The 240,653-nt window shown below is 41.3% G+C and overlaps 3 protein-coding genes and 1 pseudogene across 4 annotated transcripts; all 4 read right to left on the bottom strand.

Moving 5' to 3' along the window:
* Nucleotides 1–11,964: 11,964 nt before the first annotated feature.
* Popdc1 (popeye domain cAMP effector 1) lies at nucleotides 11,965–36,398 on the bottom strand. Of its 2 annotated transcripts, none has more exons than XM_090338364.1 (7): nucleotides 36,168–36,398; nucleotides 34,134–34,258; nucleotides 29,813–30,000; nucleotides 28,148–28,256; nucleotides 25,444–25,611; nucleotides 23,634–23,775; nucleotides 11,965–12,394 (listed from the first exon to the last, which is right to left on the bottom strand). In XM_090338364.1, the coding sequence occupies exons 1-7, from the start codon at nucleotides 36,391–36,393 to the stop codon at nucleotides 12,270–12,272; spliced, it is 1,083 nt and encodes a 360-aa protein (XP_090194490.1). In that variant the 5' UTR covers nucleotides 36,394–36,398; the 3' UTR covers nucleotides 11,965–12,269. The 2 variants fall into 2 exon arrangements, with proteins under 2 accessions (XP_090194490.1, XP_090194491.1); XM_090338365.1 differs by having other exon boundaries at nucleotides 23,634–23,772.
* Nucleotides 36,399–62,567: 26,169 nt separating this feature from the next.
* On the bottom strand, nucleotides 62,568–93,214 carry Popdc3 (popeye domain cAMP effector 3). Its single transcript, XM_090337695.1, has 4 exons — nucleotides 93,121–93,214; nucleotides 65,867–66,598; nucleotides 64,073–64,181; nucleotides 62,568–63,031 (listed from the first exon to the last, which is right to left on the bottom strand). Exons 2-4 carry the CDS (start codon nucleotides 66,349–66,351, stop codon nucleotides 62,750–62,752), a joined length of 876 nt encoding a protein of 291 aa, XP_090193821.1. The 5' UTR covers nucleotides 66,352–66,598; nucleotides 93,121–93,214; the 3' UTR covers nucleotides 62,568–62,749.
* A 43,828-nt stretch (nucleotides 93,215–137,042) lies between these two features.
* On the bottom strand, nucleotides 137,043–229,611 carry Prep (prolyl endopeptidase). Its single transcript, XM_090338363.1, has 15 exons — nucleotides 229,470–229,611; nucleotides 223,913–223,987; nucleotides 206,218–206,351; nucleotides 204,181–204,311; nucleotides 201,358–201,567; nucleotides 196,394–196,515; nucleotides 184,417–184,522; nucleotides 171,611–171,802; nucleotides 169,729–169,926; nucleotides 166,160–166,263; nucleotides 150,286–150,422; nucleotides 147,513–147,607; nucleotides 143,000–143,131; nucleotides 140,150–140,306; nucleotides 137,043–137,737 (listed from the first exon to the last, which is right to left on the bottom strand). The coding sequence occupies exons 1-15, from the start codon at nucleotides 229,512–229,514 to the stop codon at nucleotides 137,443–137,445; spliced, it is 2,133 nt and encodes a 710-aa protein (XP_090194489.1). The 5' UTR covers nucleotides 229,515–229,611; the 3' UTR covers nucleotides 137,043–137,442.
* On the bottom strand, nucleotides 190,934–192,358 carry LOC150059865 (small ribosomal subunit protein uS5 pseudogene; annotated as a pseudogene).
* Nucleotides 229,612–240,653: the final 11,042 nt, after the last annotated feature.

Raw genomic sequence — 240,653 nt, 5'->3', positions numbered from 1 at the left:
TTATGAATACCATGAATTTTGATCAGTTTTACCCCCTTCAACATCCTCACCCCTCTTCGACCCATCCTTTTCCCTTTTCTTAATTTCATGTATATACAATGAATTCCTGACTGCATTCTTCCCCATTTCATTTGCTCTGTTCCTCTCCCCTTTTTGTAAATACCCATTCCCCAGACTTGCTTCAAATACAATCCTCAGATCTCAGCTTCCTTAGTAGCTGGGGTTATGGGCATGGGCTACTGGCATCACACTTAGAATTTATTTATTTATTTTATTAAAGAATTTATTAACATTGATTTTTTACATCATATTTCAAATGACATGTTTAACAAACAAGTGTTCAAGAAGGTAGAATTTATTTTTGCTAGTACGAATGAGACAAATAGAAAAAAATCAGAGTAAATGGAAGGGAAATACTGTAGATTGTATAGAGTGGAAAAGCCCCCATTGGCACAAGTGAGAAGTGAGAGCTGGATGTTTGGATACTTGGTGTGTGTGTGTGTGTGTGTGTGTGTGTGTGTACCTGTACAAATGTGTTGGTGAACTTTCAACTTGACAAATATCCTTATTCAATAATAGTTTTTCTAGTTTCACTGAATCTTTCCTTTGCTTACATTTTTATCACCCACTTTTTTTTACCTTCAACTTGCCTAATTTACGATGGCCATAGTTTCCCTCATATGCACAAAGTGCGCGCGTGTGTGTGTGTGTGTGTGTGTGTGTGTGTGTGTGTGCATGTATGTGCAAGTGCTAGTACTAAAGCTTGACCTCAGGGCCTGAGGACTACCCTTTAGAAATTTTGTTCAAGGTTAGTTCTTTACCACTTGAGCCATAGTTCCAATTCTGGCTTTTTATATTTAAAAGTTATTATTATGGTGGTGATAGACAGAGGGATTACAGTTATGTAAGTTAGGTAAAGAGTACATTTCTTTTGGGGCAATTTTACCCCTTCCCTTACCCTCTCCCAGTTTTTCCTTCCCATCTTTCCCTTACAAGTTGTACAGTTCATTTTCAACATAGTGTCCAGGGAGTGCCACCGCTGCATTTGTTTACCCTTCAGTCCTTCCATTTCTGTGTCTCCCCTTATGCTCCCAAACACATACAAACAAATAGGACAAGAAGAAAACAAAAAATGCAAAAAAGGAAAACCAAGCTTCTTGTTTCCATTTCCAGGAGTTCATTGCAATAAATATTATTTTGCAAGATCATATGCATGTAGGGATTATGGCTTTCTGTTCCTCTCCTAAAAATAACCTCCTTTGGCCTTGCTCTATATGAATGCCTAGAAACCTGTATAAATTATTATATTCTGGTGTATCTAATTTCCATATAGGACAGAAAATGTCCCATTTGTCTCTGAGCTTGGCTTACCTTACTTAGCATGATTTGTTCTAGGTCCATCCATTTCCCTGCAAATAACATTATTCTTTCTAATGGCTGTGTACAATGCCATTGTATATAGGTACTACATTTTATTGATCTGTTCATCTATTAAGATCTTTAATCTTTTTTCTACTATCAAGAAATGTTTTTAATATCATCTTTACCATATTATAAAAACAATCCAGTAAGGAGCCTTCCATTTTTTCTTTATACAGATTTAAATGCTGTCTTGTAAGTAGTTCACCAGTTACATTTCTAATCAATAATCTTCTAATCACTGAGGTTAAAAAGTACAGTATTTACTGAGCCAAACTCACAAAATAAGACACAACTACATGATCACAAGTAATAAACGCAATACAAATTATGAAGCCAAAACTAAATGAGAAAACATTCATGCAAGAATATATACATAGCTATGAGTATATGATCCAGTTTGAGGAAATATAATGTCATACACACAACTGCTTCATGTTACAATAAATTCATCATACTTCTATACAGAAAAATCAGTGAAAATCTTTAGTCTTTGAAAAAGAATAGAATTGTCCAGAGCATCTACAAATTTTCATCTAAAATGTCTAAAGGTAGCTGGGTGCTGATAGTTTACCTCTGTAATCCAAGCTACTCAGGAAGCTAAGATCTGGGCATCATGATTCAAAGCTGACCCAGGCAGGAAAGTCTGTGAGAATTATATCTCCAACTAACTGTCAAAAAGCCAAAAGCAGAACTGTGGCTCAAGTAGTAGAGCACTAGCCTTGAGCAAAAAAAGCTCAGGGCTCTAAGTTCAAGCCTCAGGACACACACACATACACACACACACACACACACACACACACACACACACACACACACACAGTATGAATGCTAATAAATACCAGTTGGCTGAAAAAAAAGAGAGACAATAAAAATCTATGCACAGGTTAATGTCTGAAAATAAGAATTGAGCAGAGAGGTTAACGGTAGTTCAGAAATAGCAGCACAGATTAGGAAAGATGGAGCAATAGAAAATCTCCAGATTGATGGAGAGAAAAATTCAAACGTTGTAATATGGATGAAAGCACATTACAGAGGCTTGGGGGAAAAATAACAAAATGGTCTGTCCTGCTTGTTTGAAATACTTGTTTGAAAGAAAGGTAAACATATGTAGCAACCTGGGAGAGTTAGTAAGAAAATAATTTGTTTACTCATTTATTTCATTATGGGAAAAATATATAAAATAGCAAGAAATGGTAGATATGGAAATGCAAGACTGTATTACAATTACACAGTTGTTTTCTTATTCATGTAACTGTCTCCATTACTGACCTTGCTAATGTAGAAACCGGAAGCCCTATTAATTTTCTGCTCTTTGCTTTTCTCTCCAACTGTAGGTTTTCCCCAAAATCTCATTGTGGATTTTAAACTCTAGTAAATCTGACAATGAAAGAAAGAGAATATCGGAGATCCTAAGGCCAGGGGAAACAATCCTTAGCTTTCATTCCTCCCCAGTGCTTTCTACAGCCTCGTTCCTTACCCAGCAGCAAGTATTTGAAGTCAGAGGGGAGAATCTGAAGGTTCCAGGAGGGCAGGTAAGTATAGAACTAGATTCTTCAAATGGGATTCGGATTCTTGAAAGAACAAGGGAGAAGGAGCTTCTCACTACTTCTTTGGGTTGCCTTTTTGGAGAAAGACTTGAAAGTACTTTGTGTCTCAATCTCAAGGCTGAGAAAGAAATAACTTTGATGATGTTATAGTAAAATGCCACAGACCATCACTGAAAAGAAGGAGCTTTGAGTTGTATAAATGTTTATAAAACTACAAGTGCTTTAGAGTGTTCTTCCGCACATGTTTATTTAAAGGAGCATAGCTGACCTCCTCTGTCCTCTCCAGGCAGCTACACTGTGGACAGATTCAGAGTGATAAGGAATAAGAGATGGATTTGATAGCTATAGGTATAAATTTGGTAGTTCAACAAGTTTCTGTAGTTTTCTTTAATCTAATGAGCCAATGCAAAGCCCAGTTAGGATGGAAGGACGACTGCGATTGGAGAGCCTTTCTTCAGTCAGCACAGAGCAATGCATTTGCATTACACCTGCTTTTACCTCTTAGCCAATGTGAAAGTAGTCAGAAGCAAAATGATCTTTTGTATCAAGCTCAGAAAATAAATCTTGGAGGTTTGGGAGAGACCTCATGAATCTGTGCCTCACGATAACTATCTCTAGTCCCCAAACAATCTTTAACTCCATCCCAAAACATACTGGTCAGTAGGATTGATGTTGTCAAATATTGACTTACCCCCATTGACTGTAGTAATAAGATATTCTTGTGCACTACTGCATGGTAGGGTGAGTTAAGATAACTAAATGCTATATGTTTTGAAAATCTAGAAGGTTTTCACCTTAATGATGTTTGAATAGATCCATTTTGCCTAGTTTGAACATTATACAATGTGTGCATGTTCTACATGTCTGAATGTTTGAATTATTTCTTTATTTTATTTTATTTTTTTATTGTAATTAGTAAAAGGGTTACATGATATTTGCCAGATAGAAGGTGCATTAATTCACATACATTGATACCCTTTCACATGTCTTGGTACCCATTACCCTCCCCCCCACACCCCCCACCCGTCTTGGTTTTCCCCCTTTCCCTATCAAATTTCAAATACCAAATACAAATAAATTCAATATATCAGATAACAAAGTGAGGTACTATAACAATTTCTATGATTTAAAAAACTAGGTGTTGTGACTATGACATATAGTGCTGCTTAGAACCACCAGAGGGCACTCTTCCCTTTCTCTGAAATGAAAATTCTTCACAGCCTCCTAGCTACAATGTGAGCATGTATTTCATACAACCTACAGACTTGCCTAATACAATTTTCTGATTGGAAAAACAAAATTCTTAGGACTTCTTGAGCTCTGTGAGAGAAGACAGAGGGAGTACATCACGCTGATCTTGGTAATGATTCTTGTCTAGAGCAAAGGCATCTTCTTTGATCATACTTTTTGGCCTTTTGGTAATAAACATCCAAACTGTAAAAACCTAAGGCTGGAGGCACGATCTTACTGATCAGAGTGTTGATTTCTTTCTTCTCAGACATCTGTGTTCCCATTATGAAGGGGGTTGCTATCTTCTTAATGTTCCTGGACCTAGCTAGTACTCTCCTGACTCACTGGCTAGTGGATGAAACCAGGAGATCCCCTTGAATGTATTGCTCTGGGCCAATTTGGAAGCTTAGAAGCTCCTGGTGCCCAGAAGGATCGCAGGAGAATCTCTGATTTCAACATGTAGCCAGGGGTAAGAATCACCAAGCCCAGAGACTCCTGTCTGTATCCAGGAAAGTAGATCCTCTGCAGCCACAGCTTTCTGTCATCCCCTGACACCAGAGACAGAGAAACATTAAAAAAAAAAAAAGAATCTGGCTAGGCCTCCTTGGCACAGGTCGAAACTTTCTCAATAAGGACCAAGAAACACAACAAATCAGAGAAAGGCTGGATAAGTGGGACTACATTAAACTGCAGAGCTTCTGTATGGCAAAGAACATAGCTAGTAAATTAATTAGGAAGCCTACAGAATGGGAGAAGATCTTCACCAACCAAACAACAGACAAAGGCCTCATATCTAAAATATATCAACAACTCAAAAAATTGAATCACTCCAAAACTAATCTCCAAAGAAACAACCAACCCATTAAAAGATGGGCCAAAGACTTAAACAGTCTTCTGAAGAAGAAATAAGAATGGCCTGTAGACACATGAAGAAATGCTTGACATCTCTGGCCATAAAAGAAATGCAAATCAAAACAACTCTAAGATTCCACCTCACTCCAGTTAGAATGACCAGGATCAAGAAATCTAATAACAACAGATGCTGGAGAGGATATGGCCAGAAGGAATCACTATTACACTGTTGGTGGGAGTGCAAACTCATTCAACCACTATGGAAAGCAGTATGGAAGTTCCTCAAAATAATAAACATAGAGCTCTCCTATGACCCAGCAATTCTACTACTAGGCATTTACCCAAATGTCCAGAAACAAGGACATACTAAATCCACTAGCACAACGATGTTCATTGCAGCACTATTTACCATAGCAAAGATATGGAACCAACCCAGATGTCCCTCAGTTGATGAGTGGATCAACAAGTTGTGGTATTTGTACACAATGGAATTCTATGCTGCTGTCAGAATGACATCTCCCCATTTGTTAGGAAATGGAAAGACTTAGAAAAAAATCATATTAAGTGAAGTAAGCCAGACTCCAAGAAACATAGGCTCAATGGTTTCCCTCATTTGTCATAATCAGTAGAAACCTTGGGCTCTCCTAGCAGAGATTTACAATAGAGCAAAACCTAGATACATAAGGCCATATAGTATGATTCTAAATGAAAGAACCTCTAGGATATAGAAACAAAAGCCACATAATGAGTGATTGTTTTTGCACTATGTTATCTCTCATCTCTTTTGCTGTCCCTTGGTTATCTCATATTGTTACAGTATCTGATATATTGGATATATTTGTATTTGGTTATTTGAAATCAGATAGGGAAGAGGGGAAAACAACATGAGGGGTGGGGGAGGGAAATGGGGACCAAGACATGAGAAAGGGTATCAATGTACGTGAATTAATGTACCTTCTATCTGGTGAATATAATGTAAACCTTCTATGAATTACAATAAAAATATATGGAAAAAAAAAGAATCTGGATGTGGAGAATTACAGAAGCCAGAAGCAGAGGTGATTAGAAAATTATATTTATTTTTTCATTTCAAAATAAGCCCATTCCCTATCAACATAAAGAACATTTCTCTTGTAACTATTACATAAAACTTTATTTTCAAGGAAGCAAGTTTTAAAAAAGAGTGGCTTTGTTTTCTATGTTGAGCCATCCACTTGAACCCAGGGCTTGAATTGCTTGGCTGCTGCACTGCTGCTTGAGCCATACATCCAGCCTGGTTTTTTGGGGGAGTTACTTTGGAGATGAAATCACGAAGACTTTTCTGCCTGAACTGGTTTTAAACTGATATTCTGTGGTTCTCAGTTTCCTGAGTAGCTAGAATTACAGGTGTGAGCCACTAGCACCCAGTGTATTTGTGCAAATTGAACCAGTTCAGCTTAATAGAAGCCAGCGCTGGAGTTTTATTGCTACTTTGTGTTCAATATGCTGGAATGCTCTGTTTTGATTCATGTATATGAAGAAAATCTGGCCTGATAAAAATTCTGGAAAAGAGATGAATAAATAATTTAAACAAAAAACCTTTAATAGAGAGGGATTAAGACTATTCTATAACACAAGAAAATGCTACAAGTAACAGGTTTTTCCTGCTTTTTGTTCACATACTTTAATACAGGACAGGGGGGAATTCATTGTGATAATTCCAAAGATATGAGAGCAGACTTTGAACAAGTTAACATCTATTATAGTCCCTAAATTCTCTTGCCCTTCCCCTTCTTCAAAGCATTTGAAAGATTTCATTATGAGTGAGTTTCAGAAGATTATCTGTAATGTAAAACCTGAAAACATCACCTTGTGCTGTAGCATACACTGGGAAGGATTTTCTACCTTTACACATTGCTTCAAAGTGTCATGAATGGATTTTATATGTGTGTGTATGTGTGTGTGTGTACACAAATGCATATATATGTATTAGTTAATTCAGGGCTCTGTGCTTGTGAGATAGGCACTTTACACATGAGTCACAATTCCCAAGTCCCCCCTTTCTTTCTTTCATCTCTTTCCTTTCTTTCTTTTTCTTTTTTTGATGTGATCTTGTGTTTTTTCCAGGACCAGCCTTATCTATAACTCTCCTAGGATCCCATGTGTCCACCACTATGACTAACTTATTTGTTGAAAACTGACTCACTGAGTTATACAGGTCTTCCTGTGTTAATGAATTTCAAAACAAAGATTTAAAAATTACTCACTGAGTTGTTTGGTTTTTTTTGTTGTTTTTGTTGTGGCCTGGATATTGTCCCTGAGCACTTTGAGCCACAGCACACTTCTGGTTTTCTGATGGTTAATTGGAGGTAAGAATCTCAAGGACTTTTCTGCCTGGGTTGGCTTTGAAGGACGATCCTCAAATCTCGGCTTCCTGAGTAGCTAGGATTATAGGTGTGAGCCACCAGTGCTGGGCTCATGGGGTGTTTTTAATGTTTTTTTTTTCATTGTGAGAAAAATAAACATCACCAAAAAAAGAACATTATGCATTTTGAATCTGTCACATTCACAGTGCTGTTTTCAGCCTGGAAATCCTTATCTTCAGCTTAGATTCTTCCACTAGGTGTCCACTACTGCAAAGGCCTCTCAATTCAGCCTGAGGAAGAAGCTCAAGGTTGTCATTCAAAGCCGGCCTTTGGCCAGGTCTCCAGCCAGGGAATGAGCAGTGATGCAAGCCGGAGGCCGTTTCCTCTCCACTGCCACCTGTGTGCCCACGAATTCCCAGCCAGGGCCCGTCAGTGTTGCCTCATGGCAAGCTGCAGCCCCATTTGACAGGAAACCCACAGACAACTATCAGGAGCCCACAGGTTCAACACCTGGTCCCACAACTGTTCAACATGAAGTTCACGGCGGGGAGATCTGGAGATCTGGACTTCAGACATGGTGATATGGTCCTGGCATGGCATCCATAAGATACCCTTCATATTGGGATCTAGTCTAAGCTGATGAGTTTTAGATGCCACGCAGTTGGCTGACAAATCTCCAGCATCTTGGAGGGGTGGGGGAAGAACAGACTGTCTCCCTCCTCCACCAAGGAGGTTCTCTGACTCCTTCAGGTGACTCCTTCAAGGGCCTGATCAACCGGAAGGGAAGGTTGGGTGTGGGGAAGGAAAGGCTGCCCTCCACAGTCCTCCCAGCTCTGCAGTGTCAGTGGCTGCTGTCTCCACCTCCCCCTTCTTCCCTGGTCTGAGGCGGAGCTTCTGAAATTCAGCAAACCCAACCAAGAGCAGTCCTGCGCAGCCTGTGTGTTTATAGACCAAACCATAGCAATTCTCATTACCTTTGGGAAAAACAAAACAACCAAACCAACCAGGTCACCCATGTGTAAAAGGAGTGAAATCAAAACAACAACAACACAAAAAACCCAACTATATACATTTTTAAGTAAGAAATTTATTTGATCAAACAGCAATACATGAAGGTTCTTTAAGGACTATAATTAGACATAATTTATCTTTATTAGAAAGTAAAGCTTATCAATGTAAATGGCACTTAAAATAGCTTCCTAAAATGTGTAGGTATAAAGCACTCATGAAATCGTGAGCTTTAAAACTAGTTTGCAAATACATTAGAAAAAAAACTCCAAACAAACCTTAAATATGGTATTTCAAAGCAGGTTTCTATTTTTTTTTTCTTTTCTCTTGTTGATTATGGGGCTTGAACTCTGTGCCTAGATACTGTTCCTGAGCTCTTCAGCTCAATGCTAGCACTTTACCAATTGAACCACAGTGCCACTTCTTGTTTTCTGGTAGTTAAGTGTCACAGACTTTGGTGCCGGGGGCTGACTTTGAACCATGATCCTCAGATCTCAGCCTCCTGAGTAATTAGGATTACAGGCATGAGCCACCTGCGCCCAGCTTCAAAGCAGGTTTTTTATGACACTGATATTACGTCATGTCTTCAGAGTATTGGTGATTCTGTGGACAACATGACAATTCCAGTGAGTGTGGCCTAGGAAGCACAGAACCAGAGCAGTGCCATGGCCCGGCCTGGAGTTCCCACACGGCGTTCTATCAAACTCTGGGGCAGGTGGGAATTCTAATCCCTTTGCTTGGCAACCATTATAAAGAGGTTAGCAAACCAATGTTGGAAAGAGGAAAGGAGGAGAAACGGAAGTATAACAGGGTCAAACGAAGGTCAGAGTGGCTTTAGAAATGACCAATGAAATAGGTTGGTTTTAAACAATGTAAATCCTTGGAAGCTTTACCCTGGGGTCCAAAGGCAGAGGGACTGACATGCCTGTCGTGGTCAGGTCCACTGGGAAGATGGCGGCATGTCAGTTTCTCCCAAAGACTTTGCCAGCATCTAACAGAATTGGTTTTGAGGACCACAGTGGGATAAGAAGCAAACACAGGTAGCTCCAAGTCAGAGAGCTGGCAAAGCTTCAGACACATGGTAAGGGGAGGCAGGTAGCAAGATGGAGTCTGAAGACACACACTGAGCAGCAGAGCCCAAAACACCCAATGCTATCAACGATGGAAACTAAACGATAATGATAGAGCACCCATTATTACTCATTTAAATAAGCATCAATGAGGACTGATGTCTGTGCTATTGGCTTTATAAATATAGATCTTATAAAAGTTTGCAAATGACAATACATTCTGGCATAAATACGACATTCCACATTCAAACTAATGACCTGATGATGCATCTAAAATTAGAGTTGGGACTATGTAGAGAATAATTGTTACAGATCATTTTCTAAACATTGATGGTAATGAATGAATGAATGAATGAAAACACTGGAAGTATCTTACTGTAGACATAGGCAGCAAACATGATTTATCTCTGTGGCTTTTTTTTTTTTGCACTGGACAAAGATACACTTGTTCATCTGTTTAATAGGAGCTCTTATACTTAAAACCCTTGCCTGTTTTCTTATCTGCTACTTCCAGTGGAGGTGGCATCTACGTGGGTGGGAGGGCTCTGGGTGGCTGCAGCATCTTTTCTTTCTGAGGCTCATTGTTCTTCCAGGACACGCCTTGAAACACTGGATCATGTTTCCCATTCAGGGAAAATGGCTTTTAAAAGAGTCCTAATCTTGAGATTCTAATCTCCATTATCAGTGACACCCATGCACATACATTTCAATGAAACCCCACACTTCAGTAACAGCAGAAAATAATTTTGTATCACCTACTTTCAGCTATGTAAACAGCTCTCAACCTTACTCCAAGCCCTGCCCTCCCACCAAATAAAAAAGGTATGCAGACATTATCGCATTGTCCCAGGCATGGTCTCCAGTACGGAGAGGCTAGTTCTGCACTGTAGACCATGACAATCTTCAAGCCAAGGCTGTCATTCGCATTGCTTTTCTCTGAAATAAACTCCTAGCTTAGTAAACACAAAAGCCTGTTGCATCAGTAAAGTGGAATCATTGGCCTTTTTGCTCTGAAAAGAGACCAGTATTTGACAGAGGTTGAGTAAGCTGGATTCTCAGTGTGTGCAGATCTAGTGTCCAAACGGAACTCAGTGAAAAGCAAAGCAAATGGCCTCAGGGAAGAGAGGCTGGTGTGTCTAGACAAGTTCACTTCTCTTCTCTAGCAAAGAAGTCACTCATGACAAGAGCTGCTTCACCAGCACATGCCTTCACTGGGGACTTTTTTCAGGCATTGCACATGTCAGGGGACTTGTTACAGCTGGTTCCAGGGGATGAAACAAAATAAACAAGATGGGGTTGAGCAGACTCGCCAGTCAGTGCCTCCTCAGTGCAGTGCCACAGCCACCAACCAGCCTGACAGAAGCCAAACTGCTTTCTCACTTCTCACCAGCCAAACACCACTGGGCCCTAAAACATGACCTGAGTACAAATCAGAAATCTGCCATCGAAGCCATCCAAGAAACATCTAGACTGAATCCCCACAGCACAGACTGTGGTAAAGTTTTCTTAATGGCTATGTCTACCTCCACAGCTCTGGCACTTAGTATGGGGCACACTGACATTATTATTATTATTATTGATAAGGTTTCACTGTGTAGCTGAGGCTGGCCTTGAACTCAAGATTTTCCTTCCTCTATCTCTCAAGTGCTGAGCTTACAAACTTACGCCATCACCCTTGGCTTATCACACTCTTCAGAGAGATATGTGCTTGTGAAGACCAAAGGATGATGTTGATCTTTAGCTAGCTCATCCAGTAGCACAGCCGTCAACTTCCAGCCCAGTTCTAAGCGTCCATGACTGAGCATGTGGGACAAGATGGCTCCAAATCACAAAGAAGTTGGGTTTAGCAAGGAAGAAGTTGGCACTAAGCTGAGAGACACTCCTATTTGTTATCATTCCTGCTTCAGGTTTCAGATTCATTGATAAAGGGTATGCCATCTGGATAATGCGAGTGCACTGAGAAGATGCTCGTTATCGACACATTGTCCATGAAAGTAAGGGGGCCTAGCGGAAGTGACCTTTTGACCTGGAAGTGAAAGAAAGCCAGTCAAAGAACACCATTCTCTACAATTCCCCCTTAAAAAGTTACCTGAACAAAGCACACGGTTGCTTGATTCTTCATGTTATTACTTTGAGCTCAATTTTCAGCTTACACTGTTTTGTTAAAAGGCCAAGTGGACAACTCAATTTAAATTGCCGTGTGAGAGAAAAAAAACAATTCTGTGAGAAAAAGGAGCCACACACTGGAGAAAAAAAAAAAAAAAGGAGAGGGATATGCATTGATAGAGCCCTAAGATTTAGTTAAAACAATAATATTCTGGGGGCCGGGAGTTTGGCCTAGTGGTTAAAGTGCTTGCCTAGCATGCATGAAGACCCGGGTTCGATTCCTCGGTACCACATACATAGAAAAAAGCCGGAAGTGGTGCTGAGGCTCAAGTGGTAGAGCTCTAGCCTTGAGAAAGTCCAAGGACAGTGCTCAGGCCCTGAGCTCAAGTCCAGGACTGGCCAAAAAAAAAAAAAACAAAAAAAAAAAACCAATAATATTCTGTCTCTAGAAAATACTGTGAGGATATAGATCTCAAAATAGAATGATTTTTAGTCAGAAGGCTCAATTACACTTATAAAGCTGTACACAGAAAAGGATGGGTGAAATAACCATCTATCTTTGACCTTCCTCGCATGCTTTAAATTCTGTTGGCCTGAATATACTTAAGTACAATAATCACGTCATGAAACAGCTGGTATTTCGCAGGATCTCTTCAGGGTAACTTCTGGCTTGGTAGCTTCAATTCTGATCAAGGCAAGTGATGAGCCTGAAGTGTATTCAGAGATACTGGTTCAAAGACCTCGTCGTCGTCTTCCACCCCTTCTTCGATGGGCTTCATCTTGGTAGAGCCTCGCGGATGTGGGGAGGACAAGGCTGTGAAAACACACGGAAAGGAAGACTGGTGAGCGCATCACATGCTGAATATTGGTGTGACATGGGAACTGTTCATCCCAACTAGAAACTAAACCTCTGGGCATGTAGGTTAGGCTCTAGAGAGTTGATCTGTCCATTTCCCCAAAGAAGCCAAATGGGAGCACTTAACCCTATCTTGAAGAACACCATGTAAAATACATTTCTTGCCACTTCCAGTCCAGCCATAGTCTGAACTAATGTGGGAGGGAGTTAGGGAGGGAAGGGGGGAGGCAGAGAGAGGGGGGGCACTCAGCCATCTGGGAGGGAAGCTACTGTGTAATGAACGTCGTGCTGGATGAAGAGCGAACTGCCTGGAAATCACAAGTTTATTAGACCTCTCAAGGGAGTGGTTCACATGACGACAAGTATCAACACCAGACCTTTCCACACTAGAATCCACCTGTGAGTGTGTCTGTTCCACCTGTACCTGTACCTGTCTGTATCCGTGCTGCCCAATCACAAAGCGAGTGGCACCAAGTTGACAAACTGGTGGAATATGAGGTGGATGGCAAGAGGACAATGAATAAAACCTGTAGTTAACTTGATGTGCTTGATAACAAGGAAGGGAGCATAAGGATTCTATGTGGGAAGCAGACTGGCTACAAGATGGTGGAAAACTGGCAAGCTCAGCTCTTATTTGCTGACAAGAGTCAGCAGCAGACCGCTGTCACCAGGGACGAGGAGCCAGGGCCACCTGAATGTCACAGGCAGCAGTTCTGGAGGAAGGGTGTCACCGTGGTGAGGATATCACCTTCCAATTCAGTTCATTTCCTGCTTAGGAATAAGAGAGACAGAGGTCGCATGCATACGAGCCAGGACCAGAGGCTCCAGGAACATTTCCAGGGCTCAGCTCTCTGCTCTGATGCTTCCTCGATGTGAGACTGTGGACAGCAACTTCTTTTGTGGACTCCATTTCCTTACCCATGAAGAAGGACTAGCCAATGTCTACCTACTAAGCTCATGCCTATAATCCTAGCTATTCAGAAGACTCAGCTATGAGAGTCCCAGTTCAAAGCCAGCTAGGGCAAGAAAGTCCATGAGAGTTTAATCTCCAATTGATCACAGAAAAAGCTGGAAGTAGAGGCGTGGCTCAAGTGGTAAGAGGGCTAGCCTTGGACAAAAGGAACTCAAGGACCTCTTTCTGAGTCCAAGCCCTGGGCTCAGAAAAGAAAGCAAAACAAAACCTATCTATCCACCTCAGTTGCTTATTATGATGATTAACTGACTTAATAGTTACACAGCTTTTAGGTCAGTCAGTGTTGGAATAATTACTTTGTAAATATCTGTAAGATTACACTGCAACATGAATATGGTTGGGGAAGAAGCTGTCAAAAATTCATCACAGTCTGTAGTGCTAGCTGATATAGGAAATAGAACTTGTGGTGATACAATACAAATCGGGGTTTGTGTTCTGTGTTGAGCTTTGTGTTCTGTGTTGAGCTGTCCTGAGTACTGTGAAATTGTCCTTAGTAGCCACAGCTTCCTTCACATTTCCAGTTATGATTGAGCCTCATAAAATATTAACTCAGGCTGAGTATCTGTGATCAGGCAAATCCCTTGAGACAAACAGGACGGCATGTCTAGGAGCATTAAGCCAAATCAATAATAAACAGCATTTTGTCATAACTGTGCAGTACACAGAACAGGAACACGCCCAGCCTATTTTAGTTAAGGATGGGGATAATGGATCTGCAGTTTTTACACCCATCTGTCAAACCAAGGGTGAAAGGTCATGATCGCACAAATGCCCTCTGACTTCAACTACCTTGCCTATCTGCATTTTTTTAAGAATGAAAAATAGACAACTTTCAGTTGTAAGTTCTATTATACTGGATAGTCAGGCAAAAAAGTGTTCCACTAGTCCATTTATTCAGTTCCCACAATATTGCCTGGGGGGGGCACACAGGTGTGTTTACCACATAAAAAAGTGTAAAAATCAGTACTCCTAGCCCATCAGGTAACAGCCAGGGCTCTGCCAAGGTAAGCTCCTTCCCCTTGTGGCTAAGTCCTGGCAAAGTCACTGCTCTCCAAATCCAACACAGCCTTTGCCTTGCTATTGCTTTGTTTCCATCCCTACTGAGCATACTCCCGTTTATTCCTCAAGGTGGGAATCCTCATGCATAATCTTCCATTATCTCAACTCTTCAGCACACTGGGGTTACAGTACTTGCACTTCTCCTCTACTGGAAACATGGTGTGAGCAGGGCCAAGTCTATCTTGCACTTCAGAACACACACACACAGCTACAACCTTTGTAATTACTTATAAATGCATGGTGACCAGAAAAGGCCCTTCCTGGGCTATGAGTTTGGCCTAGTGGTAGAGTGCTTGCCTAGCATGCACAAAGATCTAGGTTCAATTCCTTAGTACCACATACCCAGAAAAAGCTGGAAGTGGTAGAGCTCTAGCCTTGAGAAAGCCCAAGGACAGTACTTATGCCCTGAGTTCAAGCCCCGGGACTTTCAAAACAAACAAAAAAGTCCTTCCTTTGACCTCCACATGAGGAATGTGAGAAGTTGATATTGAGTGGGTGGAACACAAACACAACCATCACCTTTAATCCAGAACAGATCAACCACATGCAGAAGGGTAGAGCTCCACTGGCCTTCCTCTAGAGCAGGTGGATCTCGGGGATACCCAGAAGAAAGACTGTTATCAGTCTCTTCTGCATCATCTCTACCAGGCCAGGATTTGAAGCGTAGAAATAGTTTGTGAAGCTCTTCACTTCGGCACCATGCATGTGACCTCTGTCAGTGTCCGATGGGACGGGAGGGCATCAGGGAATAGGCTGCATGCTTTCCCTTACTGCTGTTAAAGGAAATGACTTCCATGTAACTGGCAGGTTAGATGTTGCTGCTTACTGAATGGTCACGAGCTCTCTCTCCTCCCAGGGAACATCAATAAGGAGATTTAATAGTACATTACCCTTGAAAGCCCTTTTAGCCAATCAGTGAAGAGTGAGCGAACAGCTACTGGGCTAGCTGCTAGGATCAATGTTGGGGGAAATAAAAATGGATCAGATTTGGTTTCTAACTCAATCTTACTCCTTGGGAATTCAAAATGTTGCCCAGAGCAATTCATTCTCACCACATCCATGCCAATATTTCTACTTCAGACTCAAAAGCTAAAGGACAACCAGAGAAACATGGTGTCATTCCTCACCAGGGAGCAAACTAGGCAGACAGAAACAAATATGGGAGGGAACAAGCCAGGTGGTCTTAACAGCCCAGCAATATTTAACTTTTGTACAAAAGACTGAGACTTGATTGACTCTCACTTCAGGCTTGTGGCTAAGGTGAAGTCTACAAGTTTCACAGGTCCCAGTGCTCACCACCACATTCCTCATTGCTCTTCCTCCACCATGGCGGCACAAAGCAGCAGATAAGGACAGGCCTGACGCCACGGCCATAAGCTACACAGCACATCCTAGCTCCCTGGTCCCTTGCTAGGCATCAAAGCCATAGTGAAGAGCATCTCCTGTCACAGTATCACACTGCCTCAGGATGGTGTTAACTGCCAGAAACAGGACAGGGTCACCTGTTTCAGGCTGGGAACCCAGAACTGTTGGAGTCAGCAGAGAAACTGGCTTTGAGGAGCACTGAGCTCACCTGACCCCTCCAACCCGCTGGATTTCTTCATTTCCAGAGGGAAATAATCAGAGCTCAGGACAGAGATTTCCTTGGGCCCTAATAAATTCAAAACCCATTTGGAGTCTAACCAAAACACAATGAAGGGCTATCATATTTTCAAGGGAATTATCTTATACTTCCCACATTGAGCATTAATTTATCCTTTCTGTAAGTATGCCTGGATCTTACTGAAAATAGCACTAGAAATTTACCCAAAAGGCTCACGTACCTAAAGCAGATGTGGAAAGCATAAGAGGAAGCAATAGAGCTTAACTTTAGTTAACTATACCCTCCAAGGACATTGCATGAGGTCATGGAGTCTATATAATACTTTGCCTTTCATTGACTCCAAGTTCTAGAGAAATTCTAAGTAATTCCATATCTATAACATTTCCAGCAACATGAGTTTTCTTTTATGAATACCACTTTGACATCTAGGAGACAAAACAGTCACTATATCTTATAATACATATTATTATCAGGAAGACATCATAATCATAATTTTCTGTTATGAGTTATAATCTCCTTGAACATGCTGGGTTCTGGCTACCAATGTGCACACATTGTTGAACTATATGAAATGGTCTCAGACTGAAATGTACTTGAGACTGATCAGGTGTGAAATTGTTAAGCAATTATGTCAAGAGTGACTACTGACTGGGAACTATGTCATTGTACACTAGTGTGTTTTTTTAAGTCATCAGGGAAAAGGATTTTCACATCCTTTTGTACTGACACAGTACATGGAGAAAGTATAGCCAGCAGACCAGTACTTGACTGGAACACGTCACATTCATAGTCTTCTTAGGGGAAGAGGTGGAACTGTAGCACTGCTACACTTCTAAGGACCAAAAAGAAACTTCTTAGACTCAAGAAACAGCCTTTGAATAAATATAGAAGACTGAGACTTAGGCAGTAAGATCCTTAAGACGAACGGCAATACCTCTGGTTGTGCGAATGCTAGGAATGACAGAATTGTCACAGAGGACTGGGATATGTCTGCATGGCCTCTCATCAGACCTGTGCAGATGTGGCTAATGCTGGCTCCTACAGAGGATGACACAAGTACCTCGGTGTCCTTTAGGGTCCTTGCTTGCTGTGCTAACTAGAGCGACAGCCCCAAGGAAACTAGGCTCAGGTGCCCTGCAGACCCTGAAACCTGGAGTTAAAGAGCCATACAAGATTTTTATATATGAACCAGAGGTCTATACCTCTGTGACTATTGGTCACCACTTAGATGTACAGAGGAAAAAGATGCTCTGAACTTATTACACTTGTTCTTGTTCATTCTAATTACCTGGGGCCTAAGTGCCTCTCCTAGGAAGTAAAAGTGAACAGATGCATTGGCTTTTCTTAAACCCAAAGTGAAGGTCATGCCTGCTTCAAGGGTGAGTAAGCTACAACCTAAGTTGCAAATGAGTAACAGGATGTGAAGTTTGTCACAGGACCACTCTTGGTGGTTTATCAAATACACCGAGAAAAATTGCAGTGCTTTTGTAATCTAGCTCATAGGAAGTTCTAAGATTTTCTCTATCTCTCGTTAACTTTAATGACATTTTCTTCTTTCCTTTCAAAGTGTTATTATTTTTATATATTTAACCATCTGGCCAAGTGCTTTAGTAAGTAATTAAAAACTTACAAGGGATTAGAATTTTAATTAGATTATACATTTTTTGATGAATGGGGCTGTGGAAGAATTTTAATAGCTTCTTTGCTAAAAGGAATTATCATTCCTGCCTTTGCCTAATTTGTAATTTTTTTTCTTTTTCTTTTTTAAAGATGAAACCCAGAGCTTTGTGCATGGTAGTAGTGTTCCACTACTGAACCACATCACCAGCTCTGTAAGATTTCCTTTTCTAATTTAAGACATCAACTTTAAAATGAACCAATCTTTCCTTCATTTCTTCTTTCCTTCCTTCCTTCTTTTAATATTATTTTACTGAAGACAGGATCTCACTGAGTAGCACTAGCTGGCTGCTTCCTTAATGCTGTAACTACAGGTATATGCCACCACACCCAGCTTGAATGGAAACTTTCCCAGCAAGAATTTTAAAGGATTGTTTTGGCCTCTGCACCTAGTTTTCCATCAAATGGAATGAGCACCAGCAATGAGGAACTCCAGTAAAGAATACAAAACTAAAGTATATGGTGAGGTTGGTATAAATAATTGCTTCCAGGAAGAAGTTGTTCTGTGGAACAATATATTGTTCTCAGATTGTTTTCTGTCGAGGTGCCTCACAGCCACCACATGTGAGCAGCTAAGGAACAGCAGAAGTCCTGCAGCGCTTCTTCTGTCTAGAAAGAGAAAGCTGTAGGGTTGAGGAAAGGTTAGTAAAACCAGGAGGAGACAAGAGGCCGGCTCCAAAAGGGCAGCTCTGACAACACACACGAACATGGCCAGGGCTGAGCTTGAACGTCCCTAAATCATGTCATGCTCACACCAACGTGGATCACTGCAGCAGAACAGGAAAACAAAATAAGGGCTTATGACACACTCCACACTGCTTTGTTTCAAGGCTAGTCAAGGGACTAACGTTAATGAATCTTCCTAAGCTTCACTTTACTCAGCTCCAAAATGGGGACCTTGTTTTTCTCTCTAGTCCTTTTGGTGGGTCTGAGAACAGCTCCAGGGCTCTTCTGCCACATGCTGGCTACAGGATCATACCTCCTTTCTACATTTCTGTACAATTTATGCAAAGCTTGCTTTTTAAAGTCTGTGGATGTCCACGGTGGAACAAAATACAAATTGCACTGAGCAGATTATTGCATTAAAAACAGATGAAAAACTACATATGTTGTACTGGCTTGTGTATCTTTCCAGGTAAATAAACACATAAGAGATCTAAGAAACTCTTTACATCAGATATGCTGCTAGTATTTGCAGATTAGAATACTAACACAAGCCAACTTAAACGTCTTTATACAAGTAGGTCATATGGAATTGTTCGGAGGATCTCCCTTACATTAAGCATACACAAATATACACAGAAACCTTTTTCTCAGCAAGAAATGTCTCTAAATATTTCATTTTATCTTTAATAACAATTATCAGGTAAATTTCATGAAATATAAGCATGGTTTGGACTACTAAACTCTTAACCAAGATGAATTTCAATTGACTACATTGTCGATGTTGTTTCATGTTTGGTGAAAAACAAAAACAAGCCCAAGCAGGTTGCTTCACCTCAATTAACTGATGTCCTGCAACCTTTAAGGAAACATAATTTGCTTTGCTGTTTCCATGACAATGCTTGCTAGGCTACGATTATTAATGATTACAACTGTCAAGTAAATCAATCTGTGTGTGTGTGTGTGTACATATGAGAGAGATACAGACAGAGACAGTGAGACAGATATCACATATAGGAGCTAAAACTGACAGGAAATAAACCATCCTATATGTGTGTGATGACATTAATCCTTCACAAGTCTTAGCCATCTTGTCCCTTCTCTTCCTAACTCACAATCACACGTGGAAAACATGAAACCAGGAAGCAAAGCAAGGGGAGAGGGAAGTGTTCTTTGGCGTCTGAGATATTAAATGACAGGACTGAATTTTCCTCTGGTGATTTCATTGCTTTTTTTTAGGTGACAGTTTGAAATGGAATACAGAGTGTGTGTGGCCCAGAGTGCAGGGATCTGCTGTGGATCTGGCACTGCGACATGTGTAGAAATAGAGCCAAGTATAAGAAGCGGGAGTAGCAGTCATTCCATTGAAGCAGTTCACTTCAAGTTTCCTTTCACCTTTCAATGAACTGCCTTTCTGTGTATCTGCATTTTTGCATCACATTATGATGTCATTTCCCATGCATTCTCTTCCACACTGTCTGTCCTCACCAGATTCCCTTTTACCCCCAGGGGATACCCGCAGGATTCCAGACCCCAGGATTCCATAGCCCCTTCCTGTGTTCACAGGCCAATCCCAGGGCAACAGCTTGGCAGCTTACCATGTGAAATTCCAAGCCCCATGCCATACCTGCTGTATCATATGAACTTAAGATTCCAGGTGATTCCCATGTACATTTAACAAGCAATATTCTACAGGACAAAACAATGAAAATAAAATGTAGAAACAACCCTCCCCACACACAGAGGGAGGAGAAACCCACATATTAAACCAGATTTTGGGAACATCTCTACTGTGTGCATGTGCACATGCTGCTGGAATAATAGCACCCTCCCTGACTAGCTCCCTGCGTTGTCAGGACCAAATCCAAAAATGGGTATGCAATGTATAAAGCACCAGTCAAATGTTATTTGACTCCTCCCCCTTTTTAAAACAGGAGCAATTCTGAACTGAGTCATAAAAGAACCCATCATTTCCCTGTTCCTAAAAGCCATGTCGCTGTTTTCCAGGAGGCAGGAGCAGCCTGACAATTTAGCAAAACAATAACTTTTCCAGGAGGCTGGCAATAGATCCTAATTACCCACATTCTTTTCTTGGTCCAGCCTATGGCATGTAGATTATCCCACCAGGACTCACAGTGACACTCCATCAGCCCTCTAATTCTCCCTATCCTGACTGCTTCCATTCTTACAATAGAAGGTTAAATAGGAGACAGACTTGAACTTGTCTCCCGTCTCCTTCTCAGTTGACTTGCAATAAATCAACCTGCAAATCTCTGTTACTGTCTCTGCCTGTCTGTGACTGTGTCTATCTCTCAAAAACCTGGCATAGTAATTTTGACTTTTGTGCCCAATGATATCAATCAAGTCTTTCAAACACGAGTTTTACAATCACAAAAGGATCCCTAGATCTGTATCCCAGCATCCACTGTTGTACAACTGAAACAAGAGAATAAGGAGCTCATATTCCCAGTTTCCTCATCTATAAAGTACAATAATGGTCACTGGAGTAGACTGGGTAACTATCCACTCATCTGCTCTCTCCCTAGCACTAGCCCCTTTGTGCAAGCAGGAGACTTAAACCATGTTCAAATGAACATCACAGTTATTTGTTGTTGTTGTTTTGGACATACCAGGGCTTAAACTCAGCATGCTTGCTAGGCAGGCACTCTACCACTTGAACCACTCCTCCATCCCCTTTATGAAGTGTTGAGTTTGAATCACCATCTCCTGATATCTGTCTCCCAAGGAGCTAGGATTACAGGCTTGAGCCACCATTCCCACGGTACACACAGTGGTAAGAATCTTGGAAAGAAGGTGCCACCACTGCCTTCCCTGTCTTCCAGGGTGCCAAAAGCCCTGAGGACAACTCCTTTGGTGAAGTTGTAGAGTGGGGAAGACATCACCGTGAAATAAAATGCAACAATTTCCAGTTTTCTGTGGGTGCTTCTTTTAAAATCCCCACTAGGTCTATAACACATTCCTATGTGTAGAGGTGGCTTTGAGCATTTACATCTGAAGGAAATAAAAATATGTCATTATGATATATTGACTATTCTGAGTTAAAGGCAGATCCAGAAACAGCAGGTGCAAGAAGATTACTCTGACCTGTTTCTTATAGACAGGAGATGAACTTCCCAGGTAAAAGCCTATTCTGGAACAAAAACAGCATTCTTAACAGAAACAAGAAGTTGAGACAGAAAACTCTGTGAAAACCTTATTTAAATAACTTTTATCTTTAAGTCTTCCTACATAGTTTACTTGCTTTTTTTCCAGCTTCCTATTTCTGTTTGACCTTAACTACTTCTTTGAGTCATTTCCTTACAACAGTTCCCCATGCTATTTGTAAAACATTAAATGTATATGCTTTTCTCCTACTTATCTGTCTTATGTTAATTTAATTCTCAGTCCCAACAGAAAGAAGACACTAAAAGGGAAAAGATGACATTTTCTTTTAACTGCAAAACAATTATATGATCTTATAAATTCTAACCTTTCATGATAGCACTACTTAGAATCTTTGATCCATTTATCCAAAGTGTACAAAATTATAACATCATTCACATAAATAAGACTGTTGAATGAGTGTTTGCACTTTTTAAAAAGTTGCTTTGAACTAAGTGCTCATAGCTCATGTCTGTAATCCTAACTCTCAAGAGGCTGAGATTAAGGGTTGTAGATCAAAGCCAGCCTTGGCAGAAAAGTGTGTGAGACTCCATCTCCAATTAGCAGGCAAAGTACCAGACTGAAGGCATGGCTCAAGTGATACATCACCAGTTGTGAGAGAGTACAAAGCTATGTTCAAGTGCTAGTATTAACACAAAAAAACAAGTTGCTCTGGTTTAGAATACAACTGCACAGGTGAAAACTTCTTATCTTTTACAATGGAAAAAAATGTGCCTTATTTAAGTATTACATGAATTTGTTCTCAGTTCTCATACTCTTATTTTTAAGCACTGAATTTTGAAAATAATTTTGTTTCTCTCATTTTACTAATTTCTAACATCTGTGTAATTAGTGTTACCTAAAATGGCTCAAATTGGTCTGTAGGAGTCTTAGAATATGTATATAAATGAGATAGGTCCCAGGGGGATTGGATGAGTCTCCTTACCAGGAATATACCATTACCCAGTCACACTGAGAAAATCAACCAGAAGTAAAACCTACATCAGCTGTCCACTTACCACTTTTTGCCTCCCCCCCCCGCCGTGTGTGTGTGTGTGTGTGTGTGTGTGTGTGTGTGTGTGTATGTTAGTCCTGGGGCTTGGATGCAGAGCCTGGGTGCCATCCCTGAACTTTCATGCTCAGTCCTAACATTCTATCACTTAAGTCATAGCTCCACTTCCAGCTTTGGGGTGGTTAATTGAAGATAAGTCTTGGACTTTTCTGCCAAGCTGGTTTCCAAACATGATCCTCAGATCTTAGCCACCTGAACAGGCACCTGGCTTGCCTATCATTTTTAACAGATTGCTAGGCCTAGGCTTTCATTTCAATTAGAATCAGTACCACATTGCCAAAGCCACACTAAAGTACACAGACTCTTTTATGTTACTTCAGTGAACCAGTATGTAAGCAAAGTAGATGACAAAATAAGTGAACAATTCCTGGGACAGAAATAAGAGTTCTAAAAGGGGGAAAAAAACAACATGAGCGGCAGGGGGTGGGGGAAAAGGGAAATGAGGACCATGACATGAGAAAGGGTATAAATGTATGTGAACTATCTGGTGAATATAATGTAACCCTTCTATTAATTACAATAAAAATATATTTTAAAAAAGAAATAAGAGTTCTTTTTTTTTTTTAAGAAATAAGAGTTCTAAAGCTGGGTTTCAACTGATATTAAATCTAAGGGGAGGGGCCGGGAGTTTGGCCTGGTGGTAGAATGCCTACCTACCATGATCAAAGACCAGGATTCGATTCCTCAGTACCATATACATAGAAAAAGCCAGAAGTGGTGCTGTGGCTCAAGTAGTAGGGTTCTAGTCTTGAGAAAGCCCAAGGACAGTGCTCAAGCCCTGAGCTCAAGCCCAGGACTGGCAAAAAAAAAAAAAAATCCAAGGGGAAAAAGTAAAAGTTAAGGAAAAAAAAAAAGTGATTGTTTTCAATGCACCTTTAAGTTGCCAAATGGTGCAGTTAGTTTTCTGATCCCTTTGCCTCCTGTCTCTGGCAGTGTCACCTGTCGGCATGCAGAAAGAGTGGAGAAGGAGCACATTGGGGAGACTTACGGAGCGAGGACACGCTGGAGGAGCCCCGCAGGAACTGCTGCAGGCCGTCCTCACCATCACTGGAGCTGGCCATGCTGTTCCTCATCTCTAGCATGGAGATCTGTGCGCACAGGCTGAGCTGGTGCTCCAACTTCTTAGCCTTCTACAAAACAGAGTTGGGTTTTTTAAAAAGGCGATGTACAAAGGGGATTACAGTTACCTAAGTCAGGTAACGAGCATGTTTCTTTTTTTTTCATATATTTTTTATTGTAATTAATAGAAGGGTTACATTCTATCACCAGATAGAAGGTGCATTACTTCACACATATTGCTACCCTTTCTCGTGCATGTTTCTTTTTGAACAGTGTCACCACTTTCCCTCATTTTTTCCCTGTTTCAAAACAAAGTTTTAAGACTTCTGAGTCGCAAATCATATATTCCCTGAAAGGATGATTTCAAAGGAATCATGTTTTTTTTGTGAAACAAGAGCGACAGAGAGAAACAGAGAGATAGAGGGGTGGGGGAGGTTTAGGCCTGTAATCTTAACTCCTTATGATGTTGGTATCAGAAGATCACGGTTCAAAGCCAGCCAGCTCAAAGGCAGGAAAGTTTGAGACACTCTTTTTTTTTTTTTTTTTTTTGCCAGTCCTGGGCTTGAGCTCAGGGCCTGAGCACTGTCCTTGGATTTTTCTCAAGGCTAGAACTCTACCACTTGAGCCTCAGACCACTTCTGGCTTTTTCTAAGTATGTGGTACCAAGGAATTGAACCCAGGTCTTCGTGCATGCTAGGCAAGCACTCTACCACTAGGCCAAACTCCTGGCCCAGAATAGATTGTTTTTAACTATTAAATAACTTTTTTTTCAGTGCTGTGATAGAACCCATGGTAGGCAAGGGCTCTACCACTGAGCTACATATATCTCCAGCCTTAACTTAATTTGATGACCAGCCTAGACAAGATGACTTATGAGACACATTCATACTTAGTGTGCCTACAGAACAGTTACCTAACACATAAACATTTGTTTTTGTTCTCAGCTGTAATCACTTCAACTTCTTCTCATCAAGTGTGGGGTATTGAGATCAAAATGCAAGCTACTGGAAGTGGCACTGTGGCTCAAGTGCTAGAGCTCTAGCCTTTGCTGAAGAGCTCAAAGACAATGTCCAGGCCCAGAGTTCAAGACTCACGACCAAGGGGAAAAAAACGCCAGGTGCTGCTGGCTCATGCCTGTAATCCCAGCTTCTCAGGAGGCTAAGATCTGAGCATTGCAGTTCAAGGCCAGCCCAGGCAGAGAAGTCCGTGAGACTCTTATCTAGCTGTGAGCTGAAAAGTTCAGGGATAGTGCCCAGGTCCAGAGTTCAAGCCTCATGACTGACCAAAAAAAGCAAGCTACTTAGGATCTAGGCAGCTGTCAAAGTCCACCTAGGTCTACCAGCTATGGGTTTTTGGAAGAGGTCTGAAAGACAAGGCTACCATGCCAACTTTCTGTTGGTGGATGTTCGTCTGTCAGCCTTTCTTCTGTCTGCAGCTTCCCACTGCCCTGTGCCCTGTGTCATGCTCTCAGGGAAATTACATAGACTCTTAAAGGAGACAGCTCCTTATCCCCCAAAATGCCGACTCCCTCTCTGCTACTCCCAAAATATGGGAACTATGACAATTCTAAAATATTACCATTTTTCAATGAACGATATGGTGAGGAATCTCTCCATTTTAACTATCCCCTTTGCATTTAACATATCACAACTTAATGAAATTTCAGAGAAACATATTAGGGAAAGAAAAATACACCTCACTTTATATATTATTTTTTTTTAATTCAGAAAAGTACATACCTTTTCATTCAATGTAGGATCATTCAATGAGTAAAGTTTATTTGTAATGTCTTTTCCTATAAGATACCTAAATATTTCGTACAGGAAAGGTTCTGATTCCAGAAAGTAGGTTAATCTTTCTCTTGACCAGCATAAGTATCTGCAGTTATCATCGGCAACAATGGTGACCTGTCAGAGAAGCAAACATGTGAAGAGGAGTGTGGAGAGGAAAGTGCATCTACACAGATGACATAGGACTGGAGTCATTTGGGGAGGATTTAGCCAATGTTATCAGGACCATATCAAACTGGTTAAGCACCAATGAGCTCAAGCTTCTGTACCGACATATAAAACTATGTGTAAACTGGACCGAAATATGGTATAAGCAGACTTTTGGTAAACTACCAAAACAATTGCAAGCATCTATGGAGAATGAACTTCAGGTTTTATTTCAGGATCCGTGTCCTCTGCTCTGTCAGTATGTCTGTTATCACCGTAATGACTCTATTTACCTGAACAACACTCAAGATATAGGAGCAGGATCTACTTTCCGTTTCTTTCCTCCTTTTATAAAATCACAATTCATAGCACCCTGATCAGAGAATGAATTCAGAGAAATCAAAGCCAAAGGGTGTAGCTACTTGTCAGAATGCTGCCTAACCAGCTAGAGTTAGGGAAGGTTGATATTAGCAGTGGGTGATATTGTGTCCATGAGAATTTTAAGTGCTCTTTACGATGGGCCTAAGGGAGTAAATGCGGACTTGGGAGAACCAGACACTTTTCACTTGAGAAGAGACCCAATACATAGTATTCTTTCTCAGATGCACAGCAGCTGTATTTTACTCTTAACTAACTGCCTGCAGATACTATAAACAGTGAGAGCACATCCTCCCCCGAAGGGAGTATGGTACCTCAAGTTTGGTTGTAGACCAAAAATCTTCACTTTAGTTAGTGGGAACAACTCTCAATGACTAAAATGGAGTCCCTGGTCCCTAAGAAGGAAGAGGGCATAGATACTGGTAGAAGAGTTTTGGATAATTTAATTATAAATAAAATAAAATTTGAAGTCCTATGGAGAAGGTAGAATATGTTTGTATGCCTGGCCTCTCAGGTATGATTTGTTTCTGATAACAAAGCTTTAGTTTCTATCCAATCTAAATCCTTGTCTGCTCTGGATAATATGAGACTGAGCTATAGGAAGCTACCTGCTATTATATACAAAGAAATAAACAGGACAGGCAACTATTGGCTTGGGAAGAAGATAGGAGGAGAAAAGAAAGAAGCAGCCCTCCCCCAGTCTATAGATGGCAGTGATTAAAGACATTGTTATAATTAGAACCCAATTCTCAGGTCATAGCTGACCTCTGGTGACAGCAAAGCCCAAAAAGCAAGCATTCGCTTTCTCATTCTGCATATGAAACATAGCCATCACAGGAATAGTATTGCGCATAGGCAGTGACCTTTTGTGAGACCCTCTAGTAAATGTAGCATCTAATATTAACAAGCTGCATGATTCAGGCCTAACTGGGCAGATAGGATAAGCCTGGGGCAAAGGTGGAAATCCTTGTAAATAAACTATACATCTCTGAATTTTCCCTTTCATCTTGACGCTGGCATCTAAAGTTGCGTAGCAAAAATATATAAAAATAAGCTGGGTGCTGGTGGTTCCCACCTGTAATCCTAGTTACTCAGGAGTCCGAGGAGACTCTTACGTGCAATTAGCCACCAAAATGCCAAAGTGGAACAGTTGTTCAAGTGGTAGAGCACTAGACGTGCCTGAAAAGCTCAGGGAAGTGTACAGGCTCTGAGTTCAAGTGCAGGACTGGCAAGTCTTTTTTCCTCAGGTAGTAGATTCTACTCCCATTCTATTTCCTGCCTAAACATTTGGACCTTCTCACTCTGCTTATCCAGAGGCCAAGAAAAGGAAATTCTTGCCCATACCTGCAGTTACTTTCCCTCCAATAAGTTCAGTAGAGGGAGAGGAGAAGAGTTGCACTTACAAAAAGAATCAGTGCAAAGTGTCTTCAGATGGAGAAAACTTGATTTCTTTTCTATTTTTTCTTTTCTTTTCATTTCATCCTGGGGCTTGATCTCAGGGCCTGGGCACTGTCCTTAGACAATTCTTGCTCAAGGCTAGCACTCTGCCACTTAAGCCACAGTGCCACTTCTGACTTTTTCTGTGTATGTGGTACTGAGGAATTGAACCCAGGGTTTTGTGCATGCTAGGTAAGCATTCTACCACTAGGCCAAACTCCCAGTCCTATTAAACATTTTCATTCCTTATAAAATGGAAGTGACTGGATCTTTTCCCAAAATGATTAGCAAAATAAATTCTCTAGGGTAAAGCCAGTATTCTGTCTTTCCTTAATAAATAGTGTTTTAGAGACACTGATCATCTACAAATGACATTTTCCTTTTTGTTCATAATGAAAACTTGAGATGTTTTCTATGGAGAAAATTATAGAAATTCAAATAAGCAAAAAGAAAATAACAAAGCAAGCACCTTGAAATAACAACGTTAATAGCATGGCTAAATCCTAAATCTTCCTTTGTGTATGTATGTGTGTATATATATATATAGTGTTAAATGTTAAAATAGGATTATTTGATGTATATAATATGTTAGCTTCTTTTTCCAATAAATCAAAATCACTTTTCTGTTAATATTCATCAGATTTCAAATAAGAGTAGTTATACTCTCCTTAAAAACCATGCCAAAACATACCTGGAATTTTTCACCTTTGTGCATCTGGGTTGATCTAAACTCAGGAGAATCAATAAAGGCACAGGGGTAAATGTTATGCAGAAAATGTCCTCGATAGGAGACCTTCATTCTGATAACACAAAGCAATGCTTAATAAGCATATGTGTAATACACATTACAATCTTTAAAATCACCCCAATTGTATGTGATTTTATTTTGTAGTGGAACATTCTAATGGCAGAGTACTGGTGGCTCATGCTTATAATTATCTTTAGAAGGCTAGATAGGATTGTGGTTCCAGGATATCCTGGGTAGAAAAGTTCACAAGACTCCATATCAGTAGAAATATGCTAGGTGTGGTAGCATACATCTATCATCCTTGCTATGGTGGGAAGAGAAATAGAAGGGTTTGGGTCCAGGCACACACCAGGCAGGAAATAAGACCATGTTCTCAAAAATAACCAGTGCACGAAAGAGCAAGAGGAGTGGTTCTGTGGTAAAGTGCTTGCTTAAGAAGTAGTAGGCCTTGAGTTCAAACATCATTACAGTCAAAACAAAAATTACAGATAATGAACAGGACTTAATTAAGAGCACTTCCTAAGTATTTATAGCAAAACATAATTTAAGTAAAAAGAAATTGTATCTATTATTGAATTAGCACAGAGCCCTCAAATGGCTCTAATTGCTCTTATAGCTGGAGTGACATGACAATTTGTTACACCAGGAGACTTAAGAGCTATTAATAAAATGATGTTTGAAGCTTAGCAGCTACTTAGGAGGCTGAGGCTGAAGAAACACTTGAGTCTAAAAGTTCAGGACCAACCTGAGCAATACAATGAGGCCTCATCTCAAATGACAACAAGGAAACACATAAAATAATGTCTGTCCACATTACACCCTGGCTTTCTCTGGAGAATATTCATATTCCTAGAAGTGATATGTTTTTGATATTCAAGAAATAAGCAAATTACCTCTGTGTCATACATAAGCTTCTTGATACTTAATGCCAAATTTAATCCTGCTTCAATTTGGGCTCGTGAACTTCAAATAAGAAGTAAAAAATGACTTGCACAAAGGGGCAATACCCAATTGCTTTTTCATATGTATATCAAATAATATACATACTGAAATGACCTCCAACGAGATGGAAACAAAGGACTTTTTCTTAATTGTTTTTCCTTTTCCTTATGACTTTGTATTCTTTACCTTATGTGTGGTGGATTCACATACCTACCTATGGGACGGTGGAGGAGAGCACAGAATCAGGGGTAAAAGTGTGAAAAAGTACAGCTTATCTTAGATCACACTTCTTTCTATTGACCACGAAGCCACTGTTGAGGTTACAACCTGCACTTTCTCCCCTGAGAATTTTCTATAACAATGAAAGTGGGCTATGCAATTTGTGAGTGGAGATGGGAGGGAGGGAATGGGAGAGAATGAGGGAAGAGATGACATTATGTGAAAGGAAATATACTTATCATCTGATTTACATAAAGGCAACCCCGTTGTATATCACCTCTAAAACAACAATAACAGCTTAGAAAAAAATTAAAAAATAAAAAGTCACTGGGATTTGAAAGACAAAGTAAAAAAAATGATTAAAATATTGACAATTGAATTCTACTCATTTCCTTTCCAGAGGCCATAAGGATAATGAAAGCAAACTAGGAGCTTGGCTTTCCATACTTTCCCTTCAGCAGGATACTCAGACGGTCATCCACGGAGGTTTTATCCTCTGCGGCATATGTCTGGCCCTTTTTCAAAGTTTGGATCATACAAAACTGCCCTGTTAATCTTCTGAACAAATCTGGAGGTACTCGGAGTGGTTCAAACAGTCTCCGGTAGATACCACTGAGTTCCTTTTCAATCTTGACCTGAAAGGCAGGAACATGGGGGACTGTTAGAGCCTGTGTGTGTGTGCATACGTGTGCGCACACACACACACACACATACACTTCTGTGGCCTAAATTTGGTCATGAGAATAAACAAATCTGTAATACATACTATCAACCTTCTGAATTTGGATCCATGGAATGTTACACAGGGAAGAAGCAGTGGTATATGTTTCTACTTTTGCTGAAAAGGTCACCAGCCGCTCACCTTGGAAAGCATAAAGAAGAACGAGCACTACAGATCTCACTTCTTTCTACTGACCATAAAGCCACTGTTGAGGTTTTAGGTCTTGTTACAACCTGCACCTTCTCCCCCTGAGAACCTTCTGTGAACAACAAATTGTAGTACTTCTAAATATTACAGCAAGGAAAAGAACCACACAATGCAAGAATCAATGTGAAAATAAGTTTACAAAAATAATGCATTTTATCTCTGTGTAATTATCATTTAATTTACCACTAAGGACAATGCTGCAGTCATGTCATCACATTTAAGTATTATCAAGTAAAGTTAAGGAAAATAAAATGGTCTAAGAGTTAACTCAGGTCCATCCTAAGTCAAAATAAACTCTTCAAGCCAAGCACTGATGTCTCACACCTGTAATCCTGGGAAGAAAAGTCTGTAAAACCCTTATCTCCAACTTACCATCAAAAAGGTGAAAGTAGAGGTGTGACTTGAGTGGTAGTGTGCCAGCCTTGAGTGCAAACGCCAAAGAGGGCATGGGGCCCTGAGCTTATCTCAGTAGCAGTGTGCCCGTGCACACATGCATGCACGCATGCACACACACACACACACACACACACACACACACACTCATAAAACCTGAGTAAATAAGGCTGGCTACTGAAAGAACAGACAAGCAAATGAGCTTAATCACCTTTGTTGCAATATTCCCCAGGCCCATCTGGACCCCGCATTATCTCTGGAAATCACACTAATTGGGTGGCTGGCACATTGTGCTGCACTGTGAATGACCTCTGTCTCCATGAATGCTCTGACAGACACACTACAAAACCTACAGACCCACATCACAAGAGCCACTCCCAGCAACACCCTTCTAGCATCTGTTTGTCCTGATGCTTCCCTTTGATGATTATCCAGCATGGGTTCTTCGTCTGAGAAGACACAAAAGCCCAGATAACTAAACACTCTACCTATTCAATGTGTAAGGCCAAACAGCAGTTTAAGAATGGCTGTCCTCATTATTATACTCATCTACTCCCCCAATTCCAGAGCTCCAGTAACTTAAGAGTAAATGCTAACATTTAAAATAATTTATTCATGAATATGTCCTACTTCCACCAGGTACATTTTCCAAAGTAGCACAGTAAGGAACCTAAGATCTAAAAAGCCTAGTAACATACATACACATTCTGTTACATCCTTTGAGCTTCTGTTCTAGACCCAATATCATCATGAAGCAGGCTTAATTCTTCCCCACTTCGGAGCATCTGTTCATCAAAAGATTTTCTCAGTTTCTGTGTGTGCCAATTATTAACAGGAATGGATGTGATGACAATAATTGTTCTAGTTTATATATTTTTGTCCACATTTATTTGCTGCCTTATCCCCCACAAAAGAATTCACTTCCCCCTACCCATATTGCTCTCCACATTTGTGGGTCTGCTGTGACCTTATCTGGCCAATGAAACAGGAGCAGTGACTTTTCCTTTCTGAGGAGATGTTTTAAGAGACATTGGAGGTTCTCTGCTTTAACAGATTGCTGTTTCTTCTCCTGTACTGCCCATGGCATCCTTGAGACACAGGGTTGCGGGTTAGAATGAGTAGAACTGGGCACCTGGTTACCAGGGCTGCTTTCAACTCCAGTAAAGTAGATATTTTTGCACCGAATGGCCCATGAATTGACCTCGGTTATGTGTTCTACATCTTCTGCTATGATTCAACCCAGGGTAACTCCCGGAGCAAGGCTATCTCCACCTTCTGGTCCTGAGTTCCCGCCAATGTCAAGTAGGGGTACTGCTGGTGCTGAGGAGGTGCTGAGAATGTTCTGTAGTCTACAGCTGTATTTGCTATCATAGAGAAGGCTAGGACCAATGGAGACATGGAGCCAAGATGGTCGTATCTCATGTTTGTGATGGGTATGAGCCTTGTATGGCAACTCCCTCTACTTCATCAGCAATGCCCTTATACTAACACCTGCTCAGCCTCTCCAGCCAAGCTCATAGATGACAACGTTGGCATCATGGAGGGACTCACGATCACAGCCCAGACCATACCCAGAAGACTGTGGATGGCCCCTCCAGCAATATGCAAGATGACTGTGGGCTTGCTCAGAACATCATCCTTGCACCCACTGGGGCTGTCAAAGTTGGGACAAAGTCATCTTGAAGCTGAATGGAAGGCTCACTGCCATGGCCTTCTGTGTGCTCATTCCTTATATGTTGGTGGCAGTGTCTCTGACCCATAGCCTAGAAAAAGCTACTGAATATGATATTAAGAAGGTGGAAAGTAGGTATTGGGAATACTACTCTAAAGAGAATCCTAGGCTACATCAAGAACCAGGTTGTCTTCTACAGCTTTAACAGCAATATCCACTCTTTCACCTTTGATCCTGGGACTGACATTGGGCTCCGCGCCACTCTGCCAAGCTCAATTCTTGGTATGATGACAAAATTGGTCTCCAAAGGAATAAGAGCCCTAGGACCACTCACCCCAATAAGAACTCAAGAGGATGAGAGAGGCTTTGGTCCTGAGAGAGTCTCTTCATCTATTCAGCCCCTCCACATGCCAAGAATCTCCTTTCCTCATAGTTCCCATCTCAGACTCCATGAAGAAAGGGAGAGTGTTACATTCTATGGTGGTACTACCACCAATAAAGTTCACTGCATCTAGCCAAAAAGGAAAGAAAAATGGACACGAAGAGCTGATCTTTCTTTTCTTGTATATCTCCTTCTGCCATGAGACTGCTTAGTCCAAAGCAGATCTGCTGCTCAATAAAATAATAGCATAGCATCACAGATGGTGTACAGCGTCCAGGATCAACAAATAAGGTGAGGGAGGGAAAGAAATTACGTATCATTGGGATTTTCAGGTTACTACTCAGAGAAGGCAAATTCGGTAAAGCAACATAGACAGTAACTTTAAGTTATACCCTAATGACATGTCTATTTCATCTGTATTAACCAAGCTGGCATCGCCTGTGAAATTATTTGATAGGTTTTTACATACAGGTATGCCCTTGAACCTAAGACTTGTATAAGCACTGTATCTTTTACATGGCTGAATATCAGTACTTAGAAAAGGCAGTAAACTACACATCTAGGATTCTCCTACTGGAGGATCACAATAGCTCAAAATCTATGTACATATGGTCATACAGGATGAGACTAAACGAAATGAACTCCACTATATGGAAACAAGAGGTTTATCTTTGTGATTGTTGTTCTTAATGTACTATGTGAATTTCTGTCTGTCTGTCTGTGACAGTCACTCATGTAGCTTCCGTCTCACTTCCCCTTCACTATGACGTCCAGGATGGCCTCAAACCAGAGATCCTCCTACCTCACTTCCTAAGTGCTGGGATTACAAATATGTGCCACCTTGTCCAGGCCTATTCTACTTTTGTTCTTGGTCTGAACAATAACAACAAAAATACAGCCAGGCAGATCAGATCTGAAAATAAAAAGTTAGTCGTGTTTTGGTAACTACCCACCATAAATGGTGATTTCCTGAGGTGTATATTTTGGGCCAGGAAAAGTACATAAGAAAAAGTACATCAGAAATACAATAAGAAAATACCATGAACTATTGCAAATCAATGAGTTTGTAATTTTATTCTAGGCAGAAATAGTTCTAAGTGATATTTGAGTACTGACAAAGAAATCATCAAGGAATATGACTTTAAAAAAGAATATTATTCATAATTGTTTATGTTCTAATGATTTCAACTGTTCAAAAATCATTTTTAGAACAAATTTCAGAGATAGCAAATGTTTGACCATCAGACATGCATCAACAGAAGGTTTAATCTCCAGAGAAGTTATATTAATGAACTAAAAAGATGCTAGATGATGATTCTCAAGTCAGAACAAAGTACTTTAAAAAGCTTTTATATTTGAAATCATTTCCTTATTAAATAATTTTAGTAATTACCGGTCTTTTCTTGTACAAAAGATAAGAAAGATGCAAAATGTTGATCCCCAGGAACACGGAATTCCAGATCACTATATCCAAGGCACATCGGTAGAGCGTAGCCCAAACGATGTAAAGGATACAACCTGGTCAAAAACAAAGTTAACACATCACATATTTCAAACACCTTCGAACATATTTTCTGGTGATAAAGCTACCACATTTTAGGAATATCTAAGATCAGGGGCTCACAGATTTTTCCCTCCAGGATTAGCTGTGAACTGTGACATTCAGATCTGAGTCTCCTGAGTAGCTGGGCTGATAGGCACATTAGGTTTCATTTTGTGGCTCACGCCTATCATCCCACCTACTCAGGATTCCCAGATCTGAGTTTCACGGTTCAGAACTAATCCTGGCAGGAAAATCTGTGAGCCCCTGATCCCTAGACAGCAAAAAACCAAAGCAGAAACGAAACAAAAAGAATGGAACTAGAGATGGAGGTATGGCTCGAGTAGCAGAGTATCAGTCATAAGCTAAAAGCAAGATTAAGCCCCGGTGCTAATACAAATGAACAAATTCATTAATAAAAGTAAATTTAGCCTCCTGAAATTTCCATTCATGTTTTTTTTCTTACAAATTCTCTTACGTGAGATATCCTGCTCCTTTTGTTTAATTTTATGTATGAAAGTAACTAGATACTGGTAATTGAAGGTGAAATTATTACTAAGCTGCAAATATATTGCTACAGATGTACACATAAGCTAATTATTTTTAAAAACTTTATCTGGAGCCTCTGAGTAAAGCTCAGACTTTTAACTGGCTAAGCCTCATCTTCTTCATTAAGAGGCTAAAGTACTAGACTAGAGGAGCTCTGTGGTCCAAACTCCCATCTTGAAATGCATATGCTTGGCTCACACATGAAGAATCCTGCTCATCTTCCAAAGGCTGGCTGCACTGTCACTGCCTCAGTGGGACCTTGCTTCTCCTACCTTCCTGCTGAATTTACTACCTTATCTGTCCCTCTGTGCACTGACTGAATGCACGCCTGCTTCGCAGCATCCATACCCCAGGGTAGCACTGCCCATCTGTTCTGACACAATGGAGACTGTCTTTCTCAATCTTGGGCACATTATAGGTGTCAAAGATACACCAGGATAAATGGATAATCAGGGAACTAATCCTATACAGGGGATAATCTGTCAAGTACCACAGGCTAAAATACATTAATTGTTTTATTGTTTTGAGATGAATCAAAATTAATCTACCTAGTCAAGGTTACTAGGGACAAATATATGCATATGTGGGTATGATGTATATTTGTTCCCAATGTTGCTTTTCAGGCCACAGAAAAATGTCTTTTCAAATAATAATGGATGAGACTTAATAGTACTTACTGTGCCAGGTAGATTTTAAAGCCTGTATCTATATTTGTAGCTATCTACTCACCGATGTATAAATGAGTAAGCTGGTTTTATTTGACTCATGAGGATACTGTGGTGGTAGAAAAGTGAAAAGACTTACCCAAGTTACATTGTTAGTAAGTAACAGAACCAGAATTAGATTCACTAATCTGATTCTAAAGTTGATACTCTTATTCACAAGTTAATTTTCTGATACCTAGAAAATCTATACAATGTATGAAAGCCTACCTAGCTTCATTCTAAATAGAAAAGGGAGAGATATGGTTTTGGAAGGCCTGTGTTCCAAGTTACTTGATACACTGCTAATGTATAGTAAAATTTGACATTTATTTTCTTTTTTGCCAGTCCTGGGGCTTGAACTCAGGGCCTGAGCACTGTCCTCAGGCTTTCTCAAGACTAATGCTCTACACTTGAGCCACAGCACTACTTCTGGCTTTTTCTGTTTGTACTGAGGAGTTGAAGCCAGGGCTTTGTGCATGTTAGATAAGTGCTTTACCACTAGACCAAACTCCCAGCCCCATTTTAAATTTCTTGGTACCTATAAACCAGGTATGAAACCCTAGGAAGCCTTCCCAATGCAAAGCCTATCAGATGCAAAATTTCAAAAAGTTACATAAACCTCCAGATGTCTTACCTATAGTTAACATTCCTCTAAGAAGTATCATGTGAAGGTGAAGAGTAGTTGGAATAACCAAACCAATTGCAAAACAAATGTTCGCTACATGAAAAACCAGATGATGTATTTCTCTCCAGTTTTCACATGTTGTCTCATTGGAAGGCACCGGGGTGATACTTTCTATGGCAGATGTAAAGCCTATCACAGTTGATTCTGCCAGCAGGCTAGACTCTGTATAATTCATGTTGAAAGCTCCTGTAAAACCATCAATCAAAAGGACAATCATAAAAATGGTAATGGTATCTTTTCACTCTTCTGACAGGTATAGTGCCAAAAGTATTTGTACAAATCGAATGTCAGAAAGTAGGCTTCTCTGTTGTTTATGAACTAATGTTTTCAAATCATAGCTCTGAAGCTATTTTTTTTTGTTGGTCATGGGGCTTGACCTCTGGGCCTGGGCGCTGTCCCTGAGCTCTTCAGCTCAAGGCTACCACCCTACCCCTGGAGCCACAGCCCCACTTAAATCCTAGCTCTGTAATGTATTAATATACCCATTTCCTAATCTGTCAAGTGATGACAACACCTCATTAGCTTTATGATTTACAGAAATAAAATACACAGAACACTTCACCTTATGTACAATTATTTTCTGATATACACATGTATATCAGATGTGCCTGGGTTCATATTATATATATATATATATATATATATATGGATATAGATCTATATATTCATGCTTATGAGGAACAAATGAGAAGGGAAATTAACTAGCCTAAAAGACAATCACCAATATTCACAAATTATAACTATTATGAAGTTATTTACATAGCTTTCTTTATATTCATGCTGGTGATAAAACATAAGAAAAGTGGAAGAAAAAAACAGATTTTGGAAAACTTTAAGAGTGAACACCCTCATTTGAATTCAGCTGATAATTTCTGCAGGACAGAGGATGGTATTAACTGCCTTCTGTAACCATAAGCTAATACCAATTCACCTAGCATTCCGTAAGTTAGTAACAACCATCATTTCTGTGGCACTTTAGGCAGCTCCCATCCTCTCTCGTATTTGTCCAACTATCTTACATCCTCTAGGAGGCAGGATGACATCTGTTGTCCATCGACTTCCAAGGCCTAATATCTGTAAGCCTGAAGTCAGGGACCAAGACGTTTTGGAAAGATACATAAACATGACCCTTTCAGCAATCATTTTTTAGTCGTGAAGAAAGAAGAGTGCTCAGCCTTCCTGAGTCCTCCGTCTACACCACAAGCCACCAGGGAGCCACATAAGCTAAAGAATGTCTCTGCCATTCCTAGGTCTGTTTTGTTGTTATTGTTTGTTTCTGGAACAGAGGCAGCTACACAAGATGGTCAAGTTTTAGGGGTCCACAACTAAGGGTCCACAGATTTATACAGCAAACTATTCAACATATATACTTCCTTACAAACACGGTTGCATCTGTATGGTCTGATAAGTCCACTGCAGTCCAATTTCAGGTTCTGAAAGTACCCATTTCTGAAAGTCAATGAGAAAACGACAGTCCACTGACTCGAGGGACAGAAAATCATCCTAAAACATATTGTGATTTACAATTTACCCTAATGGGTAATGAAAAAACCCAAACCTGCTTATGCCAAACTGTCCTTATGCATAGAAGGACTGGGTCTAACGAGGAAGGCTCGACTGGTGAATTGGTACACTTGCAGACTCATTTTTGACTACATTAACAAAAAGATGATCTTTTCTCTTAAATCCTGTGCATCTGTGAATTTTCAGATAGGTGTTACATGTCTGAATAGCTGAATGCAAAGCGACTGTTCACCAAATGACAAAAATAAAGATAAACCACGGCCCGGGAATGAACACCATGAGTGTAGACTTCATTCCTTCTTGTTTCTCCCACCGCATCCGTCCGTCCGTCCCCCTTCGGAATGGCATAAGGCATCATTATACGGCTAAAGAGTCCTTTCAGGCTGGCCCAGCCTTCAAGGCTGGCAGGACAGACCGACAGCCCACTTCCCAAAGGCTCCAGCTCCCACCCCCCTCCGCCCCTCCCATCCCGCCCCGCTCGTCTCGCCCTATAGAGGGAGGAGGGGGTCAATGCCCACTGTCCCCGGCGTTGCAGCCTGGGGACCCCCGGGAGTGGCGGGGGGAGATGGCGGCCCCGGAGCGCAGAGCGGCTGGCGGGCGAGGAGGGGCCGCAAGGGGCGCGAGGACCGGACAGGGGAGCCCCGTGGGCTGCGAGCGCCCCGGCTGCTTGCCTGGAAGGGTCTGAGCGGAGAGAAGGGCAGCGGGCAAGGACACGGAGCCCCGCGAGGGCGCGGCGGGCCGGCGAGGAGGGGCCGAGGGCGGCGCTCCCGGAGACCCGGGCCGGAGCCAGGGCAGCGGAGTCCCCGTAAGCCTCCACCCCGCGGGCAAAGTTGCTCTGGCGAAGCTCCCAACTTTCCCTTCCCGACCTGGCCGGCGGGGAGCGCGGGGACGGCAGGGCGCAGCCACGACGCCCCGCTCCTTACTTACCTGGCGCGTCCGAAGCTCGGAGCCCTGGCGGTGCTGGGCAAAGTTTGGGGTGACGGCGGCGGGGCGGGCGCGGGGCACCGGGGACGCGGGCGGCGCGGCCCGACGGCAGCGAGTCGGCGGGCCTGCAGGCTGCGCCGCCCCGGGCAGGTCCCCGCGCCCGCAACGGCTTTGACTAAAATAGGCATCGAGGCGCCGGGAGCCGGGGCCGCACCGCGCACGCGCCAAGCCGCCCAGCGCGCCCCGGGCGGGCGGAGCCGCGCGAGGCTCCGGGACGCCCGCCCGAGCTTGGGCGCCGAAGCCGGGGAGGGAGGTGGGTGTGGGGGGGGCAGTGTCCGCACACCCGGACCTCGGGTTTGAAAAGCCCGCTGGCTTCTGCCTCGCGCCCTTCTCGCCGTCTGAATCCCGTCCTCGCTGGGGGCAGGAGTGCGCGCGGGTGGCGCGGCGGGACGGGGCGGGACGGGGCGGGACGGGGCGCGCCGCGCGCCCCCCTCGCGGTGAGAGGAAAAGAGCTCCAGAACCTTCCTTTCCCAGCAAGGATGAACGACCATCCCTTTCCCCACCCGAGAAACTTCTTTCCGGAATACTCGCCTGCACGAGGGCCGCACTCGTCCCGTGGCCCACGTTTGACGCGCGGGACCCCGCCAGCCTGCGGCGAGACCGACTGTGGACGGCCGCCGGCCACCGGCTTTCCCTTCCGAGAAGAAGGGTGCCACCGGACGAGGGCTCCCGCCCTCCACGGTGAGCCCAGCGCCTCGGGGATTCCCTACCCGTGGAGTGGAAGTGTGCCACCATCAACAGTGACTTGTTCACTCCGCAACAAATTTCGGGTAAGATGTACAGGAAAGAGAGAGGGCGAGAGAAAGAAAACCACAAGCCAAACACCTGGCAGCAAGTGGCCCTTGGCTTTGGTGGGGAGGGAGGGGTGTAGGTCAGACAGGGAGAGGCGAGGTGCGCGCCCCAAACACCACCTTCCGTGGCTCTTGCCTTAGACAGGTTTCAACCACATCTGCTAATCAGTGCCTCGTGCTAGAAATTCAGTCAGACGCTTCCCCAAAGGCCCATGTAGGGATGGCTTGGCCCCTAGCCTGTGGCACTACTGGGAGCAGGTAGAAGCTTGAGGAGGATTTAGGTCACTGGGGCGTGGCCTGGGGGGGGGGGGGAACCTGCCTCTCTCTTTATTTCTGTCCCTACCATGATGTCCTCTGCCTGCCACAGACACAAAGGCGATGAGTGCTAGGGACCATGAATGGGAACTAATGAAAACTGGGAACCAAAAGAAAAAACCCTTTTTTCTCCTTTGAAGTTAATTAGCTCAGGTGTTTTGTGGCAGTGTCACAGTGGGTGACCCTGGAGAAAGTACTTAGCGCTTCCCCATCCAGTTACGACTATGTAACACGGTGCTGCTGCTGCTGGTGGTGGTTACTGGGCCTGGACCTCATAGAATTGTTTTGAGGCCTGCATAGTAGAATCCATGAAAAGGCTCTGGATGGTGTTTGTAATGCAAGTTCTTCATACATAAAAGTACGTCTTCTTTATAAGTCTCTAACATGTCTAAATTTTTTTGGTAACTATATAGTGTTAACTTTTAAGGTTGCTCTTTTAGGGGTCTGTTTCTGTTTCTCAGACATCTTGGTGGCCTCTACTAAATACATTTTAAAATGAGGGTAAAATATGATCTGTGCACCAAGATTTCACTATATGACTGTTGTGTCATATGGATCATAATAAGGACATTAGAAGTAACCTAAATTCAGCCCGGCAGGGTGGCTCATGTCTGTAATCCTAGTCACTCAGGAGGCTGAGATCTGAGGATTGTGATTCAAAGTCAGCCCCGACACTAAAGAACATGGACTCTTATCTACAATTAACTACTAGAAAATGGGAAGTGAGCTATGGCTCAAAGGTTAGGGGCAGTTGACTTGAGCTGAAGAGCATAGGGACAATGCCCAGGCCCAGTGTTCAAGCCCTATGACCCCCCCCCCCACACACAAAGCAAGAAAGAAAAGAAAAAAAGAAATAACCTAAATTCAAACAGTGGAAAATTAAGTAATTATTTTGAACATTTGTATTCTAAGTAGCTATTGAAATAATTTGTAGAACATTATAATAATGTCTGCAAGTTAAATAGAGTCATGATTGGTAAACTGTCGATTAAATGCCTGGCTCACTGTGTGCAAGCTAAATGGTTTTTACACTCTTCAATCACTGGAGAAATGACCCAGCAATCCTACTCCTTGGCATTCATTCAAATGTCCAGAAACAAGGACATACTAAAGCCACTAGCACTATTTACCATAGTGAAGATATGGAACCAACCCAGATGCCCCTCATTAGATGACTGGATCAAGATGTGGTATTTATACACAATGGAATTCTATGCTGCCACTAGAAAGAATGACATTGCCCCATTTGTAAGGAAATGGAAAGAAAAGTGAAGTAAGCTAGACCCAAAGGAGCATAGATTCAATGATTTCCCTCATTTGTAATAATTAGTACACATCTAGGACTCTCCTAGCAGAGGATCACAATAGCTCAAAATTTGTGTACGTATGGTCATACAGGATGAGACTAAATGAAATAAACTCTAGGATATGGAAACAAGAGGTTTATCTTTGTGAATGTTGTTCTTGATGTACCATATTAAGTTAATTTCTTTTCTCTTTTTTCCCCCTTACGGTTAATCTCATGTGGTTACTGTGTCTGACTTTGTTACTTGGTATAGTGTATATATTTTTATTTGTTTATTTGAAATAAGGAAGGGAAGGGGGAAAACATTATGATTGGGAGGGAATGGGGAGTGGGAAACGGGGACAAAAGCATGAGAAGGGGTATCAAGGGTTGAGAAATAATGTACCCATTACCCTAATGAATGTAACTGTAATCCCTCTATACATTACCCCAACAATAAAATACAATAAAAAAGATGAAAAAGAATATTTAATGACATATCAGAGATATATCTAATTTCTTTTCCTGTGTGTGTCAATCTTGGAGCTAAACTCAGGGCCCGGAAGCTCTCCCTGAGCTTTTTTGCTCTAGGCTAGCATAGTACCACTTGAACAACAGCTCTACTTCCAACTTTTTGGTAGTTAATTGGAGATAAGAGTTCCATAGATCTCAGCCTCCCAAATAGCTAGTGTTACAAGTCTGAGCCACTGGTGTCCAGTTAATTTCTTTTCACAGATATAGGGATGTTTGTGACTTTATAAAATTCAAATTCAGAGCCTCAGTTTTCTTGGAACTCAGTCATCATATTTTTCCTCTCCCCATCTTACCTCACTTCCTTCTTGTCTTTTCTCCAGCTCCTCTTCCTGCTTTTGTAAAATTTTGCAAAATGATTATATTTTACTTACAAAATAAAGAAAAAGAAAACTCTGTATTTACAAGATACACTCACATCTCTGTGAAGTTGAATACCTGTAAGGCATTTACATCATAGGAAGTTTGCGTACTAGTTGGAAAGGAACGCTGAATTCAAGTCATAAGGTTTCAGTTCTAGCCTTTAAAAGAACTTGTGCTTTCTCTCTATTGGAAAAAAATCATATCTCTCACTGTAACCCATCTAAAATTTAAAACTATGAGTATCTTATTGTATTTAAGTTTCTTATCACTGATATAGAAATTATATGACTCCCTCCTGGTTTCACTGACTTTTCTGCCCACGCTGGCTTCATATTTTAATCGTCCGAGCTCAGCCTCCTGAGTAGCTAGGATTAGTAGCTACCAGTGCCTGACCTTGACAGCTTTTTTTATATCATCAGTTGTGAGCCTTGAACTCGGGGCCTGTGCATTATCCCTGAGCCCTTCTGTTGAAGGCTAGTGCTCTACCACATTGAGCCACAGCACCACTTCTGATCTCCTGATGGCTAATTAGAGAGAAGAATCTCATGGACTCTCCTGTCTGGGCTGGCTTTGAACCATAAACCTCAAATTCACTCTCCTGTATAGTTAGAATTGTAGGCATGAGCCACCAGCACCCAGCTATGGACAGAATTTAAGAAATAGTAATAAACGATTTTTCAGGAGCACTTAAGGTTGACAGATGATCAAGCAGATAATACGAAAAATCTCTGTTTACCTTCCCCTTCCTCAGCTCATTTCTTCTATCATTAATATCCGGTGTCACTGTGGTATATTTGTCATAGTTAGAAAACCAATATTGACACACCATTATTAACATAGCTTACAATAGACTTCATGCTCTGCATTGTAGACAATGGGTTTTATCAAAGGTCAAAATCCCATCTCCACTATTATGATATCATGCAGAACAAGTTTAATATTCTTCGTCCTACTGCAGATCTCCAACCAAACTCCTGTCAGCCATGAAGGGTTTCATATTTCCATAGTGTTGCCTTTGTCAAAATGTCATAAAGTTGGCTTTTTAATGGTATAGTATCTTTTCAGACTGGCTTCTTTAAACATTATGTATTTGAGCTTCCTTCATGCCCTTTTTATTTCTTTTCACTCATTTGACATGCACATATATTGTGAAAAGAGTGCCAAATTCAAATTTGCTAACACATCCATCACTTCACAGTTAATGGAGTGAGTGTTAAGAGCATTTAACCTACTTTCTTAGCAAATTTCAAGTGCACAATACAGTATTGTAAATTGTATATTCACAGAACTTACTTTTCTTACAATTGGAAGTTTGCACCCTTGGACCAACTTCTTTCCATTTTCTCCCACTCTTGGGGCCCTAGAAAACTGCTCATTTCCTTGACTTTTGTTTTAATTCCTTGTATAGATGAGAGCCTATAGTCATACAGTATTTGTGTTTCTCATTTTATTTAGCAGAATATCCCCAGGTTTATCTAGGTTGCCACAGATGCTACAATTTTCTTTTTTTTCCTGGGTAGATAGTATTCCTGTGGGGTGTGTGTGTGTGTGTGTGTGTGTGTGTGTGTGTGTGTGTGTGTGTGTGTGAGACTGTGTCTGTGTCCTTATCCAGCTTCCAACTTAGGTTGTTTATGTGTCTTGGTGATTGCGAACACAATTGCCATCAATTATGGGGCTGCAGACATCTCTGCAATGTACAGATTTTGTTTCCTTCAGATATATACCCACAAGTAGGAATATATCAGTGATATTTGTAATTTTTCTAAGAAATGTCTCTATTGTTTTCCATAATGCAGATTCTACCAACCTGCGTTCCTAACCATCAGTGCCCAAGGAAGGGTTACCTTTTCTCCACATCCTGGCCAACATTTATTTATTTTTGTCATTTTGATAATTGTTCTAACAAGTGAATGTGAGGTGATTAACTCATTGTGGTTTTAATTTATATTTCCTTGATATATATTTGTATGTATGTATGTGAATGCATATATATATGAAAGAATTACCATATTCAGATTTGTTAACATATCCATCACGTTACCTCATATATATGTGTAAATATGTATACATGTATAAAGATGCCTCTCTCTCTCTCTCTCTCTCTCTCTCTCACTCTCTCTCTCTCTCTCTGTATCTATTTAGCCAGGCTGACTCATTATTCTGTGCCCAAGGCAAAGATTACAGAATATTGAATATGTATGTGTGTATCTCAAATGATCCTCCTTCTTTAGCCTTCCTGCTATTGGGATTAATAGATTCATACCACTAAACTCAGTCTCTTTTGCATATTCTGTTGTTGTTTGTTATTTTTGTTTTGTTTTGGTGTCTGTCTTGGAGTTTGAACTCAAGACCTGAGCACTCTCCCTAAGCTTTCTTGCTTAAGGCTAGCATTCTACCTTCTACCACTTGAACCACATCTCTACTTTTGGCTTTTTGGGTAGTTAATTGGAGATAATACTCTCAAGAAACTTTGGTGCCTGGGTTGGCTTCAACCCCAAATCCTCAGATATCAGCCTCCTGAGTAGCTAGGGTAACAGGTAGGAGCAACCAGTGTGCAGCTTCCTTTGTTGGTTTTGGATCAATTCTTTCCTTATTGTATGGTATGAGTTCTTGTATTTTTTAAGATATTAACTCCTTATTGTCTGGTTTGTAAACATTTTCTTTCCCATTCCACAGGTTGCCTTTTCATTTTGTCAATTGTCCTTTAAGATGCAAATACTTTTTTTTAGCTTCTTGTTTAAGTTTGCTTTTGTTGTTTGTGCATTTGGTGTTACAGCCAACGAAATCATCATTGAGACTAATGTCAGGAAGCTGTTTTCCCAGTATTTTCCTCTGTGGACCCTATGACTTTGGATCTTATATTTAGGTCTGTTTTGAGGGTGTATGTATGCATGTGTGTTAGTGTGTGTAAACTATATACCATATGGACTTAGTTTTGTTTTGTTTTTTGCCAGTCGTGGGCTTGAACTCAGGGCCCGAGTACTGTCCTTGGATTTTCTCAAAGCTAGTGCTCTACCACTTGAGCCTCAGCACTACTTCCAGCTTTTTTCTATCTATGTGGTACCAAGGAATCGAACCTGGGTCTTCATGCATGCTAGGCAAGCACTCTACCACTAGGCCAAACTCCCAGCCCAGTTTTATTCTTTTGGATATAGATATCCAGATTTCTCAATGGAGTTTATTGAAGAGACTATCCTTTCCCCATTGTAATTTTTTTGTTCATGGTTTTGGGGTTCAACCCAGTATGCATTCTACCACTGAAGCAACACCAATCTCACCATTGCACATTTTTGATGCCCTTATCAAATATTAGTAGATTGTATATATGCAAACTTAAATAAATATATGTACATGAGTTTGTTTCTGGGATTTCTGTTATATTTAATTCATTTGTATGTCTGTTTTGTCAATTGCCTTATTGTTTACTTTAGCTGTGTACTATGACTTGAAATTAGGATGTTTGATACCTTTGGCTTTGTTTTGGCCATTTTGAGTCTTTTGTGGTTGCATACAAATTTTAGAATTTTTTCATTTCTGTAATAAAGGCCTTTGGGCATTGGGTGCCAGTGATTTACATCTGTAATCCTAGCTACTCAGGAGTCTTAAGGTCTGAGAATTGCAGTTTGAAGCCAGCTGGTACAGAAAAGTCCCAGAAACACTTATCTCCAGTCAACTACTCAAAAACAGGAAGTAGCACTATGGTTCAAGAAATAGAGTGCTAGCCCTGAGCACAGAGACTCAGGGACAGCACCAAGGCCCTGAGTTCAGGCCCCACAACCAACAAAAAAAGAAAAAGGCTTTTGGAATTTTGATATAAAAGTTCCTTATATCTATACTTTGGATAGCATTGGCATTTTAGTACTATTTCTTTATATATATATATATATATATATATGGGATATCTGTCCATTGTTTCTGCAGTTGCTTTCATCACTTTTATTAGTGTATATCTTTCTGTGTTTTTCACCTTCTGATTAAATTTATTTCTGAATATTTTATCATTTTAATGTGATTTGTTGATCAGCTTTGTTAGATTTATTTTTCAGTTAGTTTGCTATCTGTATACTGAAGTGTAACTGATTCTGTGTGTTCATTCATACAACTCTACAGTATTTTTATTAGTTCTAATAATATTTGGTTATATTTTGCTTGTTCTAACCATCAGATTCTGGAGTGAGAGGTGAAGAGATACCCATGCAGTGATTATTCCTCAGTTTCCCCCATAGGGCCAGGAATGAATCTAACCCAAGAGATAGTTAACTGAAGATGTCTCCCCAGCCCTACACTTTTATAAATTCAGATTGGCTAGGGGCTACCCTAAGGTAGTTATGAAAAAATAAACAAAAGGGCATACTCTAAGAGTTTGATAGGAAGAAATGAGAAAGTACTAAACTTGTCAGTTTTGATATTACACTGAATCCCATCTTCAATTAGATATAGCCCAACCAGACAACTGGTCAAATCTTCTGCAATGAAATCATAATCCCCACAGGGCTGTAAGATTCCCACAGTTTTAAAAACAATTTTAATGTTTTGATAATCTATAAAGACATAATTTTGCTTTTTCTTAATTTTAATAACTATTCATTTTCTTGAGTAGTCCTGTGGTTGAGACTTTCAGTATTGTCTTGGCATGAGTAGCAACTGTTATCCTGTTTCTAATCTTAGAAGAAAAGCTTTCAGATTTATATGGATTGAATTGTGTTAAAAAATATTTCTGCCATTTCTAATTTGCTGAGTATTTAAAAATTTTTGCCAGGGATCATTTTGGGTTTTGTCAAATGATTTTTTTCTGCTCCCAATGAGATGATCACATGGTTTTCATCATTCGTTTTGTCAATGTAGCATATCACATTCATTGACTTGCATGTATTAGACTATCTTTGCATCCTGGGAATAAATCCAATCTGATCATGATGTATGATCATTTTAATGTGCTGTTGGATTCCGTTTGCTAGAATTTTGTTGAAGATTTTTCGTTTATATTTAGAGATAGTTTTACCATATTCTTATCTGGCTTGATATTAGGGCAATTCCGGCTTTTAAGTTGAGCTCAAAATGTTACTCCTTCAAGTTTTGGGATGATTTCAAGAAAAACTCATACTAATTTCTTAGATATTTGGTAAAATTCACAAGTGAGACTGTAGTTTTGTGGTTTTGTATTTTGAAAGATTGTTGTGTTACGAATTCAGTCTTCTTACTTTTCATGTTGATATTTTCTATTTCTTTAGTCTGGGTAGGTTGTATGCTTCTAAGAATTTATTTATATCTGCTCTGTGATCCAGTTTGTTGACATATGTTTCATTGTAGTCTCTTTTGAACCTTTGTATTTCTGTGGTATCAGTTGTATAAACTTTATGATGTTTCTGTCTTACTAGCCCATTTCTTTTTATCACAAATTGTGTTATATGAATGTTGTCATAGATATTGTTGCATGGCTGTACTAGAGAATAATGAATGGTTATTGATCCATTCCATACAAAAAATACTGAGGAACAACCATCTGGAGGAGTTTTTATGTAGACATATTTTCAATTCATCTATCTATTTATCTCTCCCTCTCTCTTATATAGTAATCAGTCATGGGGATTGAACTCTGAGCCTGGGCGCTCTCCCTGAGCTCTACAGCTCAAGGTTAGTGCTCTACCACTTTGAGTCACAGTGATACTTCTGGTTTTCAGGTGGTTAGTTGAAGATGAGTCTCATTATCTTTAGTGTCTGGGCTGGCTTTGAACTGCGATCCTCAGATCTCAGCCTCCAGAGTAGCTAGGATTGCAGAAGTAAGCCACCAGTACCTGTCTTATCGCAGTTCTTTTTGTTGTTTTCTTTTTGCCAGTCCTGGGGACTGAACTCAAGCCCTGAGCACTGTCCTTGGGCTTTTTCTTAAGGCTAGTGCTTTAGAACTTAAGCCACAGCACCACTCCTGGCTTTTCTATGTACATGGTACCAAGGAATCAAACCTTTATGTATGCTAGGGAAGCACTGTACCACTAGGCCAAACTACTGGCCTTATCTCAGATCTTATAGTAAGACTATGTTTGACTTTGTAAAATACTACCAAACTATCTTTCAAAGTAGTTGTACTATTTTGCAATCCCATTAGCAATGAATGAGTCTTCCTGTTGTTCTACTTCCAGCTCACATTTAATAATGTCAGTTTAAAATAATTATCCATTCTTTCTCTTTTTTAAGTGGGTCAGTTGTTTAATTGGCTTGAAATCACCACACAGTGTATGCATGAACAGGTGTTCTATATTTTGGCTGAACAGAAAACAAGAAATAGCTCAGAACAAAGAGTATACACTTTCATATTATTGTTTCCCAAATCTTCAAATTTAAAAAATGGTTAAAGCAATGTCCAAATATTGCTAATATTTAATGATCAGAATTTAATAATATTATTGAATTCTTATTTTTCAAAAATGTTAAAATTTCTAGTGTTGTGGTATTTCCCTGGAATAGCCAGAAGTGAGATATTGGCATTAAAGGCAAACTCATGAAATATTCACCAGTATATATTCTAAAAACCCAGCAGTTGGCAGAGATAAATTACAGTAATCTACCATCATAGGCTTGGCACGATTGTGCACACAATGACTACAATATCAAAAGTTAGATGGTGGACATTCCGTCTGTCTACTCTTCCTCACCTAACTTTCCATCTAAAGCTATGAGAGTTCTATTTCCACCTAAAACAGGAGAATTACCTTCGTTAATTACATTTGTGAATTTTAAACATAAATAATAACAAATACCACAGCTGAAACAGTTATTAAGATTTCCTAAGCCTTTGGGAAATTATTCTTAAAAGGATGAAATTCATAAGCAACCAAGAATAACAGAATCATTTTTATTTAATGTTAAGTTTGAAAATAGGATCAGAGATGTGGCTCTGAATTTCATTTGCTAAAAGAAGCCTCAAGATCAGGGGTCCAGTTTAGAGCTTCACAATAAAACTGAATCCAGTCACCAGAGGCAGAGGTGCCAACTCTTGTACCAGTACAGTACTAGGGTTTGACTGATTCTACTACTCTGGATTAAAAAAAAAAAACCCAAACTCATTAATTAGGGATAGAATCTCTTGGACTTTTCTTCCTAGAATGACTTCAAGCCATGATATTTAAATCTTAACCCCTTGAATAGCTAGTGATTACAGGCATGATTTACTGGCCAGCTTACTCACCTTTTCTCCTTTCCAAAAATTTCTAGGAATCCTAAGATCCCAACGCCTGAAAGTGAATCCCAAGATGCATGCCTGCTATTTCTAGAGAAGAAAACGATCACAACCATTTAGTCCTCAGCCATGGCACTTAAAAAGGTTTTATCATTTTAATGTATGAACAACTGGTTTATAGGTGGCATCTGAAGCATATAATAGGTAAAAAGAAAAATGTTGTGGGGCTGGAAATGTGGCTTAGTGGGAAAGTGCTTGCCTAGCATGCACAAAGCCCTGGATTTGATTCCTCAGCAACACATAAACAGAAAAGGCTGAAGGTGGCACTGGGGTTCAAGTGATAGAGCTAGCCTTGAACGAAAAGAAACTCAGGCAGGAGTGTGGCCTAGAGGCAGAATACTTGCCTAGCATGCATGAAGCCCTGGGTTCAAATCCCTGGTACCACATCCATAGAAAAAGCCAGAAGTGGTACTGTGGCTCAAGCAGTAGAGCTCTAGCCTTGAGAAAGCCCAAGGACAGTGCCCAGGCCCTGAGTCCAAGCCCCAGGACTGGCCAGAAAAAAAAAAGAATGAAAAGCTCAGGGACAGTGTTCAGGCTCTGAGCTCAAGCCCCAGGACCGACATCAAAAATGGGGGGGAGGAAATATTGTTAATGGTAGAAAAATATCTTTTGGCAATTCTTTTTTAAAAGAAAATCTTTATTATGCTTAAGTAGTTGTACAAAGGAGTGGAGTTGCCATTCCGCTGGGCAGTTTATGAATACAGTTCATTACACCAAGTCACTTTTTTTTTTTTTTGCCAGTGCTGGGCTTGAGCTTAGTGCCTGAGCCCTGTTCTTGGACTTTCTCAAGGCTAGAACTCTACGAAGACACTTGAGCCTCAGCACCACTTCTGGCTTTTTTCTATGTATGTGGTACCGAGGAATCAATCCCGGGCCTTCGTGCATGCTAGGCAAGCACTGTACCACTAGGCTATACTCCCAGCCCCCACACACTTTTAACATTCCCACACACCTCTCTCAACCCACCCCTTTCCTCACTTTATTTTTTAGGATATGTATGAATTGTTTTTATGCTATTTAACAAGCAATTCATGTGTACAATGCATTTGATTTGTGTCATTCCTTCAACATTTTGACCCCCATCCGACTCACTTATTCCCTTATTTTTCTTAGTTTTGTGGTATATACACTGAGTTCTTGGCTACATTCTCCCCCTTTCCCCCACTTCATTCATCTACTCCTCTCACGTCCACTCCCCTTTGCAAGTACCCATTTCCAATTACTTATCTCATTTGGCTTTGACTTAGTCTTTCTAAAGAATTATGCTATTTGAGCTTTCCATAGAGTCTGTTTCACTCCAGATCATATATATCTAATCTCCTTCTGATAATCCTAATAACAGTTCTTAGATAATCTAGATAAGATTTTAGAAGGCATGCAATGACTTTTCATCTGTATTGATAAGACCAAGGGCACCTACGGTGCAATAATTACCATTCTGTTGTACAAACTAATCCTCCAAAAGACTGGTTTGGAAGGTGAATGTGAGGCCTGATAACAGCAAGCCAAGTAATTGACAGAAAAGTAGGCTGGGAGTTTGGCCTAGTGGTAGAGTATTGCCTAGCATGCACAAAGACCCAGGTTCAGTTCCTCGGTACCACATACATAGAAAAGAAAGCCAGAAGTGGTGCAGAGGCTCAAGTGGTAGAGCTCTAGCTTTGAGAAAATCCAAGGACAGTGCTCAGGCCCTGAGCTCAAGCCCAGGACTGGCAAATAAATAAATAAATAAATAAATAAATAAATAAATAAATAAAAGAAACAAAGCTCCAACCCAACACATTAAAAAAATGGAGTAGTGAAATAATGTGTGTGTGTGTGGGGGGGGGAGACAATAACTATATGATCCAGCATTAATTTTCCAAGAGAAAAGAATTATTTAAATGTAATTTTTATTATTACTGCTTTTTAATTTTTGTAGTAAATTCATAAAAATAAGATACTGCTGTAGCTTAATGCATATATAAAGCCTAATAAAATATTTATGAGACACATACTATCAGATTAAAAAAATCATTTTTATAAAAAATGGCAAACATAAGGAAATATTTCTTTAAGATCAAACATATGTGACCCAGTTTAGAACTGTACAAAATGGCTGCAATGAAAACAACCCATTTTTAAAAGTCATACTTTGCAGTGGTAGAGATTTTAGAGAAATTGAGGTTCTATTTAGAGTATAAGAAGAATAACAGCACTTTGGGTAAGATTTCTGACAGAAGACAAAATACTCCTGTGATTTTATTGGTTACAATTTTTTCTTCATTTTTTTCTCTTCTCCCTCCCTCCTTCCCTCCCTCCCTCCTCCCTCCCTCCCTCCCTTCCACCCTCCTTTCTTTCCTTCCTTCCTTCCTTCCTTCCTTCCTTCCTTCCTTCCTTCCTTCCTTCCTTCTTTCCTTCTTTCCTTCTTCCTTCCTTCTTTCTCTTGGTACATAGGTTTGAAATCAAGACCTCATGCTCTTACTTGGCTTCTCTGCTCACAGCTGGTACTCTGCCACTTGTGCTCTGCTCCTGTTTTCAACTTTTTGCTGGCTAGTTGTAGATAGTCTGATAGACTTTTCTGCCCAAGCTGGTTTTAAACCTCAGTCACCCTGAACTGAGACTGCTGAGTAGACAGTATTAAAGGCATGAGTCACCAGCACTCGGCACCTTCCTATTATTTTTATATCAACCATATCACTTTATGAGAGGTGTATGAATATATTATAAGCTCAGAAAATGGAATCTAAGAGCATTTAAATGTGAATCCAGAAATCCTGGTATTGTTTTGAAGATTTCATATGACTTGGAATAATGAATAAATAAAAACTTCCATCTGGGAAATTGATGCTAAATGGAAAAAAATTAGTAGAAAATATTACAGTTGATCACAGTGCATTCAGGACTTACCTTGTTAATTGTGTTAAAAGGTTGGCATGAGATTTCAAAGTGATGTAGAACTCCCAAGCAGCTTGTTTTCAGATTGTTCTGGCCTTTATTACTTGCTCCTTGTAATGCGTTTAGTTTAAAACGTGCTTTCTTTGTCTAAGTGGTAAGTTTCTGGTGGGTAGAAAGTGTGCTCAACTCATCTTTTATATCTCTAGGGCACCTAACATGATTCACTTGGCATTTGGAACTCAGTAAATATCTGTTGATTGACTAGCGGAGTACATTTGCAATAGACTGGATAGTAGACATTTTTTCAATAGAAGGTGGTTTTTTTAAAAAAAATTACATATCTCACAACTTAAGTTATTCTGAATGGGAAAAGTAACAGAAGAAATATGTGCCAACACATCAATAGAAATTGTGTTATGGGAGTGGAATTCTTTTTTCTTTTATCCATTCCAATTTGCTTCTAATAGGATTATATTACCTTTCCAAGACAAGAAATAAATTACAACAAACTGGTACTTAATATTGAATCAGACTGGGTCACTTTATTGGAATGGTGATGAGATTCCAGCCATGAGGGTGACATCCTGCTCCCCTGCCCACTCTCCCACTCCCCATTGTGAATGCCTTCCCCGCTCTCCCATCCAGCTGACTCATGATGTGACAGGCAAGGAACCCCAGGGAAAGAGAGGCTTGCAAGGAGAAGGGAGAAAGGACGAGGGAAGAGATTTCTTCGGAATCCATTCATTGATACATTCAGAGCCCTGACTCTTCTAATGGGTGGGAAATGTCCATGTTAAGACGCAGCAGTCGAGGCAGAATGAAAGCATCTCCACAGTTCAGATGATAGCCAGTGATAGCCAGACTCTAGGGCCAACAGCCCAGAGACCGCCTAGCCAAGCCGCTGTGCAGGGAATCCAGATAACTCCAGGACAGAGTGAGATCAACAACCTCCTCCTCCTGTGCCTTTGCACCATAGAAACTTAGGCCTGGCCTCCCATGCAGCAAGGAGAGGAACAGAAAGATAAGGGTTCATTTCAAATAACTTTGAAATAGAACAAAATTGTTAAAGTGGCAAGAACAAGCATTTTCTTCTGCCATGATTCCAAAGTGGGTGTAAGCACAGGATGAGATTGATGGCGAGTGAAGAGAGGTGAAGTTGTGTGTGTGTGTTCCCCATGCTAGTCAATAGCTCCTCGATTTACATGTGCTCTACATTGTAGTTACTTTTATCTGAAGGAGTTCGGTGAATACTTGATACATGCCAGGCACTAGGTTAAGCGTGTTTTTTTACACTACTATATTTTTATATAGTTATAATTATGGTAAAAACATGGAGCCTAGCTCAGTGCAAAGTCAGAGGAGCTCCCAAACCATTTGTTTTTGAGAAAAATGGAAAAGAAAATATATTTATTTAAACCCATTATGTAGCACTTAAAATGAAGTCACTCACAGGAGATATAATGTTTTAAAATAAATTAATTGAGCAGCCTGAAGCTAAGAAGGCTTGGGAGTCTTGACTTCCTACTTAAACAATCAAAATTCAGCATACAACACACACACACACACACACACACACACACACACACACACCCCACACACACACACACATGGTAGAATGAAACTTAAGCATAATGAATCTGAAACCACCAACCAATGTTTCATTAGACTTTACCAACCAGAAACCATCAGTATCTTCTTGTGAGAACTTTCTTCTTTAACCAGTTTAATATATGCTCTTTGTCTTGAGTTCTTTTCTAACCTTAAAAGTCAGGGAGCATTGAGACCGTTGTGGTCTGAGGCTGTCTGGCTCATGATCTACTGTCTGCAGAAATAAGCTCTATGGATATTCAAGCTTTTAATCCAAAGCATGATCTCGGAACTGAAAAATAACCTATGGTACTACAGAATTGAAATCAAATTGGGAGAAGGATTCAGGATTACAATGTAGCTGAAGATTCAAGATCAGGTCCAGTGACTTTTTCCTTCTTAGCTGTAGATAGTTACAAAGCTGTTATTACAAGCTCTGTATCTTATACCTCGTGGTGAGCAAAACACAGATCAGTGGAAAGTGTGAAAGGGAATTCCTTTTCAGAAAAATAGATGTTGTGCTTGTATATTGGTTAAACTTTTATCTCATGGGAGCCAATATGCATCATTGCTCTGTTCTTTCAAAATCTCTTATATCACACTAAAAGTATCTTCCATATCTTTGAGTCCTCATTGGCTTCTACTTGCAAATGTTTCATTGAACATGAAGTTTTCTTTAACTTGAGAGGAACAATCTAGATAAAGTACCATGTGGATGAGATGTGCCGCCTGTAAAGCAGGATTGCTGAGATCATGAAGGCTTCTTAGTGAACATCTGGAGAAATCACACATGAGCTGTGGAAATGCATGGAATGTAATTATGCCATTCACAATTTACCTGCTTGTTAGGCAAGCACTCTACCACTTAAACCACATTTCCAGCCCCTATTGTGTTATTTTTTTTTAGGTAGAGTCTCATTTTGTGAGCAGGATCCCTGGGCTGTGATCCTATTTACACTTCCCCTCATCAGTGGGGATGACAAAACCTGTGTCACTGTCACTGTGCCCAACCATTGTGCTTCCCTTGTACCTGGGATAAAGGGCACCCCACCTCATTGGATGAGATGGAGTTGACCTTGAACCACAATCCCTGATCTCTGCCACCCAAGCAGCTAAGATTATAGGCTTGAGCCACTCCAAGTTCTCTCATTATGCACACTGATAACTATTTTTATTAGAGCATACTGAATTACACATTTTACTTGCAGACCTCAAGCTGATGGCTGATGCTTCAGAGGAAAGGTTCACATTTGGCTACTGTTCCTCATACTACCACTAAGGAATTCATTAAGATGTATAATTAGCATTTTGGCATTGACTTTTCCTTCAGCTCAGATTGGGGACATTTTAGTACTTTCCAAAGTCAGGAACAGAGTCAGGCAAACAGTGCCATGTGGAGAATGTCAGGACACTGATTTAGTGGAACTGGGCCTGAATGTTAGCTTGACTAATGGTGACTCAGCCTCTGTAATCTTTATACAGAAAGTGAAATTCTTCAAGGAACATGCAAATTAAATCATGTGCACACACATACATACACACACACATCCACATCCACACACACACATGCTTTGCAAGCTGTAAAGCATTAAAGAAATGTAAAGCACTGTTTTGTAATTATGTAAATCAAGAGATAACATTGCATTCAATAAGCAGTAGTCTCAGTTTTGATGAGCCAAAACGTGGCTCCTGCATCAAAGGGAGCTGAAATCCAACTACAGAATTAGGCAAAAGCAAATATTTTCAAATCCCATAAATAAAATGACATAATATTTGTTAAGATCCCCATAGGTTTATTGAAATAAGAGTAAGGAGTGAAATTAATATCACAAATTCAAAGCACAAACTAGTTTTTAGGGAAACAAATGTTTTAATGTTTCCTGTCCATCCTTAATAGGTAGCAGGTCCCCCCCCCGGTATACTGTGTGTGTATTATATATAGATAGATAGATAGATAGATAGATAGATAGATAGATAGATAGATAGATAGATATTTGTTTATTTGAAAGAGGAAAGGGAAGGGGGGAAAACAAGATGATTGGGGGCTGGGGGGAGGGAAACGGGGACAAAAACATGAGAAGGGGTATCAATGTGTGAGAAGTAATGCACATCCTATCTGACAAATGTAACTGCAATCCCTATATATATTACCCCGACAATATAAATAAATAAATAAATGATTTTAGAAAAGAAAAAAATGGAGGTTCTATCTCCTCTTAAATTACATTGATAGAAAAATGATCAGCTAGCAGGTTTTAAGACTAGACAAACTTAGCATAATAATAAAACTTCAAATTATGTTCAGACAATGCTGATGTTATAAGCAAATTTACAGTTTGGTTAAAATGATGGTAATATTCACAATGAGATGACTAAGAACTAAAGTAATACTGTAATCTTGCTGCATCTTTTTGTATTTTGGCTTTGATGTAACATAAAATTCTCGCACATTAAACTTGTATTTTAATAGGTCTATATGATACCAATATTTATTATTTTATACAATATGTTAAATTTGTAGTAGCATGAAAAATATAGTAGAGATGGGCCCCCTGCATACTCTCTTTTAGTATGCATAAAGGCTGTCTTTTAGAGAAATAGCATTAATTCTGGATATCAGTTTTGAATATTTAAACTTTTTTTAAGAACTCAAAACGTTGGGGAACTTGGACCAATTACAAAGTCTCATCTGGTGGCACTTATAGATTTCTGTCCTTAGTTGAAGCAAAGGTCTCCAGCACATGCTGCTGTATAATGTATTGCATTTATAATGTCTCCTTTCTGCTTATTTTTCTTACTTGTTTCATCTTAGGAAATTTCATTTGGTAACTGCTCTGTCAAGTTAATTCTCTTTTCCTGGGTTTGTGTAGTCCAATAATGTGGCAACCAGGGCTTATCTGGCTGAGCAGAGAATGACTGAATTTCCTTTTGCTTCTTCAGTAAAGAGGCAAGAAAAAAAATCCTCAATTCACAAAAAAATTGCTTGGAGAACATCATGCTATTATTTTCCCCCCAAACTTAAAATCATTTCTTTAATCTTCAAATGGTTGTACAAATGGTTACAATTTAACACATGTATTCATGTGTCCTGTGCCTCTTAATCCATCACCCCCTCTGCTATTCCTTTTGTGTGTATGTATGTCAGTCATGGGGCCTTAACTCAGATCCTGGGCATTGTCCCTGAGCTCTTTTGCTCAAGGCTAGCACTCTGTCACTTTGAACCACTGTGCTACTTCTGGTTTTCTGGTTAATTGGGGTGAATCTCACAGACTTTCTTGCCTGGGCTGGCTTTGAACTGTAGTTCTCAGAACCCAGCTTCCTGAGTAGCTAGGATTACAAGCGTGAGCCACTGGCACTCGACGTCCTTCTACTATTATTTATCGTAATTAATCTCAGGACTTTAAGCTCCAGACTGTAGAATCTAGTGCAAATCACAATGCGTGCGCGCTTTCTCTCTCTCTCTCTCTCTCTCTCTCTCTCTCTCTCTCTCTCTCTCTCTCTCTCTCTCTCTCTCTCTCTCTCTCTCTCTGTCTCTCTCTCTGTCTCTCTCTCTGTCTCTCTCTCTCTCTCTCTCTCTCTCTCTCTCTCTGTCTCTCTCTCTCTCTCTCTGTGTATTTGCACATCAGATCAGATGCAAGAAAACAGCTCTGAGAGCACAAGTTTCCAAATATATAGATGAAGTAAAGGCTTGAAGAAAGGGCCTACAGCCTCAAGGGAACATGGCACAATTACAGAGCATGGGTATTAATGGGCTCATTTTGTGCCAAAGTCCTCCCATCCCTCCTCACTTCTACTCAGACTCTCCTTACCACAAAAATTGAACATAAAAATCACAAGTCCATAAATCCAATTCCTTAAACTCATAGAGACAAGTCTTGGCCCTGAACAAGTGTTGCTTTGTAGGTCTGTGACCTGGGTGATAACAAAGGGCCTCTGGGCCTCCACAAGCCCCAAATACGGCTTAATGGTCTGCTGGCTTAAAATTCTTAGTGCTTTTTTTTTTAAATAATGAGGTCTATTTACTTATGGCAATATGGGTTCTGTATACAAGGTCACGAACAGGGTCAGGTACTGTGCTACATGCCTGTAATCCCAGTTATGTGAAAATATGGGAAGGATCTACAAAGCAAAAACAGAAGACATTTTAAAACAAAAAGGGCTGGAAGTGGGACCAAATGGTAGACTACCTTTTAGCCAAGGTGAGGCTCTATGTCCAAACCCCAATACCACCACAAAGAAAAAAAAATAAAACCAAGTAATACAAAAGAAAACTGCAGCCTATAAAGCATTTTTTTGTCAGTCCTGGGCTTGAGCTCAGGGCCTGAGCACTGTCCTTGGCCTTTCTCAAGGCTAGAGCACTACCACTTGAGCCTCAGCACCACTCTCAGTTTTTTCTATGTATGTGGTACCGAGGAATTGAACCCGGGTCTTTGTGCATGCTAGGCAAGCACTCTACCACTAGGCCAAACTCCCAGCCCCCTATAAAGCATTTTTAAGATAAGAACACAACCCTGTTCCTCATCTTACTTCATTTTACCAATGAGAAAATTCACCAAAGGAATTTAGGACTGGCATACACTAGGCCGAGATTAAAATGAGATGAATCTTTTAAAATTCAAACTCAAATTTCAGTGGACCACAGAATTACAATCCAGGGATGCTTTTTCTAGAATATCTACCATTTCTGCCTTCTGCCTGGGCAGATTATTCTTTTGAGACAAATCAAGTGTGGTTTGCTAGACATGTACTTCAGGTGCACAGTGCCTGAATGTCATTGAAGGTCGTTTGAAATTTTATTTTTTTGGAGTCACAAAACCTGGTGCAAAGCAAAGTGTGAGATCATCACCTCTCTGTTAATACGGAGTGACTACACCAGCCTACACAAAGACAAGGCCATGGAATCTCCCTGAGCCCCTCTCTTCTTTTGTTTTGTTTGCCTGCGTTATCTGCTGTATTTGTATCTCTTTCTCCCCATACTAAACATAGCTTGATTTCTGGGTAACTTGTCTATAAAACTCCCTCATTCTCCTGCTGTCATGTGATCTGAGCCAAAAATCAATATTCCATTCCTGTGTGGCTTTCTTCTCAGTGAACTTTCATTACTAGAAAGCTGCTTACCAATTAATTGTTGTTAAATTATTACCTGATTCTATCTTAAGGTGTTAACTGTTACCTGGTATTAATGTAAGGTAGAAATGCTCTCCATTTTACTACTTATTACCATAAAATCTTGAAGAGATAACTGAATTTCTCCCGGAGACCTCAATTGCTGCCAGACAGTTGCTGTCTGTGACGGTTCTGTGTGTCCAGAGGCAGAAGAAACCATCCGGTGTTTCCTCAGCTCATGCTCATCTTGCCGCCTTCGGTAGCTTATCCAGACTCATGACTCAGACCTTGTAATACAGATGCTAACATACAGAAAAACTAGTACACATTACATAGCCTTATCGCCCTCACTGGCTTTCAACCCTTAATCAACTGAGTAAACAGAAAGAATAACTAGAGAACTTTCACAGACATGCACAACATCTCTCCTTACAATGAACTGTCCACCAAGGACCCCAAGTTCCATCATCGCTGATGCCAGGCACCAATGGTTTGCACCTATAATCCTAGCTATTCAGGAGGCTGAGATCTGAGAATCGTGGTTCCAAGCCAGCCCAGGCAGGAAAGTCCATGAAACTCTTGTTTCCAATTAAGCTGGAGGTGGCACGGTGGCTCAAGTGGTAGAGTCCTTGCCTTGAGCAAACGAAGCTCAGGGACAGTGCCCAGGCTGGCAAAAAACAAAAACAAAACGAACGAAACCCCAAAAAAGACTGTGCCAAGCCCTGACCTACTTGATTTTAGAAAGCAACAGTTTTAACCTAAGCCATGCCATTCTGACTATACAAAGATAACTTTACATCTTGTTTATGCAAGTAAACAACCACCATCTGTCAGAACACCACAAAGCACAAACTGGTAATACTTTATATGTGCCAGTAAACAATGACATCAGCAAATATATCAAATCATAGCAGAAACAGAAGGCATCAACTTATTGAAGACACCGGACCCAGGATTTCTCTCACTGAAATTACATCAAAGAAGGAACTCCTAACAGAGAGAGGCTGCAATGGCGTGCCTGATGCGTCCATCAGGTCATCTGGTGTATGCTGTGTGTAGCAACAGTCAGGGAGTGATGGATTCCTAGCTCTGTCCCTGAAGATCCAGCTCTGCTCCATCCCCTGCCCAAGATAACACTGCCTGAAATCAGCTCTGCCCTTCAGCCAGCTTTGCACCTCTGGGTCTGGGCTCTTCACTATTATCTTATCCGATCACCAGCAGCTACTCTCTTGGCACCTGTATTGCTTTCTGCTCTGGCCTTAGGCAAGTCCTCCTTGAACCCTGCTATGCCTGTAACCCTTCCTAGCTATCCTGTAACCCATTATTGTGAAGTTTAATGTGTGGTGGACAGTTAAAACTGGAATATAGACTAATATGGCCTCTTAGCCTAGGCTAGCAGGTAACCTCAGTATTATTGAGCCAATTAACAATGAAATTGATGTAGTTTGCGGATCTGTTGTCATTCAGTACATCCTGACGTTGTGAGAACACAAATGTGTCTGGGTCTGCCACAGCTTGTTCATGCCACTGGGTCAGTCCCAAGTTGTCAAGGGAGCTCAGTACTTACCTGTAAAATGCATAATACATTTTTCTACAACGACCACAGACTGCATGTGATCTTCAGGAAACCAATTTTCCCAAGCTAAGAAGGGTTCAGATCTGCAACTAAGCCTTGTCTACAAGGCTATATTCATATCAAGCAGGGTCCTGTGGTGATGGGCTGAGCTCTCACTGTGGGGTATTGCCTGTCCAGGCAAACCCTGGCCTTTGCAGCAGAGCCTGTGAACGATGTACAACATGTCCATTACTTGTTTATGGACATTCTGTTTACTCAGAAACTATTGTGCTTCCTGTGAAAATGTCTCTTTTTAAGCAGTAAAGATTAAGTCTGAGAAATTATTTGTAGCAAGAAAATAGTTTTCCAGTGGGATTGCATTAAACTGCAGAGCTTCTGCATGGCGAAGGACATAGCTAGCTAGCAAGATAAACAGAAAGCCCACACAGATTTGGAAAAGAGCTTCACTAGCCAAACAACAGACAAGGGCTTCATATCTTACATATACCTAGAACTCAAAAAATTAAATCCCCTAAAAACAAATCCTCCAAGAAATAACCATCCCATTAACAAGTGGACTAAAGGCTTAAAGAGACTTCTATGAAGAGGAAATAAGGCCAGTAGACATATGAAGAAATGCTCAACATCTCTAGCCATAAATGCAAATCAAAACAATACTGAGATTCCATCTTACCCATTAATGATAATGGACAGTTTCAAGAAATCTAATAACAATAGACACCAGTGGAGATGTGGCCAAAAGGGAGCACTACTACATGTTGGTGGGAGTGGAATCTTGTTCAACTACTCTGGAAAGCAGTATGGAGGTTCCTCAAAAGACTAAACATAGAGCTTTCCTCTGACCCAGCAATCCCACTTCTGGACATTTACCCAAATGACAACCAACAAAGCTACCAGCACAACCATGTTGTTACAGCATTCCTTACCATAGCTAAGATATGGAATCAAGCCAAAAGCCCCTCCCTAGACAAATGGATCAAGAAACTGTAGCATATGGGCCAGAAGCATGGCCTAGTGGTAGAGTGCTCACCTAGTATGCATGAAGCTCTAGGTTAGATTTCCTGGTACCATACACACAGAAAATACCGGAAGTGTTGCTGTGGCTCAAGTGGTAGAGTGCTAGCCTTGAGGACAGTGCCCAGGGCCTGAGTTCGAGTCCCAGGATTGGCAATGAATAAATAAATATTCTTCTTGGAAAAAAAGAAAATGTAGCATATATATACAGTGGAATTCTATGATTCCATTAGAAAGAATGACATTGACCCATCAGTAAAGAAATGGAAAGACTTGGAGAAAAAATAATCATATTACGCTAAGTAAGCCAGACCCAAAGAAACATAGGTCCCATGGTTTCCCTCATTTGTAATAATTAGTATATGTCTAGGATAGTCCTAGAAGAGGATTCTATTAGCTCAATAGCTATTTACATATGGTCGTATAAGATGATGCTAACCCAAGTGAACTTCAAGATATGGAGACAAGAGGTTTTCTTTATTGTTGTTGTTAATCTAGTGTGTGAAGTTATTCTTTTCTTTCATTACTTTTTCCGTTGTTTTTATCCTCTGTTGTCACTGCTTTGGATTTTGGTACTTTGTGTCTTGTATATATGTTTATCTGATTTGGGGAAGAGGAGGGGAATAACAAAATGGTGAGGCAAAGATACAAAGGGTGAGCCAATGCAACAGAGATACTCACAAGACATTGGAAATGAACTTTACAAATCTGGGGAGGGATTGGAGGAGGGAAGTGGGAGAAAATGAGAAAGGAGGTAACAATGTTTGACAAGAAATGTACTCATTACCTTACACATGTAACTGTAACCCCGCTGTACATCACCCTGACAATACAATTAAATTGAAAAAAAAATAGTTTTCCAGATTGGCATATGATTGTTTCTTATATTTATTCTATTTTTTTAGTCTTATTAAATAACTTCACAGGTAAGAAGAGTAATCGTGCCTGGCTTTCATCAGTGGTTGTAGCAGAAAAGCCACATCTTGCCATGTTTATGTGAACATTAATAAGCAACTTACAGGCCTAAAAGTCAACAGGAAGACAACATATGGGAGAAAATCTGAGAGAAACCTGTGAAAATGCGAAGTTACATTTTCCAAATTCCGAGACAAACTGTGCATCATCATTCACCCTCTCGCAATTGTAATAATAAGAAATATAAGAAAAAAGTTGTAAAATTTATTTGCAACACAACAGTTGAGATAAATAAAAATAACTGGTAATGGCATCGTTCCGCTGAATTTCAGTTACAAAAATATTAGTGAGCTCAACTTTCTGTATTTTGCTATTTCATTTCAGGGAATGACGAAGATATTTTTAATAGTTATGAAATGTTATATTTTGATGTCAATTATCACAGTATCGTCTGGAATTCCGGAACTGTCCTGTCAGGGGTGATCTGGGCATTTGTGGACTTGACATATGATAGTAGTTAGGTAATCGGATATCGTAGTGGTAACTTTTCCCTGTGTATACCCTGTCATTCAGGGCATAGAGTTTATCTGCAATGTCACTGCCAATTAAAACTGAAAACAGGCGGGAAATGTAACGATGTTGAGCAAAGAGCAAATATAGCTTCTTTCTCCTCCAAGACACATATCGACAATCAGTTTCTGCTGTGAGGGTTACCTGGAAAAAAAAAAAGATGAGGAAGTAAGACATGTAGTCACTTTTTTTCTGAATGAAATGAATTTCATTCACTTTCTTTTAAAAACTCCAGTAGATCTATAATATAATGTAACAGTAGAAAAATCACACAGTTTATCACTACAAATAATCTATAATGTGAAAGATCATAATGTTGCACTTATCTTTTGCTTATCTTTTTTTTCTATTTGGTATTTATGATTCACATTTTACTGAAGGAAAAGCTATTTGAGGGGCCGGGAGTTTGGCCTAGTGATAAGAGTGCTTGCCTAGCATGCAAAAAGACTCGGTTCCTTGGTACCACATACATAGAAAAGCCAGAAGTGGGTCTGTGGCTCAAGTGGTAGAGCACTAGCCTTGAGGAAAGCCCAAGGACAGTATTCAGTGCTTGAGTTCAGTCCCCAGGATGGGAAAAAAAAAAGAATTCTAAGGAAAAGCTATTTGATATTAAAGTAGAAAACAGATCATTTAGAAGCATAGCCAAGTTAGTTATAAAGCCTATAAGCATTTAACCCTGTTTCTGTAGAATAAAACTGAAATCAAACACCTAATTTACATACAGATGAGTACTTTATCTATTAACTCATAGGCAAACAGTATACTAACATAAATGGAATTTACTGAAATGATTACTTGTCAAAGGTACCAGATGTGACAGAAGAAGTTACAGTTGTCATCTCATTGCTAGAAAATAACTAAATAACATCAGTATTTCAAAAGTATCATTTATGTAGTAACGAATATTCTTCTCAGTTCTTGGTGTTTTATAAATGTTTGTAGTATATAGTCAATCTCAATTAATTACATTTATTCACCAAATGTGAGGTTACACAAAGGAAATCTTAGGACTATTTATCATGGACTTTTTTGTTTCTATACCTATAAAGGTGCTGCAAAATAAATCCCAAAGTTAAAGTAAATTATTCTCATTTGCCTGTTGTTCTACTTGTTTTTTTTAAATACAAATACAATTTATCTGTTTGGATGAGGGAGTATGAACCCTGAAGTCTATTTATCCCTTACCTGAAAAATGCCTTCCTCTGTGGGTCTGAGTGAGTCCCACTCTGGAGAGTCCAGGAACTGAAAGGGGAAAATGTAATGCAGAAATTCACCATCCACTGTCACCCTGACCCTGCCAAACACAAGAACACCAGTCAGGAGGAAGGGAGAAGAACAGAACATGACTGGGGGAAAGGAGACAGGGGGAATACATTTCAGATCTCTGCTGATTCTTTGCCCTAGAATTGTGAAAGACAAATTACTGGATTCATAGACAAGGTTAACGTAACATCCTGTGAGATTCATATACACGAACGTTGCTCTCTGTGAGCTATTTTTAAGGCTAGTACTCTACCAGTGGAGCCACTGCTTCACTTCTGGCTTTTTGGTGATTAACTGGAGATAAGAATCTCACAGCCAGTCCAAGCTGGCTTCAGAGTGGATCCTCAAATCTCAGCCTCCTGAATAGCCAGGAGTGTGGGAGTCAGCCACTAGGATCCAGCTGTCACTCAGGAATCTGGACTATTGAATGAAATTCACCAGATAACTTATCAAGTGGCACTTTGATAATGAATGTACATTTATGGGTATGTATAGTACTTCAATAAAAACAGTTTAAATATACTCTGTGAAAATTTTAAATCAAATAGGAGAACATGTAGGAAGATGAAGGATCTACTACAAATATATCTGTAAACTAAGATTTTTTAAAAACATGAAATACATGAAATCTACATACATCCTGTGTGTGTGTGTGTTCCAATACTGGGTCTTGAACTTGGAACTTGAAGCTCTTGTTTGGCTTTCTTGCTCACAGCTGGTACTCTATCACTTGAATCATACTTCTGATCTTTTCTGCTCAGGCTGGTTTTGAATTTTGATCTCCCAGCTCTCAGCCTCCTAGCTACATATATTCTTAGCACTTCTAACAAGTGGGCATTTGCTAAGAATTTACTGAACAAACTTGGCAATGATTAAAATGAAAAGTTCTCTGTTACTTAAAAGAATGCCCTACGGGGGCCAGGAGTTTGGCCTGGTGGTAGAGTTCTTGCCTAGCATGCACAAAGACCCAGGTTCTATTCCTCAGTACCTCATACATAGAAAAAGCCAGAAATGGTGCTGTGGCTCAGGAGGTAGAGCTCTAACCTTGAGAAAGCCCACAGTCAGTGCTAAGGCCCCGAGTTCAAGGCCTAGCACTGGCAAAAAAAGAATGTCCTGTGAAAGAGACTTATTTAAATTTCTTCATGTGCCAATATAAGTTACTCGATTCAAGATGGCACAGTCCTCTTCGTGACTCTCAGTGATTAGGTAGGAAACAAATGCCATACCCAGATTAGCAAATTCATATTTTGTTTCTTGTATTTTTTTTTCAGTTGTGGCCTTGAACTCAACACCTGGGTACTGAACTTTTTCCACTCAAAGCTAGTGCTCTACCACTTAGAGCCACAGTGCCACTTCCAGTTTTCTGGTTGTTTTACTAGAGAGAGAAAGAGTCTCACAGACTTACCTGCCTAGATTGGCTTTGAGCCACAATGCTCTGATCTCAGTCTTTTGAGTAGCTAAGCTTACAGGAGTGAGCCACCAGCACCTAGCTCATACTCTGGCTTTAAGATCCACATTATTTATTCTCTAGGACAAAGGAGTATGGCTCTAGATTATTTCCTGTCTCAAGTAAATAATACCCAGTGCTCTATGTGATTCTGTTTGCCATTCATGTCAAACACCACCCAATACTACCCTCCATCAAGGTGGAAAAATACGACACAAACACACACAGCTGATACAGAGGAAAGGCATGCAGGCTCCAAGAGTACAAACCTTCCTGAAATAAGCAGGGAGAGTTTATCAATGGAAGTTTTCCCCTGCATGGCGTAACAGTGCTCTTTTTCCAAAGTAACCACTTCAGAGCTCAAAGCAATTGTTCTGAAGACAGGCAAAGAGATCCCCAGAGGCTGGAAAAGGGAGCTGTATAACACCTGGAATTCCCGGGCAAAGGTAATACTGTGCACTTGATATGCAATGTGAACAAACTGCATGAAGCAGATGACAAAAAGTACAAAGTTCCAGGAAAATATGTCAGCAGCACAGACATCTACCCATGCCCACACCGCAGAGCAAAGGAACCCCAGCCCCAGCAAACTGAAGACATAAAGGAGCCCGAAGAATCCACTGCCACCCATGAAACCTACTACAAATAAAATACTGGCAAGGTGATAAATGGCTCCTTCGGCCTCTTGCTTCCAGCTTGTACAGATTGGGTGCTCATCTATCAGGTTCTTCCATAAACTCGAATTCTTTTCCATGGCTCTCCTGTGGTTAGCTTCACTTTTCTACTGGTGTGAGATGATATGGAAGCGAGTGCTTAAATTCTCTGCGTTTTCATCCTTGAAGGTTGGCTCTAGCTTCACAAAACCTGGCAGACAATGGGGCTGGCAGTGATTGATGAAGAGAATTGTGGGTCTGAAAGGTAGAAAACTAAGAATTGCATGCTCGAGGCTTCAGGTTCATCCAGATTCTGCTTTAAACAGTCCATAGATATTCTGCTAGTTCCTGTGCAAGGGGAAAAAGGAGACAGGATCTAATTAACCAAAAACAAAATGAATTTTAAAAAGAACAGTAGGTACTATCATTAATGTATCAACATCACTTATCCAAGTTGACCATCTATTTCCATAAAGTTGGAATATTTCAGGCACAAATGGTGCTCCTGTTTGTGATGTTTTTTATCATTGAAAAGCATGTGGAGAATCTAAACGGCCTACAACCAGCTGGACTGTACAGCAGCAATTCAGTGTGGTCGTGGATCACAATGATTAGAAATGCGATTCACAGCCTCTTTCCAGGCCTGTTGTATCAGAATTGCTGAGACTGGGGCCCAGCTAGCTATATTTTGAGCAAATGTCCCCTATAATTCTGATGTATGATTCTGTGTTCCTCCATCGCCCATCTTTTGAGGGGAAATCTAGAGGATGTTATGTTATTCATTCTATACATGAAGAGTTTGAGGCTCCAAGAGGCCAGCCATTCACCCAAAGCCACACAGGTTGGTGGCAGGGCATAACTTCTACATTGCTAGCCATGTGCCAGTTTAGTCATGTGGCTTCTCATGAAGGGTGTTCTAAATGTCGCACTGCAGGAAGTTCTATCAAATTGGTACACATGAAGAAAACACAGGGATTGTGAAAGAAATCATTTGAGGAAAATATAAATGTAGTACAGTTTTATGTAACTGTATTGGTGGCTGTTTCAGGTTAAAGGTTGCAATAAATAAATAAATATTGGGTCCTGCTAATTATACATTTATTTACCAGATGGTCAAAAATGTTACTGACTCCATTTCTCCACACATATATCCTTCACCCTTTCAGCCATATGGTGCAAATGCTAATATGTGATCTGAGTCAGAAGCGAATTAGCTGCGTTGACAGAGTTCCAGGATACATGTAGTGTTTACCACCAGGTTCCCTAACAATAAATGATTTTATTAGAAAGCATTCATGAGGTCAATTTTATTTTATTTCATTTTTTTTTTGCCAGTCTTGGGCCTTGAACTCAGGGTCTGGGCACTGTCCCGGAGCCTCTTTGTGCTTAAGGCTTGTGCTCTACCACTTAAGCCACAGCACTACTTCCAGCTTCTTTTGAGTAGTTTATTGAAAATAAGAGTCTCACAGGGATTTTTCTGCCCAGGCTGGCTTCAAACTTTGATCATTAGATCTCAGCCTCCTGAGTAGCTAGGATTACAGGCGTGAGCCATTGGTGCCTAGCTGTGAGGTTAATTAAAAAAAGAACAAAAATGAGGGGCCGGGAGTTTGGCCTAGTGGTTAAAGTGCTTGCCTAGCATGCATGAAGACCCAGGTTTGAATCCTCGGTACCACATATAGAAAAAAGCCGGAAGTGGTTCTGAGGCTCAAGTGGTAGAGCTCTAGCCTTGAGAAAGTCCAAGGACAGTGCTCAGGCCCTTAGCTCAAGCCCAGGACTGGCCAAAAAAAAAAAAAAAAAAAGAACAAAAATGAAAAATACAGCAACATTCAAAAGCCTTGAATGTGTATGCTATATTTAGTGTTTTATTTTTGAAATAGGTACTTTCCAGAACACCTGTTAATAAAGTATCAGATACCACAGGTCTTGTCCCATAGGGAGAAAAAGCATACATGGAGAGGCAAAAGAGACTTAGCTGGAGTGAGGAAGGAACAATGAAACCACTAACAACTAAAAGGGGAAAGAAAGTTCCTGATCAGTGACTCTCTTGGTAAGCAATGGCTTCCAGGACTCATCAGGCGAACCTTAAAGATAGGAAGGACCTTAAAGAAGGAGGGACAAGACAAAATTACTCACACCTAAAACTTCAGTCATACTGTTATTTTTACTTGTTTTTAACTATGTTTAAAGCATTCTCAGCATCCCTAAGTTTTCTCTTCCTCCACTCCAGACAATCTGTGATACCTTGTTCAAGGCAGACTTGCATTCTGAATGCATTCATTCCCTTCCCACACACTTTTTAAAATAATTTTATTATTTATTTATTTTGCCAGGCCTGGGCTTTTTTAGCTCAGGGCCTGAGCACTGTCCTTGGGCTTTCTCAAGGCTAGAGCTGTAACCACGTGAGCCACAGCACCATTTCCAGCTTTTCTATGTATGTGGTACCGAAGAATCGAACCCAGGTCTTCATGCATGCTAGGTAAGCACTCCACCAGCAAAACTCCCAGCCCCACACTTTATTTTTTTAATTAAAGAAAATGTTTATTAAATAGAAGGGTTTACTATTATGTAAGTCAGGACACGAGTGCATTTCTTTTTGGAGAAAGGAAAAGAAAAAACTGGGAGAGAGCAAGGGACTGGATGACATTTTCCATGTTTTTCCTTTTCCAACAAAATGTAAAAAGCCCATGCCTCAGGATTCTTGCATAAAGAAAACTTGACAAAAAAATGTAATGAAACCAGGCACTGGTGGCTCACACCTGTAATCCGAGCTACTCAGGAGGCTGAGATCTTAGAATTGCAGTTCAAAGCCAGCATTAAAGTCCATGAGACTTTTATTGCAAATTAACCACCAGAAAACCAGAAGTGGCACTGTGGCTATAGGGGTAGAGCACTAGCCTTGCGCTGAAGAGCTCAGGGACAACACCCAGGCCCAGAGTTTTAAGCCCCACTACCAATACGGGGGGGAAATGTAATGAGGGAGTTTAGCCTTGTGATAGAGTACTTGCTTAGCACAAAGACCTGGATTCGATTCCTCAGTACCACATACATAGTAAAAAGCCAGAAGTAGTGTTGTGGCTCAAGAACAGTGTTCAGACCCTGAATTCAAGCCCCAGGACTGGAAAAAAAAATGTAACTGTGATTACTAGTCTTCCAATGCCAGTCTTCAAAACGACTTAAAATGATGGCATTTTTAGATTAGGATACCAGAGACACACAAGCCAATATTGAAAGGAATTGCTAATAGGGCTTTGAACTTTGGTTTGAACTTTCTTAAATATTTATAATCTTCAACAAACTAAAAAAAAACAAACGATGTTTTGTCGAGAAAGGCTGTGTAAAATGTCTGTGGAACTCAGAAGCAAGCCGACAGGGCTCTTGTCCTCTTAAAATGGTTATTTTGAGATTTGAGAGATATATTAGGGCCTCTACATTCCAGAAGTGTGAGCACAGAGCAACTGTGCTTCCAGCCCTTTCCTGTCTACTTCTATTTCATTAAGCTGTGACCAGGCCATCTTGCTATCCTTGACACTGTATTGCTCAAGTGTGCTGACTTGCTCGGATTAAATTACTCCCCACCCAGCCTTTCTCCACTAGCAGTGTTTTTATTCAGTCACCAAAACAGATGTAGGTTATTAGAAGAGGAAGAACTGACAGGGGCAGGTGATGGGCAGAAACCATCCTCAGATAAGACACCAGCCGCACTGCATGAATGTTGAACATGATTCATGGACCAGCTGCCTGCCTTAAAGGCACTCACACTGGAAGTCAAGTTTGTGCGTAAATTAATGCTGAAATGCCCAAGGAGTGCAATGGATTTCTTTCCTTCTGAAGAAGTCAGCATGCTGAGCTAACAAATGATGGAGACAAGATTCTGTGCAAACACAAGATGCCCAAGCTTACCCCCTAAATTTTCTTCTCTTTACATTTTCAGACAGTGGGTTTTAATGGCAGGAGGAAATTCGAAAGATGAGACAAGGATGCTGAGGGGAAAGCAATAGAAACCTGGTGGCACAATGATGAAGATGAGTTCAGAAATAGTGTTTATCTGCTCAGCACTTTTACATTTGTCACCTCACCGCCTGAAGAGAGGCAGCATCTAGATCTTCATGTCCAGGTTACAAATGGGAAAAGCAGGGCACCAGGTGATGAAATCCCTGACTTCAGGTTAAAAAAAAAGAGGCAGTTAGTAATATCCGGTACAGTGGAAAGGCATGGCCTTATGGTCAGCTCCACTGGCAGGCCAAGCTGCCTTTCAGGCTATGAATCTAGCAGTATGAATGTGTTAGGAAACCAAAATGGAATAGTTTTCCTGCACAGTCTTGCTGAGAGAATAAAAACCCTACAGCAGCCACTTAAAGTGTGCTACCTCTGCTTGTTCTGCTTAATCCATCATGTGGAACGATGCTGGAGACACAGACAGGGCTCATGAAGGATTTTGCTGTCTTTTGCTGTGGCATTGATTCCTTTCCTAGACTCGGAAGTTCTAAAGGGCAGCAAGGACAAAGACAAATTTTGTTTTTTTTGTGAGTCTGACCCTTTGAGATCAAAGACTGTTGGTTGGATACACTGTGGGGGGGGGGAGTGCATTTAATCTCCAACATGAGATACTGCAACATCTTGTGTTCACAGAAGGGCACGGAAGTGGGAAGTTTCCCAATATCCAAGAGATTTTAGTACAGATGAACTGAGGAGCTGGAGCTTCACTTTTTTTTAAGTATCTGCCAAAACTCTAAATTCTCAGGGGAATTCTTTCATCTGTCTACAACCTTGAGCTTAAGAGCAGTTTAATTACTGCTTTGATTAACGACAACTCTGGTAGCCAGTAGTACTGAGTTACTTTTTGGTTGTTAGGCAACACCATCAGTTCAAAATTCCATCAGTGTTCAACTTATTAATGAGAATCCAATCCCAACTTTAGTATGCATTCCATATGCTTAATTCTTATTTCCTTTCTTTTTTTTTTGCCAGTCCTGGGCTTGAGCTCAGGTCCTGAGCACTGTCCTTGGACTTTCTCAAGGCTAGAGCTCTACCGCTTGAGCCTCTGAATCACTTCCAGCTTTTTTCTAGGTATGTGATACTGAGGTCTTCATTCATGCTAGGCAAGCACTCTACCCCTAGGCCAAACTCTTGGCCCCTCAATTCTTATTTTCTTAGGAGTTTTTCCCCCTTTTTATCCTTGAGGTGATACATTTACTCAACAAAGCTGTGCTGGGCATATTTTAAGAATTCTCTCGCTTAACAGCCCTGTTGAGGAAGGTGCCATTTTCTGTGTTTTGCAGAAGAGAAAACTGAAATTGAAAGCACGTAAACAAGGTGTTCAAAGTCATAATACTTACAATGGAATTGAGTTTCTGCCCAGATCTGCCAAAGCTCACAGGTGTCCTCGGCTGTATTATTTTGCTTACAATATCCAGTAGCAGTATTAGACATTGTAGGTCCTTAGTCTCTTTTCTGCTACTGACTCGAATCTTAGCATGTTTGTTCAGCATCAGAACTGACACCCTTTCTCTTCACTTACAAGGTTCAAATGAGAACATCTACATGAAACTGTAAACTTTAAAATAATATATAGAGATGACCTGTTTCTTGCATGTCATATTGCTGAGCAACTAGGGCTACTTTGGTTTTAGAAAAGCCTTCCCTTCCCAGGTGATTGCTATTGAGGACAGAAATATAGATAGATTATTTGCTCTGCTACCCATCATTTTTTTCTTTTTTTTTCCTTTTTGTAGCATTGGGTTGGACCACAGGCCCCTACACTTGGCTCTACCATTTTTTTTTCTATTTGTTTTTTATTGTAATGTATAGAGGAGTTACAGTTACATTCGCCAGATAGTAGGTGCATTACTTCTCACACATTGATACTCCTTCTCATGTTTTTGTCCCCATTTCCATCCCCCAAACCCTCTCAATCATCTTGTTTCCCCCTTTCCCTTTCCTATTTCAAATAATCAAATAAATGTATATACAATATACCAGGTAACAAAGTCAGATACGGTAGGTAACAATATGAGATTAACCAAAGGATAACAAAAGAGAAGAGAAACAACATAGTACATTAAGAACAACAATCACACAAAATAAAGCTAATTTTGTTTTATATTTTAGCTATATTTTAGACATAGATATGTTTTTTTGCCTGGACTGTCCTAGGACTATAATGCCCTATTGATGCCTTTTTCTCTTTCTTTTTTTCTCTTCCTTTCTTCCTCTCCTTCTTTCCTTCTTTGTTGTTGTTGATCATGGAGCTTGAACTATGGGCCTGGGCGCTGTCTCTGAGCTCTTCAGCTGAAGGCTAGTGGTCTACCCCTTGAGTCACAGTGCCACTTCTGGTTTTGTGGGGGTTAATTGGAGATAAGAGTCTCACAGACTTAAAACATGAAACTGCAGGGCCAACCCATGTTGCTCCAGGAGCCTGAGTGTAAATCATCCATGGAGGACATGAAACCCCTCAGAGCCCCACAGAACAAGAAAGAGCATGTTACCATGAACCCCCAAAGAGACCCCCTAGCCCCTGACCTCTCCACTTCGGCAGTGACTATCTCAATAGACTGCCCAGGTGTTGGACTGCAGGCCGCCAGGACCAACACTAGTCTGCCAAGGTCAAATCTTGACAGCCCTGCTTTGACCATCAAGCGCATCCTGAACACCTACAGTGGCCAAATAATTGAGGGCCGAACCACTGATAACTTGGTTGCCAGAAAATGCTCATCGGCCAAGGAGATGAAATTAAGCAAGAGTAAGGTGGCATCGAAGACTGGCAAGACTGTGTGGTCTGACTCGCATAAATCCACAGCAGAGGGCATGAACCATGCCACTTCGAACACCAAGGGAAAGCATAAAACCAAGAGCTGTCCATTCATGGACAACTATGATGAATTCAAAGCTAGATATCACTCTACGGGCAAAGAAGTAAAACAGGGTGGCGAAACCTCAACGCCCAACCCCTCAAACACACAACTCCTCGGGGAACAAGGCTGTCAACTTTTAAACTCGCTACTGACCAAAAAAACTGTGAGTTCTAAAAGAGTTTTGGGCACCGTGGCTACAAACACTAAAAAGGCTGGTGCCTCAGCAGGTGATAACTCCATTAGGCAAGTCCTCCTCAAAGCTCACTAAGAGGGTCAGGTTTGACCCTCTTCCATGCCTGAGCTGGCTTTGAACCACGATCCTCAGATCTCAGTCTCTTGAGTAGCTAGGATTACAGGCGTGAGCCACTGCACCTGATGCCTTTCAAATAGAGTTACAGCTTCACTCAGATGAGGTTTTATTAACTTTATGCCAAGATAAAACCATGATCATTCCATTCTCTGCTTTCCAAGTAGCTGAGATTACAGGTGAAAGCATTGGATCAAGCCCAAGCTCCTATCAATGTTTAAATTATAAATGGCTTCCAGCCTGTGAGGACGATCTCTGTGCTCTTTCCTACTGTATGTTCTGACCTCCCACTAGTGGAAGGTGCAAATCCATAAGCAATGCATCTATCTTCACTTTCTGAAGGACCAAAAGCCAGTCTCTAAGCCAACAGCAATCTTCTGCCATAGATTAGTGTGCGGTGCTTCCCAGCAGGTATCCTCACATCGTTCATATCTGAATCACCTCGGTGACTAGGTAAAACTGCCCCTTCTCTGGCTCTGCTTGGAAAAATGAGCTGGAGTCTTTGAGATAAGGTTCAGAAGACACTTTCCCATGAAGCCCTAGTTGATGCCCTATGCACATTTAAGTTTCTGTTCTGTTATTCTATGTTAATACTGGATGATCTCTGAATTGCTATTGCTTATCTGCACCTCAGTTTGGTCTATTCTTGGCTGCCCCTGGCTGGTTACTTGATGTTCTTTGGTCTCTAGCTCTTCTCTAGCCAGCCAGCTTCTATTCTTACTTACCAGCAGGGTCTTTGTCTCAGCTATACTCTAAATATGTATGTTATTTTTCTTTAAACTTTCCCAGACCTGTTTCTATATCTCACTGTTAAATATCAGGCTTGGACATGATGGAGGCCTGTTGGGGGCCGAGTAATGCCATTCTAATAACTTTCTGCTGAGACCTGTAGTAGGGGTAAACAAGTGGACCTCTTTATCCTGCCCACCTGTTGTGCTGATAGGCTCCCACACCCAATATAAGGAGGGGAGTTTTAGAGGGAGATTCCTGCCTTGATGAAGCTGCGTGGCGTCTCTGTTCGTGCTCCAGAGAAGCAAGGCTGAGTGCAGGAGGATAGTGGGCCCTCTCCTCCCGCGGCTTGGACTGGTTGGGGTGTGTTTTTCCCATTCCTCTTCGAGAGGGACTGGGGATGAAGGACCCCGACATATTGGTGCCCAACGTGGGGCACGAAAGAGGCACAAAATGGGGCATGAAAGGGGCACAACTGTGAGTTGAGCCAAGTGAGAGATACATGGAGGAAAGACTGAAAAACCAGAGAAAACCTGAAAGGCACAAAAAGACTGAACAACCAAGGAAACCTGAAGGGAAAATGCAGGCTGAAGTCGCTCACAGGGAAAAAGAAAAAGACAGGAAAACAAGGAGAAAGAGAGGAACAAAGAGAGAAAAAGAAAAAAGGTGGTAAACAGGAGAAAGGGAAGCAACTACCTGAGAAAGTCAAAGAAGAAAAACTCAAAGACTTAAAACCCAGAGAAACCTGAAAGGAAAAAGGGACTGAAAGGCCAGGGAAACCTGAAGGAAAAATGCAGGCTGAAACCGCTCACAGTGAAAGAGAAAAAAGACAGACACAGGGAGAAAGAGAAAGAAAACTCCTCAAAGACTAAACCAGTGAATGTGTGTGTGTAAGGGATTTTAATCATTCCCAGATCACCTCCGAAGCGTGGGTCACTTCGGGAGGAACCTCGCGGAGGGCGAGGCAATGTCCCAGGAAGGGAGGGACCTTGCGGGAGTCTCTGGCCAGAGCAGTAGGGCGAGGCTAATGGTTACCTCGCGGAGGGCGAGGCCTATTTTCTATTTTTCAAGAGATTTTAGAATAGAACCAAATGGGTTCAGACTAGAACGACTGCGAATGTGTGTGTGAATGGTAAATCTAAGTCTATATGGGAGTAAACAATTTAAGAACAGGTGTAAATCTAAGTCTATACGGGAGTAAACAGTTTAAGAACAGGTGAAAAGCGCAGACTTGAGAAAGAGAATTAAGTGGTAGTGATCTAGAAAGCCTGTGTTTGGGTTCAGAATAGTTGAAAACAGGCTAAAGCTTTTTAAAGTCCCTGACAAAAATATAGAGACAACGCCCCTGAGTCAGCTTGAAGAAGTTACAGAAAATGGATCTTCGTCCATAACCCCCTTAAAATGAAGGGACCAGAGTCATTTTTGGACAGTAGTTTAAAACAAAAAGGGGGGGGACTGGAAGACTAATTCTTCCATTGCCCTGCTATTCCCTAGTTAATGTTGGAATGTTTCCCTATTTTCTCTGTTGTAGTCAGCCACTCAGTATATACTAGTGCCTGTATAGGCAGAGGAGAATGCTTTCCCGCTCATCAGTAAGACACTTTGGTGTTTTCCTGCCCTTACTGCTGCGAGTATTGTCCTTGCCACTGTGGTTCCTACAGAGAATGCTTTGAATGTGAGGACTGGAATTGTTATGTGCACAAATGACAATATTCTAACTTTGGGTGATTGTTATCTTGACACTATTTTGGGATTGATCAGTTTGGATTTGTTTTTATGCACTATAATTGTAATATGTCTATTGCCTGCCTACAAACTCAACGCAGAAAGTGAATGCTAATGAGACAGGCATCTGCTCCAACGGAAATAGGTGCATCCCCTCAGGTCTGATTTGCTTAAATGGACGGCTGGTAGTCAAAGACGGGCAAGTCCCAGCTGTTAGCCTACTAATGAGCTTGGAGACACCTAAGACAGGCACAGCTGAGCTAATATGGTGGTAGCCCCACATATATTAAGTTTTGTCTTTTTAAAGATAAAAACGGGGGAGATGTTGGAGGCCGAGTAATGCCATTCTAATAACTTTCTGCTGAGACCTGTAGTAGGGGTAAACAAGTGGACCTCTTTATCCTGCCCACCTGTTGTGCTGACAGGCTCCTGCACCCAATATAAGGAGGGGAGTTTTAGAGGGAGATTCCTGCCTTGATGAAGCTGCGTGGCGTCTCTGTTCGTGCTCCAGAGAAGCAAGGCTGAGTGCGGGAGGACAGTGGGCCCTCTCCTCCCGCGGCTTGGACTGGTTGGGGTGTGTTTTTCCCATTCCTCTTCGAGAGGGACTGGGGATGAAGGACCCCGACAGAGGCCCTTTTAGCTCTAAAATAACATGACTGTATAATACTCCAAACACAGATCAAAAAATGGAGCTGAGCAATCCTAACTCAGCTGGTGTTGTCAATTTGTAGTATTCGTAATATGAAAAATCTTAGTATAAGGTAGTGCCTAACTTGTTTTGTGTGGCTCAGGTGTGAGCATTTCCCCCCACATCTCAGGGATTTTGTTGTACAACCCCGAGTTAAAAACTTTGCAACTAATGTTAGAGACTGGGCATGGGAAGGCATCTGGCCTCCCTGTCTACCTGGCTTCCATCATAGAGTAGTACATTTATTTATTTAAAGCATAGCTATTTGGTCTTCTCTGGAAACATTTTTTTAGCACTTCTTACAAATAAAATATAAATTGTACATTACAATAGATGTATATAGATGTATATCTTATTGATTGGTGGTTTTATATACAAATTTTGACATTCATCTGAACTTGTAAATGAGGTCTAGAGTGGTCTTCTATAAATGCTTCAAGTGTGTGTGTGTACGTACGTACACATGCTTGTAACAACTCAGGGCCTGAGAGCTGTCCCTTAGATTTTCTTGCTCAAGGCTAGTGCTCTAGCATTTAAGACACAGCTCCACTTCTGGCTTTTGGGTGGTTAACTGGAGATAAGAGTTTCATGGAATATTCTGCTTGGGCTGGCAGATCTCAGTTTTACAGCTATGTTTGCAATATAATTCTGGCAGAAAAAAATAATGTGTTAGGATGCCCACGAGCAATATTACCAGTAGCTGAAACAGTTTTGAATTAGATGCTGAATTAGAAAAAAGGACTATATTGTAGACTACTAGGAAGAAGAGACAGTATCTACTGACAGTTCAGAAATCAGAGGAAAGGGGAACACAGTTTCAGTCATGTCCAACCCGATGCTCTTGGCCTAGAAGAGTTCACAGCAGAAACTAAGGAGCAGGGTGGCAGAAGGGAGATTTAACAATTACACACACACAGTAACTGCAAATGGATCAGAGACCTCAAGGTCAAAGCTGATTCCCTGAAAACTTTACCAGAAGGAATAGGAGATACACTAGGTCTCCTTAGCACAGGTTGGAACTTCCTTAATAAAGACCCAGAAACACAACAAATTAAAGTCTGGACAAATTGGACTGCATTAAACTGCACCTCACTCCAGTTAGAATGGCCGTGATCAAGAAATCTAATAACAGATATGGCCAGGACGGATTGCTACTACACTGTTGGGAGTGTAAACTCATTCAACCACTATGGAAAGCAGTATGGCGATTCCTCAAAAGACTAAACAGAGCTCCCCTATGACCCACTACTTGGCATTTACCCAGTCATCCAGAAACAAGGACATACTAAAGGCACTAGCACAACCATGTTCATTGCAGCACTATTTACCATAGCAAAGATATGAAACAAACCCAGATGCCCCTCAGTAGATGACTGGATCAAGAAGATGTGGTACTTGTACACAATGGAAATCTATGCTGCCATCAGAAAGAATGGCATTGCCCCATTTGTAAGGAAATGGAAAGACTTGGGAAAAATCATATTAAGTGAAGTAAGCGAGACCCAAAGGAACATAGGCTCAATGGTTTCTCTCATATGTAATAATTAGTACACACCTAGGACTCTCCTAGCAAAGGATTACAGTAGCACAAAACCTAGATACATAAGGTCATATAGGATGAGACTAAATGAAAGGATCTCTAGGATATGGAAACAAGAGCTTTATCTAGAGTAATTGTTGTTCTTAATGTACTATGTTATTTCTTTTCTCCTTTGTTGCCCTTTGGTTAATTTCATATAGTTACTGTATTTGACTTTAACCTTGTATATTGCATATATGTTTATTTGAAATAGGAAAGGGAAGGGGAGAAGACAAGATGATTGTGAGGGGGTTGGTGAGGGAAATGGGGACAAAAACTAAGAGGTATCAATGTATGAGAAGTAATATACCTACTATCTGGCAAATGTAACTAACCCCTCTATACAGTACCTTGATAATAAAAAATAAAATTAAAAAAAAACAATCACACACAGGGTAAGACTCGAGTCAGAAAGATTATTTAAAAGCTGGATATGAGACAAATGAAGTTTGATCCCGAATGACCTTGATTAATGGACTTAGATAGAAATTCAATTGATAGCTGTTAGACAAATGTGGACAACTGATCTCCCAAATGTGGCTGGTCTGAATTGAGAAGTCATGTTCAAAATGGATTTTGTAGACAATACAGAAGAACTTGTCACTAATAATTCTTAGGTTCATTACATTTTGAAATGAGTGTTTTGTCGATGGATATTAAATAAAATCTATTAAAGCTAAACTCACCTGTTCTAACTTTGAAAAACATTGGTACTGGACAAAGTTAAATTACATATGTAACTAGCTAATATTTGCATTATGTGTGCTTCATGATATGTCTATTGGAGAGTGTTGGTGTAGAGCTTCTCAGTAGCAGCGAGAGGAAATGCTGTGCTAATGGTGTGTATGTATAATGCATAAACAAAGAAATGTGGAAAAACTTCCCAAGATTGTAAGCAGTGAATTGATGTAAATTATTTTTGCAACACTATTCACATGCTGCAGCCAGTCAGATGTAACAAGGCATAGATGTCACCATCTGGTTTCTGCCTACCTGGGTGGCAAACTCCTCACAAGGAATACACACTTTTTCCTTTTGTGTTAAGAGTTCAACTTTCCAAAGCAATTATACTACTTGATTGGATCTCATTTTCATATTCTGATGATTCCTCATAGAAAAGAAATCCCAGAGAACATAGAACTCCCAGATAATCTCATTATTTTTACACAGACAACTGGATTTGCTCTTCTGGATTCTAGAAGGGCTGCCCCAGCTGTTGCTTTCATACAGTTGGTGCAGACTTCATGAGCCACTAGACTGCAGATGAGCCAAACCTTGGATTCTGCTTACTGATGAAAGTGTGGACTAAGTCTCTCTGAAAATTAAGTTTTCAAACCTATACACACTGACTACATTGCAGTTTTCTGAATCTCATGTATCAGTTGATGGTACATTTGATTATTCTCAATATGGCTGATCCCTTGTCTCATCACACACTATAGCAGGCAGAATTCCATGGTCTCAGAATTCCTGCCTCTCCTGGCACATACATAGACCCCGTGTAATTCCCTCTCCTTGAAGTTGGACAGGGCCTAGGACTGAGATGAGATAAATGGCCTCTTAACTAGGCAATGTTTTATGGCAAATGGCAATAAAATAGTCATTTCTATGGTGCTATTATACAGGTATACACCAGAGGAGAGGGACTGGAAGGAAGAAGGCAGATAACCACATTAGCAAAGTCAGGGAAGAATGGCTCCTCAGGCATCTGTGGAAAGCAAGACATCATGGGAATGGAGTCCACTCTGGCTTCCAGCAGCACCATACAGTTTTCCTTTCATGCTGTCAGAGGGTCTCAACTCTAAGTCACGTGAACACCTGGGGCACCTTCTATAATAATTGTGACAATCATCTGCCAGTCTCACACACTCATCCAACATACTTCCTTGCTCAACTTTCAGATCCTTGCTCTTTATAAAATTTGCCATACAGATAAGATACTCTGACTTTTCAGAAACAGCCAGAGACTGACACTCAAAATACAGCCTGAGATAACTTAAATATTTCTGTCATTCTTCTAATCCATGTGATTCCACACACAAGATTATCATAAATTGAGCAGTGAGAAATTAGTGTACTAGGTAGCCATCTTATCTTACCTACATGCTACTACGAGTATATAGCAACTACCGAGCACTTACAATTTGCTGGATACATTACGGAGGATCTTAAGATGATAGCATGACATTTAATCCTCACAACTCTTCAAGTACCAGAGTTTGAACTCTGGACTTTGTGCTTGCTTGGCTTTGTTTGCCAAGACTGATGCTCTACTGTTTGGTCCATGCCTCCAGCAGGGCTAGATTTGTTGATTATTTGGAATCTTGCAGACTATTTTGTCCAAGTAGACTTCAAACTAAAATCTCCCAGATCTCAACACCCTCCATTGCTAGGATTATAGGCACAAGTCACTATCAGCCAGCTTCCCCACAACAAATCAAAGAAAAACCAGATAAATAGGATCATATTAAACTTCAGAGCTTATGCATGGCAAAGGACATAGCAAGACAAAAAGCCCACAAATTGGAGAAGCTATACACTAGCTACACAACAGATAAGAGCCTCATATAAAAAAAATATACCTAGAGCTCAAAAAAGTTAACCTCCCCAAAAACAAGTCCTCAAAAGAAACAACCATTCTATTAATAAGTGGGCTAAAGCATTAAAAAGCGACATCTCTGAAGAGGAAATAAGAATTGCCAATAGATACATGAAGAAATGTTCAACATCTCTGGACATAAAAGAAATGCAAATAAAAATACATTGAGATTCTACCTCACCCTGTTAGAATGGCCATTATCAAAAAAACAAATAATAATAGATGCTGGGAGGGGTGTGGCCAAAATAGAACATTACTATACTGGAAATGTAAACTGGTTCAATAACTCTGGAATGCAGTATGGAGGTTCCTCAGAAGAGTCAACATAGAACTACTCCAGCAAGTGGTCCTGTGCAGTTATCCAAATGACCACAAACAAGGCCATATTAAATCTATCAGTACAACTATGTTCATTGCAGCATTATTTACCATAGCTAAGATATGGAACCAACCCAGATGCCCCTCAGTAAATGAATGGATCAAAAAAATGTATATATACACAATGGAATTCTGCTTCCATCAGAAAGAATGGCATCATCCTATTCATGAGGAAATGGAAGGCTTGGAAAAACCGAAAGTGAAGTAAGCCAGACCCAAAGAAACATAGGCTCCATGGTGTCTTTCATTTGTAATAATAGTGTATATCTAGGACAATCCTAGAAGAGGATCACAATAACTCAATAGCTATGTACATATGGCAATATAAATAATGCTAATTGAGATGCACTCCAAGAAATGGAAATGAGGTTTTTTTGTTTCTTTAATGTATTGTATGAAGTTATTTTTTCCATTCCTTTCCCCCTCTTTGGTTTATCCCCTGTTGTGACTGTTTTTGGTTTTGGCACCCTGTGTCTTGTATATATATGTTTATCTGATTTAGGGAAGGGAAGGAGAATCACAAAATGGTGAGACAAAGGACAAAGAGTGAACCAATGCAACAGCGATACTCATAATATGTCATGTTGGAAATGAACTTTACTAACTTGGGATGGGAATCCAGGGGAAGGAAAAATGGGAGAAAATAAGGGAGGGGTTAACACTGTTTGAGAAGAAATGTATTCATGGGCTGGGAAGGTGGCTTAGCAGCAGAGTGCTTGCTTAGCATGCGTGAAGCTCTGAGTTCCATTTCTCAGTACCACAGAAGCAGAAAAAAGCTGGAAGTGGCACTGTGGCTCAAAGTGGTAGAGTCCTAGCTTTGAGCATAAGTAGCTCAGGGACAGTGCAGAGGCCCTAAACTCAAGCCTCAAGACTGGGAACAAAAAGGAAGGTACTTGTTACCTTATTTATGTAAATGTAACTCCCCTGTACATCACCTTTACAATTAAATTAAATTAAAATATGTGTACAATTGAATGCCATTTAATTAAGTAATATGGCAGCTAAAAGTACATATATATAATAAAATGCTGCTGCCTCATGGATTTTCACCAATTGAGGGGGTTTCCTGTGACAGGTGTAGGCTCACTGTATTTGATTGTCTGTATTTTACCCATGAGAAAACCAAGATCATGAGGGAAATTAGGTTACTAAGAACATTTAAGTGATAGAGCATAGATTCTCTCCACTGTAGGTGTGGGTACCAGTATCTGCTCGCTCTTGCTCTGTCTGCTGAGGACTAAGCATAGGGCTTTGCACACACTAAGGAAGTGCCATCCCCAGTCTAGAGTCTGCTGTCTACTACTGTGCTATATGTTTCATGGATATAATCCAAATCTCTATGTATCCGGATTTACTGGAACAAAGTGATAACATCCCGATTTTCTTCAGTGTTAGATTCAAATCATTTTAACATCTTCTTATGACACACATCTTGAGCCATAGAGGATGAGAGGGTAGGTTTTTGAAACACTCAACCTGGTCATTCCAAAATCACTCCATTAGAAGAGGTAGCAGTAAGCCTATCTTTCTCAGGATTGCTGCTTTATATCTTTGCCGGGCTCTGTTCTAGTTCATATCCTGAGAATTGTTCAAAGTACAAGCAATAGGCCATTCCCTTTTCATCAGCTAAGATATGTAGTAACACTCCTACATGGCAGACTCCTGATAAAAGAGGTAAAGGAAACCACCTATTTGGTTATTGCAAACCAACGATTAGAAACCAGCTGTCCTCACTCCGAGTGACCTCTATGCTGCAAATGCACACAAGTGTTTTCTGTGTTTAAGTTCTCAAGTTCCTTCCTGGTGAACAGCTCCAACAAGATCATGTGCTAGCTAACTGCCTACCAGCTTTGCTTTATTCTAGCTAAATGACTGGATGAACAACATACTTGGGTCAGGGGATTCCATTTTAGTCCTTAGTTGCAATCTTGCAATCGGACTCTTTCAGTATAGGGAATGAAGGAGTAGTTACCATTACTGCAACTGAAAAGTAAAACTAGATTGTATTGACAAATGTATTGTCAAAATGTATTCCTCACAGCACTATCTAGGTCCTGGAGGCATCCATGAGATCCAGATGTTCCCTTTTCCTTCCTCTCCTTTTCCTTCTCTCTCCTCCTTCTCCTCTCCTATTATTCCTTTCCCTCCCCTTCCTCGCCTTCAAAATTGAAAACTGGATCCAACATGTAGCCTTCCTCAATAGACTGCTACATGACTGCTAGAAGTACTTTTGCCTCAGCCCAACAACATTTAATAGGTAGCAAGTAATGCTTGGAACCACAAGCTGGTCACAGCTAGGGCTGTGTGATGAGTTTTTAAGAAGTGTTTATATAAGGCTAGTGCTTTCCCTTTGGTTAGAAGTAAGAATGCACATAAATGCATAAACTAAATGCACATACTCGACAATCTTCCCATTCTATTTTTTATATTTTATTGTAAAAGACTTAGCAATATCTGAATTTTTACTTTCAGCCACAGACTTTTCTCTTTGCAGTGTTGCCTGGGATTATCTGCACTGAGGATTATTCCCCAGCTCTTGCTGCTCAGAAGAAAGCACCTCTCAGGAGATAACTTCCTAACCAAATCTGATTAGAACCAAACCACCCAGGCTGTTAACTGAGCATTTCTTTTTGTAGGAAAGCTCACAAGTGTAAAAGCATAACAACACAAATCCTTGGAGGATAAAACATGGTGAACCAGGGCTGACAGCAGACATTTGAGATGGGGGGGGGGGTGCGAGGGAGCTCCTACATGGCTCAGTTCAGCTGGTCACTGTTCCATGCAGTCACTCAATCTTCCTGGTGAACTGAATCATGGGTACAGAAACATGAAGGTTATATCATGCTCAAACCATTTCCCAATATGTCAGTTGTATGGAACAATGCATGTTTTCAAAACATGCTTTATGGCATGATTGATTATCAGCACTTAAATGACCAGTAACGTATTATAAATCAATATAAGTAACAACTAAAATCCCTGCCCTCATGGAGTTTGCGTTGTACTGAAATTGAAATGTTGATGCATTTAAGCCTCGTTTCCAAATTATGAAGTCTATTTTATTTAGCTAAAAGTATATCCTATTCCAGGAACCAGACACTCACGCCTGTAACCCTAGCTACTCAGAAGACTGAGATCTGAGGATTTTGATTTGGAGCCAGCCCAGGCAGGAAAGTCTGTGAGATGCTAGTCTCCAGTTAACCACCAGAAATCTTTGAGCTGTGGCTCAGAGTCATGAAAATTGGCCTTGAGCAAAAGAGCTCAGAGACAGCACCCTGGCTCTGAGTTCAAGGACTGATACACACAAAAGAGTATATCTTGCATGCAAATTAACTACTTAAAACTCATTCAAGTCAATTAGTCTGTAATGAGTTTTAAATAAATGCTACATTTTTTTTTCTTTTTGCCAGTCCTGGGCTTGAGCTCAGGGCACTGTCCTTGGATTTTTCTCAAGGCTAGAGCTCTATTACTTGGGCCTCAGTACCATTTCCAGCTTTTTTCTGTGTATGTGGTAACGAGGAATCGAACCCAGCTCTTCGTGCATGCTAGGCAAGCACTCTACCTCTAGGCTAAACTCCAGGCCCTAAATGCTACATTTTTTAAAAGACAGCCTAAAGTCTTAAAATCAGAAAGCAAAGATGCTTATTTTTAGAATTCCTATCAAAGACCAACCGTCCTCTCCCAAATTCCCAAACATTCTATGTGCTATCAGAAGAGCAAATTAAATATTAATACACCCATTTCTGGATAATAAATGTTTGTAGGTTTATGTAGGGATAAACTTATTTGTACACTATAGTACTTTTCTCTAATTCCTTGGCAATAAAACTAATCATGTCTTAAGGAAATAATGAAAACCCTATCATTTCCTTATGTATTTAAAACTAAAGATGTCAATTACACACAACTGAAAACATTCACTGTTTCATTAAACAATCAAGGGATTCATTAAATAATTAAACAACCTGTAAGAGTCATCTTACAAAATTAGCCTATGAAAGCATTTCCTTCTAATGACATGCTGACCTTGTCATACATATAAATATATTTGTGCATACACATATTTATATATACAAATATATGAAATATTCATATAGTTAATATATCTACTAAAACACATTTATAGATTTAAAAATTTTGCTTTAACATGGGAATGGATTACATGTTCAACAAGTAATGTACTTACTACCTTATGGATGTAAATTACCCTGATAAATTTTTAAAAAAAAATTGGCTTTAAAAAGACCTTAGTTCTTGAGGACCCAGATACTAAACCACAGACCTATGGCCATCTAATCTTTGACAAGGGAGCCAAAAAAATAGAATGGAAGAAAGACAGCCTCTTCAACAAGTGGTGCTGGCAGAACTGGTTAAGCACCTGCAGAAAACTAAAGTTGGATCCTTCTTTGTCACCCTGCACCAGGATTAACTCCAAATAGATCAAAGACCTGGAGGTAGAAGTCAACACACTGAAAACTTTACAAGAAGAAATAGAAGACACATTAGGCTTCCTTGGCCCAGGTCGAAACTTTCTCAATAAGGACCAAGAAACACAACAAATCAGAAAAAGGCTGGATAAGTGGGACTGCATTAAACTGCAGAGCTTCTGTATGGCAAAGGACATAGCTAGTAAATTAATTAGGAAGCCTACAGAATGGGAGAAGATCTTCATTAACCACACAATGGACAAAGGCCTCATATCTAAAATATATCAACAGCTCAAAAAATTGAATCACTCCAAAACTAATCTCCAAAGTAACAACCATCCCATTAAAAGATGGGCCAAAGACTTAGAGAGTCTTCTCTGAAGAAGAAACAAAAATAGCCTATAGACACATGAAGAAATGCTCCAGATCTCTGGTCATAAAAGAAACGCAAATCAAAACAACTCTAAGATTCCACCTCACTCCAGTTAGAATGGCCAGGATCAAAAAAACTAACAGATGCTAGAGGGGATGTGGCCAGGAGGGATCACTACTACACTGTTGGTGGGAGTGCAAACTCATTCAACCACTATGGAAATTCCACTCCTTGGCATTTACCCAATCATCCAGAAACAAGGGCATACTAAATCCACTAGCACAACAATATTCATTGCAGCACTATTTACCATAGCAAAGATATGGAACCAACCCAGATGCCCCTCAGTTGATGAGTGGATCAACAAGTTGTGGTATTTGTATACAATGGAATTCTATGCTGCTGTCAGAAAAAAACGACATCTCCCCGTTTGTAAGGAAATGGAAAGACTTAGAAAAAAAATCATATTAAGCAAAATAAGCCAGACTCAAAGGAACTTAGGCCCAATGGCTTCCCTCATTTGTCATAATTAGTAGAAACCTTGGGCTCTCCTAGAGATTTACAAGGGAGCAAAACCTAGATACATAGGGCCATACAGTATGACGCTAAATGAAAGGACCTCCAGGATATAAAAACAAAAGCCATATAATGAGTGATTGTTGTCCTTAATGGACTATGTTATCTCTCATTTCTTTTGCTGTCCCTTGGTTACCTCCTATTGTTACAGTATTTCACTTTGTTATCTGATATATTGGATATATGCGTATTTGGTTATTTGAAATTGGATAGGGAAGGGGGGAAAACAAGTTGAGGGGTGAGGGTCGGGGAGAGGGAAATGGGGACCAAGACATGAGAAAGGGTATCAATATATGTGAAGTAATAGACCTTCTATCTGGCGAATATAATGTAACCCTTCTATTAATTACAATAAAAAATATGTGAAAAAAGACCATAGTTCTATACAGTTCCAAACAGATCGTGATGAATATTACTACTTCACAGTCAAGTATTTCTTTTCTCAGTTAGATTTTTTTGGTTACAAAAAAGTCAATCCTTGGTTTTGGCTGGCCTACACAATGACCAAAAAATAATGAGAACATTTTTAAACAACGAGTATGAGGCTGTGATCAAAGACGAGAATCACATGGTACAGAACTAGAAACAAAAGCACCTGAACTCTAATCCTAGCTCTCTTATCGGGTCTCTGTAAGCCTTGGTTTAAGGAGTTACTTGCACATTCATCTCCAGGGGACACTTTCTATAGCAACCAGACAGCCAACACAAATGAGGGAAGTGCTGTGCAGGGAAAGAAAGCCTCAGGGACTTTCCCTGCCCGTGCAAGAGGAAATCCCTCCTTAGCTCCAGCTGTCTATGCTGAGGGAACCTTGTGCTGTCAGATCAGCTGCTTATTCAAGAGAAGATTTGATGAGAATTCGCCTGACTTCAAAAATGCCAGTAACTAATCATTTTACAAGCACCATTAAGAGTTACTGCTTTAAGCAGGCAAAAAATTGGAGTCCAGGTCTGGCTGCACACTGCCATTCCACACCTACAGAACCAAGATCTACAAAGAGCCCTGTTAGGTCAAGCACATTTAAAACTGAAAGTGAACAGAAAAGATTGCAAAGAAAGCTGGGACCCTACAGCAAGCTGAAATTCTAAACAGAAGGTTAAAAAATGTTTGTTTCTATTTTTTTCTGTAGAGATTAAACTTCCTATTCTAACAGATGAAATTAGACATTATCTATCATTCATGCACTGTGGCTTGCAAAACAATTATAATATAACATGTGCCTGGAATTTGATTTTAATACCAACCCTCCTCCAGCTTGGGTGAAGAGAAAAATATAATAACAGCTAACATCTGTTGAGTAGTAACTCTATGTCAGAACCGGTATGAAGTATTTTCTGTGTGTTATTTCATAGCGACAAAATACTACAAGCAGTAGGGAGAAGTATTCCAGGTTATGAGCAAGGAAAACTCTTTGAAAAATGGCTTGGTCAAATTAGAATCTTAAAATCCTTACTCCTGGCCTGTATTGTTTAGAGATTCTGCTAAAGTTCCATTTATGAACTAATTGCCTTTTTAGTCATTTAGACAAAATTCTGGATACAGAATTTTAATCGTGATATGGCTTTGCTGACGTAGTAAACTCCAGGAATAGAAAGAAGACCTCAGGACATTAGCATGGGGAGAAGTTTTACAGCCATATTAGATCCTGGAAGCTAATGGAGGTAGGGCTACAGAATTCTGAGGTAAGGAAATTGTAAAGCAAAATTTAATTCAAATATCAGAATAAGACACACATCACAAACATAGGAAGACCTGGAAAGGCACCCTTTTAAGGAAATGAGCCCTTTTGAAACACTTCCTCTCACCAAAAAAAAAAGATATCAACAATATCAAGACAAAGAAAGGAAGAATGATCATTTAAGAGTTGATATTTCAGATACCAAGATAAAAGAGCTAATAATACGCAATGCTTATATTTAAAAAATGAAGACTAAATGTCATCTTAAATGAGGTTTATAAAATCCAGTGTTAATATCAAAGATCCTCATATGAAAAGTTTCAGACGAAGAAGGGTGACAATATAAAACTACCAATCACTTGTCTTATATAATGGGGTGCTACTGTCAAAACCTTACGAAACACTTCATTGATCTTGACATGTATCCAGAATCCTGTCAATTTGGAGTATTATTTTATGACCTGCTATCTCTCAGGATATAGAAACACTGAAGGTTATGTTTTTGTGGTTGCGACAGTGTCTATATAACCCAGACTGGCCTTGAACACATGATCCTTCTGACTCCACCTCTTCCATGCTGGAATTACAGGTATGTACCACCGACACCTGCTCCGTACTAATGTGAAACCCAGCAATTCCTTCACTGTCACTCCAGCCTCTTCTGTATAATCAGCTTAAAAAACTTAAAGCACCATTATTGTTATCATGTGAGAAGAAAAACTTTAGAAAACCTGAGCCTTCATTTGAAAAACAACTCATCCGTCAGGCAGCACTTGGGACAGCCAAATTTTATAAGCAGGGCATGGAAGCAAAGCAAAGAATTATCTGACATCTGCTTCATTTGGGCACGGTGCAATGATGAAGGGGCAGAGTGCAATTGGCTGAAGCTTGGCAGTTGATGATTGGTTGAAACCTGCCCATTGTCACAAAAATATATACTTTTTTTTTTTTTTTGGTCGTGGAACTTGGACTCTGGGCCTGGGCGCTGTCCCTGAGCTCTTCAGCTCAAAGCTACTGCCTTACCCCTTGAGCAACAGAGCCACTTCTGGTTTTCTGGTGGTTAATTGGAGATAAGATTCTCACAGACTTTAGTGCCTGGGCTGGGTTTGAACTGCAATCCTCAGATCTCAGCCTCCTGACTAGCTAGGATTACAGGTGTGAGCCACTGCACCCGGCCAAAAATATATACTTCTAAATTAAGTTTCAGTTTGTTTGCATACAAAATTAGGTTGCAGTTATAAAGGGATTCAAAGTAAGGAAATGAGATTCAAGCTGGTGGCCTTCAGCTTATCTAACAATTCTGTTTCTTAAAGTAATTATTATATCTATAATAGTTATATTTATATATTTAATGATAGAATTTAATAGTTGAATTGTCTTTCAACAGATCTTATTTTTACAAATGCATAGATTTGAATGATTTGAATGTAAATGTTAAAATAGATATTCTTGGATGGTAGAATACTACTTTTACTTTTGCTTCTTAAATAAAATATCTATACATTCTTTATAGTGATTTTTAGGAAACAATGAATATTAATATGAAAAATATAAAAATTTCAAAGAGCTTAATAAAAATCTGTGACCATCAACAACAAAACAAGCAGCAACACTGTTAAAGTTTCTGTAGATCATTCCATATTAAAGAAAAATCCCACAAAAATTAAAGGTCACCATGGATTTCTCTCCAGGCCACTTTGTCCCATTCATTCCAAATAAGTAATCTGTATTCATATTTAAATTTCTGAAATAACATCAATGAAAATGTATACAACTGAAATGAAATGTTCAATTAGAAATACTATAAGATTCATGTATTTCCGAATACTTTTTTTGTCAGTCCTATACCTTGAATTCCAGGCCTGAGCACTGTGCTGGGCCTTTCTCAAGGCTAGGCTAAAGCTCTACCACTTGAGCCACAGTACCACTTCCAGCTTTTTTCTATGTATGTGATACCCGAGGAATCAAACCCGGGTCTTTGTGCATGCTAGGCAAGCACTCTACCAGTTGGCCAAACTCCCAGCCCCCTTTCTGAATACTTTTAAACAGACAAAAGGAGAAAATAGTTTGTAATAAGCCCATTCATTATCTCCTATTACCATTATCTCGAGTTAACAAAATGTCAAGCCTTCACAACATCAAATGTTGCGATTAAAAACAAATATTGAGCTGGGCACTGGTGGCTCACACCTGTAATCCTAGCTGCTCAGGAGGCTGAGATCTGAGGATAGAAGTTCAAAGTCAGTTTGGGCAGAAACTGAGTCTCTGCGAGACTCTTATCTTCAATAAACCCCTCAGAAAAAGCTGGAAGTGATGTCGTGGCTCAAGTTGTACAGCACTTGCCTTAAGCACAAAGAGACTCAGGAGACGGTGGCCAGGTCCTGAGTTCAAGCCCCGGGACTGAAAGGAAGAAAAAAAAAAACCCAAATACTATAACCCCCACAAATACTATATTTAGCCTAATATCTTTCCTGTCAAGGAACATTCTCCAGAAAAGAGAACCAAGATTAGCTGTGCGCTTACTATTCACAGGCACTAGATCTTATACCCACCAAACCACCCATCTGAGAGTCACAGCAACTCTGACATTTGAATATTATTACAGATCAAGAATATCTTAACTAGAATTCTTGGGACTAGAATTCCAGGTTTTTAAATTTCCAGGTAAAAATCATCAGTCATAAAATGATAATAAAAAAACTCCATTAAAAACATTCCAGAATCTGGATCTTTCTGAACATCCTAGTTGCATGCTAAAATGTCACTTTTGTATTTTGAGCCAGCTGCTAGTAGTGAGACCTACACGGAAGGAAGAGATTATTAGGAAGACTGTAGTTCCAAATCTGCCCAGGGAAGAAGGTTTTGAGACACAATCCCAAGGGACAGAAGTTGAATTGTAGTAGAGTGAACTACTTATCCCAACTACAACTGTAAAGCTGAAGAATAAATAGGACCCAAAAAGTACTGGAAGCATGGCATCTGCCCAGCAAGTGCAAGGCCCTAAGTTCAAACCCCAATATCAATACCAAGAAGAAGGAGGGGAAGAAGGAAGAGGAGGAGGAGGAGGAGGAATCAGCAATAGCAGCTTCACTTTTTTTGGAGCATTTTGGATTTCAGATTCCTGAGCCAGGGATGCCCAACGTGTGTCAGCACTGTTCAGATAAAAAGAAATTAGGCTCAATAAAAGATAAGGCTCTCCCATTCTATGAGGACAGCTGACAACGAAGCTGCTCTGCTAGTAATGTTCCATCTCTCCTTCCTTGGAGATCCTGTCCTACCCAGTTTCACAGAGTGAATGAGAACACAAAATGACAAAGTGTCACTGTAAATCTGTGGAAATTAACCCCTGCACTCTGGGTCAGAAGAGGAACTATTGTATCATAGATAATAATTCCAGCAACTTTTGGTTGCTTATTTAATTCGGATACCTGTTGTAACTTTCACTTTAAGAAATCTTCCTCAATTACTCAGGCAAAAGTTTTCCTTTCCCTTAAAAAAATCAAAATAATGTTTCAACAGGCTTTTCTAATAATTAGAAGCAAACTCATACTCTTTATCACCCCTACTCCCAGTTAGCCAAAATCACGAATGACCTTAGACTTGCAACTATATGGGATATTCTTCAAAACAGTTCTGAAATTTCTTGCCTGTCAGTTGTGTGTTGTTACATACACTGTAGCAAATACTTCCTAACACTCTTAATCTTTGCTGCAGACTGGTCCAAAATAAGCAGGCATGAATGCTGTGTGTCAATTCCATTAGTCGTGTAGTAAACAGTATGGGGTTTGGGTTCCCCTGCACATTTTGATTTAATAGCCTACACTGTAACCACTTAGAAGCACTGCAAGCATAATGATTCTTCAGTTCGTTTTGAGACTGATTGAATAAACTCGATTATCAGATGTCTCCTATTTAAATGCATACCAAAATTTGGGGAACAAATAATACATCTAGATGTCAGTTCTCATTGATGTGCCAACCGCTTGAAGACACACCTTTTTTTTTTTTCAGGACAGGAAAGCAAAGGTAACAAATTATCTGGGAACTGGAGGCAGCTCGGTCTCTTCATTTTTTGCGTATGTGGAGATGGAGACCCAATTTCTGTTTATGTAATTCTTGTTTGGCTTTCTATTGCCTCAAGGGACAATGCCAAGTAACTGGGCTATCTCAGGAAGAGATGAAGAGTTTTTCCATGCAATAATCTCCAACCCTTTCCTTCTCTATTATTATTATTTTACTGTGCTTCTTTAATCTTTTCCTAATATATAGGCAAGCACAACTCCACCACTGCAACTGATCTTGGGTGATGAAGAAATTGAGTGGTGTGCAAATTTCGTTCTTTTTTTTTTTTTTTTTTTTTTGCAGGGGGGATCCCCAAGTGGAGAAACTAGGTCAGAGCTAGTCCTGGGGCACAGCTTTCTCCTCCCACCCCCAGGAAGACCCGGACTGCAATCAGGGCCTTTGCTTACATAAAAGAAACTCGGGCCCAGCCCGGACTGCCTCCCCCCCAGGTGGAGACCCACCACCACTCGGGCTCCTTGGATTGGCCTTTGCGCCCTGGCACTTCTGGCCTTTTTCTCAGGGTTCCCAGTGCCCGGGGGAGCAGCGTGCCTGGGACTTGTGGGAACCCCGAGAGAAGATTCTCGGGAAAGCCTCTCCAGCCCGGGCCGGCCGGGAGGAAACAACCCAGCAGCCATCGCCCCCCTGCCCCCAGCTGGGACCCTACGGGTTCCCCGGGGTCCAGAGCCCGGTGCCCGGCCGAGGAGCGAGCGCGGGCGCAGAGCCGCCCGGTGGCCCCCCTCCTCCCGCTGCGCTCTCCTGGGGTCGGTGGCCTCCTACCCCCCACCCCGGGGCGGAGCCGGGCCGAAGCCGCGCCCGCCAAGTTGGCCAACGGCGAGGGTTAGGTGCGCGGGTGCGGGCGGCGGAGCCTGGGAGGCGCCCCGGGCGGAGTCCTCTTCTTACCTGGCCTCCCTCGACCCCGCGCGGAGCTCCGGCCTGGCAGAACTTTCCCCGCCGGGTGCGCAGAGGACTGGGCGGACCTGCGGGCGGCCTCAGCCGCCGCCCTCCGTCTCTGCCTCCCCGCCCGTGGCCGGGCGCAGCGTGACCGCCGCGGGCTCCCGAGCGGTGCTCGGCGGCAAGGCGCGGCGGGGCGCGGCCGGTGCGGGTGGGGAGCGGCCCGGGCGCGCGCTCTGGGGCGCAGGCGGGCGGGGAGGGCGCGCGGGGCGGCGGCGGCGGCCAGCCCCGGCCCCTAGGGCGCCCGCAGTGCGCCCCTCCCCGAGCCCACCCACCGCGGACCGAAGTTCCCAGTCGGCCCTGGGCCCTCAGCCCGGCCCTCCAGACCACACCGGGCGACGCGCGACCCGATCGCGGGCTGGGCTGGGAGACCCTGGGGAAGAAAATCCAGGCCTAGAGGAATGGATCAGAAGACACCTGGAGGAAGTGGGTCCCAGGCACGCGAAGAGATGAAAAGAAAAGACAGATGTCCAGAAAAAAAGTCCAAAAAGGGATAAGCAAATGCGTGAAACTTAAAGCAACAATCGAGTACCTTTTCCTTAAAACTATACTCTTTTCATATATTTTTATTGTAATTAATAGAAGGGTTACATTATATTCACCAGATAGAAGGGGCATGACTTCAAAAACTATAGTCTTATCGTTTAGATAGTTGCACAAAGGAGTTGACATTCAACAAAACAGTAAAATAGTAAACGAAGATACGGCCTCTTAATGTCACCTCTTTCCTCATTCTCCTCCCCCCATCCCAGCCCTTTCCCTTCAGTTTTGTGACTGCATTTCCCCTTTCCCCCTCTTCATGTGTCTACCCCTTCCCCTTGATCCCATCCCACCATCACCGCTTCCTGGTGTTTATTTTGTTAGACTGTGAGTTAGACTTTCTAAGGAATTACATAGATTGAGTTCTTTCCTGACTCCAGCATATTCCAATGTACACACTTGTCTCCATCCAGTATATTTTGTCTCTCTCTATGAAATTAGCGAGGTTTTGGGTTGTTTGTGCAAAGTTTGTGATGATGGCTGTAAAACTCACAACTTCTTCAGAAATTTAAACTTTCTTGCTTACTATCACTTGCTGTAACCATCGGTAACCACGATTACAAGACAAACAAAAAGCCCTCTTCGAATAGTTCTTCTCAAGATGGCAAATACATTTGATTGGTAACTTGTAGTTAGTGTAGACAGTATTATTGTAGGACTAATTACTGAAAGATGAATGTTGATCTATGATAAGATAGACAAGAACAGCGTGAGAGTTTCCTCCACCTTATTAAATATAAAATAAATTGTAATGTCAGCAAAAAACGGGGAAAACTAAAGTTGTTAAAGTAGTCTCTCAATAAAGAGTAAGCAAAGAAAATTTCCAGATGTTTACATATCAAATGATGCAAGTAAGCTATAGGAATATGCAAGTTATACGCCTTTTTAGTACGCAAGTGTGTGTGTGTGTATGAATGTGCATGTGCACACACACCTGTCCTGGGGCTTGAACTAAGGGCCTGGGTGCTGTCCCTGAGCTCTTATGCTCAAGGCTAGCACTCTATCCCTTGAGCTGCAGTGCCACTTTTTTTAGTTTCTGATTGGTTAACTGAAGATAAGAATTCCATGGACTTTCCCATCTGGGCTGGCTTTGAACTACTATCTTCAGATCTCAATCTGCTGAGGAGCTAAGATTATAGGTGTGAGCTACCAGTTCCCAGCAAGTTTTATGCTTTTTTTTTTTTTTAAAGATTTTATCAATATTGATTTTTTACATCATATTACAAATATCATGTTTAACAAATAAGAATTCAAGAATGGACTCTCTATACATAATCACCAGCACATAAATTTAAAAACAAAATTAAAAGTAAGCTAAAGAGTTTGTCATAGATACATATCAATCTCTATAATAAAACATATCTATGGAGTATATTTCTCATCATGGATTTTTATGTCTATGTAGTTATATTTATATCTCCAAGATCATGCCAATGACCTTGAGTACTTGAATATTGAGTCATCGCTCTTGCACTATTTGGATCTAATATCCACACATCAAGGAGACCATGCACCTTTTGTTCCTTTGGTCTTGACTTATCTCACTCAACATGATTCACTCTAGTTTCATCCACTTACCAGTGAATGCCATTATTTTATCTTGTCTGTTGGCTATGTAGAATTCCATTGTATATATATATACCACATTTTCTGTATTCATTCATCTGCAGTAGGACATCTGGATTGTTTCCATCACTTGGCTATTGTGAACAGTACAGCAATGAACATGGCTGTGCAGGTGTCCTTGTATCCTAGTTTATGATGCTCAGGATAGATGCCCAGGAGTGGTATGGCCAGATTGTAGGGAAGGTCTGTTTTTAGGGGTTTGTTTTTGTTGGGGGATGGTCATGGGGCTTGAACTCAGCCTGGGTGCTGTCCCTGAGTTCTTCAGCTCAAGGCTACTGCCCTACCCTTGAGTCAAGCCCCACTTTCCATTTTCTAGAGGTTAATTGGAGATAAGAGTCTCAGGTCCTTTTGTCCCTGGGCTGGCTTTGAACCTTGATCCTCAGATCTCAGCCTCTTGAGTAGCTAGGATTACAGGCGTGAGCCACCACACCTGGCTATTTTCAGTTTTTTGAGTAACCTCCAAACTGCCTTCCAAAGTGGATGAACTAGTTTGCATTCCCACCAGCAGTGCAGGAGGGTTCCTCTTTTTCCACAACCCCACCAGCATTTGTCATTGTCTGAGTTCAGAATGTTGGTCATTCTAACTGGGGTAAGGTGGTATCTTGGGGTTGTTTATTTGCATCCTTTATGAGCATGGATGATGAGCATTTTCTCATATGTTTTTCTGCCATTTTTAACCTCTTCTTTTGGTAAGTCTCTTTTTAGTTCCCTTGCCCATTTAGTGATTGGTTTGTTTGGTTTCAGGGGGAGGGATTAGTTTCTTGCGTTCCTTGTAGATAATGGACTTTAAGCATTTGCCTGATGTATTATTGGCAAATATCTTTTAAGTTTTATGCTTTTTAATAAAAAAACTCTTCAGAGAACATTGCTCCTGCACATTCTATGAAGGTGCTGCGTGCACATGGTAGCTGTAACGTGAACAGAAATCTGAGTCTTTCTGTGTTTTGTATGTCATTGTGCTCTCAGAAAACTAAGTAGAGAGATGACTGAGATTTAACAACATTTTGCTCTCACTTATGTCAAAGAAATCCTTGGGAGAAAAAAATGATTGAAGGCCACAATTGACAAGTAGTGGGTGGTATTCTCTGCCTCAGTGATGCCCTTGGCTCCAGCAAGGGAACGTGACATGTAAAACAGGCCCCTGTGGGGTGCCTGCATAGCTAAAGCTTCCAGTGAACAGTCATTTTTTCTGTGAGTTGCATCTCTAGAGCTCAGGGATGTCTGTGGCTCTTTACAGAGGCATTCCATGAGTGGGTTGAATTGTGCCCAATCTCTCCCACTTTGCTGTATTGATGTGTAGTGCCCTAAGTGCCGTTCTAGAATGGGAGGAAAGAAAGTGTCTCAGGAGGCCGAGACCCAACCCCACTTTGGAGGAGGGCTGCTACTAAGCAATGAAGGTGGTGGGGTTGATTCTTCCTTCCCTCCCTGAGAGCAACTTATTCATGGCTGTAAAAACCCAGCAGAGGCCTCTAAATCTTTCCACTCTTAGAGTGAATCCCCCTTGGGACTTCATTCAAACCAGTTTTTCAGTCTTAGTCTTCTCTATACACTCATGGGGCTTGAACTCGGCCTGGGCTCTGTCCCTGAGCTCTTCAGCTCAAAGCTACTGACCTACCCTTGAGTAAAACCCCACTTCCTATTTTCTAGAGGTTAATTGGAAATGAGAGTCTCAGGTCCTTTTGTGCCCAGGATGGCTTTGAACCTTGATCCTCAGATCTCAGCCTCCTGAGTAGCTAGGATTACAGGCGTGAGCAACCACGCCCAGCTCTCTCCAATGTTTTCAAACATGTTTGCAGTTCAGGAATTCCAAACTCAACGTTTCCTCTAATAGACACTAAGCAGTCACAAGCAGCTTAAAAGAACAAGTGTGTCCCTCAGTGTGTTAACTTCACCAAGTGTTCAATGGATTAAAAAAAAAGAAGAAAAAGAAAAAAGAAAGCTTCCAAGCTGGAGCAACAAGTAGAGCTCCCGTAAAACAGTTCTGTACTAGGAGATTTCCAAAAGTAATTTAATTCTTCTTCCCCTCCCCCCCCCGCCCCACAATGCTGTTTATAGCCTAGCTTTCTGATCAGAACCAGTCCCCCTAGGTAATAATTTACCTTGTAATCCTACTCTTTTCAGCAATTTACAAGCAATTTCTATATCACCTCTCTGTTTTAAAAAGTTTAGTGTCCTGGGAGCCATCAATTATCAATAATTTAAAATTTAAAGTTCTCAGGAAAGAACATTCAAGCAAGTCCTAGAAAGCCTTATAAAATAGAAAAGATAAAAAATAAAGGAAAAGATTACGTGTGAGCAGGGTTTGAAGTAGTCAATGCAGCTGAGACTGATGGTACCTCCCCATGTTTTTAGGATAAATGTGAAAGAAAAATGTGAAAATGTGTTGCAAATGGAACAAGAGTTCTTAAATGTAACAGTACCACAACCAAAACCCCTACAGAACCTTAGGATGTTTCTCCATATATCTATGAAAATCAACAACAAATTGCTGCTTCTAAGAGGCCAGGCCCCGTTCTAAGCAGGTTCCATGTTAAAAAAAAAAAAAAGCAGGTACAGAAGTGTGGAGAAATTATTTTTCTCAAGGGTTTTTAGCATATGTGTTAGAATAGGATTTCAACTCCAACAGACCAATTGGGAACTTCTAGCATGGCCCTATCTTTTGTTGCTAACTTGAGAAACCATATCCTTCAGTAGAGAATACACATGTTTTGATATCTAAATGATTTGTCTTTATTAGCATATACTATTTGTACAATATAATGGAAATCAGGTGTGTTAGCTTGAGTTGAGGGACTGGGGTGTCATAGTTCAAGACCATCCAGGGCCAAATGAAGTTTGTAGAATTCTGTTTGACTAAATGACTGGGCGTGATAGTGCACCTGTCATGTCAGCTTCAGGAAAGGCACAGCAGCTGGGCAGAGTCATGCAGGCCTGTCCTCTCCAGTGACATGGAGAAATGTGGACAGATGTAGCCCAGGAGGACTCAGACACAAAGTGAGATCTTACCTCAAAACATACAATAGAAAAGGCTCATTCCTGAAATCCCAGCTACCCCAGAGATTCTTGAGAATTGGGGTTTGAAGCCAACCTATGCAAGAAAAACCACCAGACTCGTATCTTTAATTTACTAACAAATAGCTGAAAATGAAACTGTGCCTTAAGTGGTAAAGCACTAGCCTTGAGCACATAGCTCCGAGACAGTGTTCAGACCGAGTTCAACCCCCAGAACTGCACTCCTCTTTATTTTCTCTTCTCCCACTCCTTCTGTTTTGCTTCCTTTTCCTAATTCATCTTTAAATCTCAATCCTAATATTTCCTGGAGAACCAGAAAGGGGCAGTTTAATTACCTTCCCTGTTCCGTCCATCGCAAAACCCTGGCTAGCAGAGTATCTGAGGGTTTGAATATTTAAAGTAGGCATCATGCTTTGTATCCAAACATTGAGTTGCTTGCTATCTTCTGACTCACCCAGCTTGCACATGGTTTCTGTGTGTCAGCGGTCCCAGATGCCGTGTAACTGGTGGGATTTTTAAATTTAATCTGCTAAGTATACATTAGTAAGACAGTGTGAATTATGGAGAAAATTAATATATTAACACTTTGAGCTGACACTAATCTAAATAAGATACATTCTCACCATTCCAATTTGTTACACCATTATTATTACCACCAGAAGTATAATTATTATATCCATTTGATAGTTAAGTAACTAATAAATCGCAGCTATTCATTGTACTTACTTTGTGTTAGGTTTATTTAAATCATCACATTCAGTTTCCCTGTGAGGTTGTCTGATGGAAACAGAAGAGGCTTAGAAAAGTCTAGAGTGATAACTTTAGTCCTCACAGTAATTAAAGTGATTGGAAGGGTAGCCTTAAAACTGACTTGTTCTGCCAGGTGCTTATAATCCTAGCTTTTTTCATATATTTTATTGTAATTATTAGAAGGGTTACATTATATTTACCAGATAGAAGGTGCATTACTTCACAAACGTTGACACCCTTTCTCATGTCTTGGTCCCCATTTCGTTCTCCCCACCCCCGCCCCTCATCTTGTTTTCCCCCCTTCCCTATCCTATTTCAAATAACCATAAGCATAAGCATATATACAATATATCAGATAACAAGATAAAATACTGTAACAATATGAGATAACCAAGAGACAGCAAAAGAGATGAGAGATAACATAGTACATTAAGGACAACAATCCCTTATTATATGGCTTTTGTTTCTATATCTTGGAGGTCCTTTCATTTAGGTCATACTATATGGCCTTATATGGTTTTGCTCTATTGTAAATCTCTGCTAGGAGAGCCCAAGGTTTCTAATGGTTATGACAAATGAGGGAAACCATTGAGCCTATGTTCCTTTGAGACTGACTTACTTCACTTACTATTAATCCTAGGTTTTTAGGAGGCCAAGATCTGAGGACTGTGATTCAATGCCAACCCAGGCAAGAAAGTCTTTGAGACTCCTATGTCCAATTAATCATTAAAAATGGCTCAAAAAGCCAGTGTGGTTTAAGAGGCAGTACGCTAGCCTTGACCAAAAAATCTCAGTGACATCGTGCAGACCTTGAGTTCAAGACCCTGGACCTGAAAAAGAAAGAAAGTGATTTGTTCTAGCTAAAAACTCATCCCTCTGCCCCTTCCTGGAGTATAAAGACAAGGCTGTATTATGGCTTCTGACTTACCTGATTACAGCCCCAAAAGACATTACCACATAGTCATTTTGTCATACTCAGTTAGGAAAGCCCAATAGTTGTTGATCCCCCTGAGCAGTCAGCATCTGCAAATGAACATTAGTCTAGAACACTGGTGCTGTTCTGATTCTAACAAAAAGATAAAAATAAAAATCTTCCAGGCCAGGTGCCAGCGGCTAATGTATGTAATACTAGCTACTCAGGAGGCGTGAGGATCACAGTTCAAAGCCAACCCTGGCAGAAAAGTATGTGAAAGTCTTATCTCCACTTAATTACCAAAGGCCAGATGTGGAGCTGTGGCTCAATTAGTAGAGTACTAACCTTGAGCAAAACAAGCTAAGTGACAGAGCCCAGGCCCTGAATACAAGCCCCAATACCAGTACGTATGTGAGTGTGTGTGTGTGTGCGTGTGTGCACACTTCAAACTGGGAAAACAAAATGGCTTATTTATGACTTTCAAAAAGTATTATGTCAAAGGAAGGAAGAGTCAGTATAGCATCCTGCAAATTAAAAATAAAATAAAATTATCAAGTCTGATTAACTCTATCTCTGCATCTGAGTTATTTCACAGTAGCCAGGGCAAATTCCTTGGCTGTGTTAATGAGATGGGGATGAAACATCAAGCTTTACAGCAGTCATGCCCAGATTGTTTTGTTTCTGGCACACTAATACAACTAATTCATCAGCAGGATGAGCAAGCCATTCTTGCTCCATAGCCAGACTCTCTTTGATGAAACAACCACCACAAGCTGTTCCCTCAGGATCTGGGAAAAGGTTGTAGCAAGCCTCTGAAGCAAGGAAAAGGTGGTAGCAAGCCTGTTTTCCTTCTCGATTCAGTTGGCCACTGACAAAGGTGTGATTAGAAGAGATGCTTAAGGGCAGCAGGCCAACTTACAGGACATCAGTTCCAGATATTTACTGGTTTATCTTTCAAGTGCCATAATCTGTTTCTAAATTACCAACCCCTACCCCACATACACACATACACACACACTTGGAACACCATTTCAGTCCAGATGAATTGTTTCACTGTGTGGGTGATAGAAGAAAACACCAATGAACTAAGCTGTACCGGAAATGGGAGCGAAGGTGAGTGATCTTAGTTTAGAGACTTCATATTTTCTCTCCATCTCAAAGGTGCACACACAAACACAGGAGGGCCAGATAGGGTTGTGTATGCATACAGACAAGCAGCAGTAACTTACCATCCCTGGACTAGCAAAGGAGGCCTCCAAGGCAGAGAGGGTGTGAAAGAGGTGGGTAGAGAGGTTATTCCTGCCTCCACCATTTAAAGAAAACCAATGCTTTATTGATCGAGTCAAAGTGTCACATTCCCTATAATATATCCCTCCCAGCTAGAAAAGTTGAAGTATCTGGTGATGAATTTCCTGACGGATTGGGACATTGACCAAGACAGTAAGAGGAACTTTGGGACTAAGGGGTGGGGAGGTCCTCTGTGGAAACGATCTTAACATTCCTGTGCTGCAAGGATGTATTAGTGGCTCCTGGCAGGAGGGGTGACAACAATGTGATTCGTGTTTGGGGAGGGGGGGAATGGGAGAACTTGTCAAGAATGCTGACAGGATAATATGAGATGTGGAGTAGTCATAGTCGCAGGATAAGAAGTAGAGGTAGGTATATTGTAGATATGTTTATTTGAAATAGGAAAGAAAAGGGGAGAAGACAAGATGACTGGGAGGGCGTGGGGGAAGGCCATGGGGACAAAAACATGAGAAGGGGTATCAATGTGTGAGAAGGAATGCACCTACTACCTGGCCAATGTAACTGTAACCCCTCTGTACATTACCTTGACAATAAAAAAAGTAGAGGTGAGTATTCAATATTACCAGATATGAAGATATTGCTCCTCAGCTGGCTCCTTATTGAAGGAAATCTTATACCATACAGAAAAGCAAATATCTTCCAAAAGAGAAATAATGAAAACACCTAAATAATTAAAAAAACTACATAGATAGGTAGGTAGGTAGGTAGGTAGATAGATAGACGGATAGATAGACCACCTCTTTATTTTAAAATCCAGTCCATGTGTTTGGTCATTGACTTCCATTAGAATTCATCTCCAGACCTATCTCATTTCTTAATTTGTGTAATTTGTCAATTTAAATGACAGGAACTGGTTTGTTCTCTACCAGTATTAAATTTAACTAAAATAGTATACACTTCTATGAAGCAATTGTATTTCTTAATTATTTTATATTTTATTTCACTTTAACTATAAAAGAGAGAAAAAGTATCATAAGAAATGACCTCCCATACTTCTCTTACATCATCAAGAGCAAAAACCTGGGGTGGGAGGGAGAAGACTGAGATTGTTCTGTTTCTATTTAGAAATTTGGGTTCTTAAGAAGATCCTTTGGGGTTGGCCTAATGGTAGAGTGCTTGCCTCAATACACGAAGCCCTGGTTTTGATTCCTTGGTACCACATACACAGAAAAACTGGAAGTGGTGCTGTGGCTCAAGTGGTAGAGTTCTAGCTTTGAGAAAGCCCAAGGACAATGCTCAGTGCCCTAAGCTCAAGCCCAGGACTGGCAAAACAAAACAAAAAACAACAGAAAAAAACTTCTGTAATGAAAATTTTCAAGCATACAGAACTGAAGAGAAAGTTATCATGAATCTCTTATCTATTGAGCAGTTCCACTTAATCATGATCAAAATTATAATGACAAATTACAACTTTCTAGAAATGTGTCTATGACTTAGTCATAAATGATATGCAAGAGCACATAAAGGAATTGAGTTAAGACATACAATATTCTTACATTGTTGAACAATGTATTGCTAATTCTAGTCCTAGATTTATACATTAGATACAATTCTGCAATGGGCATTTGGAAGATTTACTAGACCTACTGTCCAAGTATATGACACATAAGAGATACACACTTAGAAGAGAGATGATAGATTTTTAAAGTTCCAGTCAAATTCCTCAAATATGAGTCTGCAAAATGATCCTATATTCCCACCAAATAGATTATAGAGGGGCCAGGAGTTTGGCCTAGTGGTAGAGTGTTTGCCTAGCATGCACAAAGACCTGGGTTTGATTCCTCAGTACCACATACATAGAAGAAAAAAAAAAAACCAAAAACGGAAGTGGTGCTATGGCTTAAGAGGCAGAGTGCTAGCCTTGAGCAAAGGAAGTGTCCAAGGATAGTGCCCAGGCCCTGAGTTCAAACCCAGGACTGGCAAAAAACAAAACAGAAAAACCCCAAAAGAGTATAGAGTTTATCATCTGTAGTAGTCTGTGATTTTGACTACAAAGATCTGAGAATTGCAGTTTGAAGCCAGCCTAGGCAGGAAAATCCCCATGCCACTCTAACTACTCAAAAACCAGAAGTGGCATTGTGGCTCAAAGTGGTAGAGTGCTAGCACCTGAGCAAAAGAGCTCAATAGCAGCGCCCAGACCCTGTGTTCAAGCCCCATGAGAGAAAAACATTGAGCACACTACAATCATTCAACAGATTTCGGAATCTGCATCTGATATTGAATGAGAAAAGTTCAGTACAATAATATAAACCCATGGGAGTTATGCTGAAACTGGAGGATTGATTGGACCCAGCAGTAAAGATTGCCTGAGCTGGAGGCCAGCCTGGCCAATGCAGCAAGACTCCATCTCAAAAAAAAAAGTACCATGGTGGGTGCCAGTGTCTCAAATCTGTAATCCTAGCTTCTCAGGAGGCTGAGATCTGGGGATCTTGGTTCAGGGACAGCCAAGGCATGAAAGTCCATGAGACTTAACCCCAGAAAATCAGAAGTGGCGCTGTGGCTCAAGTGATAGAGTTCTAGCCTTGAGCTGAATAGCTCAAGGACAGTGTCCAGGCCCCAGTTTAAGCCCCATGCCTGACAAAATAACTGTACCTTTTATGTTGACATATTTATTCAGTGAGAAATTTTTTAGCTCTGCGTCTTTTATGTGTCTACTTTCTGTATACTTTCATATAACTTTGTTACAAGAAATTCAAAATGAAATACAAAAATCATAAATTGTACTTAGGAAAAATATCTTTACAAGGCTGGCATTAGTTCTAAGAACAGTATCTAATGACACAAAAAATGCTAACATAATGAAGTTGTACTGTTTTATTAGTTTTTCTAGAAAGCTTGGCGTCTTTACTTGAGAAATTCAAATGGGGAATACCTATACTTTTTCTAACTATGCAAGAAAAGTGTATCCCTTACGTTATACTCCAGACATGTGAAGCATTCTGTCCTCTGCTCTTCCAGCAATCAGAAGTGCGACCCTTGTCACAATCAGACTCTCTGACAGTTGTCGCAGTTTTGTCCACTCTGAGCCGTTTTGTTTTTGGCTGCAGAAAGGAAATGCAGATGCACCTTGATTTACACTTGGGTTAAGTTCCCAATAAACCTAATGTAAGTTGCAGTGGATTTATGATGCATTGACGCAGAGGATGGTGAAAAGGTTTATTGTTCAACCCTGCGATAGGGAGGCTGCTTAGGAGCTGCTGTTAACTTTCATCTGGAAAGTATCATGATACATACTACTAACTTAGGAAAGCTCAAAATTCAGGATTTCAAGTAGGATTTCTACCAGATACTCCCTAGGCATCTCAGAAAGCTGAAGAATCATTAAGTCAAATCACAGTAGGTGGAATGTTATGATAGCCAGATGCTGTAGCTTATGCATGTCATTCCAACCACTCTGGATATGGAGATTGGGACTGGGTTTGAGGCCATCCCAAGACAAAAGTTAGAGAGATCCCACTCAATCAATATTTGTGTGTGGTGGCATAAATAGGAAGATCATGGTGCCGGTCAGCCTGGATAACAACACGAGACCCTGTGTGAAAAATAACCTAACTTAGAAAGGGCTGCGAGCCTGGCTCAGGCGATACAGTGCTTGCTTCAAGTGTGAGGCACTGGATTCAAATCCCAGTATCTCTAATAGCACTGCTGCTGCTACTACAACAACCACTAATAGTAATGCCATTAAAATATTGGCAAGTGGTAAAATTGGTTCTGGTTTATCTTTATCTAATTTCTGGAATGAGTGTAAATCTATTCGAAGTCCAAATTATTCCTCTGTGTATACCACAATAAACAATATTCAGGGGACTTACATGGCTTTTCCCTTTCTCTCTCTAACTTTGTGTTAGTCCAGCATCATCATCTGAACTGAGAAATACAGCGTGTTATTTCCTTTTGGTATTATTTCAGAGAAGAGTCCAAGTTCTCAATGTTCCAACTGAGCTTACTTGTGAAGATTTGTCAGAAGATGCTTGAATTCTGTATGAAAAGATTGTTGGCTCTTTGTTTTAATTTATTTCCTTAACTCTAAACGTAGGTTATCCATTATTCTGCTGTTTGTCAGGATTCCTACATTTTTCATTTTAACCTCATTTTCTGCATCGTAGATTTCCATTCTGAGCTGCAGATAAATCATGCTGCCCCAACCTGTTTGTAGTGTATTAATCATGCAGTTGTCCTCAGTGGGCTTTGCCCATTGACATCTGTTCATTTCCTTCAACAAGATGCTCAACCCACTTTTATTTGCTGAATGGAAAACAATGCATTTTCCCCATGACATTTCCAGTGGCTGAAGACTTATCAGAAACCATTTGGATGAGAGAGAGGCTATCACTTCTATTTACATTATGTCCTTGTATTTGCTGGCCTTTCAACTCTTTTCAGAGCCGCAGGCCTCCCAGCCTGCTTCTCAGAGAGTAGACAGCTATCAACTTCCTTTAGGAAAGGGTAAAAATCACATTTTCATTTTTCCTCTTTCCCCCACCCCCAGTATTGGGTGCTTAAACTCAGCCTCAAACTCAGCTCCAAACTCTGTTTGTTTGCTTAGGTGGTGCCTGACTAATTGGGCCACACCTCCAGCACGGCTTTGTTGCAGAGTATTTTGGAGATGACTTTTCTCCCAGGCTGGCTTTGAGCTGAAATCCTTCAGGTTTCAGTCTCCTTGTAATATCCCGGCCATTTTGAAGGGACATGAACCCCCCCCCCAATAATAAAGTCACCAGCACACTGTGAACCAAGCTAGAAGTCATTTTAATAGTAGCGCAGAGGCTACTCTCCACCTTTGGGCTGGTGGAGAGCAGCTCCGAGCTTCAGTGTGGCTGAGCTTTTAAGGTAAACACCTCAGGCAGGTGATCATAACCACCCACAGGTGGTTGTCACCATATGATGTCCCCTTACGATGGTCACAGTCCATAACCACAAGGATGAACCCACACTCAGGTGTTCGAGAAGGTTAAGCATTTTTACAAAACCAAAACAAAACAGATGTTGGCAGCTAAGCTCGCCAAGTTATTGTAGAACTCTCTTCTCCTACAACATGTGGTCATGTCTGGAGACATTATTGGTTGTCATGATGGTGTAGGGATGGGGATACCATTGACAGCTAGTGAACAGAGGCCAGGAATGTTGCTGAACATCCTGCAATGTCTAAGACATCCCCCAGAGCAAAGATCAGCCCAAATGCCCGTAGTGCTGATACAAGCACATCCTTTTCTATGGTGACAACCACTTAGGGATCCTTCTGGCCATGGGGAAATATGAAATCTATTGTTTTCACCTCTACTGGGCCTGAGAGGCTTGTCCCCTATTTTTTACTCCTAGATGGATTTTTTTATTTTCCTTTTACTTCACCCAGGCCAGGTTATCAATCTCAGGTTCTTCTCTGTTTCTCTCATCCATTAGGGTGTTTTACAAGAGAAATAAGCTTTGCTTTAAGCAGCAATTTACTGAGCACAGAAATACCACAAGGACTGGATTCTGTTAACCCCCACTGGAATTAGAGAATCTAATTTATCTGGATCTCAGACATCCAAAATTATATTACAAGGTTGGTGTAGGGTGGCCCCTGATACTAGCATTATTGAACATTCTTTTACAGCCTGTACATTAGATACGACACTCACTCACTCCGTCATGACACTGCACTGCTGCAGTCCCTTAGCTGGGGACCATTTCCTCCTACCCCTTGCTCTTCTGCTTCCTCTATTTTATATCCTATAGTGAGTGTATCTGTCTGCCCAAGTGAACATAATAGACTGTAAATAATGTGAGAATGAGTCTCTAGTAATCTCAGCTTGGATGGTGGAAGGTGGGTTTTCACTTTGACCATGGTTCCAAGTGGAAAATTTCCTCAAACACAGAAAAGTTCTCATATGAGTTTTGAGGTGGGGGAGATGCAAAATTCCTTCTGACATTTGCACACACATCTCAAGCTCCATTATTGCAAACATTTCTAATAGCAAAAGCTTGGATATGTAGAACTCTGTTTTTCTAGTGTGTTATGTTAATTGATAAAATTATTATAACTATTTGTTATGCAACACCCACCCTCCAAGCTCCTATTTTGGAACCACTTTAGATAATTGCTGTATTTACCTCTTCAAGATAAAAATAGACACACGTCTCTGAAAGATCTTTACCTTTATTGTTTGAATCCATTTCAACCTGTGTTAGCAGTGCTAAAATAAAGAATACGGAAATCATTTCCTGATGATATAAAACTAGACAGCGTGGCTTTTCATTTCTGTTCTTGATTAATTACAGCTTCTCTCCTTTTTATGGAAGATGCATACACATGTAATGTTCTCTCAAGGCAGAGAAACAATAGGCCCTTATTGTTTTTTAAAGTGTTCTTAGTTCTTCTGTGACATTTTCTACCTTCCCCCCACCCTTGTCATTTGATGGACTTTCTCACCATTCACCTTTTATGACACCATCAAAGATGAAAAGCTTTGTGCTTGCATGTTGAGCTGATGGTACTTTGACTTTTTCTGGAACACACTAGCTGTGTGTGTGTGTGTGTGTGTGTGTGTGTGTGTGTGTGTACACGCGCGCGAGCGTACACACATACAGGTACTGGGGCTTGAACTGAGGCCTGAGTGCCATTCTTGAGCTTTTTCTCTCAAGTGCCACAGCTCCACTTCTAGCTTTTTGGTTGTTAATTGCAGGTGAGTGTCAAGCACTTCCCTGCCCAGGCTGGCTTTGCTCCTCCATCTTCAGATCTCAGCCTCCTGAGTAGCTAGAATTACAGCCATAAGCCACTGGAATCCAGCTTCTCCCTTTCTCTAGGACGTCTCACTACAAGTAATCCTATTTATTAGTCAATGCTTTTATTTCTCAAGATACTGGAGTTACACTGAGGAAATAGCTGCACCAACATTTTGAAGTGTTTCCCTTCTGTTAATGGATGAGTGGCTGGCTCCTGAGTTTCAGGTCTTACATTTTGAGCTGATTTGTGTTCATAAGGGAGATAAGTCACATATTTGTGCTTAAATCTTGTCCTTAAGTACTTTTTCGTTATGTATCATTTGTATCAAAGTTTATTTGATAAAGGCATTAATCCTGTCTTCCCCAGAACTTTTACTACCTGACCCACTTTTTTCATCAAAACAATTCCATATCACAAAATATAATCGTTACATTAAATCATGCAACGGCATTATCTTCCAACAGTCATTGTTCTATTAAACTACAATGATGTTACTACAGTAAATGTCATCTTCAGGATCTGATCTGAGTATCCACAATTAATCTGTCTTCCTTGGAAGCTCATTTGAATGAAATCACAAAGAGCTCTGGCAGGTTTCCTCATTTTAATGTGCATCTCTAGTTACATGTGTGTTAAAGGAGTACACAGGGCAAACAGGTGAATTCCAGTTTCCATGTTACTTTTGTTAGCAATTTACTGAGCATAAGTGTTTTTCTTATGAATCTATACATTTCTTGTTAAGGTACACAGAGGGAAACAAAGAGAAAGTCATAAAAGAAAAGCCCCAACCCTGATGCTAATATAGCCCAAGATTCAATTCCCAGAAACACACACACACACACACGCTGCAAAAGAAACAGCAAACCTCCAAGTCATCAATAAAGAAGAAAACAAAGCTGACATTCTGCGAATCCTCACTAGCAGCATCAGTAGAGCTAGTCACCCCCCCCCCATCTTTCTGCACCCAGATTGAGAAAGTCATTATCTTTCTCCATTAGTTGGAATTTGCTGAGATGGATGCTCTTAGAGTAGTCATGGTGCAACTCTGCTCAGATTTGTAGAATGTGAGCTTTTTTTTTTATTAATAACCCTTACTGACCTTGTAAAATTCACATATCCTCATTAGGGCTTCGTGAAACAATATTTTGTAACCAGAATGTGATTTGGAGAACAGTAGCTGGTTAGATTTTGCTCTGTAATGAGAAGCTATGCTTCCTAAACTAACAGTTTTCTTTGAAAAACCTAGACTATATTTGTGCTCCAACAGGACACATCTAGCTTCCTATCCTTGCATCCTTTGTACTCCAAGGAAATGAACACATGCCTTGAATTCTGATAATGGCCATGTCAACACAGAAATTGCTAAATCTTGTACTGATCTCTGTTGACAATGATTGAGATCATTTCCAGCTCTTAGAGCAAAATTGAATTCCTGCCGAAGAGAATTGTTTCATGCAATAAAATGTAATCTTTTAAATCTCCTACCATTGGTTTCTTATCATTAAGCAAGGAGAATTATGTTTGAGGATTGTGAGTGTGTTCACGAAAATAATGTATAACCCAGAGAGGCAGCTTTTTATTTGTATTCATAAAAGTCAAATTCTTATTTCCTGGCAAAACCAAGTAACTCACCGTAAGTTCATCATTCTTCTTGAGTGTCTACTTGTAGTCTGTGGAAACAGAGATTATGCACTCTGGAGGACTGGGGGAGAAGTTGATGGAGGAGGATTTTTGTACTCAAGGAATGTAAATTTTAGAATCGCAACAGAAAATCTGTGTGTGTGTGTGTGTGTGTATACTGCTGTCACCAATCTTGGACTGTTAAAGAGTTTAACTGGGTATGCTGGATGTGTTTAAGTAAATGGGGCAATATGCAGATTACTAAAAGTGAGAGAGGAAAAGAAGAAAACTTTGCTTCCCACCACAGACACCGGTGAATAATATTCTCTCGGCCTACTTCAATAGGAAAATGCAATATATTCTTCCATCTTGACACATCAGCCACTAACAGATACAACGTAATGGGCCTATTATTTTATAACAAGTAGGCGAATGAATATTCTAGACCTGTAATTTCTTTGTGAATTCACTGAAATATATTAACTTTTTGCTGCATCAACTATTTGGCAATCCTATACATTTTCTGTGTTCCCTAGAACATAGAGAGGGAACAGATTGGGATGTGTACTGGAGTGTATGTGGGTTTTGTGAGGAGATGCAGCCCAGTATCTGATGGAGAGGAGGAAGAGGGAAGTGAGGTAAGGAAGAACAAAAAGCAGAAGCAGAGTGGTGGATTGGAGCTGGCACAGTCTCGTAGTACAGATGGTTGTTTGGTGATATAAAGCATCTTCCAGAGGGCCAGTGTGAGAAACTACACTTTGTACATGTCCTCAGGGGAGAAAAGATGCAAACTTATCCACTGGCAATTTCCCATGTGCTGTCTTTTACTGTAATAGTCCACTTGGAGTTGTTATTCTTCTAACCTTCCAGAGAACTGGCGAACTGCCCACGGCAGCATCTGGAGAAATCAGATCTCTTGAACTAGCGTTCAGAATGCTAGTTTGTTTCTTGTGCCCAGAAACAAAGGGAGGAGTCAGAGCCTCAGTGGTCAACCACTCAGGTGGGACCTGGGCAGCAGGTAAGACAGGCTTTACTCAGAGCCTGTCAGGAAATGAGGACTGCGTTAAGGATGTCCGCTGAACAGATAGCCAAGATTCAAGGACAGATGTGTGAAGATGAGTGGATAACCTATGCTCTGGGATATTATTTTAATGAAAGGATAAATGATTGATTTTTTTCTCTTTTAACTCTTTTTTTTTTAAATAGTGAGTTGATCCCATTGATAAAGGTTGATTAGTAAGGATGTTTTGTTTTGTAATGGAGTAGGACTAGCATTATAAAAATAGCAAAACTGAGACAGGAAAAGAATGCTCTTTTGGAATGGCAGGAAGTTTGGTTTAGTAAAACAGAAAAGGTGGGACAGGCCTGAGATGAGAATGAAGGAAAGTGTCTTAGCAGATATACTTGAGTAGTCAGCGTGCACTCGGCTGCTTGGGCTGCACAGGTAATTTAAGCACCACTGGACTCATAAGAAGTAACATTTGGGAATATAACATCGTCATTTCTTCCAGAGGTGTTTTGACTTTAAGCAACCTTCAGAGGTGTGATATATACACATGTATACAAATGTATATATGTACGTACATTTATATTTATGAAATGTATATGTAACATAAATGTTATATATACCAAGATATGAAATATGTAATATGTGATATAGTATAACAAATATATTTCTAAAAGGTTTTGTTGTAATATTCCATAAATTCTTATAAAGTAATTTGATGTATTTGATATAGTCATACCTTCTATTTATTCCCCTTTACTCCTTTTTCACAATTTTAGTGGATTTACTTCTGTTTTTTTACATGGGCATTCATCCCCTCATCAATTCCTCCTCCCCACCCCCCTGCCACTGGTTTAAAAAATAACACATATACTGTTTTGTACTCATGTTATTTCCTGGGGCAGAAACTTCCATGTCAAGTTAGAAATAAAGTCTGATAGAAGAGACTGTGAACATTCATTTGCAAATCAACCTAAGCATCAGTAAAAATGGCACCCAGGCGATGATAATGCTGTATTTCTGCTAAGTATATAGTTGCAAAGTAAGCATTGTAGGGCAGCAGGATAGCTTTGTTCATAAGAGGGTCCAGGTTCATTCCAGGTCTCAACTTCTGCCATCCCTCAGCCAGTGTGTCTCAAAAATGTACTTTTGATTCTCCTAAGGATCTGGTTGCAATGCAAATTCTGTTGAGGAAGTCTGGAGTGGAGCTTGCCTTCCAGGAGCTTCCTGGTGGTAGAATGCTGCTATTCCCTGACCACAAAGACCCAGTGAGACACTGAGGTCTTAATCACTACCTCTATATCTACACCTAGGTTCTCACCTACAGAAACAGAGAATGCAGGGTCAGGGAACTAACAATTTAAGACTTGGTCTTAGGTCCAAACTTCCACGGCCACATCTAAATGTGAGGATGTCTGGGAAATGTAACCTTGCTATGTCACAAGTACACAGTTACGATCCTACTTCTGACTGAGCAGATGTTGGCAGACAAATCACAGTCCCTGCCACATTAATCTCTCTCTAATCCCCTCACATGCTTCCTGGGAACCTTTGTGATCAACCAATCAGGTGAGTTGTACTCAGAAGTGTTCAGGAGTCTTTCCAGACCCAAACTTCAGAGGCATTCATTCCTTCCCTTCACACATACTCCAGAAATTCCTCTCCCCAAATTCCTGAGTGCAGGGTGGCCTGTTTTGGAGAGCATGCATTAGGATAGACGTTCTCTTCATGAGTTTAGGAGTGGCCCTTGTTGGTCAATGCTTCCTGTGTTGGTGAGAACAATGCTTCGAATCCAGATTCACAGTGTTCCAACAAAGACCATCTTGCTGGGCTGAATCAGTCCTACTGCAACTTTTCCTGTTGATGAGTGAGATAGGATAAGAAGTGAGTCCAGAGAGTTGGCAAGATACACAGGCAGCCCAAGAGCTGGATCATAATCACATTCCATTTACAAAGAAGCCCTGGTTTATTTAGCAGACAAATCACAACATTAGGTGGTCAGATAGCTCCAGGATATTGAATGAACAAACATATTGTGCATGAGTGATGGTCTTTCTGTGTTTATTTACCTGTTTGAAAGTATATGGTTTATTCACTGTGGAAATTTTCATTCCCTGACATTATTCTCGGTCTTTAAGCATATGATTGAATTAGCTAAAAATGAGTGCTATAATCTGCTTTTGCCAAAAGGAGAGAAAGACAAGGGGTAATCAAGCACTCTATGGCTGCCTTAATATAGCCTTAATAAACAAATATGAAGGGAGCGCCATGAAGATAATCTCTGAAAAAAATTAAATACATATATTCTCTCCTCAGGCCTCGGGAACAGTGAGCCCTTAGTTAGATTTTCTCCCTAGCTTGGCATTTTTATATCGTCTTTTATTGAAATGAAAAATTTCAGTGGAATATAAGTTGAAGAAAAATAAACTTACTGTATCTATCCATTAGCACCGGCAGTTGCTTCCAATTATGCTGATCAGACTTTCTCATGTGTGCTTTTTAGAGGGACAATATTTGTATTTCAGCAGCAGCAAGAGGAAAGTAGGGAAAGTTCTCTCTGTCAAAGTTGATTAAAGGCGAAGTGCAGTGGCTTGCTCACACAAACTGTTTCAGCTACTCAAGAGGTAGGGGTTGGGAAGACTACAGTTCAAGGCCAGACTAGGTAAAAAGTTAGTGTAACTTTATCTTGACCAGTAAGCCAAGCACAGTGACTCAAGCCTGTGATCCCAGCTGTGTGGAAGGCTGATCCTTTTTAAAATAAAAAAGGCTAAGAGACATGGATTAAGTAAGTGATTGCCTACTAGCAAGCATAAGGCCTTAGGCATAACCCATTGTATTAAAGAAGAAAAAGTAGCTGGATTCTGGTGGCTCAGGCCTGTAATCCTAGCTACCCACGGGGTTGAGATCTGAGAATCATAGTTCAAAGCCAGCCTAGGCAGGAAAGTTCATGAGACTGATTAACCAATTAATTAATCACCAGAAAACTGGAAGTGGAGCTATGGCTCAAAATATCAAAGATGTAGCCTTGAGCAAAAGATCTCAAGGACAGTGCGTAGGCTCCGAGGTCAAACCCCATAGCTAACAAAAGAAAACAAGGAAAGAGAAGGGGGGAAATGGGGACAAAAACATAAGAAGGGGTATCAATATGTGAGAAGCCATGCACCTACTATCTGGCAAATGTAACTGTAACCCCTTTATACATTGCCTTGATAATAAAAAGTAAAATGGGAAAGAGAAAAAAATTAAATACATAATTTATCAGATAATCATGATGAAAAGGAGAACAGTATTTTCATTTATGAGATAATGGCAATAACTAGCATTTATGGAGGTTTTACTGATAATCAGGGAAGTTGGTAATAGCTTTCCACGCATTTCCTCATTAAATACTCCAGTTTTTGTTAAAAGATAAAAAGATAATTCTTATTTTTTTTCTTTTCTTTTTGCTAGTCCTGGGACTTGAACTTAGGGCCTGAGCACTGACTGGACTTAGGCTTTTTTCTCAAGGCTAGCACTCTACCACTTGACACAGCACCACTTCCGGCTTTTCTGTGTATGTGGTGCATAGGAACTGAACCTGGGTCTTCATTATGCTAGGCAAACACTCTACCACTAAGCCAAACTCTCAGCCCCTCTTTTTTCTTTAAAAAAAATTTTTTTTGCCAGTTCTGAGGCTTGAACTCGGGGCCTGAGCACTGTTCTTGGGTTTTCTCAAGGCTAGGGGTCTACCACTTGAGCCACAGCACCACTTCTGGCTTTTTCTATGTATGTGGTATCACGGAATTGAACCCAGATCTCCATGCATGCTAGGCAAACACTTTACCACTAAGCCAAACTTCCAGCCCCCTTTTTTCTTTCTTTTTTAAACAGTGCTGAACATGAAATCCAGAGCCCCACACATGCTAGGAAACACACGTGTTCTACCACAGAGCTACATTCTTATAATCTTTATTTTATGATTAAGGAAACAATGAGATGGAATAATGCTTCCAAAATTATGGAGCAAAGGTAGCAGCCACTGCTCACATGGGAGCTCATCACCAACAAGCACTTGCCAGCCTCTTCACAGTGGCTGTAAGCAGTGGCCACTATCTGAAAGACCAGCAGCTGGGAGGTGAGAGAGCTTTTTTTTTTTTTTTATCCAATCTGGGTCTTCATGCATGGTAGGCAAGCACTCTATCATTAGGCCAAACTCCTGTTCCAAGGGAGAGCGCTTTTAAGTGTACTCTCAGCGGCTAGACACAGACTATAAGGGCCAGGAGACTGATAAGACCACAGGTGGAAGGAACTTGTGTCCCTGAATCCCTCCATCTACCACAGAAGAAAAACTTCTACTCTGAACCACAGTAGCTGTGAGGGGCTACTTAAGTTCACAGTGCAGCCTGCCCCAGCAGACACCCCAGGAAGGGGTGGAATCTGCATGGTTTGTCTTGAGTAAATCACTTGTCTTCATCTGAAAAATGGGAAGGGATGGGATGTAAAGAGCTAAGTGATAGAACATGTACTTGGCATGCATGAGGCCCTAGGTTCAACCTCGGGCACCAATATCCAGAAATGAAAATGGAAATGGTTGTCAGGACCTGTCTCTAAGCTGGTGTTTCTATGGTGTCTAGTATGTTGAATTCTGTTTAGCTCCTGGAGCAATCTGAGACAGTAAGAAGTACCCAGCTAAGCTGGCATTGGTGGCTCATACCTTTAATCCTAACTACCCAGAAAGCTTGAGATCTGAGGATCAAGGTTCAAAGCCAACCCTGGCAGGAAAGTCCATGAGACGCATGTCAAATTAACTACTGAAATGTCAGAAATGGAGCTGTAGCTCACAGTGGTACTAGTGTGAGCACAAAAGCTCAGAGACGGTGCCCAGGGCCTGAGTTCGAACCCTAGAACTAGCACCAAAATACATAAGAATACTCCTGTCAAGGAACTCTCCGTGGCTCTGGTAAATATTCTATCCTGGCTCAGAAGTTTGCTGTAACTGGTGATGGGATTCATCTTCTCCCTCTATCCCTTCCTCCATTTCTCCTGCCTTCCCTCTCTCTTTTCCCCCGCTTAGTCACCACCTGGGGTTTTCTAGGATCCTGCTTGCCCTTTCTACCATTCACTTGTCCAGATGTCACCTGGCCCAGGCCAGGCCCAACCCATCCTTTCTCTGGAATGTGAGTTTTTCCTCCAAGGACTTTGCCTTAGAATGGGTTCTGTTCTAATTCCAGTCCCTCCGATTCTAGTCTCTTCTAGTTCCCCATTTACTACGGAGATTCCACCAACTTGTGTGAGGGTGTCAGCCCTAAAAGACTATCATAAGGATGAACTTAGATAAATGAAAGCATGCTGTGAATATATACTAATAAGTTAGAAGCCCGGAGCTGGTAGCTCATACCTGTAATCCTAGCAACTCAGGAGGATGAGATCTGATTATTACAGTTCAAAACTAGCTTGGGCAGGAAAGGCGAGAGACATTTATTTCCAGTGAGCCCCGAGAAACCTGGAAGTGAAGCTGTGGCTCTAAGTATTTAAATGTTAGTCTTGAGCAAAAAGAGCTGAGGGATAGAGCCCAGGCCCTGAGTTCAAGCCCTGTGACTGACCAAAAATAAAGTTAAGGTAGTCTTGATATGAGTTAAGTTTTCTCATGAGAAAAAGGGAAATTTTATTTGTTTAAATATATGTTCAGTAAGGAAATGATCGAAATGTTTTAAAATAGTTCTCCACAAATGTTTATTTTGCAGATAAAACTAATCCAGATAGGCTGTAGTTTGCAAGGAGGCTTAAGGAAGAATTGAAGTGAAAAAATGTACGTGATGTTGTGATGTAGAAGTAGTTACCAAAGATCACAACTGAGAAGCATTAATAGCTTTAAGTAACATATTTGCTAGCAAGTCTTAATGTTGCAGGCTGCTTGGTCCTTTGTGGTTTCGTTGATGCTGAATTACCGGACTGAAACCAACTCTCAATTACAAAAGGCTGAGGGAAAACCTTCTCAAGCGCTGACTCCTTCTTGCTCCTCTTTGCTGGGTGCCTCCCTATAGCAACACACACTCTGCCCATGGGGTTGAAAGTGTTTCCCATAATACTCAGTTCATGAGGAGAGGGCTCTTGTCCAGATCCACTTATTCTGATGGATTTTAAGGTCTCAAATTTCAGCTTCCAGGCAAAGCAAATTCAGAATAAGTAAGAGAAAAAACATCAGAACAGAGAGAAGATTTGCTTTCTTGTGAGGACTTCAGTTTGCTCAAGTTAGTGCCACGGCAACATGTACACAGAATGGCCCCCCCCATATCTGAGAGGAATGCATCCCAAGAACTCCAGTAATACTTGAAACCACAGACAGTATCCAACCCAGTATATACCATGTCTCTCCATGTGATTAAAGGTTAATTTATAATCTCCACACAGAGATTAATAGTAAAAAAATGCATAATGAAAGAGAACAGACAGCATACTGTCACCAAATTTCTGTGAATGGGGTCTTTCTCTCTCAAGGAATCTATCTGTATTTGGTTTCTTGTGATGATGTGAGATGACATGATGCCTATGTGTTGTTGCTACTGACTTTCTTCATGAATTCTGGGAAGAAGTTTTGAGCAGTATGAAATTGCCTGCTGTTCTATCCAGGATTTGAAGCATTTTCTTTTGTCCAGACTAGCTATACTACATATCCAAGTTAGTCTTTCAATCAGCCATTTCAGCTGTCAGCTACTGTCATAGTATCATAGCCCTTGGTTCAAATAACCTTCAGAACATGAGGCAACTTAAAACATGAATCAGCCGGGTGCTGGTGGCTCACACTTATAATCCTAGCTACTCAAGGGGCTGAGACCTGAGGATCATGATTCAAGACTTCCAATTAATCACCAGAAAATCAGAAGTGTTGCTATGGCTCAAAGTAGTAGAGCACTAGCGTTGAGCTTCAGGGACAGCTCCCAGGCCCAAAGTTCAAGCCCCATGACCAACAAAACAAAATTAAAAAAAAAAAAACCCATGAATTATTTCCTTCTGAAAATTTTTAGTTAAAATGATACTAACAGCTAAAAACATAGAAAATGAAACCAGAGATAAAGAGTGGAGACTTACTATTTGTGCGTGTTGCTAAAAGTTTTAACTTTTAGATTTATAGAAAACTGCAAATACAGTGAGAGTTCCTAGACACTCTTCATCTGTTTCCTCTAACATTATCATCTTAGGTAGCCATAACATAGTTGTCAAAACTAAGAAACTAATAGCAGGATACTACTAACTACATTGCAGATTTTAATAAGACTCCATTGGCATTTCTGAGTAGTATACCTCTTTGTTTCAAGATCCTAAGATACCACATGGCATGCAATTGTAATGTCTCCCTTTCTCTCTTCTGCTTTCTCGGTATTTGCTTGTCTTTCATGACCTTGACAGCTTTGAAGAGTAGTAGATAATAGCAAATCACTTCTCGGTTTAGGAATTGTCTGCTATGGGGCCATTCTCATCATACCACACCAAGCTGAGTGTGCAATAAATTTATAACTGATGATCCCAACCTTGATCAGCTGGTTCAATTTCTCCACTTTAAGGTTTCTGCCACTCCCCTCTCTCAGCCATGTCTATCATTTGATGAAACTAAGTCAAAGTGGGAGAGGATTAAGCTTGGCCTCCAGGGTGGAGTATCTATATGAATTATTTGGAGTTCTTTGGGAAGAAGACTTCTCTCCCAAATTTGTTTTCAATAATTTATTCATATCCTCACAGGCCCATAGATAACTTTGAGTCATAATCCAATGTTGTGTTATTTGTTTTATTGATCAAATTGTTCTAGCTGGAAGCTCTTTCAGGCTTGCTCCTATGTCTTCTTGATATACCTCATCTCTTTTTTGCTGTTGGAACACTTCTGTCTCTTCTCATACTGAGATTCTCCAGGCTTATCTTGTACTTTGTGGCCCTACAGTCAACCCTTTGTTAGATAGGACACAGTTCTTTTATTGGAGAAGTCTACCATGTAGTTAACACTATTTTCATGCAATGCTCCCTTTGGCACAAGGGAATCTACTTTTGGACCGAGAAAAAGGCTTAGATGACAACAATATTAAATATCTTTACAGTGAGCCTCAGAATGGAGATTTAGCGGGTTTGATATTGTGTGAGAGGTGACAAGGACCACACTTTCCAGAACTGATGCAAAGAAATACAAATCCCTTTGTCCAGTCTCTCAACAGGAAGTGTGATACCTGAGTGTAAGTCGTGTAAGTCTAATAGCTTTTGTGGTTATCTGTAAATGTTAGTCTGCCAAAATGAACCTTAATGCCTCTATTTGTCAACATTTGTTTTCATTTGAATTTTATTTTCCTGGTCATAAATCATTGTTGAAACTTGTCTGTGTTACAAACAAAGAATGGACTGGAGATGCCCTAGGAAATAATGTATTAGAGAAAGGTTGAGTTGTAGTGAACTGTCTACTAGCAAAGAAATGATAGGGAAGAAAACTTGGGCATGCCTCCAGTCCCCTCTTCTTTTTGCATTTGGAGGTAGGATCTAACTTTAAGTCTAGGCCAGCTTGGGCTAATATCTTTCCACCTGTGCTTTCCTGTATTCACACTGCTGTGTGCAGTCATTATGTTTCCCCAGTAGTTGTCCCCAGTAGTTGGGATAATAGGCATGTGCCATGGGTACATGTGCTATGTACTCAGACATTATGCCAGCTGGAGTCTCTAAAACTTTCTGCTGGGTTGATATCAAGCTGCGATTCTCCAGTGTCTTCCAAGCAGGTAAATTACAGACTTGAGCCATCATACCTGGCAACCAGTATAGTTTTGACTGGCCCTTTAACTGAACTATGCCTATGGATTAAAAAAAATGATATCAGGGTTTTAAACTCAGCCCTATGCTTGCTCGGCAGGCACTCCATACTTGTGCCATGCCTCTAGACCCCTTTGCACTGATTATTTTTGATATAGGACTTAATTTCCTGTATAGGCATGTGCTTAGACTGAGATCTACCTCTTCTAGGATTTCTACTGTTGCTGGGATGACAGATGCATACCACTTGACCCAGCTATGGGTGCAATAAGATCTTGTAGACTTTTCTACACAGGCTGTCCTTGAACTATAGTTCATCTATTCCTAGCCTCCCAAGTAGCTATGATTACAGTTAGGCACTGAAACCCAGCTAGGATTTTCAATTTATGGAGGTGACTGGGCAATAACACCAAGAGGCAAATGCTAATGAATAAAAAAGGCTTCCTACAGGTCCCAAGACAAGAGGGACATTTCATGCTGAATAAAGAAGCACCAAGCCTGAAAAGGAAGCAGAAATGAAAAAGTTATGTAAGTCTTTGTTGAGTGTTTATTGTATCAAGATGAGTGGCCAAATAGTGACTGGTAAAGCTATTTCCATGGTCAGAGATGCTTCTCATATTTCTTTAGTCCTGCTCCAGATAATTACATTACTCCTGGCTGAGTGCTATCTGGATGGATAAAAGTCTAAGAACTAAGAGAATGATATAACTTTACCAATGGTCCTGAAAAGAAGTGTCTTATGACAATGGGTCAGGAAGGCATGCACATGCGTATGTGTTTGCATGTCACTAGACTAATGATAATAATAAAACCATGGCGACATAAGTCAAAACATAAAGAACGCTCTTCACTTTCTTGCTATTTTTGGTAATTACCTTTAAAATTCATACTTGTTAAATCAATCAGGACCTGGCCGGGAGTTTGGCCTAGTGCTTAAAGTGCTTGCCTAGCATGCACGAAGACCCGGGTTCGATTCCATGGTACCACATACATAGAAAAAAAAAGCCGGAAGTGGTGCTGAGGCTCAAGTGGTAGAGCTCTAGCCTTGAGAAAGTCCAAGGACAGTGCTCAGGCCCTGAGCTCAAGCCCAAGACTGGCAAATAAATAAATAAATAAATAAATAAATAAATAAATAAATAAAAAATATCCTTACTAAAAAAAAATAAATAAATAAAAATAAATTGATCAGGACCTCCTCTTGGGGCTAGCATGGTGGGTTGCCAACCATAAGGCCTATGTGTGTCTCTTCATACCACAGAGCTTCCATCCATTCAGGCGCTGAAAGCATCAGATGTTCATTTTTCAGCTGTCATCTATCAGGAATATAAGCATGTGGCAATTGTCACCCGTCAGATTTGACGGGGAAGTTTGCTGGAGAGGAAATGCTTCCTTCCTGGGGAAAAACAAATGTGAGGAGCACTGTAGCTGCTCTTCATTGCATGCTTAGTGTTAGGCATTGACTGGCCGAAGAGAATCCAGATTCAACATTGGCCCTGGTATGTGAGGATGTTTGAGGATGAGATTAACATTTCAAGCTATGGACTCGGTAAAGCAGATGTCACTCAACACTGGAGAGGCCTATCACCAAATCCCACGTTAAGTTCCAATTATACAGTGCTATGGAAGGTGTTGTTAAGGACTGTCTTGATTTGACCTTCTACCTCCTGGTTTTAATAAGCCAGTGGGAATAGAAAATTGCAGGAACAGCAGGCAGCCATGACCTGACCGTTGCTTGGCCCCTCACAGAGCTGAATACTGTGACAGCCATTAAATATTCAGCAACCTATCCCCAGTTTAAAACAAACCAAGGTGATCTTTTCAGACTGTCTAGTGGATCTGCCATCGCAACTGAAGGATGACTTTCCTGCTTCATTAAACATTTAGGCTACTTCTTGGCATGTGCTGCGGCCTGTTATTGTGTCAGCAAACAGTACAACAGCGTGGACTTCCTTTCTAGTACAGAAAAACAGCTATCATATTGCTCTTGATGATTTTGGCACAGGTGACAAGAATGAAGTGGAAGTGTCAGGAAGATAACTAATTAAATCAAAAAAGTTGGCAGAATATTCTCAAGCATGAATTAGAGCACTCAAATAGGTAGAGTATTTGACAATGAAAAATAGCGTTCTGACCATTTGAGTTTGGGAATGCATTCCCTCTTGTTCTATAGTTTTGAGTGGGCAGGGCTGGGAGATAGTACTGGTGGGTTGAAGTTAGGGGCCTGACCCTGGCTAGCAACCATTCTTCCAGTTGAGCTATTGTCTTGATAGCTGGAGAGACTTCTACAGACTTACCTACAATCATTTGTAAACTTGTGCTGGTGTTCCTACTATCAACGACCCAAAAGACACTTAGAATGTAAGCTCTTCTTGTATCTTGCTCCTTCATTGCTATCTGTACCTAAGTTTTCAACACCATTATTTAAAAGTTTTATTTTGTCAGGGTGTCTCAACGGTGCATGTATGATGTTATTAAATGCCTGTAAAAAGAGCTGGATGCATTGGTCATTCAAAGAGCTTTCCTTTTGTCCACATCCATACCAGCAACTGTTATTTATATTCTTGATAGTGGACATTCTAATTAGGGTGTGGTGGAACCTTAGTGTTTTTTTTTGTTATGCATTTCCTTTATGGCCAGAGATATTGAACAGTTCTTCAAACGTTTGTTGGCTAATTTTACTACTTCTTCTGATAAGTCTGCTTTTAGCTTGTTAGTCCATTAATTATTTGATTGGGTTGTTAATTCTCTGAGAGTTTAGTTTTTAAAACTCTGTATATTTAAACTCTGGTATTTTGGATAGTAGACCATTATGTAATGTATAGCTAACAAAATTTGCCCATTCTATAGGCTGGTTGTTAGCTCTATCCTTTGCCATGCAGAAACATTGTAGTTTGACACAGTCCACTTTATACAACTCTTTTTTAAAAATGTTCTGCGCTTCTGGATCTTTATTGGGAAAGATGCCAAGGAGATCTAACATTTCTCCCCCTTCCTGAAATGGTTTGATGGCTTCAGGTCTTACATTGGGGTCTGTGACCCATTTGGAATCAATAGTGGTGTAAGGGTGTAGATCTGGTTCCAGTTTCAATTTTCTACATGTGCACCACTAGTTGAAGATGCTGCCTTCCAGCCTATTATTTTACTGCCTTATTGAATATTAGATGGGTATGGTTGTATTTCTGGGTCCTCAGGCCTGTTTTTGTGCCAGTACCAAGCTGTTTTCATACTATAGCTCTGTATTAGAGTTTGAAGTTTAGTTTCATTATGCCTCTAGCACTACTTCTGCTCAGAATTGCTTTAGAAATTTGGGATCTTTTCAGATTCTACACAAATTTTTGGATTGTTCTCTTTCTCAGTGAAGAATGATGTTGGGATTTTGATAGGTATTCAACTGAGTTTGTAGATTGCGTTGGGCAGTTATTGCCATTTTCACAAAATTCTGCCAATCCAGAGCATGGATGGTCTTTCTTTTCTTTTTTTCTTGGAGTCTTAAATTGCACTTGATTTTATTAGAGGCAATAATATGTCATCCTATTTTGTTCTTAAATTATGTAACTGATAAAAGTAAAATAAATAGTATAAACTTTTTAAGAATGGCTAGCCTATAAATGTGTTTCAGAATTTCCCCATTTATGTGTGTGTGTGTGGGGGGGGTGTGGGTGTACCAGTAGTGAGGCTTTATCTGAGGGCCTGGGTGCTGTCCTTTAGCACCCAGATACAAGATACTTCTTGTGTCTTCTCCAACTTCCTTCTTCCGATTTTTATAGTTTTAATTGTTGAGGTTGTTTGATATCTTAATGTGATTTCAGATGGTACTTCTCCAGTCAGGAGTTACTGTTTCCTTTGGATTTTTTCATTTGTTTCATTTTTTTTTTTTGCTTTACGGTTGCTGTTAGACTTACAAAATTAAAACCCCCTTTGACTTACAAAAAACCCATTTTGGTTATAACAAGAAATTTTGAAATGATAGCAACTTAACATGGTTGTAAAGATAAGAGATAAAAGAAACCGATAATATACTAATTGAAACTTCTTACCCAGCTGTTAACATTGTAATTATTGATTTAACTGTTTCATATTTTTATCTTCATAGTAAAGACAAGGATGACTTGTGCCTGATGCTTTCAATATTAGCATTTGTATTAAGTCTGAATAATTATACTTAGCAGTTATTATTGTTGTCTCCTTACTAATGCTTTTCCTTTCACTTGGAAGGACTCTAATTAATGCTTTCAATAATACAGGAATGGTGGAGATATATACTCTTGACTACTGTTTGTGCATGTCTTTATCTCTTTTAAATTATCCCTTTATCCTTTAAAAGGATAGTTTGTTGTGTAGAATATTCTTGGTTGGCAATGTTTTGCTTTTGTTCTTTTCCCTTAGTCCTGTGAAAATATTCTGCCCTTCTGGTCTATAAGATCACTAACTATTGTTAGACAAATTGAGATATATATGTTTATGTTATATGTTTTACATATATATATAGTTCACTCTTTCTTGATGTCTTGAAATTATTCTATTTTTCTTTTACTATGAGGCCTTAAATATAATATATATTGGGGTAGACTTGACTGAGTTAAAATCAGATTGAATTCTAAATTTTACTTTATTGTACCTTGCTATTTATATGCTTCACTCTTTGGCATTCCCAAGATCCTCTTGAATTTTAGTAGCCCAGATATTCACTTTTAAATCTTGTTTATTACTGCTCCAAAGTTCCTGTCAGCCTTCTTCATTCTTTGTTCTTCTTCTCTGTGTATTTTCAAATAATCTGTCTTCAAGCTCACTAATTCTTTCTTCTATGCAATCTGTCCTGTGAAAAATGCCTTTTGTTACATTTTAATTTTTGCTTAGTATACATGTCAGCTTGAGGATTTGATTTTGCTCTTAACTGTTTCCATCTTGCTTTTAAATTTCTCTGCTGGAATGCTAAGTAATTCTTGATGAATTTTCTTTAAAGCAGCCATTTGAATTGTCCACTAAAGAATTTATCCATCCTAGCTATTGTCAATTTTTGGCACCTCAGATGGTTTCCTGAAATGCTTATACTTGAAGGTGTGTGACATCATATGGACATGGAGGTTTTGGTGTCTATTTCAGTCTTCCTAATCTGGCTTTGTGCCTGTATTTCTAGAAATTCTAAAGCAATTATTTTAATCTATGCCTGTAGCCACTTCTACTTTTTAGCACTAGATGGCACTCTCAGGCCAGGCTTGCTGCAAGTTTTTTGTGGGTGTGCTGTCAGTGTTTCAGCAGTAGAAGGTCATCCAAGTCCAGGTTTGTTCCAAATCTGTAGTGTGTTGTGCAACATGAAGCATAAACGTACCTATAAGGAATAGACCATCTTCTTGATTGTTTCTCTCAGGCTGAGGTTACCTGTAATAAGACGCCACCCTGTAATAAGACACTGCTGATTCTGCTCCTGATTCATATGACACCCCTTTGTCCAACAATGCCATAACCTTGAGATATATTCTGAACCCACAGCCGTCTGGGATCAGTGTAGCCATGAGCTATGCTGCAGTGAGCTGCCCTAAGGCAAGGATGGATTTGTGGCAAAAGCTCATTGCACTAGCCACAGGTGATGCCATAGGCACGTAGAGTATCTAATGGAGTTGAGCCATGTATGTCCACTTGGCATCGAAGTGGTTCCAGAGGCACAATTAATGGTCATTAGCCTAAGGATGGGTGCTGTTAGGTTCTGCCGAGTATTAGGTTTGCCAGCCTGATAACTGAGGAAGGGAAATTCCTACACTGAATATCCTTAGCTGGCTCACACCTGAGTCTCACAACTGCAAGGACTTATGCAGTCTGCCAGTTGAACACTCATGCTGTCTCCAAGGCTGACAAGAATGTTAACCAAAAACTGCAGTCCATCCTATTGTCACATTAGCCTCTGCTGGGCACCAGGGCAGGTTTAGAAGAGCCACCTGTTGGCTTTGAGCTGGCTGTGATGACTCTTACTTTCTGCAGTGCTAAGTCCCATGATGGCAAGCCTAGTACTAAACTCCAAAGCAAAGTCCTGTGCTGTTCTCATGCTTTGCTCCCTACTGGGTAGAGTCTTTGCCACCTGAGTTTGGAGGAGGCTGGTGGTGGTAGTCACCTAGTCTGAGTTCCAGTGATTTGGTCTGTAGTGTCACTTGGAAGTTCAGGTTTGCTGCTCTGCCTAACACTGGGATTCACTATAGTGGGGCTGTCACTGAGTTTCAAATGAAAGGCCTAATTTGCTCTCCTATGTGGGAAACATCTCTCTCCACGCCAGTGCTGGCAATTCTTCTCTTCTTGCCTCCTTCAATGTGTCTTTTTCTTTTTGCTATACTAAATGAAGATGCTGTAATTTTTCAGCTAGCTTTTTAGCCCCTATGAAGGTAGTTTGGTGTGTGATTAGTTGAACTAAGGGAGGTGGTCTTAGCACTCATCTTGCTCTGCACACACACACACACACACACACAATCTTTAACTGCGAGGTGCTGCTGATCCACACTTTTGTCCTAGCTATTTAAGAGACCCAGGTCTGAGGATTGCGATTTGAAGTCACCCTGAGCAGGAAAGTGTGTTCACGAGACTCGGACCTCCAATTAACTACCAAAAAGCTGCAAGTTGAGCCAGGGCTCAAGTAGTAGAGTGCTAGTAGGCTTGAGCGAAAAAGTACAGAACAGTGCCCAGGTCCTGAGTTCAAGCCTATAGATCATTAACAAAAAAGCAAAGCAAAAAAGTCCCAGCAACTTTGTTCGCATTCCTTCTCTGAAATGATTAAAAATTTTAAAAATATTAAACATTTGCAGCACTATTTCTGGCTTTATGGTAGTTAATTGAAGATGAGTCTCACTTTACTGCCTAGATAAGCTTCTGACCATGATCTTTGTACTGCAGAGTTATTGTTTGCTTTCTTGATAACTATTCTGACCAAGGTGAGATGAAGTCTCATTGTCAATTTGATTTGCATTTCCTTTATGGCTAAGGATGGTGAACCTTTATGGATTTTTTTCACCATTTGTAGATTTTTGAAAACGAATTTGCCATTTATTCATTGGATTATTATTCTTTTATTTTTTTGCCAGTCCTTGGGACTGAACTTAGGGCCTGAGCACTGTCCTTGGGCTTTTTCCTCAGTGCTAGTGCTCTACCACTTGAGCCACCGCACTTCTGGCTTTTCTATGTATGTGGTACTGAGGAACAAACCCAGGTCTCCGTGCATGCTAGGCAAGCACTCTACCACTAGGCCAAACTCCTGGCCCACACATTGGATTATTTTTTGATGTTTTCATTCTAGCTCTTAACTATGGTTTGGGTATTACTAATTTATTTGAGTAAATTTGCAAAGATTTTTTTTGTCAGCCTGTAGTTTGTTCTTCATTTTGGTGATTATTTTCTTTGATGGGGAGAAGATTTCTAATCTGATGTAATCTTATTTTGCTAAGTTGTTTCCTTAGTTATTGGAGACTTATTCAGAAATTTTTTGCTCTTACATGTTCAAGTCTTATATCTATCCTTACCTATACTAGTTTCAGAGTTTCATGTCTTAAAGTTCTTTGATTCATTTTGAATAGATTTTTGTAAAATGTGAGATTTTCTATAAGGGACCAAATTGAATCTGTAGATCATTTTTGGTAGTACAGTCATTCCACTATTCTGGTCTTTCACAAACATGGGAGGCCTTTCCATCTTCTTTCTTCAGTATTATTCAGTTTTCATTGTAGATGCCTTTTACTTCCAAAATTAAGGGTTTTCCCCCTAAGTATTTAATGTCTGTGGGGCTACTACGATTGCAATTATTTTCTTGATCTCTTTCTCATCATTGGCATATCTATTTTTCTATCTTAATTTCAGCCTCTGCTACTTTGCCAAAAGTGTTTTTTTTCCTCTCAGATCGAAGAGATGTTTTTGGCGGAGTCTTTAGGGTCTGTGTAGGATTCTATCATCTGCAAACAGGGACCATTTGACCTCTTCCTACTCTATTTTCATAGCTGATATCTCTTTCTCGGGCTCTATTGCTGTAAGCAGTCAAGCACTGTTTTGAAATAACATTGGAGAGGGTGACATCCTCTTACAATACATCCTTTTGACATTCCTCTGACATCAGAGGAAAAGGCTTCAGTTTTCCCACGTACAGATCATGCTCCTATCACAATCACTGTGAACAAGCCAGGGCTGAAGTTGAAAAATTTTCTTCAGTGCAGCCATTTTCTTACCCATCCATAAATCTCACAGGTGTTAGATGAGCAATCCAATATAATGACTTAAAAACAAAACACACAGCACTGGAGTTTGGATTCAAGGCCCTGCGTTTGCCATACAGGCAGTCTACCACTTTAACCATACCCCTAGTCCAGCTGTGATGTCTGTATATTTGTTTCACATTAGCATGTTGGTAAACATCAAAGGCCCCACACTCCTCCACTTCAATAGGAAACTTTCCTTCAAAACTACATGTTCTCCTGCCAATAAGCCAATGATCGCACTTAGTATTTATTCAAAGGAATAAAAACTGCAGTAGACACTATGCTGAAAACTGTGGATGGGGACAAGAAGGAACAACTAGGAGACAGGGAAGGAGTGTCATTGTCCAAAAAGAAGTGTACTCATTATCTGACTTATAAAATGGCAACCCCTCTATACATTACCTTTATAATAACAGTTTAAAGATATTTAATTTAAAAATTCTGATATTGCACAAAAACCCCCACACAGACATTGAATACATTTTTCTTCCTAACTACGAAAGCTTGAAGGAAATCAAGATGAACATCAGGAAGTGAACGGACAAACTTGTGGCACCTAGACAGTGGAATATCATTCAGCAGTAAAAAATGAGTCCTCAAGCCACAAAAAGATCAGGAAAGCTGAAAGTATATAACCAAGTGAAAGAAGCCAAGCTGAAAAGGCTACAGTTGTATAATTTCATGGATACTGCACTATGGGTAAAGAAAAACCCACAATGGAGTAAAAACGCCAGGAGTTGCCGGGGGGTTTGCTGGGCCAGGAATGAATAAGTGAAGCATAGATGATTTCTAAGGCAGTGAATATCAGTTACAGGTTCTGGATAATAATTGTTCATCAGTCGTAGTAAATACAGCTCTGAGATAAAGATTATTAATAGAGAAAGCTAGGCATGAGGGTTGCATGAACAATATGGAAAACTCTGAACCTCCTTATTTTAGTTGTCATTTGTGGTGCCAGGCTTTGCATCTCTCTAACTCTGTCATAGCCCTAAAACTTCAGGTCTTAGAAACTGTACACATATACACTTAACAGAAGAAAAATTTACAGAATTTCTCTAGCTAAGAGTGGCCCTCTGTGGTGGTTCTGACTTGGCAGAGGAGTTTGGGGGACTGGACCTGAATGTGGCAAAACCTGTCTTCTCCCAGGCTCCTTTCTCTTATTCCAGCATTTCACCACAGTGTTCAATGGAAAAACCTACAAGATCAGGAGAAGCAGGTGCAGAATGCCTATAACAAACTCTAGTTAAATGCCACTCCTATTATTTTTCTGGGAGATAAAATATTTGTTCACATTATGTATTCAATTTGAACTTTAATTTCTTTTTGAGGTGCTGGGATAGAATTCGGGGCCTCCCACATGCTGGGCTGGTGCCAAGGAGCTACATCCCCAGCCCTGAACTTTAAATGTCACTCGTGGAAAATGGATTTTGCTATCTTATAAATGAGAGTCCAGGCAAGGTGGGTGCAAAGCCTATAATCCTAGCACTCGGGTTGCTGAGGCAGGTGGATTATAGTCTAAAGCCAGCCTGCTACTTTGCAAGTTTCAGACCATTCTAGTCTATACCATAAGATCTTGTTTAAGGAAAAACGAAATGGGGTTAAGGGTAACTGTGGGAATTGGTTGAGACTTTCACAAGTCTAATATAGGAACTTGGGATTGTTCTAACAACTTTTGTTTTAACCTTATAGAGATCAAATCCTTGTGCATTCTAGATAAGCACTCGACCTCCAGCTATAGCTCTAGTCTAAAAATGTTTAATTTTTGTTTCAACTTGACACTATTGAGAATGAGTACTTTAGACATATTTGGAAGTAGGTAAACTGTATTTGTCTTTTAAACTCTGGAGTGCATGTGGTTTTCGATCCATTACACTGCCCTGCTCAGACCAGAGCTTGGTAAGTGCCTTTGCCAAACAGTGGTGGAGGGTAGGATCTTTTTTTTTTCTTTTCCTTCCTTCCTTCCTTCCTTCCCTCCTTCCTTCCTTCCTTCCTTCCTTCCTTCCTTCCTTCCTTCCTTCCTTCCTTCCTTCCTTCCTTCCTTCCCTCCCTCCCTCCTTCCTTCCTTCCTTTCTTCCTTCCCTCCCTCCCTCCCTCCCTCCTTTCTCTCTCTCTCCCTTTCTCTTTTTCGCTTTCCTTCTTTCTTTCTCTCTTTCCTTCTTTCTTACTTTCTTTTTTGTCAGTTGTGGGGCTTGAACTCTGGGCCAGAAGTAGTATTGTGGGTCAAGTGGTAGAGTACTAGTCTTGAGAAAATCTAAGGACAGGGCTCAGGCCCTGAGTTCAAGCCCCAGGACTAGCATAAACACAGACAGACAGACACACACACACACACACACACACACACACACACACACACACGAATAATAATAATATTCTTATAGGATCTGCAAATGTAATGGACATTAAAATTGTTTCCCTGGCTTCCCGTGCACACACATACACCAATTGGAACTTGGATGCTGTCTGAGCCTTTAATGCTCAAGCCACAGTTCCACTTCTGAATTTTTGATCATTAATTGAAGATATGCATCTCAAGGAATTTCCCATCTGGGCTGGCTTTGAATATCCATCCTCAGATCTTAGCCTCCAGAGTAGTTAGGATCACAGTCATGAGCTACTTGTGCCTGACTTTAGCTGATTTTTAAGTAAAAAAACCCAAACAAACAACAATACCAAAACTTTAACATCATTCTATTTTAAATACATTTTAGATACATTTACAAGTCACAGCAGAATTGGAACGAAAATAGAGGGAAAAAATTTAAAATAGGTGTTTAAATTGGTGATTCTTTAGCTATTATCATCAGTCATCTGGGAAGCTTGTTAAAAGTCCCGATTCCGCTCCTCCTGCTGAGTCAGAATCTCTGTGGGCAGTACTCCACGGAATTGCAGTTTTAACAAGCTTTCCAGGTGGTTCTTGGTTTGTCTCTGGGAGATTAATTAATTCAACTCCCCAGGGAATCACTTGTTCACCCATTCATTCCAGACGAGCCAATATGGGCTTTGTTACAGAGAAAACCACAAGGCAGGATGAAGCCAGGCAGCCCCATCTGATTTGCGTTTTCAAGCATTGGAGTCAGTAAGCAGAATTGGAAGAGATGCAAATTCAAGAGTCAGGAAGACAGATTATGGAGCATGAAAAGGAGTAAAGTAGAACTGGTACAATTTGGTTATGATTGTATGTTAGAATTAAAAATAAGTCAAGATGGGCCAGGAGTTTGGCCTAGTGGTAGAGTGTTTGCCTAGCATGCACAAAGACCCAGGTTCAATTCCTTGGTACCACATACATGGACAAACGCTGAGGCTCCATTGGTAGAGCTGAAGCCTTGAGAAAAGACCAAGGGCATTGCTCAGGCCCTAAACTCAAACCCAGGACTGGCAAAATACATAAATAAATAAATTAAATAAAGACATCTCTTTAATGGGCATGGTAGATGGCCAAGACTATTTTTTTTTCTTGAGATGGGTGTACAGGAATTCCTAATATATACATTTTCTGTTATGGTTTATGTAAAATACTTATGTCCAAAATGATGCTTATGACTCATGATTTAGCCACATAGAACTATTATTATTAAGTGATAAGGTCATCTGAGAGGGGGTGGTCAGTTTATAGTGGAAGAATTGGGTGGGTATTTGTTCAGGGAGTTAGGTGGTGATGCAAGAAACTTCATGATTGGATTTTGATTTAAAAGTCATCCTGTTTGAGTGACAATCACAAACTCCAGGCTGACTGCCAAACCCCTAGCAAATATGGGGGAGAAGTAAGGACCTATGAACCAGGTTTCCAGGAGTGGCCACCTTTATGTGTGCAGCCCCTAAGAGAAGCTTGGGGTCTTGGACCCCCAGCACATCTTTTCCTCTGGAGCCAGCTCACTCCTCTTTGGACAGTGTACATTTGCCTCGTGTTACGTTAGCAAACCTGCTAACATCTCTGTCTATCCTTGATTTTTTTTTTTCCAATGAGGCCAAGAATACTCTGGCCCCTTACCCTAGACAGCAAAAATTCCAGTGACAATACGCTAGCCACGCAATCCAAGTTGTTATCAGTGATAAAACACACCAACTCCTGTGTCTTCTAGAAAAGGCACACAACCTGCCATGGGAAATTCTTATTAAATGCATAACCTCAATCAGTTATGAGACATCAGACACTCAAAATGAGGGATAGTCTACATAATAACTGACCAGTGTCCTTTCAAGGTGTCACGGTCATTAAAAGAGGCACTGTCACAAATTGTAGGAGGCTAAGGAATCATTACACAGCTGGCCTTAGGGGTGGAAAAATAGGAAATGTGCATAAGGAGTATGAATGAATAGTAGTATAGATCAATAATAGTTTTTAGGTTTGGAAATTCAACAGTACTAAGACAATAGAAGATGCCACCTTTCTCTGGAATTAGGGATTTTGCTGTGTGTGTGTGTGTGTGTGTGTGCCATTACTGAGGCTTGAACTCATGTCTTGGACACAGCCCTTTAGTTTACCTGAGCTCTGGTTTTTTTTTTTTTTTTTTGGTGGTTAAGTAGAAATAAGAATCTCAAGGACTTTCCTATCCAAATGTTCCAGCCGTGATCCTCAGATCTCAGCCTCCTGAGTAGCTAGGATTATAGCCACTGGCAGGGTTGCTGACAGTTTGACGGTGATCTTGTTTGCTTGTCAATCTTAGTTTATCTCATGAAGGTGGCTAGAAGCTTTCCCTTGATAACGTACCAAAATGTTTAATGCTTTGACACTACAAAGTTTATTTTCATCATCAACTACATGCAAAAATTTAAAATAACATATCACCATTAAATACTTTTGTTGACAGTTACTAGGGTTATTTGACATTGTTAACTTTCAGAGTCCCACCCCCAAATTTTCTCTTGCTCAGTAGGTAAACCAAGAGTATTTGTGCTTTATGGTAATAGAACCAGCTTGTCGGGTGTCCCCTGGCTGTCTGGGTGAAGCCAGCAATATGAGGCAGGCCCATTCTCAGGATAGGGATTTGAAGGGTTTGCTTTTGACTGAAGGAGAAAACTCAATAGCAGAGAAGGAAGAGGGACAGCTTCGTCTTGAGATGGGATACAAGGGCCCGGTAAAATAGCCCTGTCCTCTCTGCCCAAGACTGATATGTAAGTTTTATTTATTTTTAATTTCAATTGTTTTAGTCACCTGTCTTTCTCACTTGACATTGTAATTCTACAGGGAGCGATTACTGGATGATATGTACCCACAAAACTTTATTTGCTCCTTTTTCTTTCACTCTGTTTGATACTTATACTTCAGTAGATTTCCATACACAAGTGTCCATCAAGTGGATAGTTCAGTGAGGGTAAATTTATCAGGTTGCCCATTATCTTGATCTAGTAGTGGAAGTTTCATCCCTCGAATGACTCTCTTCCTATGCAGGTAATGTAATCTCTGCCTTGAACGTGGTGATCTACATTCCATCTTTTCTGAATTGTGTTTCCTAGATATTTTACCCACATGGCTCAGGAATGGCGAACCCCTCTGTTCTGCCAATAGCCATTTGAGTATGACATCATTCCAGGACTTTAAGAAGTGCACAGGCAAGCAGGCAGCCAAGGAGAGGCAGATATGTACCAAATAAATGTACCTGCCATACACCAAATGATTTCAAGAGCAGCCTAATTTGCAGGCTGGATGGTCTCCATCCTTGCATCATCATTTGTACTTGGCTTCTTTCATTCTGTGAACTTTTGAGACTCCTACATGATGTCGCATGTCGGTTATTTGTGAGTTCTTAAGGACCCTGGCCTCCAAGTCTCCAGTGTGCTAAGACCCTGCTCTGCAAGTGGCCTTCCTGTCCTGTTCCACTCCAGGTTCTCTTTGTCTTTTTTTTTTTTTTTTCCAGTCCCACCTCAGTGGTTTCTCGGCTGACTCCACTTTCTCTAGCTTGTCTTTCAGGTTCCGCCATGTTCCTTGCTCTTTCTCAGTGACTTGGTTCCTGCCTGGGCTCTGTCCATTGCTTCTAGTCCACCTTCCTCATCCTTGTCTACTGATTGTGTCTTCATTCTATTCAGGTATCTGTTCAAGTGTAGGTTCCTTAGCTTTTCCACTAACATAGCATTCCTTGCATTGGCTAGTCCCTTGCTCTGACTTGTTTCACCTAAGTTCTTAATTCCTGAGATATTTCCCATTGATTATTATGTTAAAAGACTACCATCTTAGTCTCTCTGAGCCAAGCAACAAAATGCCAAGCTGAATGGCTTATAAACAGAAATTTGACAATTCTGGAGACTGAGCTGTCCAAGACTAAGGTGCTAATGATTTGGTGCCTAGAGAGGGCTAACTTCTTAGCTCACAGACGGCACCTTTCTTGCTGGATCCTCAAATGGTGGAAGGATGAGGGCTCTCTCTCCTCTGTAATTAGGACCTACTGCCCTCCTACAAGGCTACCTCCTAATTACGTTTTGGGAACTAGGATTTCCAAGTTTAAAATTTAAGGGAACATAGTCTACAAGATCTAGCCTCTAGGGTTTCTTTCCTGCTTGCCCACGTTCTGGCAGGTGAAATGGGCTTTTACCAAGCAAAGTGTGTGAAGACAAAGACCATGCCTAGAACAGAATGGCTCCCAGGAAGTGCTGCGGAAACATCCCTTGACACATGAACTTGACATGGCCAGAGCTGTCCCTATGCATTTGCAGCCCCTGGAATGTGGGCTGGGGTTTCTTCAGCAGCTATAGGCTTCATGCTACTATCCTAGACTCCTAGTCTATAGTCTTTGCCTTTTGTGTGTGTGTGTGTGTGTGTGTGTGTGTGAGTGTGTGCTGCTTCTGGTGCTTGAACTCGGTCTGGGCACTGGCCCTGAACTTCTTTTGCTCAAGGCTAGTACTCTACCACTTGAGTCACAGCTCCATTTCCAACGTTTTTGGTAGTTTATTGGAGATCATGGATTTTTCTGCATGGGCTAGCCTTGAACTGTGATCTTGAGATCATTGTCTCCTGAGTAGCTAAGAGTACAGGTGTGAGCCACAAGTTTGGCTTTGATTTTTTGCCTCTTTAAAGACCCCCTCGCAGCTTTCCAGCTTATGTAGCTAGCCAACCTTTCAGTCTTTGCCAGATGATCTTCCCCAGGAAGCTCTCAAGGCTAAGACTGGCTCACAAAGACGGGGACAGGGACATGTTTCTTTAGCTGAAATGTAACTTTTCCCATTTCGTAGAACCATTCATGCACAGCATAACCGTCTAAGATTCGTAGGAGTATTATGAAACTTTAATTGTAAAGTTTTACAATGTGTGAAAATGTGTGTGTATATATATAACATTAATTTAAATGTCTTTATATAATTAATCTTACTATGTTAACATATATTCAGCAACATCTTGTGACAGGCCGTTTAGTGAATTTGGGCAACAGATACCACTTTTCCTCCAAGCTCTACAGATCAGTATGAGGCAGTGCCAAAGGGCAGAGCACAGGATACAAGACTGCCTACGAGTTCTGGAAAGGAGCCCAGTCTAGTCTTATTTCCCACATTTAAAGCTTAAGAGAGATAGCTTTAGTGTAAGGGAGGAGTTGTCTTAAAACGGAACATATAATTGGAAGCCAATTATATGCTTGGTACTTATTCCTTTGCTGTTATTCAGACTTGGGATCTGAATCCAGACATGACTGATTGTAACTGATTGTGTGCTTCTTGCGATGTAGGAGAACTGCATGGATAAGAACTGTTCGATTCTGTGCAAGCTGGAAAATGCTCTGACTGGGTAAACTGCACTTGGCTATAGGCACCTGAAATGCTTCACTCAGTCTAGCAAAAAAATCTATTACTGGCCTTGTTTGGCAAATGAATTTGTTTTCTCTGCCATGCTAGTGAGAGGGCACCCTGAGGCTGGCTGACGCCAGGATCTCTCTGGGTAGATGGTGCTTTCCTCAGTCTCCACCTCGAAGCTGGAGACCCAGGTTTTCTCCAGATATTCAGTGACAGCTGAGCTATGCACAATACTTAAACGACAGTAACAGAATTCATTCTTGAAGACAAAAAGAAAATGAAACCTGTGGAAATCTCCCAATTGAAGTACAGTGATAGGCTTGATAGAAAATGGTACGTCTAACTTTTTGACAACTTGGATGGGAAGAGGAACGGAAACTTAAAGAACAGCGCATATATATAATTTGAAAAAAAAAAACAAGTGACAGAAGTACAAATTACTAGAATAATGAATCTTATAATCTGTTCTCTAAGATGCCTCAAGCAAAATATTTAATCACATCTGATAAAGCAAGACCAAAACAATTCCTTCCTTGTAAATTAGCATTTCCTAAAGTGACATTCAAAGGAATACTGTCGTGTGAGATGTAAAAACACAATGGTTTGAAACAAATGTTAGTGGGTATGTTTGAAAAATGGTCCAAAGGTTTCTCTGGGGAGGGGTACCTTTCAGCAGTCAGAGAAATCATAGCTGGGGTCAGATTGGATCACTTTTGATCTTATATATAAGTACATGTAGTATCATCAAAGCTACTGTTCACTGGTAGAAAGTGGGGTATAATTGAGTCCTCACAACTTAGGTTTTATAGATAGCCATTTTATTAAACAAGCCAGGCACTAGTGGATCATGCCTGTAATCCTAGCTATCAGAAGGCTGAGATCTGGGCCCAGGCAGAAAAGTCCATGAATTCTCCTCCCCCCCGCCAGGCTTGAGCTCAGGGCCTGAGCACTGTCCTTGGACTTTCTCAAGGCTCTAGCCTGAGGAATCGAACCAGGGTTTTCGTGCATGCTAGGCAAGCACTCTACCACTAGGCCAAACTCCTGAACCAAAATTCTTTTATCTTCAATTAATCACCAAAAACCAAGAAGTGGAGCTGTGGCTTAAATGTGGCCCAACCCAGACTTACATTCTAGGTTAACTTATATGCATACCTTTTGTGTTGAGCTGAGCAAAGAATCTGTGTTCTGTTGTTTTTTTTTTTTTAAAGGAATGACTATTTCTCTCTCTAGGAAGTAGGCTATGGGCAAGAAAATATTTGGGAAATGCTGACATTTCTACTGTGTAGGATAAGCCAGGATAAAGGCCTCTGTTTGGATAATTGACTTCTGTGGTCTTAGTTTTATATCTGAGGTACCCCAAGGTCCAGGAACACTCTATACTCAAATCAATACATAGAGAGCCAAACAATCTCGAATTTCTTGTCTGCAATTTAAAAGGAGGCAACCAAACCTAAGAGCCCTGGATCAGATCTTTACCTGATGGAAACGGGACCAGACCAGCGAGTCACCGCTCATAAACACAGGACCTGGAATGGAGGAAGTCAAAAACTTTTTTTACCAGTGCTAATGATGTCCTGGGACTTCCCTTTAGAAACTATCTTAAAATGCTGATTCCTGTAGCTAAGTGCATTTTGATGATTGCCCCTTAAAGTAAATGAACTAAAAAAGAAATGCTTTTCATTCTTCCATTCTTAAATAGCATTTATTAGTATTGCAATGAAGTCTTTTTCATGAGAAGTCTCACATTTATTAAGGATAGGTAATGGTTACAGATGCAAATTTCACTGAGTATTTCACATACGAGTATGCCCAACTATGCCATTTACCTTTTTTATCCAAACATGCTTTTTGTTCCCCCTGTTTTTAAAAATACGTGCCTGGATAGGGTGGAAAAAGAAATGCCAAGGGCTTGCTAAAAAGGAGAAAGTTAGAAAAGATAAAATTCCCCCCGGCAGTTCTGTTCAGCTGAAGTCCGTGAGTGGAGGAACAGTACCCAGGCTGGGAAGCATTCTGCCCATGGATTCTTGGTCAGAATGGTGAAAGCCCTTGAGGTGTTCTGTGGCTGTCAGGAGGGGGCGGGAAATCCCATTTACTGAATCCAGTCGATGTTCAGGCACCGTGCTATGAATGCAAACATATCGGAGACTTCCTCTATCACTTTGGCAGTGGGCTTTCCAGCCCCGTGGCCTGCCTTGGTGTCCACATGGATAAGCAGGGGATTGCTCTGCTTCCGGCTGCGGCCTACAATATACTGAAGGGTGGCGATAAACTTGAGGGAGTGGAGCGGGACGACGCGGTCGTCATGGTCAGCAGTGAGGAGCAGCATGGACGGGTACTGGATGTCATCCGCCTCTGGCAGCTTCACGTTATGCAGTGGGGAATACCTGCAGGACAAAGGTACTTCTGTGATGATCCAGGCTTGGATTTTTTTGGGGGGTGGGGGTGGGGATGCCTGTACTGGGGCTTGAACTCAGGGCCTGAGCACTGTCCTTGGACTTTTGCAAGGCTAGTGCTCTACCACTTGAGCCTCAGCACCACTTCCAGCTTTTTTCTATGTATGCTCACCAGAGCAAGGATAAAACACTGAACTCTGAGATAGAAACAGTACTCAGAGAAGGTATTAGGACTTTTCTTTCCACTGAATTTTGGAAATGCTAGTTTTTGGAGTCTTTAATGTATAACAGAATTTTCAAATGACCTTTCAAAAGACTTCTTCCTTTAGGTGCTTATATTCTTGACACTAATTTGAATTTTTTGTCTTTTTCTTTTTCAGTGAGGCCATGCAAGTATTCAAAATAGCTTTCAGAGTGAACATTTTTTTCCTCTTAGAAAACCAAAGTGAGTAGTTTCAAAGTATTGGAAGAAATTCAGGTTGCGTGCAGGGAGTGAGAGATAAGGAGAATTACAGTTTGAGGCCGCCAAAGCAATAAAGGCTGGATGTGGTGACACATGCTACCCTATCAGCAACATAAAAGGTATTGGTAGGAGGATGGAGACCCAGGCAAAACCACAAAACCTTACTCAAAAATATAACACAAAAAGGGCAGGCACATGGCTCAAAAGGTAGAGTACTCAGCAAGCATGAAGCCTGGATTTCCAATCCCAGTACTCCTCTCCCACAAGAAACATCCCCTCATTCCCCTCCCCCCGCCCCCATAAGGCTTGAACTCTGGGCCTGGGTCCTGTCCCTGAGCTCTTCAGCTGAAAGCTACTGCTCTATCACTTGAGCCACAGCGCCATTTCTGGTTTTCTGGTTGTTAACTGGAGATAAGAGTCTCATGGACCTTAGTGCTTGGGCTGGCTTTGAATTGCAATCCTCAGATCCCAGAGTCCTGGTGTGAGCCATCAGCATCCAGCCCCACAGGAACCTTTCAATGGAATTTCTAACAGGTCAGTTAGCTGAAAAAACTGTTCTTTTAGCAAAGTTTATGGGTGGGAAGTAGACTTTTTGTGCCAGGTTAAGAACTATTCCTAAATACTTCTGGTAATTAAAACCTTTTCAGTGAGAGGTAAAGACTTGATTCACTCCTTGTCATGATTAGAAAGGTGTTGAAGGACATGAATAAAAGGAGCTGTACGGCAAGGCAACATGCAGTCTCAAATACACATGGTGATACTAAGAGTATAACATTAAGTTTGTGCTCTTATTTCTTGATTCAGAAAAGGAAACTCTATATATTGATATAAGGTATGACACCTTTTTCCTCGCAATTTCTGTTCACTGCATAACAAATTAGCACGAATCTAGCAGCTTCAAACACAGACCTAGCTCACATTTTTTAAGTCAGGTGAGTTGGCTCAGCTTGGATCTGTTCTGATTCTCTCAAAGCCAAAACCAAGGTATAGGGTGTGGTTTCTTGTAGAGACATTCAGGGGTGGGGAGGGAATCTTCAGATTCATATTGTTGGCAGAATTCAGTTACTTGTGGCTGGCTGTAGGACTGCGATCTCTCTATCTTCATGCTGTTGGCTACGGTGGTCTCAGGTTCTAGAGACCCCTCCCTTCCACCCAGAAAGTTCCAGCACAGCATGACCTACATTAGTTACATTAGTGTTCAACAAGATGACGAAGACAGGAATCTTGGAGACTTCTTTGTGCAATGCTGGGCATCTCTCTCTCTCTCTCTGTGTCAGTCATGGGATTTGGACTCTGGACTGGGTGTTGTCCCTGAGCTCTTTTTTTGCCAGCCTTGGGCTTGAGCTCAGGGTCTGAGCACTGTCCTTGGACTTTCTCAAGGCTAGAGCTCTACCACTTGAGCCTCAGCACCACTTCCAGCTTTTTTCTATGTATGCGGTACCGAGGAATCGAACCCTGGTCTTCATGCATGCTAGGCAAGCACTCTACCACTATACCAAACTCCCGGCCTCTGTCTCTGAGCTTTTTAGCTCAAGGCTACTGCCTTACCCCTTGAGTCAACAGTGCCACTTCCAGTTTTCTGGTAATTAATTGGAGAAAAGAGTCTCTTGGACTTTAGTGCCCGGGCTAGCTCTGACCCACCATCTTCAGATCTTAGCCTCCTGAGTAGCTAGGATTGTGGGCGTGAGCCACTGTGCCTGGTTTTTGATAGAGACCATATTAACTCAATGAAGCAGGTAGACTGTGTGCCTAGTATATGGAAGGCCCTGAGTTCTAGCCCCAGAACTGCAAACAAAACCCCCAACAAGGAAAACTGGAAGGCATTCCCATCTCTTCTCCCACTTTTGCAGTAAATTCTATGTGTATGAGATACTGATGGATCCAACCTCATGTACCAACCCTATCTGAAAATCATTATATAGCTTATATACGTTACACACTTGAGAAGCCACTCGAAGTGCTGTTTGCTGTCTGAGCATCCGTAATCAGTGGTCCAGGCATGGCCGATGGTGAATTTATGGAACTTCAGCATATCCATGACTCCAACTTGGGCAATCACACAGCCAAAGAGGTCAGGACGCTGATTCGCACAAGCAGCTAAAAATCAAGACAGGCAGAAAAAAGGAGCAGTCTATCACTAAACATTCAAATCAAAACAAAGCAACATCTACATGTTTGTCAAATCCTTTCCCCTTAGAACACAAGAGAAAAATTAACATTCTCTTAAAAGTTTCCATATGGTGAGGGGTGGGCTTCTTATCGAGAATAGAGCTTTGCTCTCCAAAGTGAACCTCCCTGGGGGAATGTTACCCAGAAAGCTCCAGGATCTTCTGAAAGGGGAAGGTAAAGGAACTTGTGCAGGATCTCAGAACTCGATCAAGGCAGAACAAGGTCTGAAATGTAGCTCAAGGTTATATTTTTTTCTCGACTGGTTATTAAAAAAACTTTTTCGTTACCCAGAATCTTTTTTTGGGGGGGGGGTCATTCACCAGATATTTATTGAATATGTACTATGTGCTCGAGGTTGGCATGTACCAGTGAATAAAACCAGATTTAGTTTGAAAGGTTAAGTGAGCAGTTACAGTAAAGCACACGCTTGGCCACTTGTGGAGTGGAAGCACCAGGGCAAAGTCATCAGAGAGGCACAGGTATTGTCAAAGCTATATGATTAATTAGAAGTTAGGCAAAGGACCTAGACTTTTCTTGAGAAAAAAAGAAAAAATCCAGGTCCACACAGAGGCTCCACCTTCAGGCTCTGGATTGAGGGTGGTGAGAGGAGGCTCAGCTCTGCTGTAGATGTACAGCGTTAGGGAGGAAAGTGCTCCCTAGTTTCTGTTCCAGCCTCACCACACCTGGTCATCTGACCTATCCAGTGAGGCACAGTCTCTAAAGACTGGGCCAGACCAGAGAGGGTGAAGTCAGCCGCTCCTCAGTCAGGGCAAGCCGTGGAGCGTCACCCACCACTCCGCCAGCATTTGGTACACGTGGTGGACTTGGTTTCTGTCGCTGGAACAAGAGGATGAGTACAGCAAAGGAAGGAGTGTGGCTTGGGGAAGCCTTCCTTTCCTCCTTGGAACAGTACTGCATTTGTTCACACACTTCAGTCTCAAGCACGGGAACCTGTAAGGCACCCAGAACTTTGGTCTTTGAGTACAAGCTCCCTCTCCCAACCAGAATCCCATCACTTCTCAGGCCCGCCAGCATCAGAGCCCAGAGTTAAGCCTTTCTTTGGCCTTACCTGGTCTACTTACTAAGGCATGTTGGGCCCCTATCAGACTGCCTCGGCTTTGAGGGAGGGAGTAGAGTAGGACAGACACTGATGCTGTGGTGTCTGTTTTTCTCCTTCAACGACTAGGGAAATAAATGCTAAACTGTTGAAGAATAGCGAATGAAAAAAAAAATCCAAGTCCTTCCCTATAGTTCTTATTTTTAGTACTTATTAATAACAGTGCTTCCCTCTGGAGACTGACTCTTTCTTGGGGGTGGGAGAGGTAGAAATTTATACTCTTAATATAAGCAAGAACTTGTTGGGAAACTCCATCTCCACGGATAGCTGAAGGGACATGTCAACAAGCACAAACCAATTCCTGGATATAAACCTTCAAAAACATAATGGAGTTATTGAGTGAACCAGTAAAATACAAACAACTCTCCCACAATTGATTTTTGGTTCATTGTTCCAATTAAATCTAATATCTCATCTATCATCCTTATGGAAATTCAGCTGGATCAAATTCAGAATGCATCCCTATATCACCACTTCTTACTAGTTTCAGTAACACAACCTGGCCCAAGGCATTGGTCTGTAAGCAAGACAGAGTCTTCTAATTCTCGAAATTCTCGTCTTATTTCACACAGGAAGGTGAGTGTTCTGGATGACGTAAGGTCTGACTTGGGTTGGCCTCCTATTGAAGGCTTCTCTGAGCCAGGATAGGGGACTGCAGCCTCTGGAGACAGTGAAAACTCTATGAAAGTTTTGTTCACTGCCACGCCCAGTGTCCCGGTGTCCAATAAATAGTGGCTGGATGGACAAATTTTGACATTTAAGAATTGAATCGATATTTTTTTCAAATTTATTTTTTTTAATTTTCTTTTACCTCCATCTACTCTTCCTCCTCCCTCCCCTTTTCAGGGCTGGAGAGCCAGGGCATCAATTCAAATTAGACAAGTACTCTACCACTTAGCTATATCATCATCTAGAAAGATTTTTTTTTTTTTTTTTTTTTTTTTTTGCCAGTCCTGGGGCTTGAACTCAGGGTCTGGGCACTGTCCTAGGTTTTCTCAGGGCTAGCACTCTACCATTTGAGCCATAGCCCACTTCTGGCTTTTTCTGTGTATGTGGTACCGAGGAATCGAAACCAGGGCTTTGTACATTTTAAGCAAGCACTCTACCACTAGGCTACACTCCCAGCCCCAAATTTTTATTTTTAAAGACTATACTGGGAGAAAAATGTATGAAAAGGAATTCAGGTTTTGATTTGATTTTGCACATTTCAAAGAATAGGACATAAGAATGAACTCATCCCCTGATTTCCCCCCTAGTATTAGACTGGAGCATTGTCCCATGTTTTGAATGGATATGTGTTATTCTGCTCTGGCTACTATGAATTAATTCAGATAATGTACCTGTCTCTGTGCATGTCATTTATCAGATGCCCATCTACACATGGGTTTTGCTTTTAGTGCACCACTGCTTTTTTCTGTGAAGCCCGCAGTCAGAGCTTTCCAGAGTATCTGAAAAGCCCCTGGGAGTCAGGCAGGAAGTCCAACGAGTACAACTCTGTTCTTACCCACTAAGAGGCCTCCATTTGAACCTCCATTAATCGTCAGCCTCTTGGGAGACGTGTAGCCTTCCTTGATCAGATATTCAGCAGCACACTGAAAATCATCAAAGCAGTTTTGTTTGTTGGCCAGGATACCACCTACAATGTGTCCAAGCAAAAGACATGTTCATTAACAACACAGAATAAGCTTGGCCTGAACGAAATGCAAAGGACCATGGCACACAGCTTCAACTATTGGCCGCCTTAAACAATACTTGCAGAAACCATACTTACAGAAATGCCTCGATTGAAGTTGTGTGTACTGTTGAAATTTACCACCAAGACCCTAACTGTGATCTCATCTGGCAAATCTATCTTGTGTTTGAAAAGCCTAGAGCTTTAAAATGCCCAAGGACAGCACATGATCTGTTTAGTGAGGAATACATGACCTCAAAAAGCATCTCTATTTCGGGAGGCTGAATGTCAAAACAAAATGAGACAACCCCTGGGATTTGTACCCGGCTCAGAGCTGGTGCTGAGGTCACACATGCTTCCCTGATCCTGAGGGTGGGTGTGTGCTGCCTTCTCACCCCTTCTCTCTGTGGGAGTTGGGAATGGGTAAGTGATGATACATTCACGCTTTGGGGAGACTAGAATGATTCCCCAAGACCTCACACACTTCCCTGGGAAATCTGCCCCCTAACACCTGTTAGTCATTCCCATGTGTTAAGCCAAAGAAATTGCTAAAGAGAGAAGCACTCACAGGGTCTTGAAATATATGAAAGCAAAGGCCAAATGTATGTGCTCCAAGGAACAGACCTCAGAGGAACAGCCGCTGAACAAGAAGCAGACCTAGATGTAATTAGATACTGGAGATTAACCACTTCTGCAGAAATTCAATTAAACATGAAGCCATGCTGCTGAAGGAATTTTTTCTCATCAAAATAAATGTTAAGATTTTAATAAGAAATTTATCGGTGAATTAGAACAGCTGAGATTAGTTCCCAGGAATAATATCGTTGGAGGTTGGTGACTATTTTTAAAAGAGCATTACATTTTAAATTAAATAAACAGAATGAAATTTAGATCTCCCAGTGTTCTGTATGCTAGGCTATCTGTAACTGGAAAATGTCCCCTTCGGGTCTTTTTACTGCCTAACTTTATTTTATTTTTAAATTTTTATTTTTTGCCAGTCCTGGGCTTGAGCTCAGGGCCTGAGTGCTGTCCTTGGGCTTTCTCAAGGGTACAGCTCTACCACTTGGGCCATAGCTCCACTTCCGGCTTTTTTTGTGTATGTGATACTGAGGAATCAAATCTGGGTCTTGGTGCATGCTAGGCAAGCACTCTACTAGGCCAAACTCTGGCCCTTACTGCCTAACTTTTGAGAAAGCTTATGAATCAGTCAAAACACATTTTATCTCAGTCAAACTCCAAGGTGCCACTTCTAAGCTTTGGGCAGAAAGTTGGATTGAATAAATCGAGGGGGAAGGGAGAGCTAAGGAGGCCCAAGGATACCTTCTCTACAGAATCATGGTGATGCCAATGACCAAAGGTACTGGTGGGGGAATTCAGTTCTCTCAGGACTGGGGAAGACACACATTGGGGGGGGGGGGAGGTGAATAACCAATAGACAAGAACTTGGGTGAGCTCAAGGGGCAGAGTCTTAGTAAATAAATTGGATGTGTAAATGGTATGCAGAAATGTTATTCTTTCCTGAGAAGTATTTTTAGTTGCATAAAGGGCTTTAAATTCCAGAGTTCTGGTGATCAGTGCATCTTGGTCAATCTCACCACTTCCTCTGTCCTCCATCTTGCCTCACCCCATCCTTACTCCCAAGTTGTAGTCATTATACATTACATAACAATTATGTATTTGCTCATTCTTCCTCCCTCCATTTGTGTACCTTCCCCTCATTGCCCCCTCCCCTAACATGTTTTTGGCTTCCTGGTATTTTGTTAAATCAGCTCACTCATTGTTGGAAGGCATTATGCTGCTGGACTTCTCCAAGTACACCATTCCTTTACTTCATGTCTGTCTGCATTTAACCCCACATATATTATCCTGTATGTTTGTATTTTAGATCTAATTTCCACATCTGAGACAATGTGTAGCTTGTTTCTCTGAACCTGACTTAAGTTTTTCTAGATCTATCCATTTCCTTAGGAATGACATTATTTTAATAGATGAGGAAAATTGTATTGTATATATGTACTATATTTTCTTGATCCATTCATCTGTTGTAGGGCATCTGGACGATTTCCATAACTGGCTGTCGTGAATAGTGCAGCAATGAATATGGATATTGAAGTATCTTTGCTATATCCTAAATCTGGGTAGATACCCAAGAGTAGTATTGTTAGACCATAGGTGGTTCTGTTTAGTGTTCTGAGGACACTCCAAACTATCTTCCGGAGTTGTACTAGTTTACAGTCCCATCAACAATGTAATAGCATTTCCCCGCTTCAGTGTCTGTTGCTTGTATTCTTGTTGATGGTCAATCTCACAGGAGTGAGATGTAATTTCAATATTGTTTTGATTTACATTTCCTTTATGGTCAGGGATATTGAGTGTTCCTTGAACTTTATTGGCCATTCTTGTTTTTTTCTGCTAAGTATTTAGCTTCTTTGCCCATTATTGAGTTATTGATTTGGGGGTGGGAGTTTACTTTCTTTGAGCTCCTTGTATATTTTGGATATTAGGCTCTAGACAGATGCACAGCTGGTGAAAATTTCCTACTTTGTAGGATGCCTGTTTAGGTCAGTGACTTTGTCCTTCGCTATTCAGAAACCTTTTAGTTTGATATAACTCCATTTGTCAATTCTCTCTCCAATTTGCTGAGCCCCAAGAACTCTACTCAGAAAGTTTCTGCCTGTGACAGTATGTTCTGATTGGTTTCTCCTACTTTTTCCTGTAGTAGTTTCAATGTTGCAGACCTGATGTTGAGGTCTTTGATCCATTTTGAGCTGACAGTAGTACAAAGTGACAGACAGTGGTCCTATTTCAGTCTTCTACATAGGGATGTCCTAAAGAAATGTCATATTTTCTTCCCAGGCATATCACAGTGTGGTTTTTATGTAATTAAACTCTACTATCAGGTCAACATTTTTCAGGGCAATCTAGGAAGCATCAAATACTTGATAATTAGGGATGATATCAGACTATGAACTATGCATCCAGGTGAAGGGTGGTAGCTAGGAGCCATGGGTACTTAAGAGCACTCAGTCTTGCTAGGATGCTTCGGTAGTCTGTTGTCTAACATCAGCACTTGGGATATGTGCTGGATGGCCTGGGTCTTTTCTGTGTCTTGGTATTAATACTAAATGAAGATCTCTTCATGGGCTTATCCCTGTGTTCACTAATTAGTGAAGGAAAAAAAGTAACTCAGAGGCTGCAGCCTCGCCAGGTGGAGAAAGGAGATGACAAGTGTGAAGGGTGGTCTCTGAAGCGGACTCTCTGGTCTGGTGCTGCTGAGCAACCCCATGCATTAGAGGTGCAGTAGAACATGCAAAGTGCTGTTTTCCACCTCTGCCTCCCCCAGGACACTGGACCAAGGCAGGGGAGGCACACAGCAAGGAGTCAATCTGAAAATTCAATTCTTGCTCCACATATATCAACAAATGAAAGAGGCAGGGTTTTTAAGAAAAAAAAAAGATGATTCTAAGAAACTCTGCCCCTCTAGGGTATGAAGCTGAGTACTGACCTTCACGGAGGTCAGAGGACGGAGACCAAAGCTAACCAGAAAAGGGAAACAATTGCATCTGGTGTCTAAAGCCCACGTGCTATAAACAGGGTTCCAGCACCAGCTTCAGTAATGTTGGGAACAGAAGGTTTCTCTTTTAGAACAGGACCTGTTCTGAAAAATGCTAAGTTCCCCCCAGGATGCACTTCACACACTAAAAATGCACGGTGTAGCCAGGCATGGTGGCTCATGCCACCTAGCTACTCAAGAGGCTGAGATCTGAAGATAAAGGCTCAAAGCTAGCCTGGGAACAAAAGGACCTGAGACTCTTTTTTTTTTTTTTTGGCCAGTCCTGGGCTTGAGCTCAGGGCCTGAGCACTGTTCTTGGACTTTCTCAAGGCTAGAGCTCCACCACTTGAGCCTCAGCACCACTTCCGGCTTTTTTCTATGTATGTGGTACCGAGGAATCGAACCCGGGTCTTCATGCATGCTAGGCAAGCACTTTAACCACTAGGCCAAAATCCCGGCCCCTGAGACTCTTATCTCCAATTAACCTCTAGAAAATGGGAAGTAGGGCATGGCTCAAAGTAAGGTGGTAGCCTTGAGCTGAAGAGCTCAGGGATAGCACCCAGGCAGAGTTCAAGCCCAATGCTCCCCCACCCCCCAAAAAAGCACCCATGCATTGCTAAGAACGCTTCTATCAAATGCCTGCTTTGTTATCAAAGACTATGGAGAAAAAGAAAAGAGTTGATTTCAAAGGAATTATCCTTTGGCTGCTGTGCCCTCAGTCCTTCACTCCACTCTTTCCAGGAGAAAAGGATCAACTTGCACTAGGCGGGCTGCAGAGGAAATGTGACTCACCTTTATGCCATGTCTCTCCATATTCACCCCCACCTCGGATGTTAGCCACTGCCAGGACGCCACCCATGTGTCTCACAAAAATGAGCCTGGACACGCTGAGGAACAGGGAAGACAGTTTAATCTTGCAGTACCTGCCTACCTACTGAGTACTACACTCAAGACTGTCCTTGAGGACAATCCTCACACTGTGGCATCTCAACAACAGCCCAGCATGTTCTGTATTACTTGACTAAAATAACGCGGCTTCTGATTCCTGATCACTGGCAAAGTGCACACATCTTCACAAGCACTGCCCTAGGCTGGTAACTATGTTGTGACATAATTCATACCACAGACACAGAAACAACCAAAGGCTCTCATTCTACTCTCACCTGATCTTTGAAAACAACTCATTTGGCAAGCAAAACACAGCTAGGTCAAGTGGAAAGCACACTGGGCTCACAGAGATTGCTGACTGTGGTCCCTGTCATTGGTAACGTTCTCCAAACGGTTCAAGTTGGGTAATGAATCCTTTAATTTCTTTTTGCCAGGCCTTGGGCTTGAACTTGGGGCCTGAGTGCTGTCCCTGGACTTTTCTGCTCAAGATTAGCACTCTACTTCTTGAGCCACAGCTCCACATCTCCATTAATATGTCCCTCCCTCCACCAACCCCAAGGTAATAGTGTTCAACTCCAGGCCTCAAGCTTGCTAGGCAGGCACACCACATCCTCAGCCCTTGTTCTGTTAATTTTTAGATAGGCCATGCCTAGGGCTGGCCTCAGACCATGATCCTCTAGCCTTCGATAGCCAGAAATCACCTGGCCCAGGCTGTTGGTGGAGATGAGGATCTCACTTTCTGTCCAGGTTGGCCTAGATTTCCAATCCTCTCACCTTCCGAATAACTGGATTTATAGGTGTAAGTTATCACAAGTGGCCCTCAAGTTTTTCACACAGAGTGTGAGAGGCAGAATAAATCAACCACATAGATTAGAAGAACAGAGTTTTCAGGGGTGGAGACTGTGTTGTAGAAGTAAACAGAAGGAACTACAAATAAAGCTTCTAAGGAAAAGTATTAAGTCCTTAGGAAAATTTGGATTTTTTTCTTTCCTATGATGAAAATTAACTTTGCTTTGAGAATGATTTCTGAGCATTTTACCATTATTCCTTCTAGTAATGGGAAGATATGAGGAAACCTGAAGATCTAGCTTTTCTGAGCGCTAATTTCCACATTATCAAGGATGAAAGGAACGGTAACAAATGCTGGGGTAGATGTAATCAGACCAACTACCCCTAACTGGTCAAATTGATTTTCAATCACTTGGTCATCCTCCTGTATCTCTGATAGTCTCTCCTGAAATTAATGTAGCCATTGGTTTTGGGATGAAATGGCCTGGGGACTCATCTCTGGATTCCCAACAGAGGCTTAAAAAGGACTTACGGCACAAATGCACAAACACCAGTGCTTTGGGCTACAGCAGATCCGCCGTGAGGCTCTTGCTATTCACTGGTTGCTCAGTTCACTGCCCCCTCCACCGAGCATTGCTCTGACTTGGAACTGAAGCTTGCCATGTTACCATTCTGAGTGATAAACAATGACGTATTTTATTTTTTATTGGAAACATTGGGCTAATCTAATGAACCGGTGTCTACTGGCTTGCATTTTCAGACTACTAATCTCAGAAGAAATGTTGGCATATGATCTAACCACACAGATATGGATGTACTAATGAGCCAACAAATCTCATTGCCTTGGAAGTCCTGTCTGTGGGCTGCTATCCTACAACCAGGGTTAGGGGCACATTTGGGGTGGTGCCTGGTATGTGACACTGGAACAGCAGGGTAAGTGAGTGGCCACCACGACACCACTCTTCTTTCCCTTCAGTTTATTCCTGAGATGACACCACGCAAATCTACTTCATGAAACACATAGCCCTCTACCAGCACCTCTCTAATAAAAGGATAAAGTCAAACTCCTTAGCCAGGTGTTTGGCAGGGTGAAACTGGTTAAAAAAACACTTGAGGTCACAAACTGACTTTATACTTGATAAAGCATAAAGTAATGAGCTGCTATTGTTATTGAGTGTTCAAAACAAAGCACCCTCTTTCTTGTAGTTAACTCTGGGAGAGCTGGTTGGATCCATTCTGAGTCTATGTCTGGGGATCCTGGTAGTCACCAATAGAAAAGACGCTGGGTGAATCTGTGAATTGGTTTTAGTTATGAGGTACTATCTGGAAGTTAAATAAAGCTAGGGTTGCTGTTAGGAAATTTCCTGCTTTATTTAAAGATGCTCAAGGTAAATTCCATCTCGTACCAGGAATGGGATATTAAATATCATGTTTGCAAATACAAGAAACTATTTTCCTCCCCGAATGTAAGTTATCACAGAAACAATAAGCATGTTACAGTTTAAAACAGATGAAGTCATATTCAGAAATATATTTACGGCTGAATTATTAAGATCATTTATAAGTCTCTGTGCTGGTGGAAAATTATTAGCTAAAATTCATTTGCTCTAAATAGAATGCTAAGGAGAGCTAAGACCTCAGCTGACTCTAATCTTTCCTAGGCAGGGAGCTATGAACTCAACATCTAGCTCTAGAAAGAACATTAAGAATCCTCTAAGTCCTAAGCATATCCAGGTATTTCCCAATAACTCTGCCCCCTTATAAAAACACCAAGCAAGACATACAGCTATGAATTAGAAAAGCATTAGTAGACTGGTCTTTCGTCACTTTTCACAATGTATATATAATATCCAGGACACAGCAAGTTCCCAGAGTGTTCTGCACTTACCTGTAGTTTGGTGTGATAGATATGTTGAAGCCGCCATAGCCGTATAAGAAAGCAGGATGAGAACCATCCAATTTTATGCCCTTTTTATGCACAATAAACATTGGGATCTTGGTACCATCTTTGCTAGGATAGAAAATCTGGAACAAAAGAAAGAAAAATTCTTAGAAGCATTCAAGGATTTATGAAGCAATGTTATAGCTGAGAGGAAAAAAACAAAACAAAACAGGTATTATGTTTTCTTTTCAGTATGTGTGATAGCACCAAGAAAACCTAGTATCATTAAAGGGCTATCTGATGCAAGGTAGCTTTCTGCTTTATATAATGAAGAAAAGAGCATGGGTTTGAAGCATGGGTCTTAGGACATGGCTATCTAGCTAGGTGCCCTAAAGCAAGGTGTCTAGTTCTACCCAGGCTCCAAGTTCATCTCTAGAATGTAGCTACCACCTTTAGCCTCTGTTGATTGGTAGGGGTCACATGGAAGAGACTGGGCATCTAACTCTCCGCTCTTCCTCATCCTTCTGAGCACTGGAAAGTGCTCAATACTGCTACGCTGCCCAGTAACTTGGCTTAGGGAGACTTCTTGTCTTAAGAGCAAACCTCACAGTCGCCTTCCTCTCTGAAGGTTAAGGCACTCAATACATCTTCATCTTTCTATGTTCAACTATTAGATGTTAGAAACAAAACAGATTAGTTCAGAGAGTTGATGTCAAGAACAACACAGACATTCTACCATTCCTGGTTAAAAAGAGACTTCCTGCAGTACTGGTAATGAAGACACATCAAACCTTTCTGAATCTGGTCATCTCAGGCAAGTTCAGTCAACACTACCATATTCATTACTTTTGGGATAAAGGATTAAGAGGAGAAGGATAAGGAAGGGAACATTAAAAGCCATTTAAGTGATAAGATAAGCTACACAAAGCTGATAATGGCTTCCCCAGAAGGAAAAGCAGTAAACAGCTCTCTCTTTAGGGGGCAAACTTCCTGCCTGGTTCTGAAACATCTTTCTGACCATGTTACAAAGAAGGGCAAATACCTTTAGGCTTTCCACACCAAGAGCACACCACAGCTTTTCCTATAGCTGTTCTGTTGCAGAGGTTGCTCTGAAGTCCTTGCAACTGAGTAGAGGTGGAAGACACAACAGGAAGTGATAAATGCCTACAAGTTTGGTACTTTTTTTTGAAACTTGCCAACAAATAAGAAATAACTGCTTTTTGTATTACAAACTTTGAAGAAGAGATATGCTTAGAATAGAGAAATCATGGAGAATACCCCGAAGAGTTCAAAACAACCAGAAGAAAGTTTTATTTTAAAGTTGGCTGGCAGCCACTAACAGTGTGTAACAGTGGGGTGCGGACCAGGACAGGCAGAGGAAGAGGAGCCATGTGAGGTGACTGGGGCTGAGCTGCCAGACAGGGCTCTCACCTCTTGCACTGGGAAAGCTTTGGGGGTACTTTAACCACAGGCAACAAGAACAATGGAGCAGACAAGAAACAATTTCACTTGATGCCACCTTCATGGAGTAACCTGTACAAGACTGAGTTCCCCAACTGTTCATATTGGGCCAAGTCCCCGCTCAGTCCCCACTGTGGCCCTGCTCTCCCCCAGCCAGCTGCAGCTGTATGCCTCTTGTCCCCACCGACCCTCTATCTGCCTCCAGGTGTTTTGTCACTCACAGCTTCCTCCTAACAAACTACTTATCTGAAGTCATCTGCGCTCTGGGACTCCTTATCTTTCTATATGTTCCAAAGTACTTTACATCCCCAGTGCACCACTCAAATTAATCCCACAGTAGCTGTGTCCAGGGCTTCCTATATCACTCCCATCACCATTTCCCTTCCCCTCCCCTTATCTGCTAGAAGTTCCTGAAACATCTCCCAACCTCTATCTCGGCAAGGAAAGAAGGATCACCCAGACCTCATTCTCTTTCTTAACTCTCCACTGCCTCTACTCTTCCAATTACTACTTACTTGTTTTGTATTTTCTGTTTCTTTGAATTTAAAGACCCAATGTTTCCTATTTATACATGACCTTCTGTTTCATCTGATCTGCCTCTTTAGCTTAATTTCCATCTCCCATTACTTTCCTACCTTTTCTTATCCCTGTTCTGTTTATCCCTGTTTTTTCAAGGGTCGATGAGTGCCTCCCTCCCCCGTTTGCCCTTCTATTGCTATCTGTATACACAATTAGATTCTAGATGTTTCCATAACTCAGGCTAATATTAGGCACTTCCTGCTCCCCTTCATTTTGCAAACTATCCAGGTTTAAAGACCCATCTTAAAGAGGCTACCTAAAATATCATTACTGGTGCAAAAAATTATGTCATTCATGTAATTCATAATATGAAGGCCATCTGTGCTTTATGAACAGATAGCTGTCTAAAAACCATGTGTTAAGTTTCCATTTGTGGATAGTTTAATTTCTTTGGCAATACTCAAGTTCAAGTTAATAGGCAAAAAGACTTCTCAAACTGGTAACCCATGAGAGAATTGCCAATATTTATAATATTTAAATGTTCACAATACATTTGTGGGGTCTAATGTGACATTTCAATAGACAGATGCAATGTACCACAAACAGTGATGGGGTAAGTGGTTATCTCCTTTACCCCCAAACATTTCTCAGTTTCTCTGCACCTATTGTTTTTGAGCCTCCACTATGAGCATGGTCCTGTAATGGGAGGCTGAAGCTTTTATGGGAGCCTTAATGGACAGGAAAACAAAGTGCTTACGTGGGTCTAACAGATGCACACTTGAGTAACAGGAATATTCTGTCTGTCATCCCGGGCTAATGCCTTATGAGGTTGACAAGCCCTGTTTCTTCCTGTCATGGTCAGAACAAACAGGAGTAGGTAATGTGACAGATCCAATTCAATGCAGAACCTGTGACTGTGCTGCTTCTTACCTTCACAGGCTACAAGCACCATCAAAGAATCCGTATGGACAGTAAGCCTTTATCAAGAACATCCCAAATCACACACACACACACACACACACACACACACACACAGCCAACAACTCAAAAGCACAGTTAATTCACATTAGAGAGCCAGCCAAGGAGAGATCAAAATTAAAAGTATACATTTTAAGAGTTGCTTTTAATTCCATTTTTCTCTTCAAATCTTAAGTGACTGGAGAAGGTAGTTCTAGCCTCTTATTATTGTAAGGAAGTAAGGACCAAGAAGCTGACTCAGAATTTTGGTATTGGACAGGAAAGTCAGCAAAGACTTTGTCAAATGGCCTTGCTACCTAAAAAGTCCTAATGTAGGTTTTGTAAGGAGCCAGTTCACCTGGATCTAGCTCACCCAGATTCTGAGCAGCAGTTAAACTACTTGGCTATTATTTACATTGGTTCACTAGAAACAAGCAGAGACTACTAGACCAGGTAGAGGTGAATCTGCCTCCACCTTGCTAGAGGAAAAAAAGGCTCAGCTGCTGGTGATTGTAAAACCATGGACCCTACAAGCTGAGCCACCTGTCCTGCCTAGGCTGGGTCAGGAGATGGAGGTTCCTGACTACACTGTCAAGCGGTGTAGACAGAGCCATCTCATCTATAAGAAAAATGACATGACTGTCATCTTTATGTAGATTCACACAGAAAACAAAGGGGCTCTGGCTGAGCAGGTGGGAGCTGCCAGGACCAAGTAGGATGACAAAGAGGAGATCTGAATTGCTCAGGTGACATTTTGGGCCCATGATATGTGGCCCACATTATCAAGCTAGAAAAAGGGCTACAAGTTTACTGCTAAACTGCATTAATTACACACTGGTGAGCTTTCTGCACTTGAAAATTCTTCATCAGAAAAAACACAATAAACAAAAAAAATTTTAAACCTTGTTATTCATTTTCAGGACCACACAGTGTGACAATGTTACTTTGCATTTAAATCTGACACCATTAAGCACCAGACTGCAAGAATCTGAGCCTGGGCGAGGACCACACTGCCTTGTGGTCAGAGAAGGGTACTTGCTCAACAATCAACTGAGCCACCTGGTAAACAAAGCTGCTGGCAATTGTTTCTCAGACCCAAGAAAAGAAAATAATCTCAGATCTGAGGATTTTTAAAAGTTCTAGATACAAGGGAGAGGTGGTGAGGCCAGGATTCATTCAAGCCAGCTAGCTGTCCGCCTGTTTTACAAAGGACAAAATAAGATCCAGGAAGATATGTGACTGCTCATTATGGTACACCATCATCAAGTCTCCATATCCCCAATCTGGATCCTTTTTTCTACTATACCACAAAATGTACTTCATTACTTCCTTGTAACTATCTTTATTGGAGGCAGCTATAAAAACATTACAAATGTTAGGCCCTTCTGCATGAGTTTTAATATATTCATCCTTTCTTCTGCGAGACAATGACCACCAGTCTCTAGGGAATATAGGGACAAATGTCATTCTGCTAGAGGTGTTATGTCCTATTTGCTTTGCTGTGTTCATTATGTACTTAAAAAGGAGACTCATTAAAGCATTTCAAAAGCTGGATTTCAGATACTGAGAGGATTATTATCTTATAATGAGTCTGCTTAGAAAGATGACCCTTTCACATAGCCTGTGTTGCCATCTTGGAGACAGATTACTATTAGTACAATACAGACCCCAACTGTATCTTGCCATGTCATTCCACCGACATTTTCAATAGTATATCTAAAAGACTTAATAGACACAATTCACAAATCAAACAACAACAAAAAAGGCCTGAGAGGATCATAAAGCAATTCCAATTTCCCTAGCTGTCGTAGTGTAAATGTACTCTCCCTTAATTATAAAACTTAATCCCTCGAATTCATGTTGACGGTATTTGGGAGGCAAAGCCTGGTACATACTATTAGGTCTTCAGGGTGGGGCTAATATGATGGAGCTAGTGGCTATAGAAGGAACCTGAGTGGACACAGGCTTGCCCTATCCTGTCATGGGATGGCATTTGCCATGTGAAGATGAAGCAAGAAGGCCTCACCAGACACCAGTGCCATGACCTTAGACTTCCCAAAGACCACAACTATGAGCTGATTAAACTGGTGTTTCCTAATTAGCCATTCCTGGTATTCAGTTACAGCAATGGAAAGCAATTAAGATGATACCCATTCAAACTGACTTCTAGGTTTGAGTATGGAAAGCCATGTTCTAATAAATGACCAGTCAATAGATCCTTGAGCTGAATCTTTTCGATGAAAACTCGCTCAAAGTTTACATTTATATGAAGCTTTCAGAAACAACCCACACCTATTGTCAAATGCGCAAGCCACTGACCATATAGTAAGTTTCAGCACAAGATGGCCGTCGCTGAAAGTATATCTAGCTGTCTTCACATATGCATCTGGTTTCAAACTAATGAAATAAAAACACCTTTAAAGGAAAAAGTGGAGCAAGTAAACTTAATAAATCAAGAGAACGTTACTTTTCCTGCAAGCAAGAGACACTAGTTATAGACAGACCAACTCTCTCCCTTGAAATAGTATATTCCTTGAAATGAATACATGTACACATAAAATCAATGTCTCTTAAGCCCCTTCCATCTGTGCATCCATTTAAGTTTCCAGATGCAATCTCAAATGACACAGCTCATGCCCTCAGAGGCCATGTGAGGACTCGCATTATCACCAATCATAGGGCAAGCTCCTCCATGAAAGATGGAGGTGAACTGCAGAGGGCAAGCTCTTCAGAGAAGAATGCTGGTGACAGCCACTCCTGCCTAATTTTAGAGCCTGAAAGAAGAATGTTCATAAAAGGACATCAAGCTTCTCCTTTTATCAGAAGTTGACAGGGGCCACTTGTGTGGCTATGTGCAGCCAATAAATCTGACAAGGAGCAGAATGCCCAAGATTCCACAATCGAGGCAAGGAGGGAACAAGACATTTCATCACACAAAGAACTGAGCAGAGGGCGACCTGGTGACTCAACTGCCTGGCAAAACAAGTTTATGAAGAACTTTCTGGGGATGGACCGGGCGGTCCCTGCACATTTCTGTGTAGTGCTGAGGCTAAAAATATTGGGCTTCATTACAAGGTTGTAATCCTGTCTGTTTTCCAGGCATTTAACTTTGGGGGAGTAAGGAGGAGTTGAAGAGTCACCTTTGGGCAGAAACTATAAAGGGAAAAATCTATTCTGGACTAAGTTTTCAAAGGATGGCTGGACACTTTTGCAGCTGTGGGGATTTAAAGGTTCCCGAGGGGCACCTCAATAAAAAGAAAAGTCAGCCTATTTGAAAAGCTGTATTCATTCGTGGGTATCCAATGACACCCTGAGAATACCAGTAGTCTCTGTGGAAACTCATGAGCTCCAAGATTCAGCCAAATGTTCTGGAGACTAATAATTCTATTTCACCAGGTTAAATAGTAGAGTAAGATATGAAATAGAAAGCTCTCAGCGGGGCACTGGTGGCTTATACCTGTCATCCCAGCTACTCAAGAGGCTAAGATCCATGGATTGCAGTTCAAAGCCAGCCTGGGGCAGGAAAATATGTGAGACTCTTATCTCTAATTAACCACTCAAAAATGCAAAAGTAGAGGTAATAAGTAGTGAAATATCAACCCTGAGCAACTGAGCTAAGGAACAGTGCTGGGCCCAGAGTTCAAAGTTCCCGTCTCCCTCCCCGCCCCCCGCCCCAATCAATTATGAACTCAAGGTGAAAGGAGCAGTGTCAGAGGCACAATTAGGCCCATACAACAGCACTTTGGTGGATTGTCTGCAGTTCACGTGCAGAAAGCAGGGCAAGTGAATGCATTTGACAAGTATAGAACAGAAAAGACAACTTCTAGTTCCTCTACAATCTCTTTGTACTTGATGCAAACACATTATTAAAGTGAAGGGACCCTCACCACATGCAGATAGAGAACCAGATGTTTGGGCTAACAAGGCCTCAGATATGGCTCACTGCAAAGGGACTGGACTACTATTCATGGACCGCATGTTTTGTTTTATTCACATATATGCACACGTTTTCAGGTGTGCATGGAAGCATTATGGTAAATCAAACACAGAGGACTATAAGCTTGGTACTGTTTGCAATCATTCAATATTTGTTAAATTAGTAAGTAAAGCAGAACTGCCCATTAAATGCTCTAGCCCTTGCCCCCTATCGCCAATACCTTTGGCCACCTAGCTTCAGTTTCTCAGGCACAAAGCCATTCTCATCTTTTAGCCTGATGGCTTTGCTTTCTAGCAAATCAGCTGTCCCCAGTCTCTGGCTACTGATCAGCCCGAAATCTTAACACCTCCCATTCTTGACAAGGCCTTTCAACTCTTGGCTTTGATTTCACAGGTGCTGAATCATTCCTGACTTTAACCACGTTCTCTCTGGGAAACTTCCCGTCTATACTTCCAAATCCCAGAATCCCAATCACCTATTCTTTTCCAGAGTAAATTAGGACTGTATAAACAAAGCCATCAGCTCTTTGCTATTCACTTGTTTGACTCCTTTCCTCCTATCACACAGGACCAACCCTCCTGTCCCCAACCTACCAAGCTGTCACTTGAGTATTTCTAACAATGAGAATCAAACTTAAAAAAAAAAAAAAAGAGGCCATTCAAATAATTTGAAAGCCTATGAGAATGTTATTTCTTATCTGAATATGGGAAGATAATCAAAAATACAGAAACAGATTGGTTAGCCAAGGGCCTAGAGAAATAAAACTACTGATATTAACATTCCTATACTATCATCTAAAGTTCTCATAGGCTTAAAAACAAGCACTAAAGTCCCTCCTAATTAGTTTCCATATTATTCACAACAGGGCCTTCTTCCTCAGTTCTTTCTTTAGTTTAAATGCATGATGTTTATCTAACTTAATTTCTTTATGTGCACTAAGCACTACAGTAAAAGACTCAGAAGTAGCCTTCCATTTTATTCTGTATTGACTCCATGGGAGATCATTCTGACTTGGAGAAGCAACTAACACCAGTCATACACCTTGTAAAAAATGCTGAAGTCACACTTGAACCCAGGTCTTCTGGCTGCAGACTGCATGCTATTACCCACTATTCACAAGGTGGAATCAGCATGTCTCCAGACTACTAGCAATTGCTCTCCTTCCCTGCGGCTTTGTGTGTCTCTTTCTGGACTCTATGTTCAGCCTCTGCTTCTGCCCACAAGACAGTATGTACTTCACAATCATATGTTGGATAAATGCATAAAAGAATGCTCAAATTGGTACCTTTATATTTCAATTAGAAAAACAGTAGGAAAAGCATTTTAAATAGCATTTCATTAAATATCCTGACAAATGGAGCAGCCTAGAGAATATGGCCTTGAAATGCTCATAAGCTGAGAAGTAATAAAATAAAAATTAACTCTGGCTGAACCCTTTAAGAGATCATATAAGCTTTTTAAGGTCGCAAATTTTCAACTTGTTGCTCATAAAAATTATTTAAGCTCTGACATTTTCTGTATGTGTAGCCTGTTCCTCTATTAATTTAGCAAAGCCAGGGCAGGAGAGCTTTATGGCGCTTAAATTGTTTAGCTATGCTAATTTACAGCAAGAGCTTGCACCTGCTAAATAAAAAAAAGGCAGATATTTGAAATCCATCGCAAATCCCCATTAATCCCAAACTACAGCAGAATCACTTATTTAACTGCAGCAGCAAAATAAAACAACCAAAGCATAGAAAAGACAAACTCTGACCAGAATATTTATTAAGAGAAGAAAGCTATATAGCTGTTTTGTTTTTTTTTTTTTTTTGGTCTGGTTCACTCCTTAAGGGAGTGGATTCTTTTTTTTTGCCAGTCCTGGGCTTGAGCTCAGGGCCTGAGCACTGTCCTTGGACTTTCTCAAGGCTAGAGCTCTACCACTTGAGCCTCAGCACCACTTCCGGCTTTTTTGTATGTATGTGGTACCAAGGAATCGAACCCGGGTCTTCGTGCATGCTAGGCAAGCACTTTAACCACTAGGCCAAACTCCCGGCCCGGGAGTGGATTCTTAAGGACTGTACTGTTGAAGAAAGATAAGATGTTAGTGAGGAGGGGGTGCAGGGGTTTATGCCACTAAGTGGTTCATGCTGACCAGATAAAACAGAACTGCATAAAGCCAAGCATGGTTCTGAACTGTGTCTAGAACCACCAATAGCACGTAATTACCTTTTAATTTGTTTTGACATTCAATGAGATACTAACTTGCAGTAAAACACTGTGAGAAGTAAATGCACATACCGCCCCCCCCACCACATCCCACCCACCCCACCTCGCCCTGTGTCATGGTACTGGGGCTTAAGCTCAGGGTCCTGTATTTTTGGTTGGCTTACTTGCTCATGGTAAGTTCTCTACCACTTGAAACATGTCTCCACTCCAGAATTTTGCTAGTTAATTGCAGATGGAGTTTCGTGGACTTTTCTCCCTGGGTTGGCTTCAATTCATGATCCTCCAGGCCTTAGCCTCCTAGGCAGCTAAAATTACAGGTGTGAGTCACAGGTACCTGGCTATAAAATAATGACCAAAATACTGAAAAGGACTTTAGAAATAACCCATCATTTAAACTCACATAAGGTGCATGTTATGGACAGGTCTATTTTTTTAGTTGGGGTCATTCCAACCCAGGTCACTAGCTAGTAAAAAATAGACTCATCTTCTGTTCTGGATCTGGTGCTTTTAGACACTGTGCAGAACAATTTGCTTGTAAAATTCTCTGGGACATAGACATTTATGTGAATTCCTACTGGATAAGCCTAATGTGGCTTATAATTCACTGGTCTGAGACTCTCAAACAATATAAACACCAACCCTTGAGGAGAGAAAGAAGCCATCCTGGATGACCTCAAGTTATTTAAGGAACAATCGTTAAGGAGCCCAGGAGCACCAGAGGGCCCACTGGGAATTCTGAAGCCAGATGTGCACACCATCTGGCTGGCAAAGACAGGCTGCAAAGAGGTGGTTCATTAAAAGGGATAAGGGGAGAGTCAGGGGTACTACCCCAAACAGATACCTGGAGGCAACCTAGAAGAGGGGAGGAAAATGAAAAAAGGGAAGGGGGAATGAAGGCAAAAACCACCCTGTTCAGAAATCTTGCAATGAAGATAACAAGAACAATTTCTGTTTGATTTATAGCCTAAACTCAGCTGAGGAATGCTTCTTTGTATTTGTGTAGTAGAAAAACAAACCACAAATAGTGCAGGGAGCTTATCAGTGAATCCAATTTTGCCTTGAGCATCTATCATAATGAAATGTTTCTAAACACAGAAAAATATACTTTTTAATCACAGATACTCCTTTTCCTTATTAGCAGTAATCAAGAAAAATGAAAGCTGGAAATGAGGACTTGAATCATGGCACCAGCTCCCATGCCTGATGCTGAGATTTAAGTGCCTGGCCACCAGGTGGCGTGGGTCTTTTAGTCTCAGGGCCAACACCAAGAATCCTACAGCATACCTGTTTACTTTGTATGGGAAACCAGCCCTCTCTTCTTTGATAACAGGGTTCTATTTCTTTTCTAAGCAGGACATATTTTCTCTGAGATTAAAATGTAGGTCTTAATAAGTTTTCACAATAAGGTGTAAGCAGATGTAACATGTCACCTTGTAGCAAACAGCCTCAGACGCCACCTCGCGTGTGCCACCATCATTTACTACCACCTCCCTGTGGGATAAGAACAGCATGGCAGGGGGCCCAAACCATCTAGGACTTGGAGGTGATGCTAGAGCAGGGGGCCTGGGAACCTACATTGACAAACATCAAAGGAGATTCTTTCTTCCTTAAAAAACACCAAAAAAACCCACCCCAAAACAACAATCAAAAAAAAAAAAAATCCTGGATCTAATTAAGCCAGCCCAGACTGGTTTCAGACTCACAGTCCTAGTGTTTCAGCTTCTAAATTCTATGATTATAGGTGTGTACTTTTTGTGTGTGTGTAGGATTGGGGTGTAAATTTGGATTCACATGCTCAACTTTGCTTGGTTGGTACTCTACCACTTCATCCATGCCTTCACCCTGGCTTTTTGCTGGTTAATTACAAGTGAGAGTCTGATGGACTTTTCAAACCACAATTCTCCAGATCTCAGCCTCCTAAGTAGTTAAGCTTACAGGCATAAGCGTCTAGCATCTAGTTGCATTATATATACATATATGTGTGTGTGTGCATGTGTATATATACGCATATATGCGTATGTGTTCATACACACACACACTATTAAAATGGCAAAAGGCAAACATTGTGAGCAAACGCCTTGCTAAAAGGAAGTCGCAAGGCAAAGCCAAGTCTCCATAGTGCTCCACTGGTGTGCCCCATCCCACATCCCCCAGGACAGCCGATGATGGGGCTCATCTTCCTGGCATGTTCTCCATGTTCTAAGTCCCCAGGCCTGGTTCAGCCGGTGTCCTGGTTCCCAACTCCAAGAGCACTGCACATGTCATTCATAAAGGAAACAGGACCATATCCTCAGGGCAAAGTTTACAGCCTCCCGTATCTCCCAGGTTTGCTGTATGCTGATTGCATACTTGAGCAGGGCGCACTCTTCTTCAGGCGGCCCTGTGAGAGTTACCCACACAGCCCATATATAATCCCAAGCTGCTGCAAAGCGGAAGAGAAAGTACACACGGTATCGGGGAGACATCAGCACTACAGATATGAGACACATCATTTCACTATTACAAGATAACAAGGAAACAAAGACTTATGAATGGTACTGGGATTTGAACTCAGGGCTTCCTGCTTGCTCAGCTTGCTTGCTGGCTGCTCTACTACTTGAGCCAGCATTTGCCAGTTAATCTGGGGAATAAAGTCCTGCCTAGGCAATCCTCCAGGTCTCAGCTTCATGAGTAGCCAGGATTATAGGGTGTGAGCTACCCATGGGTAGTCAAATCATTTAACAGTTAATCCACAGGAAGGGGAAAAGAACAGACATATGTGCATTTTAAATGTAACACTGGACACTCTATCTAGTACACCTACATAGCATAGGCGGGTATGTGTTTATGCAAGGATATGTCACTATGAAGCACAAATGCTTATGCAATAAACTCTTGGGAACAACGGATCCTGTTCTAGGCAATTTCCTGATCATATGAAAGCGTTCAAAAAGTTTTTACCAAAAAATGTTCCCCATTCATGTTTTACTAGTATGTCCTAAAGGTTTCTGACTAATACCCGATTACACAAACACAATGTTACAAGAAAAGATTATTGCCACCGAGTAAGGTGGCACACTCCTTGTCATCCTAACTCAAGAGATGGAGGCAGGAGAATGGGAGATTCTAGCCTAGGATATAGAGTGAATCTCTCTCAAAACAAACAAACAAATAAATAAATAAAGGAGTTTGGCCTAGTGGTAGTGTGCTTGCCTAGCATGTACGAAGACCTGGGTTCGATTCCTTGGTACCACACACATAGAAAAAAAAAGCTGGAAATGGTGCTGTGGCTCAAGTGGTAGAGCTCTAGCCATGAGCAAGCCCAAGGACAGTGCCCAGGCCCTGAGTTCAAGGCCCAGGACTGGCAAAATAAAATAAATAAATAAATTAATTAATTAAAAAGGGCTGGAAGTTTGGCCTAGTGGTAGAGTGCTTGCCCAGCATGCACAAAGACCAGGGTTCGATTCCTCAGTATACCATACATAGAAAAAGCCAGAAGCGTTGCTGTGGCTCAAGTGGTAGAGCTCTATCCTTGAGAAAGCTCAAGGATAGTGGTTAGGCCCTGAAGTCAAGCCCCAGGACTGGCTAAAAAAAGGGGGGGGCTCACCCCCAAACTCCCACCTGCCCTCAATATCACTAGTTCAAAGGTCAACTCGTCAAGCACATGGATGAGTCACAAATTAATGTTCTGAGAACATGCTGTTTGAATAGCAACATCTGTATGTTATCCATCAAAATTAGTTATTACCAAGTCTAGAAAACTCTAAAAAAAAAAAATCTGATTTAAGGTAGGAGAGGGGATAGAAGCCGCTGCCTGGTTCCCAAAGACATCATCTAACTCTAACATTTCTGTTCAGCTGCAAGGACAATCACTTTCTCTGTGGTACTCATGTTTCACATGTACAGGCCAGGGGATTTTCAGAAAAGAAAAATCCCTGCTGATGGTAAGAGGAATAAAGGTACTAAAGTTTATATCAAATAGGTGTAATTCTTACTATTGTCTTCTAGGATTTAAACTGCTTTCTTCCGTAAGTATGGGCACCTGATTCTACTGATTCATTTTTGTCCTTTAGAAAATGCAGGAACTGCTGTGAGTATAGCACCTACGCGGTGTTTTAGGCTAACTATCCATTTCAGGTCTATGAATTTTATCTTTCATTTTAGGAGTTCAGGTGATTGAACAGTGAGCCACTGAGAAGCCAGACCTCTGTTCCTTGAGCCGTGATGACGCCCAGTGCCATCTAAGGACACAGCCAAAGCCCTCATACAGAGTCTGGAGGTGAGATGCTCCCATCCACATAGCTACTCAATGGTAGAAAGGCAGAGGCAGTGTATGAGTGAAGAGTGTGGTAAAACAGTGGTACAAAGGTGAACAAAAACAACAGTGATACCCAATAGACTATGTTGGAAATGAACTTTGACACTTAGGGAGGAAGGGACTGGGGGAGGGGGAATGGGAGAAAATTAGGCAGGGGGTAACGCTGTTCAAAATAAAATGTATTTATTACCCGACTTATGTAACTTTAAGCCCTCTGTATATCACCTTTACAAAGGAACTTAAAAAATAAAAACTATCAGGAATCTTAATCATGAAAGCACTCTCTCCCAGAGCCCTGTACCATGGTCAAGAAGGCTTCTCCTTCTGGTTCTTTTAACATTCACAGATGAAATAAATGCAAAATCCAAACTCAAATGGGAGCAAAAGTGACAGTTCCCTGCGCTAAGTGTGTGTGGGGGGGGAGGGGGATCCATCATCTTTCCCCAAATTGCTGTGGGTTTTACCATACGCCTCTGGAGTGCCTTCATGTGACAATGGCAGGTTCCCGATAGAACACTGCACACTGCCACATTGAAGCTTGATGGCAGACCTATGACCCGCAGCTGATCGATTTCCACTCCACACAGACACTTGCTCGGCTGGAATGCTTTCTCTCCTCATTTAGAAATAAAATTGCTACATTAAGAGGTGGCAACTGGTTTGCCATCTCTAAATACTATCATCACTATCAGAGCAGGAAAAACCCATGGTCTGACGGGAGAAGCAGCTCCACCCTCCATATTGAGAAGGAGGGGCTGCTTTCCTACAAACTGCAGGAAGGTGGAGGAGAGGAGAATAACATCTTTTCACACAGTGGAGGAAGCTCTGCAGTAGTTGTGAGGAGATCTGAGACCTTCTGGGCAGCCTGCCCAGTCCAGGTGGGGGCTGCTGAGTGGCCCTGGCACTGCAGGCAGGAACAGGCCCGTCTACCCCCTCAGGGGTGTTCAGGCAGATATTAAAAGCAGACCACAAGGACACCCAATGTGATAGATGACAGGGACACGTTTCACACACCCGGAGGAAAGGAAAAGCAGAAAAGAATGATACCCTCAAGGTTGGCAGATTTATAAAGCCTATGTGAATTAATGAACCATGGTTAATAGAAGACTGTAGGTCCTCACAGGAAACCCAGGCAATGGCTCACCTAGCCAGTCAAACTAACAAGAAGTCAGCCAAAGGGGTAAGAAAACTTACAAAGGTTTTATATTTACTTCCATTGAACAAAATATATTACATTCAATTTCCCAGACCCATAATGTCAAAATAATCCTAAAGGAATCCCAACAACTAGATAATATCCCCATTTTACAGATGGAAGGTTGTGACAGGAGGGTCATGTGGTTTGCCCAGAGCCATCCTACTAGCATAGGACAGATCTCAGGTCCACCCAACAGGGCTTCTATACAAAAGCCCAGTGTTTCTGATTTTAAGCACACAGATGAGGACCCAGCCAACCATTTCTGAACAAACCAGAATTATGATGTATTTTAGGCCTTGTGGGTTATACCACCTGTTGTAACTCTGTCAAAATGGCACATCAGCCAGGATGTATGTCAACACACAGCACAGGCACTGTCCACTGAGATACCATGGCTATGTGTCAAAAAAAGATTTCTGACACCGGACAGGTTGGTATATAGCAGTTCTGTGCCAAGTCCAACCACCTACCTTTTTCTTTGTCAACAAAGCTGCATTTATACTCTAGATCCACTTCACTAACTAGGCTTAGGGTATTTCTAGCCACGCTATAATAATGCTCAGGTTTCAGGGAAACAACTTTCGGATCATTCCAGATGCTTGAATTTAACATTTGTCCCTATCTTTCTTCACAAACCACATCTGACTCCTCACCGATGGCCCGTGACCAGGCCCTAGGTTGGAGTCTTGTTAAATACCTTGTGCCCTCCTGGTGACTTCTTGCTGCAAAGAGTCCACATTGTTCATGGTCTCCAATCAACTGGTGATTTAGATTCTGTTACCCTTGGGGAGCCTAATAGATGATGGATTGAGATTAAGCATGTGGAGAAACGACTATCCACTGGCTAATCCATTTGTTCATATACATTACTGCGTACTTGTTGAGGACTGGGCAGCAAGCATCAACCTGCAGACTTAAAAAAATGACTCACAGCACCAGACCAAATGCTTCTCACACAGCAAATCTGAGAGGCCTGAGCTCAAATACTATCCATTTTCCAGCAATCAGACAGTGACAATGGCGCCATTCTGACATCTACTACAATAAGAGACAAAGAACTTCAGTGTCTTGTGGAGAACAGAAGCCACAGGAGCAGAACCCATGGACCGTGAGAAGGCAGAGATGGCTCACTACTGAGTCCTGAGCTAAGCTAGGCTCACTACCTGGAAACAACAGAGGCCCCACAAATATTTGTGGTATCACTGTGGATGACCTCAGTGGCTTCTGACAAGGTGGAGTGTCAACAGTTAGCAGGTGAAACTCCCACTTCCTAACTCACACAAGAAGGTGATCAGTTTCTCCATACCTGGATTGTCTGGTAATCAGAGGCATCGAGTCCCTTCACAGTTACCTCTCGGAAAACTCGGGGCTCCAGTTCCTCTTTGGTGAGGTCACAGTGATAAATGATACCTAGAAGGGAAGGAAGCCTCAGATTAGTTCACAAGACTCACTAGATGCCAGGGCAACAACAAGGACCACAAAGCACAACCAGATCCTCAAGCTGTTGACACTTGTTAGGTCCACCTGGAAGAAATGACCTCTTCCATTGGCTCTCTCCCCCTGCACCCTGGAGGTCTTCCAGTCTGAGGTATTTCCCCAATCCTCTGAGAGGCTATGCCCTTCTCCCTATATACTCTCTCACTTCCTGCCATAAGCTCTCTTGTTCGCCCAACTCCATCTTGGGCAGTAGGAGTCTCTTCTTTCCTCACACAATAAACCCTCTTCTGAACTGCGTGGAGTTTCCTTTTGGCAGCCCTTACAACACTGTAGTAGGAGGGTCTCTACTCCCAGTCATGAGAAGCCAGCCTGGCACCATGTAAGACTGCTACCTCCCTTCCATAACACTAACCCAAGTAGATACCGCACAAGAATCTAAAGCATTCTGTAAGTGAAAGTAAAGGTAAAATGCCTAACAGTGGAAACAACTGATTTTCTCCAAGCCATTCCAGGTAGCTTAGGAACAGAAGTCAAAGAAAATGATCAACTTCTTCTGGGGCCTTTAACCCAGGAGATAATTGACAGAAAACTCCAATGATTTGCCCATGGTCAGCCACTCGTTGGGGTTGACGAGGTATCTGGGGCGTCTGCTTCCTGTCACCTAAGTTACCCATGGATAGCCATCAGTCGTGACTTCAGTTTTGCTCTGTCCATTTTGATTATCCAGAAATTGTACACAACACACACACACACACACACACACACACACAAAATTACGGTATACCAAGAATTCCAGCTCATCTGACTACTGACTAAAATTCTCCTTGCTGGGTTTAATGCTAATCTCCCACATTTAAGAAACAAAGGAGTAATAAGTAAATAATATGAGTCATTAATGTTCCAAAACAATGACACTTCTGTTGTTAATGAAACAAAATCAGTCAGAGGGGTTAGTTTGGAAGTAGCACCTGCCTACATAATATTTTTATCATAAGCTGTGGAGGATATGAAATTGGTTTTGTGAACCTGGTGCTTGCTAGAAACCCTGACACCAAGCGGGACTCCCACAGGGCACATTTAAACGGATGGATCATGGATGGTAATGGCAGCTATCTTGCTCTATCTTCTCATCCCTGTGTGAATGTACTTCACTAGTGACTAGAAAATGATACTCTGCCCTCCCCGCCCCTGCAATCATGGGCAAGGAGTAATGCATCTAACTCCTTAACAGCAGTGACAGCTAATCTTTATGAATGCTATTCCCATTCTCGTGCTTCCAGATTGTTTTAAGGTTACTACAAAAGGGCATTTGACTAACTGTCAGTAAGAAGATGCATAACATGACTAAACAACTGGCTTTCTCAGTTTAAGCCATACTTGGGATATTTGTTAAAATGCATCTGTAGATGTATCTTTATATGTACAGCACACTCTGGGAGCATGCAGCCTGATTCATTGCTACATGGAACCGAATACTATCCTTGCCTATATAAGTGCAATCCTGAGAGCAAAAGGCTGCCTTCAGATATGAGGGTTTTTTTTTTTTTTTTCCTTTTGGTAGTACTGGTATTTGAACTCAGGTTTCATGTTTGCTAGGCAGGAGATCTAGCACTTTGAGCCAAATCCATAGCAGCATTTTGGCATCAGATATTTTTCTAATAGCTCTGGAATTTTTTCCCAGGCTCTCTTTGGATCATGGTCCACCTCCCTGGAGGTGTGCAAGTGTACACCATGTTTGATGGGCTCTTGATAACTTTTTGTATGGACTGGCCTTGAATGATGGTCCTCTGAATCTCTGTCTTGCAAGTGGCTGCAATTGCAGATCATATGTCACCACACCCAGCCCTAAATGTAAACTGGCCATTAAGTACAGCTGGTCTCCACTACAAACACATAAAGAAACAAAACAAAAACAATAAAACTCTCCAAATAAACAACAAGAAGACAGAGTTCAGACCGAGCACCAAGGCCATGACATCTGAGCTCTTGAGTCACCACAACAGCACAGCAAGTGATGAACATGTTAGGAGCCAGAATTCTCTGACCAAAGGCCTCAGACCAGACACCACAGCGTCAGAATGCAAATCCTCCAGTGCAAGATGTCCTGCATGCCTGTGTATCTAGAAAGGTTGTGAATCAACTCTATCTGGGGCAAGAAATGAACTGCAACAGGGGCTAGTCACCACCCTAAAGGTGTCACATGCCTGACCCTGAGCCTCCTTGAAGGATGTGGTGTTAAACCTGAAGGTACCACCACTTAGTACATGCTAGGCATACGTCCAACACTGGTGCGAAATTCTTGAACTGCTGGCTCCCCCAACTTCTGGCACCAGGCCTATTTCCATAGCTCTTTTCCTAGCTTTTCTTGATTCTCTGAAAGGTGTTTTCAGAATCAAGCCTAAACTTGACAGGGATACCCCTGGAGCTGCTTACAGTAACATCACTCTTTCCTTTTTCCTAAACCTGATGGCAACCTGTCGCCACAATAAGATGTCTGTGACTCACGAGAGTCAAAAGAAAAGCAGACGACACATCACTGTCATCCGGCCAAGTTTCAAGAGAAGACGGGGCCAATTCAGCACCTGCCTAGCTTTCCCCCAAGACTGCTTTATTTTCTAATGAGCCAAGGAAGGATTGTGACAAAACAGGATGGGGGAAGAAATGGACAAGGCAAGTACACAAAGTGGTTATGGCGAGACTGCTTTCAAGACAGGGTCTGCCTGATCCACTGTGAACTGCCACCTTAGCTGGACTACTGGGACAAACCGTTATATGTGCATGTCCCTGAGTATGCATAAGCAGACATTGGGGAAGTAGAGGAAATATCAAAACAAAGCAACGTGAATATAATCAACATTTTAAAACATGAAAACATTTAAAACATGTTTAATTTGGAGAGATCCAATCCATACCATGTTATGAAAACTCAACTCAGGAGTGGCTACAGCTTTTATAGTTTGTTATTTACATGCTGTGTCCCTGTGTACTTTATACATAGATCAAAGGCTTGCTGGGGCTGTGTGGCTCAAGTGACTGAGCAGCAGCCTAGCAAGTGTGAGGTCCTGAGTTCAAATACTACTCCTTTAATTCCTCCCTCCCCCCAAAAAAATCACACCAAAGAGGCAGGGGCTCCTGTACTCCTAGCTACTCAGGATGAGATCTGAGAATTGTTGCTCAAAGCCAGACTAATGTGGGAAAATCCATGAGTTTCTTATCTCCAATTAATCACCAAGAAGTTGGAAAGTGGGGCTGTGGCTCAAGTGGTAGAGTGCTATCCTTGAGCTACAGGATAAAGTTCAGGGATAGTACCCAAGCCCTGAGTTCAAGGCCTAGGACCTATGCATGTGTGAGTTTGTGCATGCACACACAATAATAAAAAGAAAGAAACCCACATCAGCCTGAGTTTCTAAGTGAACAGCAATAGGGAGAGACTCTCACCTGGAGATAAAAAGGAGGTGAACTGATAGAAGATCTCGCTGTCCTTCTTACGCCCGCTGTACCCCACCACACTGCCGACCTCGAGGGGGAAGGTCTTTAGTTGAGCACCTGTGGTCAGGTCGTGAAGCTGCAAGATGTTCTTCACATCGTGGAGGTAGCATAAAACCAGAAAGTTGGACCTGACGCAAGCCACCCACTCTACAAAGACAAGAAGAGAACCTCATTTATTTAACTGAACAGCAGTTGTACAGCTGGCCTTGTGCAAGGTAGTAGCAAGATTTGGAAAGTCCCAAAGTCATTTCACAAGTGATTTTTCTTAATTAAAAGGTTTTATTAACACTCAATTTTTTATTTTTTTGCCAGTCCTGGACTCGAGCTCAGGGCCTGAGCACTGTCTTTGGGCTTTCTCAAGGCCAGAGCTCTACCACTTGAGCCTCAGCACCACTTTTGACTTTTTTCTATGTATGTGGTACTGAGGAAACGGACCTGTCCTCTACCACTAGGCCAAACTCCAGGCCCAAGAGCATATCTTTTTTGAGCCAGGAAGAAAAGGGTGAACAGAGATGATTAAGGACATAACCCTTGATCTGCCTGAGTGCAAACATTTGCTTTAATTCAAAGAACACACTGCAGGACCGCATTATCTGAAACAGAGCTACTCTTGAGCATGGGCCTGCATTTTCTCTCCTAGACGCAGCAGACCATAGAGGCTTTTGCATTCCTCAATGGCCCTGAATTTTTATCTTTATGGAATTATCACAGATGTTCACCTCTAACATGGAAATGACCTCCTATGAAGATCTGTATAGGCCCCAAAGTACTGAACTGACCCTTTATATGAAAAAACTGTTCCCCAATTAGCGAGTTTTCTAAACAAATTTAGCTTCCATGCAATAAATAATTTTCAAAGTAGCAAATCATTTTTGGAAAAATCAAATAAAAGGACCAGGGAGACACCATGAAAAATGGTTAATGTGGAAGGCAGATTTTCAAGAGATGAATGTACTTGGATATACAAAGTGACTGCGATGGTTTTTAATTAAATTCAACAGAGTCTATTCTTTAAGCATATATTCAGATGTACAAGGTAGCATGCAAATAACCAAAGGTCACTCAAAAATGCTGAAAGCTAGCTGGGTGTGGTGGCTCATGCCTGTAACCCTAGCTACTCAGGAGGCTGAGAACTGAGGATCAAGGTTCAAAGCCAGCCTGGGCACAAAAGGACCTGAGACTCTTATTTCCAATTAACCTCTAGAAAATGGAAAGTGGGGCTTGGCTCAAGGGTAGGGCAGGTGGTAGCCTTGAGCTGAAGAGATCAGGGATAGCTCCCAGGTCCAGAGTTCAAGCCCCATGACCCACCGCCCCCCACCCCACCCCCAAAAAAGCTCAAAGCTAACAGTTGTGGATCTAATGGGTTTAAAAAATTAAATATTAGTGATTATTAATTCAATAAGTATACAAAGATAATGTGTGTGTGGGGGGGGGTAAGCAAGCATGCATGCCAGCCCTGGGGCTTGAACTCGGCCTAGGTGCTGTGCTGCCCCTGACCTCTGTTTGCTCAAGACCTTTCTGCCTGGGCTGGCTTTGATCTGCAAGCCACAGATCTCAGCATCTTGAGAAGCTAGGATTCCAGGTGTGAGCCACCAGTAATCTTTGCGAGTCTGAATTCATATCTGCACAATTTAAGATGCAGCAATTTTTAAGCAGCAAGGAAGGATGTCAAGCCGAAGACTTGATACACTATTTAGACATAGTAGCTTTAATAATTTAGAGGTCAAAGGTTCTGTACCTTGAAATCGGCCACTACAGAAGAAGAGAAGGAAGCTTGCTGGTACTCTCACCCAAAACCAAAGCCCGATGACCAAATCACCTGAACTCTTACCTAAGACATCCTTCTCGTGCTCAGGAACGAGCACTTTCCACTTGGACTCGTCAGGATCTGTGAAATCAATGTTGATCAGGCGATAGTTGGGAGAATGGCGATTTGTCTTAAATGTGAACACTGTTCCTTCGTTGGTCACATAGTCATATTCTCCTTCAAAGTTGTCTATCAGTTTCACCCACTTCAGGATTCCTGGTAAGAGAGATCAAGCATTCCTGTGTCACCTGTCTAAATTTTAAAAAAATACTATGACATTTGTATGTAGCAAGATGGGGGGGGGATCTTTTCTATCTATAGAGTATAAGGAAGAGTAATTATCTCAAAACTTAAGGCATAAGAAAAGCAAGGTGGATTGGTCTCTTCACTGCTCTAGACTACAGCAATGAACCAACCAGTGTCACCGAAATACTCCTCTCCCAAGCAGCATTTGAAATACCTAGACAAATTTTCCACTGTCATAATGTAGGCAAAGGGGAGTAGGAGGATGCATAGGACAGCCTCATGATAAAGTAGCAGCCAGCTCAAAGGATCAACAGTGCCAAGTCTAACCAGGCTTCTTGCCTGGCCTTTCCATTACTATCCTTGATTATCTCTGTACTTCAGTCATCACACTGCCTTCAGATTGTAACTTAATTCATGTTGATAGCCTTTGAATGTCACTGACTTCCCCCCCGCATTTTGACTAAAGTCTGAACTGGTCACAGGCTCCATTCAACATTCCTTTTCTACTTAACCAACTTCAGCTTGTTCTAACTCTTTGTTTCCTGTCCGTGCTCCATTAGCTGTTGACAGTACAGTTCCTTAAAATGTGCTCTTGGCCACGTAATGGGCCATGTCTTCTGCCTATCTGCCCACTCTCCAGTGGCCAGCCACTTGTAACTGGACCCAGTTCAGTTCTTCTTGGCACTTCTCTCAGGATGTAGTTATGTATTTATTTTGTTATTATTTATCTTTTGTGTGTGGGGGGGGGGGAGGGTTAATGAGGCTTGAACTCTGGGCCTGGGCACTGTCCCTGAGCTCTTCAGCTCAAGCCTACCCCTTGAGCCGCAATCCCACTTCCTGTTTCCTAGTGGTTAACTGGAGATAAGAGTCTTAGGTTCTTCAGAGCCGGGCTGGCTTTGAACCTTGATCCTCAGATCTCAGCCTCCTGAGTAGCTAGGGTTACAGGTGTGAGCCACCATGCCCAGCTTATTTATCTTTTTTTTATGAACTATTTCACACTTTACCCTAAAAGAGAGTGGGAAATTTTTCAAAGATACAAAAAAAGTTGTGTCAAATGGAAGAAGAAACATTTTCCTTTTTGCTGGTTGTTGGGCTTGAACTTGGGGCCTGGACACTGTTCCTGGACTTACCACTTTGAGCGACAGGTCCACTTCTAGTTTCTGGTGCTTAGTTGGAGAAAAGAGTCTCATGGACTTTCCTGCCTGGGCTGGCTTGGAACCACGATCCTCAGATCCTAGCTATTCAGGAGGCTGTGGGGCTATTTTTGCTCATATGTTCAAAATTTGCTCCTGCTGTTTTGACATTATGCTGTTAATTATGTGTATACACATAATTATAGATACTTGCATAAAACTAAATTGAAACTTTTCTGATTATCCATTTTTATCTCTAGCAATGTTTCTTGCTTTAAAGTTGACTTTGATATATCATTCCTGTGGTACTACCTTTTTAACTTTCTCATTAGCTCTATATAGATCTTTAAACAGTTATCTTTCCCTTAGATTTTCCAAAATAGTCTTTTGTAGAATGGTTGGTATCAACCATCACTTCTAGAAGTTCATCCAATAACATGTTTTTCCATCTCTTGGTGGGAAGCACTCTAATTTAAAAAAAAATTTACATACAGTTTCACTAAATCTCTTTTACAGTGTATTTTTTTCATTAAACAAAATAACTTTTAAAATATGAATTTTATTCCAAAAATTTTTATTCCCCCAAATATTACTTAGTTCTTTTCAAAATCTGATAGTCTTTCTAGCATCTTATTTCTTGCTTCCAAAATTCTTGTTTCCATATTATTTTTATGGCACCTTTACATGGATGGCTTATCATTTTTCACATACTTATTTACAGGAGGAATCTGATTGTTTTACTTGGGTGTTTCTGCTGGTTTTAGTCTCATGTTGGGTGAATTTCTGTCTGGCTATGCTTTCTGACAGTGAACTGCTAGTTTCCCCTAAAGGAAGGAAGCACTACCTGTGGATAATGGAGGCATGGGTTGAAGTGACAACCTTCTAGTGCAGACCTGTATTTCTCCCTGGAACACAACCAGCCTGGAAACTCCATGAATTCTCGATAGAAGAATGTTTGAGACACACAGGACACAACTAAGTCAATCTGTACCCATGTGAAGGGCAGTGTCTCTCCTGTTTTAGGAGGAAAACTCACAACCTGTTTCCTCTAGTGCTCAGGTAAAGATAGGCAAGAAAGTGTGCTACTCACTTTGTGCCTTCCAGCCCCACCACTTGCAGACTTACTTGTAAGTTATTCTTAAGATGAGACCTCTAGTGAGACTCTTAAACACGGAGAAGTACAGGTCTGACCCTCAACCCTGGCAGAAATACTCAGCACAATTCAGCTCCCATTCCTGGATTCCTATTTTTCATTCTACTTGTCCTCTCCTTATGGCAAAGGAGCAATGGATTTAAAAAGTCTTGTCTAATACACTTTATTTGTAAAATTTATTTATTTTATTTTTTATTGTCAGGGTATTGTATAGAGAGGTTACAGTTACATTTGCCAGGTAGTAGGTGGATTACTTCTCACACATTGATACCCCTTCTCATGTTTTTGTCCCCATTTCTCTCTGCCCCTCCCAATCCTCTTGTTCTCCCCCACTTCCCTTTCCTATTTCAAATAAACAAATAAACATATATACAATATACCAAGTAACAAAGTCAGATACAGTAACAATATGAGATTAACCCAAGGGCAAAAAAAAAAAGAGAGAAAAAACACAGTACATTAAGAACAACAATCACACAAGATTAAGCTCTTGTTTCCACATCTGTACCATTGCCATTGTTTTCATTGGGAGGTTATTTGGATGTAATTCAAAATCTGCCCAACTCTCAGAAATGACCCTTCACAATTACTTTTCATAAAAAGTTAAACTATGTATGGGAAATACAATTATATTTTTTCACTGACAAATTGCTAACCTCAAAATATGACTCAGCAGGTGACCCACTCAAAGGTAAGCCATACCTTAGTTGCCATAAATCAATGTTTAAGACAATGTCTCAGTTTCTTAAAATAAAAAAGTTAAATTATTAGCTGTCTGTCAAATTTGAAGTTAATCAGAAAGGTTGATTTGTTTACAGTAAGAATGATGAGATATCATTGACTGGCCTATGACATTTGTAGATACAAAATCTGGGTTTGGTGAAATGTCAGATTTCTTAAAATATTCCACAGACAATAAAGCATTTTTGATGTGAAACCTTTATGTCACACACCAACCACCTAATGGTCTCTGCCTGAAAAGGTCTTGCACACAGAGCTGTCCATTATGAACCCTTTCTATCCGAAGTCACTAAAGTGTCACCAAGGGCAAAATGCAATAGAAACTTCCCTCCATTCTTCTGCATGCACAGAGCGAGTTCAAAGATGTAATGGTTACACAAATAATCAAGCTCCAGTAAACAAGAGCTTTCTATAAGTATAAATCAAACACGTCACCAGATTTTGAAGCATTAACGCCAGCTTCAAATAGATACTGTGCTCACTGACTCTAAGGCATTATATAAATGCAAGACCAACTGTACAATCTGAAAAATATGCTGAAGGACAAACCCTCACAGGATAGGATTTTTTTTTTAAAGGAAACTCCATGACATTCTTTCCTCTCCTGAATCTATGCTACGGATTTTAGCAGAGATGTAAGGTATGATTTACAAGATAAGGTTTGAGGGTAAACAACAAGAAGCAAAAAAGAAAAAGGAATTAACTCTTCAACCCTTTCTGTTTTTGCTTATGTTCTCTGTCCCATGTCTGTAAGTGGCATTATTAACAGTGTTGCCAACAGAATTCAATCCCTAAGTCTCTCTGCATGCAAGTTAAAGTTGCTTTCTGTAAGCCCACTTCTTAGTAAGAACTGATTTGGTTACAAAGTAGGGATGAAAATAAATAATGATTTTCTAGTATAAAGACATACTTCAATTTTGTTCCTTTAAGATGATCAAGGGTACTAACTATATATTACAGATGTATATAAACTCTTTAATAAGAACTGGGTGTCTATATTTTACAAAAGCTATTCAGGCTTGACATGTCTGTCTATAACATTTGCCTGGCGTGGCCATGTGTGGCCACGTGTGTGGCCATAGGGGTAGAGGCTCCCATCCTGTGGAGCCTGAAAAGCTTCCTTCTTATATGGGGTAACAGGGAAACGCTGGCCTGAATCAGAATCTTTGATAGCACTGAAAAAGCAAGTTGCACTCACAACCAGTGTGTTCTGGGAAGAGTAGTCTGCACTCCTCCAGGGAGGTTGACACAACTGAAATATCTACATTAGTAGCTCCAAGTCTAACACACAGGAAACATAACATGCACAATACTCACACCAATGGCTCTGGTGTTCTTTGGGTGACAAAATGTGATGGCTCTGAACAAAAGGATTTGCTAAGACATCAGATTCCACTTATTTTCATATGGTATTTTGGTGCTTTCAATTTTCCCACCTCTCTTCTTTCCTTCCTTTCTCTTCTTCTCATTTTTTTTTTTTTTTTTTTTTTTGTGGGTCATGGGGCTTGAACTCAGCCTGGGCACTGTCCCTGAGCTCTTAAGCTCAAGGCTACCACCCTATCCTTGAGCCAAGCCCCACTTCCTGTTTTCTAGAGGCTAATTGGAGATAAGGTCTTTTGTGCCTGGGCTGACTTTGAACCTTGATCCTCAGGTCTCAGCCTCCGAAGTAGCTAGGATTACAGGTGTGAGCCACCACCCCTGGCTTCTCATCAGGCTTTTAATGTTCATTCTTCTAAGCTTCTCAAAGGTTTCTTTCTCCTTTTCTGCTCTATTCCTCAGAGATGCCAGACCCCACAAGGCTCTGCTACCTAAAAACAGGACATCACTTCACCTCTTGCTGCATTAGCTGTGATGGCTGAATGAGCAGATTACATGTCTGACATTCAGCAACTTCTTTTTCATGGTTACAGGTTAGCAGTAAGTGTAGATTAGGAGGGAGCAAGATAATTTTCTTTAGTGACATGAAAAATTAAGTGAAGACATGAAAAGCCAAGTATTAGTGGCTCATGTTTGTAATCTTAGCCACCCAGCAGGCTAGGATCTCAGGATGGTGATTTAAAGCTACCCAGGGTAGGAAAAATCTGCAAGACACTCAACTCTAGTTACCTAGCAAAAAGCAGGAAGCAGAGCTGTCATTCATATAGTGGAGTGCCAATGGTAGAGCAAAATGGTGAACATACAGCTCCTAGGCTCTGGGTTCAAAGCACATACGCATGCGTGACCCCCCCCCCCATGCATACACACACATATGATATGGAAAGTACTGACAGAGTCATCAATCTGAAACAATCTACCTTACTGCAAAACAGAACATGGGAGAGACAGGCTAGTGAAAGCTGGGTGGGAATCCTCATAGAAATCAGTAGGTCAGCACCACCCTCCCCTACTCCCCAGGCCTCATGAGCACTGGGACCTGGGCAGGGACCCCTCCAGACCTGTGGACATGGGCAGAGACCCCTCTAGACCTGCTGACGGGTGGCTCCGTTGAAGGAGGATGTGAAGTTTTTAGCAGCAAAGATTTCAGCCTTAATTTATTTCTCTTCAAGTAACAATTGCTTCTTAAGGGTTCTATTTCAAATATCACATATAATTTTATAACTACTGAGAACAAGGATGAAGGATCCACTTTTCTCTCCCCCTTCCCCTCCCCTTGATTCTCCCATAGAGAACACAAGACCTTCTATATTTTTCTGTAAAAAATTGAAAAGATCAAAGAAGAAAACAAATGAAAGGAAGTTGAAGTAAGAGAGTTTAGTGTTTGCAAAGCACAGAGAAACTCTGACTCTGCATCTCATCCACATACAGGGGTCACAAAGTGCCTTTAGCAAACATAGGGATCCTGTGCAGACTATTTCTCTGTCTGCTATCCAGGAAGCAGGGGTCTTACTGTCATGTTGACAACCCAACAGTGTTTGCCTAGCACAGAATGGGCACTGGGTCACATCAGCTTTATAACTAAACATAAAAGGTAAGAGTCTGGCGTTTATATGGACTCTTATCATTGTTCTATACAATGTAAAAATAAAAGAAATCGATTTAAAACTGAAACTAGTAACACCTTCCACTTTTCTAACACCAATATTTGGAAGACATATCCCTAAGACAAATGTTGACATACTGAGGAATGGAGTTATACTTTTAGGATGGCAATTCACTTCAGTTTTCTTATAAAAATTTAAAAGTATTTTTTTAGGGGAAAAGAAATACCTTATATGACCTGATTTTTAACGATGGGGTAGAAGATATATAGAAATTTATTCTAGATTTAATCTAACTGTATGAAGCTTTAATAACACTTTCCAGAAGCACAATGTACATATATATACATATCAAAAGAAATAGTCTTGATTTTAGAAAGTACAGATCATACAGTTAAGAAACTGAAACAGAAATCATTTTCTTGCAAGGTTCAGGGCAATTAATTTCAACTCATCCGCAGACATCAATCACATTAAGCACCAGAGGAGTCAAGACTCAGCTGTTCTTTCTACCATAGAACTAATAAAAATGTCACACAGGTTTGGTGTCCTTAAGAACACCTTGATACCTCTTCACTACTCATCTCAAATAAGCAACAGAAAAAGGACATGTAACATACAGGACTGAAAGAAACATGGTCTGTCTGTCACCCAGTACTTTCAGGGATTGATAAAAAACAAAACTGAATGAGGATGAGATTGATATTGGCGACAATGACGATGATAAAAGTTAAGGGCCTGTAGTGGTAAAGCTTTACAGTGCTCACAAGTAAATGAAAAGCTTCAGAGAAGATGGCTTATACCCCTGCATCAGTGTATCTCTAAAGGCACCGGTGAGTCATTTATGGTTCAAAGCTACCATAAACCCATCAAGCACTATTCTAGGCACGGGTATCCCACAGGGAACAAGAGAGATGAGGTGTCCCTGGGCTCATTAGCAGCTCCTAGACCATCATACTTTCCTTGGACCCAGTCTTGCACTGAAATCTTCGTACCTCTGCCTCCTGAGTAACTGGAAATACAAGAATGAGCCACTACAGCTTCATATTACTCTTACATGCAAGTGCAAATGATGGAAGTGAACTTCTCAAAGACCAAAAATGACAGGAGAGAGGGATCAACCTCATCAGCTAGCCAGCTAGCAAGGATGGTCATCAAGAGACAGAACAATGCAGACTTCCGTGACAAAGGAAGTGTAGCTTCAAAAACATTTAACTTTCAAGGTTCCAAAAACACTCCCTCCCTCCCCCGCCCCAGAATTGGGGCTTGAACTCAGCATTAAGCTCTCACTCAGCTTCTTCACTAATTGCTAGTAATCTACCAGTTGAACTATGTCTCCAACTCTAGATTTTTGTTGGTTATTAGAGATAAAAGTTCCTTGGGCTTTTCTGCTTGGTCTGGTTCTGATCTCTAACCCTAAAGTAAAGTCTCTTGCTCCTACTCAGTAGCTAGGATTAGGGACATGAGCCACCAGCAAGTGGCTCCAAGATTATTTTTCATCATGTATTCCCAGTTTTGTTCTCCCCATGTACTTCTTTTTTCCACAATACTAAATTGCCCCTGCTGTGTATGTGTATATGTATATGTGTGTGTTTGTGTGTGTGTGTGTGCGCGCACGTGCGCACACTTGTTTCTCTGCTTCTCATTTCAAAGTGCACACAGACAGAGGCTTTCTTGGGAGACAAAGACAACAAAAAGGGGTCCTCCTTGGCTGTGAGTGTGGCCTAGTCGTAGAGTGCTTGCCTAGCATGAACAAAGCCCTGGATTTGATTCCTCAGTACCACATACATAGAAAAGGCTGGAAGTGGTGCTGTGGCTCAAGTGGTGGAGTGTTAGCCTTGAGAAAGCTCAAGGACAGTGCTCAGGCCCTGAGTTCAAGTCCCAGGACTGGCCAAAAAAAAAAAAAGAAAAGAAAAAAGGTCCTCCTTAGTTTTTAAGGAATCTAATTTTGCGGTGTCTTAATAAAGAATTTTATGAAAATTGCCAATAATTCTCACTGCCTTTATGATTTGAAAAAGATTCAAATCATAGCAGAATGGCTTTAAATGATCAAAAAGGCTACAAAATTCACTAATATACACATAAAGGCTTCCTAACATTGGATTTAATTTCCAGTCACCAGTTTTTCTAGACTAATGCATCTAACATGTAAGTTAACTTAGTGCACTGCAGGCAAAGCACTGGGGATCATTTATCCTTGCCTTAGTTTTGATAACGAAAAAGGGAGAGCAGACAGGAAGGGCAAGCAGGGGAGGTGACACTGTTTCCCACTGGCTACGCGATCCTGATACCCGATACCCATCTTTACAACAAGACACGGTCCACACAGCCTAACACTAGATGTATATACAGTTCTTTTTGTAAATTAAAAGACTTCTAATTATGAATCTATAGGTTTTTTTGTGTGTGGGGGTCATGGGGTTTGAACTCTGGGCCTGGGCGCTATCACTGATTTCTCTGACTCAAGGCTACCACTCTACCCCCTTAGCCACAGCCCTACTTCCCTTTTTCTAGAGTTTAATTGGAGATAACAGTCTCACTTTAGTGCCCAGGCTGGTTTTGAACTGAGAACCTCAGATCTCAGCCTCCTGAGTAGCTAGGATTACAGGCATGAGCCATTGCACCCCAGCTATGAATCTGGTTTTGTAGAAAACAAATTATTACCAAATCTCTTATTTAGAACAGCTTTTATAATTAAGATTTCTAAAAACCAAACCTTCAAAGACTGTCCTCCAGCTACTTTACCATGACATCTAACTAAAACCAAAATGGAGCAATTCCAAATATTTCACGTACACAGGCAAGGAGAGAGCAAAGAAGAGAAATGGAGAAAGGAAAAGAAGGGAAGAAAGGAGGGAAAGTATTTTTCTCTCTCTGACCTCCTGTTGCCTAGTATCTTGTTCTCTCCAAAGCAGACCACAAAAAATAGAATTTCTCCTTGCCCATGCAAGTTACAGAAACTAAAAATATACCACTCTGACATTCTCCTGTGCTTCTGCCTTGGAGGTAGCCATGAAAAAAAAATTCTCTAATCTGAAAGATGTGCCTTTTCTAGGGGATCCTGAAATGAATGCTGCAGAGAGGCCAAGAAGCCACAGAGCAGACGGGCCTCACTGCCTCCTCTGTGCTCTCTGCAAATACGATCATCCCTTTTTGTCCAATCACCTTTGGTTATCCAGATTTTCCTCACACCTAGCCCATTAAGTCTCCAGGAAAACCCAGGCTCAGGTCTGCAGAACTTCTGGCAGCTGAGGAAGGGGAACAAGAGTTCACCCATGTGCCACGAGGGCAATGTACCCCACCTTTCTAAAACCAAAAGCTCCTGCACACAGGACTCTTCTTCTCTTACCTCATGGAGCTCTTTACCTGGCTGATTATTTGTCCTCTTTGAGGTATCTTTTGGAAAGCTGGATATGAGGGCTCATATCTGTAATCCCAGCTACTTGGGAGGCAAATACCTACTGAGCATATTGACGTTTGGAGTCCATCTAGGTAAAAAGATCATGAGACCCTATCTCAACAACATCAAGCTGGGTGTAGTAGACAGTACCCATGGTCCCAGCACTGTCTGAGTAGGAGGATGGTAGTATAGGCTTCCCCTGACCCCACCCCCCAAAAACCAAGGCCTTATTTAAATTAAGAACTTAAATTCCTTATTAAAATAAAAAATGTTGGCAGTGTAGCTCAAGTGTTAGAATCCCTGTTTTACCACCTATGAGGTCCTGAGTTTAACCCCCAATGCCACCCAAAGAGATTAAACAAAGGGAGGAAGAAGGGAAGACAGGGAGAAGGAGGGAAGGAAGGACCCTTTGGAATAAAGCAGTAAATGTACTAAGTCCTGAATTCTGTTCCTGAATTCTGTCAGCTGCTCTAGCAAATTAATTGAATGCAATTCAGGGTGTTGAGAATTCTGGTCAGGAAGAAGTTCCAGAGTTGCATACTTGTACCTGCGTCTGCAGGAGGTGCAGTGGACTGAGCCCTCAATCTGTGGGGCCTGATGCCACCTCTCGGCAAGAGTGAATATGAACTAGCTGGCAGGGGAGGGAAGAGAAGATGCTATATATTTGGGGATCAAGTGGCCTGGATTGTAGAAACTGAGTTAGTTTCTTCTTCTGCCTCTTCAGATAGCCATTCAGGAATTATCAAATGCTTCTCATGTCTATTCATCACATTTATTCATGGCCTGCATTGCCCTGAATTTTGCTCAAAGATCTTATTCATTTGGACACTGTGGGATTTTTAACGTCCCAATGTCTTCTTTGCTACACTGCAAATGGAAAGAGGCGTAAAAAGCAAGAAGGATAAGGATTAAGACTCTGGGAAGCAAATAGGGGAGAGTTTCCTTTAGTTTTCTGGGCCCTTGCAGGTTTCATTCAGTCCTGTTCTCTCTTCTCAAAGCAGATACACCAACAGCTGTTCAGTGCATGAAAATGTGGGTGGAATAATCTCCCTTCATGTTTGGAATAAGGAATTTGAACTTTTTTTTTTTTTTCCCAGTCCTGGGCTTCAGCACTGTCCTTGGACTTTCTCAAGGCTAGAGCTCTACCACTTGAGCCTCAGCACCATTTCCGGAATCGAACCCGGGTCTTTGTGCATGCTAGGCAAGCACTCTACCACTAGGCCAAACTCCCGGCCCAGGAATTTGCACTTTTAAAATCTGTTTACTTGTGTCCTATAATAACATAAGCCTACCACCTGACTTAAAGATATAATGAAAGTTACATACAAACAATGAAAATGGCATTCTCTTAGGAAGTTACAATGGAATTGGAATGTTTACTAAAGCAAAGAAAGGCCAGTCCTTCCTATCATCCCACTATTCCAGAACCAAACAGGAACAGTTTCATTCACACTTTTCTCTGAGACAGAATCTCACTGTATAGAACAGGCTGACCTTGAACTCCCAATTCTCCTGTCTCAGCCTCCTGAATTCTGGGATTATAGGAATATGCCAACATGTCCAGCCAGACTTAAGTCTTATGTTTTGTTCCTCCCACAGAAGATGAACACTGAACTAGGTGTTTTCATTTTCTTGAGACAAAATGAGTGCAATCTATTATTTATTTAGCTCAAGGCTAGCACTCTACCACTTGGACCACAGCCCCACTTCCAGCTTTTTCTGTTTATGTGCTACTGAGGAATCAAACCCAGGGCTTCTTGCTAGGCAATAACTATATCACTAAGCTACATTCCCAGCCATCCAGATTGTGTTTTTCTAAGAGTTATTTTGAGGAGATACATGCTATAGTATTTAGGGAGAAAGGGCTGCAGACTACACTGTGTGCTGTGTGGTGCTCTGTGATATCTGAGAATGGAAGCTCAGAAGTTTAAGGTGACACAATGCCCCATTTAAAGTATTTCCATATCATAGTGCAATGGATAGAAACGGTTCCAGAATTGCACTCCATGTTACCTATTTTGAAAAACTGTGTCAAGCATTTCTGAAATATATTCATTCACATTAACCAGTAAACAACGTTTAGTGTCTATATCAGAGTGGTAGCCTATAAGAGAGGAGTTTCAGAGCTGGAGAACCGTTAGTAAAACTGTACAGTGGTAAAGCTTCAATGCTGCTAAGGTAGTGATGTAGAAAGAGGAAATTTAAAATGAACCATTTCAGGCTAGTACATGCTTACAATCCCAGCTAGTAGGGAGATGGAAACAGAAAAATGGAGCTTGAGGCAAGACTGACGCAGTTAAAGCAAGACTATCTGGAAAAACACTCGAAACAAAAGTATTAGGATGTGGCTCCAGTGGTAGAATGTTTGCCTACTGAGCAAATAAGGTTGTGAGGTTAATCTCCACAAAAACAAAAAAAAACAAGTCATCTCCAGAATCAGTAACTGGCTGGTTCCATACTGTGACAAAGGTTCAAGAAGCTAATCAGGCTGTTATTTAGGACATGGCCTGGTAGGATATGATTGCTTGTTAATCTGGTACATTCTTACTGGTTATAGCCACTTTCTTGAGAGGGTTTGCAACCTAACATCTAGACAGCTGTTACCACGTTATAGATCAGTGCACCAGTTTCTTCCTGATTCATCTGTAAAACACAGGGCATTTTCACACTCAAGTGGAGCTATCAGTGGTTAACCCTCAGTCTACAGAGAAAACATCAATCTTAAGAGCTGGCTTCATGTCCTTTGGCTTCATTTTTGAAGTAGTACCGAAAGAAAACAACTGTATGACCTAAGATGACATAATAGAAAGGGAGAAGGTTGGCTCAAGCCTGTAATCCTGGCTACTCAGGAGGATGTAGATGAGATCTGAGGATGGTGGTTCAAAGCCAGCCCAGGCACTAAAGTTGGTAAGACTCTTATTTCCAGTTAACCGCCAGAAAATCAGAAGTGGCACTGTGGCTCAAGGGAGAGGGTGGTGGCTCAAGGGAGAGGGTGGTAGCTCAAGGGATAGGATGGTAGCTTTGAGCTGAAGAGTTCAGGGACAATGCCCAGGCTCAGAGTTCAAGCCCCACGAGGCAGAAGGCCTCTTAGGATTTGGGAAGTGGGCTTTAAGGTCAAAAGAACTGATTTTGAAATGATGCTTCCTGGAAAAGCAACCTCAATTTGCAAAGTAACTTACCGGTGATGCCGTTGGGCTCCTGCTGCAGGTCACAGTACCAGAGTCGGTTTACAGGGTCACAGCCCTCCCATATGGATAGCAGGACATAGCGACCATCATCAGACAACTGTGAGAGGGACAAAAACCAGGGATGGGTCTCATCAGGGCAGAACTTTCGGTGAACAGATTGCTAAATACTAAGTTAAACAAAGAGAAAGTTAACTTTAACTGTAGTCACTTACCCTGTTTGTCAGTAAAATTATTAAATAAAAAAGAATACCAACTTCTACTTATCTCAGTCACAGTTTTAGACAGAGTGAATTATTTAAGTAGAAATCATTAGTAGATATGGCTGAATGACATAACAACCTCAGTGTGATGGTTTCATTTGAGACACGAATGTCCTCAAAGTTCATGGGTTAGGTATTTTAGAAATAATGATTCTAGGTCAGTACGGACGGCCAAAGGAGTTCTTCCAAAGTGGATCTATCAACAGATGCTATCTGGCAGTAGTATACAAGAGTCCCTATTTTCCATACCTTTATTAGGATATAATAGTTTTATTTCAACTTGGCTAAGTAGCAACACCCAGATATTTGATTATTCAAGATGGTTCTGTGATGGCATTTTTAGAGGAGATTGTATTTAAAAGGAATAGATGGAGCAATGCATATTTTCCTCCATAACTTGGATGGGCTTCATTCCATCTGCTGAAGATTTTTTTTTCTTTTCTATTTCTTTTTCTTTTTTGCTGGTTCTAAGGCTTGAACTCATGCCCTGGGTACTGTGCTTGAGCCATTTTGTGCTCAAGGCTAGCATTCTACCACTTGAGCCATAGTATAATTTCCATACTGAAGATCTTAAAAAGACAAAAAGTATCTTTTCTGAGCAACAAAGAAAGTCAGCTAACAAACATTTCTTTAACTCTTCCACCTGTGAGCCTACTCTGTAGATTTAGGTCTTGCTAAACCCTCATAATCACAAGTCATTGAGTCATTTCTTTAAAATCCCATTTGGAACTGCATACATGTGCACACATACACACACGCATACACACATGCGTGTACACACACACACACACACACACACACACATTCTTTGCTAGTCCTGGGGCTCAAACTCAGTGCTAGGGCACTGTCCTTTGGCTTTCTCAAGGCTAACACACACACACACACACACACACACACACACACACACACACACACACACACACACAACCTTTTCTTTGCCAGTTGTGGGGCTCGAACTCAGTGGTTGGGTACTGTCCTTGGGCTTTCTCAATGCTAGTGCTCTATCACTTGAGCCACAGCACCACTTCCGGCTTCTTCTGTGTATGTGGTACCAAGGAATTGAACCCAGGTCTTCATGCATGCTAGGTAAGCACTCTACCACTAGGCTAAACTCCTGGCCCCAACACATCTTTTAACGTATAGAACCTCAATACTATTATTCTTCATATGCTCTCTCATTCAAGAGAAATTTGCTATTCAGTTATTATGTGTAAGGTACGTTTCTAGATGGTAAAGAAACATCAATGAACAGTGCAGAAAAAATGGTGAAATCTAATAATGGAGACAAATATGTAACTATGAAATTACTCAGCAATTCCATATATACTGCTCAATGCTATGGAGACCATAGACAAATACCTGTAAGGTGGCCAGGATATGTGGGGAAGATTGAAGTTTTTAGTGGAGAAGAGATTTCCATTGTCTTCTGACATACATTGTGTAACATGAAAAGCCACACACATTTCATATCTGTTTCCCTGCATGGAGTGTTTCCTCTTTGGCAGCTGTGATATTTTGTGATTCCTTGGTTTTCTACAAATTGGTTATAAGGGACTTTGCTGTAACAGCTTGCTTGAGATTTGCCAAGCTTCTTGGACCTATGGGTTTATAATTTTTATCAAATAAGTAACACTTCTGGCCATTTTTCTACCTCCTCATCTCTACTCTTCACATTTCAAATACAGAGTGTTATTCACTCTACATTCTCCTAGTTTAGTGGTTAGTGGATTGTGTTTACTTTTGTTTATATCTTTCTGATGCAGTTTTAATTGTCCTGCTTCAAATTCTCTGTTGTTTTAAGCATCTAAACTGATAGCTTATGCAGAAAATTTCCCACTTCAAAATTTATTTTTATCTCTAAGAGAATGGGCAATTCTTTTTTATAATTCTTATTTCTTTTGCTTATTATATTAACATTTTTCTGGAAGCTTATAAAATTATTTTCATAACTTTTCATGTTCTTTCAGGATCTATTTCTATTGACCATTTTTTCTCTTGATTATCAATCACAGTTACCTGCTTCTTTATACATGCAGTTAGTAATTTTTAAAATTGGATTCTGGACATTTTGAATATTGGTGGATTTATTTTTCCTTTCCTAATCTGTCTGCCAAATGTTTTGAAGCAGTTACTTGTCAAATTTATTTAAGACTTCTCTATAAGCTTTGTTGGGTAAAGGCCATGGCTCTATTGGTCTTATTTTATTCTTGGGGGAGTCATGGGACTTGAGCTCTGGGCCTCGGTGCTGTCCCTGAGCTCTTTTGCTACTTCTGATTATATTCAACAAAATTAACTGTTTTTTTTTGTTTGTTTGTTTTTTGTAGGTCACGGGGCTTGAACTCTGGCTCTGGGCACTGTCCCTGAGCTCTTCAGCTCAAGGATACTGTCCTATCCCTTGATCCACAGCCCCACTTCCTGTTTTCTGATGCTTAACTGGAGAAAAGAGTCTCCCGTTCGTTAGTTCCAAGACTAGCTTTGAACTGGGATCCTAAGATCTCAGCCTCCTGAGCAGCTATGACAGGCATATGCCACCTTGCCTGGCTTCTACCGGTCTTTTTGAATTATCTACTGAATATCTACATGTACACAAAGTCTTTCTGTTCTGTCACAACCGAAATCTCTTAGCTTTGTCATGATGGTTGTCAGTTTACAGCTGGCTGGTTGTTGCTCTTAGCCTGAATCTGGAAATATGATTTAATATGCACACCACTTTGCCAACAGCCAAAAGCATGAGCAGATCCCAAGGCAAATTTCTGCTCAATCCCAGTGACTAAAATCAGTAAAACACAAATACTAAGTTCCTCCTACTTTTCCTAGGGTCTGCAAACTATTTGCAAACAAAATCTAGGGCAACTTCAAGGCTCCTCTTTCTTGTGTGAGTTCTGAACTTCCTGCCGAACAATTCAAACTGTATTTCAGGAGGGCTAGACAGTATGATATAACATCAAGGCCAAGAGCAGAAATCTTCCATGATGTCTTAACTGTGTTTTCTGCAAATGAATGCAATGTGATTTAGCTATAAAAATCGATTTTTTTTTCCCCCTTGGTTAGTCGTGGGGCTTAAACTCTGGGCCTGGGCATTGTCCCTGAGCTATTCAATGCAAGAGTAGTGCTCTACTACTGAGCCCAGCCCCCACTTCTGGTTTTCTGGGGGTTATTTGGAGATAAAAGACTCATGAACTTCTGATCCTGGGCTGACTCTTAAGCTCAATCCTCAGATCTTAGCCTCCAGAATAGCTAGGATTAGAAGTGTAAGCCACCAGCACTGGGCCATAAATTTCTTTATAGACATTTTTTCCCATCATTGATTTGGGAAAAACACATTCTATTTTCTTTAAGGTTTTAACATATACACAGTTAATAAGCTAAGGTTCAGAATTTTAGTTCCATCTTATTTTCAGACAATCTTATATTAAAAAAAAAAAATCAGGGGGCATGTGTCTGTGGCACCAGGGGTAGGGCTGTAGCCTTGAGCTGAAGAGCTCAGGGATAGCACCCAGGCCCAGAGTTCAAGCCCCATGACCCCCCCCCCCACAATAATAATAATAATAATAATAATCAGTAATCCCTTAGTTAATTCTGTTGAATATAATCAGAAGTAGCTCAATTAACAATACTTCATGCTTTGTTCTCTTGTGCTGTAACTAAAGGCAGAATCTGAACAGCTGAGTGATTACAGTCAGCTACATCAATCATAAATAATGAGTAATTCAGCCTGAGTGATCCAGTCAATAGGAAGACAGAGTGAAATTCATTACAAGTACCACACCTGGCTTTCCAGGGCAGCTGGATCCAGCACATTTAATGAGTTCTCTGGATTTCCTTCTGGACTAACTAGTTTTAGGGTATATATTTTATCTGAAGCAGGAAGTCCAAAGACACTGCAATTAGAACACCAATGAAGTCAGACTTCTTCCTATCATTTTCTTCATTACAAGCCACTAAAACCTGCTACACTGAACACACTTTCAGATTCTCAGGGTTTCAAAATTATTTGGAAGTCATTTGTTCCAAAATGTACAGATTAGAAATACATCTTTTCCCAAGAAAGTTAATCAGTAACATTTACTTAGCAGTAGCTTCACACTATTTCCAGGCAATTTTTCACAAGAGGGGACTGATAAGACCTTTGGAATCTTAACAGAATAAAGCGCCTTTTCTAAAGGCCAGAGAAAAAGCAGGAGAGCCAAAGGTCCTTCCACAAAAGCTTGTTGAAACTGCATAAATTCCATTTACAAAGAATTACTTTAATCAGTGGTACAGACTAGAATAACTGTGCACTCTGGAAGCAATCTGCTCAAAAAACACTGACTTTTTGAAACACCATGACCATAACATTAGCCTTGCCAGTTATGAGATGTATAAACTCCTAAATCTGTAATCTTTTCTTTCATCCTCTTTTCTCCTGTGTCCCTGGCATTTTAAGCAAATTTCCTTTAAGTCAAAGACACTTTATCTCATGCAGATCTATCACTTATGCAAAGAAATACATTAACAAATGCAAATTTCTACAAGTCACTGTAAATGAAAAAGGGATACTTGCTGGTATTAAATTCATGACTTGCATTTCTAATACTATCAAAGATAAAACTTCACTATTCTGACCACCACCAAAGGTTTCAGTAAGAAACATGGCAAGAAGCAACTGGGAAGAAACGGAACATGACAAAGGATTTGGGAAAGGATGCCCTTAACTGACCCTACAGGAGATGCAGAATGCTCCTAAAAGTAGTCACTTAGAATTTTCCATTCTTACAACTGCTATATGGAAGATAGACTATCCACCACCAGTTTAAGAGAGCTATAATACTAATTTATAAACAGCCATTCTCAAGGGTATGTGTCATGGCAGACATGAGCAGATGTAGTAGACACTGGAGCAGAACTTGTATTCATGCCATGTTGGGTGTGGCACGCAGCTCTCAACAGAAAACTTCAGGCCTTTGGTCAAGATGGTACATTTTTAAAGAGTTGAACCAATAGGCACTGCTGTATTCTTTATAGTTCCCCCAAAGTAGGGTACAAGATATGAAGGTATTACATGCTCTTCGTGAAAAGGCACATTCATTCATTAGCAATTTTTATTATTTATTTATTGCCAGTACTGAAGCTTTAACTCAGGGCCTGGCCACTGTCAGACTTCAAGGCTACTGCTCTACAACTTGAGCCACAGCCTCACTTTTGGCTTTTTCTGTATATGTGGTACCGAGGAATCAAACCTATGGCTTCTTGTATGCTACATAGCCACTAAGCCATGGCCTGGGCAGTCATGCTTACTAAATCTTTAACAAATATCATTTAGATATCAGAGAAGGCATCATATTCTTTTTTTTTTTTAATTTTTTTTGTCAGTCGTGTTACTGGAACTCTGGGCCTGGGCGCTGTCCCTGAGCTCTTCAGCTCAAGGCTATCTCCCTACACCTTGACCTGGGTGCTGTCTCTGAGCTCCTCAGCTCAAGGCTACCACCCTGCCCCTTGAGCCACAGTGCCACTCCCCAGTTTTCTGGTTATTAATAGATGACAAGAGTCTCACAGGCTTTGTGTTGCCTGAGCGACTTTGAACTAACGACCCTTAGATCTCATCTTCCTGAGTAGCTAGGATTACAGGAGTGAGCTACTGTGCCCAGCTGCATATTCTTTATTCTGCTAGTTTCATATCTATTGCTCCAACAGACACATGAGTACATGATTAAGGCAACTTAGCATATAGGGGAATATCCTTCAAACCTCCAAGCCAAAAAAATCTACAATATTCAGATAACACTCAATCTAGTCCCAGTTATTTTGAAATGGGTTTATCCTATTTCATTCAGGTGGCATGATGAATCATTCATACCAGTCTTTTTTTTTTTTTTTTTTTTTTGCCAGTCCTGGCTTAAACTCAGGGCCTAAGCACTGTCCTTGGGCTTTCTCAGACTAGAATTCTACCACTTGAGCCACAGCACCACTTTTGGCTTTTCCTATGTATGTGGTACCAGGGAATCAAATCCATTCACGATTGCTAGTCAAGCACTCTACCACTAGACCACACTCCCCGCCCCACATCAGTCTTGATCAAGCTGCTTTGTCACAAGAAGTCATCAGCTTCACCATCATGTCATCTGATAGAGACAGACGGATGCACTAAAGATTATTCATCTGTAAGTCTACAGAATTAAGTGAGAAGTAGAGCCTAATACATAACTAACAGCAATTTCTCTGTACACTTAAGAGCTTTATATATTCTTTAAAAAAAAAAAAAACAGGCTTGATTCTCTTTATTATTCTTAGATAAGATCTTATGTTGTGGCCACAGCTGGAGCTTGGGTCCTCTGCATGTAGACTCTGGTGTGGGTGTTCACAAGATGGCCAGTGAATTCCTGGTAAGGAGATTTGGTGAAGATGGTCTCCAGAGGTCAGGGGTCAGGTAATTGTAATTCCTGCAGATGGCATCAAAGGTGACTGTGGTGAAGTTGCCCAAGGTGGCAGTATAGCCCATCGCTCAGGTGTAGCACTCATCAATATCAGCCATCATCCACAGCTTCTTGGGGAGGGGAACTGAACAAATCCCAATGCCTCTCGGGGCAGGGAGGAGACGCAGCAGCACAGAGCCACAGCAGCCTGTCACCTTGTACCGGACGGTGTGAGGCTTGCCAATCTTGTTCCCCCCACTAGCCTCTCCGCACGGGACAGTGGAGAGCTTGGCCTTGATGGCCCCTCGATGGCAATGGCAACTTCCTTGGAGCACTTCACACCAGGCTGGCATGTTGGCCACTGTAGTGGTCAACAGCCACAATGCCTTGACCCTGGTGCGCTGGCCAGCGCAGTCTGCTTCTGCACGGGCGTGGTCTTCAACATCTCGTCCTTGAGGGACACACCAGGAAGAAAGTCGATGCTCTCAGGCTCCTTGAGGGCAGAGAGAAAAGATCTCCAAAGACTGGATCTTCATGTCCTGAACCAGGTGGCCCAGACTGGTAACGGGGTTCCTTTCCTGTCTTCAGCCTTGCCTCCCAGAGCCCTACCGCCATGACCCCGGCCTCTACCCTGACTGCCACCTCGATCTGGAAGGCCACTACCCAAGCCTCCTCAGAAGCTGCCATGACCTCCCAGCCCTCCCGCTGCACTGGCGTCACCCGCCATTTGATGTCTTCCCGGAGAAGAAGAAAGGGAGCTTTATATATTCTTAAAAATAACATATTATGGTTTTGATTACCAGCATGATAAAAGCTTTAAAGCTGATGGGATTTGTTTTTTTTCAGTTTTAACACTGTGCCCATGTTCAGAAGAACTGAGCTTTTCAAATAACCTGAATAAACAAACCATTTTTCATGTATCTCACTTAAGAGAAAAATTAACTGCAAAGTATCTTAAACTCTAAAACGTTAACTCTTTACTAATCATTTGTTCTTGAAAACAACAGGGCATATAACTAATGTTTACATACACAGAACTGTGAGATTTTCAAACATATTACCATCTGCTGAAGTCCAGAGTAATACCAAATCTTCATGGGCATGAAATTCATTTCCTTTAATATGTGTAAGTTTTTTCTATTTAGAAAGCTTGTTTTTTTTGTTTGTTTTTTTATTCCTTTTTTGTTTTTTATTGTAATTAGTAAAAGGATTACATGATATTTGCCAGATAGAAGGTGCATTAATTCACATACATTGATACCCTTTCACATGTCTTGGTACCCATTTCCCTCCCCCCGCACACTCCCCTCCCGTCTTGGTTTTCCCCCCTTCCCTATCAAATTTCAAATATCCAAATACAAATAAATTCAATATATCAGATAACAAAGTGAGATACTATACCAATATGAGATAACCAAGGGATAGCAAAGGAGATGAGAGACAACATAGTACATTAAGGACAACAATTATTCATTATATGGCTTTTGTTTCAATATCCTGGAGGTCCTTTCAATTAGCTTCACATTATATGGCCTTATGTATCAAGATTTTGCTCTATTGCAAATCTCTGCTAGTATAGCCCAAGGTTTCTACTGATTATGACGAATGAGGGAAACCATTGAGCCTAAGTTCCTTTGAGTCTGGCTTACTTCACTTAATATGACTTTTTCTAAGTCAGAAAGCTTGTTTTTTAAATTTGAGAAATTCTACATAAATTTCGAGTTGAGAATATTTTAAAGTTGTAATAAAAGAAGCAATTTAATATTTCAAAAATATATTAAAAATCAGTGACACTTGAAATTGTTCAGGAAATGAACAAAAAGGTAAAAATGGATTTTAGTAGCTTTAGGACTTAATCTAGAAGTGTTCCTCCCAGAGTAGAAAACTGTATCCAACTTATTTTACGGACTCTTGGGTTCTTTTCATAATAGGTTTTTTTCTTTTTCTTTTTTTTTTTTTTGCCAGTCTTGGGCTTAAGCTCAGGGCCTGAGCACTGTCCTTGGATTTTTCTCAAGGCTAGAACTCTACCACTTGAGCCTCAGTACCACTTCTGGCTTTTTTCTAAGTATGTGGTACCACGGAATTGAACTGGGTCTTCATGCATGCTAGGCAAGCACTCTACCACTAGGCCAAACTCCAGGCACTTCATAGTAGTTTTGAATCTTGACATCTTTTTAAATTGGAAACACTTTTCAAGTGTGTATCCAACTCTCAATTTAGGAAAACTTGTCGCACATAAGGAAGAGCCTAAGGAGAGGGCAAGCCCTGGGAAAATAAATATGTAAATTGTAGGAAGAAATCTCCTATCCAATCACTACTCCAAGTTACAAGATGCCCCAAACAAGCCAAATGCTATGGCTCATACCTGTAATCTTAGCTACTCAAAAGGCTGACATCAAAGGATAACAGTTTAAAGCCAGCTCAGACAGGAAAGTCCATGAGACCTTTATCTCCAATTAACCACCAAAAAGCTGGAAGTAGAGCTGTGGCCCTAGTAGTGCCAGCCTTGAGCAAAATGCTAAGGAATAAACCCCCAAGTCACAAGTTTAAGCTCTAGTACCAGCAGGAAAAAAAAGATAGCAAACAAATGAAGAAAAGGAGACAGTGCCTGGGTCATGTCCTGGCCTCTGCTACACAGATTCTGTAGGTAAGAACTTGAGCAGAGGAGTCAGGAGAGATAATAAACATCTATCCAGTGTACCAGCAAGGAAAACACAAAACAAAACAAAACATACCAAACAAACGAGGCATCAGAAATGCATCTTGCATGTTAATACATGTGTAGCACATATAATGATGTAAATGAATGTGTTTCTTAATGAGTGGGTTATCAAGATGGCTTTGGTGATACATGGCATGAATCAAGATTCAGGATTGTCTTTGTTTAAAATCACTACCACCACCAACAACAAAAAAGCAGCCAAGAATTATGTAGAATTGAATGAGGCTCCCCATGCAGGATTCAGATAGATAATTATGAAGGGCCAGGCTGCTTTTAGCCTTGGTTCTTTCTGAAGCTACAGCCACATCCACAATCTTCATTCTAGAGCACCCTCTGCTGGAAGAGAGCCTTGGCAGATCTCATTTTCTTTACTGGTTTATTTTTTCCTCCTCTAAATAAGTCAAACTGATTTTAAAATAAGTTTATTATTGTTTTCTTTAAAGGCTCACAGAGTCAAATAGCTTATGTTTTCTCTCATCTGTGGAAGCTAGATCTAAACTGCAACTATGCATGATGACATAGACAGGGCTCAATGCATTTATACACAAACTGACTAAAGGGAGGTATACTTAGGGAAGGAATCCAAAAGCCTAACTCCTCAGAACAACTTAAGTACAGGAATGGAAGAGCAAAGGTAGACAAATATACAAATATAGTTATTATATTCAATGTACATTATGTAAAAAATGAATTATCTAACTTGAGAGTAAGGATGAGAGGGAGGAAATGGGGAAAAATGAAGGAAGGGGTGCTACTGACCAAGAAGCACTCATTGTATTTATAACCTGACTTATGGAACTGTAACCCCTTTCTACAACTATTTGGTAATTTAAAAAATTTACAAAAAAAATATAAAAATAAATTATAAAAAAATCACAATTTCTATTCTATTCTATACTACCCTTCAACTGAAGCCTCAGGGTGGTCAGCTAGCGAGTTTATGGCCCACAATGGGGAGCACAGTACACAGGTCCCCTGAACTAAGGGTATCTTACTCGCTATGATGCCACAGTGAGCTGGTGTCCAGCATCCATATAACTGTGGCAGCTAAGACAGACCAACAACACAGCTGCCTTTCCACATGTGTACTGTGCTCCCCAACGTGGGTCCTAAACTCTCTAGCTGACCTGAGCTGAGAGGGGGAGAGGCATATGTAAATCAGGGGAGGGAGGAAGGGAGGCAAAGGTAGAGAGATTCTGTCTAGAACTTCAATAATCTCTAATTATCCTACTATCCAAAAGTGTTCAGAAAGCTGTGGACTCTGCCTGGTAGCCACCCTGGGAGACAGGCTGGCATGACTGAGGGTCATGTGAAATGTGACCCCTCTCCATGTTCCTTGCCTGCAATTTGCTGAACTCTCTTTGCTCAGGGTAAGAAAGACCTGTCCATGCAGGATGGCGGAGGAGGTGTCAGGGAAGAAAGGAAGGTGTGTCACATCGAGGACAGAAAGGAAGTTTTCATCCAGCAGACAAAGTGAACCTGGACTGCAGCGACCAACGGGGGAGGGAGAAGGGAGAGACCCACACCCATGCAGCTAAGCCCCAGAAAACTGGAAGTAGCACTGTGGGTCAAGGGGTAGGGTGGTAGCCTTGAGTTGAAGGGCTCTAGGCCCAGAGTTCAGGTCCTATAACCATCAAAAAAAAAAAGATACCAATGCTTTGGGAACTAAGATACACTGCAGGCAGCTCCAGCCACAGACTTCACACTAATATTCTGTATCTTGTCTATGCATGGAGCAATTACCTCTTCTTCAAAGTTGTGGTCAACATTTTATTAGACTAATGATGCCTAGTATACATCCCCTAAAAGAATGGTATAAAGATAACCTGAATTTTCTTTTTATTAGTCTAGCTAGTAAAATTGGCTATATGTATGTATGCATACATATATACACATGTATAATATATGTATAGACAAACACATATTACATGCATTAAATACATGTTTATCTTATCTGTAAACACTAGCTGCTCTTAGTAATATTACAATAGTGAAAAGAAAACACTAAAGCAAAAAGCTGAGGAGTTAGCTCTAGTAGTGAGGTGCCTGCTTGGTAAATGCAATGGCCTTGAGTTAAAATCCCAGTACTTCCACCAACAACCAAGACCTCTAAGGAACAAAGAACATATGACATTTGTAAAACAGAAAAATGTCTAGTAGTACTTATGTAAAAACAAATGAATATGGACAAAAAGGTACAATGGAGTAAAAGGGGACTCTTGTTCCTTTTCTTCTCTTTCTCAAGTACACATTTTCACTTTTGTATGCCAAGAAAATTTTTAGAAAGCCATTTTACTCACCGCTGAGTAGAATTCTGAATTTAGAAATGGACACACTTTATTCTATATTATCTACTTTTATTATTTTAACCCCAACCAAGTATTTTTAGCATGAAGATTTTTCTGTTGAGGTTGCAGTTAAAAAGTTTATCACCTGCACTAAGAATCAACTTGAATACTGATATTCATTAAAGCAGAATATTTACTCACAGGGCTTCTACTATGTATACAGGTTTTCCTATAATAAGAATATTAATTTATACATACATCAATGAAATAGGATCTCAAATATAAAAGTTCACAGCTGTACAATACCTCAGCTCCCCCCATCCACTTAGGTTCATCAGGAAATTCTGCACACAAGATATCTTCTGATTGATCAGTCCCCAAGACATGGTAGCAAAGCTTTTGGTGAAGATTGGTGGATGTCTCTGTGCCTGAAGGAGTTAAAAATGTATACTGAAATGCAGTTGGCAATTATCAGAAAATCTATTCTACTTCCAGCATGCTACAAGTCATAAAACCATTGCATACCAAGTTAACACAGAAAAAATAAAATACTTTCCTACATAGTCAGCAACAAACCAGTAGAATTTCAAACTAAACACATAATACCAGTTAGCATCCCAGAAAATAAAAATATTTAGCAACAGCTCTAACACAATACATATAATATTTATATGAGGAAACTAGAAAAGAAGAAATCAGTAAAAGAAATAAATGGAGAGCTATTCCATGCTCAGCAGTAGGAAAACTCAATACTTTCAAGTATCAATTCTTTGCAACATGACCTATGTGTCACAGAATCCCAATAAAAATCCCAGAAAGTCATTTTGTGACTTACATGGAAAGGCAAAATATTCAGAATATTGAAGGGGAATAAAGGTAGAAAACTGACCCTGTATGACTTCAAGACTTACTATGAAGTTATGCAATGAAATCAATATGGTACAGACTGAGGTCAATGAACCAGAATTAAGAACCCACATACAGACCCACACAAATATAATCTGCTGGTAGCTAGGTGATGAAGGCTCACGCTTGTAATCCTAGCTATTCAGGAGGCTGAGATCTGAGGATCATGATTCAAAGCCAGACCAGGCAGGAGAGTCCATGAAACTTTTATTTCCAGTTAATCCCCAGAAAAACGGAAGTGGCACTGCAGCTCAAAGTGTTAGACTGCTAGCCTTAAGCGAAAAAGCTCAGGGACAGCACCCAGACCCTGGGTTCCAGCTCCAAAACTGGGAAAGAGAGAGAAGGCAGGAGAAGAGAAGGGGAGAGGGAGGGCTGGGAAGGGAAAGGGATGGAAAGAGAGGAAGGGAGGGAGGGAAGGAGGTAGGGTGAGAGAGAGAGAGGGAGAGAGAGAGAAAGAGACTGACTGACTCACTCTGTTGGTCTTTGACAAAGAAAATACAATGCACAAACCCAGTCTTGAGAGAGAGACAGAGAGAGAGAGAGACAGAGACTCACTCTGTTGGTCTTTGACAAAGAAAATACAATGCACAAACCCTGTCTTTTCAAGTAATAGTGCCAGAAGAAATAGGTGATTATATGTCAACAGACAGACAGAGATATTGATACAGACTTTATACCATTCGTAAAAATGAAATCAAAATTGTAGGGTGACAGTGGCTCATGCTTGTAACCCCAGCTACTCAGAAAGCTTAAATCTGATAAGGATTTGGAACCAGTCTGGGCAGAAAGGTTCCCTGAGATTCATATCCCCAATTAACCAACAAAAAGCCAGATGTGAAGGTGTAGCTCAAGTGGTGGAGTGCCAGCCTTGAACAAAAAAGCTAACTGAGATTTCAAGCCTGGTACAAACCCTGAGTTGAAGCCCCAGTACAGAAACAACAACAAAAACCTTAAAATGAATCAGAGACCTAAACATAAAACATCAAACTATAAAACTCCTAGAAGATGAAATTGAAGCAAACTGATAACTTTGGATTTGGTACAACTTATTAGGTATTACATAGGCACAATCCACAAGATACATACTTGATAGGCTAGACTTTATTAAAATTAAAAATGTATGTGCAGCTGGGTGCTGGTGGCTCATGCCTGTAATCCTAGCTACTTAGGAGGCTGATATCTGAGGATCACAGTTCAAAGCCAGCCCCGGCACTAAAGTCCATGAGACTCTTATCTCTAGGTAACCAACAGAAAGTGGGGTTGTGCTAGCCTTGAGCTGAAGGGCTCAGGGACAGAGCCCAGCCCAAAGTTCAAGCCCTGAGAGGGAAAAAAAATATGTGCAAACACAGTATCAAAGAATAAAAAGACAAATCAGAGATTGAAAAAGTATTACTTAATACTTATTTGACCAACAACTATTATCCACCATATACAAAGAACTGATAAGACTCAAAAAGTGAGAAAATTTGCAATCTGATTAAAAAGTGGGTCAAACACCTTAAAAGGTACTTTACATCCAGGAAGGTGTAAGGCAAATAAGCATCAGAAAAGATGCTTCCTCTGGGATGCCAGGAGGGAAATGTAAATTCCAGTAACAGATAACCACAATACATCCATTAGAATGGCCAAATACCAAGACCCTGAAACTGTCAGCACTGGTAAGGATGTAAGCCAATGGGAACTCTTAGGCCCGAGGTGGGTGGGAATGTAGACTGGTACAGCTACTTTGGAAGACAGATCTGGAGGCTTCCTACAAAACTAAACATATTCCTTCATTGTGGGGGTGATAGTACTAGGGCTTAAACTCAGGGGTTCATACCTTTTTTTGTTCGTAGCTCACTAGCTCTACCACTTGAGTCACACATCCACTTCTGGCATTTGGCTAGTTAGCTGAATCTCCTAGATTTGTTTGCCTTGGCTGGCTTTGAATTGTGATCCTCAGATCTCAGCCTCCTGAGTAGTTAGGGTTACCGAGGTGAAGCACCAGTGCTGGATTGAGAACATACTTGTACCATATGATGTAGTAGTTGTGCTCCCTAATATTAACATAAAGCAACCGAAAATTTATGTTCACTCAAGAATGTCCACACACAGATTTCATATAGTAGCTTTATTCATCATTTCCAAAACTTTTGAAGCAGTCAGCAATTCCTGCAGTAGAGGAATGAATAAACTATGTGGTATATTTAGACAATGTACCATTTAAAATAAATGAGCTATCAAACATGGAAGACATGGAAGAAACTTAAATATATCATTACTAAGTGAAAGAAGTCAATCGAAACAGGCTATAGTCTATGTAATTCAACTACAGGACACTCTACAAATGACCAAACCAAGGATCTATTTACTATAGATCAGTACAGCAAGGCCTAGTTGTATACCTCTGATTCCAACAACTGCTATATTGAGGCAGAAGGACCTGTAACTGCCAGCCTGGGCTAAAGAGACTCTCTCTCAAAGCAAAACCAAAACAAAACCAAAAACCCACCTCAGTGGTTTCTAGGGGTAGTTGGAATAAGCAGAACATTGTACTGAAAACAATCTGTGTTGAAGCACAATGCTGGATATAAGTCACCATGTATTCGTCCAAACACATAGAAAGGTCACAGTTATCTATCACTGTAGAGTCATCAATTCCTCACTCTGGTGAGGGATATTGACAGTGGGCCAGGAGGCTGCAGATACTTTCCTCTCAAATTCTGCTGTGAATCAAAGCTTATGTAAAAAACAAAAATGAGTAGGGTGCCAACAGCTCAGGCCAGCGATCCTAGCTACTCAGAAGGCTGAGATCTGAAGACCACAGCTCAAAGCCAGCAGGTCAGAAAAGTTCCCATGAGACTCTTATCTCCAATTAACCACTCAAAACCCTGGAAGTGGAAGGGTGGCTTGAAGTGGTAGAGCTCTAGTCTTGAGCAGAAGATCTTAGGAACAGTGCCTGGGACCTGACTTCAAGCTTCACAACTGAAGGGGGAGGAAAAAAATGCAAAAAATGAGGCTTGGCACTGTTGGCCCTTAGCTACTCAGGAGGCTGAGATATGAGGGTCACAGTACAGCAGAAAAGTACAGGAGACTCTCATCCACAATTATGAAGCAAAAAACCAGAAATGGAACTGCAGCTCAACTGGTAGAGCACTAGCGTTGAGTAAAAAAGCCAAGCGAGAGCACAAGGCTTCTAAGTACCAGTATATAGTACATACAGTATATAGTACGCACGCACGTGCACACGCGCACGCACGCACACACACACACACACACACGCACACGCACACGCACACGCACGCAAAAGTGAAGGAAAGAGAAGGAAGCAAGCAAGCCACAAATATACAATAGGATCTCTGTACAGATGAAGACAATTGCAAAGTATAACCACAGATACACTCTGTAACAGGCTGGAAAGACTGAAGACAAATGGAAGCAACACGTGACCTACAATAGGTGATCAAAGGAAGAGATGTGATTATGGTCCAACAGTAAGAGAGGTTTATAATTACTCAACATCATCAATAGGTAATTTGCTGGGGAAAAAAAAGAGATAGAGAAAAATAAAAAATCTGTCAGGTGCCAGTGGCTCACACCTGTAATCCTAGCTACTCAGGAGGCTAAGATCTGAGGATCTTGGTTCAAAGCCAGCCCAGGGAGAAAAATTCATGAGACTCTTATCCCCAATTATCACCAAAAAGCCAGTAGTGGCACTATGACTCCAATGGTAAAGTCTTAGCCTTGAGCAATAAAAAGCTCAAAATAGTAAGTGACCAGGACCCTCTCCCTGACCCCCCATACACAGTCTGAACTTCCCCATGATATTCTTGGGTCTTAACACATCTACAAAGGACTGTTTATAAATATCCACTCAATTTCTAACTCTAGCCCATTTAAAAGTACTGGCCCTATGGTCTTCTTGGTCCCTGAGAACGCAGTGAAGTTGGTGCAAGCCTACGTGGATAAGGCCCTGTGCCTTCTAGCATTCCCTTTTAGAATCTTTACTGAGCGCCCACAGAACCAAGCCTGGGTCCGTCCATGAGAACATGAAACCATATGGATCACGAGCTGAGATAGCCTAGTTGTCCCAGCTAGACCCTATGCCTGTGAAAGACTCAAGCCAATGTCAATCAGTTGACTAAAGCTGACCACAGACATGGCCAGAAAAACCTAGAAGAATTGCCTGGCCAATGTACAGCCTGAGTTAAACCTAGCAGATAGTATTCCAAGCCACCAAGTTTTGGTGTGGCCAGTGACATAGCCAAGTGAACTGTCCTTAGCTGTCCTGGCTCTAGAGCAAATGAGCAATTTAGCTTTCTTTTTAGCCAGAGAAAGTCACATAGCCACTTGTGAAAAAGAGCTTCACCAAAGCCTTCCCGTACCATCACTCTTTCCATCTTGTTGCGGGTAGGAATTGTAGAACATCCCCTTCCCGTCATGCGTCCAGGCCATGCAGGTGAACTTGACTCTTTCCAACACATCAGGAAGCTCTTTGGCACCATCGACTTTCATGAACTTGATTGTCACCCAGTCTGAGCCACTGGCACTCAGACCGTAGGCAAAGTATTCACCATCTTCACTAAACGCATAACCTACAAGACAGGAGACATCGCTGATGATGAATGCAGAACACGACTCCTTGCCTTTTCTACAGTCCCCCATGCTCTCTGAGCTCTCTGTCATGAGTCTAAGACAAACTGTGGCAGCAGAAGAAATACTCTAGACTTAAAGGAATTTACCCTATGATTCCAGACAAGGCTGCCAAGCTGTCTAGACATATGTCCTTCATAAGCAATTGAAGAACTGGATGTGACAAGTCCACTAAAATACTTTCACTTGGAAATTTTTATCATTCAATAGGCAGCTCAGTTAAAAGCAGAGCTCAGCTGGGAGTTTCAGCATATTTTATTTATACTCTAGAGGAAATGATGATGCAGACAATATAAGAGAAATTACACCGTTGCCATTAAGTAATTTTTGGAATGGACTCTACAACCAATTTGAAATCTTTTTATGATATCATTTTCAGGGCATTAATGGCTCTCAGGGATTAATGTTTGTACTATGACATCACAGGCTCAGACAAATAAAACTCTGAAGGACTACAAAAGTGACCGAAATGGTACACCATCTACAGAATGCCATGTCAAGTCCTTTAGGATTAACAACTGAACACCGGACTATGTGTCATCACTTTCTTGACAAATATTTGCATTTTTTATGCTGGCCTTTACAATTATGAAGTTATGTACAGCATTTGATATCTCCTATTAGGAGAACTAGACACTAAAGATTTGCTGTTAGAAGTTTACTAAACTTTCACTGGGGGCTCCTGGATGGGATTTCAACTGATAGGAAATGAATTTAAAATTTTATAACCTGCTTATTAATCACATATAAGTCCTCTAAGGCATCCAGGCTCAAATATGTGTGAATATGAGCTCGGGGCCTGAACATTGTCCTTGGACTTTCTTACGGTTAGAGCTCTACCACTTCAGCCTCAGCACCACTTCAGGCTTTTTTCTATGTAGGTGGTACTGAGGAATTGAACCCGGGTCTTCGTACATGCGAGGCAAGCACTCTACTACTAGCCCAAACTCCCGGCCTGATGTTCACTTTTTATTGAATGGAACACTGTTGAGTTTGGGTTATTTCTATATAATCAGAATATTCTCAGGAGAAGAAAATTAAATAGAACATGACTTTGGTTGAAAATCTGTTAGGTAATATTATTCCAGGTATACATGTGAAAATGTAGCCAGGCAATTTGAGTGGAAGGGTGAGGTTGAGATTGGGAAGGACAATGAAAAGGTGACAATGGTCAAGCCCCATGGTACTCACAAACATGTTAAATTAAAACCCTTTTGTACATCTAAAGATAATTTCAAAATAATAAAAAATTTAAAAAAAATTAAAAATAATTATATGTTAAGAAACCGAGGATTTGTATATTTACCCATCCTGTGACTTCCCTAAAGTATCACTCCCAGGAAACTGGATAACTGTTTGAGGCCAAGTCTTATGCCTACTCTGTCACCCATCTGGGCCTCTTACTGGGTAAACATTCCCTAAGGAAAGTACTGGAATGCATCAGCAGGGTGAGAGGTGACCCGTTATAAAGAGGTTGTGCAGATGGGTTACAGGCAGATCTTTATAAAAGCTAAGCAATGACCTATACAGGACTGCAAAAGAATTGCAATATTAAATCTGCTTCAACCTTGGGCTCAGGTCAGTGAAAAATTTCCTTATCAGAGGCTGACATTTCACTTTCAATCCGATTCAACACAGGACCATCATCTACATACTTGGCCTATTCTGGGAGGGACAGAGGACCACTGAGAAACTCCACGATGGTTTGAAACGTCTACAACAGGGTCTCTGCACAGATCTGATGAAGGTGCTCTATTGCTCCCATCTTTACTATTACAGGATGTCCCTGTTCCAGTTTCTCAATTCTAGACAGCCAAACCTATGCTGTGCTATCTCCATCAACAGAAGCATTGGCAAAGAAGGATAACATCATTAGGAAGATCTAGAATGTTCTCAAGAGACAATTATTAAGGCATAAATCTCAAGGGTATACTGTTTCCTTATTTTACAACTCTGCTGACAGCACGAACCTAGGATAACCTTCTCTATGGCATTTGGAGACTATCTTGGGGACAGACCTTCCTTATCTACATTCTTGACCTTCTTCAGGAGACAGGTTGTCTAATTCCCACACAACTGTTTGCAGAAGATCCTTTTACTTTTAATTCTAACATACTGACAATTATCTAAACTTGGAAACGCTGGTCACTCTCCCTCAGAGTAAGAGATACAATAATATTCTCTCCTAGATTACATTTCTAGCTAGAATATTATATAGCTTCAATTTCTTATTCAAGAGAATTAAGTTTTGCCAATCACAGGCAGGTCTTGGGATATTACAGGAAATAAAATGATGGTCCCAAAAGCTAATCTGGGTCTCCAGTGTGAATTATTCTCCAGTTTGGCGCCATGTCTTCAGAGTGAGAAACATGAATGTGCCTATTACATGTGTTCTAAATATACTGTGCAAAAGTTAGCTTTCTGAATATTGTGTTCCATAAGTCATTCCATATATCTGTTCCATCTTATGGTGTAGAGACTGCCTGGTATTTCAGAGGCAAGGCAATCACACTAACATCAGAACCATAGCTGGGGCTTCGGGACTCAGCACTCACCTCGGAGTGCCACTGTGCCATCATCAGACAGGAGGTTGGGGTCAAGAAACACTCTGGCCTCTCCCTCTAGGGAGTCTTGCACATATAATACTCGTTGGTTCTGCAAACCTGTATTGTAGAAATAAAAGTACCTAGAGACAGAGATAGTCTTTATTTAGCTGTGACAAATTCTATTCATTCAGCACAAACCAAGCACATAAGCAAAACTCAAAGCAAACCTACGTTACAACTGCAACCAGGCAATGTCAGGGAAAGGCAAACAAAGGTCAAAGGTCCCATCAAAGCTCTGTACCTAGAACATGTTACTTGAATTGCTTTCTTTATGCAAGTGTGTGTGTGTGTGTGTGTGTGTACACACCAGAGCTTGAACTCAGGATGAGCTCTCACTTGGCTTTTTTACTTTTGAGACTCCCAGCTGAGTCACACCTACACTTCCGACTTTTTGCTGGTTAACTGGAAATAAGAGTCTCATGGACTTGTGCCCAAAGTGTTTTTGAACTACATTCCTCAGATCTCAGCTTACTGAGTAACTATTACTATGAAAGTAATTTATTAAAATTTTCCATACATTAAAGAGACACAAAGACTCATTCACTGAAAAAAATAAAGCTAATATTCACATACAGTAGTTTTTCTTTTACAGGAAGAAAGCAAATGTCCTAAAGTGAAATTCTGGCTGCTAGGGTAGGAGGTTAGCACATTTGTTCTGCAAAGGGCAAGATGTCCTATGTTTTAAGCTTTGTGGGTCTCACAGCCTTTCCCTACCCTACTCAACTTTTCAGTTGTGTAAGGAAAGCAGGTGCAGCAAACACAAACACAAATGGGCATGACTGTTAATTATAGCCTTGGTTTACACAAACAGGTGCAGGCAAAGATTCAACTCTGTTGCTCTCTGGTGGCATAAGGAGGGAGGGGCCAAGAAATCCCCAAGCAAACTTGTGATGGTGCCTCTGAAGAGATTTAGGAAAGAAGAGAAGACTGTAACGAAGAGAGGCCAAGAGGACTAAATTCATGGACTCTATTTCATGGCCCATTTTTGGAAGAAAAAAAAAAATGTGTATAACAAAATGTTCTCAAGGAGCATTAGCAGGAAACAAATATCCACTGGTGTTTAGGAATCATCAAGTCTTATCAACTGCCACCACCCATAAGACAACAGGGATTTCCTGTAATCTACATTTCTTTTTGTATGTGTCTGTGTGTATGCTGGTCCTGGGGCTTGAAGGCAGAACCTGGAACTGTCGCCTTAGCTTTCTCCAGTCAAGCTTAGCACCTTACCGTTTGAGCCACATATCTACTTTAGACTTTTCAGTAGTTAATTGAAAATAGACACCAGTGGCTCACACCTATATTCCCATCAGGAGACTGAGATGTGATGATTGCAGTTCAAAGCCAGCCTGGGCAGAAAAGTCCACGAAACTCATTTCTCATTAATCACTGAAAAAGCCAAAGTGGCACTGTGGTTCAATTGGTAGAGTGCTAGCCTTGAGCAAAAGGAGCTTTGCCCTGGACTGTGTCCAGGCCTATATTTCAAGCCCCAGAACTGGAAAAGATGAAAGGGGGGGGAAGGAGTAGGGGAGGGAGAAGGGAGAGGGAGGGAGGGAGGAAAAAGAGGGAAGGAAAGAGAGAAAGAAAGGAAGGAGAGAGAGAAAAGGGAAGGGAGAGAGGGAGAGAGGGAGAGAGGGAGAGAGAGAGGGAGGGAGGGAGGGAGGGAGGGAGGAAGGACAGTCTCACAGGCTTTTCTGCCTGGGCTGGCTTTGAAATTCAACCCTTTAGATCTCAGCTTCCTGAGTAGCTGGGATTACAGGTGTTAATGAGCCTCTTTATAGCACATACCTACTGCTACTAAATTACAAATAGGGATAACACTTAATGGGACAGAACATTTTCTTCCCATATACAAGTATAGTAACTAATTCCTTTTATAACAAAATCATTTTATAAGTTGGTGGGTTATTTCGATAGATACTTTGCATTTTAAACCAAGCATACCACAAGAAAGTAGGAAGAAATTTGTTGGACAGCATGGTCACATACCGCTTGCCTTTCTTGAAGTGACAGCTGTATTTGGGATAGTCATACAGTTCGGTCATTCTCTCTTTGTATAAACCTCTTATTGGGCACTGCTCGAGAAATGGCACGGTAATCTTGTTCTGGGCCTCCACAAAAGCCTGCAGAGAACAAATGGACAAAAAGCAAGTCAACAATAAAATTTCCCATGTGTAATGTCATGCATTAGAATGTATCAGAAAAAGCATATTTTACCTCTATAAATAACTCTCATATAGCCCTAATCCAACTAATGCTTGTAGAACAAGTAATAATTCATTTAAAACCCACAATAATTCTCTGAAGAAGAGTCTTTCAATTAGGCCAACTTTACAGGTAAGAAAATTGAGTCTCCAAGTGGTTACCATCTTAAAATGACAGAGCTGGCTTCTGAATCCATCTTCCTCACAAAAAGACTTTTCTGCCTGTTCAGCTCAAGAGCTCAAAATAACACACTAATAAGCTAATCATGATTATTTAAAAACCTATCTATAATAAAGACCCAGTAATCCACACAGTACCAAGGTTCTAGGCTTCTCATGAAGCAAGGAATAATCCCCAAAGAGGTCAGACTTAAAAATGATAAATTAGGCCGGGAGTTTGGCCTAGTGGTGGAGTGCTTCCCTAGCATGCACACAAAGACCCATGTTCAATTCCTCAGAACCACCTGCATAGGAAAAAAGCTAGAAGTGGTGCTGTGGTTCAAGTGGTAGAGTGCTAGCCTTGAGAAAGCCCAAGAACAGTGTTCAGGCCCTGAGTTCAAGCCCCAGGACTGGCAAAAAAAAAAAAAAAGTGATAAATTAGAGACCTGGGTAACATGTCACATTTCACTGATTTTGCTTTTGCCTTCCCAAAGAATGTCTACCATCATGTCAATTACACTTAGAAAACATTACAAGTAAGGAATACTGACAAAAAGCCAGGTACTGGTGGCTCAAGCCTGTAATCTTAACTACTCAGAAGGCTGACATGTGAGGTTACAGTTTGAAACGAGCCCAGGCAGGAAAGTCCATAACATTCTTATTTCAAAAAAAAAAAAAAAGTCGCAAGCGGAGCTCTGGCTCAAGTGGTAGAACACTAGCTTTGTGTAAAATAAAAAGTACAGGAATAATACTCAGGCTGAGTTCAAGCTCAAGGACTGGCACCAAAAGAAAAATAATGGTGAGAAAGGACAATGGAAATGAATAGTCTAAAATATCAACAATGATAATTTATAAAAACAGTAAGATAAGGAATGGAGGAAGCCACGAGGGTCTTGACTGCCAAGGAAGTTTGACACCAAGCATATCCTACTTAGAACTAAAGTTAGAAAATTTAATAAATACTACTTGAAAACTTCACCTCACAATTCTTATCAGGCTATTGGTAAGGAATAAAGTAAGCCAATTAACAAGTCAAAGTTCAATAGGAGATTTCATCAGATAGTTACAAATGGGTAAATCATTAGGGAAAATAATAGAGCTGAGCGATGATGACTCAGGCTTTAACTTATTCAAGGAAGATAAGATCTAGGGACCCACAGTTTAAAGCCAGCCTAGGTAGAGAAGCCTATGAGATACTTGTCTCTAGTTAACCTAAAGGGACAGTGCCCAGGTTGAGAGCACAATCTGTCTTGTGTGACACACAAAGACACATTGTGATCAGTCTACTTTAGGAGGAATTGTCCAGCTGTGAGTGTCTATCCAAGCTCCAAATAGTTTTAAGTGGTCAATGTGCTTTGGGTTTCTTGCACAAAACAATAACCCCATGAGAAGCCTAAGTTAATTTTGAAGTTCAATCAACTTCAGTAAAAAGTTATTTTTAAGCAGGCCCTGCCAGAAGGTCACTCTGAACTAGTTCTAAACTAGCAGAGATAGCAGCTTCAAGGATCTTTGCCCAGGGCAGGATGACCCACTGACCCACAGGTGATGCTTGCCCAGGGCAGAGGGTCCCACAGATGGTGTTTGCCCAGAGTAGGATGACACAGGTGATGCTTTTCCAGGGCGGAAGGTCCCATAGGTGAAGGTTGTCCAGGGCAGGATGTCCCTAACCAATCAGTTTGAAGTACCTAGTCTCTTTGATTTAGCCAATAATCCTTTTTGAATTCTTCCCAGCTTTATGATATGACAATTATGTTTTAGAGTTGTTCTGTGACCTTCCGGCAGTATGTAATGGATTGCTACAAGATGTTATGATGCATACAAAGCCCTTGCCTTCCCCCAAGAAGTGTATAAAAAGTGCTATAACTCTGGGCTGGGGCTCTCAGCATCACCAGTTGCAGCCGTGTACATGGGAGAGCAAGCTCGAGCTTGCAATAAAGACTCCTTTGCTTTTACATTGGTTGCGGTCTCTGGTGGTCTTCTGGGTAAGGATTCCGCATTACACCCACTCCAGGAAACCATGATTTGGAGCTTATATGCTTATAATGCACTTAAAAAGAAAAAGAATGTGAAAAATGAAAATAATGATTAATGTTTTGCAAGAAGACCACTGCCAGAACAAGAAAACTATGATGAATCACATTTTTAAAATTTCATTAGAATAAAACGTAAGATTAAGTCCCTCAGAAGTGTAATTTTCAACTGAGTGAAGAATGGCTTTTATTAGACTTGCAGGTAAATGGGTTGGGTGTAGGGCTCAGGGGTAGAGTTTTTACCTAGCAACCATTAAGAGCTGTTTGATCCCCAGTATTACAAAAAAATAAATTTAAGTATGTGGATATACCTAAAATATTTACTTTGTGGAGTTGTACAGAAAAAATTTGCTGACACAACTTGACCTCACTAAAAAGAATGTAAAGAAAGAAACTGGCTTTCACTTTTACTTAAAAAATCAAGATGACAGAAGTCTGGAGATCACAAAATGTGTTCAAGAGAATGACCTTATTTTATTCTTTTAGGTTGGTCTTGGGGCTTGAACTTGGGGCTCAAGGCTAGTACTCTACCACTTGAACCACAGCCCCACTTCCAGCTTTTTGATGACTATTTGGAGATAAGAGTCTCATAGACTTTCCTGCCTGGGCTGGCTTTGAACTATGATCCTCAGATCACAGCTAGATCCTTAGAGCCACCAGCTGGCCTTACTTTACAGTGAGAAAAAGCACCTACGTCACAGGGAAACATTTGGTGCTAAAACTACCTGTCAGGATAATGTATTGAGCATGAAAGATCACTGAAGTTGGGCACTGCTTGATACCAGCAACAGAAACAGTCACGGGATGTGAATGGGATGCAGATCTACTCAAGGGGGGGGGGGGGGGAGCAGCCTTGCTCTCTAATTATTTTCTCCTACTTGGCTATGGCGGCTGGGTTGAACAAGACAGGACAAGGCACTGGAGCATCTTCATGGCTTTAACAAGAACCTAAAGTGCGTTAGCATTAATCTTGGCATTGGGTGGAGATGATAGATTTGAGGCAAAATCCCTAACTTCACAGGGCAAATCTATAACAAACAAGCCATCGTCTACAGAGTAGCTGGCTCTCAAGTGGAGCCCTGTGTCACTCAAAACATCATCTAAAGACCACTGCTGGCCATCAGCCAGCTCCTGAGGCAGTCAGGAACCAGCGAGGAGTGCCGAGAACCAGTATGATAATTTGACATGGTTGTGGCATGTCAAAACCTCAACAGCTTGAAAATTAACAGAGCAGTCACTCAAGCTGCAGATCTCTGAGGCAGTGAGAGGAAGGCACTTATTTGAGTGTGTGGGGAAGTCTTGAACTGAGAGAGGGAGGAGCAGTTGGGCCAAGTGGGCAGAGAGTGCATCAGCGGAAGCAGCAGCGTGCAGCAACCCTGGCAGGGGAGAAGGTTGTCAGGAGAGAAGATCAAGTCAGTGAGGCTGAGCTAGGAGACCTTGGTGGGAGGGGGTAGATGTAACAGTTCCATCCGTCATCCAAATGCAAAGCCCTGATTGGCCAGAGAGACAGGTAATCTGATTTATCTTTACAAAAAGATTTATTTGCTTTGGTGAAGAACCAAGGATGGGAGAGGCGAAGTGATAACAGGCATTGGGAAAGTGGGGGCAAGACCAAGGCTGTTCTTACTCCTTTCAGGGTAAGGGAGTGGACACAAAGAACATGAGCAAAATGTACATGTGTTTACAACCATAATAGTTATTTTTGAGAAGAGCCTTGCCAATACATTATAAACCGGTAATTTGAACTGTAAATGGGGTTTCCACATATTCCAACAAGCTTGGCCAGTCCCTCCTCTTCCAGCAAGGATCCTCGGGAGAGGACTCTGATACTGCTTAGTGTCTTATCATGCTTTCCCTTTACCCGCTGGTGGGCCCTAAGGGTCATTCACTTAATTAACTTTTTATGAAAAGACAGATTGTGTTCAACACTTCGTCCGCATCTTGTACAATCCCATGGAATAATCACAACTACAACAAAAGCCAGATCACCCCAAAGCATGCAGCCTTTTTATATATAACTTTCATGAGACTGTTACACCAAGCATAGTGATAGCATTAAGCAATTATACACAGTACATCCATTTGTGGCTTTTTCTGCCCATTAATACTACTAGTCAATTACTTCCCAGATGCGTGTGTGTGTGTGTGTGTGTGTGTGTGTGTGTGTGTGTGTGTGTGTGTGTGTGTGTGTGTGTCGAGGGTTAAATTCAGGACCAAGATTGCACTCTTCCAAGACAAACATCTAGATGCAAAATCAAGCCGATGTTCAAATTCCTGAAAGTCTCAAGTTCTTGCACAGCTCCACTTCTTCATAACTTGAGCAAACTTTTTCTCAGCTCCCAGAGTAGATTTCAAGTGTTCTCAACACACACACACACACACACACACACACACACACACACACACACAGGGCAGTATGTGATGTAATGTGTTAAATATCTTTGTTTAATTAAACATCATAATACACAAAGGGTTCTATTTTGTTTTTGTTTTTTGCTAGTCCTGGGGCTTGAGCTCAGGGCCTGAGCACTGTCCTTGGGCTTTCCTCAAGGCTAGAGCTTTACCACTTGAGCCACAGCACCATTTTCAGCTTTTTCTATGTATGTGGTACTGAGGAATCAACTCTGTGCATGCTAGGCAAGCACTCTACCACTGGGCCAAACTCTAGGCCTAAACACGCAGTTTTTATTTAGCAATTAAAATATATATGTATACCTATGGAAGAGAGATAGTTACTGATCGAATATATAATATATAATATATGTATGTGTGTAATATATAATTAAATATGTATATAATGTATACATATATACATATGCATATACACACACATATATATATATATACACACATATATACATGTATAGGTGTGTGTGTGTAGATATATATCCTAAAACTGTCTTGCTAAGCAGAAGTATAAATCAAAAGCACAGTTCACTAAAAAAAAAATAAGAACTAATCCCTTTTTAAATTTTTCTTCTTTTTCTTGGTAGGTTGTGGGGTTTGAACTCGGGACCTGGGCGCTGTCCCTGAGCTCCTCTAGCTCAAGGCTAGTGCTCTACCACTTGGAGCCACAGTGCCACTTGTTAGGTAAATGAATACATCTGATGCCCACAGTAACTCATTAACCCAGTATTTACTTTAAAACATCATGATGTGCAATGTGCTGATCAGCAAGATGAACTGGGGAAAGACAGTTACCAATGACCAAAGGAAGGGATGCTATCTCCAGAGCTGTTTGTAGTCAGTCAAAAGGAGAAGAACTTCCACAGGAGACCTACCCTGCTGAAGTACCAATCTCCTCCCTTACCAAACACCAACCCACACGAGGAATGGTGCTCTTTATATTCCACAAACTTTATCCAGCAAGCATTGAGGTGGGGTGCAAGGCAGTTTTCCTACATGTACAGACTCGTTCCTTGTTATTATTCCCCAAATAACATTGTCTATCTCCACTGCATACATTAAGTACTTCAAGTAATTTAGAGAGGACTTAAGAGCACCCATGTCCTTAGGTTCTATAAAATACTCTATCATTTGAACATCCAAGGACTTGGGAACCCCTGGGTCATCATGGCATCAATGTCTGAAGACATTCAGTGGCAACTGGGTCACATACATACACTGGGAACCTGATTAAATTAGAAACCATCAGGGATTTCTGGAGAAGATGGCTGGTGTGCCAGCAAAGGCTGGCAGGATAACAAAGTCGCAGCCAAAAATGAAAGACTGGGTGAGTCCAGGAGGCCCAAGGGAGTGGTATGCTTGGATCCTCTCTCATATGTTCAGAATTCAGAAGAGACTCTCTGAGGGCAGGGGACATTCCCATAAGAAGGAAGCCAAGAGGTGGTAGAGCTCTCCACTGTCGCTTGAGGGATGCAGGACCAGGAGGGGAGGCAGTAGTCACAGAAGACTGAGGAACACACACACACACACCATACCTAATGGAGATGCAGCTGCTTTCCAGGAAACAGACTTAGAAAGTGAGACCATTGAGGACTAAAATTATGTGCTTTCCAAGGATCATGAGGCATCAATGCTTAAAAGGCGCCTTTTATTTTCTACCATTCATGGAACAACAACAAAAATAAGCAATACACCAGACAATGAAGAAGCCCTTAGGCTCTGGAAGAAAAACTTTGCTAGGGAAGTGGTCACCAGTGGCATAAACCTCAACTAAGGAATGTGTCTTTCTCTTCCTGACTCCCAAATATCCTTCTCATCCGCCAGATGCAGTAACTGACTCAACTGATGACAGTCCAAAGAACTGTGGGCTGGTTTACAGCATTACAAACCCAGAGTGAACCCATATCTTTTCTCTAGAGCTGTCTGCGTTCAGATAAGGTAGGCTCTTGGGACAGCATACCAGGGTGGGTCTTCCAAAAGCCCATTTTCTCTAACTGTCCCTCAATGGGTAAATCCTTCCCTCATTATGGCTAGTTATGGTCAATCAAGGTGAAGGAAACAGAAGCTCTTCTTTCGACCTTAAGAGTGAAGCTTTATATTCAGTATGAGCCATTGCCAGGGAACCCATTCAAAGCTAAGATGTTAATCCAATTCTGCTCAGTACTGTGGCAAAAATCCACTAAAGAAACTCCAAATCCATGGCTAGGTGCTGGCACCCCACATCTAGAATCCTAGCTATTCAGGAGGCTGACAGCTACAGATTGCAAGTTCAAAGCCAACCTGGGAAAGAGAGTCTTATCTCCAATTAACCAGCAAAAAGTTGGAAGTGGAGCTGTGGCTCAAGTAATAGAGTGTTAGCCTTGAGTGGAAAAAACAAAGTGATAGCATCTAGGCCTTGAGTTCAACCCCCAGTACCAGTACTAGTAGTACACACATGTACACGACCAGATCCAAACACCAGAAAACACCAGATCCAAACCTAACTAAATAACCAGCCATAAGGAAATGAATCGCAGCACACACATCCTTTCCTGAACAATTCTTGTCTCTCAGTAAGTCATTCCAAAGTACAGTAATGATATTTGGAAAACAAAAACATAACATTGCAAGTTAAACTGCACGGACTGTAACCCAAAATTAGTCTGTTTCTGTATGGATCCTTAGGGAAGGTCCACAGATGTAGTCAGAGAGCGCTGTATACCCACAAGGACGGGTCTTCTCTGTATGACTCTCACACACACTGGGGTAGCCACCTGCTCCAGTCCCCTGGCAGTTGATTCAAGAATAGGCAGGAAGCACACTTGAGACAGTGTGAACACCTGGATATGCTATGCAATGTAGGCCAAGGAACATACTGTGCTTGATGAACAACAACAGCCCGGAGATGTACGCTACACTAAATGCAAAGACGGGATCTACAAAGTGACAGATATGCCTTCAGAGAGTTTGACTTGACTTTCTTCACTGAAGCTTATTTGCAAATGCATATTCTTAGCAAGGAGCCTGGGTCCCGGTAGTTGGCATCTACCATAGATGTTGTGGATTGATTAAAGAAACATGTCAGTATTGACTACATGAAACCTAAAAGACAAGGCCCATCTTCCCTACCAGACAGGCAGCTGGAAAACATGATCAGGGAAAAGCAGATGACCTGAGAGACAAGCTCCCCAAAACACCACACGTGCTCCTAGATCAGGCTGCAACCTAGGGTACACACACTGGCTTCCAGTAATGTCAGCCACATAGATGGATCCTTTTCTCACTTCTGTGTGGAGGTGGGTTATAAGCACTGCTAATCAGGAGGCCTGGCTAGTACAGTTCTCCTTAGTTTGCTAGGCCAGGTGAGGGTAGGCAATCTGGAGTAGGTTGAGAAGAGGGAACTGACCTGAAACCAGCCAGAGGACTCAATAGGAAACCTAGAAAAGGAGTCTCCCTAAAGGGGTTTATCATTATATGACCAAGGGAAAATTAAACCAAGTATGCAAATAAAAAAAAGACTAATCCAGGACATAAGAAACTAACAAACTAGCCAGTACTAGTGGCTCATCCCTGTAATCCCAGCAACTCAGGAGACAGAGATCAAAGGATCTCAGCTTGAAAACTCAGGAGACAGAGATCTAAGGATCTCAGCTTGAAAACTGTCCAGAAAGAAGAAAAATTCACTAAAGAACATCTCCAATTCACCAGCAAAATGCAGGAACTGGAGTCAAGTGATATAGCATCAGCTATAAGCAGAAAAAGCCAAGTGAGATCTGTGGGGCACGTCACATCAGGGAAATGGAAACCTATGCTGTAAAAGGAGGCCTAACTCATGGCCCAGTGCTTATGCCCTGGTCTTGGGACCATACCTGGCTGAGATGGTGCCTGCCACCTGGTTGGACCAGGCTCTTCCCCTCCTGGAGTAAGGCCACCTCTGGGATAGGCCCGGAACCCTTCCGCCCTCAAGGACAGCACATGATTCCTATGTTAGCTGAATGGACTTCCTCAATGAGAGCACCTCCCCCACCCTGCCCACCTTTGTGCTGATAGGCTCCTGCATCCTACCTTAGCTGAATGAACTTTCTCAATAAACGAGTTCCTGCCTTGACTGGTCTCCCTGACGCATCTGATTGTCCTCTTCTGAGGGAGAGCAATGAGGGCAATGAGCAATGAGGGCAATGAGTCGGGCCCTTTCCTTTCTCAGCTCCTTCTGGTCGGGGCCTGTTCTCCCTATCCCTCCTGCGGTCGGGAGGGACTGAGGACTAAAAACCCCAACAAGATCTTCAGGCCCTGTGCTCAAGTTCCTTGTGTTCCAAGAAGTAAAGAAAAAAGAAACTAATGAGTTAGAAAAAAATTAAAAATAAGCTGGGTGCTGGTGGCTCACACTTGTAATCCTTGCTATTCAGGAGACTGAGATCTGACAATTGTGGTTCAAAGCCAGCCTGGGCAGGAAAACCTCTTAACTCCAATTAACCATGAAAAAACTAGAAGTAGAACAGTAGCTCAAAATGGTAGAAGCATTATTCTCAGCAAAAGAGCTGAGTTACAGCATCCAGGCCCTGAGTTCAAGCCCCACGACCAAAAACATAAATAAATAAGCAAAGATAAAAGTATAACATATAGTAACACATTCTTAGGACTTCTTTTAACAAATGGAGGGAAAAAAACCATTCAGACAAAAGTTCTAAACTAATCAAGGAGGAGAGAGAAGTTCCAAATACTCAAAATTAGAAGTGACATCAGGTACCGGTGGTTCATCTTAGTAGCTGTAATCCTAGCTACTAAGGGGACTTGAGATCTGAGGATCTTGGTTCAAAACCAGGCTGAGCACGAAAGTCTATGAGACTCTTACCTCCAATTAACCACCAGAAAATCGGAAATGGCACTGTGGCTCAAGTGGTAGAGTGCTAGCCTTGAGCTGAAGAGCTCAAAGACAACGCCCAGTCAGTCCCAGAGTTCAAACCGCATGACCGACCAAAAAAAAAAGTGACAAAAAAGCTACTCATAGAGAGGAAAGTTATTATCACAAGAGAATGACTATCACACATAACCTCATGTTACTAAATTTTAAAATCTCCATGAAATGGGCATTTCCCAATGATTGAGATTGATCCAGAAAGAAAGTCGTGAACATGGCAATAATCACGAAAGAAAATGCAAGGAAAGGCTGAAAAATTAAAAAGACTTGTTTCAAGTTTCAAAAGATGATTTTTCAAATGATCAAAAAGTACATAATTTACAGGCTGCCTAATTAAACTAGTCAATTGGTAAATGTAATGTGAGCATTTATTAAACACTTCTTGTATGTCTGTTACTTTGCTGAATGGTTCAAAAACAATGGCATGTAATTTCGCTACAACTCTGTGAAATGATTTTCTCCAAATTACAAAGAAAAAAAACTGAAGCTCAGAGAGACTAAAACCACAACCACACATCTAGTAAAATTATGGAGCTAGAATTCAAACCTGTTTTTTTTTTTACCCCTACAGTTTTACCATTTTATAGGATGATAACCACCACTCCTCTGGAGTTGGAGATTTCTCACTTGGTTCTCAGGAGATGCTGGAGGGGATGTGGCAGAAAGAAGTCTAGAAGGGATAGACAGGGAAGCTGCTCAGTGCCTTCAAGACAAGCTAGAGCCAGGGCAGTGTCACAAGGATCACAAGCAACTAGGAGAAAGAGAGAGATTTAAACTCATGGGGACTTCAAAACCAAAGAAACTACCTGGGGGTGAAAACAGATTTCTACTGAGGTCAGATGCTCCCTGGGAACCTGGCCCACTGAGGCGGCAAACAGCAGTTAGGCAGCTAAATACGAAAGAGAGAGAGAGAGTGAGAGAGACATGACCTAGTGTAATCCTAACTCCTCAGGAGGCTGAGATATGAGCACAGAGATTCAAAGCAGCCTGAGCAGACACATTCCAGAGATTCTGGTCTCCAATTAACAAGAAAGAGAGAAAGGAAAGGAAAAGGAAAAGGAAAAGGAAAAGGAAAAGGAAAAGGAAAAGGAAAAGGAAAAGGAAGGGAAGGGAAGGGAAGGGAAGGGAAGGGAAGGGAAGGGAAGGAAAGCCGGCCAGAAGTAGAATCAAGGCCCAAATGGGAGCGTTTCAGTCCCGTACAAATAAAAGTGCATATAGGCCAAAACTGCCAGGGTAAGCACTAGTTGGCCAACACACACACACACACACACACACACACACACACACACACACACACACACACACAATCAATCAGACCTTCTTCTCTAAAGATGCTATATCTAGCTGAGCTGGGTATTGGTGGCTTAGAAGGCTGAGATCCAGAGTAGAGCCTTATAGCATTTCAAAGTTAACCAGGGCAGAAAAGTCCATGAGATGTCTCAAAACCACGCACCCACACACCCACACACCCACACACACCCCAAAGAGTCAAGCAACAAACTCTGGTACTGCCAAAAAGGGGGTGGAGTGGAAGGAAAGATACCATATCCAAGGCAACGTTTCTCACTAAAAAAACAAAAAACAAAAAACTGTGGATCACTAAAGCTGAGGCTGAGGAGCTACCTTCAGGGAAAATGTCCGTGCTACCTACTTTCCGTAAGCATTCATTAGTGGTTTAGGCTGGATCTTCTGCAACGGTGCTTTCCTTGACAGTAAGCACACGAGCTGGCAATCTCTACAACAGATGCGGGTCAGCGGCCCTATGTGCTGACCTCTGACAGCTCAGAGATGATTTGGCCATGTACAATCTCTGCTGCTTCCCAGGGCACTCCTGCCTTGTTTAACCTAACACTTAGCACAGGAGGCACAAGAAAGACTGAGGACAGAAGTCAGAGGGGAGGAGAGGGGAAGAAGAAAAGGATAGAGAGAACGGAGGGTAGGAAGAAAAGCAAGGCAGGGAAGATAAGAGGAGAGGTGGAGGTGAAGACAGCACACAAGCCTGGGGCCTTTGAGGCAGACACTCTCTACCCTATATCCTCCACCCTACTACTCTACTACCCTCCTAAACAGAATTTCCAGGTAACGTTCTTGCCATTACAGAATCAAACAGGGTTCCTGGAACTCTATCAAATCCTTTCTCTGCTTGGCACAGAGCATCTAAGGGCAAGCACCAGTCTAGGGCCTGGCCAATCAAGACTCTCTGGGGACATGGGGACTTGAATGAGGGACAGAAAGCTGGATGACCGAGAACCACAGATGCCACTGGCATGGTGGGTAACAAGTGGAGTTTGTGTACTTAGAGCCTGGGCATTACCTGCTTCCTGCCTGTGGCATGGATTCCCTTGACTCTCCCTTCAACCCCCAGGAGCTGCCCTCATATCCTTCCCACAAACTTAGCCAGAAAGGGTTTCTGCTTCTTCTATCACAACCTTGTAGGAGAACAAGCAGAACAATACTTAGCAAGGAAGAGTGGCTTGCTACCATTAGCTTCCTCATACCTTTAATTATCCCATGCAGAGATCAAAAGGAATTTGTACTGTAAATATATAGCTTGGGTGAGAATGTATAGGAATGTTCATAAACTGTAATAAGGCTAAACTTTCCCACAGGAGGTAATGAAATAACTTGAGATATAATGAAGTCTTGGAGATGGCGATAATACATGGTAAGATGTCTCCTTCGAGCATTTCCTGTCTCCATTACAGAAGGATGACTAACAGCAGTAGTTCTCCATCCAGGTCCTCAATCTGAAGCATGAGGAATGGGCAGAAGGATGCTTTACCGGCCTGCTTGGCTAGAGGGGCTCCCGATATACTAATTAAAAAAGGATGCCATTGCTGGGCACAGGTGGCTCAGGCCTGTAGTCCCAGCTACTCAGGAGACAGACCCGAGTAGTGGCAGGAAAGTCCTTGAGACTCTTAGCTCTAATTAATTACAAAACAACAACAAAAAAACCCAAAACCAGGCCAAAAGTGGAGCTGTGGCTCAAGTAGCAGAGTGCTAGCCTTGAGCAAAAAAAACCTCAAGGACAGCACGCATACCCTAAGTTCAAGCCTCAGAACCAGAGCAACAAGAAAAAAAAAAAAAAAAAAAAAAGGATGCCATTAAGATACTCTTTGACTCTCTGACCCACTTTAATCCTCAGGCTCTGAAACACTGAAACTACATTTACGACTCAAACTGCCACAGAAAGAGCAACACTGAGAATGCACCTTCTTTTTCTTTTTAAAATCTACAATTCAAAAGGAAATTTGGCCAAGTTTTATGAATGACATAGAATCTTAAAAGTTCAACACTCTGGCCAGGCTAGGCTAGTGGCCTTGGTCCCAGTACCCTAGTATTGGCACCAAATTATTTATTATTATTATTGTTTTCCCAGTCCTGGGCCTTGAACTCAGGGCCTGAGCACTGTCCTTGGGCTTTCTCAAGGCTGGAGCTCCACCACTTGAGTCACAGTACCACTTTCAGCTTTTTTCTATGTACGCAGTATGGAGGAATCGAACCTGGGTCTTAGTGCATGCTAGGCAAGCACTCCACCACTAGGCCAAACTCTCGGCCCTGATACCAAATTATTTAAAAAAAAAAATTAAGTTCAACATTCTAAGTAACTAGAGTATAGAGGCAGAGCATCTGTGTCCCAAAACAGTTATGTAGTAGTGTCCAACTGACATTTATTTCATTTTCATTTACTTGCTGTATATGTGAAATTATTATTATTTTTTTTGCCAGTCCTGGGCTTCAGCTCAGGGCCTGAGCACTGTCCTTGGACTTTCTCAAGGCTAGAGCTCTACTACTTGAGCCTCAGCACCACTTCCGGCTTTTTTTTCTATATATGTGGTACCAAGGAATCGAACCCGGGTCTTTGTGCATGCTAGGCAAGCACTTAAACCACTAGGCCAAACTCCCGGCCCCTATGTGAAATGAATTTATGTAACTTGCTTTCCTTGAGTGTCAGGCACTTTACAGCTACATGAATGAACACTTCTGCTGCTGAACTGGGGTTTGCAGTCTAGGCAGAGCTCTACCACTTAAGTCACAATCCCAGCCCTTTTTGCTTGTATTTATTTTTCAGATAGGGTCTCACTTTTGGCTGGGGTAGGTCTTATACCATGCTTCTAGCTGTAGCTCTCAAGTGGCAAGGATTACAGGCATGGCTCTTCCAGCCTGGCTTGTTGGATGGGATGGTATCTTGATAACTCTCTGACTTGGCCACAAACTACAACCCTGCTAATCTATCCTCCTGATTCGCTAGACTATGCACTAATATGCTCAAATATTACTCTTCTCAGACAAGTGAATATGAATCAAAGATCATGTAGCTTCTTATGGTTATAGAAAAAGAAAAAAACCAAAGGTTGCATGTTATATCTTTTGACTTCTAGTCCCATTTGGCAAATACTCCATTAATCCACATAAAAGCAACATCAGACTCTCACAGGCTGATTCACAAAGACAATATTTCTCGTTTGTCTTGTTGTTTTCAAAGAACACAGTAAGGTCAGACCAGCCTTTTGCAGTTTTATGTCCAGTCTGCCTCAGCACCAACTGTCAGCTCTCATGGCTATGGGCTAACTAGCCCTCCACATCGTTGACAGTCCTGGGAGTAGGCTTCCAGTTCACTGCTCTCCTCCAGCCTGACAGCATAGTGACCTGACAGGGAGAGGCAGTCACACATAACTGCTCATTTAGCTCTTCCAGAGAGGGCACTGGACCCATGTCAGAGACCACACTGGCTCCCAAGACCCACGCCAGACTCCTACCAGAAACTGAGCAGAATCTCCAGTCACATGCTGAGTTTTACCCCTCTTAGCGTTAATCTTCAAGAACAAATAGAAACAAACAAATAGAAAACTGGCTTCTTCAGCACAGACCAAAACAGCAACCTGGGAAAGCAGAGGCTTATCTTCCTAAGTTCTCATCTCCATTAAACATGGAGATCTCCTATCTGATGTGACAAAATATCAACATAGAGCTTGGTGCTGGTGGCTCATGCCTATAATCCTAGCTACTCAAGAGACTGAGACCCAGGCCCAGAGTTCAAGTCCCACGACCGACAAAAAAGACTGAGATCTGAGCATCACAATTCAAAGCCAGCCCCGGCAGGAAAGCCCCTGAGATCCTTATCTGCTATTAACTACCATAAAGCTAGAAGTAGAGCTGCAACTCAAGTGCTAACCTTAAGCATTAAAAATCTCAAGGATAATGTGTGGCCCCAAGTTCAAGCCCCAGGACTAGTAGGTCACACACACAGTCAACAGAGAAAATTGTATGTCCTACGTCCTTTATTATATCCATCTTTCCTACCAAGAAAAAGAAACATTGTTGGAAAGGGGAAGAAGAAGTGAGACTTCAGGTTGCTCACTCACTTGGTAAGACTCAAGGACATCTGTGCTCTCTTCCTCTCATAGCCCCTTACCAGTACATGTAATGGGACTAACTTGACACCCAAGTAGTGGGGCAGTGCTGGAGAAAGCAAAGGTCTACACATAGCCTCTTTCGATCCTCTCTGGAGCAAATGATAATTCTATCATTTTGTTTTAGAAGAAAGAACTTTGCACTTTTTCCCCCCTAATGCTGGTTAAAAGTTCTCTCAGGATTAAGAAAGAAAATGTTATTTTCATTTTGCTAAGGGCAGCAAATAAGTCATTGGCTCTATACAGTTCATAATCTACATCTAAACCCCAGAGTTTCAGTGAGAGGTATACTCAAGATGAGAAGCCCTGGGAAGTGTAAATGCTTCCTTTCCCTGTGTAGAGCAACCTCGGCAACTCAGTAACAACTCCTGGAACATTCAGTGACGAGGCTGTAGGCGCTGTGAGGTCAGGTAAGATAGGGAGATGGAGGCTACAAGGACACTACTTTCATCTAGATCTTGGAGTTGCGACATCAGGGACATAAAGAGAAGAGTTTATCACTAGCAGGAGGGAAGCCAAGGCTGCAGTGTGGCTTGACTGACAGCTCATGGGTGAAGAGGCCAGTGAATAAACACTGGTTTCCTACCCCAGTGCTCTGAGACACAGCCTGGATGCTGAATGCCATGGAGACAAATTCCATAAGCCTGAAAGTCAATGCAGGACAGAGGCAGAATTCCCAGAGTCCCTTCTGGAGGATGCTCAGGCCTCCCCAGCTTAAAGAACGCTAAGAGCAGATCACTTTTAATACACCTACCCTGTATCTGAGCTGAACAAAACCATACACTATAGAATTCTGATCATGTGGCTGAGTAGGAACTGTGGTTAGCTGTCATTAACAGGAGAGTCATTGCAGGAGAATCCGCACCACACATGGCTAGCTCAGGGAAAAGGTCAACATGCACCATTCAAAATTTTAAATATACACTTGCTTTTACACTACAAGTGTCCAAACAACAACAAAGAAAATAAACAAACAAACAAAACAAAACAAAACAAAAAGAACCCTAGGTTAAACCACCGTGAATCGGGGATTGTGTTTACATTGACTACAGATGTAACTGGGACTATTATGAAGAAAAGAGAAGAAGGTTGCAATTGCACAAAGACACATGCAAACAGGGGCTGGAAAAAAAAAAAAAAAAAAAAAGATGGTCCCTGACAATACAAGGTCTGAACAAGCACACCAAAAAGCCAGAAGATGCATGGAAATAGAGAAAAAGAGTCAAAGGCAGAGTCTAAAATATGGTAGTGGCTTGCTGGCCTTCAGAAGTAAGTATACTTACCAAAGGGAAATTTAGGAAGCTAGAAATCAAAAACACAACCATATGCCCATTAATATTAGTAAAGGAGGCTCAGGACCTTCTGTTCCAGGACTACCATACTGTATTTCTATACTTCTGCAAGTTCCAAAGGATGAGATGAAAATGCTTGTGGAACCTGTGTGTTATCCCTTAGATTTTCCCCTCAAAGCTAGAGCTCTACCACTTGAGCCACAACTCCACTTCCAGCTTTCTGGTAGATATCTGGAGACAAAGATCTCATGGACTTCCCTGGTATGCCTGATTTTTGAACTGTGATCCTCAGATCTCAGTCTCCTGAGTAGCTAGGATTAACAGGCGTGGATCACAGGTGCTCAGATAGGAAGTTATTTTCTTCCTTAGTGCTTCCTGTCCACTATACATTTCACAGTCGCTTGTGACTTTTACTCCCTGGTTCTATTCCTATCTCAGCATAGCCCAATACAGGACCAGCAAGGTCACTTGTGGCTCAGAGCAGGCAAGTGAACAACCAAGCTGCTCTCTGATGCTCCTCCCCTCAGCAGCAGAGCCAGAACCTTCAATACTCCCAAAGACACTTATTTGTTCCTTGTCTGGAATTTCTACTCATCCAGTAGAAATCTACTCTGATTCAGTATTCCTCAGAAGAAAACTAAACCCACGTATGAATTCTTCCTCACCCAGGAGATCTCTTACTGAAGTGTAATACGTTGTAAAACAAACAAAAAACCTTGTTCAGTAAACATATGAGAGACACAATAGAACAAGAAACAAGAACAAGTGGATGATAAAAAGGCAATCAGGCCTGTCTGTGCTTGGCATTGAGGGAAAATGGTACGTATCATGGAATTTACTCTAAAAGAGTGACCTGATTGGTTTTTACCATCACCTTGGCCACCAATCACCATGCTCCAACTAAGCTCTTCCCTCAACTCTTCACCTTGACAAGAGGGTGAAATCTCAGGAAAGGAGGCTTCTAGCAACTGAGTGTCTCTGGGAATCTGAATCCAGCTCTCCAAGGAAGATTAGGATGTTGTAACACAGCAGAGATGACCCACAAGATACAAAGAAGCTGGGTCACAACAAGTCTAGAAAACAAATAACCCATAGAGCATTTGACCAGTTTTCCTTTTTAAACGAGAAATCGATTCTGAAATGTTAAAGATGTTCAGATTTCTGGCATGGTAACCATGCCAAGGACGATACCAGGAAGTGTACAGTTAGTGACATTACAATGAGTGACATCTAGAGTTTGGTGCTGGTTACTGAGGTCATTTTCATTATGAGCTAAAATTACCTTTGTCTGCTCACTGTCTGGGTCTTCAAGCCAAGCATATGGGTCACAAATTTTATGTCCATGATAATCTTGTACCTGCAAAAGATAAAATCACATGTTGAGTAATTAAGGCCAACACTCAATTAAAATTTCTATTTTCTGAAAGTAAGTGGAGAAGAAACATAGGAGAGGGACCTGGAAACTGAATGGCTCACTGGCAATATTGCCTAAATCACCACATGAACCATAGTTGACAGGTTCTCAATGGTGTCAAGCCACTGTTTATGAAAGATTGTTTTAGCTGGACAGCAAAGAAAGATGAAAGGTCAAAATGGGAAACAGCTCAGTTCTGTACAACACAAAGCAAAGGCCCACAGCTGTGGTAAAGAAACTTGAAAATGTGCTGCCGGGGCCAAAGCACAGGAGAGAGACAATGCAGTCAGTAGTGGAGCAGGGAAGCATGGAGGGCAGCTACAACCACGAATGCTCATGTTACTGTGCTTGCTAAGGCTGCCCCAGGTGACAAAGTCTCCAGATAAGGTCTGTTTTTGTTTTTGGTTTTCTTTTTCTGTGTGTACCAGTACCGGGGATTGAACTCTGGACCAGAAGGCTCTCTCTCTTTCTCCCTTAGCTTTTTCATTCAAGGCTGGTGCTCTAATACTTGGGCCACACCCCTTGTTCCAGTTGAAAGTCTCATTGACTTTTCTGCCCACACTGGCTTTGAACTGCAATCCTCAGATCTCAACCTCTTGAAGAGCTTAGGTTATAGAAATAAGCCACCAGCACCTGACTACAGTTTGCTTTTAAGTTTAAACTGCCCAAACCCAATTACTACTGTGTGGTAAACCATGAATTCTGTCTTACAGGCAATGAAAGCATTTCTAAACAAAAGCCCTTTTTCTCTTTGTACTATTAGGAAATACATTCCTCCACTGTTTGTTCACAAGAAGAACGCACAAAAACCTCACCTGTTTAGACTACCCTAGAGTTGAAGAAATAAAATTGTGTTGTCTCAACAGAGCCTGAGGAGAACATTCTGAAGCACCCACTGAGGAAGTGTCACCCAGCACAAATCCCCAGAGACGGGTGGAGGGCTCAGGGAAGGACATTCCAATCAACTGAAACTACTGACAATGTCTCTCCAATCAAGTCTCAAGGACCCTAACATTCTGGCTCAGGCTTGTACCAGGCTATAGGAACAAATGTCTTCTTACTCTGTTTCCTCCTTCTATTCTGTGTGTACGGGTGGCCTGCACTGGAAAGTTTGGTTCTGTGGCTTATCCACACCTCTCCCAAAGCTGGCACCCTAACATTCCTGGAGCCATAGAGAAGACTCTTGGATTTGTGTGCCCTGGCTGACTTAGAATCAAGATGGTAGATCTCAGCCTCTTGAATGGTTAGGATTACAGGTGCGAGCCATCCCTATCAGATTCTGCTTTATTCTAAAGTAGCAGAAGGTCTACTCCCCAAGGAAAGCAAGCTCTATGGGACAATGTTGCTTCTAGAGCTACTCAAAGTTCCCAGCCAGGAGAGACCATCTCTCTGGCCAACAGCACCTGGCTTTCTGGGTGTGTCCTCTGAGGCCACATGCACAAACTCGAGAAGATGCACAGCTCGGTTCAGATGTAACCCTCTGAACCTATTCTCATATTACTGATTGATGGGAGCAAGATCCATACAACCAAGCTAACACCTCTCCTGCTGTGTCTTCAAAAAGAAAAATCACTGATTTTCAGTCTTATCTGTTCTCAGTTTTAGTTGATTACTGCTTTTTAACCTTTCCTTCTCATCTGCAAGTCTTTTACATTTTACACACACCGGACATGGCCAGCAAATAGACCTAAATAACAACTGTCTTCTTGTCAATATACAAATCAGAGTAATTTGATGCTCTAAAGGATCTTCTAATCTACCATTTGGGGAATGCTGGCAGGCATAACTTTTGGCAACCCAGAACCATCCACGTTCAAAGCCAAACACCAGTGGCTCATGCCTGTAATCCTAGCTACTCAGGAGACTGAGATCCGAGGATCTCAATTAGAAGCCAGCCCAGCCAGGAAAGTCCATGAGACTCTTATCTCCAATAAACCACTCAGAAAAACTTGGAAGTGGCACAGTGGTTCCAGTAGTTGAGCTCTAACCTTGCAGCACACAAAGAGGCTCAGAGACAGTACCCAGGCCCTGAGTTCAAGCCCCAAGACTAGGAAACAAAACAAAACAACCAAACAAAAACCTAACAACCACCAGCCTGGTTACAAACACCTGGCACTTTTTTCAGGCATATGACTAGAAATTTAATTTTCTTTTTACTAGAACCATAATATAGCTAAGTGAAGGTGCTGCCAAATGTTAGACTCAAAGTGATGAGTATTTACTAATATCTACCAACTGGTAAGAGGGTTACTGATGCTATTTTACAGGATACAAAATGCAATTCACCGATGTTAAGAAAGGCAAAGGTCAATGGATTTACTGTTTACACAGCTAACTGTGAGTTACATATTGTGCCATGAATTTCATCCACATTAACTCATCTTTCCAGATGAGAAAACCGAAGGTGGAGATAGCTAAAAGCAATTGTCTAGGGTCTGAGGGTTATTAAGTGCTGGGATATAACCCACCTGTGGCTCACACCGAAGCCTGTGGGTCCAATTTCATGCTATGTCACTTACCTAATGAATCTGGCCAAGGTTCAAGTAATAGCAGGTATGTGGCTGGATTCTGACTCAGAACCAAGGAAATGCCACACTGCCGCCTGAATTATTTTTTACTACTAAGGAAATACTTCTGTCATCTGAGATCGGGCATGGCCGATGGGCGTCAGTTATTAAAAAGATGTTTAACAAAAACAGGGAAGAGGTTCCCTAGAGCACTAAGCAGCCAAGACCAGAAGCCACAACCCACGTTGCCCCCCTCCATTTTGGTCTTTTACAAGTGTATATGCCATAGACGGAGCAGACTTGGCTGGAACCCAAATTACACAGTACCTACTTCCATCTGAAGAATTAAGTTTGCAAGCTATTCTTCACACCCCCCCCTCCCCAAGAGGCTTTAAAAGAAAGCCTGTACTGGTTAATCCAGTTCCACAGTTTGCTTCTCCCAAAGTACCCACTGCTAAAGTGAGGTACACAAAGCAGGAAGGACCCATAAAACCTAGTCTCCCAACTGGACTCGTCAGTCCTATCCATAGATGGTGTGATCACCAAGTCCCTCCGGCCATCCTACAAACAAACACCATTTCTATTTGTCTAGGCCTGCAAAACTGTGGCTTTTAGTCTCAGGGTCACAAATGTCTTTTCTCTCTTATCCAGTTAGCCATCTCCCCATAATGAAAAAGTTAGCTGCAGGCTTTCTTGTATCTTCCCCTTACTCAACACCCTTTGCCAGGTTGTGGGCCCCCGGTAGCTGACCCAAATTTCATGACTGCAACAATGATAGAGAATGGTCAATGATGGAGCATGGCAAGGGTCAGTTTCCAGATTTCTACTCAAAAAGGCAAAAATCCACCAAAAGGGTTTCATGCTCCAACTGTGCATTCAGTAGGAGACTGCTGAGCATGTGGTTGAAAGATGCTCAAGGGAGAGTGCAAGCTACATATACTGGAGAGAAACAAACCTATCCTCCAAATCAGAGGCTACAATTTAAGCAAATGCATAACTGATGGCCAGGGCTTAGTAACCAGAACCCTTACCTTACCTCTCAGAGTGAGGAAAACAAACTGTGGTAGACAGAGAGGAGGAGGATCTAGGAATTGATACTCCCTAGACAACCAGGCTTACGGTTATCTCAAGTAGTTCCTAGACCAGAAAGAAGGGGGAAGGGGAGAGGCTTAAAATGAACCATATACCATTGCTTGAAATATTTTAGATGTCTTTATAAAACACCCACTTAACCCAGGGGAAATACACAGACACATAAACTACAAGATTTGGGTATCTAGAGTGTAGAAACACTAAGAAATAACCCCGCAAACACACACACACACACACACACACAGAATCTGAAACTGTTATTATATTTTTATTTCTCCCAGAAAAAAAAAAATATAGTGCTGGTAGGACCATCTTAGCTACACTCGGACATAAAGGACTGAAATTCAAGGCCAGCATGGGCAAAAAAATCCATGAGACAGAATATCGAAAATAACTAGTAAAAAGATGGCCTCAGGGTACGGCTCACATGATAGAGTGCCTATCCAGCAATCTGAAGCCCTGAGTTCAAATCCAGTTACAAATATAAGGCTAAAAATAATTTAAAGAAAAAAACAAAAACAAAAAAATGTCAAAGATGCTAGAGATCTTGAAGCAGCAAAACCAAGACTGTTTCTGGTTTTCCCATCTGGCACACACAGTAAGGCTGCCCATGACAAGGAATGACAAGCCTTCCAACAGAAACAAACTAGCCCTATGTACCAACACTCAGGGGCCTAGAACAGCTAAGGGGTGAAGGGGTCTGCCCAAAGTCACCAGCTCTGACTAACCAAACCAGAACCAGTACTAAGGTCTTCCACCCCAGCGAGAGCTTCTTGGGCTGATTAGACAAATATGGTTACCCGATGGTCACTGGCCAAAAGAAACCATGAATGCAGCACCACAGGCGCCAGGAAAGTTCACTTAAAACACCTCTCACTTTTTTTACTTCGACGTAAGAGGTGTCTCAGAGTGTTCAGGGGTGCTGACCTAAATTGGGTCAAAGGAAACAGGAAACATGACCACTATATTACGCAAAATAAAAATAATAATAATTTTCACTCTGATTCTATTTCAAGTACTCTGATTAATTTGGCTACTAGTACAGGAATCACCACCATCCCATTGGGATTCAATCCAGCTCTTAAAAAATGCCACACACACACACACACACACAAGTATTTGTTCAGAACTTCACTTACTGGATCTGAGTAGCTCATCCCGACTTAGGGAACTAGTGAACTCTGGCTAGGCAGAACTTCCTCTGCGCATGGCCGCCCCTCGAGTCCCTCCCCGAGACTCCCCACGCCGAGCCCCGCCACCCCCCTCCCCTTCTCCACTACTTAGTCTGGAACTCGGCACCCCACCCCCACGCCCGGCACCACCGGGGCCCCGGGCAGGGCCGGCTTCACGAAGAATGAATGAACTCTTCATGCACTTCCAAATTCTTAAGTTTGTTTTTGTTTTTAAAGTTTTGCTTTTGCGTGTTTGTTTTTTTAAAACCATACGCGATTTCCCACAAAACCCCACCAGCATGCACTTTCTTCCTACCACCATATTTAAGGGAGAGGCTTCTCCGGTTACATTTAAAAAAGAAGAAGAAGAAAAGCCACGCTCCGTCTCCCACCCCGCCACGCCGCCCCCGGCCGGCGCGGCGCCCGCCCTTGACCCCGATGATTTGGGGAAGGCCACGCGACTCCACCCGCACGCGGGGACCGTGACCTCCAAGCCGGGTCCCCCCCCCACACACACACCCCTCTGCGTCTCCAGGCCGGCTCCCGGCGAACAAAGGCCGAGCAAGGATCGGGAGGACGAGGAGGAGGAAGAGGAAGGGGACGCAGGGGGCGAGGGGCTGCGGGGCGGCCGGTGGGCGCGGCAGCGGTACTCACGGAGCTCTCGTCGCGGTACACGTCGGGGTACTGGAAGGACAGCATGGCCGGGGACGGGTCGGGGCTGTGATGGGAGGCGAGGGTTCCGGGAGTGGAGAGGGGCGAGCGGGCCGGGCTGGCGGCGGCGCGGGCGGGCGGCCGGGGGGCGCGCACGGGCGGACTGGCGGCACGGCGGTGCGCGGCGCGGCGCGAGGATGTGCGCCAAGCAGGAAGAAGCTGCGAGCCAGGCCGGCAGCCCCTCCCCGGCGGGCGGGCCCAAGCGGCGGCAAGAGGGAGAGGAGGCGCCGCGCGGGCGCCGGATCGGGCGCACAGCTCCCTCTGCAGGAGCGCCACCTGCCCGGGGACCCAGCGGCCCCGCGCGCCCAAGCCCGCGCCCCAGCCGGGCACGGGGAGACCCCCACCCCTAAGGGCAGCTGCGCCTCACCTCCCAGGCCACGGCCACATCGCCCGCGACCTCTGGAGTGGGAACAAGGCTTGGCTCCAGACCACCAGGCATAAAACCCATCTCCCTCTCTCCACCCCAGCACCCCTGGTGGACGCCGGCTGCTACCGCAACCGCGTTATGGAGGTTTCTAGGAAGTGTGGTGACAGCCATGCAGGAGCCCTTCTTGGAGACTTCCTGATGATTAGGGGACCCTGGTGGAGGGGTCAGGGGAGGGGGTCTTTTACATACCTAGCTGGTTCCTTCTTTTCGTTCCTGCTTATATATAAACATTGAGCACCACTTACTATTATTGTACCTGGGAAAGAGCAGGGGGGCGTGGGGGGGGGAGGAGGGAGGTAGACAAGATGCTTGCCCTCAAGCCCATGAAAATGTATTACATTTCTTCGTCCCTGAACTAGTGATAACATGTGCTGTGGTCTAACTTTCTGGACCACCCAGAAGAGGTTCTGTTGTGTGAGCCTGGTGTGTTTCTTACACCTGGCTTCTAGCCAGGCCTAGGAGAAGGCATGGGTGTGACTAGAAACTCCTTCGCTCCTGCAGTGTGGACATGGAACAATAGCATGCCTGTTCTGGCTCACTTCTGCCTCTCCTCAACTTTGATGATAGTTTATCTCTCCCTAAATGCCACTCTTGGCTATCTGAGAAACCTTACTTCTGAGAGCAACTCACAGGGGCCGAGATGCACAGTCCAAACCCACACAGGTTCTGAGGATGTTGCAGCATCTTAGGTCCAACTGACCCAGCAGACCCCTTATAATTATAATTAATGTAGATTGAGTGTTTTTTAAGTTTAAGTACCAGGAAATCAGTTTCATATTTATGAGAGGAAAACTAATATTATCTCACTTTTATATTTGAGGCAAACTATGGCAGACTTTTGCCCATAGCTTTAGCTAAATACAAATATGCAGGCATACTATGTTATAGATAGCACCAAAATTCAAGCCAATCTCTGTTGCCAACTCTGATGACTTTTGGTCTCAGCACAAAGTAGGTTTGATCTAGTCTGGGGCCCAGTAGGAAGGGAGACTGCTCTGGGACTTCAATTTAGCAGAACCTGAAGTAAAAGGTGTGGGAATAGTGGAACCCAATGGGCACAGGTCGCTGTCTTCTCTTCCAGTCAGCTACCCAGGAAAAGGAAGGGCAGGAGATGCAATAGTAGAGCACTTGACTGGAGCAGGAGGTCTTGGTTCAATCCAGTACTGGAAAAAGAAAGGAATTGTATTGAATATCTGGAATAATTCTAACCAAACAAGCAAAACCAGTCAAGAGACAAGGACATAAAGACCAAGACTATTCTACTGAAAGACATTTAAAAAAAATCTATAGCCAGGCATCAATGCTGCGCCTGGAATCCTTTCTTAGGATTGTAGTTCAAAGCCGGCCCAGACAGAAAAGTCGGTAAGATTTATCTCCAAGTAAACAGTAAAAAATGAGAAACAGAAGTGTGACTTAGGTAGTAGAGTGCCAGCTGGAGCAGAAAGGCAAACAAGACTACAAGGCCTTGAATTCAAGCCCATGTACCAGAGAAAGAAAGAAAGACCTAAAGAGAGATATATTATATCCAGAATTCATGGACTGTTCTATTTAATACTGAAAGTTGTCCAAAAATTGATTTATAGACAGAATGTAAGCACAGTTAAAAACCTTAATGTTTTATTTTTTGGTCAAATCTAACAAGGATTCCAACTAAAATAAAACTCTATCAAGATACTTCTGAGAAAGAAAGGAATCTTTTCCTAGTTGGAATGAATACTAAGTTATAGTCATTAAGATAGGAAGGTCCATAAAATTGGATAGAAAACTTGTCCAACAGAAATAACAAAGAATAATTCAAGGAGCTAAGGAAATTCAAGAAGCTTACATATGGGACTATATGTAAAAATAAATGTATGTAAGAATAAGTATTTATGGTAACTAGGAAAAAAACCAAAAGTTATCTTTGAGGATAACATACCTAAAAACAGCTTTGCAACGATTAAAAACAGAACTTCCAAAACGATAACTTTAAAATACTTAAAAACACACATGAGTGTCTTTCTTATTTGGAACTGGGAAAAAAATTAGCATGGCACACAGAAAGTCACCGCAGAAAATGTATTTATTAATTTGACTGCATTAGAATAAAGAACTGTTAGGCCCCTAACGATGCTTAGAAAAGTTGAAAAGTCAAGACATGAAGTGAGAAAAGAAAAAAACTGTACATACTAAACCAAGTTGTCAAGAGTATGTAAATGTAAGCTGATGCTAAATGTAAACTGAACAGATTTCAGGTTTATAGTACATTCTTTCATTATGCCTTCTTTTAAAAAAGAAGTTCCAAGTTGGGTGCTGGTGACTCACCATTGTAATCATCAACTACTCAGGAGGCTGACATCTAAGGATCATGGTTAGAAACCAGCTGGGACAAAAAAGTCTTATCTTCAATTAACCATTAAAAAGCCAGCAATGGATCTGTGGCTCAAGTGACAATGCATAGCACTCAGGCCCTGAATTCAAGCTCCAGTAATAGCACACAAACATACACACAAATACACATACAAAAATTTGCTACAAATAAAGGTAACATTTCCTCTTGGGCTGGAATAAACTCAGTAAGAAATTGACAAAAGAAGCCAGGCATTGTGGCTCATGCCTGTAATCCTAGCTACTCAGGAGGCTGAGATTTGAGGATCGAGGTTCAAAGCCAGCCTGCTAAAGACCATGAGACTCTTACCTTCAATTAACTGCCAGAAAACTGGAAATGGGGTTATGGCTCAAGGCAGTAGTCTCGAGCTGAAGAGCTCAGGAACAGTACCCAGAGTTCAAGCCCCACAACCTTAAAAAAAAATGACAAAAGAGATAAGTAGGTAACTTACAGTAATTTAAAAACATAAGACTAATAAGTATGCAGAAATGACAAGAACAAAAAAATCAAGGAAATATAGTTAAGCACCATTGTTGGCTTACACCTATAATCCTAGCTACTCAGGAGGCTGGGCAGGAAAATCCATGAGACTTTTGCCACCCATTAACCACCAAAAAGCTAGAAAGTGGTGCTGTGGATCAAATGGTAGAGTGCTAGCCTTGACCAAAAAAGCTCAAGAGGCAGTACCCAGACACTGCTGCTCCATGACCAGCACAAAACAATAATAATAATAATAAGTAGAAATCTTGATCTTCGTGTTTATTTTTTTTAGCCAGTCCTGGGCCTGAGCTCAGGGCCTGAGCACTGGCCTTGGGCTTTCTCAAGGCTAGAGCCTCAGCACCACTTCTGGCTTTTTTCTATGTATGTGGTACTGAGGAATTGAACCCCAGTCTTTATGCATGCTAGGCAAGTACTCTACCACTAGGCCCAACTCCCAGCCCTTAAGTTTCCTTTTTTATCTGCTCAATTAACAAAACAAGAAATATACAGTATCAAATATAAAAGAATTTACATTCTTTAGCATGCATTGCCACAGCTACATAATAAGGGCAATAACTAGGAATAAACCTGGAGCGAGAGTTTAAAAACTCCTGAATAATTAAAAAGTCAAAGAAAAGTCAGTAAAAACATGAAATATTCAAACAATATGGTTGACAAATGTCATACTGTTTTTATCTGACAATGGTATACTATACATTGTTTAGAAGTACAAAAAGACTATTGTAAAGGAAAAATCTTGACCATATATATTGACAATGAAACCAATGTTTAGACTTGGAATGTGACTTAGTGGTAGAGGGCATGCATGAAGCCCTAGGTTCAATTTCTCAGAGCCATATACACAGAAAAAGCCAGAAATCATGCTATGGCTCAAGTGGTAGAGTGCTAACCTTGAGCAAAAAGAAGCTCAAGGACAGGGCTTAGGTTCCAAGTTCAAGCCCCAGGACTGGCGAAAAAAATTAATTAATTAAATAAAATAAAGCTAATATTTAATAGTGACTCTGTTTTGAGAATTATAAGAATCCTTAAAATATTTCAGAGTTGAAATAGTATAACGATAATTCTTTCCCAGAATGAACTTAAGTAGGAATTCATAATTAGAAGAACCCAATTTTTGAAATTACAAATCAACTTTCTAAGCACATATGAATCAAAAACATAACAAAAATCAGAAAATATTTTGAACTAGACAATAATGAAAACTATATATATAGTGACATGTAGTTAAGAAGACCAGAAGAAAGTTTATGACCATAAATATATATATATTAAAAGAAAATGCATATATTAATGACCAATGCTTCTGTTTTGTGAAATTTAAAGATGAGAGCAAATCCAGGTACTGGTGGCTCAGGATTGTAAGCCTAGCTACTTAGGAAGCTGAGATCTAAGGATTGAGGTTCAATGCCAGCCCTGGCAGAAAGTCCATGGGACTCTTACCTCAAGTTAACCACAGAAAGCCAAAAGTGGAGGTGTGACTCAAGTAGTAGAGTGCTAGCCTTGAGTGAGCAGCGAAAGCTCAAAGACAGTGTCCAGGACCAGAGTTCAAAACCCTAGGACCAGTTTTTTTTTTAATAACTGTTCTAGCATAAAATAATAAAGAGAAAATTTGTGCAATAAATGAAATTTTAAAAACTAGATGAAATTTACAAAATATATTGTAAGCCATGCACCATGCATGGTGCACTCCGATAATCTCAACCATCAGAAGACTGAAGCAGAACAAATGAGTGGGAAGACAGCCTGGACTGCACAGGGAAGTCCTGTCTCGATAACAAAAACACAACAAGAAAACAAAATTTTCTTCGAAAAGCTTGATAAAGCTTAAAAAAAATCTGGCGTGATTGATTAAAATAAAATGGAAAAATGAAACCAAAGTAGAATAATACATCTATGCTGGTACATACAGTATAATTTGTCCCAAGAAATTGAACAATTTACATGAAAGGCACTATTTCCTAGGAAGCTGAATTTTGAAAACTCTAACATATGAAGTATCAGCACAAGAGGGGCTGCACGGGGAGTTCCGTATATTAAAGACTGTAACACAAGACTTGAAGCTGTCAACTTATTACAAGAAACAACTTGGAAGAAAAGGAGCAATGGACCTTTGGGCAGGACCCTAAAGTATGAAAGCATAGACAATTGGGACCACAGTAAAAGTCTCTTGCAGTGGGAACAGATTGAGTGAAGGAACCTACAGAATGGGAGAAAATATTTGCAAAGTGGTTCACGCCTATAAACCTAGCTACTTATGCTGAAACCAAACCTAGGCAAGAAAGTTGTGAGACTCATTTCTAACAAAAAGCCAGAAGTGGAGCTGTGGCTCAAGTGAAAGCTGGAGTCTTGAGTACAAAAAGCTCAGGGACAGGGACTGGGAGTTTGGCCTAGTGGTAGAGTGCTTGATTAGCATGCACGAAAACCCAGGTTAGATTCTACGGTACCACATACATAGGAAAAAGATGGAAGCAGTGCTGAGGCTCAAGTGGTAGAGCTCTAGCCTTGAGAAAGTTGAAGGCCCTGAGCTCAAGCCCAGGACTGGCAAAAAAAAAAAAAAAAAAAAAAAGCTCAGGGACAGCACCCAAGCTACTAAGCTCAAGCCTCAGACACTGTGCTGTGCAGCAGCTAGTGGCTAAGGAGGAAGATTGCTTGGGCCCAAAAGTTTGAGACCAGGCTAGACAACACAAAAAGACCCCCCCATATCAAAAACAACCAAGGAAAACACACACACACACACACACACACACACACACACACACACACACACACATCAATAGATTTAACAAAAGCTCATAAAGATACATTTTGGAAGAATAAGCAAAAGGAAAAATTTAAGTTTTAGGATGAGAAGGATTTCATTAAACACAAACTGATCATTTTGACCTTAAAATTAGAAATCTGTATTCACTGAAATACTTCAGCAAAATTGAAAAATGTGCATTATCAGATCAGTATCTATATACATGTAACGATCAAAACGTAGTGTACAGCTCAGTGGTAGAGCACTTGCCTAGTAAGTATGAAGCCCTGGCCTTGATTCCTAGCACCATCAAAGCCATTTTCTTAAAACTAGTATGCAGAACTTATTTTAAACACTCTGAGAAATCAGAAGAGGTGACTTGCCTGGGTGCCAGTGACTCATGCCTGTAATCCTAGCAACTAAGATGGCTGAGATCTGAGGATCACCACTTGATCCCAAGCAGGATAAAGTCCATGGGACTCTTATCACTAATTGGCCAGTAAAATACCAGAAGTGGAGTTGTGGCTCAAGGGTGCTTAGTGACAGAGAAGAGGAAGAAGAAGAAGGAGAAGGAGAAGGAGAAGAAGAAGAAGAAGAAGAAGAAGAAGAAGAAGAAGAAGAAGAAGGAGAAGGAGAAGGAGAAGGAGAAGGAGAAGGAGAAGGAGAAGGAGAAGGAGAAGCAGGAGGAGGAGGAGGAGGAGGAGGAAGAGGAGGAGGAGGAGGAGGGGGAGGAGGAGGAGGAGGAGGATAGAATTTAACCTCCATACTATACTATAAATTCACTTAATTAGAAAAATGATTCTGGAAATCTCAAATGTAGGGCAGTGGTGACTGATTGCTCTGGTATACTACTTGGTGTGGGGGGGGGGACGACTGTGAATTGCTGAACTATTTTGGGAAAATGGTTTCACTTTTCCTAGTAAAGCTTAGCATGCTATATACTGCAACCAATACATTTACTTAGGTCCACTGTGCCTGGCTTTACTTAGGTATTCAAAAACAAACAAAACAACACCAACACAACAAAAAACACAGTAGCTGGGTGCTTATGGCTCACAGCTGTAATCTTAGCTACTTAGCAGGCTGAGATCCGAGGATCATGGCTCAAAGCCAGCCAGAATAGAAAGGTCTATGAAGTTCTTACCGCCAATTTTCCACCAGAAAACTGGAAGTGGCACTATGCCTCAACATGGTAGAGTGCTAGCTTGAGCAAAAAAGCTCAGGGACATCACCCAGGCTCTGAGTTCAAGCCCCACAATTACCACCACTACCAACAAGTTAGAAATGTATTTCTTATATTAGAAATCTCAGGTGTGGCTCATGCCTATAATCCTGCTACTCAGGAAGCTGAGGTCTGAGGATTATGATTTGAAGCCAGCCTGCACAGTAAAGTCCATGAGACTCTTACCGACAGTGAACCACAGAAGGTCAAAAGTGGACCTGTGGCTCAAGTAGTAGAGTGCTAGCTTTGAGTACAAAATCTCAGAGACAGCACACTGGCCTGAGATGAAGCCCCAGGACTGACATAAAAAAGAAAGAGAGGAAGAAGGGAGGGGATGAGAGAAGGAAGGGAGAAAGGAAGAAAGACAGGTAGGAAGGAAAGAAGGAAGGAAGGAGGGAAGGAAGGAAGGCGGGAAGGACGCAAGGAAGGAAGGAAAGAAGGAAGGAAGGAACTCTCACTTAATGGTCGAGTCTGCCCCGTGTCATTTGTATACCTGTGCATATATACCTGTGCCTTTGTTTGTCAGTGTTCTTTATACTTGGTTCAACATTATCTTCCACTACCTCACCATCACCTAGGGGTTGGAAGTGGGAAAAGGTGGTTATTTTTCTGCTGACCTAAGGCCATGGAATTCTTGCCAGTTCCCCCTCCCCTGGAAGTTTTAGGAGTAAACTATATTCAAGTATTTTTAAGGGAAATTTACACACACATGTCCTAGGGTACGCTGGACTGTTCACACATTTGTGCATGATTGAGCCAAAATAGAAACCCAAGACATATACCAGTCAATAGAACATTGAATGAAACTGTTGGATATGCATACAATGAATTATACCAGGCATACTATTTTTACTGAATGACCTGACAAACAGAATAAACCAAAGTAAAAGCTGATAAAAAATTGCTGAAGTTCAGGTAGACATTTCTTCAAAAATAGAGATGTGATTTCTCAGGATAGCTCTTCAATTAAGGAATAGCATTATATAAAACAAACTGGTCTGCATTACCTTCTTTTTTTTATAGCTGCTGAGTAAATATTTGAAATTTTTTGGGGTTTTTGCTTGTTTGTTTTTTAATCTGGGTGTGGTGGCTTATACCTATAATCCTAGCTACTCAGGTGGCTGAGATCACAATTTTTGAAGCCAACCCAGGCAGGAAAGTCTAGGAAACTCTCATCTCCAGTTAACTTCAAAAAAGCCAGAAGTAGAGGTGTGGTTCATGTGATAGAGTGTCAGCCTTCAGTGAAAAACTCAAGGGACAGTGCCTAGGTCCCAAGTTCAATCCCCAGAATAGGCGCATCCACTTACACAAATAATAATTTACAAAAAAGTAATCATCAAGATGGCATTTTTCCTTGTATGTGTATTACAAATGTAAACCCAGTCAGTATTTGATAGCTTCTTATTTTTACCCACTCAGTTGAAAATCATTGTGAGAATGAATTACTTTAAACACATATTTAACTGCTCTTGGATTTTTTTTTTTTTTTGGTGTCAGACAATTAGCAGAGACTCGAGTGTGCAACTGCATCTGCCACACGGTGGAAAGAATCCATTTGACTTTCCACTAAGCTCATACTGACTCAGGGTCCCCTGTGGGAGTTTTGAAGACCAGAGGCAGCGGTCAGTAAGGCTTTGCGACAACCGAAGTTTATCAGCTAAGCAGGACACAGTGGCTCACACCTGTAAGTCCCAGCTGCTCTGAAGGCTGAGACAGGATGACTACAGTTGCGGGGAGCTTTGAGAAGACGTGTATGGTGATTCCACCTCAGCCAATAAGAGCTGGGCATTGTGGTACCTGACACCTGAAGCTATGCAGGAACCATCAATAAGAGGATCACGGTTCAAGTTGTCCTGGGTAGAAGCAAGAGTCTGTTTAAAAATAAGTACATCAATAGCAAAAGCAAAAGGGATGAAGACATTGCTCAAGGGGAGATTATCTGCCTTGAAAGCCCTGAGAGAGTTCAACACACACACACACACACACACACACACACACACACACACACGCACACACACACACACCAAAAATAAAAAGTCTGTGAAGTATACTGAGGTCTTAGAGTACAAAGTTTCCCTGCCAATACTTGCCGTCCACCGATTTAAGAGAGAGCAATCCTGGCTGCTCTCTGGTGTCTTTCCACAACTCAAACAAGGCACTGGATTTAAAGAAAAACTTAACGCACAGGAAAAATAACCACTGGAGCGCCGGTGTCTCATGCCTGGAGACCCAGCTACTCAGGAGGTTGAGATCTGAGGATCATGGTTAGAAAACAGCCTGGGTAGGAAAGTCTATGACACTCTTATCTCCAATTAATCACAGAAAAAAAACAGAATTGGCACTGTGGCTCAAGTAATAGAGTTCTAGCCTTGAGGAAAAAAAAAAAGGAGCTTAGGGACAGCTCCAGGTTCAGAATTCAAGCTCCAGGACCAGCAAATTTTAAATTTAATTTTTTAAAAAAATAGCTCACTTGTTCCGCTCTGTCCTGCCTATGAGTACACCGAATTAGCCATTCAAAATATATGAACTCATTTTTTTTAAAGAAGAAGCTGTAGTTCACGCCTGTAATCCTACTTACTCAGGAGGCTGAGATCTGAGGATCAAGGTTCAAAGCCAGCCCGGGCACAAAAGGACCTGAGACTCTTATGCCCAATTAACCTCTAGAAAATGGGAAGTGTGGCTTGGTTCAAGGGTAGGGTGGTAACCTTGAGATGAAGAGCTCAGGAACAATGCCAGGGGTAGGGCGGTAGCCTTGAGCTGAAGAGCTCAGGGACAGTGCACAGGCTGAGTTCAAGCCCCATGACCCACAAAGAGAAGGAGGAGGAGGAGGAGGAGGAGGAGGAGGAGGAGGAGGAGGAGGAGGAGGAGGAGGAGGAGGAAAAGCAGCTGGTGAATTGAAGTCTGGAAGTCTCATGGATAAGGATAAATACATCTCATGATCCTCAGAAGCCATCAAGCCCCTGTAAGCCTCTGTCAGACAGATGTGTGCAGAAGAGAGCCCAATGTCAGGCTCTCACTCTAAGACGCCAGTTGAAGATTCTAGAAGAACATCAGGGACAAACAGGCTCAGGGGTTATGTCATTTTTATGTATTTTTTCACTATTTATTTTATCATCTTAAAGGGGCCCCAATCTCTCTAATCTTAGTCAAATTTCATTTCTCAAGCTTGCTTAACTGTTAGTGCCCTCCATTTGTTGTCTCAAAGCTAACTGCACTGCCCTCTGCTGGCCAGACTCAGATACAGCCACTGCTTTTCCTCTGAGCCAATACTAAACTTGTGACAGATTTTCCCTAAGAATATGATGGTTGTGAGGCTATCAGTTCTTTCCACTTTCATCTGGTCAGACCAAGAACATCAACACATGTGTATAACCCAGGACTGCTCATCTCTAGATTTCTCAGGGAAGAATGTTTAAATATTTTAAATTATCTACCAGTAATTCAGACTCATCACAATACAAAATTAATGTGTGCTATTGAGGATTTACATGGCTACTCAAACTTTATCATATTTTTAAAAACCTGAGTAAAGGATATGATTTTCTTTGTTCTCTATTCCTTCTTTACCTTCCTAGACTTCACTTATCAGAATTTATTTTCTTATAAATAGTTAACATTTTCTGTGCATGCGTGTGTGTGTGTGTGTGTGTGTGTGTGTGTGTGTGTGTGTGTATGTGTGTGTGTGTGTGTTTGTGTGTTACACTGGTACTGGGACCTGTAATTAGGCCCTCACACTCTTGCTTGGCTTTCTTTCCTCCCTCCCTGCTCAAGGCTAGTACTTTTATCACTTGAGCTACACTTCTACTTCTAGCTTTTTCTTCCCAGGCTGGCTTTGAACTGAAGCTCTTCAGATCTCAGCCTCCTGATAA

This window comes from Megascapheus bottae, chromosome 8 (assembly GCF_031878675.1).
Source record: "Megascapheus bottae isolate mThoBot1 chromosome 8, mThoBot2.hap1, whole genome shotgun sequence".
NCBI lineage: Eukaryota > Metazoa > Chordata > Mammalia > Rodentia > Geomyidae > Megascapheus > Megascapheus bottae.
Note: the sequence above shows the minus strand (reverse complement) of the source record. Positions and strands in the feature narration are given on the sequence as shown.

Coding starts and splice junctions, on each gene's coding strand:
- Popdc1 (XM_090338364.1), bottom strand. CDS start 36,393: ATGAATTATACAGAGTCTAGCCTGCTGGCAGAATCAACTGTGATAGGC. Junction 25,612..28,147: donor ACAAAGGTGAAAAATTCCAG/GTATGTTTTGGC, acceptor CTTCTCTGACAG/GTCACCATTGTTGCCGATGA. Junction 12,395..23,633: donor CTCCAGCGTGTCCTCGCTCC/GTAAGTCTCCCC, acceptor GTGTTTTCACAG/CCTTGTCCTCCCCACATCCG.
- Popdc3 (XM_090337695.1), bottom strand. CDS start 66,351: ATGGAAAAGAATTCGAGTTTATGGAAGAACCTGATAGATGAGCACCCA. Junction 64,182..65,866: donor TCCCTGCTTATTTCAGGAAG/GTTTGTACTCTT, acceptor TGTGTTTGGCAG/GGTCAGGGTGACAGTGGATG. Junction 63,032..64,072: donor CAGAGGAAGGCATTTTTCAG/GTAAGGGATAAA, acceptor TTTTTTTTCCAG/GTAACCCTCACAGCAGAAAC.
- Prep (XM_090338363.1), bottom strand. CDS start 229,514: ATGCTGTCCTTCCAGTACCCCGACGTGTACCGCGACGAGAGCTCC. Junction 223,988..229,469: donor TGTACCGCGACGAGAGCTCC/GTGAGTACCGCT, acceptor TATCTTTTGCAG/GTACAAGATTATCATGGACA. Junction 171,803..184,416: donor GGAGCCCAACGGCATCACCG/GTAAGTTACTTT, acceptor CTCTCTTACCAG/GAATCCTGAAGTGGGTGAAA.